The sequence below is a fragment of the Nasonia vitripennis genome, chromosome 2 (assembly GCF_009193385.2).
Source record: "Nasonia vitripennis strain AsymCx chromosome 2, Nvit_psr_1.1, whole genome shotgun sequence".
In the NCBI taxonomy this organism is placed as follows: Eukaryota; Metazoa; Arthropoda; class Insecta; order Hymenoptera; family Pteromalidae; genus Nasonia; species Nasonia vitripennis.
The window spans coordinates 23545804-23834161 of record NC_045758.1 but is presented as its reverse complement, the minus strand read 5'-3'; the positions used below and the strand labels follow the sequence as shown (position 1 = coordinate 23834161).

General features: G+C 46.5%; 11 protein-coding genes across 46 annotated transcripts in view; 6 read left to right on the top strand and 5 right to left on the bottom strand.

Moving 5' to 3' along the window:
* Window positions 1-2128: 2128 nt before the first annotated feature.
* LOC103317320 lies at window positions 2129-7513 on the bottom strand. The gene is made up of 8 exons (XM_031924350.1): window positions 6856-7513; window positions 6459-6621; window positions 5809-6044; window positions 5502-5710; window positions 5224-5422; window positions 5004-5137; window positions 4564-4921; window positions 2129-4456 (listed from the first exon to the last, which is right to left on the bottom strand). Exons 1-8 carry the CDS (start codon window positions 7184-7186, stop codon window positions 4434-4436), a joined length of 1653 nt encoding a protein of 550 aa, XP_031780210.1. The 5' UTR covers window positions 7187-7513; the 3' UTR covers window positions 2129-4433.
* A 29312-nt stretch (window positions 7514-36825) lies between these two features.
* Window positions 36826-39182, top strand: LOC107980740. 2 transcript variants are annotated; one of them, XM_031924351.1, is made up of 5 exons: window positions 36826-37526; window positions 37596-37849; window positions 37922-38040; window positions 38112-38716; window positions 38795-39182. In XM_031924351.1, exons 4-5 carry the CDS (start codon window positions 38556-38558, stop codon window positions 39111-39113), a joined length of 480 nt encoding a protein of 159 aa, XP_031780211.1. In that variant the 5' UTR covers window positions 36826-37526; window positions 37596-37849; window positions 37922-38040; window positions 38112-38555; the 3' UTR covers window positions 39114-39182. The 2 variants fall into 2 exon arrangements, with proteins under 2 accessions (XP_031780211.1, XP_031780212.1); XM_031924352.1 differs by lacking the exons at window positions 36826-37526; window positions 37596-37849 and having other exon boundaries at window positions 37883-38040.
* A 46228-nt stretch (window positions 39183-85410) lies between these two features.
* On the bottom strand, window positions 85411-85830 carry LOC116416334 (putative ankyrin repeat protein RF_0580). The gene has a single exon (XM_031924249.1). The coding sequence runs from the start codon at window positions 85828-85830 to the stop codon at window positions 85411-85413; it is 420 nt and encodes a 139-aa protein (XP_031780109.1).
* Window positions 85831-85928: 98 nt separating this feature from the next.
* LOC116416335 (ankyrin-3-like) lies at window positions 85929-86789 on the bottom strand. Its single transcript, XM_031924250.1, has one exon. The coding sequence runs from the start codon at window positions 86787-86789 to the stop codon at window positions 85929-85931; it is 861 nt and encodes a 286-aa protein (XP_031780110.1).
* A 7-nt stretch (window positions 86790-86796) lies between these two features.
* LOC116416336 (cyclin-dependent kinase 4 inhibitor C-like) lies at window positions 86797-87267 on the bottom strand. The gene has a single exon (XM_031924251.1). It carries the CDS (start codon window positions 87265-87267, stop codon window positions 86797-86799), a length of 471 nt encoding a protein of 156 aa, XP_031780111.1.
* Window positions 87268-98580: 11313 nt separating this feature from the next.
* LOC103317548 (speckle-type POZ protein-like) lies at window positions 98581-99159 on the bottom strand. The gene has a single exon (XM_008215870.1). The coding sequence runs from the start codon at window positions 99157-99159 to the stop codon at window positions 98581-98583; it is 579 nt and encodes a 192-aa protein (XP_008214092.1).
* A 26475-nt stretch (window positions 99160-125634) lies between these two features.
* On the top strand, window positions 125635-261665 carry LOC100121268 (protein groucho). Of its 34 annotated transcripts, none has more exons than XM_031925093.2 (15): window positions 125635-125717; window positions 138954-139269; window positions 188496-188593; window positions 194321-194384; window positions 200504-200548; window positions 224162-224299; window positions 231434-231710; window positions 238163-238188; window positions 253856-253897; window positions 256609-256737; window positions 257093-257194; window positions 257409-257712; window positions 257951-258221; window positions 258307-259186; window positions 259278-261665. In XM_031925093.2, coding segments are annotated over exons 1-15 (2802 nt in total). In that variant the 5' UTR covers window positions 125635-125715; the 3' UTR covers window positions 259386-261665. The 34 variants fall into 34 exon arrangements, with proteins under 34 accessions (XP_031780953.1, XP_031780937.1, XP_031780936.1 ...); XM_031925077.2 differs by having other exon boundaries at window positions 125701-125717; window positions 231434-231707; XM_031925076.2 differs by having other exon boundaries at window positions 125701-125717; window positions 257412-257712.
* Window positions 261666-262290: 625 nt separating this feature from the next.
* Mbd (methyl-CpG binding domain protein) lies at window positions 262291-266469 on the top strand. Of its 2 annotated transcripts, NM_001171055.1 has the most exons (5): window positions 262291-262571; window positions 263593-263734; window positions 264019-264072; window positions 264685-264930; window positions 265307-266469. In NM_001171055.1, exons 1-5 carry the CDS (start codon window positions 262432-262434, stop codon window positions 265403-265405), a joined length of 681 nt encoding a protein of 226 aa, NP_001164526.1. In that variant the 5' UTR covers window positions 262291-262431; the 3' UTR covers window positions 265406-266469. The 2 variants fall into 2 exon arrangements, with proteins under 2 accessions (NP_001164526.1, NP_001164527.1); NM_001171056.1 differs by lacking the exon at window positions 264019-264072.
* Window positions 266470-271574: 5105 nt separating this feature from the next.
* LOC100121228 (mitotic spindle assembly checkpoint protein MAD2A-like) lies at window positions 271575-272895 on the top strand. Its single transcript, XM_001604773.6, has 3 exons — window positions 271575-271924; window positions 272009-272338; window positions 272452-272895. The coding sequence occupies exons 1-3, from the start codon at window positions 271843-271845 to the stop codon at window positions 272646-272648; spliced, it is 609 nt and encodes a 202-aa protein (XP_001604823.1). The 5' UTR covers window positions 271575-271842; the 3' UTR covers window positions 272649-272895.
* Window positions 272896-280714: 7819 nt separating this feature from the next.
* Window positions 280715-284599, top strand: LOC116416337. Its single transcript, XM_031924253.2, has 3 exons — window positions 280715-280855; window positions 284090-284264; window positions 284354-284599. Exons 1-3 carry the CDS (start codon window positions 280715-280717, stop codon window positions 284476-284478), a joined length of 441 nt encoding a protein of 146 aa, XP_031780113.1. The 3' UTR covers window positions 284479-284599.
* A 3164-nt stretch (window positions 284600-287763) lies between these two features.
* The window catches only part of LOC100121206 (RNA-binding protein MEX3B), a 51058-nt gene continuing 50463 nt past the window's right edge, over window positions 287764-288358 (top strand). Inside the window, exon 1 of the mRNA XM_008212461.4 lies at window positions 287764-288358. This exon is cut by the window's right edge and continues 374 nt beyond it. Within this exon, the coding sequence (XP_008210683.1) occupies window positions 288351-288358 (8 nt within the window). The 5' untranslated portion in view covers window positions 287764-288350.

Below are 288358 nucleotides of genomic sequence, written 5' to 3'. Positions count from 1 at the left end.
GTTTAATATGTGTGAAAATTTCATTTTTCATTTTTATTTTTACAGTTCTATTTTTATTTTTACATTTCTATTTTTACAGTTAATATTCACTGTAAAAATATCGAATATTACACTGTAAAAACAGTGAATATACACTGTAAAAAATAGTGAATATTCACTGTTTTTACAGTGTATATTCACTGTTTTTAAAGTTAATAGTCACTGATTGGCACAGTTAGTTTTTTCACTGTCTTGGAAAGTGAATATTCACTGTTTATTAGTTACCGACTTATGACTTTAGCGAATAGTGACTATTCACTGAAAAACAGTGAATTTTCACTGGGTCACATTAAGAGAGTACGTGTGAGAAGTCAGCCACAGCGTTGAGGTCATGGCAACAAGTTATAAATAAACAAAATCACCTCCTTACTTGCAAAATATATCCCTATATATAGGTTTCACACGTCCAGCCGTAGTTTTATTAATTGGAATTTTTTTAAATAATGCATTGGCAAATCAGTAGAAGGTGAGAAAATGCGTAAATTGAATTTTAGATTGATTAATGTAAACAAAACTACAACACGTGTTTTAATTTATAATAAAATTGTTTTTTTCATTATTGTTGTCACAACTGAGAAAGGGGGGGGGTAGCAAAGATTAAATTGGGACACTGTGCTACAGACAATTCATAAGCTCAGTCACAAAATATTGTTTTTATATATGTAATATGGCGGCTTATCTGTTACAATGCCGCTACCCTAAACGGGTCTTGGGCATTGTCATCCAGATCGGACGGGTGGGTGCCTATCACCACTACACAGCGCGTCCTTAGGTTGCGGATAGAGGAACAGCCCCTGAGAAAGAGGTTAGCTGCGAATAAATTGAATAAGCAGCCGCGGACAGCCGATAGGAACAGGCGTGGGTGTGATGTGCCCACACTGTCGAACGCATTCATCTAGAAACACTATGCAAGCACCACAACAACAAAAACACTTCACATTATCTCTTATCTCTCAATCTATCTCTTTCATCACACATTACAAAATGGGCAAAAATCCTGCTGCCGAGGAGGATGCGGGAGCGATGACAACTGCCCCGAAAGGGGATGTGTAGAATGATTCGTCACCTGCACTGAGCGACTTTCCGCGCGTCTCATACACTTGTGTAGGAGCGCCCGAAGCGCCATGGGTCCAGCGCATGCGGTGTCCCGAAACGGAACTTCCCCTACTCGTATAACGCGAGCACTGCATGCTCTGAGTGATCGGAGTATGGGGTACTCCGATTGTCGGAGCAAACTTGGAAGATAGTGCGGAAGCGCGCGTACATCACTACAGCGCGTACTTTTTAGGATGATAGTGATCATTAGCATTACATGTTTTATTGTATTACTATAATTATATAGTTTATTTTTTTACTTACTTTTTTAAACAATGTTCGAATGTTGTAACAAAGTAGTCGAAGAAATAAAGCAATGGACTATCGATTTTTTGAGTAGTAAGACGGATCTCAATGCGGTCTTTTGCATTCGATTCGTGAGAGCGTCTACAAATTTTGTGCCCTAGTGTGATTAATTACTATTTTGAAAATGCATTATTGCAACAGTATGCAGAACAATATGCATTTTAATAATGCATTTGTAAGAGACACTAAATACAAAATTGACAACTCGGTAAATATTGATGGAAATGAGTCCAGTTTTGCTTCTCGGGGGTTTTTGGGGTAGCTGAACACGAATATCGCGACGGAAACGGTCTCCGAGGTACCTGGTGCCCAGGGTGGACGGTATATGAACGTCGTCTCCTAGAGTTTTACGGAAAATTGTAACACAGTAAGTCGAAACTCGTTACTCGGGGGTTTTGGAGGTCGCTGAACACAAATATAGCCACGGCAACGGCCTTTGAGGTACCTGACGCCCAGGGTAGAGAATATGAACGTCGTCTACGAGAGTTTTACGGGAAATCGTAACACAGTGAGTCGAAACTCGTTACTCGGGGGTTTTTGGGGTCGCTGAACACAAATATCGCGACGGCAACGGTATCCGAGGTACCTGGTGCCCAGGGTGGACGGTATATGAACGTCGTCTACTAGAGATTTACGGGAATTATTAACATAATTAGTCAAAACTCGATAAAATCACGATATAAATAAATACTGTATAAAAATATTTATTTTGCTTATAAAAGTTGAATATACAAAATATTATAATTATAATACATAACGTGGTATAATCCAATAATGTTCTCCTTTTTTTAAGGCAGCGACAGTTGGCATACTCGGTATGTTACTATATTAAAGCGTTACAATTTTTTCGGTACTAGCAATGACGTAGACCATAAAGTGGTCATCGAAGTAAACCTCTTCGTAAATAAGAACAGTGAATTGTACCAGTGATTCAATTTGATCTCTACTTTGATCAGTCAATGAAAGTTTTTCAATTTTAATTATTTTTCCAAATTGAATATCTGGTTCATATACACTAATGACTATAAAACATCCAACTCTGTACTCACTTCCATTTACAGTGACCTGGTTATAAGTACCGTTATTTGCAATATTATCTGAGTCAAATGAGATATCTGATTTATTTTTAAAGGTATCAAATGTTTTAGTCATCTGTAACGCTTGTTTGATTGCAATACTTTTTAGGAGATTTACATTACAATTGGAAGCAACAGCATTTGCTTTAACGTCTCGATGACGCGATTCATAGCGCATCGTCCAATAGTGTACGCATGGTCCAAAAAAATCCATTATTGTAGGGTAATGTATTAAGAAGTGAAATTTGGGTTTTAATGCCTTATAGAAATTTAAGTATGTAGAATTCAAATCTTCAATTAGTTGCCTTAACGTAGTTATATGTGTATTCGCAATTCTCGGAGACATGAGAATATCAACAATTTTTCTCAAACAAATATACATCTTCCAATGTTGGTCATCACGAGGAATTTTATCACCTATTACTACCCCTAAGTATCGCGTTAAAAATAACATTTCAGAAGCAGAATATTTCAAATTTAATTTTTCTTTATATCTATTCAACGTGATTGGAGGAGGCTTATTCGTATCATCCGAGTGCAACACGAATTCATGAATTCTTAAGTTCAGATACTGAAGAGTAAACAATTTCGACTTATAGATATATTCGTATAAAATAACACGTATCACATATATACAAACACCTTCAAGTACATCGTGTATTAAATCAACGCTTTTGTTAACTGTAATATGAAAATTATGTAGCTTATTGAATGCACAATTTTCTTTCAAGCCTGTTTCATTTGTCTTAGCTTTCATTAAATCTAAATGATAATTTTCTCGTGTCCTCATGAGGCTCTTGCTTTCAGAACATAATTGTGAGCATTCAAATGAATCTGCTTTGCATATTCGACAGTAAACATTAGCTTTAAATGATTCCACCATGCCGCATATTGCATTTAGTCCTAAATTGTCTCCGATAATAACAACGGTATGAAATTTGAAAACAGTAGGAATATTATCAACTACTACAGTAATACCCGTTTGACTCAAAAAGTTTAATTCGTTTATAAGCTTTCGAAAAATAAGCTCATTCGTACATTGCTTCATATCTTCACAATGCACAATCATTGAAAAAATAATACTTTCTAATAGTGAAGCAATGTTTGCAGGCAAACAATCTATCGAAACGTATGCTACTCCGAATTTATTTTTACCACTGTGACTACCCAGAGCATTTCCAACTTCAATGTCATCATAATATAGAAAAAGCGGTAATACGTATTCATTTTTGATATTATTTACAACATGTTTTTTCCAGAATTTACTTTGCATAACATTTGAAATTATATCACTCGTTAGAGACAATTTTTTTACATTATCTATAATTTTTCGAGCTAATTTTGGAATCTCTAAAAAATGTTGTAAAGAGTGAATTAAAGACAAGTAATAAGCAAAAACTGGCGACTGTACGAAAACAGTTTTGTTTCCTTGAATTACTTCAGTAAAAACTTTACGAATTTCAAATTTTTCTGGTTCTTGAAATCCTTTTTTTTTTAAGAATTGTAAACGTTTTTTTTTCTGTCGAAAAATTATGAAAAATATTACAATGTAATGAAAAACATTCGCGAATTTTTTCTTTCATTTCCTGTTTGCTATGGGCCTTATCAATTATTTTCAGAACAGAATCTTCTAGAGACTTACAGAATTTTTCAGTAATAAATTCGGTTATAAAATGAAAAATTATTTCAACTATCTTCCTCGGAAAAGATGGTTCTCCATATAGTAAGATGACAAATGATAAAATAGCATTGAAAAGACTCACGTAATCCATTTTGGTAATAAATTATTATTACATAAGCATTTACGATTGTCAAAACTTGCGATTATTAAATCTAAAGCAACGTCAGTAATTACAAGTTATCCAAGTAGTTACAATCTATTAATACTGATACATAGAAATAATATTACAAGCAGGCCTAAGAAGTAGTAGCACTTTCTTCTGAAACACAAAATTGATATACAAAATAATAATAAAGAAGACATGATTTTATAAAATAAATTACTTTGATTAATAAAAAGTAATAAATAAAGATTAATAAAAAATACCTGCAGTAGTGAATGAAGGATCAATTTTATTAATAAAAGCCGATACAGTTTTAGCCGTCTTTGCAGGTGGGAATGCGCAAGATATATTCGGACGGATGTAATATATGTGCTCTAATAAATATAGCCAGACAGTACTACAATTCACTGCCCAGGAATGTAAGGCTATAGATATTTGAAGACAAGCTTCTACTGCTTTTAAAGGATCCTTAATTTCGTAACGTATAGTATCAAAAACGACGAATGCTTTGGTAATATTATCTAATCTTCCACAAAAGATAACGTAGGGAGCAACAGCCAATCCAAGGTCATTCAACTTTCGTTTCAATTTCGAAATATAGGTTTCAACCAGAGATTCATTCTAAAATTACCAAAAATATCATTTAGTATAATTATGATTATTAAATTTACTTCAATAAAATTAAGTTGTCATTCATTGTTACCTCAACTACTTTTATGAAATTTTCTACACATTCATCACGTGAAAAGGTGTAGGTACCTCTCTCTTTTGTGGTAACAGAGTTTGCTTTTGTGAGAAAGTAGACTGCATACAACAATGCTAATATAGGTTTAGGAACTGCAATAAAATAATTTTATTCAAAATTAAATTTTTTCATTATGCAAAATTTTACAGGCAATAATAAACAGAATAAAAAAATGTACTTTGAGCAATATATTCCTTGTGTGTTCTTCTGAAATCTTTAATACAACTTATTTGCGAAACATCCCCGAATTTGCAAAGTAAAGGAGTTAAAATAGTCCAGCGTGTATCAAAAATACTTCGAAAATTGTCTGCTATAGTTTTCGAAGTAGCATTTGTCTCGAGTAAACCCTGTATGATCGAATAACTATCTGTTTGAAGCTTCAATATAAATATAATGTATTAAAATATATTTGTAAAAAATCGTCAATTATTTTATAATTTAAAAAATGATGAATACCAATTCGAGTCCAAACGACGAATTCAAGCACACAAATGTATTCAAATAACTGTCGTACCGTATGGTAACTTTTTTGTTCTTCTTTACTACGAGTATTTGCTGCCTCTTTTCAAAAGACTTGACCCACGTATCGGTAATAGTCAAAATGGAATATTCAGAACGATTTGAATTTGTCAACGGCGATAAATCTAATTCGGAGTTCTCATTTACTATTACAGATAGCAAAAAATAAATGATAATTAGTACAATAAAATGCATAAAAGTAAAGACACATGTAATAAACGTTAAGATTATTAAATAATTTTACCTTCGGCAGTAACTATACTGCTTGAAGTATTTGCAGATGCGCTTTGAACTTCAATAATTCCAGCTAATACTAAATTTTTGCGATAAACTTTATAAGAATTTATTAAACAACCAGAAGCTGACATGTGTTGACCATGAGCATTAGCATGTGACTTGCAGTACCAATACGTAGCTGTAGTAGTAGGAAATAATTGTACTATCTGATTTGTTACTTCTTCAAACCTTGAGTTACTTATTCTGTAAAAGAATGTTTTTATAAATTATAATATATTTTATCACTGCTCAGCTTATTATAGCAGCTGTAAATATTAACTGTAGAAAAACATGTGTATAGTAACATAAAATAATTGTCAATGAAAATAGCAAAGCGAGAATAAATAATCAGAAGCGAAAAATAATGTGTTTGCGATAGCGAAGAAAAGCAGCAATCGATATATTGTAAATGTTATATATAAGATACTTCACAAAAGGTGAACGTTAATAATTATAATCGCATAAACGTTTTTGTATTGTTTAAACATTTGCATAGCGAACAAAGTAACAGTAACGCCGATTGTGAGTCATCTTTAGAATAAATGAAAATATTAAGTTTCGTAATACAGTGGACATAGCTACACATAAAAAACGATAAGGTTGACTTATAAAACTCACTTGTATGTAACTGGATTTTCAACTATTAATTTTTGAATGACATATACTTTCAATCTGCTTTGTAACAGAATCTTTGAATGTTTATACATTCCTAAAATGATGCGACCCTCAATTGTATCTTTCAATGAAAAATACCAACTATTTTCAACGAACTTAAAGTCATCTGCAAAACTCGAAAGACAGAATAAATGACTTCAGAAAGAATATTTTTTTTTTAAAAAGTTGATTTAGAAAGTCAGTTAACGAGTTGGATCTTTTAAAAAATAATATGCTCGAATAAAAATCTGCATTGAAAATCTCTATATTTGACCAATTTTTAATCATTCAAAGTAACAAAACAAAATCTTTTGAAGATAATATGTATATTAAGGAAAATAATGTTACATTAAATAAACACCTGCAACATTTTTGTGCGTAGAACTTTCCGTTTCTTTCGATGTTGAAATTTCGTCGGTAGAGATTTCATTTTCAACTTCCGCAATTGAAGTACTATTCTGAGTAGAACTTTCAATTTCTTCTGACATTGAAATGTCATCAGTGTTAATTGGAGCTTGAACATCAATAATTGGTATATTCGCATCTGATGGAACAGATTCATCTACCACTATTTCAGTGAATGACATATTTAAGTCAACGTTAGAATTACTGTTTAAAATGGCCTTTTGGCTTTCATGATAATTTACTCTTTCATTGTGGAAAAGTGGTAGAAATAATGAAACATCATTCATGTTGTTTTTTAGGATGCTCACAATCGATTCTAGCGAAAGATTATAAAAGTCTTCGTTTTGTACATGTGCTACAAAAAATAAAAAGACAAAATAATAACATTCTTTATGCCCGACTTTACTATAATAGCTACTGTTTGACCTAAGAAATGGGACTAAAATAGCTTTTTATTCCCTCAAATATTTTCTCAGACTTTTTTCCCGCGTTTGCGGGAAAAAATCATTAATTCCCTCAAAAAGGGGAAAAAAGTCATAATTTCCTACAAAACAGGGCAAAAAGTTCTTATTTCCCACAAAACAGGGAAAAAAGTTTTTATTTTCCTCAAAACAGGGAAAGAAATTTTCTAAATATTGTAGAATGTAATAAATTTTAAAAAATATAACAAATATTAAAAATTTATACAATTGAAAAAAATTTATAAATTTAAAAAAGTTTATTTAAAAAAATGTTATTATTTCGTATTTTTGTATATACAATGAGCAAGTGGATCACACTTTTCAAGTCAACAAAGTGGCTACACAGTTAAGTCGGGAATAAAGTACTATATGCAACACGGGACTAAAGTCAAGAATAATCTACGACTTTAGTCCTTTGTTGCATAATGTACTATTTATAATATACTAAGAACGTTTTTTAATCAGTGAAAAAAGATGCTGCTATAAAAAACTTAATATTGATCTCAAAACTTTTCCAACACTAAGATATCGTTCGTCATAATTTTGCTACAGTAGAATGTCTCATTTTCAATTTTAAAAGTTACTCATAAGACCAGCTTAAACCCTGGTAGAAAATCACCAGCCAAATAAATCAGATTGATTTTATTAATTAATACTTTAATTTGTTAGATTGAATACTGTCTCACTCCACTGTCTGTACAAAGTTTATATGATACGCATGCACTGCACTTCATTTCACTTTACCGTACCAAGTCATCAACATTTATTTCATCATGTCATGTTATTTGGTTAAACAAATTAATAGATATATTTATATTAGCATGATAATAGTGCAAAATGTCTTGCTTAACAAAACTAAACTTAAAATAAACCCATTCGAACATTCATTGTGGCTTGTCGAGTACATTAGATGAAAATTTCAGATTTTGCTTGGCATCGGTGATTAGGTCAAAATCGAAAATCAGTCAATTGCAGTGATAACATAATAAAGGCTATTTGAACTTATTCATCAGCTTTTGGCATTTCCAAAAAGAGTACATACTAATAACTTTTGATTTATAGTTCAGAAGGTATTAGAACATTCGTATCTTCTACAATTGAAAACCACGCCCAAATGCTTAAAATTTTTTTGAATTTTTTGAATTGCTTCTTTACTACTTATCATTATATCCTTATTATTTTCAATAACACATTTTCACGTTTTGCTATTAAAGAAAAAAGTACGAATTCTAATGCACCTTTTTATTCTCAAAACATTTATAGATTTACAATTGACATCCTTATTCTTGTATAATATTTTAAGATATTTTTCATAACAAAAGCACGATTTGATAATTAATAGTATATATAGGAAAAAAAATATGTTAATCTAAAATACTCTTTACCAAGAACAACATTCTTCAAAGATATTATTACAGAGTTATAAATAGTAATATTGTTGCCCCCTTCATTAACTACAAATCTAGCATACATGCATATGCATAGTACAATAATATAATTATAGCAGTAAAGATGGTAAAAATTAAGACCATACAAATTGACAAAATATGCAGCGCAATAGTGCTGATTCACAAGATATATGTCGATAACGTTAATAAATTTTTGGCCATTCTTGACAAGGAAACTTATCGTAGAGACATTTGGTTTCATTATGCAAAGCTATTTTACCGCAACACTGGACCTCTGCAACTATCAAAAGCTATCAAAAGCGATGTCACAAGATATACAATTCTCATAAAACTAAAATTAAGGTTACATTGGCCAATAATTTCACAGTCAAAAAAGACAATATTAGTTTGGAACGAAATTCTATTGCAGACAGTGATGATCATCACAAGGAAACGAATGCATCTCCTGATTTACATCTTACAGATCACAATTCTGACAATTCTTTAGATGATTTTGATGACAGAATGAATGATTTTCAAGAAATTGAAAATGAATCATTTAACGATAGTTTTAATAAAGAAATTGAGAACCATTCCATAATCAATCTACAGGAAAATGATGTTATAACAGACAACAGTAAATGTGCCGATGAAACTTTTACAAAAAAGGCGAATAATATCCTTGTTAATTCCGAAATAGACGGTTGTAAAACTGATTGTAATCAGTAGGAGATGCAAACAAGAATTGCAAAAATTAAAAATAATTCTAAAATAAGCTTTAGTAACACTTAAAATTTGAAACAGGACTTGTCTTTTATTTTACCAGCTGAATTTTGGAAAACTTATATTCCTGAAAATGGCAAGTGTAGGTTGAAAAAAGGATGGACAGAACCATTTAATGATGTATTTGAAAAACATTATAGATTTTGTGTGTTATCTTTTGAAGTTCAAAGGTATTCTTCAATAAAGACGAAGAACAATGTATTCTTTTATGCAATCGCAAGGTGCAAGCATTCTGATTGTACTGCATTTAAATTTGTAGTAACTGAGAAAATTTCAGAAAACTCTGATATTACAGTGCTAACCTTCCTAGAAAAAAAATATCAATCATGGACACGACGAAAAACATCGCAGATTTTTTAAAGGGGAAAAGCGAGCTCAACTTGCAGTGGAGTTGTCAAAAGATTCTGCAGCGGTAGTAAAGTGAACTAGCAAAAGGGAACTTGAATAGTGTTCCAAGTTCTATGATTTTACAAAAGATTATGAGCGATGATAGAGCGAAAAATGATCTGGATTCAGATTACTACCATTTTATGGAAAAACTGCAAAAAATGTATAGAGAACAGTATGGTGATAAAATAAAAGGATATATTCAATTTAATTTATATGATCCACTTATGATATTTTTATTTACAGAAAATCAAATGAAATATCTGAGTTCCTTAAAATCGCAGCCAAAATATTATGACCGTAAAATGACAATTTATTACTATGGCCTATTTTTGTGGCTGGTGAAAAAGATATCAGTCCGCTTGAAGTTGCAGAGGCTTTAACGTCATCTCATACCGAAACAAGTATTTTATTCTTTTTAAAAACTTTTTTAGATAACTTTAGAATAATTTCTGGCAAAATGATTGATAAAATAAAGACAGATTTCACCTTAGTCTTGTTACAACCTTCATGTTTAACATTCAATAACATTAACCTCTACACATATATGAATAATATTTTTGATGAAGTAGAAGAGGGTATAGAGAATGACAACGATTTGACAATACTTCATGTTTGTTCATCGCATGTGATAAAAACCATTCGAAAAAAGATCAAATCTTGTATTCCGGATAAGAAAAGTCAAAAAGTGGAGAGATACGTCTGCTCCATTTTAATGTCCGAAATCATTCAAAGTGGTTTCGATACAGCAAAAATTCACTTTGAACATTTAATTCGGATATATGGATCTCCAAATGAAGATGAAAATCTGCATAATTTAATTGGATATGGCGATAATGACTCTACGCAGTTGAAGATAAAAGAATATGAAGATCTTTTAGATGGAGACGAAGATGATGAATCTGATAAGAAAGTAGTCAATGCGAATGTAGAATTCACAAAAGGTAAAATGAAATCTTCGCTCTATTATCAAAAATTTTATCACTTGAAAGATGTAACACTGAATAGCATGAAAACAACTGCAGAGAAAAATAAATTTTACAGTGAAAACCTAATAAGTTATGTTGTGAATTATCTAATGGTCTATTTTTCTGTATGGTCTGCTGCAGCAATAGCGCCCCGATTTAGATTATTAAGAGATAGCAATGCCACTGCGGAAAATGCTTTTAAAATGTTAAAATATCAGGTTCTTGGTTTACAGGAAAGTATTCTTATTCCGTGATTTATTCAGAAAAATGAAAAAATTATTAGAGCTAAAATAAAAGAAAGAAAATACCCATTGCAAACGACCAGGCAAAAAATGGATAAACTGAAATGCCAAAACAAAGCCAAAATTCCTGATGTAGAAGAAGAAACTATAACTACTTTATCTGATGATCAAGAAAAAGGGCAAAAATCTGAAGAAGAGAAAAGAGGTACTAAGTTAAAGAGAGGTCCAAATCGATATTTTAAGAAAGATAAACATGTAGATAACCGTGATGAAGACGATGTGGACAGGACCTACAAAGACATGAAAGAAACCGTGAAAAGAATTAAATTAGCTGACGAAAAACTCTCTAAAAAAGATTTAAAAAATGAAATGCAAGTTAACAACGTTTATAGTAATGATGTCGACAGTACCTCCGCCAAAGGCAAACAACTAACCGTAAAAGAAATAAAAAGCTCTCTAACAAAAATGAAGGGAATGAAATGCTAAATCTAATGATAAAAAGTTTAAATGATATAAAATCTGCAAAAAATGATCTCCGTAAAACCATTAAAGAGAATGAGAAAAATTTCTTTAGCGAGCTCAAGGATACTTCTGTACTTTTTGATAAAAATATAACTTACCCTGAAAATTTTCCATTTTTATACAATCATATCAATGGATTTATTGTTAACGAAGACAGTTTTAAAACATTACAGCCATATGAAAATGCGGACCAGTATCTTGATGACGGCATAATAAATGGCTTCTTCAGTCTACTTCCTGAAGTAGCAACTCGATTGGTATGTTTTGACACCCTTTTTTATGATTCAATTTTAAGAAATGACACAATTAGTGACGGTTTCAGAAAATGGGCAAAAATCCAACAAATTAGTCATAAAAACATTTGGCTAATACCAATAAAATATATAACGGTACGTCATTGGAGATTATTAGTAGTAGTTCAAAATTTAAAAACAATGATCTTTTTTGATTCAATGCATAAGGTTATAAATGCTATGTGCAATTTCCTGCAGTTAAATTCTGAGGAAGAAATATCTTGGGATGAATGGACCATTTACGCTCCGACTGACATTCCATTTCAGAGGAGTGAAAACGGAGTTATTAGTGGAAATTGTGGGGTTCACGTTTGTTGTTGGGCTCTCACCATTGCCAAAATAATAAATATCGCGAAAAATTGACAAATCGAAGTCGTAAACCTCCTTTTTCCGATGTGCATGAAGCCGAAAAACAACTTGACATAACATCAGCACCTACTGAGCACCTAAACATAAAAGAAGAAACCCCAATCAATTTCAGCAGAACATTGGAATTTTGCGGAGTCCTTCACTTCTTAACTCCTGAAACCCGCAAATCAAACTTAAGAAGTACAACAGTGTAAAAAAAGTTATCCATAAAATGAATAATCAGTTTTATAGGTATATTAATATTAATGTACCGATAAACTATTAAAAAAAATGTTTTACCTCATATTGCCTGTTTAGGACACTTTTTTACTATAATGTATAACAACATAAACAATCAGTATAAAAAATATAAATATTCATTTCAGATAATGAAAGGTATGCATACTCTTTTCTAAAAAAAATTATACAGTTATTATTTCCTTTATGCCCACTTTAGAATTCTTAACTTTCCAATAGAAAAAAAAATGGGATGAAAGTTTGCCACGTTTCCGCCGTAATCCTGACTTCGAATAAGAGCAAACTAATATCAAAAACAATAGGGTGTACTATTCAAAAACTAATACCGATAAATTTCAATTTTTAATAATAATTTATAGAGGGCGAACGCCGTTCATTCCAATATAAGAGCGCCTTTTCGTAATAATCAGAGCGTTATTGTTTCCTTAAAAACGATGTGACGTAGCGAAACACGAATATTCGTGCTTCTTTGCAACTAAGAGGCGACCTTGTTTATTAATAACATTAGTGCCACAATTTTTGCACGGTAGATGTCTTTCTACACGCAAGAACAAGGCATCCAGCAAGTTTCGTTCGCCAAACATTATTTTGACAAAAGTATTATGAATGTGACGTAGCGAAAGCCGAATTTCAGGCTTTTTCGCAAATAATCGGCGACTTTGTTTGTTAATAACATTAGTGCCACAAGTTTTGCACGGTAGATGTCTTTCTACACGTAAGAACAAGGCCTCCAGCAAGTTTCGCTCGCCAAACATTATTTTAAAAAAAGTTTCATAGAATTTACGCCGCGAACCCTATATATAGGGATATATTTTGCATTTAAGGAGGTGATTTTGTTTATTTATAACTTGTTGCCATGACCTCAACGCTGTGGCTGACTTTTCACACGTATGAGGAACAATCCTCGCAAACCTCGTTGGCCAGTAATAATTCAGGAATATGTTTTATTGATTCGTACTTTAAATTTGCTATCTATGCGATTGTTGACTTTAATTGTTTATGTAATGCCCATTTTGATTGTTTTTTACGGAAAAGTACTTTCCGCTATAATCTTTGATTATCTTAACCATAATCAAGCGGTTTTAAGCTGTGTACTTAAAAAAAAAATGGTGGGCATATACGGCACTGTTCGGCGGGTTCTGTATGGCGGGTAGCTTCAGCTTCATGAGCTAGCGCAGTGTACAGGTTATACGTACAGCGGTATACATAGGCGCACTAACGACGAGGCCGAGGCAAAGCAAAGCCAAGCCAAGCAGCAACGGCAGCGATGTATAACGTCGGCGTTTATTAGCATTAGCCGCCGCCGGCCAAAGTTGGATGACCGACGGAACACGTACACGGGAGCTGAACGAGGCAGTCCCAAGCGACGACGATGCTCGAATTTACTGGCGACGTTTTGACAGCGCCCGCGAAATTTTCGGGAGCTCTCGGTGAATTTGAGTTGTAGCCGCGCGCGGCCGCGTAAAAAGTAATTAGTTTCGACTGACTTTGATGTCTGCCGCAGTGGGTATACCTTTTTTCGTTCTCAAAGAGCAATCTATATAGGTGTGTATTTATATAATCGAGTTGGATTACCTCGTTACAGTCGACAGCGTCACCCGCGGCTACTCGTTTCAATCGCTGTCCTGAAACGGAAAATTATGATAATGAAGTCGTTACAAAATGCACACACGCAGGAAGTAATACGCTGGAAAGCTGTAAAAATTTTATAACGCGGGGATATTCGTGCTAAGCGCTAATTCATCATCGAGACGCTCGTTAATTTCTTATTAACGTTGAACGTCACGCTGCGCGCCAGCGCAGACCGCGGGAGTGCGTAATTGATTTATAGCGCGAAAGCACGCGCGATTTGAAATTCTAATGATCGAGCGAGGCATTTTTTGCTCTCCCGATACGTGTACTGATACACTTCTAGTGATTCGACGTCTTACTAACGCGGATAATTGCCTATGAAAAAAAGCTCGAGCTCATGCGACGAACCAAAGCAGCAATGGTTTCACAGCTGTGCACGTATCGGAGACAAGATCTCAGCAGCGGGCAACACACAGCGCGCGGTACAGTATATTGTATAAATACACACGAATTCGCGGGGGTGAGCGAAGCGCTCGGCCACTAAACTAAACTCCAAACGGCCAACTCGACGCGGCTGCCGGCCATTCAATTCGATATGTGCGGCGGCTATGTGGCCAGCAAGTTCGCGAGCGTCCACTTATGCACCGGTAATACGCTACCGCACAACGCGCGAGTATAGAGAGAGAGAGGTTGGTTCGATGTTGGAGCGATTTGTTTCTAGCGCCTCTGAATTCCTGCGTGTTTCCGCGTGTGTTCGACCGACCGAATGTGTGTACGCGTACGTTTGCCTTTTGGATAAAATCGTAATTTCGAAAAACAATATTTGCATCGAAGCACAAAATCGATGAATTTTTTGCTCAACACAGTGTACAGCTTTACATTCAACCAGGTTACTCCACACCGCGTGCAGTGGTGTATACAGCGTTCGGAGATACACGGCTTATAATGCGCATGTTGCCTCAGAAATACGAATCGAATTTCGAGTTCACCACATAGACAGAAGCACACGCGCGCATCACAGCGAGTATATAACCAGCTGGCGTGCGTGCATATGCGCTATCCCACCCTTCGCCCTCGGTGTATACTGCATATACAGTACACATACACACACACACACTCGGCTGTATGGAAATAGAAGCTCCGAAGCTCCAAAGCTTCCTGCACAGGTATATAGTATACACGACCAGAGTGTATACCTATATGGATAGAGTTGTACGTCCGCGGTAACGAGGAGATCGCGTGCGCAGTGCATACGCGTCGGCGCACGAGATTAGGGTTAAGTCAGCGTTAACTACGGGACTCGGCGGCGGTCGCAGTGTGTATATAGATATATGCACGCGTACGGCCCCCACACACACACACTCGCTCTAGCTCTCTCCCCCGAGATTACGGTATCGCTGGCTATTAGCGCCGATATTGAAATCGCTGTCGGATACACCGACAAATTTCAACTAATGCCGTAGCTGCGCTCCGCCGGCTAACGTCTGTATCATGTGTTTACTCGGCCGGCGGCTGACCGGATTTTAGCGCATTATGCCGAGCTCTACACTGTATATACAGTATACACAGAGGTTTCTTTTGTAATTTCCGAGCGCTCGCGGGGGCCAATTTACACTGATTGCGCGCGCTCCGTTACCGGCTCCGCGATCGGCAGGTGCGCGTGATGTAACGCACTCTCGCCTTAATCGGCGCTTCCTCCCGCTGTTTCAGGCCTTTTTCGCCTCTTAGTCACGCGCGATCGTTTCTCATTATATCGAGAAGCAAATCGATAATCGCTCTCCGCATGAAATAATATATACTCGCATAAACATCGGTATACATAATACATTTGAGTAAATCCGCGCAGCGCGTTATCAAAATTGCGAAAAATGTTTACTCTCTCGCACAGCAATATTCACGGGCCGTCAGCGCGCTCCGGGTAAAATCGCGTTTCCCCCGACCGACGATAAAAAAAAAGCAAACTTCCCTCTCCAGCCGCACTCGGCATAACGCTGTTTACGAAACTACGCCGAAACAAAAGTACCAGCCGTATATGCGGCAAAAAACCAGAGCAGCATTTTTCACGTTACAATTCCGCGCGCAAGCGCTAAATTTGCGCAATTTTTGCACCCGAGAGCGAGTTTCCACTCGACGGCTGCTGCAGGTAGCGCGGCAGCACGCGATAAACGCTCGCCGCTTTTTTTTCTCCTCCAGCGTGTACACTCGCGGAAAATTAGCCTGGCTCCGCCGCCACCGCAATTTCTCCGTTGTATAACGCAGAGAGCACCTGCACGTGTATGTGTGTAGAGAGAGAGAGAGAGAGAGAGAGAGAGAGAGAGAGAGAGAGAGAGAGAGAGAGAGAGAGAGAGGCTATGCGCGAAGAAAAAGAGCGGAACCTTGGCCAGAATCAACAAATCAGTTTTTGCTTTTCGCTATCTCGCTCGAGAGGAAACGACCGTCGTAAAAAAGTTCCTTCTTCGCTGGAATTCGCCTTTTTTCCGTGGTAGTATGCAGCGATTGGTCAGAGGTCGCTCGGCGGCAGGGCCTTTCAAAACACCAGGCTAATTTCTCGGAGTATGAGACGAGGGGGCCCCCCGAGGACCCCGGTGATTTAGGAGTCGATTCGAGGTTTCGGGCCTGCTGATCATCTCTCCGGCTGCATAGCTATGCCGTGTTTAGTCTCCACGCCGTTATGGAGAATTTAGGGCCCTCTGCTCGCCCGCGTGTTTACAAGGACTCGGGGCTCGTGTAACTCCTTTCTCATATTGGCCGTGTGTGTACAGCGCTCTGGACTAATTTCGAAGTCGTTCTCGTGACTGCGGCCAGCACTCCCCCCTGCCTGCGCGTGTCTTTGACTCGAGAGAGCTGCTGCTGTGCTGTGTTATTACGTTTTACTTCTGTAATAAAAATATCGCGCAGCTCGGGAATTCGGAATACATTACGCTTTTATTATACACACACACATACACACACACACACACACACATCGCGCTCGCGTGCGCGCAAGGTTTCGCGATTCATTTTTCCGCTCGGCAATACCTATATAGTCTTTACGCAAACCGTAAATTCCTTTTGAAAGCGTTATACAACGCGGGGATATAAATTTTCTGTACGAGGCAGAAATAAAAGGCAGCTTTGTCCAAGCAAGCCTTCTTAGATCGATATCTCTCGCTCGTTCTCGAAATCGTCTCGCATCAATACAGCGCGCATTAGAACGTCTTTAGAAAGCCACTATACACAGCGTTGCGCACAGGTATATATAATACACGCGAGAAGAACAGCACGTGTCCGTTATACCGCAATATAAATTATAGCTGAGCGCGAGCGCGTATTCATCCTCTTTCTCTCCATTCCCTCGTCACTTCCATTCTCATTTGGAGCCGCGCGACCTGTGCACATACCCCAATCGAAGGTCGCGCGCTTCTGTTCCTTTGTATGCTGAATAGGTATAGTTCCCCGGACAAAACCGAGACGAGGAGCTTCGCGGAAGACTTACGAAACTTTTTTTCTCTCGCCCCTCTCGCACACGCTAGAATATATACATACAGGAGAAGAATAAGAAGAAGCGGTTTCTCTCTCCGCACACCATGGTATATGGGTCGTAAAGGGAGACCTTGGGCCACGCGATCCACAAAACGTAACCCGAAACAATATCGGCTATACGCTATACCGTTGCCGTATACCGACTTCGTGGAAAATCGCCCCTCTAAACGAACCTACGTCGAGTGGATTTTTTTTTGTTTTTCGAGCCCCTTTTGACACAGAGAAAGAGAGAGGGAGAGGGAGAGCTGCAGGGCTGTTGATAGAGCGCGTGCTGCGTTTGACGTCCATTTCAGCCTCGGGACGAGAGAAGCGAGCCCCTTTTTTCGCGTTGCTCCGTTCGTTGGCTCGAGGGCCGGGCTTGATGCAAAGACTACAGCAGCAGCAGCTTTTCTCTCTTGTTTTTCTATCACCCTCCCGGCTGTTATGCTCTTCATCTCTTTTAATAAGGCTCTATGCACACGCACGCACGCAGGGGCGCGCGCACGCTCTCGCCTGCGCGTTTTTCGAGGCAAATAGCCGGGCGTGTATAGGTGTTTGATTCCCAGTTTAATTAAATCGGTTTACAGAGGGCAAGCCTTTCGGAGGCCTCTCGTTTTTTCACTCTTTTTATACCGATGAACTCGGCGAGATTAGGCGGAAAAGGAGAGCGGCGATAATAATCCCCAGCGAATCGCAGGAAGTATCGCTTTTCGGCCGCGTTACACGTCGCTCCATGCACAGAACACACGAGATAGAAAACAAATAGACAGACAGGCATAAATTCAACAACAAGCCCTCTCTCGCTGCGGCTTCCAAGCTCCGGGAGAGAAGATTTTTCTCAAAGTGCCATCCGCCGCGAGACGACGAGAGACGCGCAGCCGAGAATTTCGAATGACGGAGGTGTTGCGCTAAGTGGATTCCCTTTTTTCCCCTCCCTCGGCAACCCCTCGTGCGCGCGTCTGCCACCTCCCTTCTATACACACATACACTAGCTCTCGTCAAAGACGCCGAGAACGAGCAGACAGGCAGAGATCGAGAGAAGAGTCTTCTTGAACACGGTAAAAACGAGGACTGCCGAGCCTTGGCTATGAGCCATTACCGCGAGGCACAGACTCTTTCTCTCCTTCTGCCTCCTCCTTCTCCTCTTCTTCTTCTGCTTCCAGTTCCAGCCGCGGCTCGTTCGTCGTCTGGACGGGGTGGCAGATAACATTGCGTGGCACCAGGCCTCTGGCTGGAAACTACTCGACTGTATACGCGGGGGGAATGGAGATATAGAGATATAGAGGCGGAGGAGAAGGCTCTCTCACTCTCTACTATACTTACGCGCTACGCGAGTATTACAAAAGTTGCCCGCTCGGTATTCCAGATATTTTTCCTCGCGCGGCGGGGAAAAAGTTTCGACGGTTATAGATGCATCCATAGCCCCGCCGTTCATGTACTCCGCTCCGACCATGATTGATAAATTCCCGAGAGGCAAAAACGCCCGCGCGCCGGACTCGTCATTGCATCGAAGCATTTTCCTATAAATTCCACCGCCGAGATGTATAGGGAGAAAATTCCTCCGCGCAAATCGAGAAAAATCCACACCAGCGGGGGTGTATGGAATAACAAAAATAGAAAATACGCGAGAGAAGCACCGCGGCATATCGGAAGCAGCGCACGAGCAGCAGAAGAGACGAAGAAGGAGGAGAAAAGTCGGTCGGCCGTAACCTCAAGCCCAGGCCATTCATTCAAGCTATAGCCGCAGCTAAACGTTAATTTCCAGCGCGACTCTAGAGCCAATACATCCTTAACTGCACGCGGCCACGGCGGCGGCGGCCTCTAGCACGTCCATAACTGCAGTGCACCGACTGAAGAGACTGTGGTATACTGCCGCGGAGAGCAAGCGAGAAAGCCAGAGCTCTCTCTCTCGCTCTCCCTCTCTCTCTCTCTCTCTCTCTCTCTCTCGCTCTCTCTCTCTCTCTCTCTCTCTCTAGCAGCGGCAGCAGCAGGCAGTGCATTAGAGGACTGGATTACGACAGTAAATTTTCACTACCGCCTCGCGCGCCGAGTTCTAATGGCCGGGAATGCAGCTGGTTTCAGTGGCCTCGAGCAGCAGCCAGCTCTCGAGAGCGCTCTCTGCACTTTCCGTCTCCCTCCCTCCCTCCCTCCCTCTCGCTCTATCTCTCTTCCTCGTCTTCTCGTTTCCTGTACCCCCGGTTGCTCGCGTCACGAGAATTTCGCCTCCCTCCTCGCCCCGCGCGGCGCTGCCTTTTTCCTCTCCTCTCCTCCTCCGCCTCTATAGCTTCTCTTTGCTCGTACTTGGCGAAGAGAGAGAGAGAGAGAGAGAGAGACGGGAGTAAGTTGTTCGCGGTTTCGCGGTGGATACGTTCAGCCGCCTGCAGCATCACCACGACGATCCCTTTAATATCGTATAGCTGCTGCTGCGCTGTGTAGGAGCGAGAGGCAACGAGCTTATACACCGACGCGCACGGGAGAATTTAACAAACACGTCGAGCTGCTGCGCACCGCGCGTCGAGCGAAGGAGAGGATGGGAAATTAGAGGAGGTGCTGAATTGTGACGACGCCGCGGTACTGCTCTCCTGGGAAAGTTTGCTCGCTCGCTAGTTCCAGCAAGTTTTCCTTTTACGCCTAATCAGGAAAAGTTTTTCCGCCGCGAGCGCGGCTCTCTTTTACTCGCTGCAACAGCGGGGGAGTGCGCGGGCAAGTTTCAATGAATTTTTAATGGGCCTGCGGGAGAGAGAAAAAGAAAGTTTCCCGGCTTGGCGAGATTTCCCTGTTTGGTGCGTTCGACGATTGAGACGTGACCGAATTAACGAGGATAATTAGAGGAGCGAGCTTTTTGCGAACTGATTATTGTAGACGGCTCGTATTCAACGATCAACAGTTGATTGGGAGTCTGATTAGTATACGATTGTTATTCGCCGATAGAATTGAATTTAATACAACGCGTAAAGTAACGTGCGGATAATATAACGAATGGGAACTCGTGTGATTAAACCGATGAAACAATGGAGCCTATAAACGCGAATATCGTTACCCGTGTGTTGTTTATCCGGTGGCGAGTTTATTATTAACGTTATTAGCCGGTGTATAACAGCTGTTTAGCTCGATCGAACAAAGTTAATGACTATACAGAGCTGCGTTGCAAATGCATAACTTTCCATCGATTCAAATTCGCTAACAAAAAAAGGAAACAACAAAATATCGTCTGCCAATGTGAGCAGCGCAACAACTGCCTTAATACTCGGCTTCTTTGCGACTCCCAGTAAAAGTCGACGTATTTTTTCGACGGCGCCTTTTTCCAATCGCGCGAATCGAATTCCGCAGTCGACGATGTAAATATCTTATACGCCTGTTTGCCGCGAGTTCGCGTCTTACATACATTATATCTGCGAGCGAGCTTTTGCGGAAAGTTCGATAGACGTCGATGAGTTCAGCGCTGAATATGTTAGTCCATCAGTGGGCTATACATCGAGCATCGAGCTTTTTCAAATACAAGCGTCAATCACTACCGTTCGTTTGCGAAAGCAGAGTCATGTTAGCATTATTGTAAATAGAAGCAAAAATAATATACTGATCGAGCAGCATCGCAAAAGAAAACACTAATTCATAAACCGTTCAAAATTCAGAAAGCTCCTTTGACGATCAAAGATCGTTCGTAGTTCGCGCAGAGAGTAGTCGCTGTTATTAATACACGACTGTGACAATGTATCCCGCTTTCCTCTGCCTCTCTCTCTCTCTCTCTCTCTCTCTCTCTCTCTCTCTCTCTCTCTCTCTCGGTTTTGATTTCATGAAAGGGCCGCCTTAATATCACCGTGAGTTCTCTATATACCGCCTACGTATACACGTATAGAGAGAGCTCCGGTGGCATGGCCGGAGCACAGTCGCAGCCCTCTTGGCGGAAATTAGAGAGAAATGGGACGATTCTCGCGTGCGCGCATGTATATGTAAAGCGGCTTTTCTGCTCGACGAATGAATTACCGCCTCGAGCCGATATGCCCGCTAATGCATGTACATACGGTATACATATGGTTTCACAGCTGTATGTATAGCGCTGATGGAAAACAGTCGTCAACTTTGCTGCCTTGAAGCATAATATATACCAGCGCTTTCGCGCTTTATTCTTTATTCAAAACTCGCGCGCGTATATTTCGTGAAGACTGGATATATTATAATAACTGCTTTGGTCGATCGATACGTGCATATTAAAGTCGCGCATAATAATATGGTTTTTTTTGTTTCCATTTCATCAATTTTTGCACCATTCAGTGTATTTTCTCTCGAGTTTCAGACAGTTATGACACGTGCAAAAATGTATTTAAATCAGACTTTTTTATCAGGCCAGACCAAGCCCGTTTACTGCAAGATATCGAATGAATTACAAAGTTGTTCACGCGGATAATCAGTCCAGTGGGGCGAAAAGTTTCTCTCGAAAAGCTCGAAAATAGCCGAAGCTCGCACACATACGGAAGCACTTCAATATACCTCGCGGAAGAGCAGCAGCGACGAAAGCATTGTCGCGAGGAGTAAGAGAAAAGCACACACAGCGAAAACAAGTAAAAAGCAGAGCGAGAACGCGTCGGAAGTAGGGGAAAAAAGTAATCGCGGTTAGGTGAACAAAATAAAAGAAGAAGCAGCAGCAGAAGAAGAAGAAACTCGCCGAAGTCTCCCGCGATAATTGAAAGCCACTCTCTCCCTCTCGCGGAGCTGCGCGCGAGAAGAGGACCCTTCGCGCTGAAAATTACTGGCACTTTATTTATACCGAGGCCGAGTAGTAGTGCCCTATACCTCTCTCTCTCTCTCTCTCTCTCTCTCTCTCTCTCTCTCTCTCTCTCTCTCTTCCCTCATTCGCCGTATAGCTATCCCGCTCTTGAAAAGTAGGAGGAACGACTCCGCCGACGTCGTCTCGTCGAGTACACACGTATACAGACGAGTACGACTATACGACTTCGGGCGAGCGCGACAAGAGGCACTGGAAGTTTTCTTTGCTCCTTTATATATATATATATATATATATATATATATATATATATATATATATATATATATATATATATATATATATATATATATAACCCCTTTCCTCCTCTCCTCCAGCAGCAGCAGCACCCACTCGCTCTCGCCCACCTCATCTCTTCTGCTGCTGCTGCTGCGTAGGGAGTAAAAAAGCGTCCGCGAAAACAATAGGGAACTCGCTCTTCGACTAAATAAAGAAAAAGTAGGAAAGAGCGAGCGAGAGGGGAGAAGAAAAGATGAAGGAGAGGAGGACAAATAGAGAGAAACTGAACACCGTAATAAAAAGAAGCCCGAGCGGGAACCGAGAGAGGGAGAGAGAGAGCAAAAAGAAGAGCGTTTCCAGACGCGCGGGCAAAAGCGGTTCCAAGAGAGAGAGAGAGAGGCGAAGACTTTGTGCGCGCTACTCGGAGTCGACGACGAAACGAGGTTGTCTGTATGTATACCTGCAGTAGCTTGGGAAATCGAAGCAAGCCTCGAGTCTCCTTCTTTTCTTTTTTGGCTGGGCTTTGAAAAACAAGCAGTCGTTCGGCGCTCCGCTACTGCCGCTTTGCTTCTGTTTTGCGCGCGATGCCAGGCGCACGAATTGATTTTTAGCGGTTTAACAAGCGACAGCTGGGCTGATTGTCGCGTCAATTTTTTTCACTCTGTACAAACTCGAAAAGGAGGACGGAGAGAGGGAAAAATTCAAACTCAATAATCGCGTCCGCGTTATACACAGCCGAGGGACTTTGTTACACGCCGTAATAGCGGACATCAGCTAGTGCGCGGAGGAAGTATTATAAGCAGTAGAGAGAAAGAGAGAGAGGGGGGGGGGGGGGGGAGAAGGAAGGAAGCGAGGGCCGTGGCTATAGCTTCTCGGTATATAAGCATCGTGGCAAAGGGTTAGCGCGCGGAGAGCCGCCGCCGAGCGTGTAAAAAGAGCAGGTGTGTGTGTGTGTATATATATATATATATATATATATATATATATACACACAGCGAGCGAGAAAGTGGGAGAATCTGGGGTGTGTAGAGAGGCGCGGGTTTGCGGGAAAAAGCTCGTCTTCATCCTCTCTCTCTCTCTCTCTCTCTCTCTCTCTCTCTCTCTCTCTCTCTCTCTCTCTCTCTCTCTCTCTCTCTCTGGCGCTCGCGGCAGCGGAAAAAAGCACGCCAACCATGAACGAGACAACGCGAATGTCGAGGAAAGAAGAGCGAGGAGCGAGACGAAAACTCTGTCGCTCTCGCCTCAAGCTTTGTTTTGCCCCCTCCTCTTCCGCCTCTCCGCCGACGAGGCGTGGGTGGCCAATAGTTGCGCCCCAGGTCGCAACGGCAGCGGCGGCAGCACTACTACGAGCCGCACTGCAAAAGCGAACGAGGCGCGACAGAGACGGAACTAAGCGACCGGCGTGCACAGAGACGCGCGCACGCACACACAGAACACCAACGACAACTCTCACGCGTGTGCACTGCACGAGTGTATATAGGTATACGCGCGCGGTAGAGCAGTCCGCGCGGACTCGATGAGCGCGCGTCAGCTGTGTCTCCGGGTCGACTATTGGTCGATGCTCGAGCGTCATTCGTCGGCTGACGGAACCGAGCGTAGAGGGGCGGAACTGCTCGGTGTCTCGAGCGCGTGAGTAGCCAAGTCTGCCTTACAAGGCAGGCGATTGGCTGCGGCGCCGCAGTCCGCGCGGACTCGAACGTCGTCGTGGCGCAAGAGTGAGAGGGAGAGAGTTAGAACGAGGTCCCCATATTTACCCTAGGCCGGGGGTATAGAGGTCGTCGGGGTGGAAAACGCTCAAATGGGGTGGTTTAACGCGAACCTTGCCTCGTCTCGTCGTGCCAGAAGGACCTCCGCTGCCGCCGCCGCTGCTGCTGCTGCTGCCGCCACCACACCCCGCCTCACCACTGCTGCGCTACGTCGCCACCGCCGCAACCCCCCCCCTCTCTCTCTCTCTCTCTCTCTCTCTCTCTCTCTCTCTCTCTCTCTCTCTCCCTTATTTCTATACGCGATAGTCTCCCTCTCTCTCTCTCTCTCTCTCTCTCTCTCTCTCTCTCTCTCTCTCTCTCTCTCTCTCGTCAAGGCGACTGCGGAGACGCGAGTGTACGCGATATCTCTTCTGGAACTGTCTGTGTCTCCCTGCCCCCCCCCCCTCACTCTGCCTCCCTCTTTCGCAGTGTCACTTCCAGTGACTCTCCAGGGTGGTTTCTCTCTTGCTCGCGAGTTCTCTGTGTCTGCCTCCATACATACCTATATCTATATGCTCCGTGAGCGCCGAGTTTGTCGCTCTTACACGCGAGATTTCTGATTTCGCCTCGTTCGCTTTATCTTTGTCTTATTCCCTCTCTCTCTTTCTTTCTCTCTTGGGCGGCAGCTCTCAAGAGCTGCGGAACTTCGATTCGAGACTGCATTGAAATATCACCGGGTATGCCGTGTGTAAGTATAGGAGGGTAGCTACGGCGCCCGATTCCGGATCGCGCGCGTCCCAATTCTCCGCGTCGAGCTACAGCGTATTAGGCGTTTTCATTATGCAGAAAGCTTGCTTTTCACTTTTGCTAATAATAACGAGTAATTCGATAAACAGCCAAGCGCTCGCTCCTGTTTCGTCGGAGAAAAACGGGAAAAACGTTCCAGATGTGCTGCATCTCTCATTACGCCCCTCATCTTTCTCTGCCTCCCACAATTTCTGATTCGCATCGAATGCCCCTCTCTCTCTCTCTCTCTCTCTCTCTCTCTCTCTCTCTCTCTATCCCCCCTAGCCTTTGCCGATTCCCATGGCATCCTCCAGCTCTCTTACTCTGTATTCCCCCGCCCGTAATACACCCAGCATGAGAAGTCGTCGTCATTCCCCTCGCAGACACACACACGGAATTAGGCAATTCGGCCTAGGCTATAATAGCGAGCGAGCGAGGCGTAATGAACCGGAGGGCGCCACACGCAGCAGGAGAAGAGAAGACGAAGAAGGAGGCGAGACGACGCCGCTGCGGCGCAGAAATTAGGCGACTGTCGGACCTCGTTTCTTATATACCATATACCCTGTCCCCCGTCGTCTCGTTCCTTTCTCTCTCTCTCTCTCTCTCTCGCTCTCTCTCTCTCTCTCTCTCTCTCTCTCTCTCTCTCTCTCTCTCTCTCTCTCTCTCTCTCGACTCCTTTTTTTAACGCGTATGCCTCGGCTCTCGTATATATTTTTTACTCTCCGCGAGCGGGGCAGATCCGCGTTAACTCACCGCAGCCGTGCGGTCGTCGTTCTCGCTCCGCGTTCTTTTTGCGCCTTTTCTCGGTTCTCCTTTCTTTTTCGCATTTGCATGCGAAAGGAGACGAGAGAAAGAGAGAGGAATGAGAAGGCCGAACCAGCGAGAGGGAGTGAGCGAGCCGATTGCTACATTACAGAAAATTACACAAACCGAGTGTTTAGTGTTTTAGGTATTTTGTCGGTTATCTCTCTCACGCGCGCGCCCCAGCGTCTTCTTCTTATTCCTCTCTTATATATGTGTATGGGTATACACACCGAGCGAGGCATCGCTTTTTTCTCTCTTCTTATATTCAGACGGCTCTCGACGTTTTTGCATCCGCACGCGCGAGAGTATATCTCAATGCTATCGGCATCTCTCTCCCTCTCTCGTTTTCTTGTCCCTCTTTTTCGCTTCTCTTTTCCATCTCCGCTCGCGTCTCTCGCTCTGATGTCGTTTTATGACCAGGCGCGCTTTGATATCAAACTTTTCCGCAAGCTCTTCAATCTCTATCATTTCTTTTTTCCTTTCTGCGCACTCGTATATTTCTCTCTTTCGCTTTCGCGTTCGAAGCGACTTCTTCTCTGCTGCTGTCTCGGTTTGTCATTATATGTCTCTTTTTGCGACGCGCGAGCGGATACCGGAGCTGGCAAAATTTCTATGTGTATGAACGTATAAGTCGCTCGAAGCTAACTCGCGCGACTTTACGTTTCGTATTTTTCGAGATGATTAGTCGAGCATTTAACGAGACGGCTATACACGCATGGGGAAAACGTTCTTGGTTTTTTCCGCGTGAAGGAGAATTTCTGCGAGAGTTGATTAAGCGATTTGTTGATTTATATCTCACTTTACGCCGTATTTTGTATCTTGATTTTGTACAACACTCATTACTGCCTCCTAGAAGGAGCTTGTTAGTAGTCATTTTTGAAGTTTTCGCGAAAACAAGTTTGAAGTGCGTTTCGAGGTGTTTTGAAGCGAAATGCAACTTCTTGCACATGTGCGTGTGCAATAAATAACCCTCACAAACTAACAAAAATAGAGTTCCATTTGCAGAGTCGGCTGAGAAAAAATGAAGTCAAAGTAACTCTTCCTGCCTCTAAATTAATATACGAACGAGACAACTAGAACAATTATGCAAAAGCCAAGGTGAAAAAACGCATTAGCATAAAACGAAAGATCACCTGTTTTACACGCATTTCGCTGTGCAAGAGAGAGAGAGAGAGAGAGAGAGAGAGAGAGAGAGAGGGAGAGAGAGAGAGAGAGAGGGAGTCAGGCGAAGAGCCGAAAGCAAACACGATATTCCAATCTGCATATCGTGTCGAATTAAAGAGGCATAATAGACTAAAAGTCTATATATATTTCGACGCGCGCTCGTTAATTTCCAACTTACTCAACTCGACCGAACCGCCAATTAAACAGCCCTTCGAATTTCATATATATATACTTATACATCCGCAGCGCTGATCCTCCAAATTAAACTAATAATCCCAGCGCCGTACACATACCACACGCAGACATATAGCATCAATTTTTTTTCTCTCCGAACTCACACTAAAACGCGCACAATGCAAACTCAGTTCCATTAAGGGCTAACACATACACACAATATCACACATACGTATACGAGTCCGCACGCGTCATCGCCCGTAATCCCTTCGACTGTACGCTCTCGCCTATAACGATTTTATCACGGTTAATGTTTGATGTGTAATATTCCCCTCCTCCGCGCATTAGTGTTTGACTATCCATTTCTCCGTCTCTCCGTCGCTCCCCTAGTTCTCTTATCGACGAGTAGACATAGACAAGGACGTACGATTCTCTCTCTCTCTCTCTCTCTCTCTCTCTCTCTCTCTCTCTCTCTCTCTCTCTCTCTCCGTCGCCAAGTGGTTTTATCGATCGATGGCGTCGTTATAATGTAAAGAGGACGACGGCGGCGACTAGCGCTATCGGGCGCAATAAGGTTATCGCCACGGCACTCTTGAGTCGATTAAAAATCGCTCCGTCGAAGTAGGCGACGACGACGTCGGCGGGAAATTTGATGTGAGATCTTTGTGTCTTGGAGAGAGCTTGGGTTATTTTTTTTACTCTGAAGAGCCTCGTAGACTTTATCGTGCGGCAATTGCGCGTGTACGCGGTGTCGGACAAAAAAATACTCTAAAAGAAGGCGCACTGTGTGGACGATTAGAAGCGTTGATAGGACGGATCGTTAGTGTCGTAAATACGGAGCGGAGAATATTTTGTGGGAAAAGGATTTTTATCGCGCGGGTGTGTTGTTTGCTCTTTTTGTCGCCGCCAACATCTGCGCACTCTTTTGAATCGATTCTTTTTTTCGAGTATTTTCGTGAATCAGTAATTTTCTTACGTGCTTTTCGACGATACGATGAATTCGAGGAGAGTGACGCAAACGTACATCTTTGCTCTGTGCATTGTGTACACTTTTTGTACACACACCAGTCTGGATACGGTAAATTAATCATTCGAGTACACAGCTCGTGAATCATTGTGTATTTAAGTATACAATACGAATGTCGCTTCGAAAGCAGCTTTGATTCCATATATTCCTGGAATAGTCCAGAGCCATATAGATATGGATTCGGTGAGTCGAAAGATAAAATTCTAATTTCGTACCGTATGCCGACTTTTTTGTCCCCACACTAGTTCCGCGCCAATGAATCATCCACGTACATATATATATATATATATATATATATATATATACACACACACACACACACACACACACACACGCGCGCGCGTATGTAGTGAGTGTACAGGAATGCAAACAAGACTCAAAAATATCACACAAAGGTCAACAAACTTGCTCGTCTGCAACATTTTTTTTATAATCTCGGAGACTCGTCTTTTTTTCGATCCGCCAAATCAAGTTCCTCCGAAAAATGAAAAGGCCACTCGAAAAATCATCTTTCGAATCCAGCCGAGCGTACGCTGTCAAAATACACCGCGAGAGCGGCTCAGATTTTATCGGAAAGTATACATATAGGCATCAGACAACGATTGCGTATCGCGACGCGCGATCTCTCGCGTATAACATATTATAAACGTTGTACAAATTGCTGTCGAGACGAGCGACAATTGATAAAACCCAAATGTCAATTGATAGCACGTAACGCTTCGACCGCTCGACTTGTGCACAGATCAGATGAGATGAAGAGTAGGTTGAATTGATAGATCGATCGAGAGAGAGAGAGAGAGATTGTATATGGCAGCGCGGGAGTCAAGTGGCTCGAGATTTGCTCTCTGCAACGCGCGGAATTCGAAAAGCTCGTGTACGGCTGAATTGATAAATGCCCGAGTGCGGGCATGATGTCATTGTTTTTAACGTTCGGCAGACACTGCTTCGTCTTCGAAATACACAGCGGTTGCATAACAGGCATGTACAGCAGTCGATCGATCATCTCTGAAAAGAGTACGTCTTGTGTATAATCTATGTGTGCCGCAGTAACGAGACATATGTAAGAGAATAAATCCAGTCCACAAGGGAAAAGCTGTTACAAGTTCCCCTGCAAAAATTGGCAACGAATCGTACAATCGTCAAACACGCTGTTCCTCCGCGTACACGAGTATATAAGAGAGCAACAGCGTTTTCAAGGATACGTAATATCACACGGAACAAGACGAGGCGCAATAAAGTCTCGTCATCTCTCCGACTTTTTTTACATCCGTCCGTAAAAAGGAGACACGAATTATACGCCCCTCGCGCTCAGCTCGAAAACGAGATAAAGAGCAGAGAGACACACACACACACACACGTATACAAACACAGGGCTTTAGCGATGTTTGGCTTTTACGTGCGCCGCAAGCGTCTCGGGCGTATAAGCAGTCGTTGAACTCGAGGCGGAAAAAAGGCGCGACAATCCCTTGGCGCGCTTATCGCCGCGTGACGCCTCGTTTAGCCGAGCGGGAAATTGTTCGAGGTTATATATTTTTGCGCGTTATAATGTAACCTGGCTTGAAATTGTATTTTTATCGTCGAGCCATTCAGAGTCGCTTCCAGTTGAACTTAGTTAAAATTTCCAGGCACCTGATGGAAGGGAAAAAATACACGTGGCATCAAATATTTGACTTTGACGAATAATCATTTATACCGAGCAAACAATCAACGGACTCTGCAGCGGCTCTCCCATATGATCCGTCAAAATAAAGCGCGTTATTTCTTCTCTTCCCTTACGAGCACGCGCGCGCGCACTTTGAAAAGAGAAAAAGAAGAAAAGAGCGAACGAGTAAGAAGTTCGCTCTCTCGAGGCGAAGCTCGACGACTCAAAAGGCGAGTGGAGAGGAGGATTATGCGTTTTCGAGTGCATATGCTACATACACGAGGCAGTGTTGACGCTGAGTTAGCCAACTGTATTTGCGGACCTAATACAGCGGCAGTCGCGCATACGAGCTCAGCGTGTATATGCAGCGCAAAACACACACGGACACGCACTGCCCGTGTAAACTCTCTCTGCCTCTTTCTCGGAGCCGACAAGCTGTTATGTGTGTACGGTTGTGAGCGGCTGGAAATTTCGGGGAAAACGAAGGCGAGTTTCTGGCTACCGCGGAATCATATGGTTGTATATAGAGGAGCTGCGCTAAGAGAGTGTATGCGTTGGATAATAGGGGGGAATAGCGAGCGCTGCAGCAAGGTCGATGAACCAATTTGTACGCGGTGAAAATCGAAGCTTCGGAACTTTTTTATTGGCTACCGGTAATGAACGAAGATTCAGTTATCAAAAACAAAGGGAGAAGGATCTTTCACGCGAGCGCGAGATAATCAAGCCGTGACAAAGCACATTACCACGAAGCCATTCATTACGATTCTTCATTACGCGGCGAATCCAAACGAGCGTATAGCTCTCGACAAAAAGACACAAAAGAAATTAGCACACAAAGGACCTTAAACACACGCATCCTTTCCTACTCCAAAGCCAATTAAATTACGCACGTCGGCACGCTCGAGTCGTGCATCAGAGCTTCTTCACTCCTCCCACCTAATTCCCGCGATGCTGCGAAGAAGCGCACGACCGAAGCCTATCTCTCCCGCGCGGCGGAAGCGAAATAGAATCGATAAACACTTTCTCGAGCATCTCCGCAGTCGAGAAGAAAAAGCGGTCGCGTATATCCCCCAGAGAGGAGAACGAGAAAAGTGGAGGGAGAAAACAAGTATAGGCGGCCCTCGAGATGTCGACGAGCCAAGATTAATCGGCCGTCTCTGTTTTATTGACAGACCGCAGAGCAGCGCGCGCGCTGTTTTCTCGCGCTCGTTCTCTCCTCTCTTGCCCCGGACGTGTGCGCCAAGTTTTTCTCTTCTTGCCGAACTATCGTTTGCCCGCTCGCTCTTTCCGGACGCTGCAGTGTATACCGGCGCTGTCTCGCTTCTTCTTTTCTCGGTTGGAAGAGCTATTTTTCGAGAGTTCAATTTGCGAAAGTACTTGCGGCCGCGGCTATAGCTCCGGGATTGCGCCGGCTCGCGCTGTGGCTTAAGTTTGCGGGAACCGAGGTTGCGAGTTTCGTTTTATTTTTTCTTGCTTCGTTTGCCCTCCGCATATACTGCGCACTTCGCGCGGGGTTTCGCGTCAGTTTTCAAAAATGAGACTTGCGCACGCGGGGGAAGATTGATTTTACATTCCAGCAGCTCTGGCAATAATACTCGCGGTCGCACGGATAGACCAGCCGGGGGGGAATATTCATTTATACGAGGGAAGTATACCGATACGATTTCGCGCGGAAAAAGCGAGGAAGAAAAAAGCTCGAATTCCAGGACTCCGTAGCCGCGGCCGTCAGCTGACTCTTGGGCTGCAAATTTTTTACAACGCGGCAGCGCTTCCCGCTTCTTTTATCACTATTTTCCAGAGAGTATATTTTTATTTTCTCCTCTCTCGCACTCCGCGGCGCTTATACTATACATTTCGGCCAGCTCTCATCCCTCCGCCGTTGCAAGCTCGCTCCTCGCTTCTCCTTTTTTCCCGCCGGCTCTCGCGCGATTGTTTCTTTTCCCTCGTTTTTCCGTGACCCGCTCTGAGCGCGCGCGCGCTCGCCCTTTACCTTCCCTCGCTATACTCCGGCAGCCGTCCTCTCGTTACTCGCCGTCGTTCTCTTTCTCCTCTCTCTTCGCCGCCACCGCTGCAAGCTCGACGAGATATCGACGCGCAAAAAAGTTTATCGCAAAATGGCTGCCCGTATTTACGCGATTCGGGGGCGGACGCTTTTTCCGCGCGTCTCGCCCTCCTCCGTTTTCGCTCTACGCCCACAGCCGAGCTCTGCGCCCGTGGAACGAGCGAGAGAGAAAAAGAGAAGAGAGAGAAAGTGAGAGAGAGAGAGAGTTATACGAATTCATCGGTACAGAGAGTACAGTGGATGGAGGGGAAAGCTCGAGAGCGAGCGAGGTAAAGGAAAAAAGCTCGCCAGAACGATCCGCAGCTGCCGCGAGAGCTTTTGCATAATAAAATAGCCTGTTTCCCGCCCCTTTTCCGCGCTTCGACCTGACGCCTCTCTCTCCCTCTCACTCTCTCTCTTATACTACACAGAGAAAGGGAGTGAGAGGCAGAACTGTGGGCGAGAGCTTGCATAGGTAAAGTATTGGCGCGAGCTTGCGCGCGCTCGGCGATATACAGCTTTCTGGAAAATGCATGTTTGCGCTTTTTCTGCTGGGCTTGTTCCCGGCGATGAATTAAACAGCTGCGCGTTATTCTTGGATTAGTATGTTGCTGCGTCGAAAAACAGGCGCGGAATAATCTGCGGGCTTTCAACTTTACAACGTAATTCGAAAGATGCTTTTTTGAAAAGTATATTTTTTCATCGCCAAGTTAATTCTTTACTCGTAACCCGCACACTGCGACGCGTGTACATAGAAACCTACTTTTCGAGAAGAAAAAATATGCGTGTAAGTAGGCACACGCGCACCTGTGCTAGCAAAGGGGAAAGAGAACAGGAAGACGGCTCTCTCTTACGTCTTGCATACACACACAAACACATTTCTCTCAGCGGAGCGACTTTTCAATTTACTTAGCTCTTTGAGGCACGAAATTTCGCGGCTCTGCGGTTCTCTCCCCGCGAGCAAACACGAGGCGGCTGCAAATTGCGCAAAATGACAGAGAGCCGCAGTAGCCTGCGCGTATACGTATACATACACACTTTCTTTGGCTCGGCGCGCTGTGTTTCTATGCGTCTTTTCTCTCGGGCTTTTTGCGGCGGCCTTCGCTCCGCAAGCCGCGTTAGCGCGATTTAGCGCACGGCCCTGCTGCTGATGCTGCTGTGGGAATGCGGGCAACGGGATTCAGGAGGATTTGTTTCGGAGGAATATTTGCGTTTTGTAGATGACTCTGTGAATCGGGGTCTCACTGGTGATTAAATGTTGCCTCGCGTCGTTTTATTCACGACACACGTATGTATGGGTCGTGCGTATGGGTCGGCCTGATCCTTGATCAGTGTTATTAGCTGTGCTCTTGTTGAAATATTAAATTAAATGATTCTATAACTCCGAACGAAAAACTTAACTCGAGATAAACGAAGCGTTTGACACGCACGAGGAGCTGACGCCTTCATTACCGTGTCCCTGCAATAACGTCGCATTTAGGCGCTTCCTCTCCGTCCCGGCCAGCAGCCAATCGGCGAAGCGAGACATCCGCAGCGAAAGAAAAGGATGAAAGCAACGACTCGTCCCATTAGAGACTCCGCACGCACACATCGCTGCGAGTAAGTAATAATGGACACACAACGCGTACGGGACGCTACAGCGACGAATCAGCCCGGGAAGTTAGTATGTGATTCGCAGCGACTGTTTGCGCTCGGGGACTGCCTGACTTTATATTAGCGTAATTATTATCATTGGCGCGACGGCGGCGATCGTCGGCCTCAGCCATATATAATCAAGTGAGCGCGCCCGCGTTGACAGTTGACTGATCGTCCGTGCGCGCGCGCCCGTCTAATGACGTTTAATGACCGGGCTCTGTATGTATATATGTGCGTGTGTATTGTATCGTTTCATCCCCGCCACATAGGCATCGCGGAAAACGAAAACATGGCTTTTTTCCTATCTACAGGGGGGGTTTAGTTGTTGCGTTTCGTTCGTATGTGTGTCGCGTGTGGTCGACTCTGATCACTCGACCGATTCGAACGTTGAGAGTTGAGAGGATTGACTGTACGGCAGTCGCGGGAACGAGGTGTGTAATTACGAGGAGGTGGGTTATTAGAGACGATTGAAATGTACGAGTGCGTATACGAGAGGAATGTGCGTGTGTTTGGTGAAGCGAGATGTATGTGCAGGATTTTGATATGCGGTTCGTATGTGAAAATGTAATTTGCACTTCTTGATTCTTGTAGATGCGGTTTTGCTGCTGGATTATATACCTTGATGGGTGAATTAGTGCGACATATACTTTGATAAACGCAGCAGAAGAAAAGTCGTCGCGGTTAGAGGTATTTGCAAGAACAAAAAATAAAAAATCAATTGCATGCTTGATATTAACAAAACGATTAAAAAAGCCACCAGTACAACGTCAGCCACAAAACGGCTCGAAAAATATCACTGGTAATAAAAATCCTTGCTCCACATACAATCTGTACACCGAAACTCGCGAGTGTATATCGCGTCTGCGACACCCGTCAAATCCGGCGTGTACAGAAAAGGAGAATCGACGCAAAACCTCGCGCTGAAAGGAAATACTCTCAATTCCTCGACGTCGCGCGCGGGCGAGAAAAAGTAGATCGAAAAATACGTGCAGAGCGGCAGTCTCTCTGTATCTCCCTCCCTCGACAGGGGCAAAAAGAAAGTTATATACCGGCGCGAAGAGAAAGAGGGAACCGTGGAAGAAGAGAGAGAGAGCCAAGCGGAGATTGAGTGGATGGCCCGTTGGACCTGAAGTGAATTTATTACAGCCCCCGCCGATCGAGCGGCAAAAAGTGAATTGTACGCAGGAGCTCGGGGAAGGTGATTAGCGGCCTGTGAGGGAAGCTGAAAAGAGAGGGATAGGTGTGTGTGTGTGTGTGTCTATATATATATATATATATATATATATATATATATATATATATATATATATATAAGGGCACAGCTGGGAAGAGCAGAGCCGGAAAGAAGGCGCTGAGTTGGCTTTGAAATTGAAATGGAGGCTACTACTACTAGTTCAGCTTTTGAAATTTCGTTTCGAACTTTTTCACGAGCCCAGTGAGCGGATTAATTCACCAGCAGCTCCTTTGCTCGTATATCGGACTAGCATATCTTCATTGTCGCGAGCGTATAAGCGACGACGATCGAACACAAGCATCTCGTCTCGCGTCAAAAGAAAAGCATCGGCGCGAAAACGCCTCGAGACTGACACCGGCGGTCTGAAAAAAATAATCAAGCGTCATGAAACAGCATTTAACCCGCGGACGATCATTACACGCCTCGAGAATCCAATCGTGCCTTGGCGTACATCAAACTCAAAATAAATATATCCCAATCATCCGCGGAGGAGAAGAAAATAAAAGCGCGCCATCCCATAAGAGCTGCTCGCAAAACCAAACAGAAAGCCCGTCACGTTCGCAGCATTAAAACAAGCGCAAGAATACTCTCGCTCGCTCAATCTACACTCGTCGACATTAATCACTACCCAATATTCGATCCCTCAGTTAAAGATTCAATCTCGTTCCTCGCGCTCGCGCAAAGAGATTCAGCGTGCAAAGAAATCACTCGTGTATACACGTCCTTCTCGCTTCGTTTCTTTTCTTTCTCTCGCTCGCTCGCTCGCGATATACCTTTGTATTGACACGAGCTGCTGCTGCCGTTACAACTCGGCTCCGTGTATAGCTCCGTATGCTCATTTATCATCTCAACACTTTTCACGTCGAGTCGCCGAGAGCGCGGCCGACAAATGCCTTTCATTTCGCCCGTCGTGGCCTCGTTCCTCAGAGCGTGACGGCGGCGGCGGTTAGCCTTTGACCGACGGGTATTGTACGCGCAGGTTAACTTAATTGGGACGCGAGCCACCGCTCTCGGGAATGTACGTGTTATACGCTCGGACTTGCGCGCAGGGGGAAGACGTGTACTCGAAACGCGTAAAGTAACTAATTTAGCTTTCTCGCGCCTTTTTCTCGCTCTTCTTTCTTGTTTCCTGCTCTGCGACTTTTTCGTTGGAATGTAGTCTCGAGGAAATGCTCGCTTTTTCTCGTGTTATTATTGCCGAGGAAAATTAACTACCCGCGGTGATTATGGGTTGCCCTGAACGAAGGGAAAAAGTATATGATTATCGAGAGAGTTGAAATTAGAAGCAAAGTAGGTTGTTCAAGTAGAACGAGACGAGTCCGCTCAGACGCGGATATTGGAAAATATCGGCGTATAATAACGCCTTATTGATCGTGCATCGAGGCACACATCCGCAAGCAAACTTTTCATATCTTCGAAAAATCCTTTGATCCGAAAACATTTCACGTTCTAGTTTCTCAAAATCCCCGCCGAGCTTTCCTCGAACACGGTGCATCATTCACCAACATGTCCCATCAGTTTTCTCAAAAAACCCGTATAATTCGAGCTGGGAGAGAACTGAAACCTCGGCTTCCCGCAAGCATCGCTTCTTCGCGCTGCAACGTCACGCGCGCACTGTATACATACATCCGCGTGTACACATAAGACAGCTCTCCCACGGACGCGCAGTCGGAGGGGGGTTTACGTCAGGCTCGAGCTGAAGGGTTAATTGTTTATTGCTCGGTCTGCAGCGTCGCTCGCTCACTCGCGCAGGGTTAATTACCGCAGATGGCGTAGATTACCCTTCCGTTTAAACGGCTCGCTTGCCGGTAATCGAGCGACCTTCCCCTCCTCTCGTTTGTGTGTGACAGATATATCCGCTCTCTCTCTCTCTCTCTCTCTCTCTCTCTCTCTCTCTCTCTCTCTCTCTCTCTCTCTCTCTCCCGCAGCCACGATAATTGCGTTTCCCTCTTTCGAGTTTCTCTCCGTGTAGTAGTGGCTTCGAGTTCTTGTACTCGCCGTCTCTTTAGCCTCTGCTGCGCGCTGATTCGTTCGTTTTTTCCATCTTGCTGCTCTCCGCGCGCAGCAGATCTTTCGCGTTATTAGTTCTGCGCGTCGCGTCGACGGTCGTTATTGAGAAGCCTGCAGAGAGGGCAAAGAGCTGGAAATTTTATCGCCTCGCGCAATTACGTGCAATTAGTTCGAACTGGTGTGTGTGTATATATATATATATCGCTTTATCGCTCGGCGAGAAAGCGGAACGTTTTTTTCCTTCATACGGAAGCCTGGTTGGGTCCGCTCCGTCTGTGGCGCGCATGCGCGCTCGCTCCGTGCGGCAGCGAGCGAGCCGTTTGCTGTCGTTTTTGTTTTTAGATATATGCTAAGCGTAAAAAGTAAAAAAGAGGAAAATCGGTGAAATGGCAACGCATAATTTTTAACGAAGAGACAAATTTTCAAAAATCATAATTTAGTTGGATTTTTGTGCATCAGTGTCAACTATAATCTACTCAGAAAACATTTGGATACATTTTGGAGCACGTGTTTCGGACATTAGATTAAAGCAATAATCTAATCCAAAAAACGATCCTAACGATTAAGAAGATAGTATAAAAATCCTATCAGCTACTTATAAGTGGGATTTTTGTGCATCATGCAACATTCATACAATATTTTGGCGTATGGTTTTTAAGTATCAGTTTTGGAGCAAGCTAACCCTTCTGAGTACCTCTTAGTAAGTCATTTCATTGATTTTCTTGTGCAGTTTATCATTATTATAAACGTTAATGCATAATTGTTATAGATTTGTTCATTTGTCTTTAATTACGTGCTTGTATCACGTTTTTTACTTCAATAAAAGAGGCAACGGCACAATGGATTATGTAACCATAAGTGATCATGCAAATACGTACAGTTTTCATGTTACTAACGGTACTATCAGTTTCAAAAGCGTTAAAGAATATTTTCCTAAGGCCACAGGATTAACTTATACACTAAACAATGATGAGTCAAACAATATAATATTTTTGCTTTAGCTTCAGTTGAAACCACTTATAAGTAAACAACAAGTTTTGTGTTTTCACTTATTTGATTTTTGCTCTTGTGTATCCATAAGATTTATATTTGTAGCAAAGAATAATCTGGAACGCGCCAAAAATCATAGGATTGCTGAAATTCTAAAAACATTAACCGAAGACGAAACTGAAAGCGCTTCTTCTTTATCAAAGAAAAACACATCAATATCTAAGGTACATTCTAGAATGCATACTTATAATACGTAAATTGTTGGGGTATTTTCAAGTATATTTTCATTTTTTAGGATATTGGTTCATGTTCTACTACAAAATCAATTTTGATTGGTTGGTAACACAAGTATTCAAATAACTATAAGTACGTTTTAAAAGCAGGAGCTAAACAGGTTCTCAATGTGGTTACATCGAAGGCCTATTGCTATGAATACATTGTAGAGGAGAGCATAAAATTAATTAAAAATGAGGACAACTCCTCATATTTCACAAATTGCTTGGCAAAGCTTGACAGTTTCAAGGATGAAATTTATGATAAATTTGTCGACGAAGACAATTGTGACTGTGACTTCTGGACATTTGCTAAGAGATTAGCAAGTGCAAATCGGGAAATAAGATTGTATGTCTTTACTTCGAAGAAAAAAGAATTATCAGACCCATGCGCATCTGCATCTAGCTTATCTGATTCAAATTCGATCAGTACAGCCACATCGCATCAAGATATTGAAAAAAGTTTAATGGAAAAAGCATCTCATGAATATTGTATAGTAGCTAACAAATCCACATCTACTTCTAATCCTCTCACAATCACATTTCATAGAGATAGTGGAAAAAGTATGGATGAACCGCTCTGCAAAAAATCAAGAATAACCAGCCAACCGTCTCAGCCCGCTGAAAAGTAAGTCTGGTAAACTTATTTATAAATAGTCAATAGGAATTGTATTTTCATGCATTAATACCTTATATCTTATTTCAGAATAGCGACAATACCTGGAAATGTTGAAAAAGCAGTTTTTATCGAACCATTCTGCAAAGAGAATGTAAATTGTATCAATTTTATAAATACTGATGTTTATGGACAGCAGAAAATAAAAATAGTTAAAAATAATACTTTTGAAGAGAATGACAAGATTATCATGAGCTTGAATCTTTCAGTTAATGTTGTTAACAAAGATGATGTCCAGTTTATTAGCAGTCACTGCCCAGTGCATTCAGCAGTGACTCGCCAGTCGCTGTGCCTATTTCATCAGATTTTTGACACAGTCATTGGCCAAGGACTGGGGAATCAGACTTGAAAATAGAACTAATAACAATTGTGCGTTTCTTACTATTTTTAGCATTGGAAATTAATAAAAATGACTTAGAATCAAAAGAAATAATCAAAAATATGTTTTTTGACATTTTTTGAATGTAAACTTTTAGTATAAAAGGTATGTGTCAAAAGGGTCAACCTAACCCTACAGATGTATACACTCATATATGAAGTATGTACAAGTATGCAGTACTGACCGACTTTGTGTTGTGTAAGTGCAAGTACTGTGTAAAAAGTGTCATCGATGTGCTCAAAGTCACCAACGATGAGGTTTGAACAGATATTTCAACCTCATCAGTATGCGAGCCAGTTTCTGTCAATGTACAAGTACTATCATTATCATGCTAAAACCATGATATTAAAGTTGAATGTTCTTTTGTGTGAAGACTTGTTAAATTATTAAAAAACTGACTGCCATGTCAGTTTTTACTTGACTGTCTTGGTTCGGCTTTTCACCTTGAACCTTATGACTTCGGCGTCAAAAAATACAGATGGACTCATACATGAAAGTCGAATTCATATCAGCTAGAATGAATTCAACTCAATATATTGTTTGAACACGCCAATACAAATTAAGTTGCAAAATTTCAATTCTCTAGGTATGATAGTTTTCAAATAAGAGCAAAAATAAAACTGTGAAAAAAGTAATCGAAACCAATAAAAATTTGCTTTTGCTCTCATTTGTAAACTATCATACCTAGAGGACTAAAAATTTGATATTAATTTGCATTGGCATTTTGAAACAACATATTTAGTTGAATTCATTCTAGCTGATATGAATTCGTCTTTCATGTATACCTGTATATTTTGCCGCCAAAGCCATAGGGTTCAAGATCAAAAGCCGAACCAAGATGGTTAAGTAAAAACTGACATGGCAGTCAGTTAAATAATAACTTAACAAGTCTTCACACAAAAGAACAGATATCTAACTTTAATACCATGGATTTAGCATGATAATGACAGATTTGGACATTCACAGTAACTGGCTCGCATACTGATGAGATAAAAATATCTGTGCAATTCACTTTGCAGACCTCATCATTGGTGACTTTGGGCACATAGATTTTTTATATTTTACACTTAATCAACAATGATTGAGTCAGTGAATACCATATCATTTTTAACATTGACTGAGAATGTGAGAACTGTGTGTTGTTATCTGTTATTCTGCTGTATAACATAGCAGACAATATATACAGCCTGTATACTATATCTGGTATATACTCTTGTATGTATGTGTGTATGGTTAGGTACTGATTGTGCTACTTTTTGCTAAAATCTGACATAGTTTTTAATTTAGAAATATGCGTAGCTCTAGGATAGTTTTATTTTACTATAGCTGGGAAAACCCCAAGCGCAGATGCTGCACCGAGTTCGTCGCCGAATTCGGCAGCGTATCTGCTCTTTTATAACGATAAGCTTCTCGGAAACGCGGTCTGTTTGTTGCCTACGAAAAATACGTGCGACAAACACGGCAATTAAGGATTAAGAAGGAGCGCGCACTTCGCTGAGTGTGCCCTTTTTATGATACCCAGGTTGGCGGCGGGGGCTATTAAAAAGGGTCCGTCCGCTCACGCTTCGACCGCGTCGTCGCGTACCTGGATATCGGCAGCGTCCCTCCTGCGATCAGCCGTAGGACCGCGTCACCGAGGTATTGTAATACCCTCAGCGGAGGATAGCAGTTAGTTCTAACCGAATCGAGCAAGCGAGCAGAGTTGTCCAGTCGAACGCTTCACTGACATCTGACTACGCTGTCATACTCGTATTAAATTCTTGTTCTTTTTTGTATTAATAAATATATTCACCGTGTGAAGCTATACCCTGCTTGATTTTTATTTTCCACAGGTTATGGACCCAGCACGCTTCCACTGCGCGAGTGTATTATATTAAATTAAAAATTAAAAAGCCAAAGCTTGGAATCGTATGAGTATCGCGTCGGGTAGTCTCCTGTGCAAGTGTCGTTTTGCACAGTTCGTGTAAGTGCTAGCAGCACTTTCTTTAATCATGGCTGATAAAGAAAGTTTCGAGTTGAACAAGCTCAACGAAACAAATTACGAGTTGTGGAAGTATGGAGTTCGATTTTTGCTAGGAAGCAAAAACCTCGCTGGTCATATCGACGGTACTAAAGCAGAGCCCAACAAGACCGAAAAATCGGATGATTGGGAAAATCGGAATGCTGCCGCTGCGCAAGCAGCAACGATTTTATTAAGTTCGGTGGAAAAGAAGCTCCATCGCCACTTAATAAATTGCGAAACTCCCAAAAAGATCTGAGATAAACTTCAAGAGTTGTACGGGGCATCAAGCAGCGATACCGTGGATAGTGCCTTCCAAGAATTCTACGACTTCCGCATCAAGGACGGCCAAGCAGTCGGACCACAGATTGAGGTGTTTGAAAATATCTGCAAACGACTTGAAGATGTAGGTGAGAAGCGGTCTGACAAGGATATGGTGTCACGACTTTTGAATAGCCTACCGCAAAAGTTCTCTGCCTTCCGCATGGCGTGGGAGTGCACACCAAAATCCGAAAAGACGAAAAATGCCCTCGTTGTACGGCTTATACGCGAGGATAAGCGTCTCTGCGAGACAGAGAATACTACAGCGTCCTTAGCTCTTCAAGTCGAAGCTCTGAAGTTGAAATTAGATAGCGAACGCCTGCAGCAACGAAGTCTAACGCTAGACACGTTAAAGGGAAAAAGATCATCGAAGATCTGAAGAAGCGTACGAAGTGCGCAGCATGTAAGCAGAAGGGACATTGGGCGCGAGAGTGTCCAAATAAGAAAAGTAATGCGCAGCCAACAGCCTCATATATCGCAACAGCAAACATCTGCGACGTAAGTGCGTTTTATTCTAAAACAAGTGAACGCGATGAAGATATATGGTTAGCAGATTCAGGCGCAAGCAAGCACATGACGTTTAGAAAGGATTTCTTCACGTCGCTGAATCCCGTCAGTGAAATTCGTCTTGTAAAAATAGCTGACGATAAGCTCCTGCCTACGCAAGGATCAGGAACTGTCGTTATTACCGAACTCGTAAGTGGAAATTTTGTAGAAAGAGAGCTGCATGATGTGCTGTATGACCCCAGAATGCGAAGAAATTTATTCTCAGTCGCTACGATTACGGACAAAAAGTTCTCATTTCACGCATACGAGAAGTTCTGCGAAGTACGCGACAAGAACGGAAAATTATCATCAAGCGGCATGAGACGCGGCAATCTTTTCAAAATGCTTTTTGAAGTTAAAATGCCCGAACAATGCAACGTCGCTGAACCCAAGCAGGGCACGCTAAAGCTCTGGCATGAGCGCATGGGACACATAAACGTGCGGGCTCTATTGAACACCAGCAAAGTGCTAAGTGACCGCGAAATAGTGCTAGAGAAAGATGAAGATTTTGTGTGTACAGCATGTATTATGGGAAAGCAAACGCGCAAGCCCCACTCATCGATTAAGCACGAGAAGAATTTCAAGCCTGGAGAGAACATCCACACGGACGTGTGTGGTCCGATCAACGTCGAGTCTCCGCGAGGCTCGCGCTATTTTTTACTTTTCAAAGACGAATACTCGAGTTTCAGAAAAGTATATTTTTTGAGGCACAAATCCGAAGTGTTTGAAAAGTTCAAGCATTTTCAGAGTTTTGCGCAAACTCAAACTGGCAACAAAATGAAAGTGCTGCGCTCCGATAACGGCCGAGAGTACACGTCCGAAGAATTCCGCAAGCACACGACGGACGCAGGCATCATTCACGAATTCTCATCGCCGTATATACATGAGCAGAATGGACGCGCCGAGCGAGAGATGCGGACCATCGTCGAAAGCGCAAGGACCATACTCATTAGCAGTGGAGTTGATTTGAAACTCTGGCCTGAAGCAATTAACACCGCATGCTACACTTTAAATCGAGTAGCTATGCAGGGCCATGAGAAAACTCCATATGAGAAGTAAGCACAAACCAGAAATCAAGCACTTTCGAGTTTTTGGCATAGATGCTTACTTAAACATTCCGAAGGAAAAGCGTAAAAAGCTCCAAGCAAAGAGCACGCCGCTAATCTTTGTCGGTTACGAAGGCGAATCGACAAATTATAGGCTCTGGGACAACAAATCGAGTAAAATGCGTAAGTAGTGATGTAGATTTTGTTGAAAAGAGCACTAAAATGGCAGAAGAACAAGCAGAGATCTACAGTTACGAAATCGATTTCCGACTGCCCGAAGAAGCAGAGGCGAATCATCAACCAACTATTGATATCGCAGCTCCTAATCAACAGGTTGTTGATGAAGTGAGAAAAGAAGGAAATCTGCAAAATCGTGACATCGCGGTAGAGCCGGAACAAGAAGAAAATCAGCAAAATCGTAACATCACGGTAGAGCCAGAGCGCCGACGCTTACGCGATAGAACGCAGCTAAAAGCCATAGATCGCTACGGAGTGCCGATAGCTTATATAGCGGAAACTTTACCGACAACTTACGCCAAAGCTATGGCGAGCCATGACGCAGATAAGTGGAAGGAAGCGATGCAAGAAGAAATGAACGCGCTTCTTAGAAGCAAAACTTGGATTCTGCAAGATCTACCTACAGCAACCTGAAGGCTACACCACCGAAGAAGGCCGTGTCTGCAGATTACAACGTAGTCTTTACGGCCTAAAACAGTCCCCACGCTGCTGGAATGAGAAGTTCGTCGGATTCCTCGAGAACTTCAACTTCAAGAGCATCGAGAGTGACAAATGCGTGTTCGTTGGTGAAGTGAAAAACTTTAAAGTTTATTTAGCGCTGTATGTCGATGATGGCTTAGTGATATGTAAAAGCCAAGACGCTATCGATGCAGTTCTTAGTTATTTAAAGAGTAATTTTCAAATAACTGTGAACGAAGCGAACGAATTCGTCGGTATGGAGATCAAGCGTGATCGACCAAATCATACAATTAAGATTAGCCAATCAAACTATATAGATAAAATAGTAAGTAAATTTTGTATGAATGACGCGTATGAAGTCAGCGTTCCTGCGGAACCTGGCGCTTTTTTAAGAAAAGATGTAAGTATAAGCGAATCAAGTAATAATATACCGTACCGCGAAGCGGTCGGCTCACTCCTATTTGCTGCTCGAGTGTGTCGACCAGATATTTTTTTTTTGCGTGACAATTTAAATATTTCAAATTAAGTGGGAGTGTTGGATTTTTGCTAAAATCTAACATAGTTTTTAATTTAGAAATATGCGTAGCTCTAGGATAGTTTTATTTTACTATAGCTGGGAAAACCCCAAGCGCAGACGCTGCACCGAGTTCGTCGCCGAATTCGGCAGCGCATCTGCTCTTTTATAACGATAAGCTTCTCGGAAACGCGGTCTGTTTGTTGCCTATGAAAAATACGTGCGACAAACACGGCAATTAAGGATTAAGACGGAGCGCGCACTTCGCTGAGTGCGCCCTTTTTATGATACCCAGGTTAGCGGCGGGGGCTATTAAGAAGGATCCGTCCGCTCACGCTTCGACCGCGTCGTCGCGTACCTGGATATCGGCAGCGTCCCTCCTGCGATCAGCCGTAGGACCGCGTCACCGAGGTATTGTAATACCCTCAGCGGAGGATAGCAGTTAGTTCTAACCGAATCGAGCAAGCGAGCAGTTGTCCAGTCGAACGCTTCACTGACATCTGACTACGCTGTCATACTCGTATTAATTTCTTGTTCTTTTTTGTATTAATAAATATATTCACCGTGAGAAGCTATACCCTGCTTGATTTTTATTTTCAACACTACTATATAAATATAAGTAAGATATAAGCAGACAGGCTGTACCACCTGTAGTATACACTACGTAGCATACTAGGTTAAGTTGTTACTTTTTGCCTCTTTAACACGTACATTTGAAAAATTATCACAATTATTTGGGTAAACGGTAGATGTAAGTAGATTTTTAATTAAAAATAATTATCGTTATTAAATATGTTTTGATTTTTCTTATTATACCTGTTTATTCGTATAATAGATTTGTATAAATTATACTTGGCAGTTCTTAGCCAGTGACATGTAATTCGTACTGGCCAGTAGCACTGGCCAGTCACTAGTCTGCTCACCAGTTTCGCTGCTCAATTTTCTACCAGGGTTTTCGCGTCGGTATACGATGAATACATATTATTATTTCAGCCAACAATTACGACAGCTTATTATCGATTTCGCTAGTAATTAACTGACCAACTTGTAAATTCATTATCGTCAGGCGGCGTATACGTGTTATTTTTAATCGAAAGGCGCGAAATCATTATACCTGTTTTGTATATACACCAGCAAGCAGCAACGAATCCAATTTATGTACATTAAACACGAGCGTCGTCTGCATTTAATTAAATCGCACGCTCGGCTCTCGCTGGCGCCACTGCTGCAGCCGCCGCGGATGGCAAGCTCTCAGAACTGCAGGATTCATGCAAATAAATTTAATTATCGGAATCTACTCCCACATACATATTATAGCGCGAATTCGATTGGTTCAATCCTGTCGCGCCATGCCCTATTGCCTCACATTCCGTAATGGCCCTCTAACAGTAGCAATTATCGAGAAACCCCGAGCTTATGAGATCAAACTAAGGGTCATTAATGTCATCATTGACGCCAGGAAGCACATCTCCTCTGCGTGCGCGCGCGCGGATCAGAATTGGTGATTCGCACGCTATATTCGCCGCCGTTGACGTCACACACTATATACCGCTCGTTAATTCGAATTCTTAATCAGGATGTCCGTGATTACCGACTGATTTTCGGCTGCGGATTGGCTCCTGGTAGTATAACGTATAGGCGTGTATTAAGGAGGTGACGCGGCGGTGAATCAATATCGTAACGGCGGTACGTTCAAGGATAAAAGATTCGTCGAGGAACTTTTCACTTAAGTTATAATCACCAGGCAATAATGACTAGTAACGTAAAATTCACAGAGTAAACCTGATCCAAGCTCCATAAATTATACACGTGCGGGTAAGCTACAATCACGAGTTCAGAAGCTGATACAGTTCAAAGCGCTCGAAACTATGTCATTGATTTTGACTTATAAAATAGCTGTGTTCGCGCAGTCGCTCGCTTGTTTATTGGATATTGACTGGGTTACATTCCACGCTCGCAACATTAATTATATTATTCCAATATTATTCGAGGAGAGATAAGGCTGACATTTTGAAGACGAACAAATAATGATTCTGTGATATCGGCTTTCAAAATTTCAATGTTTGATGAAAGTTTGTGTATGTTCAGTGTATACACAGTGTTCGCCAATTAATCCCGATCGACTGCGTAATTTCCGAGAAACCGTTAACGTTATTTTTTAATTTACAACAGAAATGGATGTGCTTCAAAATCTCTTAGCATCCAATCGTTCATTGATCACACAGACACATCGTGCGTCCATAATTCTGGTACAACAATTCTTCACGCTCTCTTTGCCAAGCTGGTCATACACATCAACCATCGGGCTATCCTCCAATCGATCGAACGACTCTATGTATACGCGGTCCCTTTGTTGCGAGCGATGATATATGTATAATATGCATCAGAATGTATATAGGTACGCGATGCTAACTAATCGTTATCGGCGGAAACGTTGCTTGCTGTTATTTTCCCCGATACGACGCCTATATAACCTCGAGCTTGGCGTATGCCTGCACGTGTCGATTCGCGAGCGCGAACATGTGCTGTGCCGCTGTTCGACAAATATAAGCGCCTATGCCATTCAGTCGTATACGCGCGTATGTGCGTGGGACTTGCCTCGTGCCATCGGTAAAACTGGCTTCTAAATCTGCCGTGTGATCGATTGGGTAACCAATTCCACCGTTTTGGCGGTTCACGTGGAAGACTTTGAGATTTATTCGTCAAATATATACACATTCAGCATCTATAAAGAATCAACTGCACCAGAATTCTAAGTAACCAATCACCCACACATTGTCCATACGCTCGATGGACCTTTGTTTGATTGTGCAAATCGCATAAAGCCATCAGATCAACCGCAACCATCAGCAGATCTCAACACGCCAGTGACGCGTTTGATATTCCAACGCCCGCCATTACCCGGATCGCAGCAATTAGCCTTCTTGGGTTATGAGCAACAAACCATCGCAGTCGTTCGCATGTATACCTATATAGTTTCGATCGCCAGCAAGCAGTTCGAACTTCCAAATTTGCCGGCGCGCAAACCATGAAATCCGCTGTGCAAACCCTTTATCATTTGCAGCCTGAAATTTCTTGGAAATGAGATAGGCGCGCGCAATTTGAAAAGATCACTCGCGCGAATATCGAGAAATCTGGCAAAGTTAACTCGAAACTATAGCCGCGCATACACACACACACACACACGTACACACATGTGCACACTGATATATACAGATCCGCGCGCACGTGTGCAGACGGGAACGCCGAGAGGGGGGGGGGGGAGTTCGACTCGGGGCGTACAATACACAATGTGCGCACGCGATAAATGCTCGCGGCTGAACGCGTCCGCTTCTGCATACACTGCATCAGCTATGCTATACTCTCTGTATAGTCGCATAGTCCCCCGCAGGCTTTGCGAGAGGATCGCGCTCTCGCACGCGAGCGAGCGCGAAACAAGGACGGCACCGCGCGCTCACTATTCAAGCTGTGCTGTATAGCTATATACGTATAATGCTACAGCCGGCGTAGGAGGAGGAGAGAGAGAGAGAGAGAGAGAGAAGCACGTGTGCGTGTAGGTGGCTCTCGCAGGGGTATTATTCGCTCGTGTTCGTCGCTCCCCCCAGTGGTTAATTTCCAGTCAAATTTCATTACTTGACTGCGGTGTGGCGCGAGGCTAGAGATGGCTCATCCCCCCTCCCCCTATACATACACCAGCGTTGCCTCCAAATCCCGGTCTCTCTCCTCTGCGTCGCTACCCTTGTGTGCGGTGTACGTGTGACGCGTATAACGTAGGCGAGCGTATGGAGAGCAACAGCGACGCCAGCAGCCGCCCCCGAGAGACGGAACATTATTGTTACACAGTTATCCATTGTCGGGGCGTAAAATGGAAACGCATAAGGGGTAGGAGTGAGGCGAGTAGCCGGCATATTATTAATGATCGAGTTGAAAGACGGAATGGACGAGAATCGTTTTTCATCACGAATCTCGAGTGAGCTCGTCGGATCAAAAGGATTGTATTATATTGCGCCTCTTCGCTATACACGATGTGTGCGTACACGTGTATGCTAGGACAGGATTTATACGTGGTGTATGGCTGCATTCTTTCTACCATTCGAAGCATCTTTTTTTTATATCGATCAACCAGGGCTTCGACTTATTTCCAGCTCTTTTTTTGATATCCGTAGAAATTGAAAAGACTTGGAGATGTTTTGGTATTTCTAGTCGGTAAGGAGACGTATTTTCGCTAGGAGTTGGAATTTTTCAAACAAACGGGTTACGCATTGCTGGAAAATCGAATGTGGAAATTTTTTTTTCATACTTTTTTATCATCACGGCCTTGTTTGGAAAAATTAATAATGTATGTACAGTTCAAAAGTGAGATAGTCAGCCCAGCATTGAAATAAATAAACTACAATCAGTCCAGCCTCTTCAGATCTTTATTAACAAAAAAAAACATAACTACAATTATAACAGTGATGTTAACAGTACAATTATGTTTCCATATTTTTATTGTTGATAAAGATACGAAGAGGTTTCGAACCATACCAACAAAGCGTCATACTTCTCACGTGGACTAGTTACTGAGGATTATCTATATATTTATTTGTTAAGTTCGCAACGATTAAGAAATTTCATAGACGCACTTGGCAGGCAGTTATAGAATGATTGGCCGAAGCAGCAGACTAAACAAAACTTAGCATTGGCTTTTATAGATTATGACAATTTTTGGCTGTTTTAATTTCGTTCCCAAGGCAAAAATTCGAGCAATCGATTGTCGTACGTATACTGCACTGGGAAAATTTTGGAGAGCACAATCAAACTTGTGCTTTTAATTAATGAAAAAAGAACCTTAAATATAGATTATGGCTCTCTCTCTCTCTCTCTCTCTCTCTCTCTCTCTCTCTCTCTCTCTCTCGTATAATCGTCTGTTTGCCGACAAACTCTCTTATCTCCGCGAGCTGAGTCAACATAGATCTTCTTAACAACTTGTCGCTGATATGCGAAGACACTCGAGCACGCCGGCTGCAGCTATTTTTTGACAAGACGTAATGTATGAAAAGTAGAAATACAGCCTCGTCCAAATGTAGGCTATCTATGCGCAAGAGCCACGAGGGCAACGTGTTATTGTTTATTAGACGCTTCGCCTATCTCAATATGCGATGATACCGAAATTTTCCAGCTGCCTTTCTGAAAGCTTCGCACAACGGGATGTTCAAATATTTACATTAACTTTTGCAGCAGCTTCGCTAATCAGAACATTACACAGCGGTGTGCGTGATGCAAGTGTCCGCAATGAATCGATGATTGAATTGGTAGATAACAATATGTGCAGTTGATAAAGCACGACAAACATACTCTGTGAATTTCGTAATTTTCAAAATGTAGAAAAATATAATCAGATAAGGAACATTTTGTTGTCATGTTTACTTGTCACATTATGCGAGAACAAAATCAGCTGTTTAAAAAGCACGTGTATCTCTATAGACGTCATCCGCTGTAACGGGAAACTCGGATACATACGAATACCAAGCATATAAATTTTAAACAACAGCATTGAATTCACGGAATCAATATCGCCCAAAAAGATGCATCGAACGAAAATCCGCTGCCAATTCATTGGCACGTAGCTTCCTCCAACGAAATTTATTGTTCCAAAAAATAAAATATTGTTTTAAAATACAGTATGTGAATGGTATTTTAAATATTTCAAAGCTTAATTATTTTGCTGTAGGAGCAATTTTCTTATAGCAAAAGATATATAATAATCAGAAAAATCCGATCAAAATCTCTCAAAATCGCGAAAAAGAATAGATTGATGAAAGGATAACTCTGTAAAAATAAATTTATCGTATTAAGAGAATAAGATTGTAATCTAAAAAAACTATAATTTTACTATAAAAAAAACAAATATATATTGTGCCGTATAATTCTACTCTCAAAACATGTTGCATAGGGACAATTCATAGGGAGGGACTTGAACGACGTGCAACGACACCCCTATAAGAGGAAGAAAAAGTTTTGAGAAAAATCAGTTTTTACACTTTAGCTCTTTACTTGAGAACCGCTCGACGAAATCGTTTAAAATTTTAGCAGCAAATAGATTTTTTTATGGTGAATCGGCAAATAACATTTTGAAGCATTTGACTGCATTGTTTTAGAGATATAAGGAATCAAAAAATTTTCAAAAAAAAAATTGAAACCTTGATATCTTAAGAACCAGAGGGTTTGAAAGCTGCGCAATGAACTTAGCCATGACACATAAAATATCTACTTTTTACCAAAATGAAATTTTAATGGGATATAGTTTGACACGTGATCCGTCGACATGATTTTTTTCGTGAGGTTATGATGTTTAGTTTCAGAGATATGAATTAAAAAAAAAATCACCTTTTTCATTTTATCTGCCGAACAAAGCGGTCGATCCCGAGGACCAAACGGGGAAAAGTAAGTAATTTTATTCTCTTTCAAATGCATATTAGCTAAATTGTTTGTAACGATGGGATGATTGAAAAAAACGCAAAATAGTATTTTTCAAAAATCAAAAATTGGCCATAAAAAAAATAGTTAGAAAAATAAAAAATATGTTTTTCCCGAATTCAGAATCCAAAAATATACATGCATGTCAAATTTTAATGATATTGACGGAGTAGTTCCAGAAATAGTACGGTACACACACACACACACACACATACACACACATCCATACGGACATTTTCTAAAAACACGTGATTTGAACTTCTAACGCACCAAAAAGTATTTTCTAGAAGTTTTGACGAAACTCAAAATTTTACTATTACAAAGCTTCCTCTAGGAGGAAGCAAAAAGCTCCGCAAGCTCGCCCCCCGCAACAGAATAATTAGATGGCGAACTTCCCCCATTCCATTTGTCGCGTTCTTTCTCGCGCAGAGCGAGTAAACGCACGTACCCGGGCATAATACAGCACGTAAGCGGGTTATAAGCGCTCGGGCGTGTGTGTGTACATATAGAGGGAGAGTCGAGTGTCCGACATATTTCCACGCGGCGGTGCACACGCGTAACGCGGAGGCGAGAGGCTACATCGCACGCTCGGGCTATCGCGCGATATGCACCGCACCGGACTATGAATATGCAGTGCGCGCCTGGCTGCGCCGGCGTATATATCTCTCCTCGAGCCTCGTAAGTGCCGCTCTCTGTTCTTATCTCTTCATCTCCGCCAGACTTCTCGCGTGTTATACGTTCGGATGCCTCTTTCGCTCGTCTTATACAGTACACTCACACACTGCTCTCGCGTTTAGGAGAGTGAGAAGAGAATTAGCGGAATGGATTTTTCCGGCTTATACTGTGTGAATCTGTTGAAGTTCGAGCGGGAATGTGTTTCATCGAATGTGCGAGTGTTTCTGCAGGCGGTAATTAGGCGCGCTTTTAGAAACGAGAATCTAGTTTGAATTCCAAAATTGTTGCCAACTTCCTCCGCGTTGCACATTATGAACTCTCCCCGCCGCACGATAAACTCGTAATTACGTAACAATTACGCGCTAGCTACGGCAGTAGCTGCCGCGCGCGTGTAATCAGCGCTATGATTAATTAACGAAAGTTTACTGCCAATTACAGGCGCTAGTCGCCGCAAATAAGTGTCGCAACGACTGTTTAATAATAATAATGGATCTCGAAACGGTCGTCGGGTTTCCTCCCCGCGCGCGCGCGCGCGAGCAAAAAACACAATGAGAGAGCACCAATGCCGCCGGTTATATAAGCGCTCGCAACGCCATTATGGCTGGGAATGAAGACATAAGCTCAAAAAAGTGATTACGCGCAGAAAGCGAGCCCGCTAACCGTATCGCGAATTTTCCAATCCCGCAAACTACTAATACAGCGCGCCTTTCTATACGCTACTGGCAAGCAGAGCGAGGCGAACAATAAAGCCCCCGGAGCAACTCGCCGCGCGCGGTAATAAACCACACACACACACACAAACAGGTCTCTTACGCGCACGCACCATTAAACATTGTCTCAGATAACGCGCGTTGCATTCGCAGCAGCAGCAGCAGCAGCAGCAGTAGTCGGCTCTCTAATTGTCCGTCTCTTTCAATCCACTCCAACCCGCTCTCTCTCTCTCTCTCTCTCTCTCTCTCTTTCTCTCTCTCTCTCTCCGGTCGTCTCGCTCGCTCGAGCACGAGGGCGAAAGCCCGGCGGCGGCAGCGGCTCTCTCGCGGTTACCGGTGGCGGCCAAGTGCCGGTCGCTACTGCGCCCGGTAATAATTTAACTCGAGGTCGAATTAGACCGGGATAACGTCCAGACCGCCGCCGCGATGTGATTCGCACGTTCTCGCCTCTCTCGCTCTCTCGGCAAATATACGCCGCGGGTTATGCATTTCGGAGTCGCGGTGCTGTGCTATACAGGCGCGCGTGTGCGTGTACAGGCCGTGTTTCTCAATTTCCCCGCGCGTCGCGGTGCAGCAACCGAGAGAGAGAGAGAGAGAGAGAGAGAGAGAGAGAGAGAGAGAGAGAGAGAGAGAGAGAGAGAGAGAGAGAGAGGAGAGAGAGAAAAAGAGCGAACTGCACTCATGAGCTAATTATATTACACGGGTCTCGATTCATTTGTCCGGGCGTCAGGTAGAGTTTCAGCGGGAGATAGCTACACGACGATTACCAGCGCGAGAGGTGTTCCCGTTACAGAGGTTGTTTAGCCTGCTTGCGGAGCCTACGACGCTCGGCCGCTGCTGGAGCGAGGAAAAGTATTCCCGCTTTTTCATCCACGCGGGCAGTGATCTATCGACGTTTCATCGCGACTCTGACTTATCTGGAGCTAATGCAATCGTTGTACATTACGGCTTCGAACGAGCGAGAAAGAGAGAGAAGTCTCTTTTTCTTCTCGCTTCAGCGGCGATACACGAGTCGGGGAATTTTATTCACGCTTCATTTGCGTCGGAATTCATGTCCGCCGTCGGGTTTAACGATCTTTTGAAAGCGAACGACGTGTGTACGCGCGCTTGCTCCGGGCACTGAAAAAACGAGAGGGAGAGAGAGATGAATGTGTTTTACACGCGGATTGTAATGTAAAGGCGAAAAGCGTGTATTCGAGCGAGCGGGTATTTCGCGCTAAATTAAGCATTGCGCGTTGCTGCATATTTCAGAGAACGAGAGAGAGAGAGAGAGAGAGAGAGAGAGAGAGAGAGAGAGAGAGAGAGAGAGAGAGATGAAAATTAATTGGACGGGGAAAAGTCGAGTGTGTGGGTATACTCGGCGAATTCGTTGCACGCGCCTGCATACACGCGGACGAGCGAGCGCATACATTAGCCGCGCGATATACATATCGGAGGATGTAAATTCGATAACATTTATCGAACGAAATTTCGCTCCTCCCGCAAACGCTTGATCCACTCGAATCACCGCTGTACGGAGATGCGTATCGAAAACTCCCATTACTCCGACGCGTCTCTTTGGCACCCATTACAAGTACCGCCGTTTACGGTCAGACGGAAGAATGAAAAAGAGGAGGCCGACTCTAATTTTAAGGGAACACGACTCGTCGCGCTGCGGTAATAAAGCGTCGTTTGTCGAAAGCCCGTTATACACACCTTGTGCCGCGCGCGGCTAATTGGCCGGAAAGCAGCGTATTTTTGGCTACCCGTGTTTCGCAACCGTCTCGCGCCGTGTGGCACTTTGTACTCCGGCATACGTATACGCTCGTACACGCGGACATGTACCTACAGCAGATCCAACCGCCAGAACGGACACGATTCGTTACGTAAACTGTATGCGAGCGATTCAAGAAGTGGGATTATTATGAGTGCAGCGTTTGTGAGAGCTGAGCCTGTGCGAGTGCGAGTACGTTCATCACTCGCCGGAACGTGTTCCTCTGTTTGTTCGTTCATTACTCATCGCGCGCTGCTTGAAAAACGAGACGGCGTGTATGCGTGTATGAGAGGAGATCCCGAGAATCTTATACAGTTGGCGTCGAATTAATTTTCTGAGAGCGAGTGCGTTAGTAGCTGAATTAGACATAAATTATTTGCGTTCGTTTGAATCATCATAAGTTAAATTTTATAACTGGTCGCACGCAAGCAGTTATAGTATGAGCGGCCCAAGCAGGCTGAACAAAAGGCAGTTGTGGCGCAGATTGCGATGAGAGAAAAATGAAAGAACTTGTGCGCCACCTGTGTTAGAAGTACTGAACGGGGAGTTTAAACCGTATGACGGGCCAGCGAAGGGATAAAACTACTTTTTTTATATTGATTTATTCTCTCAATTTGAACTACATCAAATGTACACCAAAATAATTATTTAGTTCTTAATTTTATGATCGTTTTGGAGTTTGTAATTCAAATTGCCTCAAGCTTCATAAGCTTCAACTGGAATATCGATTCAAAAGAAAGCAGAAAGAAACAACAATCCATCAGCAAAATCAATTAAACACACATGACTATCTCGTTCATCCCGCGAGCATTTCGCTACATTACCACTATACACTCGAGCACACGGCATCTCGGACAGCGCGCGTGCGTTAATTGCACCTGCGTAACCTCATTTCGCTCACTCAGTGAAAGAGCGAGAGAGGGAGAGAGAGAGAGAGGAGTTGAAGCCCGCGGGCAAATCAGCGTAAAGCACACACAAGTGCATTCCCGGGCGCGGCGCTGCTGCAGCGTGCTCGCTATTATGACAACTGTCGGCATAATAAACCGCGATTCCTAATTAAACGCAGCGAGAGCGACGAGAGCAGCGCCAATTAGCGAGTTATTAAAATACGCGCGCTTCAGCCTATATACCGATGCTCATTTTCTATATATCGAGCGCCAGTAGACGTATAACGGCCGAGCTTTCCATTAACGTTGCACAACCAAATTGCATATCGTCGGCGAATGATTATTTTCCTCGGTTCAACGACGCGCGAGCCCGAATTTCATTTCGCCGCGCGACGATCGTGTTTTATGGAAAATATGGAAATAATAACGCTCGAGCCATTATCTCGTTTTCCGCGTATCCTTTCCAAGGGATTCCCCGCGAGTGACTGATTGATTAGTTTATTTTAAATTGAGATCGACTTTGTGCGGCAGAGAGAACTGCTCGATATGTGTATATATATATATATATATATATATATATATATATATACACACACACACACACCGTAAATTTAATTTATCGTTCGGCATTTGTTAGTACGCAGAGTTACAAATCCGCGCACCGGATTTTCCAGCCGGGAAAGCGAAATAATAATTAATCTGCGCGCATTAAGATAATTATTGCGACTGCCCCGCGAGTATCGATGATGGCGATTGTCGATTTAATTACGTGATCGATGTATGTAAAGTTATGCGCGTACGCGATTTAAAATTCAGCCGCGGAAAGTGGAATTACTGTTTTCAAAGTTTTTTCTCAATTATTCGTTAATGCTTGATTAGCGTCAACGATCATAAAGCAGCGATGCATTGAACATTCAAATTCAGTGCCAAAACAGCGTGAGAGAGCGTCTCGATACGCTTTATATATCAATCCTCCTCCAGAAGTTCTGCCGCGAATAAGACTCGGCGAAGATGGGATTTGTCGTAAACTGCACTGAATTTCTAGAAAATGACGCGAGTAATAAAGTCAGGGGCGTATATAAACTACCCCGACATGCGCGCACTATATACGAACTGTAAATTTCGCGTTTTATGCAGCGACTCCATTTCGCGCTGCTGCAGTCGTCGGCGAAGTGCAAGAGGATGAAACGAGCCGTGCGTATACGGAAGCTCTGTATAGGCACGTATCAACCAGTGTGTGTGTGCGTGTGTGCGTGTATGCGTGTATATATATAAACTCGAGAGACTGCGCTCCGGGTAGGTATATATAAGAGGTCGGAGATCCAATATTCTTTGTCCGTAGCGGGAGCGTTGAAGCCTCTGTCTTTCTCTCCTCTATATTTCTCGCTGTTATTATCGATATACTGAAAAATAAGAAAAGAGAGAGGGAGAGAATAAGAGATATATAGGAGGCAGTAAAAGACGAATCGTCGAAACTCGCGAGAGATACGAAATCGTCGGAGCGATATTGAGATGGCTCCGCCGATATGACTTTCAGATACTTCTTTTATTGCTGAACCTAAATCACACCGATATTAATTTTTTATGCAGGGGTATCTCACATAGTTATACCAGCGTGAATTCAACGCGCGTATCGAAAAATCGAGATCGAATTTATGCAGAGTATTTCGCGATTAAAAAGCAGTTTAGCGTCGCGACGCTAATTAGTTGAGAAATCACGACATCAGTCGAATGATCGCAAGTTCGTAGATGACATTTCAAAACAGTCGCGGCGCGCATTTCATCCATCAATAACTCTGTCAATACACGCGAACGGAGCATAAAAAAAGCAGTACAGCGAGCTGGCGGGGAAGAGCTGAACGAAACGGGGGAGTCAGCGAAAAAAGGACGATCGGGTGGGCGGAGGTGGTCGGGACGAAGGGAGGGAGGGAGGGAAGAGGAGAGGGCAGAGACGGTAGCGCACCTACGCTTCCTGCAGTAATGGAATCGAGATGGATGGTAATTGATTCGAGAGACCGAGTCGGTAACCGAGTTGGAGCTTTTCGTTTCCGCGCAAAGAGAGCGAGGAGCGCCTCGCCTGCAGATAAATCATATCCCCGGGATCGACGAGAGTAATTGGGCCGCGCGTATACCGGCGAGCTCTCTCTCTCTCTCTCTCTCTCTCTCTCTCTCTCTCTCTCTCTCTCTCTCTCTCCCTCTGCCTCCCTCTCTTCGCGATATAGACGGAATTCCAGAAGAATTTGTTACCGAGCGCACGGAGACTTGATGTATTTATTTGCTCTTTTTTGCCGCGCCGCACCAGCAGCACAGAGCGTCAGTAATTAGTTTTGCCATTTTTGTTGCGCTGCGACGCCAACTATTTTTCTTCTCTGTAAGAAGGCGCTTTTTCGATAGCTCAGTTGAAATTAAAAGTTGCGCGGGAACTTTTTTTTCATTTCGTTTGACTCTTTGAGAGCTGCTGCTGCGACGGCTAAATGATGTTGTTCCGCGCCAGCGAGAGTATTGAATTTCGCTGGTTAATGAAAGTGCGTTATATTAGCGGTCTTTGATACCATGAGTAAATATATCGGAATTTTTTTTTGTTCAAGGCTGCTAACGAGAGAGAGAGAGAGAGAGAGAGAGAGAGAGAGAGAGAGAGAGATAATGCTGATTGATTTTTTATTCCTCGATGCGCTAACATGAACGGACGGTTGAAAATTGCGGTGATTATGGCTACAAATACATTAATACAGATTCGATATGTGCTGACGTATAGAATAGTGTTTATTAATTGTTAAATTGTATCATACTGGCGGTGACATGCAGTTATCGCGGCAGTTATTGTATGGGCGGCCCGATAAGCAGGCGCAGCTAGGCTGCAGTTTTGGTATAAGGATGCACACCTTGATAATATACACTCAGCGCATACATTTTGATGAGGGAAATGGAAAAACGCCAGTGCGCCTCCTAGCTTTGCTAACTAGAAGTAAGAAAGTTGGAAAGTTTAAACGGCAGATTAAAGGCTAGGACAAAATATTTTCAGTGGTGGATAGTTTTTCTTCGCGTGATCGTGAAAAGTGTTAGTAGTAAAATAGTTTTTTGTGGATATTTGAATACTTTGGTAAATCACTAGGAGGTTAGTAAAGAAGGTTTTATTGTAGCAGTGTAGGCCAAATAGTGATGAATCCCTTAATCTTATTGAATTTTAATACAGAAATCATGTTTTGAAGATTTAATTACCTCCCGAGCATTCACGCCGAACAAGTAGGAATACGCATTACCCATTGCATGAGAGTCGCTGCAACCGACAAGCGAGTGTCATTGCCCGAAAGTGCTCCTTATTGTCGTCAGCATATAGCAGTTCTCTCGTTTCTGCATGTACGAACAGTTCATACCAGTTTCGTGTCGAATAAGACTTCTCTTTTGTTATAAGTGTTAAATCATTCAAGATTTACTCGCTTGCTCTCTAAAGTCTGAAGAGTGAGAATTTATTACTCAAAAAGCTTAGCGAGAAACTCCTTTTTCAGATTTTAGAGGGCATTAAGAAAAGTGCAGTGTTTCAAAAAGTCGATAGTATGCCAGTCCAAAGTAATACCGGACCTCCGGAATCAATTTCTCCTCAAGATATTGTAAGATTGTCGCCAGAGTCTTTGGCTCCTCCAGCATACGAGGAAATTCAAGAGCAATCGTGTCACCTTATACCTGAGTGCCTACATCACAACGATCCTTCTAACATCGTCATGATTCCAACAATTGCAACTCGCACTGCTGTCTTGCATCAGCAGCATCTGCAGTGGCCGCAGCAACAACAACGAATGCAACAGCAAGAGATGATGATTATGGAGGAAGAGGAAAGAAATAAGGATGCGTCATACAAATGCTGCATGGACTTAGATTTAAAGCATAGTATGATCGAAGGATTTAAACTTATTCTACTCGGCGTTATGCTTGGGGTCGCTCTGCTCGGTTGCTTCATGCTTGGAGCATTGATAAGGAAGTACATTTTACCAAACGTTTTAGATATGTAGCCTGCGTTTTTTCTTCGCATAGCCTTTTGTAAGTCATGTAAAATCATATGCATTTCTATGATGTATTCATAGTGTTGAATAAAAAAGACTTACTTGACGAATTGATATTCTTAATTATTTTTATGAGTCTCGTATTATATTGCTTTTACTACATTTTTTTATCGATAAAACGATACCACGAACGGTTAATGATTAATTCATTCGATCTTTGTTCTTACCCCATCGGTTGCCGATCTTAAAATAGCTGCTTCATTAGCACTCTCTCTCTCTCTCTATTTTTCTGAATTAATCACTGCTTGAGCGACCGTGTCGAGCATGAAAAATTTTTTATCCACTTTAGTGTGGAAGTATAACTACAATCAACAACCGCGAATTGCGTCATTACATTCTAGTGTTCCTTATCATCGGCTCGCTATTTCCGCCTTCGTTGCGTTTGCTCAGAGCCTAAAACGAGCTCGAGTGTTAAAGCTTTAACAAAATGTCGAACTGATGCAAGATTCAAATATATTTTAGTATCAAACGAAATGCTTTTAACAAATAATGTAAATATTACAAAGCTGCTTCTTAGAAGTAATAAAAATTATGGAGATAATTTCAAAAGCAAGTTCCATGATTCATTTGCGGTTTTTATCATCTTCCGTCGTCCGGCGGACGTTATCGCTGCCGTTTATCCGTCTTTAGCATTCAATGGCATCTCTCTGTTCGCAACTCATCTATGTCGCAGCTATATTCTGCCAACTCTAATGCCAGTATACATCCAGGCGGTAGCGCGACTGTCACGAAATGCCAGCGTCTCCCGAAGAAGATGTTCAACCCCTATTCTTACCTCTGGCTGCTAATCAAGGCTTCATTCTGGTCAATAAAGAGCAGTACTCGCAAAGAGTGCAAGCAGCCGGAGCTTTCTAACCACCACCTTCGGTCGCTATCAAGATAGAGGAGAACGATGATAAGAAAAGGAAAAGCTGCTGGACGATACGGTGGATTCTAATCTGCGTAAGATTAATTTTACTAATACTCGTTGCTGCAATTGGAGGTCATGCAACGCGAAAATATTACTACAAGCCCAATCTGCAGCGCTGCCGAAAATGGTAATACCAACCACGCGACGACCTTTTTATTTTTCGAAAGAGCAGTTACAAGAATACCTTAGATCACGTCAGCGAATTTGAATCAAAGGCTACTAGAACGATCGAAGTAAAACTACTCATGTATTTTACCAACGCATTTGTGCATTCAGCTGAAATAGGATTGGGAGTGCAATATGGCTTCCGTATAGTTCAAAATTATATAACGAAAAATTCATAAGAGATATACGCAAGTGACGATTCGATCTGAGAAGAGCAGAAGAATCGAGTGTGCCGAGCAAAAAGACAAGAAAAATTAGATCGAAGTGTAAATTCAGTATAAGCGATGTGTATTGCATGATATTTTAGTAAGCAAGTGTAAAATGCCAGTTTTTGCCACTATTATAAAAATATATACAATTATTGTATACGAATGAAGAATAGGAAGAACAAAAGGCGTTGTTCCTTTATTTCTCATATTGATATAGATATAGTTCATCGTCTTAATGAATTCTTATACTCTTCTCCTGATCCTTTTTTCACGCGAAGGCCTTAACTTGTCTGGCGTGCTTCTCCCATGGCGTCACACATTTTAAGCTATACTCTCGAACACGAGTATGCGATCTCTGTCCACAATGCCATCTGCGGCGCAAATATACTCGGCCAAACCTTACGCCAGTATACCTGTAGCCAGGAGCGCGACTAACAAGAAATGCCAGTGTCTCCAGAAGATGTTCAACCACTATTCTTACCACTGGATGATAATTAAGGCTTCATTCGGGTCAACGAAGGGCAGTACTCGCAAGGGGTGCAAGCAGCTGGAGCTTTCGAACCCCCGCCTCCGGTCATAGTCAGAATAGAGGAGGATGATGATAAGAAAAAGAAAAGCTTCTGGACAGTACGGCGGATTCTTTTCTGTGTAAAATTAATTATACTAATACTCGTGGCTATAATGAAAGGTTATCTTACAACGCGAAAATATTCGTACAAGCTCGATCTGCCGGCGCTGCCGGAAATGGTAATACCAACCACGCCACGGCCCTCTTATTTGTCGTACGAGGAAATACAAGAATACCTTAGATCACATCAGCGAATTTGAATAAATCAAGACTACTGCAACGATTGAAGGAACAGTTAGTATGTATTTTACCAACGCATTCGTGAATTCAGCTGGCAAGAAATATACGGCTTCCATAAGGTTCAAAATTATATTACGAAAAATTGATAAGAAATATAAGCAAGTGACGATTCAATCTGAAAAAAGCAGAGGAATCGATGAGTATACTGAACAAGAAGACGAGAAAAATTAGATCAAAATGCAAATTCAGTATAGTGATGTGTATATTGAATAAAAATATCAGTTTTTGCTACTATTATACAATTATTGTATGCATACGAAGAATAGGCAGAACAAGAGGTGTGATCCCTTTATTTTTCGTATTGAAATAGATATAATTCACTACCTTGTCAATGAATTTCTATACTCTTCTCTCGATCCTTTTTTCGTCCGAAGGTCCTGATGACTGGTTTGGCGAGCTTCCCTCGGATAGTGTCACACATGTTAAGCTATACTCTCGAACACGAGTATGCGATCGCTGCCTGCAAGACCATCTGCGGAACAACTATAATCTCCCAAATCTTAAGCCAGTATACTCTCAGCCAGTCGCTCGACTAGCACGAAATGCCAGAGTCTCCGAAAGAAGATATTCGACCGCTATTTTTACCACTGAGTGGTAATCAAGACTTCACTCCGGTCAATGAAGAGCAGTACTCGCAAGGAGTGCAAGCCGCTGGAGCTGTCGAACCATCGCCTCCGGTCGTTGTGAAAATAGAGGGTAGTTCTACCAAGAAAAAAAGCTTCTTCTGGTATGCACTGTGTTGTATTGTCGTTGTGATTCTCATATGCCTCAAATTTATTGTACGGCTACTCATAGACGTAATTCTAAGATATGAAGCGTCTCATCAAGATTAGTCAGGTCTCAAGATCAATATATCAGCGTTGAAAGATATACAGAAGTGACTGAGAAGAGCAAAAGAATCGAGCGTACCGAAGAAGAAGATACAAGCATTGTGAAATTCGATTAAAATGAAAATATTTAGTACACGAAATTTATATAGTTCATTATATTTTATTAAGCAAGTGTAAAATGTTCGTGTTTTGTAACCACTCTACAATTTATCATAAATAAGTACCATGCCACGTGAGATTCAATAAAAATACTTCAAAGTAAGTGGAAAAGTGCCAACTCTTCTTTTGCCAAACAACACATCGCAATGATAAGTTCTCAGTCATCTTCGAAAGCGCATCCCCAGTAATCTGCCGAAAATTGCAAAATAAGCCCTTTCACGTCGCGCGTGCATAGCAGTGCAATATTCGATTTCCATCGCGATTCGTTGAATCAGGAGGGAAAAAGCTGCGCGCGGCAAAGGAAACTGCGGAAACCGAGAAAGAGAGAGAGAGAGAGAGAGAGAGAGAGAGAGAGAGAGAGAGAGAGTCTCGGCGTGTAAAAAGCAGGCAGCGACTTCGAGATTAAAAGTATAATTTCGCGTCGGCACGCCCGAGTTGGCAGCCGACAGATTTAAAAGTTTTCAAAGTCTCTCCGGCAATAATCTTCGCGGCGGCAGTCGTCCCCGAGAGCTTTTTCATCTACTCTTACTCTCTCCCTCTCTATCTCTTTCGCTTCCGGCGACAGCATCAGCAGCTATATTTCGCCGGCACACCTCTTTCCTCTCGTCGTCCCGAAGGATCGATCGATCGAGCGAGACTCCACTCGTGCTGTAGTACACGCGGCTAGCTCGGCATATAAAGTACCTTTCGAATCCGGCAGCAGCGGAGAGACGAAGTAAAAACGCCTTCTATACTTCTTCTTCCTTCTCTACTCTCGCTCTTTCTTTCTTTCTTTCTTCTCTTCGCGAAGAGTCCGCCGAGTAGATCGTTTCTCTATATAGTATATCCCTCTCTTCTTCAGATCGAGGCTTCTACACCGAGACTATTTTGCGCTCCGCGCACACCCTCGGGCTTTTTCTCATACGCTGCGCCCAGCTGTGCAAGAGAGAGAAAGACTACTTTTTTGCTGAGAGAGAAAGAGACTCGAGGCAGCTGGCGCCTTCGATACCGGGTAGTTCTTCGCTTCGCGCACGTGGATTACGGGGAAAGCTTCGAGAGAGATTTGGTGGAACGCGCGTTTTCGAGGATTCGCTCGGGAGATGGGATTCGCTGCGCGGAATCTGATTCGGGCTGTATCCGTTCTGGGAGTTGTTTGTTTTGTCATAGTACTCGGGGTTGAAATTCGAAAGGTGATAAAATAAACTTTTAACGAACAGTGTGAATCCAATTAAAAGACGCGTTACATACCCACTCGTAACTGCCTCGAGAATCACCGCAGAACAATGAGGATTTCGCGCTACCAACTGGAATTCCCCGATAAAAAGGTTCGCGTCTCGTAATTCGCATGTTTCGCAGCCAGAATTCAGCAAACACAAAGGATGAATTATGCGTCAGTTTTTATCGACCACACTCAAAACTAACTCCAGAACCAAGTATTTTTTAACGACCTTCCTATGCACCCGAAAATTAAAGCCTCTCTCTCATAACCGCTGCGTTTCCCTCGACACTCTGATGCGAGCTCGCGAGAGGATCGCCAGAGGCTACACACGCCAACCGTTCACTATACCCATACACACACATAATATCCTTTACCGATGTGTTTCGCTCTTCCGCGTAATTACCCTATCTCTGCGTGCCGATGCTACTGCTGCGACGCCCCCCGCCGACGAGCGGGTATTAATTGCGAGAAGGAGGGACGCGTACACGTGTTGTGCGCGCTCGCTTATACACATACACGCGCTCTCTCGCGCGCGCGCGGTAGTCTCTTACATAATTCATGCGCGACTCGCGCACACGGCCGCCGAGCGTTGCACGCGATCGCGCTTTCAATTCATCAGATATTTATGCTCGCCAGCTGATGATGCTTCTGTCGCGTGTAGTGTGCAGGCGAGTAAAGTTTCGGCGGGGTAATTGATGTCTATTGTCGACGCGATGTTGTCTTTTTTGATTGATCGGCGATTATCGATACATGCGAATTGCCGCGAGCTTTTGTTTTTCTTGGCGAAGAACGAGGAGAGGGCCAGGGGGAGGGAGGTTTAGCGGTTGATGCTATTATTGATTGATTGATGTGTGTGGGTAGATGGAAGGATAAGTTTTTGATGAATACTTGATGCTCGATGAATTATGCAAGTTATTATTAATGTTGTTGCGAGTTTGGCCTTTCAGCGTAATTGCGGGCTGTGTGCGAGCATTGATTACAGGAATTACGGGTAATGCCGTATGATTTTTCATCAACTCTTGGAATTACGCGCGCATTAAAATCGTATCGACAGGAGAAAAAAAATTGGGAAATAAAATATCGCAACGCGCAACGTTTATTCTGGTTATTTCGTTCGGATTACGAGAACGCTTATAATTGAAACTTTTTCAGATGCGCTGCGCGCTTAAAAACATTTATATTTATTTTTTGCGCGATGTTTTATAATTGATATTTTAATGAGATTCGAGTTAAAAATCTCATTTTTGTTTCCGCGGATCGAAACGAGATTTAATATAACGATAAGATTTCAAATGACTGCAGCAGATGTGGTGGATGTTTAATTTTATCGTTACTACGCGGATTCCTATCGAAAATCTATCGCGATTCAGAAGAATTTACGTCACGTCTTTTTACAGCGACGCGGCACAGCGAAATGATAATCCGAGTGACGTGTAGCCTTACGTTATCTGGGAATATTTCGGCGTCACGAGAATCGGCTGTATCTGTATACTTCAAATTTATTTTTGAGCAAATCCAATATGCTAACCCAGTCAGATTATCTCTAACGATATATAACAGCAAACTCGATTGCCGTAAAAACATAACCCACTCCAAGAACCACATAGCGTCGCAGCATGTGCATACGTGTATTGTCACTACTGCGGCACGCACAGGCTAGCACAAGAGAGTAGGGGTTAATCGATGAATGATTATCCAATCGCGACTAATGCGGAAACTATCCGTTTAATTACGTTTAGTGCGCGCTACCGGGGTGAGGATCGCGCGGAGAGAGAGAGCGCGAGGGAGATGGAGAAGCTTGGCTGGTTGGCAGCTGCTCTGCCTCATAGCCGGAATTGAGCCGCGAGCGCCTAACTGACGTAATCAAGTGCCCTTGTCGGCACGGAGACGGCCGCAGAGGTCCTTGCGCGATGTGCGACATCGAGCTGCCGGAGTATGTTGACCAAAGCCCCGGGTGTGTCTGATTCGAAGTCGGGTTCGCGTTTTTCTGTGCACTTTGACAAATTCTCGGGACGTGGGATTTGGTGGGCATATATGAGGTATAAAGTCTGTCGTTTATTTGCGTTATTATAATCTGCCGGTGATTCAGAGATATGATCGTGCATGGATTCTGGGAATCATGCCGCGCGCGTGTCAATATTACAACGATGAGTTCGCGAACACCAAAGTCTCCTCCGTCATCCCCCTGCACAAGCACGAAATAATTAAAATAACTTCTCCTGACCGAAGCGTCTGTATAGTGTCCGCACGACGTTACCCGAGCAACTCCCTATTATATTATCAGAAGCCCGGAATCCTCGTCGATCCATCGTCGGTCAGCCTTAGTGTCAGCAGATCTGCCCTGCCCGGGGCATAACAATCGTCGCGTCTCGAGACCGCAACGGAACCCAAAGAGGAGAGAGCGAGAGAGAGAGAGAGAGCGCACGGGGCTCGAGTTCCTCTCGATCCGCATGAATGAAAGCGACTGCGCGGGTATATAGCCGCACGGCTGCTTCCCATTCAGCGAACCAGTATCGAATTATCAGCGGGGCTTGATGGCGCACCGGCTATAAAGGCACTCGAAGCCGAAGAGAAGAGCTCGCATAACGAGGCGACGGGAGATACATGCTCAGTGCTCACCCCCTCTCTCTCTCTCTCTCTTTCTCTCTCTTTCTCTGTGCAAAGCCTCCAAGAACGAGCTCCATTATTTACGGAGTACAGAGCGCGAGAGAGAAGCGTCCTCCCGGTTCGTTATAACTGCGAATAAGAGGAAATTCTTGTATCGAGAGGCGAGCGGGACATTTAACGAAGAGATCTCTTTGTGTTGCGCGCTCGTCCCATCGTATACATTTTACAAATAGTCCCAACCCGCACCCTTTGATTGTATGAGCACCAAAAGAGTTCCTCGCGTCTCTTCCTCTACACATAGTTCCTCATCCGCGCGCACGAGTCTACGCTCAAAGTCTATACCGTAATCTCGCGCTGCACTTATGCAGCACTGTCTGCAGTACTCGGGCGCGCATTTACATTCCGCATAGAGCAGCAGTAGCAGGCAAATACGAGCCGCTGCGCATAAATAGCACGCAGCGAGTCTATGTGCGTAACGAGCTCACGGCGAGTCGATTCGCGCAACTGCGGGCTGCACTCTCGCGGAATTGACAAAAGGAAGCCTTGTTAGCGACGCAAGTCTAGCGTACTACTGTCGCGGAGTCGAGCGCACCTGAGCGCTGCCCGACAAGTTCGCGCAAAGGGTCGCCCTCTCGCTTGTGCGCGAGAGGGAGGGGGATGCATAAAGGGGCAAGTTTTCGCGCGCGTGAGGTTTCAGGAGTCTTCGAGGAGCGGATCGAAGATGCTTGCGCCACTGGTGTGTTTTTTCTTCAAAATTAAGAGCGAGGAAAGTTTTCTCCGACAGAAAGCCTAATGAGCTGGTTAATTAACGAGCGCACGCGAGAAGCCTTTTATCCTCCGCGGCAGCAGCGTGCGAAGAAATAATTTCTATGAAAACCGACGAGTCACGAGCGAGAAGACAAAGCACTGCACACTCGACTAAAAGCCCGAGAGACACAGATTCGAGGCAACGCCGAAGATAATTACAAAGAGCTTCGACAACATTAAAATAATTCCACCACAACGAACCGACAAGCGCGTAACTTCCAACCCTGTGAGAGCGAGTCATTATGAAATTTTGCGCGAAAACTCGGCTCTTGAAAAATGCATATAGCCGCGCGCTCACGAATAACAGAGAGCAAGGGAAGGTAAAGCGGGCCGGAGAGAGAGCCAAAGCAGAGCGCGCAGATCAGAGAGACGCAGAGGCGAAAGGGAGAGATAAAGCAAGCTTTCGCCGGCAGAGCCAAGGGATCAGAGAGCACGTCGGCTTCCCTTCTCTTCCTGCGGCTCCTCTACACGCTTCTGCGAGCACACGCGGACACCGTAGGTGATTCGTTGGAGGGTGGCAGCAGCGAGATTACAGGTTATTAATTAAAGCTGATTGTTACTGGCTCGGCTCTGTAGAGCGAGCTCGGCAGCGCAGGCATGGTATATAGATGCCAAGAGGGAGTCTATATCTCGGAGCGCGCGGAGAGTTGGGTTTAATCGGGGCCGCCGATCGGCCCGTCGAGCTTGTACCTACACGCAGGTAAGTGAGGGCGCCAGTTAGGGGCTGATGCTCCGTGTATCCCGCGCGCCTTTGAACTTAATTTGCTCGACAACGGATTTACGTCGGAGTAGTAGTAGCGGGAGTAGAGTCTGTATCGCTACTGTTCGAAGATTCGCGGCTGTATGTAGAGCTGCGATAAGGCGATGTTTACGATGCTCGTTGGAATATATGAGTTGAAAAAGACTATACGAAGCAAATTACCCGCGCACGAGCAGTGAACATAAGTCTCGAAGTTTCGCTGCGTGTGCAAAGGCGCCTAATTAAAGCGACGAGAAGAAGCTGTCCCTATAATTAACCGGTAACCCGAACAAAATCCTACTCGGCATAAAAGCATCGCGCGCGCGCGACAGTAATCCTGACGTAATTAATGTATAAAATCCGCTACGCAGTCAAACGTGATGCATAAAGGTCTACTGCGAGCAAAACGTGTCCGACGCGAATATGATTAAGCTCGCGTTCGAGTTCCCTCTCTCTGCGCGCGGCAAAGTGTCTCATTATACACGAGCTCTGGAGCCCTCAACAACTCTCTCCGCTAACTAAGTATATCACGTTAATTTCAGCGCCAAGAACGCTCGACGAGAGAGAGAGAGAGAGAGAGAGAGAGAGAGAGAGAGAGAGAGAGAACCGGGTGGGGAAAAAAAAGAGACTCGATGCTATCGCACGCTCTCGGAAGGAAAAAAATGTGAGAGAGAAAGAGCTCAAAGAAAGGGACGTCGTTAGAGAAGAGCGCGAGGAATCCCCGGAAATCGTTCGCCCGCATAATACAGTCGTTGGCTGAGAGCACGACTCACGCTTATCTCCGTCCGATCGTCGCGCCTCGATTCTTATACGTGAGCTGCTCCATATCTTGCCGCTGCTCGCAGCCAACAAAGGCCGCGCATCAGGGAGAACGAGAGCTGATTGTCGGGAGCGAAAGAGTTACGGACGTATTTTGAATTAGCTCGGGATTTTGTCTTGATTACGGCTTTGTATATAAATGAAGCTTATAGCTGGAAAACGAAAAGTATAAATCCGCAGTGTCATCGAGGAATGTAGCGCCGAGACTGCTTCATATTGTACATACACGAGTTTATTTAAGCTATCTCCGTGCGTTACAGTGTTTCCGCGCTCGCGTGAAACTCTCCCGATGCGCGCGGGCGGGAAGTAGTAGTAGCCTGGACAAGTCAGCCGCGCATCGGGGTATAAACAGAGACGGCGGGGCTCGCGCGCGTGTGTGTGCATTGAAATAAACAAACAAGACGCGCATCGGGAGCAATATCCTCGCTCGGTCAATATTTGCTCGACGGTTAGCCCCTCTCTCACTCTCTCTCGCGCGCACCTCTTTTTCTCCGCGCGACCCTTTCTCTTATGCGTCTGCTGCTGTGGATCGACGAGTTCGTGTGTGTGTGTGTGTGTGTATGTATATATGCGTGCGAGCAAGTAGATGGGAGGAAGACGAGGGACAGGAAAGTAAACGGGTCGAGCGTTTACATTTGCGTGTTTGCCGAGGCAACTCAAATATTTCGATGTTGGCTCGAGTGTCCGCCGCCGCACGGCCGGATATAGGCGCGCGTCTGTGTGCGTCGGTTGAGCGTATAATCAGACGAAAGCTCTCCATAAGCACAACGCGCAGTATGTACTGCATATCCTCCTGCAATAGGGTGCCTGTGTGTGATCCTCTCCGGCGTTGATGCGCCTGTGGCGTCTTCGCTGCGGGGTAATCGTTCGTGTAAGAGATATACATTGGTTGATGTGTGCGTAATGCCCCTTCGCTGCATTGATCCCTTACGGCTTTTGATCGGGAAGACTAATGCGGCTGATTGCGCACGAGTTCAACGCGATATTCCCGACGCGGCGTATAATGTATAGTGTACGTAATATGGATATTGCGTTTCGCCGTCGCGCATGTAAGAAGACAAGCTCTGCAGCGAGTATTCAGCTCTCTCGGTGAAATCGGTGTGCGCAACTGTGTACACGCCAACGGTACTACTCTCTTCTTCCTCCGCCGCTACACGCAATGTTTACCAAGCGGTGCAGCTCTCTTCCGATGCTCCTCTCCGCGTATACATGCCTCGCTTCCTCCCGAACTACACACACCGACGTAGAAGCCTCTTGCTTTCTCGCCCTCGTCCTTTCTCTTCTCTTCCATCCCTCCTTATCTTCTCCTTCTCTCTTTCTCTTTGACGTTTGCTCTGTGACCTCTGTGTGTTTGTGTGGGTTCAGAACAGTGACTACCTCGGCGACCCTTTGTCGCCGGCCGTCTTTTCGGCCGGAGACGATTCGAGTGGAAAACAGAGAGGCGATAGCTGCCCCCGCGATAAGTCTTATTTTTCTTCGGTCTTTCGGATCGGGGATCGCGCGAGCTTGTCTCGGATCGATCAGTTTAGTCGGATTTCGCACGTGGTTGGGCATTCGTATTCGAGAGAGCTTGAAATTTGCGGGCTCGATATGAGCTTATACGGGATTTGCAGAAATCAGTGCGGTCGGGTATTGAAAAGTTAACAACTGCATGTTATCCATTATCTATGCGCGTATCGTACACATTCTAGTGTATATTCATCGAGTCGATTTGCGTAATGAATAAATACATCATTTCGAGTCGAGCGAATTCAATTATTATCCTGCATAATGCTTTATACTAGAGCCTATAACACTACACGCAACTTTCAAAAATCCTACAGATCACCTCCATCTAATTGCAGAAGCTCCCCGCTCGATTCAATCTCTTTCCCAAAGCCCGAAGGGATTTGTTTTTACAGCTCTCGGCTTGTAAAATCCCCGGGCGATAAACGCGGACGTAAAAAAAAGAGAACAGGCGCCGCGCAAAGTCGCGGAGAATATTCCGCGGATCGATCTCCGCCGGTAAAAAGCTCGGGGCGGCGGACGAGAGAGCTGCTACTTAGCCGCGAGTGGCCGCGCGATCCCAACTTAATTATCCCTCGTCAATCTCGACTTTATAACGTTTGCGAGAGAGCGGCGAGCGAGTAGGGGAGGGATATGGTCTTGCCGGATTTTTATCCGAGGCTTTTAGCGCGTACTTTGAGCTTGCGCGCAAGCTGCGAGCTTTTTTAATGGACCGCTGCATTTGAAATTTATCCGCGCATCGTTCTTTTGATTTTCCGTCGCGAATTCGGATGACCATCGGCGCAAGTACATCAAGCGTCGTCGGACTTATTGATCAAGCGAAATAAAAGGTAGAAAATCCGCGAGCTTGCAATAAAGCCACTCGGTCAGCGCGAAGAAGAGCGTAGGAAAAGAAAGCGCAAATTGGCAGCGAGTGGTATAGCACGTTATACGTAGAGAGCGCGTAATTCCTTCATGGAAAATTCAGGGTTTTTCATTAGCGCCAGCAGCAGGACGGCGGCTCTTTTTCTTTCTCCCTTCGCCGTCATCAAGTTTCTCGCTCGTCCCCTGGCGCCAGTTTGTTCGCGGCTTATAAGCGCGCCGGAAAACTTTTCAGTAGAAAATTCTGTAGAACAAGCGCGCGAGCGCAGCGGTGCATATTTCATATATTATTTTGCGCGCGCAGCAGCTTGTTTGCCCAGTCTTCTCCTCCCCTGCGCTTATATATACACGTATACATATACACGTATACATATACACGTATACATATACACTCGCGCGGCGTCGCTTTTAGCCGTCGGCATCGGCGTCGGCAGAGGCGGAACAAAGAAGAACCCTCGGCTCCCGCCTCTGGCGTTAATATTTTAAGCACACTTTTCTTCTCTCGCTTTCGCCTCCCCTCCTTCGCGGGAGAGTCGTTCTTGATTCAAGCAGGGGCTGTTCTACTCTCTCCCTCGAATCCTTCGGGGACCATAAGCGAGACGGCGGCGGCGGCGAGAGCTGGGAGGGGGGGGGGGTGAATTTTGCAAGGCAAATTAAGTGTGCGGTTTTACGACAGTGGCTTTCACGCCAAGAGTCCGCGCGCGCGCGCAAGTTTGCTCTTGGAGAGACGACGGTGCAGTGCGTCGTCTCTGTGCGTGTGTATACGTGTGTTGTATAGTTCGGAGCGACGGATTGTTTGAAGAGGCTCGTCGGTGTGCGCCGCGTGTACACCGTGTGTATGTTTTATACTGCTACTAGGGAAGCGACGTATACAGTCGTGTGCGCCCTCCAAGAGAGGAGGATACAATGCTCCGACCATTATGTCCCACCAAAGGATTCTCTCTGTGCGCGTTATAGACGACGCCTTCCCTACCGGCGCGCGGAGGACTTCGGGCGTGTGATTTAGTACCTGCCGTCGTATATTCTTTTGACTCGTTTACCTTTGTTCCTTATTGCTCTCGTTTTACATCGTTGCAGGTGTTCTCGATATCTACATATTGCAAATATCGCATCGAACTCGACGCGGATGGCTTTGCGAATACACGCCGGAAAACGAGCCAACGGCGCTTTCCCTCGAGAGAGAGAGAGAGAGAGAGAGAGAGAGAGAGAGAGAGAGAAAAGTCTGCACTGAAATCTTTATTCGCGATCGTCGAGGCGAAAAGAGAGCTGCGCAGGGCGAGAGGCAGATAGCTATCTCTTGCACGCGCACGCTCGGTCAAAGTGAAACCTTGATTTATGCCTTTGTAATAATCAACAGGTATACTGCACATACGTACGTGAAAACACTTTATTGTGCCGATGGCTATCGGACGCGGCGGCAGCCTCGATCTCGGGGATAGATACGGTGCTATGGCGTTGCCGTCGTGTGTATTAAAAGAAATTTCGAGGTTAATTTGTTGTTCGAGTCGCGCGCGAGCGCTTAATTTATGTGCCTGCTTGCCAAGGGTGCTTGCCGGTTAGCGGAAATTTATGGGGACAGTATTATAGTGTGCGTATACACCGTGTATATCTGATTCCGGCGCGTTTACGAATGTTTTATATATCATACGCGCGGCGTCGATTCAACACTCGATAGATTTGTAAATTTATGCGGCATTGTCTCTTACCCGTGGAAAATTGAATCCAGCGTAATTACGTATCAACGAGCTAGAGACAGGTCGCTCGCGTCGAACAAATTAAAAGCTTGCGATAAATTACTCTCGAGTGCGCCACTTGATCGAGATTATACCTGAGATAGAAGCATTGTCCCTCAATACGCGTCAGCCGCACGATGTCGAGTGAAACGCGCGAGTACAAGCGACCGAAAGATCCACACAGCACGAGAAGTGTATATACTGCAGCGTGAGCTATGGGAGTCGTGCATACAATGCGCCATATAGTCGCTGGCGCGCTCATGTAGCCAAGGTCATTCAACCCGTGACCCAAGCTCGTCGACGCGCGGTATTCAAACCTCAGTAGGTTGCGCGCTGCACATATACTTACTCTCGGCTACATTCGTGCGGCTAAGAACGTTTAAACTTCAACCCGGGCAAAGTGCGCGCGAGAGCCATTCTCTGCTCTGCAAGCACCTTCGCGCGCGCGCGCTCGCAACGCTGTGGATAAAATGGCTCGGGGAAGGGGTTTGGTGTGTGCGATCGAGCAGTTCGATAATATTTTGAAAGGTGAATCGAATAGAAAGCGTTGATGAAAAAGTTAATAAGCTATGATTATATTTTTTGTTGGAATACGCCCAAAATGTGTACACTTTATGCAAGCACACACACATACAGCTACAGACTACAGCGTACAGAGGCCCAAGCAGAGAGGGTCCACTACCTGGACTTTATTGCACCCCCGCCGGACTTAAGCCCCCCAGCGCAGCAGCGCGTCAGTTCCAGTACGGACACGACCAGAGCAACACACCGAGCAGAGCATTAAATCATACATACAGTTATTCTAAATATTCAGTTATTCAGTCTTGTACATCTTTTTAATCATTGTTAAATAAATAAAGTATCCTTATATTTGTCACATGCTTCGCGCATATTCCTGATATTCCAACATTTTTTGATAATAAACGAATGTGCATATGCTTATTTTCACGTAGAGCATGAACGTAAATCATCGCTACACGCGGGTATAATACATCGGATATTGAAAAACACAGCGTACGCTCGTGAAAAATCATTCGACCTCCGGTCAATCGCATATTTCAATCCCCGGCGTGTATTAGACGCGGATAAACCGACGGACGATCCTACAGTGCGCATCAGGAAGACCGAGGCTGCAGCGCGTGCATTTACATGAAATCGAGAGAGAGAGAGAGAGAGAGAGGCTCGTAGCTTTTAAGCCTAAGGCAAAAAGCGGCATCGGTCTGGATGAGGGATATAGGTAGAGCCGAGCGTATACGAGAGAGAGAGAGAGAGAGAGAGAGAGAGAGAGAGAGAGAGAGAGTACCCATAAGTATATAACACCGACGAGAGCAGCGGCGGCAGCGGCTCCCGCTGCGATATTGAAAAATTTATGCCCATCGGATATTCCACTTCCGCCTTTTGCATCCCGCAGCTCTATACGCTCATTCTTCTTTTAGTGGCTCTTTCGCGTCGATATTCCGATTAATGATTGATTTTACGCCGCCGCGCTCACATCAGGCGAGAGGCCGATCGCGGGGGGGGGGGGAGCTAATAATTCTACTCGCGCGTATACGGCATCGGTAATGAGATACAGCGGGCTCCAAAGAGAGGACGCGGACGGATGAATTAATTATGACGTCGTCTATTAAGCTAGTTCGCGGCTCGACTAGATACGGAAAAAAAGACACGAGCGGCTTTTAATAATATGCCAGCGTTTGATGAAATTTCCGAACGTTTCATCATAATAAATTAAGACGCGTTGCGCGAGAGCTTATTGAGCCGGAATATACGTATTATACGCTCGAGAGAGCTGGTGGATATAGAACGTTGCGAGATAGACGAATCGCTGTTTTAATAGCTATAACCTTATACGTATTGCGATCGATGTTTGATGAATTTCACAGCGCGGGTTACGTATTCGAGAAAAAAGATCCCCGCTGCAACCTGTTGGAAGAGCGCACCAGTCGAACTTTCCCACGGAATCAACCCTTCCGCACGCGCGCGCGCGACGCCCTAATCACCGCTGCTGACTAAGTCTCCTAATAAAGCTCGCAACCCCCCTGCGATGCTCGTAAGCGATATGCCCCCTCGATACAGAGTAAAAATACCTATACGAATCGAACTCGGAGCGGATCGCGCTAAAATATTAAATCCCCCTCAAAAGCCGCCTTATTTGGCCTGATCCGTCCCATTTGTAAGTCGCGCAGGCGCGCGCGGGACTATACGCGCGGGCAGTTGGCTTTATTTACGTTCCCTTCGCTCTCTCGTTCGCCTCGGATTCAGCCCTAAGCTCGCATTAGTCGAAACGCGCGCGCGCGCGCGCACCAGCAGTAGCTCTCCGTTACACACACGAGGGGAAGCGCAAACACGCGCCGGCGCGAGAGCTCGCTACTCGTCCCCGCTGTATATAGCTATAGCAGTCTGTCTCTCGCCTCTTCACGACAGATTAGTGTAAATTCAATAGGGAGAGGGTGTTGAGAGTGTGTGAGAGAGAGAGAGAGAGAGAGAGAGAGAGAGAAGGTTCCCCTTTTTCACCCCAGCACCGATCCCCCAAGGGTCTCTCTCTCTCTCTCTCGCTCTCGCTCTTCCATTTAATCTTCTTTTCTTTCCGTGCCGCTGCCGGCAGTATACAGGCTCGGTGTACACATTTTTCTTTCTCCGTCTCGCCCTCGTTTTCTCGCCACAGCGCGGCGGCAGCCAATTAAACTCGAGCGGCCGCCGGTTGATCGTAAAATTGTACAGTCACCTCGAGAGGGAAAGAGCGACCTTCGTCAGCCGTAATGGAATTATCCGATTGCTACTCTTTCCAATATTTAGTGTGAGCAGGGCGTCGTTCTCCCCTCCTTTTCTATCCGCCTGGATGTATAACCGTGCTGCCTTATTTTCTTAGCCCTATATATATATACTCTGCCGCCTGATGGTTCCCTCTCTCTTCGCCGTCGCTGCTTATTGAAGGGTAAATTTGATTTCCCGATGAATAAATCGTGTTTGATGAAAATTGATGGGGCAGCGCTTGCCCCGGGGTGTACGTATAGATGAATTAGTATATGCGTAGATATATTTATGTGTATGTGTGTAGGGAGAAAGGCGGGAATTGAGAGTCAATTTTCGGCATAGCCTATACCGCGGGGTATGATGAAAAGGCGGCCTCTGATTCGAAATTCCACGCATTTATACGGGGGTCGATGCTCCCTGTTTTCGTTAGTTTTCAGAACGCATTCGACGAAATTAATAACAAATCTGTCGTGTTGTCGGATTTCGTAATGAAATCTCTGCTGCAAAAACCTTTCTGTTTTTTTCCAAATAAAGAGTCTCTTTATGTCACCTTATCAAGTAAAAGTATTTTTATCTTTTTCCTGAAATTGGGGGATTTATATTATTGACATCTACACAATCGCGCAACAGCTGTCCGTTTCTTTCTCTCTTTCTCTCTTTCTTACCGCGCGATTCATGCAGTCACGTTAGCCCCAAAACAGGATCCCTGCGACATCAACGCACGCGCGAACGATTTCCGCTCGATCTTAGCGCGTGTCTCCCTTACGTGCACGCGCGGCTTCTCCCATGCACTCACCCACTTCGATTGTATGCAAATTGCGTTACCGCGTAATTACAAGCCCCCGCGTAGGCTTCGCCTGGCTCTCTGCGCTTCTCTTTGAACTCTCTTTCGTGTGTGTGCGGGGCCGATATCTCGCAGCAGCAGCAGCGTAGCCTGTAGCCACTCCCGGCGCCGCGCGGCGTTCATCGGAGATCGAAGAGCAGAGAGCGGCATCAGCCTCTGGCTTTCAAATCATTTTGACGCGAGCGAGCGAATGCCCGAGGCACTTTAAAAGACTGCAGCCGCGTATGAAAGAACCTGCCGTTGCCGCTGTGTTGTTTTTTTTTTGCGACGAGGGGATGGCTCGGTATCGATTAATCGGACACCTTTTTTTCTGATGGCGGAATTACGGATTGCCGCTCTGCACAGCCATCGAAAGTCAGAGGGTGGTATTTTCTTTCTGCGATGAAGCTTTCGATGAATTTTGCGTTATGCTGGCTCTCGACTTTGGCCGCGTTGGATTTCGAGATCAAGGTTTTAATAACAAGTGGCCGGATCGGTACTTTTTAGTATTAGTTTGCCCCCAAGCCCTCGAACCTAATTTCAAACTTCCGATACGCAACTAACAACCGCGCAATGATGCGAAAACCCTCCCTCTCTCGTGACCGAGTCCAAACTGTACTTCAGCCTCCCTTCGCACACAGTCACACCGTATCCATCCAGCGAAAACCTTCGCACACACGACTGAGAGAATTATTGTCGCCATTATGAAATAATTACAGCCGTAATTACTTCGCTTCCGCGGTCTGCTTGCGCGAGCGTATAACAAAGCTCTCTCTCTCTCTCTCTCTCTCTCTCTCTCCCTCTCCCTCTGCGCGCAGCGTCAGTTCGTTTTGCCCCGGCGACTACTCCCGTATACTCTCATTTTTCTCCTCCCTTTTCTCTGCCATCAAAACGCACACACACTAGCCTTTCCAGCACTATACACTCCGGCTCTCTCTCTCTCTCTCTCTCTCTCTCTCTCTTTCGCAGCGCTGCACCGCACCAAAAAAAGAGGAGAGCGCGAAGAGCAACTCCGACGCGAAAGGACTCCCACGCATACGCGCAGAAATATCGTGTATACACACAGACGCGGCGAGCAGCGTGCGTAAAGAGACGGCGAGCTTCTCGTTAGCGTTTGATAATTTTACGGGCCGTCACCGCAAGCGCGAGAGCCTCGGCTTTTCCGCTGCTGCGCGACCTTTTTTCTCCCTCTCCCTCTCTCTTCCTGCAGTGCGCGTCGTCTTTCATTCTCGCCGTCCTTCCTCCTCCTCCTCCTCCTCGTCTCTTTTCACGCTTTTTTCCGCCGCCATACGGCATACACACATACAGAGCAACGGCAAACACGCCTTTACGCGTGCGCGAGTGACTGGCGAAAGCAAAACCGCCCGGAGACTAAAGTCTCGAGCGCGCAAAAGCCCTCGCGGACTACTCTTTTCAAAGCGAGCGCGCCAAGCCAGTAATATTTCAGCCGCATATTTCGCTTCCGCTGCTGCTGCACGAGCTCGTATAAAAGGCCTGAAAAGGAGGGCTCTGCGCTGCTGGATTTTTCATAGTCGCGCGGCGGGCTGCGAGCTTTTTTCCGCGCAGTTTTCTCGCGCGACGCCGGCGCGCAAAATACACCCCCGGCCGTATAATATACGGGAGCGCGCATAAGCCGGCTATGGCTGCTTTTCAATCGCCTGCTTGATGTTTCGACGAGTCTTTCTGCATGCGAGCACTTTGTTCGCTTTTCGATCGAGTTTTCGGCAATAATGGATTATTATTATTACTCGCCGCGCGCTGACTTTTAATTCGGGGGGGATTTATAAAACGGGTACTCGCGGCGGCTTTTGAATTCGCCGAGCTGCGGCGAAAAAGCAAATGCGAAATCGGCTCCCTCTCTGTACACACTGCACCCGCATCGCTTTTTTCGGAAAGAGAGAGGCGTTATTATGATCTATCTTTTTGAGCGCACGGGGTTCGCCATATGAAAACGGAGAGAACGTTTTGTTGGAAAATTCATGAATCGAAGTAATTTTAAAAATTGATCAGCCGATCGATGCGCGCGCTGGGCCGATTGAAATCGGCCGGGCTATTAAAACTTTTCATTACCATCAAGAAGCTTTTTCAGCGCACGCGGACGCTTTTCAGAGCTTTGATTCGGCTTTTGCTGTCCGGTCATTATATATATATATATATATATATATATATATATATATATATATATATATATATATATATATATATATATATATATATAGAGAGAGAGAGAGAGAGAGAGAGAGAGAGAGAAAGAGATTGGATGCGGCGAAATTGAGCTTTATTCAGGGAACCCGCCGCGGAAGTGTTGATTAAAAGTGCAAAATTGCCCGGGATATATTTTATACGCGATGATGCGTATTCGAGTTTGAAAGACAAGAATCTGCGTATAGAGGTATACGACTGAACATGACGATAAAGACAAGAAACAAGGCCTCAATTTATCCAGTTGTAGTTATAGTATTTCAAATTATCTAAGCTCTTTTACAAGAAAATTTCGCGTCATTATAATGGGGAAAAAATTATCATCCAAGCGATACCTGCACACCCTCCCCACATTTTTTCATATACGAACGTACTATAAAGGCAAGATAGTGCCATAATGCAAATGGAAGGGTCTGGCGGGTAGCTGGTATATACCATATACATATCTCCCTCTCGCCGAGGCAGGCATCCATCTGTTCATCGCTTAAAACCACTGCAGCGCACTATATATACGCAGTGTAACGCCGTCGCTGGCGTCGTGCCTTTGATCTTCCTGCGGGAGGCTGCGCTTCAGAGCTGCTGCTGCTTTTTCCTCACTTTGCTGATGTCGGCGCGCGATGTGATGAGGATGTGTCGGCGGGGCTTTGCTTTGCTTTATGCATCGCCGCAGTAGCGCCCTACACGCGTGCGCGTTTAACGAAGACAGTTTGTGTTTTTGACGTTTCCTTTTTCCCGACTCTCTCTTTTTCACAACGTAGAGATTACGTGCGTATGTACGCGACCCTCCAAACTCAAACGGAGCGCAAAATGCTTTCGTCGAGTAGAAAAGGGCCGAGCTTGGCGAGACGGTCTGCTGTGCGATCGCTTCTAATTAAATTTCCCGGGGCCGTCGACCCTTCCGTCGTTGATAAGATTCCATCCCGCACGCACGAAGAAAAAAAACGCATTGGAAGCTGTATACGCTCACGCACGCGTCTCGTCTGCGCGCAGTTAAAACGCGGCTATAGCTCCCGCATCTCAATAGCTGCGTCAATTTCGCCCCCGCGTGTATTTATTCGGCCGGCTTTGTACACACAGCCACACACGTAGACACATACCGTAGCACGCAACGGCGAAAGTGTTGAGCCGTCTGTGCAAGGGAAACGCGCGAGTCACGCGCGAGCGAGTGTCGGATATGACGCGGTCGCGCACTTGGCGCGTTTCAGGCCTCTTGCCTCTTCGCTATATACATGGAACTCCGCAGGCTGCAGCGGCACTTGCCTTGTCGCTCTCCCCTGCACACAGACGCGCGCGCGCGTGTGTAGACGAGAGAATCCGAGCTCTATTCGGATTAATAATGCCGCCCCGAGGTGCGACCGAGCGGCTCTTCTCTGTTCTCCGGAGCGTGCGGGCGCCAGAGAGAGAGGGTTGACGCGCGACGAGCTCTTTGCTGGCGCTGCTTTCTTTGCGCGGATGTGTGACTGCGCACACGCGGTCGATTCTCAAAAGAGAGAGAGGGGAGTACTGTTGGATGGATGATGAAAAAACGAGGTATAACGAGCTGTAACGCGACGTTTCTGTGGTTTCGCCGCGCTTTTGGGGGGCTATGCAGCGGCGCGCAAGCTATTCGTGGGCGGGGATGATTATCGTGGATCGATATATTATTAATGCGAAATTCACTTACTTGGTGTACGAATCAGTCGTAGTACCGGAGCCAGAAATTATCGGAGAAAAGTGGAAGAGGATGTTTCCAGCGCAACGTTGTAAGACGATTAGTGGCACGAATCTGAAATCACAAAGGTGCAATTAATCACCGTCACAGCGAAGAAAAAATTCAATCAAAATATAACGCTATAACTTCTGAAACTTCATGGGCCCGCTGCAAATTGCAAAGCCTCCAGCCGGCCCATAAATTCAATTCATCCATAAAATTAGCCATACAAAATTCAACCTAACCGCGTGGCATTTAATCAAGCATCCAAGTTGAGAGAGCGGCGCACACAAGCCGTTAATGTTAATCCCCTTGAGCAGACTCGAGACATTCTCGGAGCTCGCCTCTCGACAAAATAACCCGCGCTTTACTGCGGCTCGCGAAACAACTGATTTTTCAATAAATTACCCGCAAGCCCGCACGACAGCGCCTCGGCTTTAATCTCCCGTGAGTGCTCTTACGGCGTATACATTATAACAGCCTTCCCGCACCGACTTTACGACGAAAAACCATCAACGCGTTTAACGACGCTCTCCCTCTCTCTCTCTCTCTCTCTCTCTCTCTCTCTCTCTCTCTCTCTCTCTCTCTCTCTCTCTCGGCGCAGTTCAGCGAAAACTTCGACTCTTTTTCCAGCGCGTTCCCTCCCGCGCGAGCCGTAAAACTCCATTAAGCGTCGATTACGAGTTTGACGCGGGCGCGTCAACAAGTATACAATTCCGGCGCGTCTCATTACGAGCATTATCGCGACCGCTGTACGGCCACGTGACGCTCGTAAAGCGCGCGCGCGCGAGAGAGAGAGGGAGAGCGATAGCGAGGGTTCGCGCGCGCTATAGGGGTGCGAAATGTTTAGCTCTGATTGTAAGAGCTCCGATGCTAGTCGGGTCATTCAGTCTAACAACCCTTGTTTACGTTTATGGCCACCGCCTCCCCCTCCAACTCTCTCTCTCTCTCTCTCTCTCTCTCTCTCTCTCTCTCTCTCTCTCTCTCTCTCTCTCGCTCTCCTCGGCCCTTTTAACGAGCCTCTGCATTATACACGCGCGAGCCGCGATACGGAGAGCCGGCTGACGCACCCCTTCGCTCGCTCGTGTCGCGTATATCCGCTCTGCTTTCTTTGTTCGGTTCGCAGTTGCGATTTTTGCTTTCCTCCCGCATTGGAATCGAGAGCCGCTGCCTGCGGTTCGATGAGTTCATCATATACAACACAAACGCAGCGCGATATCAATTTCTCGTAGGCTCATGTATAATACAATACGAAGTTTCTGCGGCAACTCTCATAATTCGCCGTATAAGAGAGCATCGGACGAGCTAGAAAGTCGATGAATAAAAGCGTCGAGCAAACAAAAGATATTTACTCAACTATGACTTCTGGCTGGGGCGAAGCGTATATGTATAGCGTAGCGAGTAGACGGAGGGGGACGAAATACTGTGAAATCCCATAAGCGTAAATTAGAGGCTGTTCCACGCAGTAGGTGTGGATACCAATCTGGAAGCAAGGCGGCCGGCACAGAGACGACGAAGCCTTCTTCGCATCCCCCAGCTCGCGCATAAACCATAGCGGGCACTGTGTATGTGTGTACGTATACACACAGCCTCGGAACTTAATTCGTCGCTTTCCAGGCCAGCCGAGGGGTCGCCGCCGCCCCCGCACGAGGGTTGTTGTTACGACCAGAAAGGACGACGGAAATCGGACTCGAGGATCAAACGGGTATACTCGCGCGAATCCACCCTATATACCGTGTCCAAGTGTGTGTGTGTGTGTGTGTGTGTGTAACCCCCGGTACACCCAGCCACACACATACACGCAGAGAATCCGATGCCGAGCCGACGAGGAGAAAAAGAAGATGCAGAGAACGGGGGAGTACGGCGATGGCTATCGCCATTTATTGCCAATTTGCTAAATGAAACGTGCGCGCCGCCGGCTCCCTTCTTTTCCCCATGTTCTCCCTCCGTTCTGCGGAGCGCGCAGCGATTATTATGCCGACTGGCGCCACGATGGGCCGGACGTATAAGAGGCTGCTTCGTGGAATGTTATTCGGGAAATTTCATTTTCTTAGCTCGGCCAATTGTATATACGCTGGGGCATCCGCCCGGAAAAATCGTCGAGTATACGTTCTCAAAGAGCGCGCATATAGACGCTCGTTGAAATATGCGCGGAGATCACAATGACGGCGCGATAAGGCCGGGTAATTACGGGAACTTGACGCGCTCGCTCTCGGTGGGTTATTCGAGTTCGTTAAGTCACACACTACACTGGATAGTTGTGCAAGCGCATTTGCATCGAATGGTCTAGCCGCTCTCTGCGGTCGCGCGAGGCCATTTTGTCAGTTTCGACGCGCGCGAGCGAGAGGCGAAGGGCCGGCGCTCTCTCTCTCTCTCTCTCTCTCTCTCTCTCTCTCTCGCTTTACACATTCAGCGCGCCGCAGCGAATTAGAGATATCGCTGTCCGCTTGGCGCTATGTAATCGCGCGACCGCGCTTCCATGTTGTATATATGTACCTATAGGTCTATGCATGGCCGCGCGAGCTTTCGAATCAATCATCGGATTCATTGCTTATTACTGAAACAATTGAGGCCCTCGCGATGAGAGACGTACGCGCGGATCGTGATTCGACGATGACGCCCGCCTGCTGGCATTAGAAACTGTGTATTGTTGCGTTTTTTAAACGTCGACTGATTCCATTTCAAATTCGACTCGAAAAAACGTACAGTAACAAAAAAAATAACCTCTCGGGCAAGTACGTCTTCATCCGCTGCATTACGCGCGAAATCCCTTAAAATGGAAAATCGTCAAGCTCAACAAAAGTGTCCCTATTAAAGATTAAGTCCCTCATTCTCTCTCTCTCTCTCTCTCTCTCTCTCTCTCTCTCTCTCTCTCTCTCTCTCTCTCTCTCTCTCGACGCTCGGGACTGAGGCTTTCCAAAGTGTACTCGGAAACGAGCGAGCGCGGATAATATAATTCCGTAACGACGCTCTCCGCAGCTACCCCTATATATACCTTATATAAACTCGTTTATACGAGCGCGCGCTTCTCCGCGGCGAAAGGAAATAAAAATAAAGGCGCCGCCACGAGTCGAGAAGGAAGGAAGCCAGTCCGAAACATCCATCCGAGCGGGCTGTATACCTATACCTATACATAGGTGCGCGATAGGGGAAACGCTCTCGCCAGTTAAAAGGAGCGTAAACAAGCAAACAACCTCGAACACAAGCCCGCAATATAGCGGCAGGCAAGATTGGTACGAAGAGAGAGGGTCGAGCGATGAAGTGGTAGATGACGCGAGAAAAATCCAAGGCTTCCTAGGGGAGAAAGATCTCATATATATACATTATATGCCTCAATACGCGGTGGGAGCGCGTGTAGGTGTGCGCGAAACTGAACTATATACAGGCGAAGAAGGAGCGAGAGCAGACGCGGGGGATAATAAAAAGATTTATTCGACTTTTATCCCCAGAGTTATTCAGCTCTGTTCATCCAGCCGGAGGCCTTTTTTTACTCCCGCGCGTTTTATACCTAAGCCTCTCTCTTGCGTAGATACGGATACGCGAGACAAAGACGGCGACGGCGCGCGAAGAAAGCATAGAGACAGCCAAAGGAGCGAAGGAGCGGGCTATAAGGCGCTCCTGATTAAAATATACGAGAAGGGGACGACGCAGACTCTCTCCTCTGCAGATTTCTTATATGGAAGTCGCCTGGCCGCCGAGAGAGATAGAGAGCGGGTATTCGGGGAATTCGAAATGAGACGCGCTCGTCGTCTGCACCTCGGGGATATAATGTCGGATACGTTCGGTGCGTGAGGTTTTACGTCGGGAAAAGCGATCGAGACATCGACGATTCGAGGGAGAGAGGAAAGTGAAGATCTCGCTAATTGCTTTTCCGAATTCCCGGCCGGATGACCTTCGATTTCGCCCGTACATTTTGTTGTGTATTGTGTATACGAGCACAGGAGCGTGTTTACGCCGTCGAGTGGATTCTGCATTGCGACGCTTTTATTGCAGGCGAGCGGGTGGGAGCCGACTTTTTTTACGGCGATGTCGTAAAAAATGAAGGTTGATAAGGAAGTAATGACCCTGACGGATGCCGGATGACGATGATGATGATGTCGTAAAGTCGGCGCGTACACCTCTTTTTTTATCGCTCCGGCGAAGCATAAACAAATTTTATGAAACAGTCTTTAAGGGAGCGAGATCGAGGCTCCAATAGTCGCAGTAAAGATTCAATGTATATACGAAAACTCTCGTCGTGTGCTGAGCTATCGGCGTTGTATCATAAATCTCTAATCACGGAACACTCAATAAAAGGAAGGAACGGCACGGAAGCCAAAAAAAAAAAGAAGCAGCATCTACGTGACCGATCGTTATTTGTTGCGAGGCACCGCCGTTGCAGATTAAAAATCAACGAGCTTACAGGCGTAAAAAGGTCTTGCTTGGAAAATCTGTGACATAGCAGCAGCAGCGGAAGCCGGTTCGCGCGTCGCTCGTAAACGGACGGCGCGGGTAAGTATACAGCCCGTACATTCTATATTAAACATCGAAGGCCGGTGCGGCCAGCAATATCGATACTCGGGAGGAGTCGGACTACGGAAGCAGCGACGCGTTTATCCTCGCCGATACGCGATATCAGCCACGCGCTAATAACAGACATCGGTCTTAAGTGATTGAGGGGGAGTCCTCGTCGCTCGCAGATTGCGAACAGCCGGTGCGGCGCGTAACGTCGGTAGCAACTGCTTAGCGATACTTACAAGAGGCTATGCGAATCGGCTTATTTTACTACGAAAAATTAACACCTCGATTTTCTTACAATTCGTTATTGATATACACGCGATTATGCATCTTTTTAATCTTTTTAATCAAATCTAGTATACAAAGCTTTTTTGAAACGACGAGAGGAATATACTGCTTGGACGTAAATTACGCGGTTAATCGCTATGATTACACGCTTTTAATTTAGATAATGAACAATGCACGAGCTCGTTTTATAACTCGCCATTATGAAGTCTTTTGCTCCTATTTATAAAATCAAGTAAATTATCATTGAAAGGTCTGTAGCGACGAATATGCAATCGCGCCAATGTCGATAATCATTTTATTTTCGCTCATGGCACGGAACCGCGACCGGCGCCACGGCGGACTTTTATGCACGACGAGTTTTATGCACCGCCACCGAGCCGCAGTCGAATCGAAGTTAAATTTATCGCTTTAAAGCGAGTTACAACTTTATAAGAATCGTCGCAGCCGACCCGATTCGATGTTGATTTATAATTGCGCGCCAAAGCAGTAATGAAATTTCCTGGCTATAATCGAATTTCCCGCTACTATTTCATCATTAATCATAACGCGCATCAAAATTAACGTTCGTGCTCCAATTTCATTCGCAAAGCGGGCGAATATAGACCGTGGTGCTTGCGAAAGGCTTATATTTTGAGGCAAACATTGCTATATTATCGTACATTGTTATAAACGAGGCTCGTGTCGAGCAATCAATCCGAGCAGCCAACTCGTTTTTTGTTGATTCGAAGCGCAATTAACCAGTCGGTAAATGCCACTGAAATTTATATTTTTTAAATCTTTGAGCGCAGAATTAACGGCTTCAATTATCTGCACCGAACAATAAGTGAGAAACTTTATTTATGAATACACCAATCAAGAGCTTAACTTACATACTCTCACACATAGCTACTTTTCAGTTTTCTGCCTTTTAGCCAGTTCCTTGGCGTAGGGGATAAGGATCATATCTCTTCAATAACTGTACAGTTGGCCTGGACAAGCGGAAGATCAACTTCACGTAGCTTTAGTGCGTGAGTCTTTAATATGACATTGAGCGATGGGACGCAGTTCGAAAGAGCTGTATGGTCATATATGTTGAGGGCGTTTATGTCCGCGCCGTACTTCAGTAGCTCTTTTACAATCTTGTGCATATACACATTCCTGGAGGCTAAATGGAGGGCAGTGTTACCAAATGAATTTTGGGCGTTTGGATCGGCTCCATGCTTGAGAAGAGGCCTGATCAGGTGTAACATAACGAGCCTTTTACGATAAAAAGCAGCGTGTAGAGGAGCCGCTCGATAGTGGTTACGCACATTAACTAGACTACGCCTCTTTGCGAGCATCTCTTTTATAATTTTCTCTAATTTGCTTTGCAAGCTCATGTCTCTAGCATATACACTAGTATCTAAAGCAGGTTGTAGTAAAAAGTGCAATAAGGTATTACCTTCGTGATCGCACAGTATCGGATCAGCCCCGTTTATCAGCAGTAGCTCTTCACATGCTTTTGTTGCGCTGCCAAATGCAACAAAGTCTTTCCCTGTTTGTTTGGAATATTGACTAAGCAATCGCCAGCTTTTGACAAAAACTGATTCGTTATTTCTACGTAGAGTTCCGTTACCACCGCGTTGCTTGAAAAGGCCGCAAGAATTTTATGCAAAGCTGTATTGCCTTTCCGATCTTGCAAAATAACCACCTTCTTACAGCAATGGCTGAGCAATCGAAGCATCATCCTCAGCCGATAATGGCGTGCAGCCATGTGGAGAGCCGACATGTTGCAACTATTCAGTATCTCTAGATTCGCGCCTTCGGCAATCAGCATATGAGTAATTGTTATATCTATGTTTTCAGAATCGTTCTCCATGGTATTAAACAGCAAATGCAGAGACGTATCGCCACTCTCAGTGAGAGCGTTCACGTCGGCCCCTTGCTCCAGTAAAAATTGCACCAACTCACTGTGTCGACGGATTACAGCTCTGTGGAGCGGCGTCCATCCATTTTGAACGTATAGGTCGATAGTCGGATTCTTTATCAAGATCATCTCGGCAATCTCTAATGCTTCATTGGACAGTAGCCACTTATTGTCAACAAGCCCGTGTAGTAGTGAACAGCCGTAGTTGTCGCGAAGATCCGCATTGTCGATGCGTTCCAGTAACTTCGTGATAATGTCTTTGCTCTGAAAGTTCATAGCTGCGTGAACAGGTGCAACACCATGAGTGTTCTTCGCCTCGACCGAGGCACCTTTCTTCAACAATATCTCGACGATGGCCAAGCTAGGAGTTCTGGCGCTACCGCTGAATTGAAGGTAGTAATTCAACGGTGTATTGCCTTCTTCATCCTTCATGTCTACGCTAGTGGTAAGTTGGCAACAAAATTTCAAGGACGCGATTCTTCCCGTTCTCGGCTGCCAGGTGAAGGGGTGTCTTACCGTCAGAGTTCTGCCAATTAACGACGTCATTCAAAGATGACATATATCTAACAGCAGCCGCAAGATCCTCGTCGTCATTAGGAAAATATTTGTTTTGTAACAATCTATGTAAGACTGTGTTACCACGGCTATCCAACTTATTTAAATCAAGTGTTGCTCCCTTTGACAATAGCAGGCGAATCATTGTTGAAAAACCTGGCATCATTATTCGTTCAAACAAGATCTGTAGAGCTCTTTGGCCAAAATCATTGGGTTCATTGACATTGACGTTGTGAGTTAGTATGATTTCCAGCATTTCTGGACATATCTTCAATACTGCCACGTGCAAAACAGTCGTAATGCTGTCGTTGAGTACAGTTTTAATATAAGGATTAACATTCCTTTCCAAAAGCATCTTCACTATTTCGACATCTCGAAGTAATATTGCCAAATGCAGAGGCGTCGGATCTGTCGGATGTTCAGATTCTGGATTTATTCGACATCCTTCTGAAATAAGCAACTTCGCAATCTCTATGTGACGATCCGAGTTATGCGAGAGTGCAGTTCGTAAAGCCGTGTAATCCGTGTACTCTCTGCTATTTATTGGTAATCCATACGCTCTAATATTATTTCTAATTGCCTTGATGTCTCCTTCCCGCACTTTTGCTACGAACTGACTAATTCCAAGTCCTGCATTTTTAATGTTGGTTTGTGCCGTGAAAAAATTTAAATGTACTTATAGCCTTCAGCGCGAAAAACGAAATTTGCTACTCTTTGTAGGAAGCGACGATGTGTAGCTCTATTATGCAGATTATATAACGAGCATTGAAGAGGAGCCCCGGATTTTTTTAATGCGCTATCAAAAAGGATAGCAAAAGTCAAGGAGGAAAGAAAAGCTAAGCTAGACACTGCCATTATGAAGTTTGCACGAGTGCCATATGAATGCCTAGTCGCCGCTCGAGACTGTTATCAATAAACGATTCTACTTTGATTTTGCTGCTGTTAACGGATTGCGCTGCAAGAATCGTACGGAGTCTTCTTGGGACTCTGTGTAATCAATCAAAAGCAACTGCCAAAGAAAAAGACGTCGTCTCAATGATCGTTGTTCGATTACAAGCGACGATTAAATAATTCAAGCGATGGAGCGCAGAACCCCGAGCAAAAACAATAACAGAACGTATCGGGATGGCACTTAATTCTCCCGAAGCCAGCAGACGCAGCCAACTTCCTCTAACAGGATTCAAAGCGTGCCGCGAGCGACAGCCAAAAACCTCCCCCGCAGCAGCGTAAAACATAGCAGAGCCATCCGTGGCGCCGTCCCAACTGCATTTTCATGCCTCGTTGTAATCGAATAGAGCAGCAGGCAAGAGGGAGGGACCGAGGAAACTCCAAGAGCCATAAGGAAGAGCCGCGTAGTCGTCGTCGTCGTCAACGACACCCTCGTGCGCGACGCTCTGCGAGACTCTCGTCTCCGTATCTAAGGGTTGCTGCAACGCCAAGTTATACAACACGCGAAGCGCACACAGAGGGACACACATGCAGAGGGAGGGAGGGAGAGAGAGAGAGAGAAAGCAGAAACGCGCCGAGGAAACTAACTCGACTGCGCTACTGTCGTCTGGATCCTCGACGGCGACGCTTTCGCCGCGATCGAATCCCAGAGAGCCGGCGGTCGGCTCCCCCGCCGCGTCGCGGCTTTACGAGTTACAAGTTGCCGCATAACTACCGAATACGCGCATGCACGCGCGGCTCCCGAGATCAAGCTTAATACACACGCGTGTGGGCATACTGCGACTGCAGTGTCGCTCGCGGAAAGTGGAATTCACTTTATTGCGTCGAGGGTGATTTGTTTATCCCCCGCGCTTCGTCGCCGGATATCGGTCATTCGCGCGCTTGAGATATAGTTATAGCAGGGAACCTTTATTTTCTTCGAATCGAGCTTTTTTTTATAAAAATCCGCAAAGCCATCTCCGGTTGTTTCGGGCTGATGTTAAGACGTGAAAATGCGCTTCAACTACAAATTAAGTGGTAGAGCACCGGATTGGGCCAGACCGCAGCTCAGGTGTCATTTGCGGCAAGAGCTTAAACGGATACGAGAAAGTCTGTCTAAAATATATATAGTTTTTAGGTGGCTCGGACGGAATTATTTTCAACTTTCTTGAGGCTAGATAGCTGTGCTCTCTCTTTGAAATAGATCTGCCGGTGTGACTAGATCGTCGAAGTATGAAGAGCACAGAATACTCCGAAACGAAAGCAGATATCCAGCGACTAATTCTTCACAATTTGATCCCTAATTCAGTATACTTGGCTCGTTTCGTCCCTGCTCTGGAGGAGACTGGCGCGAGCTCGTTTTAACTGCAGTGCTCCACGGGATCGTCGTCGCGCAAACTCTCTCTCTCTCTCTCTCTCTCTCTCTCTCTCTCTCTCTCTCTCTCTCTCTCTCTCTCTCTCTCTCTCTCTCTCCCTTGCTCTCTCGGGTCAAAGGTGGTATAGTCGAGCTTGCGCGCGGACGAACGAGGGCTCGCTCGAGCGAGTCTGTTAATTGGACTAATTACAGTAATTACTGAAAGTTTCAGCAGCGGCTGCGCTGCCGGCATAATATATATGTATACACACTCGTTCGAGAGTGAGAGAGAGGGAGGTTATACGCGGCTTCCCAACCGCAGGCTCGCCACCATCCGAATCCACGTTGCCGGAGGAGAGATCCGAGCTCTGTGCTGCTGGTGTCGGGGCATTTTGCCCATCACCGCTTCTGCGACTCTCGATCCGAGCGCGCTCCTCTCTCTCTCTCTCTCTCTCTCTCTTTCCCTCTCACTCGTCCTCGCTCTCTGGCCCGGCTGCTTAGCGCATTATCGTGCGGCGCAGCCAAGTGCGCAGTGAGCCGGATATTAGTGCCGAGCGACATGGATTAGAGATTATTCCGGGCTAATGAATGTCTAGTTCGTTATACTCCGACGCCGGTCACACAGCCAGCTTCCATATAATATGCCCGCGAGTTTTCTCGCAAGCATACAAGCAGCATCCTCAACAATCCAATCTACGATCTCTCCCCGCCGAATAAATCAGAAATCTATTATACACCGACGCCCTCGCGTTCCGCAGAGAGATGTACAAGCACACGCACACAAGCTCAAACTTTCCGCAGCCAACGAACCCGCGCTCGCTCGAATTAGGCTCGAATTAGGCTCGACCCTCGACCTTCGCTTCCCTCCCAATCGAATTAGCAATCATCGTATCCTTATCCAATACACATACACCGTAGGCACGCATCGCTACCGGAGGCTCGGCGCAGCAATATGGGAAAAGGATGCCGATGCCCATGTCCACGGGCGGTCCCGGGCGTGCATACAACGAGGGATATCACGCACGCGGGAGGAAATTGGCGAGATTCGTCCGGCGCTGCTCGACCTGCATTATACGCGCGTATACCGAGGGAGAGAGAAAAGGAGAGCTGATGAGCACGAACATCGCTCGTGCGCGGTAATTGCATGTGCGAGCGAGCGATCTTTTATTTCGTTTTGTAGCGATAACGAGACGAGGGAGATGTATATAGAAGCGCTGTGTAATTGAGACGTCGGGGGATGATGCGCGATGACTCAAGCTGGCACGTGCTATACCCGGTGATCATCCCGAGGCTGTAGGCAGTTGCTTCGAATACTTTTGTTTCTCGACATTATACGAACGACTATCATACGAGAATCCAGAGGAGCACGTATTTCCCTAATCAGGACTAACGAGACGCAGTCGACAAATTGTATTCCTTATCCACTCTCATTCATCTCGCGATTCCGTGTGGACGAACAAAGAGCCGCAGCTTTCGAGCGAGTATTCTAACGACGCAACGCGCGCGCACCTCGGCGTGTCGAAAGAGAAAATAACAAAAGCTCTCGCGGCTTTCTCGCCAATTTAATTACGTCGCCGCAAGCCACTTTTACACTCGCGCATTACGCGCGAGAAAAGGAGGAGACGCATCAACGGCGCGTCGCGCGCATAATTTAAAAAGGCGACGCGCGTTTTGCAGCCGAGAAGAGAAGAGACTCGCGGAGCTTGCGACGAGTTCTAAAAGGATTTAATGGCATAAGTGCGTTTCGCGTAACGAGGCGAGAGCGTCTCCGAGAGGAAGATCCGTGATGCGAGAGCTCGTCGTCCTTTTTTTACGATTCAGTGCGAGGCCGAGTACGAGTGGAATAAAAGAGGAGCGAAGCACACGCGAAAGTATAAAAGACATCCGTCGAGGGAGAGAGAGCGACTGAATTCCGTGCAATCTCATAATATTCCCGAGCTCGCGTAGTAAAGTGCGATCCCCCAAATCCCCGGAGATTTGAGCGAAAAAAAAAGTCAAAACCGCGAAAGAGAGAGAGAGAGAGAGAGAGCGAGGCGCGGGGTCGATTCATTCAAAAGAGGCGCGCATGTGCGCAGCGGCGTGGAGCGTGTTTCATTTTTCTTCTTTTTCCTCCCTCCCTCCCGCCCTTCCTTCCGCACCTGCCCCTCGTCCTCTTTTTCTCGGATGAAAACGTCGATTTTCCCCCCTCTGATGTGTGCTCTGATGCTCACTGCTTTTCATTTCTCTCGACGCGCGTATTTTTCTTTATCGCGAGGAGGAAGCTTTTTTTAACGGGTTCGCACGTCACGCATCAGGACGTCCTGAATATCGATTCGCGCGGGTGTATACGAAGTGTCGAGGTTGTCTGAGGGAGAGGACTCTAATTGTTCGTAATCTTCGTGCATGATTGTTTCGCGTTGTTTGTACCAAAATCAACCGTCAAATTTTTGGGACGCGTGATTAAAGTGCAATGTATAGCATTTCGGATTGATAGTGACAAGAATGAAGTTTGCGCGCGTTATCAGCCAAATCAGTGGCGAGAAACTGAAACCCCAACGCCATCTGTACGATTCCGCGACGAAGCTCGTTACACGGCTACTTCATCCGCGTCGCACAACAAACCGATATCGTCGAAGCGCCACTCGAAACCAATTTTACCGCAAAATCCAATCGATAAAGCTCGATCCCTTTCTCGCGAACCTCAGCACGTGAAGTAAATCTTGCATTTCAGCTCGGTTCAGAAAAAAAAACAGCGTGTCCGCCGTAAGAGTTCGAGGTACACAGAGTATGAGAGAGGGGGAAAAGAGCGAAAAAGGAAATGCAAATAGAGCGTCTGATTGCAGCGATTCGAGGAGGGAAGAGAAGAGAGAGAGAGAGAGAGAGAGAGAGAGAGAGAGGGACCGAACGAGAGTGGAAAAAAAGAGGAAGGGGGTGGGCGAGAATAGGTGGAGAGAGAGGGCGAACGCAGCAGATTGGACGAGAGCGAGGGCTGCTGCCATGGCACCGCCGAGATAAAAAGTAAATGAGGAACAAAGGTCCCGCTCGGCGCTTGCCAACGAGGGAAAGAGCAGAAGAGAGGGAGAGGCCGGGAGAAAGAGAGGTGTGCTCGAGAAATATAGGGGAGGCTTCCAGTGCCAGACGTGCCGAGAATAATGCAGCCGGAATAACGCGGTCGCCGCCGCGCGCGCGAGAAAGCGCTGAGCTTCGAGGAGGCAAAACGAGAACGAGCAAGAAGAGAGACGGAGAGAAATGGAGGGAAAATTGAGGAAAATTAATTAATGGAGCCTACACAGGTAATTAAGTTTTCAAAACGTCTGCCTTAATTTATACTCGACCCTCGACTCTCTCCTTCCACCCTCGCTCACCCCCTCTATCTCTCTCGAGATTCTCGAGATCGACAAAAAAGGCCGGCTCTGGAGAAACTACTCTTTTTAACGTTTTCACCCCTCTGTGTTTAGGATTTCTTTTTCTTATTCGCGCGACGCTTCCAAGTTAATTTTTGATGAAAAAAAAGAAGCCGGGACAAGAGTCGACGCTGACGTTTTCATTTCCTGTCCTCCGCGAGCGCAACAGCGTCGATATTTTCTGACAACTTTTAAATGGGGCTTCGCCGCCGCCGTTGCCGGAACTTCAAAGCTCGCCGGATTTCTTTGCTCCCTTTGGCTGCTGTTTCGTGCATCAACCGGGTGAGCTAACTTTTGGGTAAGAATACCGATTTTTGCGAGAACTTTCGCGAATCTGAAATAAATAAAAATTGTTTAGCTGATACACTCGGAATGTCTTAATTCTAAGTATAAGGAAACACTATGGCCAATCCGCAAACGGGGAAAAAAATGCATACCTAGCGGAAAGCCGCAATGGCGCTCGTCAGCGTTTAAGTGTCGACGAGAACGACGCTTTCAGCGATTGTTCCCCCGCGGCAGCTCTTTCGCTTTACAGCAGCACGTGTGTATTTACACAAATCGGTAGAGCCACAGCGGTAATGGCCGCAAATTACCATTATAAAGAACAATAACGTTTCGCCGAACCGACGCACGCTCTCTCTCTCTCTCTCTCTCTCTCTCTCTCTCTCTCTCTCTCTCTCTATCTCAACGCGTTAGTTGTAACGCCGACGGGTTGTCCACGTGTACACGAGTGGGAGGACTTTGGCGCGCAAACGAGTTATAGCAATTTGACAATAATTATTGCAGTTATGTTAATTTACAATCAGAGTCCCAGAATCGAACCATCAAAGTCCAAGCACGAGAAATAAACGAACGCGAGAGCGCACATTCAACACGATGCGCATCTACATTCTCACGTCAGCGTAAAGTCAATCGAATCGCTCGAGCAACAAGCCTCAAATCCGATATAACAGCTAGCGCACGCGTGCACACAAATCCGGTGAAACTCACCTGTATGTGTATGCAGTAGTCGCACAAAGCCAAAGCCTCACGCATATACGGCCTCGACGCTCATTCGATATATATCCCGGGAAATTGAAGCGCGAAATACATATATCAGAGGCGTAACGCGGGCGCTTGCATCTCTCTCCTACAAGAGCTTCGCACTGCGGTGCAGCGCGACATGCGCATATCACGCAGACATACAGAGACAGGCGGGAAAGGCAACGTGTCAATTTCGAGGAAACAGGTGCTCGACGCTTTTGTGACAGCGTGTTCGAGAGCTGCAGCCGCGCCTCGGCGAACCGATAGCCGGGAAATGGGGAGTCGAGAGAACCGGAGGGAGGTATAGACATCGAAAGCTCGTGTCTTCGTGTACACACGTATTAGGTACACAAAGCCGATGGAAGGGTCGCCCCGTCGCTTCTGCTGCTGATGCTGGTCGAACGAGCGAGGATGTATGTATAGAGGGCGCGCGCCACGTTGACGAACCGCACGATCAACAGACTGAGACGGACGAGCGAGGATGAGGATGAAGAGGATGCGGATTACAATGCGCGCCCCGAGTTTTCCCCTTTCGAGACGGGCTGGCTTGTTGAACTTGCTGGTATATCGAATAGGGCTACGACGCGCCTCGTTATAGTTACGTGCTTTTCTAAATGAAACTTCGCAGCAATTCAATGTTTACGTAGATCTCGATTCTTTCAATGACAACAATTCCATATCTACAGTCTGGCGGATTTTGCCATATTCTACTGCAAGCTCTCAAATGCAAGTCATTTGAAAGCGCAACAAAAAAAATAGTAACGAAGATCTAAGTGCTCGGAACATCGAGAATTACGCTTGGTGTGCGGTTACACGGAATTGCATGTCCGACATGCACAGTAGTTAGTTCAGCAGATCGCAAAGATGGCAATTCAGATATACCGAATTATACGATGCAGGAACGAACGACCAAGGAAGTCAGAAGTCGAAATTGTACTCGCTGAATATTGACGAAATTCCATAATCGATCCTGCTCCTCCTTAGTCAGGAGTTATAAAAATATTTGTCTCCGTCTTGACTCTTGCTTTATCGTTGCCACATTCTCGATCTTGATTTTCTCTTTAAATGAATATCATTTACAGCGCAGTCAACTTCTGTGTGATGTAAATTGAAAACTAAAAAAATAGCATGCGTTTAATTAAATTTTTAGTTTCGAAAATTGATATTTCGTATAAAAATGTTACATATGAGAATGGTGATCTTACTCGTGAATCTTATTAGAATCTTCAATGTCAAGCTGCACAAAATATTCTGCTGACCTAAGCCGTCGTTGGAAAAATTCAAATGAACCCCTTCCTCTTTCGAACAGGCCTTCCCTATGGTGCTTAACGGTAGACTTCAGCCATTCTCGACTGTACGAGTTCGCGCTCCTGACCCCGACATTTGACACGCACGATTACCTACATCAGGCACCCCACACAATACTTATACCATCGCTACTGTCTCCCTACAATGTGCAATATTTGTCAAAGACTCTCGACGCCCCTCTGCATGTGCCTCGACTCCCTTTTCTCTCATTGCCTCTCGGCTCACATAACTACTCGTCTCCAATCGAGCGAACGTCGTCTGTGTCGGCGTATACACGCACTCGCTCAACAGGGGAGTTCAGGCAAAATTGAATTTTTAATCGCCGTCATCCTGGGGAAGCTGCCGCTCTCGACTCCAACAGGGAGAGGCGGATAGACCACGCACAGGGCGGATAGCACAGCGTGAAATTAATTAGGGACACTAATGGACCGCGTATGATAGATCGCGCTCGGGATCCCACTTTGCCGATCTGCTCGGCGCTCTCGGGCTGCTAGGTTTCCGTTTACAACTGTCTATCTCGTTTCGCTATATATAGCTTTGACGCGTGTTCGCTTACCTCGTTTCGTCCTTTGCTTGCTCTCTCCTCTGATGTCTTTCAATGCAAAGCAATGGACCTGGTTCTGACTGCCTTACTAATAATGGAGTTAATAGTTCCTGTAGCGTTCTAGCTGTATGCACTTCTGGTCTGATGAATATAAGATTTTGAAGCTTATCTCTGATGTGTATGATGCAGTTCACAAACCTGCTGATAAAAATAGATGCTTATTGATAATATTTCAATTGACTACAATTTCAAATGCAGTATTGAAGGAGATATGTTTCTGAAAAACAAAATCCAAAATCAGATAACCTCCCGTTATTGCTAGTTGACGTTAAAAAAACTAAGCTTTACAAGTATGAACTATTTGTAGAAAACAGTTAAAACTTTTAGCACTTTCTAGTTAAGATTACAAATTACCTCTGTTGTTTTGTTTACAGCTTAGCGTGAACTTATCCTTCATCAGTATGCAGAATTCCTTTTATTGATTGATGTGTGTTGAATCTTCAAATTAGATATCTTGAGTTTTATTCTGGTTCGCATTGTTATCCATATCAATGATCTAAAAAATTTCAAAATGATGTATAATATGGTACAATCTAAAGGTAAATTATAATGTACATAATCATCGCAATAAATTTAAACATACTCTGATATCATTTAAAACTACATTGAATGCTATGTCACATTTAAATAAAAAAAGTGCAAAAATATCATTTAAATCTTGTATACTACAATTTTATAAAAGTTAGATGCTATTTTACTCAAAAATATACATCAAGAGCTATGTGCGTTAAAGTAAAAATACCTAACCAAATCCTTTGTGACTTTGTAAATTCAACCAATCAACCATCAATAGTGATATCAAATGCTGAATTACACCTATAGCTGTAATTTGTATGTTGTTGTACACTTAAATGGAATTATTACATACTCATTTATTCACTGATGTTAGGCCTCATAAAGAATAGAATTTAACAGAAACTATAAATCAAATGTGAAATCACGAAACTCTCATTACAGATGTTAACAGCATTTCTCACGAGCAATATAATTTTCACAGAAAAGTTAGTCAATTGAGGTTATAAAAAAGATAAACCCGTGCCCAACTTATAATTGAGAATAGTCGAAACTGCAACAAGAAGTAAGTACTTACAAAACCTATGAGTTCATATGAAAATCCGATTCCCTGCTAAGACGAGTAAATCCTTTGTTCGCCCACGATCTGGATTTACACCGGCAAGTTACTGGTATAGTGGTATTACTTACTGTAGTATATATGTACATACATACATACGTCATACGTGGGTTAAACGCAACAGAAAAAAAACGATTGACTTTAGCACATCAACAAATAAACAAGTCTGTGCATGTACCTAACAAGAATATTTCTTGTCTATACCTACAGTGTCCGCGAGAAAAACGAGTGTCAACTGGCTCTGGCAACGGCCGTCTCGAGATACGATACCTATGACATTTTGCGTGACACCATGCTTCCCCCGGAAATGCACAACGACAATAGTGACATCGCCATTTTGTCCCTATAAGTACTAGAAACTGTAAAAAAATTAATACCACTGCTTTAATACATTCAAATTTCAACGTATATAGAATAAAATAAGTAAAATAACTACAGATTTTCATTTAAGTATAAATATTGTACTCTAGAATTTAATAATCAACAAGATAATTTTTAATAGTATAATGAATCTTCCTTTTAAGTTATCAATTGACCTTTTTGAAAATATCTAATTAAAAGTGATAAATTTGAATCCAAACATCTAAAAGGCATTCAGTCCATTTTGCATTATTTATATTATTTACATAATTTACATTTTCCCACTTTCGCACTTATTTACTAGTTTCTCGTCCCTTTTTAAGAATGTAAAATTTATATATTTTATTTAGTAAAAAATGAAATCTAGATTAAGATAAAGTTGAACAATGATTGCTTAACAAATATGTTATTATATAATATAACATTTGAATATGTAAAAAGAATGTGTTTTTAAAGGATTTAATAATGTAACTGATGTTGATATCAAAAAAGTAACTTATGTCTATCTAAAACAAAATATTTGAGCTTAGGAGCTTTATAGAATATCACTGAGTCTGCTCTGACATACATGCCCAATGTGAAGAATCTGCCATGTTGGTATGTAAAAGCATAAGAGACGATGGAATTTGCACTTTATTAGAAATGTGTGGATCACAGCTTTTGTCCAGAGTTTACTAATGTTTTGATAGAAAGTACTATGAACGTTACAAAAAAATGAACAAATAATGTTGTTTTGCATATGGCATGTTTGGATTATACACTGGTAGGTTCATAGAAAAATACCCAAGGAATCCAAGGAATCACTTTTTGAAATCCATAGCTTTGAGCAATTTCACATAGATATAAACACTACTGAAGATGAGTTTTTTGAAATGAAATTGTCCGTTGTAGATTAAAAAAATATTTCACATATTTTTTCTTTTGAATCGAAAAACAAAGCATTTATATTGCTTGAAAAGGGATTAATTAATTTCTACTAAAATTATGTTTATAGTAATTTAGTTTTGTTTTAAAATAATAAACAACCTTCTGCTAGTCACAAAATTGTTATTTATTAAATTTTAGTACAAAAACTAAGTACATTTTATTATTTCTAAAGCTCTTGTATGCCAGCATAATCTAGGTATTCAGAGGAATTTTAAAAAGTCGGGTTTTTTTTTAATCTGTAAATATAAATAGTTTTGCTTAGAAACCGATGAAAAATGTCATGATAAAAAATACAATGATTATACTAATTATAAGTAAATACACTTATGTAAACAGCAATGAAGCATAATGGTGCCCTTAATTTGACTGATAAACTTTTTTTCACTGCTACTTATTTTGTCTTGGACTTCCACAACACAGAGACAATAACTATACCAACTCAGATTTCAAACATACGCTCAATTGGTATTGGTAGTTTTGTTATAAAAGAAAGCAGGTATGAAGCAATACACGTAATAAAATTAAAACCATAATTAATTTACATCATGCACAAAGTGACAAAGCATCCGAATAAAAAATCTAGAAAATGTTTCTATTGATAAATAATACTAGGAGCTAGCCAGGAAAGAAAAAAGATCAGTAGTCATAATTTAACGATTCACTTTTCTTGTTCCCCATAGCGCGCGACAAACTTGGAAGAGAACGTCCGGCACTTCGGTCAGCAGCTTGAATTCCGGCTTATTGACAAAGTCAGCCGCGTGCGAAAGAATGAATTCTACAGCCTTGGCCTTGAAAACCTCCACCTGATATCGATCAGCGATTTTGAGGCACTCCACGGCGTTCGCGACGCTCAAAGTTTCGCACATCGCTCTGCCGCACACGGTCTTCAATCGTTCCATCAAGTCGGTCGCCGAGCTCGGTGTCGATGGGAGGCATATCTGGCCGGCATACATGTATCGCAGCATCGTCATGAAGACGTCGAGCTTGATGTCTTCGAGGAACACGGGGCTGCTTTTAGCCAGGATGCACTTATGAGCGTTCACCGTTTCACCCTCGACGATTATCTTGACATCGCTCAACGATTTGGGATCGTACATGAGATATTCAAATCCGTCGAACTCACGAAGGCGCAACGAATTTCGTTCGAGTTGTTGCTTCATTGCGGCTTTCTCGTCCATTGAAGCGATGTCTTTGTCGTCTCTAATTGGATTGAATATTACATCGCACATAATCGTCAGCTTGTTATATATTATCCAAAAACCCGTTTGCTTCGTCCACTATGTTATATCGTATAGGAAATCAAACGTAAATGACGTAGTTGCAAAGAAAAATGCCTGGATAGCCTTCGCTTGATTCATCTCTGCCTTTCGAGTATAATGAGAATTTCCATTTGTTTTCAATGTTACCAACAATTGCTGTAAACTGAAGTGAGGTTATTTTGTCTCCTACGCGGTCGGATTCGGTTCTTGTAGAAAAATTATCGATTGTCCACATGCATCTCGGTCTTACAATACTGGCTTCGCCGATTTCAGAGAAATTCATCTTCACAGAGTTCTGCAATTCACACTCAACTGTTCACGCTAGTGTAAAACAGACTTGTCATTTTATGTAACAAATTAACAATCGCCTACTACTGAAACAATTGTTTTGTTTTGGATACCCGAGCGCAATTCGGAATTTGGTAGCCTGCAGCATCTAACCACTGATGACTGAACCACACATCACATGCGAGTGGTTCAGTCATCACCTAAGAGTTTGTCAGAGTGTCTGGTGACATAGCAGTTAGCACGACTAGTTTCTTTTTCTTCTTCGATCTTTCAGTTACCGTCAAAACTGACCATGCAAAGTTAGAGCCTAGAGGGCGCGGAAACGAATCTTAGTTCTAGTTACACGCCAGCTGTCAAAACATACAAACGACGAAGCGTTTTTAGCGCCTTTGTTTGGGAGCGCGGCGTTGTCCGTTGCGACTCTTGCGTGACTTGCGTCTTCCAACTGCAGTCAGCGAGCTAGGCTGCAGAGTCTTATTTCTGTACTGATCGGTTTCATCGTGAACGATATATACCTATAAATTCGTCCTCTTGGTTACATAGCTTGGAACTGATAACCCAAAAAGGAAGAAAAAAGAGAATTTGTCCTTGTTGCATTGAAAGGTATATGAAGCTGCAGCTTTCATTGCTTAGCCGCAGCTGCTCCTTGAATCGTATATATATATGTGTGTATATATATATATATATATATATATATATATATATATATATATATATATATATATATATATATGTAAGTATCTATGCAAGTTTGATCATGCTAGTATTTGTCTTTAAAGTTAGAGATGGAGAAAACTAGAGTGCAGATGTAAATACATGATTCATAAGAATGTCTACATAATCGATTGAATGAATTTATTGATTTGCGAAACGTCGATGTACATACCATATTTATTGGTGTAGCGATATTCTATTTAATGTGTTGCTTCTAGTTGTAATGTTTATATTGTAGGTTATTCAAAAGTCCCTCTACTTCTTTTAACTCAATATGTAAAGTTTAATAAATGTTTCTTTTTTTCAGTAAGATGGAAACTAGAGAGAAAAGATTAAATAAATCTTGTGATAAGATTGTGCGAAATTGCAACTCTGAAAATCAAATTGCAATACATAAATTGAATGATGATTGCTTAACACATATATTTCAGTTTCTTTCAATAATTGACAGAGTCAAGATAGAAAGTGGTAATAAAATTAATCAAAATGCAATAAAATCCTTTCGTGCATGATAGTAATTTGGTAGAAAATCTTGGCAGAACGTCAAAACGTTGGACAAAAATGTCACAATTTGGGGCTTTAATATAACATGCACTAAACCAAGTCGGATGAATGATATCTTCAAAACTGTATTGCAGCGCTGTGGCCTCTTTTTACGTCGTCTTGATGTCTCTTCTATGCATATGAACAATTATATTTTAAATTGTATAGGTAATTTCTGTCCAAATTTACAATTTATTGAAATGGGATCTGCAAAATTGACACTTATGGCAGTAAAAAAATGGACAAAAAATGTTCACAATCTCACAGAAATTGCTTTTGGTAATTGCACCAAATATTGTAATGACACTCATTTATCAAATTTTTTTTTGCAAAATAAGCAGCTTCAATCTCTCAAAATCATCTCCAATAATGTTCTGACTGGAAAATGTTTGTTGAGCCTTCCAGTAAATATGAAAGCTATCGTTATAGATAGATGCCCAAATATTTTATTCAATCAATTGAATAATGTAAGTATATATTTATATTAATAATAATTTTAACAAAACAGTTTATTAACATTTCATTGAATTTTTTAAAGTCATTTATTTTCCTTTTTTTATTCTAATAGTTTATTTGCTTTATTATTTCATCTTCATATATAGGCTTTGGAGCTACATTGTGATCAGTTAGAAACACTCTCATTAACTAAGTCATATCACGCACAATTTTCTAAAGATGTGCACTCAATGCCAACTACTTTAAAAATTGTAGAAATTCGTTGGTGTACAGTGTTCAACATTGATTGTATAATTCAAATGAAAAACCTAGAAAAACTGGTACTTAATGACTAAACTGTGTAACTGATGGTTTCTTAGTTACTTTAGCTTCAAATTGTAAAATGTTATATCATCTCAATATAGATGGTAATAACTTTTTATTAAAATTTTATTGTTTTTTAAATAATTTTCACATCTGTAAAACCATATTCAATACTGTATTTTGAAAAACATCTAACTCATCAAATTTATGAAACAATTCAAATTATTGTAATTTGTATTTTTATTTTTAGCTTGCAATAACATAACTAATGTTGGTCTCCAAGCAGTAGTTTGTCTACCCAAGATAGAATATTTGAGCTTGGAAAGCTTATGTAATATAACTGTTTTGCAGCAGTTGTAGAAATGTTGCAGATGATGGTATTTGCACTTTAATAGAAACGTGCGATTCAATTGAAGTGTTAGATGTCAGTTATTGTTTAAAAATTACTAATACGTTGGTAGAATGTGCTATAAATGCTACAAAATATCGAAGAAACAATGTTGTTTTGAATTTGCATTTAGATGGTACATCAGTGGTTCCTTATGAATTTTCCACTGAATATCAGCTTTTGTATTTGACATTACCTTATTCATACGATGATAGTTTTGACGATGATTTCGAAGATACTTGGTCTCATGTTGCCGATATGTTCTTTGATTATTATTCTGATAATGATTATGATTACAACGACGATGACCTTGAATTTGAAAGTGAAGATAGTAATTTGATTGATTAAACGGTAAATATTGTCGATAGTACAATCGGACACACAATGATCGTTAAAAAAAATCTGAATAATTTTATTTTTTTCAATAGATTAATTTATACTATAGAAATGTTAATGTACACTTTGACGTTAATTAAGGCAAGTTTTTGCGTACGTATAACCAACTCTAATGAAAAATCAAGAAAAGGATGAATATATCTAACACTGCATATCGCAACCGCTTCTAATAACAATAAGAGTACCTTCTACACGAGCCATCATCATATAACGCAGAGAGTCTATAAATATCATCGATTACGGGCCGTAGCTCGCCATCATCATAGTCTAGTCGCGATGACGAATAGTGTATGTCAGGTATATATATGTGTGTGTGTGTGTGTTTCCCTCGTAATACTCGACGATGCATCGGAGCCGCGCGCATTATATTTCCTCGTATCCACACAAGATTCAACGGTATGCCATGCATACGCGAGCGCGAATCTCGTTAGCGACAAAAATAATTAAAGCTCAAGCGCTCTCGAGACTCGAGGAGCGACTCAACACTCTCGCTCTTTCGTGTGTTGTACAGCGGTGCACGAGTGCATACTCCCACGCGAGCGTTGACGCGACACTCGAGGCTAACGCGAACGAATTTTCGACGCGAGCGCGCGAAAGACAAAAGAAAAACGAGCGTATTCGACGAGCCCGCGCGGTGCGTGCGCCCAGCTCGCGTCGATGCATAGAAAGGATACGAATTTCCCGCGCGCACGCAAATTAAATTTTTCGAGTGCGTCGCCGCGGGAGTTTTTGTTTGTACGCGATGCTTTTCTTTTTACGAGCGAGCTTTTGTTCCGCGGCGAGTGACGGCTTAATGAGGAGGGCTTGTTCGTTATCGAATTTTTCGGAGCCTTTTGACGCGGCCGCTGCTGATCCGAACGGGTTTCGGCTTGAGCTTGCGCGACGGCGAATGTACTCGAGGCAAGCGCGCTTTTTGAAAACGCAGAGCTCGAAAATAGTTATCGCGAAGCCAAATAGTCGAACGAAAATTCGAGAGGATCGAAAGTCCATACGCCATATAGCGAGCCTCTTTTCATATCGCCATTGTACATACAGCCTCTCCTCTCGACGCTGCGGGCCCTTCAGCGGAACCTCGGCTCTCGACGCTCGCGGCTTATATACGCGTGTTATCGAGTGCGTGCGATGCGTTTTCGAGTGCTCCGACTTTCTATATAGCTGTATAATGGCGCGCGAGTCACATTGTTGCGATCTTTCGCCGGAGTGGAAAACCAGCGTCGATTTTCCGCGATTTTGCCGCGCTGGTTCTTTTTTTTTTTTTGTAGCAGCGAGTTGGCGGTTTATTAGAGTGGATCGTGTTAATTGTTGTAATCCTGAGCGGACGCGCGTATTTCGAAACTTTGTGGCGCGCGGCCCCGCGTGCGCGTCTAGTTGACGGTTCGACGTTTTGCGAGCCGCAAAGTATTTGTTTGCCAGTTTCAGTCTGGCGTTTCGTTCGCGGTAACGCGACACGCAGAGGGACTCGATCGTTTGTTAATGTATGGCTCTCTGATTTATTTGAAATGATTCGTGCTATCGACGTTTTCGACTGATGTGGCGTACTTTGTGTTCGTTGTGTATGAAAGAAACAAAGAAACAAAGGTATCCACGTCAATGATTGTACGTGTGAATTTCAGTCGGTTATTGACGGAAGTTAGTCTATTGTTAAGTAGCGTTACTTTCTGTCGGATAAGTACACTGTGTACAGTTGCATACGCATTAGGCTATTAATAAAAATAAAAGAACTATACGTAAAAAGGTCATAGGGGTGTTTAGCTCGCCACAGTGATTCTAAAGTCGGGCCACGATGGTCCCCCTCCCTCTCTTCTTACAGGTTCATGCAAAGGCAGTAATTATAGGAGCGGCTCCATCACGCAGTCGAGGGGTAATGCGTATATACACACAGCGTGTAAAGCTACAACCAGATCTCGCTGCAGCCGGAACGTTAAGCCCCTGATGAATTATTATTATTTTAACATTCGCGTCACGAACGACTATCGGCGGCGGCGGCGGCGGCGGCGGCGGCGGCAGCAGCAGCAGCAGTGGGTACAGCAGAACCTTCTCACCCCTGTCTATACGTGTATATGTATATATGTATATATGTGCTTGCTCCCTCGCTTTCATTAACATGCGAGCTTCGCTCTCTCGGCAAGGTGGCGGCGACAATTAAGCTGATTGCTTAAAGGGAGAGCACTTATTAGGCGAGCGGTTCGCCTCTCGTGCGCGCGTCCGGAGCACCAAGTGGCCCTTGTCTAACGACGATACCTCGTCGCTGCTGCAGCTAGCTTTATACTCGGGCTGGCTAACCTTGTGAGAGTGTTTTAGAGGGAAGCCCCGAGATGCCCAAGATTGCGTAATTGGATTCGCCCGATCTATTTACCGTGTCGCTTTGCGTTGGGAGATCGGGAATTTTGTGCGGATACCCATTCTTGTATTCGAACAGAGACAAAAGACGGAAAGGATTAATCTTTTAGAGCGACCGTAAAGCTCGAACGCCTCTAACCGAGCTCCCATTTAGGTGCTAATTATCGCGCTTCAATAACAGCCGCCATCTGAAAAGAAGAAGAGGCAGCAGTAGAGAACGTTGAATAGTCCTTCCCAATTCTATGCGCCGGTACGAAGAAATCGTTTAATAGCCGATTCAGGTATGTTTATTGCTCTTTTATCGCTCGTTCCTCGAGACAAGCACGTTCCGCATTCTGCGTTATTTAATACTCGATAACCTATAAAGATCCACAGCTAATCGGTCTCTCGCAGCTCAGCTCTTATAACCTATTGTTGAAAATAAAAATCAAGCAGGGTATAACTTCTCACGGTGAATATATTTATTGATACAAAAAAAAGAGCAAGAAATTAATACAAGTATGGCAGCGTAGTCAGATGTCAGTGAAGCGTTCGACTGGGCAACTGCTCGCTTGCTCGATTCGGTTAGAGCTAACTGCGCGCTCCTTCTTAATCCCTAATTGCCGTGTTTGTCGCGCACGTATTTTTCGTAGGCAACAAACAGACCGCGTCTCCGAGAAGCTTATCATTATAAAACGGGCAGATGCGCTGCCGAGTTCGGCGACGGACTCGGCACGGCATCTGTTCTTGGGTTTTCCCAGCTACAATAAAATAGAACTGAATGATATTTCAAAATACTAAAACTAACTTTCGACAAAAACTCCAACACCTATATTACGCGTTTTCAGAATATAAAGTAACTCGACCAAATTTTCGATAAAACAGAGCGCGCGAAACAAAGCTCGAATTCAAAAATAAAAGCCGCAGCAGCGGCGATCGATCGCGCGCACATACACTCGCGGACTGAATCGAGCGGCGGGAAAAGTTGAAGATGCTTCCGGCGTATACTTCCGCGGAAATTGAAATATTCATATGCGCTATGTGCGGCCCATATAGTTTACGCGGCCGTGCTTCATTTTTGCCAACACCCCACGCCGCATGCATGCATACACGAGCTTGTTCGCGGGGAGGGAGAGAAAACATGCCGAACAGCGCGCATAAATATTGCTGTTTTTGCGAAATTTTCCGTGTCCGCGTCCGCGCACACACACACACACACACACACTTTCTTTACTCCTCACTATACATACTGCAACACAGAACGGGATGACGTCGTATTGCGTTTTCCAGCATCGGAATCGCCAATTTTCGTCAAAGCGAAAACGCTAACACACACACACACGCGCGCGCGCGTCCGTCTCGTAAAATGATTCTCGCGCAAAAAGAAAGAAAGAAAGAAAGCCGCAGCTTGCCTCGCCGCAGTTGAGTTTCGCGTTCTTATCCGCCGGATTTGCATGTTATTTCCGAGTCTGTGCGCCGCCGCGCGATATTTTCATGCGCGTCTCCGCGTGCAGCCGGAGAAACTCGTGTGTATAATATATACGCCAAGTGTGTCTCTCTTGCTCTAGCTCTCTGTACTGCGAAATGTGATGCACACGAGCTCGTCTCCGGAAAAGCCATCGACTGGGAGGTACACAATGTACGTATATGTATATAGGTATATATATATATACGCGCGGCGAGTGTGTGTTCCGATACGACTGAGGCGCGGGCTTCGTGCGTTGCCGATTCTATGCTCGCGCTGTGTCTTTGTTGAGCTTTGCGCGCTGAATAACGCGTATGCGAAAGCGTTTGTCTCGGCGTGTATAGACTGCAGTTATACTGAATTATTTATAAGATCATCGCCGACTTGTACGAAAATCACGTCTTGTTTATCTTTAATCCAGCCCCGCAACTCATTCGTCATCGCAAGCTCGAAGCTCGGAGAAAAGGCGCGAGCTTTTAACAACCGCACCGTGTATACACAAGAGCCGAGAAAAAGCTCGAACGACTACTGCAGCCCGCCTCGGAAATAAAGAAAAGCCGTATACGTCGGCGTCGAGAAATCGCGCGTGTATCGAAAAGTTTTACGATCGAGGATGTATGAGACGCCTGCGTATACGTGCACTTTCTCGCTCTTCCCCTTTCTTCTCGTCGGACGGATAACTCGCGCGGGCTGAGAGATAAGCTCGTCTTCTCTATCTCTTATACGGCGGCTTCAGGCTTATTTCGCTTTGTTGAAATTTATTTATTGAATCTTCAAGCTTATTTCTTCAATAATATTACAGAGCAAAATTACTAGGCTATATGAAAGACACAATGCATAAGTGTTTGAATATAATAATATCGAGGAACTGTAGACTATCTTGTGCTGATGGATTTCTCGTACTGACTGGCTCCGGCGGTCCGTCCGCTTATGAACTCTCAGGCCATCTGATAAAACCCCAGGTCAGTTTGTCCTTCTTGAGGGTAGATGGCGATGGTGGGGGCGTATAGCCGATACTGCGTGAATATCGTTGAATTCCAACACGCTTTATTTTATTTTTCTATAGGATTACACGTTCTTCCGGATATACTGAACACGTGCGTCGGTTCCGCGAAATGAATCGTTCCGGTGGAATCGTCGATGGCGATGATGATAAATTAATTGATCGATGAACAGCAGGAGGTATACACATCGCAGAGATATATTCTTGTAATCTACAATAACCGATGGAGAAAAAAGCAAGAGGCTCGCGCTCGCGCACACAATCCCATCAGTGTATCGGCTCAAGCGATTGTTCCAAAGCTCCGCGGTCGTTCGCAACATCGCTCGCCACGCCTCGAAGGGATGTGCCTCAGCGCGGCTAATGCCCGAATTTACGATAGGAGAATCCCATTAACCTCCGCTCGCTCGGCTGGCGCAGCAGCAGCAGCAGCTCCCTCTCTCCTCTTAAGAAATTGACTTTTGCGCGCGTCCGCGGCTTTTATTTCTCTTATACCCTCGGCTCCGCGTCGTATTATCTCTCTCCTCTCCTTTTTTATTCCTCCGCTCTGCTGCCGGGCTCGTGTCTCGCTTGCCGCGGGTATGAAAGCTCGGTAAACGACTCGTAAATAACGGCTCGCGCGCGCGTACGTTCCCGGATTATCTCCCTCTCGCTCGCTCCTCCTCGCGGATGTAGAGCGCAAAGGGGGCAGTTAACCCGCCGCCGAACGATTTCGGTACTAAGAGGCGATAAGTCTGCGTTTTTATCCCTCGGCCTTCCCGCGGCCCTGTGTATAGCTGCTGTGTATATCCTGGCTCTTCTTTTTATTTTCTACGCTCGGTTATGCGCCCCGACGTTATATCGCGCGAGGATAAAAATTTTTTAGCCTCCGACTATGCTGCCGCTGCTGCTGGAGCTCGTTATGCGACGGTTTGGCTCTCTATGGGAGTTTTATCGTTGACGCAGGAAGGAAAAGGAGGGCCGAATGCCTGTGTCAATAAATTAGGAGATGTATGAGCTTTTTCACGAATATTTTTTTATCGCTCGGGAGATGATTCGAATTTTCACGGATAATCGCTAATAATCGGGAGGATGATTCAGAAAAGAGAAAACAATTAACTCTGGCACACTCCGTTCTCGAGCACATCAGCAACGAACGACTGCAGTGCGATAAAACGGGCGGTAGGAAAATAGAAAAGCTCTCTCTCTCTCTCTCTCTCTCTCTCTCTCTCTCTCTCTCTCTATACACTTTTATACGAACCGAGCTGAGACTCGAAACACGCACGTATATAGCCGTGCAAATAAGACACGAGGATCCGCCAGACAAAGTGGGCTGACAATGTCTCTCGGAGCTCGCCCGCCGGTGAATTTTTCTTCTTCTTCTTCTGCTTCTTCTTCTCTTATCCCCCAGAGGCCGAGAAGAGAGAAGAGATACACGGTGGGTCGCGAGCGCGCACATTGAGGGATCGCAAAGCCAATTGAAATCGGACAAAGGTTCTTTTCCGACGATACTCCCGGGGCTGACTGTACACATCACGCACACAGCGAGTTAGGTGTATGTATAGAGAGAGAGAGAGAGAGAGGGAGAGAGGAGAAGGAAAATAGAGAAAAACTTGTAATTTGGCACAGAGGAATTACGCGGGGATACATGCGATCGATCCTACTACGCTACGGTATATTTATACATAGAAAACGAGCATTTATACGTCCTCGGGTAAATATCCTCCCCCGTCTACACAGGGATTCGCGGCTACTATATACGTAAGTGTATCTCGAAGCCGCATCGCGAACTCTATCTTCGCTTCTCTTTCCCCATCAGCCTTTTATTTTCGGCAACGCGGTCGCGCGGAACGTTTTTTCCTGTCTCTTGCCTATTTCCCTCCGTCGAGTGCGCTGTTCTATTGATTCGAGCTCCCGCACGTATGCCCCTATTCATGCGAGTCTTTTTCAGTTAAGATTGCGCGGCTTCTCCCGCCGAGACGTGTGTGTGCGTATAAAGAAAAGTAGAGAAATAATAATGGCGCTTCGCTTTGTTATAACCGCAATCCTTTTTCTACGACGCGTAGTTGTGTCCCGATACTGTATAATTTCTATTAGGTCTATATCGATGCTGGAAAATTTTGGAAAAGTCAAGGAAACTCGTTCGCTTGAAATCATAGCAGACTACGCGATAAAGGACAGCTTATGGTAGACGTGCGCCTGCGCGAAAAGACGATCGGTTTGGGGACTCGCGTGGACTAGCAACAGTAAACACGCTTATGCTTAAACGCGCTGTACGCCTCGCGCTTGTCACCTGTTTTGTTTGTTGCCTTTTATTGTTGTTCTGCCAGTGCAGACGTTTATAACTTAACTGAAATAATTATTCGAATTACCGAGCAATACTGCAATTGTAATTGTGTGTGAATACTGTTTGTAAAAGTGTAGAAAATTGTGCATAATTGACTTACAAATAAATGTCACAATGTCGCCTGCTGAAATATTTAAAAGTGAATATTCTACTAACTTCCCTTGGGCAAAAGCCACACCCTAAAAATCCGAGGAAGGCAATGTGCAATTTATGTAATATGGAAATCCATTTGGCTAAAAGCGGCAGACGAGCTCTAGAAAGACATGCGGCTCTCCAAATTCACCTCATGACATATTTCAAATGCAGAGGTTTAGACATGACTATCCTACGTGTTCCGGGAGGTACTTCGGATAAAAAAAATCAAAAATTCTAACAAGTAAGTCAATAACAAAAACAAAGTCACTGTAAACACAGCCGTGCAAATTGCACAAGCGTTCGTGGGCCACCAACGATATAAAAGGCGAACGAGGGGACAACGGAATTCCATGATTTATCGGCCTCTCGATTTTTTTCACTCCATTTCGCGCTCGTCAAACCTCCAGCTATAGGTATACGAGGAGGAAAGACAATTCCGCGCATAGTCTCGCGGGAGAGACTGCTAGTCTATCCTCTACAGCCCCGAGAAAGTATAGGAAAACGAGCGTCTCGGAAATCTGTTATCCCCCTCGTCGCTTCGACTTTTGGTCTCGTTCGTACGATTTTGCGACGCCGAGGTCTTTTTATGTCGTATATAGTATAGGGTGTGAAAGTTTGGTGAAACGTTGTTTTACTTTGTTATTGGGTTTATATAGCTTTGAGACTATCATACGTTAGTTTTATAGTTCAGTTTTACAATATAACTTCGTAAAAGTAACGAATGCGTGAAATTAATCAAACGATATACACCCTCTTTCGTTAAATAATTAAAAGGATTTAAAACTAAGAAACATCATCATAACTTGTGACTAAAGATCAGACGATAAAAATATTAATTTATCACAAACTTCCAGAAACTCTTTCCTTCCGCACGCTGTATGTAGCTTCGCCCCAGAAGCATAACAGCGCTGAAATATAAGAATCGCAAAATATAAAAGCCGCGCGAATACTTTCCAGATATCTCGCAGCGGCGAAAGAAGAAGCCAGAAAGCATGTAAAACTGAATCTCAAATAACGGCCGCACACCTCCATTATCTATGCATAAAACATACACTTTGAACTTTCGCCTTACTCTCGCGTAATACCAGCGGCCTTATACATATACATACGCGTCTCTTCCTCTCAGCGCGCGCAAACACATCTCGACGTGCAGCCGCCTCCTCCGCAGACTTCCTTTTCAAACTTCGGCGCGCGAGATAAGAAGCTGGCTTCAATGCGAGAAAAGGTGCGCTTTCACGCAGCTCTTATACTCTCGTCCCTTTTCGATTCGAGCCCGAAAGTCTCGAAAAGTCCGCATGCAAATACGCGGCCGAGCCGCACAGTCCTTTCGTCTTTTAATCAGCTGTCTCGCATCTCCCCTCCTGGTATACATCCTCACCAGTTCTTTTTTGGCTGCTCTACTGGCAAGGGTGCGGATTTCACCGCCCCTTATCGTGAGCGAGGGTTGATGCAAATCGAGGATCAAACAGGCACGATTATCACTCTCGTAGGTCTGTTCGAATGAATGACCCTTCAACGCAATAGCGAAATGTTTTTGCATACCTTCAGCCGCGTGGCGATACGAGCGCATCCGATGTTCCGCGTATATAGATATATATATTTTGTCCAACCGAGCGTTTTACATCGATCGAACACAGCGTTAACAAACGGTCTTTACGCGAGTCCCTTCGAGAGAACACATCGTTCAGATCATCATCCCCTGTGCGCACTATATTGTCCTGCGGCCAAAGTCCCGCGCGGAGGTTTTTTCAAATTCTAATTCCATCCACTTGACACCGCGGCGCATTCCCTCGCCATTGTGCAGCGAAACAGGTTTAACGCCCGTAAACTTTTCAGGACAGCTCCTTACGCGCTCTCGGAACTCGTCGCGCCAAGCATTGTCCCTATTCCGGTACATTATACTCACCTCGACGAGCCATTATGCGTCGCCACATCGAGGGTGCGACTATTCGCGCGTCTTTTCATACGCACACACGTCCCTTCGCGTGTACGTTTCATCATTTTCTAAAAAGTGTATAAGCTCGCTCTGTGTATGTGCGCGCTCTATCGGCTCTTCTGGCCAGGCTAGTTCACTACGTCTTCCTCGATCTGTATGCAGCTGAACGAGCTTCTATGGCTCTCGAGAAGTGCATTCGAGTAGTAATAACAAGTTCCGGGGCAGCACTGCAGCCGCGAAGCAGTCGTTCGACAGCCGCTGCGGATATGACGCCGACGTCGTGACTGGCGAGGAAATCCGTGTTACGTAAATCCGGCGCCTGATGGGGAAATGGTGTTTATAGGCTCGTTGGAAATTCAATGGCTCCATGGACGAGAGGTTTAGTCGAGCTGATTTCGTTTCAATGGGTTAAAGTTTGGTGTCTGCATTGTAGTCTTGTACAAAGCGCATTGATTATATCATCGTTATGCTTTACTGTCGAGTAACAGTATTTCGGAAATTCATACTCAAACGCCTTTTATAATGTACATATACGTGTCATAAATATTGTAAGCACTTGCCAATCGTGGATCATACAGGGCAGCGTTTTTGAAAAGGCGGCTTTCTAGGTTTTTCCTTTTGTTAGCCTAAATGACAAATTAAAAGTAACCGAACCCTGAACTCTAAATTTATAACTTGAAATACTCTAGTCCAAATAATCATAAAACATAAAACGTCGCTTAAACTCTCTTTCTCAGCCTCTGACCAGCGACGACAGGTGGCGCCCCAGGACCTTCTTGTTCTGATCCTCATCCGATTCGGCGAGCCAAAACTGCATCCGCAAAAATCCCCCGCCCATACACATCCTGTAACTCGGCTGCATATGCATATTAGTTACACATCGCTCGCGCATCAAGATGTACCGCGCAGCCATCCGCGAGAGTGTGCATGTGATATAATGAATAAGCGCGTTGATGTGCAGTGCCCTACCATATACACGTATGCATGTATATCAGTCCGGCAGTATCTCGGTCATCCTTCCATACACATCCCGGAGCGACCATTAAAAAAAACAATGGCCTTTCTCGTCCCCAGCTATATACGTACAATACGTGTACACACACACACACACGCGCGCGCGCAGCTACACTCGTTCTTTTCGCGGCGATCTTTAGTGTCGATTCATGCTCGGCATCGCGGCGCGCGGGTCACGCTTGGCCACGCTCGATGGCATAATAAATCATTTCGCGGAACCGCTCGGCCGGAAACGTATTTTTCGCTATGTATTTTACGCGCGATCGCTTGTACGCGCGGGGCATCGCATACCGATGCACATGAGGACGCCTCTTCGCGCATAAGCGACGTTTATTATGCGCTCGCGTTCGGACTTTTCCGATTGATCTTCCCACCGCGTATAGAAGACATGTCGGACGTTATACGTTCGCGCGCTGCTGCAGCTAGAGACGGGGAAAACGCTGTCTCCGCGCACACGGCCGAGCTGCGATGAATAATAATTGACGCTGCCAGGAAGCGCGGCGCGGATTCGCCTGCATTATGCAGGTGCAGTTCTTTCTCTGGCTTTCTCTTCGTCGCTCCAATCTTTTTGCACTGTAGCGATCTATATTTGCTTATTACGCGTCTGACGAGCGTATGAGCGCAAGAGATACTTCGCGCTCGCACGGCCATTATTCATCGCCAGTCTACATAGAGCTGGCCGCGGCGCGAATGATTTTTTAACGACGCGAGCCGGGGCATGAAAGGTAGAAAAAAGTCGTAGAATTTATATTAGCGCGCGTATTTCACGCGACGCGGCGAAACAATTACCGAGGAACGGCCGGCCCATTTCACGGCATTGAAAGAAGTCCATTCAAATTTATACGAGTTCGAACGAGTTAACGTGATCCGGACACAGTCGCTGAGCACAAGCGAGGGAGAGAACTTGGGCTCAATGAGCGGAGAGAGAGAAGGCGGTGAACGAACTGGATATACGTGACCCGAGTCCGATGACAATCCGTCCTTTCTTCTTCTTCTTCTTCTTCTTCTTCTTCTTCTTCTTCTTCTTCTTCTTCTTCTTCTTCTTCGAGAGAGAGAGAGAGAGAGAGAGAGAGAGAGAGAGAGAGAGAGAGGAGACCGTTGAGCCCTGAAGCAGTGCGGAAGGTTATCGGATATCGTCGCGCGGGATTAGCTTGCGGTTTCGGGCGAATCGTTTAATTTCTTTCCGGCAAACAAAACGACCGCGAGAAACGCGATATGTCGCCCGACTGTACCAACGACAGGAAACGCACATCAGCCAATTGTGATTTTATTTTTTACGCGCGCAAGTGAATCAATCAAATTTAATGCGGCGTGTGATTCATCGGCTTGTAAAAAAGTACGTTGAAATCGTTCTTTGCGATTATCCTTCGTAAATTTTAATGTCACTATACTTACCTTAATTATTCCCAACCCGAAAACTGCCAATTCCATTCGTCGATTCCACTCGTTACATAATTCCTCCAGCCAATCTCCTCCCCCCTCTCTCTTTCTCTCCATTTATTGTTTTCTAATCAACTAACCTCGCAATCGTTACACGAGCGAGCATTACCGCGGATTTTTCTCCTCCACACGCGCGGCGAGCGCAACGAGCCTTTAATGCCCAGCCGCTGCTCGCTCTGCTTCTCCCTCTCTCTTTCTACCGGCGAAGATTTCAATTTCGATGAGAGAATCGGTTAATGCAACTTCCGTGTGCGCCGCCGGTACGTTATATGCGGAAAACAAAGAGGCGAATAGAAGAGACGGAGATTCTCTCGCGCGCGAGCCTCGTGTATCACGAAGGCAATCCGTTATTCTATTACTGCAAATAACACGAAGCCTGCACGCGGTCGCGCGATTGCTTCGCTTTTCGTCGTGTCGAACCGATAGAAAAATTGCGACGTGCTGTGCTACAGTATATCTCTCAGTTCGCCATCGTCTATCGAGCCGAGGAGAAAAGGAGTTCATCGGATTGACCTGCGGGAGCATGTTTAATTGAAAGGGAAGAGTCTGTGTATTGCTACTTTTGATCGCCGCTTGGAAATATATTATGAGCCTATAGAGCGACGTCGACGATTTCAATATTACACCGCGTCGTGTCTCACGAAGTTAAGTCGTCTTATTCGATCCAGTAATCGCGTTTGACGATCCTCGTTGAATTTAATTTTTTTGCGCGACGCTTCGTATTCGCCGTGTAAAATTTACGTTCTGGATAAAGAAAAAGGTGTACGAAATCGAATAGCATCGTCGATCTTCGGAAAATCTTTCAAAATTGAGCGCGAACGGCGCGCCCGAGGAATCCCAAGGCTGTCCTCCGGGTAACTCGTTTTATTGCCGTCCGAAAAAACGCCGGGAAATGTATACCTATATCCACGCATTGTTTTACGCTCATTTTCTTGCGAAAAGGTCGTAAATGTGCTCGTAAAAAAAAGGCTGTAAAAAAAGCCGCGGGCCACTTCGGATTCCGAGGGAACAAGCGCGCGTACATGTGGCCGTTTACCCACAAGCCAAGAGGAGGAAAAAAATCTACCGATACACACAATGCGTTGGTGTATACGCTCGTGGGACGCGAGAAAAAAGAGTCGCCTAGAGAGCAGTTTGCGTGCGTTTATTAATAATCGAAACGAAACTCTCGCGGGTCGTTGCGTCTTCTTATAGCCTGTGTTGACGGTATTGTATACCCGCGAATGTGCGAAACAACCGCGTTTCTGTTTTTCTTACGAAGTTAATTCACGCGCGCGTATTATATTTTCTCGGAAAGTGTAAAGGTTGCGGACGGTATTTTTCTCGGCGACGCGTGGAGTGTTCCAAGTGGTTAGGAGAGAGAAAATATCGCGCCGATCGCTGGGTGTATACTTGGGCAAGCGCAATTAAATTCTTTACCTTCTGAAGAGGCGTTATTTTCAGAAAAGAAATTCCTAGATCTCCGCGCCGATACGAGAGCTATTTTCTGTCGTCTCGTGTTAGAAGTTTAAAACGTTTTTAAGAATATTTTAAATTTCGGATAGTTATTTATTTGTTTAAATTGCAATAAAAAAGACACCGAAGTTACCTGAGAACAAAAAATCTTCCGGAAAACTTCCGTGCAACCACAAGTTGTCAGTGCATCTGGTCTATAAGAGGCTTAAAGATCCACGCGATGATTCGGAATTCGGGGAATCCCCCAGAACCTCTATAGCCGGCCGTTGAGCGCTCGAGCGCTTAAGCCCGAGTAGTGGCCTATCTCCGCATTAGCGGAAAGTCCTCGTCGACGCTAACGATGGTCGATGTCCGTTTATATCTCGAAGCTCAATGAAGAGGAGATGAGCGCCGATCGATAGCTCGATGTGTGTTATTTGTGCGACGTCATTGTATCGCCTCGCGTCCGCATAAGAGAGATGGCTTCTTTGCTACACGCACACACAAACACACACACACACACACACACACACACAAACGAGCGAGAGCTGAAGTGCTCGTCAGGGTCGTATAGCCGGGATCTGCGAGAGGGATTAGTCTCGCGTGAATCATAGGGAAGAATTTCGTGTTCTCGGAAACGTTATGCGCGTCTATTAGTTCGCATGCAAATGAGGATCGAGAAAAAAATGTATACAATCGCGCGCGAATGCCATTAAAGACTAGCTTCTGACGAAATGAAATTCGAATGCAAATTTATTTATCACACCAATGTAAGGATGCACTAGTATGCCTCGCGTGTATATAGGTATAGAGAGGGAAGGGGCAGTGCCAAGTATTAAATTTAAGCCGGGCTTGAATTACGCTGCGAGAATCCGCCTGCAATCGGCTCGGTTTACCGTCGTTAAAACGTCGTTGTCGAGCCGTATTGCCGGCGCGCGACAGGGGCGACCGCGTGAAATCGCCTTTTACCGCTGTTAACGGGCTCCGAACGCGAGACGTTTTCAGCTAATCACCGCGATCCTCCCGAGAATATTTCACGCTTTCTCGCGAATGAATAAATCGAGAGATTATCGAACCGTCGCAGCTGGAGTAAATCTCCTCGGCGAAAATGATCGACTCGGTGTCCGAAGCGTGTTTTTCACGCACAATAACAAGCGCCAAATTTCCTCCGGCCTCTTTTTCGCGGTTTCGATCACCGGAACCGGCCCCTTTACACGCGCGCGCGCGCACACACACACACACACTCGCAGCTCGCCGAACACGTTTCTCGAGCTCTTCTCTTTTTCTACAGACTTCTCGCTGCGGCTACTCGTTCCTTATTCGCTCTTTTTCTGCCGGCGCAGCGCGCGCGAACCTCCTCCTCCTCGTTTTATTGCGGCTGCCGCACGCACACGCAGCTCTGATTAAGAATACACGGCACTGCTGCCGCGGATTAAAAAAGTGTCGTGTTCCTCCTCTCGCATGATACACTGGGAACCTGGAATTTTCGCCGAGTCGGGTGTCCGTCTTCTTTTATTGCCGCGCGACGTGCAGTGTTTTACGGCGATTTCGAATGTATGCCCCGAGGAGGAGCCGAAGAGCCCGGCTGAATCGCTGATGCGCTCGGAGCTCGTTGAAAAAATTGTAAATAGCGCATATTAGGAGTGTGTTTATAGGCGCTTTTATTACGGGCCTTTTGATTTCCTCGGGCTGTGTGGAGGATAGAGGGAGAAGAAGAGAGAGAGAGAGAGAGAGAGAGAGAGAGAGAGAGAGAGAGAGAGAGAGAGAGCGAGTTTACGAGGCTGGCTTGTGTATAAGCACAGGCTTTCATCACTAATTTATTGGGCTGTTGAGGATTCCGATTTTCATTCCGATGCTTTCGGATAATTTGGGATGATTAGATTTATGCCTTGGCCCTGCAAGCGGGGGGAGGAATAAAAGTTGCAACAAGTGCCGCTCCCGAGGCTTTCGCATAAATCTCGCGCAGAGTATTAATTTTGAGGAGTTTACGATTGTTTACCAATCCGGCCGATCACAGTAATCATCATAACGACCCGTTCCCTTATTCGAAAACTCACCGTTTCAAACAAAAAATGCTATAATTGTTTCGACACGTGCGCGCGAAACCAGGTAATTACACATACTTGATTACCTCTCGTGTACACTTATAAAATAACGCTGTAGATGAGACAGAGAGACAATCAACAAAGAGATCCCACACGTCGCGGCGTATGGGATCGCGCTTTATTAACGCGCGAAAACATCGGTATGCGTTAGACCGGCATCTCCCGCGCTCTCTGTCTGCATCGCGCGAAGAGAACATCAACTGCGAAACGATTATTCTCGTGCGATCTTTCCTCATAGTTCATATATGCAGCGTTTATTTATGTAAGAGATTCACTCGCGAAACGCCGCGCGCGCGCGCGAGAGAGAGATTAATGATGAATGATAAATTTACGGCTTATTAATCATGGTGAGCGAGCTCGCTTGCGTGGATATTACGAAACGTGTCTTTTCCGCGATGCGCGTGGCTGGAGGATATGATGTATTGTCATTTCATTGAAGTGTGCTTTATAACGACGTCTTAATGGAATTTTAATAACCGGAGATCGTTTTCGCGACTAAGACGTTATTCTAACGAGATTTCCGCGACGTTTTGAGAGGTTCTTGAATGAAGTATAAAATATAGGTATTGGACCTTCTGAAATAAAAATTTAATAAAACTTGTATGTGGTTATTGAAAATTGTTGCGTGTTCAATCTCGACTCGATTTCCGCTTGTGCGATAGACCGAAAAGCGTGACACTGAGCAGCGAAGATAGATGGCGTGCCATTTCCCTCACCTAAACCATCGAGCCAGTGCACATATAGCGGTAATGTCGCCTGCGTCAGAACTGTCTTTTGTTGGGTCTGCTTGAACCGCTCATGCTACAACTGTCTAGGACGTTAGAAAATCATATTATTATCAGTATGTAGTAATACTGCAATAAACATGCCTCTTCAACTACTTTTATTCCCGCGTTAAAGTCAAACGAATTTCACTCTCCGATCTATAGTCCTCCCACAACGCAATCCACCTAAAAAAAAAAAATAAGAAAAATTACAATTGTTAAAAAATCCTTTCCCACGGCTTCTCTCGATTCCTCCCGCGTCCGTTCCTCTCGTCTCGATCCACGAGCACTCGCACGCTCCTAATGCCTTTAAATAGGCATGTGTGCGCGAGCAGAGCTCTCGGAGCGCAAAAACTCGTCGCGCTCGTTTCTGCAACGCAGGAGCACGTACTTGCGTGTGTACACTCGCGGAGAATCGAGAAATTGGACCTGTCGACGTATGACCGCGAGAACGAGGGAAAAAAGCGACGAGGCGTGAACGCGCGAGGATACTCCGAACGCGGAGAAATTCGTAATTTTCTGACGGAAGGGGAGCTGATAGAGCTCGTATAAGCGTGCGTTCTTGTCTTTCTTTTTAAGCCGTACCGCTGAGAGAGAGAGAGAGAGAGAGAGAGAGAGAGAGAGAGAGAGAGAGAGAGCTGAGAAGCTGGCCTTTTTTTGTTTGGGGGGAATAAAGAGTTGGAGGGATTTATGGCGGGTTTGTTCGGAATGAAACGATTTGGCTTGTTTTACGGCCTACGGCCTGTCGGAGAGGACGTGTGTCTTTTCCAGCTTTTACTTCTGGAAATCGGTCGGAGAGGATATAGGTTTGTCGTAGTGGAAAAGTCGCTGTAGCTCGCGTTGATAAAAAACTAAAGCTGCACCATCGATGAAAAACCACATCACTCCGAAATCACAGTCGCGCACGTAATCCCAGCGCGAACAAAGCTTCAGCTAGCAGTCAAATTACAAGCTCTCTCGCGCGCGCGGGGCAGTACTGCAAGGAGGTACAGTAGAGGCGGCCGGCGCGCGTCTGGAGGGTTAATTAAAACCTCTCTAATTATTTATAAACAGTCATTTTCCGTGCCGCGAGCATTCGGCCGAGCGTGTGTTAGGTAAATGTGCGCACACGCACACAGGACGAAGCTGCGGAGCAGCGACAATAAACGCGTAATGGCCGCTCGCGAGGATTGGCCGAGGCTGCCGAGGCCGAGCAGCCCATTGGCCGAGAAAAGAGTCCGCGCGGATTCGAGCCGCGAGGGAAGAGCGACTATATAGGTGTATAGAGGAGAAGAAGAGAAGAAGAGAAGAAGAGAAGAAGAAGCCCTCGACTCTGCGTTGTATATGTGTATATGTATACACAGGCTATTCCCCTCTCGCGGCGGCGCGCGCAGCTCGTAATCTGTAAATCCTTGTCCAAAAGAGGGAAGCTGGCGGAGGGGAATGCGTAAAAGTTCGGTAAGTTGCTCGCCCTCGGATCCTCGGGACGCTGCTCCTTGGCACAAATAAAAAGTGTATATCCCCTTATACGTCGCCCGATGTCGTCTCCCTTCTCGAGAAATCCCGCCGCTTCTTACACACACACACACACACGCGCGCAGGCGTATACAGCTCGTCCCCCGCTATATCATTATGTGTGCCGTCTAGGCTCGATTCCGCTTATATAGCACTCGGTCCATATCGCCTCGGCTCGTTTCCGTTTCTCTTTCAGCCGCTGCTGCTGCTGCTGTATATCGCGCGCATTTTACATCGGCCGGCGCTCTATATGCGCTCTTTTTCTTCATCTCTTCCCTTCTCCCCGCGCGCGTCCTCGTCTTTATTTCGCTGAGAGAAGGGCCCTCGATGTATATACGCAGTCTCGAGTGTCTGCGGCGATCGAGAGAGAGAGTGAGAGAGAGAGAGAGAGAGAGAGAGAGAGAGAAAGAGAGAGAGAGAGAGAGACAGACAGACAGAATGCGAGAAACGGTGAAAAAGGCCGCTTTGATGGAAGGCATGTGAGCGACCTTCGCTAGACACTTCCGTTAATTGGAGTCGATTCCGAGTGTACATCCGCGAGTAGGTAATAATTTTGCGGAATAAGAGCTGCGAGGAGAGCGAGTAGGGGATAAATCAGCGAGACGAAGCGGCGAAGCTATGGCTGATAAAGCCGGACTCGCATCGCTGCCCAATATTGATTCGATCCCTAATCCGCTGAAAGACCGGCGAACGCGGCCGGATAATGCGGGGGACGAGCTGCCGGAGATTTCTCTCTCTCTCTCTCTCTCTCTCTCTCTCTCTCTCTCTCTCTCTCTCTCTCTCTCTCTCCAGCTCTGCCGGCTTAAACCGATGGAGCAATCATTTGATAAGGAGACGGCGCCGACGAGTCCTTTGCATCGGGGCTGCTTCCACTTTTTCCCCGAGCTTTCTCTCCACCACTGGGACCTGAATGGGCGACTCTCGTCGGGGGTCACCGACCTCGCCGCGCCGGTGTTTTAATTTTGCGTTGAGGAAGATTGCTCGATGACGATGAAAAAAAAATACTCTTGCTTTCGAAATACGGAGTTGGAGATCCAAAATCGCTCGGGAGCCCGAAAACAAACATAATCCCCGAAGAAAACGCGCGCCAGCCTGCTGCAGTCTGTTTACCCATATAGCAAAGCTGGAGCTGTGTATAGCGCTGGAAGCCGAGGGTACAAATTTATAAATTCCAAACGACAATATAAAGTCGTTTTAGCGAAGCCGGCTCGTCGCTCTCGGGAGGTAAATCTCGCGCTTCGAGAATATATATACAAGTATATATACTTCTCTGTTATTTTACTTTCTTCGGCACCTACTGCTCTCCGGCTTCTCGGCGCAAAAATAAAGGAGCCCGCGAGCCGGGGAACGAGCAAAAAAAAGAAGAAGAAGTATATATGCAGAGAGAAAGGAAGAAAGGGAAGCGCGAACCGAGCGAATAAGTAGATACGTTCCTGCGGGCGTCTGCTTCTTTCTCTTACTTTTCTCTCCTCTCTTTTTTTTGCTCCCAGATCTCATACTCTCCAGCTACGGGATCTCGTAATTTGCCAAGCTCCTTCGTTAATCTTCTCGAGCAGCGACGGCGGCGGCGGCGGAGTAGAAGGAGAAAAAGAGAAAAAAGCTCGGACGCGAAAGAGACTTCCGTTCCAGAATCGAGGGGAAAAAATGAAGTAGACAAAGCGCCGCGTCGGCCGGAGAGAAAAAGGGAGTTCGGACTTATTATAAAGTTGACGAAAGAAACTTCTCTCTCTCTCTCTCTCTCTCTCTCTCTCTCTCTCCTCTCCGAGTGCACGCGCGCGCGCGCGCGGATATCACTGAATGAGAAAATATCGCGCCGAGAGGAGAATCATGTAATTGGGTAAGAGATTTTAATATATTTTTCCGGGCGGTATACGGCTCCGTATTTCTCGCCGGCGTGGGAAAAACTTCCTCGCACGGCCCGCTCTCTGTGAAATGCACTTTTACGCCCTCGAGAGATAAAGTTCGGAGATTCCAAGAGAGAGAGAGAGAGAGAGAGAGAGAGAGGGATGATTGTAATACTCTCGCAGCTCTTTCGACGTATCGCGTGCGAACTTTTATTAGCTCGCGAAAATCGCCGAGATATATAACGACGAAAAGTGCCTGTATGCAAACGCGCGTCGACTCCGGCATCACTTATTAAAGTCAAAATATCCCGAGAACGGAGCGCGGGACGACGTAAAAATTGCGCGAGAACGCGTGCGAACGCCATGCATCAACGCACGTGCGGGAATAATATTCGCGCAAAAGTGTTATGCGCTCGTAAATTCCCGCGGCCTATTGTCGTTTAATTTGCGAGGAATGCTAGAGCGAGACGACGCGAGATTAACGAGAGTGAGCGAGAGCGGCGGGGGAGAAAAAAGAATGGGGATGGGAGGAATCCGCGGTGGAAGCGAAATGTAAAAGGATTTCTCGCGACCAAATGAGAAATAATAGCCCGGCGCTCTGTTTCCCTCCTCCTCCTCCCCCGCCGCCGCTGCTACGGACAAGAAAAATTCTATTTCGCCTACTGCTCTTTAATCTTCCCCTCTTTGAATGCCCGGGAAAAGCAAGCGCTCTACGCGTGAATTTATATCGGGTGGGGGGACCCGAGAGAGAAATTCACTTTTGAGCTTTTGTGCGCGCGACGTGCTCTCTGCACTTTTTCCTCCCTCTCTTTGTTCTCTCCCTCCCCGGCGAGAGGAGGAGCGCCAGCGCTTCTGCCGCCTTTCTTCATCATTCGGAATTATTTCGAAAGAGAGACGATAGCGCAGCGAGTCGCGGAATCCCATTTCGGAATACCGTAGCTGCAGCCCAGCGCTTCTAAGCTATCCGCCCTCTCTCTCTCTCTCTCTCTCTCTCTCTCTCTCTCTTGTGCATTATTCGCGCGAGAGAGACTTACGCGGCCTTTCACACAGAGCCTTTTTCATGCTGGATTACTATTATTATGTTAATTCGAGCCTGCGCCAGAGAGAGTGTGTGATTTGCCGGGATTCCGATTGTGTTATTATGTATATGCGGGGGTGTCTGCAGATATTTCGCCGCTATTTTTTGGTATTTCAATTATGCAGCCCGGACTCGAGGCAAAAAGGATCGAGTTTTTCGAGCCGTCTTAATTATTGCGCGGGAATTAATTTGTATAAAATGCGCTCATTAAATTTAATGAAAGCGAAATTCGAAATTTCACTTCGGCCCGACTGTACCAACGGGTATAAATATGGGAAAATCGAGGCGAAAATATATCGAACGCGATCGTTAATGAAGTACACGACTCGCGCGAATTCAACCAACAACCGCGCTGATTAAATCTCGCAAATTATGCATCGTATACATTCGATAAATTTTAGCTTCGCTATTTTTGCATGATTAAAAATTAAACATCGATCCCTCAGCCGCTCGTAAAACATCGCGCCGAATCAAGCGCGTTCACGCCTCCCGAAGAGGGAAAAAAAATGCCCGACGCTTCCTCTTCGAAGGATAACAATCTCCGATAGCCCCTCGTGCGCGAGCGCAAGAAATAATAATAATCGATAAACAGCGGCGGCAGCGCCGGTAACTCGGTAGGCGACTCGAGCGCAAAGTCCCCCATTAACCGCGAGCGGAAATTGGCTGAATTACGGTGTACACAGAGAGTATAAACTCGCGTTTCGGCTCGTCGCGTGACAAGTGCTCTCGGGGATTATTTCTCGACGCCGCGCGCTCGCGCGCGAGGCGGCGTAAATCGATAATCACTCCTGGGATTGGATCACGCGAGGGAAATGAAAGTTTATAATCTTCCGCCGCCGCAGCTCGCGATGCTTTTTGCTCTTCCCTCTCTCGCAAACATTATTAAGAGCCGCCGCGGCGGTGCGGCTTGGTGCTAGAAAAAGAGGCGGAAAAAAGCGAGTATTATCGATCGATTCCGATGTACTTACACCGCTCTCTGTGCCGACGAGATTTCGAGCTGTGATTTTAATTAATCGGCTCGATTATGCATGACGGCGGGGAATATCGAGATCGGCTTGTTTTCCCCGTCGATCGTGTACGCGAGTGCGGCGTGTTTTTGCGTCGCAGCCGGGACATAATTCGCGTTCGTTAAGCGTAATAATAACGCTCGCTCGGTTTTTTGCGGGCGCTGTAACGCGAACGGAATTCAATCTGAATTCGAGGCGAGCGACGAGCGTTAAAAATTCATATATTTTTCAATTAAAGCGTGCGTGTGAACATAACTGCGCTGCAGCGTCGACTGATTGTCCCTTCATTTCGATATTCCAAGCGCGCGGGAAAGAAGCATTCGTCAAAAACTTTTCTAATCCATCTCTCTCGCCGGAGCCGCAAAAAGCGATAGCATCTCGTTCCAGGGAGAGAAGCATCATCAGCCCGCGCGCAAATTACCCGACGACGAGAGAGCAGGTACATCAGCGCAGCGGCCGGTGATCAACGCTAACCCGTAAAATTAAGAAAACGAGCAAGCCGAGCGCGCCGAAACAAGAACAAAAGCCTGCGCTCGCTCGTGCCACCCCCGGCCGTAATTGAAGAACATTACCGCGCGAGTCCTGAACACAGCCTACGCAGACGATCCTTCGAAGCGAAATGCAATAAAAGCCGCGGAGAGAATAAAAGACACTGCGCGCCGCGAGTCGTCTGGCCATAGCCCGTACCTTTACCACTGCGCTGTGGCGCGGCATAAACGGCCGCAGTTAGCGTGGCGGCATGTGCACCTGCTGCAGCTCTCGCGAATCGATTTAATGAGTGTAGTAACCGGCGCGAGCGCGAGCTGCACAATGACCGGGAGGGAGGCAGGCTCACAGGGCCCGGGTATTATGTACCCGCCTGCGTGCTCGTACTCTCCGTTAAGTGTATACGTTGCCGCGGCTGAGGAGTGTATACGGAGAATGCGGGAGGTATGCGCGGGATTTCTTGCGCGCGAGCGAGGAGAGATAGAAAGCTTCTTTCCTCTTTTTTTGCGTGGGGTATGCTGCGGTGTATCCTTTTTTTACGCTGCCGCGTGTGTATGGCTGCAATAAAATATACGCTATTCTAAATTGATTTGTTTGCGAAGGTGCGAAGTTGTTTTTTGTGTAGAAAGGATAATTGTCGTGTTTTGTAGATCTGCGTGTGCTGGGGACTCGAGGAAGGAAGATTACAGTCGGAAGATCGGAAAATATAAGTTTTACGTATACATGATTCATAGCTGGATGCATTTGTAGGTCGAAGTTTAAATGAATTTATAATTGTGTGAGAGAAAGTAATTATGTGCTCGCCTTTGACTTTGCAATTATTTGTCTTTCTTCGTGCGCGTTAAAAATTAATATCCTACTTTTAAAACTGGCACATGACAAAAATTCCTGTCCCCTATTTCGCGTTTTATACCTACGAATACAGCAGGTTCTAATCTAAATCCCAAAGAGTGAAAGCATACGATAGTCATTTTCATCCAAAACTCCCCTGGTAGAAACGTTAACGGTTAATAAGCTAAGTTTTGGACCACTTAGCTAAGTTGTGGTTAACAATTTAAATAAATAAGAGTTTAAACGTTATAAATGCATAGATATACACATTAACTCAAGATAAAACAGAACATGTGCTTGAAAGATGTCAAATGACTGTTACAATCCAGAAATTATAGAAAAATATCTTGCAATCGTGAAAAATCCAAATATTTGTAATAAAACATGCAAACGTTTTAATGCAAGAAAAAAAGGACTTAAAAATAATACTGTGTTGGTATAATAAACACACCATTAATAAAATTAGCAACATTTTGCTTGATTCTTTTACATTCAAATTTGATAATAATGCTCAACTAAACTTAACTTTTTAACGGTTTTCACTCGTTAATTTTCTACCAGGGTCTCGCGAGTCAGCAGAGCAAAGCAGTTTTGGGCTGGCATTATCCGTAGCGCTCATCACAATCTACACGCGGAATGCTTACAAAGAGGTGTGCCACCTAAGCTTTGTTGAATCTGCTGCTTACAGAGGCCGCTCACGCTACAACTGCCTAAAGATCCGAGAGCAGTTGATAATTGGAGTAACATCACCGACCAGTCCATGTACGTATACGAGAGATAACGACTAAAAAAAAACAACGGCTAAAAGCGCTACAGAAATCTCTATACACACCAGCAGTAACGCACGTTCCACCTGCAGACAGTCGTGCAGGAAGCCAATAATCTTGGAGCCGTCGCTCGCTGCTCTCTAGCATTTCCATCGCTGCTCGTTTAACCTCCGCCGCCGTCGCGCTCGCCCCTTTTCTCCTCCTCCTTTGATTTCCTCGCACGCGAGAGTAGACGCCGACGAGAGGATCGGCGGAGCCCTCGGCAGGTCGCCAAGAGTCGATCGAGCGGCTCTCCCCGAGAGGCTCGCAAGACTATAAGTAGCGGAAAATTGAATTGTAATGCGCCGCGTGCGAGCTTGTGCGTGCGACGACTGCGCTCTCCCCGGCCTGCGTTATTAAGCAATTTGTATTATCCTTGGCTTTCTTTCCTTTTTTCATTCTCCTCTTCCTCGCCGCTGCGCAACTCTTTCCACGATCGATAATTCGATTACGCGCCACTCTTTCATTACGCTACATTGTGCCAGAGCGCACTTGCCCTTCTCTCTTTCTCGAGAGCCTCCGCGCGAGTATAATGCGTTATTTCGCGCGCGAGTCGCTTTCTTTTTGAAGCGCCGCAGCTGTCGATTCGGGCTCTCGACTGTACGGGGCCTGCAGGAGCGTAATTGAAGGGAACGATTGCGGTGTGTGTGTGTGTGTGTACGCGTTGGCTGAGTTTTTTACTGTTTTTTTTCTCCTCTGCGCGTAAACGCGCTTGTAAAGCGGTTTGCAGCAGCGGATGTCCTTTTTTTTATAATTTTGTGCCCGTAATGCCGTCGAGTCTGACAGACCGCGAGAGAGTATAATTAGGCGAGTACGTGAATGTTTGATCGAGACGAGGCGGCCCGCGTATACGGACAATATTAAATAATCGAATGGGGAGTCGCAGCCGCGAGTTTATATCGAATAACATAGACGTCGAGCGAGAGCTATTTCAGTATTTTTGATGAACAGCTGAACGCGGCATTACTAAGTCATGGATCGAGAGCTTTCGCGGCTGCTATAGACCGTATCGCCGAAGCATAAGATGATTATACGCAATTTTACATTATAATTATGCATGTTTCAACTCGAGCGAAATCAATAGTCTCCCGCCGCGCGCGTCTTTGCTCTATTATGCCTCTCGCGCATATCTCTCTATTAAAACGATTCATAGAGTTCAACGAATCGATTTGAATATTGCATCTCTAATTGAATTATAAAACATGAGCTCCGTTCTTCGCGGAGCCGCGGCTCTATAGAGCTCCGATGAAATATTACGCGTGTACTCTAGACTCGGCTCATTCATCCAATTTTCATCGCGTATAATATTACGAAAAGAACGATTCAATTGCAGCTGAATTCGAATTTCGCGTCTGCGCCAATTCCCTTAGTGCAAAACGACACTCTGATATAAGGCGAAGCCGTAGCTCGTCGTTATTTACCGGCGCACAAGAGCCGCGGAAAAGCTGGAAAATCGTGAAAAACCATCGACCCCGCGAGTCGGTGTCTCTCCTCTCCATTAATGTTCTTTCCAGCGCGCTACTCGGTTTTCTTTACGCGCTCGCGGCGTCAAAGGTGGCTTTGCAAATATTTTCCGAGCCGTGCAGAGTATCGAGCAGGCGAAAAAAAAATTGAGCGAAAGTATACATGGCTTTTTGGGGAAATTGCTTTTTACTCGAGAGCGGCTTACATAGTCGAGAGAGTCGATTTGATTATCAGCGCGATGCAATAATAACGATCGCTTTTTGTAAGCGATTTATTATTCGATTAAGAAATTCTAATGAAAATGCATTATTGATATACAAAACGCTCGCTTTATACCCGTCCGATTGAAGAAGTCGATAATGCGCATACGAGCTTGCGTTTATCACTCTCAACTCAATTATTACACACTTATCCGCGCGCGCGCGACGTTTGAATAAATGTATTCTTGAAAATCGCTCGTAATTTGTGGAGGTGTCTTTTTTTTAACTAGTAGCGACGGCGCATCGTCATAACAATAACGTCCCGCGGAGTATACACATGAATAAGAAATACGCGTATACGCAAGATATATAGACCGCGTTCGTGGTAATTATGTGCTGATCAATCCATAAATGCATACGCCGCGCGACCATCGCGAATTCGCGCTTTTTACAAATTCATATTCGCGTTCGATTATTCATACAAACAACAGAAGCGACGATTCGAGCGATATACACGCACACTTTTTGACGAGCCGAGTTTTATACGCTCTGCTTCGAAATTTGCATACGCGATCAACCGCGTCAGTCGTCGAAATTCTCGCCTTATCTCCCGTCGTCGGATAAAGCACACACACACACACACAGACACAGATGCACACCGGTTTCGATTCGCGACGAGATGCCTCGCGTGCTCGCTGTGTCTCTGCGGTATACTCGTATACGTTCTCCCCTTTCGCTCGCGTTTCGTTCGCGCGAAACCGAGCAAAACAGTGCACATCGTTATATGCCGAGCGTGCGCGCGACGAGTTTTAAGATCGCTATCGCCGACTGCAGCAGCGCGAGGGGGTTGGAGGAACTAAATCCATTTCGCACTGAAATTTGCATTATGCGCGCGCGCGGATCTGAGTGTACAGCTGATAAGATTATATTGGCCTGTAAGGAGCTGGGAATCGTTTGCGGTTACTTTTTTTTATCCTGTGGAGTTGTGCTTGTTCTCGGGATGTTCTGACCGACGCAATGTTCTTTTATGATTTTTACTAGCCGCATATTTTAATCGATCGACGCCTCATCCGGCCGACACTATAATACAAACAGTGCTATAACTTTCGCGCGCTAACTTCTTTAATAAACCTTGGCTCAATTACGCCGCGTAATTATTGCAATTACGGACCCTCCTCGCATAGTCTTCCGAGAAAAATGCGGCTCGAGGAATTCGACCGCAAGAAGCGGTTATATAGCGGTATACACTTATGCGCGCCACGCGCTCGGAACAATTTTGAATATGCGCGTGAGGGAGTAAATTATTTAAATTTAGCATGAAATAATCAAATTAACGCGAGTTTCGTGAGAACGATCGACGTTTGCGATAAGGAAGTTCACGATCATGAAAACGAGCTTTCCCGAAAAATCATAAACCCTGCCGCACCGAAATCTGGTAATAGACATAATCTTGCACCCCCGTCTGCTATACGAGCAGATCGCCGTATAACCTCGTCTCCCCCCCCCCCCCCCCCACCCTGTACACTAGCGCGTACAGAATTTTATTATATTCCTCGTAAAATTGTGACACGTCGTTACATTCCACGGAGTCCTTCTCTGCTCCCCCCGCTTCTAAAAGCCCGCTTCGACTCGGAAAGAGAGACTCTGCTACGACGGCGCGGCGGATCGATGCGGCGCCGATTCATCGAAAACAATTACTTAAGATACTTTGTCGCAGATAGGGCGACCCTGATTTACGGCTGCCCGGCAATTATTCGCAGGCGCACGTAAGTCGAGCCCACCCACTGTAGAATGTATACGTATATAGGTATAGACAGAGACAAAGTTGCCGTCGACGGGGCGTATTAAATGCTGGAATAGAGAGGGAAAAGCGGCTCGAGACTGCTCTTGCATGCACCCCTATGTATATAGCTGTATGTGTGTGTGTGCGAGGGGAGCCGTACACACTCATTCTTATTTATTTGGCCAACGTGCCTTTTTTACCGAGGCGCCCCCCTTCGCTGCAGTATACTCCGTGCAGTGTTGTATTATATTATACATGCGGGGCTGGTGGAAAAAAGGAGTCGCGCCGCGAGGGGTAGGCATAGGCACGAGAGACGGTGACGCGCAGTCGCGCATAAGTAGACGGTTAAATACGTGTCGAGGCGGTCTTTGGTCTCTCTGCGTGTTAAAAGCCTTTGAGGTGTACGGTTTCTTCTTTTTTTCCAGCCCTCAACGCGTCGTTCTCGTGCAAATGAGGAGAGCGAGCTGAGGTCGTGATTTTTAGCTGCGATCTTAGTACAGGGGTGTCGCCTCTGTCGTCTAGGACGTTAATAATCCGTATAACGGCATAGACCTTTTCAGCATTTTCGCTCGTGAACAGTGCGATTACACATCGTCCGGGCGCGTGTATACGCAGGAAGCAGCGGAGCCACCGACGTCGACGAGCTTGGCAATCTGTATCGGCCGGCTGGCTATAGCTCGAGTTTCACGGGCGACGCCGGTTATCGCTGTAAATGATTATCGTAATCGCAGCGGCTCGTATATAATACGCGACTCTCTCTCTCTCTCTCTCTCTCTCTCTCTCTCTCTCTCTCTCTCTCTCTCTCTCTCTTCCTCCCACTATACGCGTACATATAGGTAGAGCAGAGCGAGAGAGGAGAGCAGGTCGTCCATAACCATCGGAGAGATGGGCGGTAACTTAATGATACTTCGGCTGCGTTAGCCTAATGGAAGAGCTGCCGAGCGTGTAAGCCTACTAATTTACCTCCTATACGCACGCGCGCGCTGCTCTCTTCCCCCGCCGCAGCTCTCTGCTATGCTTGTTTCTCTCGCTCTCTATCCCTCTCTCCCCCTTTCGCTCGAACCTTTGCACATCCATGTGTGCGTATTACGTGAAAGTGCACACGGTGTTGCTCGTCACTTTCCCTTTCTCTCGCTTCTTCGCCTGTGCAGTTCGTTGACGAGTTTCGCACGCGTGTGTGCGAGGCTAGCGCCTGAAAATTGCCCGAGAAAATGCGCACGGTCATGATTAATATAAATCACACGTCGAGCCCGCGATAGGGTTGAGCCAGCTACTGCTTTGCCTTTTTCAAGGGGCTGCGGGGATATTTCGAGGCGATTACGCGCGAGTTTAACGAATACCTGCGCTTGATAATTTTCAGACGGTACTTTTATATACGTATATAAAGCAAAGCAGTTTTGGACCGTTCCTCGCCCCACCACTCGAACTCTACGTGCCTCCGGCCTGCGAAGATAGGTGGCGCATAGCCGTTTTTCCATTTCCCTCGTCAAAAATCCGCGCGCCGAGTCGATAGATATAGCGCTGCGTGTCACCTATGCCAAAACTGCCTACAAATCTCGAGCAGCTCGCAACTACTTTTGAAATTCATTCTGATGCTCAGTTTAGTTAGGTGGAATTGAAACACCCTTCCTATATGATATCGCGGTCCACGCAAGTGTACAAGTTGGACTCGCAACAGTTTTTAATCTTGTTAATTGAAAATCGAGCACATTCAAATCCCGTCGATCGCTAGCTTCAATGCTCCTTCAGACAACCGCTTTACATATCATCAGACACATAAAGGATCGACTGCTGATTTTCAGGCTTTTCCCTTTTCACTCTCTCGCAGCCGTACCTCGCCGAGACTGAAACGAGCAAACATTCAGCGACTGATTACCCACATACCTGCACGTACGTGCGACTGCAAGCTCCGAGTCCGTCCGTCCGTCTCTTCACCTGTCTTTCGCTGCGCTGGCGCTTTCCCCCATTACGTCTGTCTTTCGCGCTCAAATTTGCATTATAACGGCGAGTGAAAGCGAAAATTTTCAAGCGGGTATAAAAGCTGTCCACCGCGCATGCTTGTATGGAAAATGTTATTACGCCTCGTTGGCCTCTCTCGATCGCGCGCGCGTTATAAAGTGGCAATCATTCCGAGTAATAGCTGCGACGACGACGGCGATGACGATGATTACGGTTGTAAAAAACGCTTTGTGCGCGGTGTTGCATCGGCTTGAGAGAGGAATGATTTTTAAAGCTCCGCTGATGAGGGTGCTCTTGTACCTTCTGCCGTTAATTCGGCGGACTAGATATACATAGACTCTGGTTTTGCGCTGCACACTCGATCGGAAAAAAGTAAATCATCGAACCGAGACCCATCCCCCGGGACGAAACAATCTGGAATGCCGGGCGCGCGCGGAGAAGAAGAGCTTATCATCGCTCGCGTAGAAAATGAAAGACCCTCTCTCTCTCTCTCTCTCTCATCCTATACACATCCATCGCCGAGGTACGCGCCCACAAGGCTGAAAATTGCCGAGGAGGATCACAGAGACGTAGACCCACATACACTGCACTCGCACACCAGCGTAAGTGTATACCTACCAGCAGTACACGTGTGTGTGTGTGTGTGTGTATATATATATATATATATATATAGGAAGGCATTAGAGTCGGCTGCGGCGCGGGGGCGGAACGAGCGCCCGCGCGCGCTCCATAAGGCCGCCGGCAGCGCCGCCGCCGCACGTAACTCGTGTTTACCCGCACGAATGGGCGAATTACGACGATTGAAATTCAATTCCGAGCGGCCGCTCGCGCGGTTGCCCGGCTAATTAGATACGCGAAGAGGATGCTCGCGCGCGCGCGAGAGAGAGCAAGTGTTTACGCGCGAGCGAGCGATTGTGTTATTGCGCTCGAATGAAACTTTGCTGCTGCTCTGGGGCCGTGTGTGTACAGTGTATAGAGCAAAAGTTCTGTTGATTCGATTAAGCGCTTTTACCGTGCAGTACGTATTAATATCTCATGCGTCGATCAGATTTCGTTAGAAATTCACAAAATTCCAGATAATCCCGAAAGCAAGGCGCCATGCGCTTGTAAATGTGCGTATAATACGCGCGCGAGCCGCGAAAAACGGAGGGACCAGCAAACCCCTTATCGGCATCGCGGTATCAGTCGATCAATCCCCCCGCACAAAGCAATTCCTCGCTATAGAGGAGCGTCCGTATATCCCCTCGCAACCAATCCACTTCTCCCCTCGACAAATCAGCACGCTCTCTCTCTCTCTCTCCCTCTCTCTCTCTCTCTCTCTCTCTCTCTCCCGGCCGATAAATCCACTGTACCTCACCCTACCCCCGCTATATAACACAGAGCGCTCGTCGCGATCGCCTTGGAGCGCCGGACGGGCGCGCGCTAATCAAAGTAAATTCATTAGTTGCCGCGATCGAGCGTGTCCGCGATTCCAGCGCACACAGCATCTCTCGCTTTGTTTCTTCTCCTCTTCCTTCTTTTTTGATCCTCTGCATAATACAAAACCGCGAGAGCGTACCGAATTTTTGTGCACTTTCACGCTACTCTGCCGAGAGGACGGGCTTTGCCTTTAGCTTTTTTATTACTTACTTCTGCGCGGGAGCTAGTTCAGAGGCGGCTCGAGGCTTTTTGCGTCCTGTCGGAACCGGCCAAGTGGAACACATACGGCGCGCGACTTTCTGTCGCGTTTTTGTGGGTTCAGCCGCGGCGAAAGAGTCGCTGCTCTCTCGGATATGAGTCTGCGCCCGCGAGCTGACGATGAAGTTTCGCGAGGTATAGTTGGATTAGTGCGGGAGGATGGAACACGAGCGCGTTGCGGACGGAAAGTTTTTCGTTATGTGCCGCCGTGCTAGCCAAGATCCCTACTGTACCCACGGCTGCTAACGCTTCTCTGGAATTTTAAAATTTGTTGTTGTTTTTTCTTGAGATGCAAAAAGTTGAACGGGTTAGTTTAAAATTTCTCGGTTTTGAATTTTATTATTTTGCAGAAGTTACTTCCAAAACGACAAAAGAGACTGTTTATTATTTGGCGAATTACAGAGCACAGCCCGCACTCGTCTCGCGGCCGTCACGCAAAGTGATTAATACAGATAGCCCAAGTAAAAAAGTCATAAAACGATTTCCTGCACGACTCGTTGATACGAAGGACGCCGCGGTCGATAACAACGACAGACGGCCCTCCGACGCTTTCCCAATCGATTACAATAAAAACACAAACATCGTCAACATTGTCATCTAACTAATCGAGCTTCCTCGATTTTCCGCGTATTCATAACACAAAGTGCAACGTATCCGTGCACACAAGGCAGCGGTATTTTTCGTAACCGATACGATCGATTTTTCGCGATCCACTCGATCGATCGATACACGTGTTATCTATCCGCGTGTACACACACGACGCTTATCTCCACCGGTTCGCCTAATCTCTGCCCCGTATATGCTTCGCGGCGTTTATTAATTTATTACCCCTCGGACGACGTGCGAGATCTGGCAGACTCTAGCCGCGACTCTTCGAAATCCAGAGCAGCGTCTTTATTCTTACGTTCGATTCGATTTTATGGCCGCGCAACGTCTCGGATGTGCGTTCACACGCGCATACGATCGATAAACCGCGGCGCGGTGCTGTAAAATTGATAAGCTCGAGTATATGCGCGGGTATAGGGCGTATACGTCTCGACTGTTTCTCGTTGATGTTGCGGCGATGTGCTCAGAGAAAACTGCGGTCTGCGCACCTGATGAGTATCGGATGAAAAATTAGTAAAAAGATAGTGCAAGTGTTTTTATTTGCCGTCGCGCATCGAGTGACGCCTTATCTTATTATTTGACGATCGTACGAGAAGTATATAGATTACACACCTCTGCATCTCGAATGCTTATGGACTTTTTTCATAATCGATCGCTCTCGTCACTTAAAAATCAATCATCTCGCGTTCGTCTCGGAAAAAAATTCTGGATTATGAAAAACCTGTCGCTCGTTTTCAATCACGCCCAGATATAGCTCTCTCGTTAATGTTCTAACGAGAGTAAAAAAGCGACCCGCGTGATCAACGATCGGGGCGGCAAAAAATTCGAAATAACGATTTTGCTAGTAATAGCAACTCTATAGCTCTCGCGCGACGCTATTAATTACAACGATACTCGGGACCCCCCCCCCTCTCTCTCTCTCTCTCTCTCTCAGCCATGAAATCGATCGAGCTGCATTACATTACGCACACATACAGATGCCGATCATCGTCGTCATCCTCGACGATACGCACATATTCCGAAGTCCCCGGAGGACACACGCTCACGGACGGAAAAGAGAGCGTTGTCTCGCGCGCGTATCGGTTATTAATCAGTCGCTCTCTCTATCGGGCAGCGTATCTCTATACTCGGCCGATCGAATCTATATCCGCGGCTATTATACTCGTATACACTAGGAAAAAGTCGTGCGAGGAATAAAACAGTACAGGGGCAGGAGAGAGACCGAAGCTCGAATTATATACCACTCGACACAGTCATCGTCGTCGGCTGCGCTGCGTGAAAGGCGAAAATGACTCGTGCGCTTATGAGGACAGGCCACAAAAGAGGCTACGCTCGGTCGAGCAGCTGGTCCCTATTCCCCTCCTATTTTTTCGGGAGTGTCGAGGTTTTCGGTTTGATTAGTTCGGGGTGACAGCGAGAAAGGGGAAAACGAAGAGCTTAAGCTCGATGCACCCCCTCGACACCCAATGAATTCCTCGGACAGGTCCGCTCACGAGCCGATAATGACACCAACATAGCGCCGCCTCTGCTGTATAAGTAAAGCCTGCGCGCACTCGCTCGTGGCATAATCCCCATAGCTACAGCGCGGAGGGCAAACAGTCGCGGCAGTGGCGCGTAATTAGAAACATCATTAAAAGTGAAATTAGTTTATGTTTGCTTTATGCGTCCCCCGCTACGAGCTCGAGTCTACCCTTTCTCTCTGTCTCTGTCTCTCCCGGTGGCGCAAGAAAACCGCACAATAGTTCGCGGCCTCAGCACCCGAGGGTGCCTTTTGCGCAGGAGGCTGTGCGCATGGAGATGTCGAAAGCGCGCGCGACTCCGACCTGTGCCTCATTTGCATGAAAAACAGATGAAGAAAGTTCGGTTTAATCCAGCCCCCTGTCCCACACCCGTATAGGTATATCATAGCGCGGGGTGACGCGCAGACGGGGCGGAAAATAATTGCAGCTCGCTCGAGTGCCTCTAAGTCCACACGCTGCATCGACTACGTGCAGGAGAACACTATAGGCATCGCCGCGTTCGGTGTGTATTAAATTACACTGGAGGCGCGCGTAAAAACCATTTGCAAATTTACATCCTCGAGTGTGTTTGCCCAGAGCCCCGGGAGCCGACGAGCGCGACGAGAGCGACGAGACAGCCACCCGCGCACTTTAACGCAGTACAGAGAGCTGAGAGATAGCTGTATACGTCGAGCCGTGTCCTCCATCAGCCAAGAGCGAAGCTAAAGCACTGGCGACGAGACTAGATTGATCCCGAGCTCGCGGGAAGGGGTTGGTGCGATGCTCGGATATAATGCGCCCGGTCTATACACTACGCTGTAGCTGTATAGAGGACGGATTTATTTAAGGGCGTGTATTCAGCCGAGAGACACGATCCCGACGCCTGTCTACACAGGAAGCTGCGCAGCGCGCGGCTCACAAGCAACGTACATACGCGCTTGGTGCGTGATGGAAGAGCGAAGGGCTCGAGTTTTATGGGCGACATCTGCGGGCAGTTCTGACCCCCCGGCGTGACGGGACGCGCGTCGTCTCGAGGCTATCGCGCTGCGCGCATTTTCCCTGCTGGAGAAGAGCGAAATCGACCGTTAAAAACCGTCTGCAGGCGAGGGGTCGAGAGCGAGTAATTCTATTAGCGCCGGGGCTTAGGCCATCACCGATGTCGTACGGCCTCGTTTCTTCGTTATTTTTCTCTGCAGATAGTACACCGGTTGCTCATGAGCTTGTCGCGCTCGGTGCAGGACAGCTACTGCGCGGAAAGAAGTCGAGCGAGAGTTGGCGAGGACACGTAACGAGGGGGACGGCCTAGCGCGGCGTGACCAAGTCCAAGTTGATTTTGATCGGCTGTCAGTCACGCGATGCGATGCGCGTTAGCGATTGCGTGTGATGTAAGCTGTTGTGAAATCCCTTTTTGATCATTGCCCTCTTGCTGCGGGGGCGACGCGGACTCTTTTCGAATTAACTTTTTTACAGCTAGATGTGCGTGTGTCATCCAAGTAATCGGGGTTGTTACTCGTATAGTTAGAGGAACGAGGGTTCTTTTTTAATTCTAAAGCACGCAATGCCAATTGATTCGCAACTTGTTCGAAAAAATAACGATTCCCTCAAAAAAGAACCTTCTCAATACGCGGAAGCATCATTCACTTTGTCCAGCTCGTCCAGAAAGTCTCCCACTCATCTACACGGCTACATGCATCGACCCACTCGTCGCGACGGCCCCTAAACACATCGCCAGCTCGACAGAGCGTGTCTCTCACCGCTTCCTTCTGCGCGCCCTCTCCGCAAGCCGTATAATCTTTCTCGCGCGTCGACCACTCGACTTTCCACCCCTGTGTTATAACACAGCCGTATAGAATATCCCCCTCGACACACACACACACACACGCGCACACACGCACACACACGTATAGGAGCGCCGAGCGAGTGAGAGATCGAAGGTGCTTCCGGGTTTTCCCCTCGCTCGCGCAATTTGTTACGTCGGCGCTTATCGGTCGCCCATGGAATATCACGATCTCGTGGCCGGATTCGAAGAGAGGGGAAGCTTTCGGAGGCTTGATAAGTGCGTCATTACGCCAGCTTTGACCGATGGAAAGCGTCGTCGGCCGCCGATGCTGCGTCGAGATGGCCTAGAATATTATACGTGTTTGTATTGGCGTGATTTGCGAGACCGACACGGGATTAATGAGGGTGACCGTGAGCGCGCGGGGGTTTTGAATTTTTTTGCTCTCGACGAGCGCTTAATGGATTGGGATGATTGGGTACTTTTTTTCGAGGATCCATTATGTGTAGCGAGATTGATTCGGACGTAGGTTTCCAACAACAGCAGGTCGATGATACACATTATGTACGAAGGCTATGCGAGAGGGTTCGCATCGATTTTCACATCACGTCAAGAACGATCCACCGGCTACGGAAGAGAAACAAGACATCGAGCCGTCATACACACAGTGTGTGCCGAATCTCACGTTTTAAAATCCCTCCTCTCTCGCGGCACAGCGGCGAGAGCCGGCCTAAGATCTCTCGCATTCCCCTGAATTTTTCACGCGTCACTTTAACGATTCAATCCCGACCCCGTATCGTCGCCCTCGAGCGCGCGCATCATCTCCTCCTCCTCTCTCTCTCTCTCTCTCTCCGGATCTAATATCTCATATCTTGGCGGCACTCTTTCCGCCCACGCATCACGTTGAACGCGCACGTTATATAGAGTACAGGCCGCGCGAGGTGTATATATATATATATATATATATATATAGAGAGAGAGAGAGAGAGAGAGACGAGTAGCAGGCACTCGGCGGGCGAGCGAGTACACGTGTATACACGGCGCTCGTTACCGAGTGCCATACACTCGCTCGCGCTCATACATACGTACGTACACGCCACTCCCGGTATATAACGCCGGGTATAAGTCGTATAAGGCGGGTTATACACTCTCCTCTCCCTCTTCTCGCGAGCTCATTAATTAATCGCTCGCCGCGCTCTCCCGTCTCGCTGCTTGCTCGTGTGTGTGCGCGCGCGAGAGAGAAAAAAGAATACATCCTCGCGAAACGAGTCGAGGCGGCCTTTTCTCGGGTTACTTGCGATGCAGCATCGTTATAAGAGAGAAGGGGGCAGCGACGCGAGATCCATAAATACTCGCCGCTCGTGTTAATTCCGCGCCGGAGCATGGAACCAATCCACTACCGGTATTAACGCTCCGCGAAATCTCCACGACTACTACTACTACTACTCGATCCTATGTGTGCTTTTATTTTCCGGTGCAGCTCGCGACCGCACGACGCTGCAGCCGAGAGGGAACGACTTCTGTTTCTGCCTCCTTTTTTTCGCGTCGCGCAGCTCCTTCTCCTTTTTTCACTCCCGCTGCGGCCGGTGACTTTTGTTTTTCTTCGGGGCGACGCGAGCTGTATAGTTGCAGCTCTTTTATTTGGAGGTGAATTTATGGAGGGGGAAGAATTTTATCGCTAATGCACGCGGAGTTGAGGAATCTCGATGCGGTTATTTATTTCGCGTATGCGAGAGAGATACCGTCGATTTTTCTCTGTTTTTGTTAAGGGGGGTTGATGATTTTATTAAGGTATCGGTATGTTTGTTGTTATTAGAGATGCTCAAAGTGTCTATACCGATCCCCGCGGGAAATGCGATGAAATCGTCAGCACCAGGTGTGTATAGAATAATATGTACTATATAATAGAAAGCTACATCACAGCAAACAAAAGTCCATTTCAAGTGCTCGTACGCGCCTGGGTGTAAAGCTAATCGGTTCGCCGATTCGTACCTATATGATAGACTCGCTTCAACCGTGAAATTCGAATAGTCAGTCAGTGTATCGTTCGCGCTGTAAACAGAAACTTTTCTCCTGTTTTCGTCGTTTGCCTTTCGGTGTTGTTCGGCTAGTGCAGGCTTTCATGTTAGGAAGAAAACTGAAATTATTATTTGAATCGGTAACAATAATTGCAATTTTCGATCGATGCATCATAAAAATAGAAAACTGCGTGATAACTGATTTACAGGCCGACGACTGCACCGCACGATGTAAATAAAAGTAAAGCCGATGGAGCTCTGGGCGCTCGTGATTCGGAAAAGAACCATCGAGATGTCTCCGAAAAGAAACGCAGGAACCAAGGAAAACAGTCTCATACACCTTCTAAAATAAACAAAAGCCTTGATGTTGCTCAACCGGATGTGATGGCCAACAATCAACAACAACAAGAACTATCTGTACCAGAACAGGTACACCGACAAATAATGCAACAATTAGATCAACAACTACAAGATCGACTACGATTGCTACGACTACAACAACAACAACAATCGCAACAACGACAAGTAAGTGCCGTGCTATTTAGTTACTATAGCCGATGTGTCGTTGCAAGTTCAATACAGGTTTCGCACAAGTTGCTTTGAAATCGCGTGCCTTATATTATTACATGCATGTATTATATTCATGAAAAAAGAATCTTTCTTGCGTATATAAGATATAAGTTAAAACTTGAAATGGGCGATCAAACTGTTATATTGTGCAAAAGCAAAAATTGTATAAAACTATAAAGAATACCACTTTACCGATCCTGTCAACTCTGCAAATGTCAGGGAATTTCGTTTCCAACTTTCGCCATCACCTTATTGAAATCGGACATAGATTTCCTTGCACGACGAAATTTTCCCCTCGAGCTGTATCAAACACGAATCACCGACCCCAACGACGTTATCATGAACACCGCGTGAAAAATGAAAAATCGCCGTCGATTAAAAGCAGTCAAACCCACGCCAGCTCATTCCTCCCAACATCAGCTGAAAAGCCGCGCGCGAATATTTAGAAAGTCGTATAATTCGCCGGCGTCCGAATGATCGCGCTCGGGCAAGGCAATCAGTCAAGATTAATCGTAAGCTCGTAATCCGAAAGTCAAGCATAACTTTTCTCTCGCGCGAATTCTCCACGGCGACGGCGGCGGCGGACAGATTACGCGACTCAATTTACGCTCGTGTACGTGCATGCGCGCTCGCTTGTGTTAATTTGTCCTCGCGCGCGCATAAAACGTCGAAGGCGTTATTTGTAATTTGGCTAACGGTATTAAAGCCGCTGCCGCCGCCTCGCGCAAGTCATTTGTCAAGGCGGCAGCCAGCTTTCTCAATTTATTTATACGCGTAAATGCCGCGGTACCGGCGGACTGCTGCCGCTATGGAGCACTGGGGATAGCTAGATCGTGACAATTTTATACTCGTCCGTCGAGGATAAATGACTCGATGCTTTTGATGCTTATTTTTCAGTGTGCGGGGAATTGCAGCGATTTATTATTATTATTATTATTTATTTTTTTTTTTGTTATTTCGCGAATTTGCACGTCTATGCAAAAATATAGGTGCTGAAACATTTTAGCAGCTTTGGCGATGCTTAATCCTAAAATGCGCCAACAATTAAAAACGTACTTGATCCTCTCGACTGCGTATATAGTGAAGCGTTCATTAAGAGCTTATAAAGTTTTTAAGAGGATTAAAGGCAATTTGATTTATCATTTTAAAATCCCAATTTCAAAACCTTTACTCTTCCGATGATTATATAGGGTCGTAAATTTTCATTCATTACGTCGCAAATCCTAAAAGCGTTTCCATCGAGAGAGAGAGAGAGAGCGAGAGAGAGAGAGAGAGAGAGAGAGAGAGAGAGAGAGAGAGAGAGAGAGAGAGAGAGAGATGAATATTTCATACTTGTTCTGCGTGTGTGTCGCGTGAAAATTCAAATGACGCATTTCCAATATGCCACGCTTCTGTATGTACAATATAGCTGCGCGGCTGTAATTTACAAATGAATTATATACGCGGTTGTACTTCAAATTTTTAATCAACTAAAATATTATAAACTCTATTTATTACTGGTAGACTGTACATGTGCGTATACATCGTCGGTCTCTCTGCTGTATATAATATTCAGGATACGCGGAGAGAGATAGAGAGAGAGAGAAAGAGAGGGAGAGAGAGAGAGAAAGAGAGAGAGAGAGAGAGAGAGAGAGAGAGAGAAAGAGAGAGAGAGAACTATGACGAAAAGCCATTAAAGGAATTAGTTTTAATTTGTTAGCGCGCGGTATAACATCGGCTTATTTTTATACCTCGTGACTCGGAAAAATAAAATGTGAAAGCAATAATAAACTGAATCTTGATTACACAAGATTCGAGCGCGACGATGCTTAATTAATACGAAATAGCAATGAATCATCCTGTTCGTTACAGCCGCGAGAGACTAAGTAAAAAGAGCCGATAGATTAAAACCTGAAATATGCCTCCGATGCACGATTTCCAGAGCGTGTGATCAAAACGCTGTATAATTACGGATCTGTGTATACCTATGCTCTAAATATCCGTACAGCGTACAGCATGATCAAAATAAGCGCGCCTAAATAAAAACATTAGCGCATATTTATATCCCTCGATATCGCAACGAGATCCGCTGCGTGCGCAGTGCACATAACGCGAACGGATGCGCGCGCAGTTTGAAAATGTATGCGCGCCAATTAACTCTCGTATGAGAGCCACCGCGAGCGGCAGTGCAGAAGAAAAACGAAGTCGAGAAGGCATTAAAGCAATCAACACCGCGTGCGGCAGTCGGCCGCTCTCGTGGTACTTTTGCATGGATTACCGCACTACTATGCGAAATATCATCCTCGAGCGAGAAATTCTCAAATGAGAGCTTAACGATCGCAACAGTGTATATAAGTAGTATAGAGGATACACTATAGATAGACGAAGTGGAGGGAGAGAAAAATCCTTGACAGCAATTACGACAATAATTTGCCTGCTGCCGCTTGGGCGCTTTTATTTATAGTCCCGGGCAGGCGGCCGCTGCTGCTCGTTTGTGATTTCGCGGCGCCGTGCTAATTGAACGCGCTCGGTTCCTCGAGAGAGAGAGAGAGAGAGAGAGAGAGAGAGAGAGAGAGAGAGAGAGATGACGACGTATAGACGACGACGCAGACGCCGCCGAGTCGGATCCACACGTTTTCTGCGTGTCTGTGTTTGTGTGTGAGTCGGCTATACATATTCGGTGTTTGCTCGGAGTTTGTGTGCGCCGAGTCTCACTACTGTGTATAGTGTGTCTGCGCGTTCGAAAAAGGATTCTTTTTCGCGGTAAATAATGAAGTTCTGAGCGGGCTTCGGCGATAAATTTGGAGGCGGGAGGAAGCGACTCGTGATTCAACTTTCAAGGGAGTCCAGTACTCGTTTTTCTCGATTCCGGGACTGCTGCTTGCTGCGTTATCCTTTTAATATTCAGCGGGATCGAGAAAGACGAGAACCAGTGTGAAAGTAACGATCGTTCATTCGTACACCTAATCCAAGTGAAAAAAAACGTTGTCAGGATACCCAACGAGATTCCAGTTACACACGTGCGACGTCGAACAAGCCGACGAAAAAAAAAGAATAACGCGTACTTAATTTGCCCGAGGAAATATTCAATCGGCCGCAAAAAGCTGCTGCCCTCTCCCTTATTAAAAGAGCGTACTTTCATCCTCGCTAAATGCCAGAGAGGCGTTTCGCGGCCGACATATAAATGCAAATCACAGAGCGAGCGTATCGTCATTATCGCGCTGGGGGCGCATTAAAAATTACGACGACGACTATCGCCTCGTCGTAATGAGAATCGATCGTCCCCCTACGTACGTTAAGATTTGCGACGTTGACGGGGCGCTTTTTCCTTTTTACGCACGTGTGTGTGTTAGGGCTTCCAAAGCAATTTCGGTATTTTTGCGAAACGCTATTCGCGATGATGATGACGAAGCTCTTTTTCCACGCTGCACACATATAGCGAGAGAGATTTATGCAGTTGTCGGTCGGCTGGTAATTAGCTGATGCGTTTAATGGCTCGAATGATTGGTTTTATTGCCCCGTGTGTACTTAGTTCTATACTATACGTCAACGTTTTGTTGGAGGGATATGTGTACACATACCGAGAATCAAGCTGACTCGCGCTGCTGCAATTGAGAAATTTTCGATTGTGCGAGTGTATATATTACAGCGAATTAAGTTAATTGGCCGTTCAAGGTGAGCGCCTGTGTGTCGATAAATAATGACTACGAACGATCTTGTATAAGAGATAAGCGCGGATGTGTTCCAAACGAGCGTGAAAAAGGTGTCTTGCGAAATTTCTCGCAATGATTTTTTTTTTTTTTTTTGTTCTCCAGAAAAGTACATAATACCCTCGCTTTCGTTCGCCGTCGCTCTCGCGTATATTTATCGTCGCGGCGGCGTCTCAGAGAGATAAGGCAGGGGATCAAATATTTGCGGTGTATAGTGTCGAAGCTTTGCCGCGAGCGCATTTGCACTATATATGGATACGACACGGGTATAATGCGCGAGAGCTAAAATCTCAATTATATTATTATAGAATTTCAGAGTGGTATAGACGTAACGAACGTTTTGTGCTCGACGTAACGCGCGAATCTGCCTGTGTATACAGACAGTCTCAAAAAAGTGCTTTATTGTTTACAAGCTGCCGCGACAGCTAACGAGCCATTGTTGTACCGAACGGTTACGTATATAGACTTGTGTAATTGGGCAACGACTGCTCAGCTGTTTTGTAACGAGAAATAAAAAAGAAATCCGACGGGAAGCAGGTTCTGAAAATTTCGATCGACTATACGTCCCAGTGCGCCTCTTAGCCTACATAGAGCACAGAAGAAGAAGAAGAAGAAGAAGGAGAAGAAGAGGCGAAGGAGAGCGCGAGAAGAAAGAAAATCAAGTCGCGCGGCGGAAGCAGCCAAGTACGGGAAGTGCTTCTCTTAGCCGATAAAGCCACCGAGTAGGCAGGCGGCGGAGAAGAGGCAGCGAGAGAGACCGGGACGAAGTCGCCTCGGGTTGAGAGCATCGGCGCGGTTAGCCGCTTCAACCGCAGCAGCGACTGCTTCCCTCTTTCTCTCTCTCTCTCTCTCTCTCTCTCTCTCTCTCTCTCTCTCTCTCTCTCTCTCTCCTGAGCCATTTGACCAAAGGCTTGGCGCGCAAAAGGGATACCGATATCTCGCTCTCTCTCTCTCACTCGCGAAAGAGAAGGCTAGCTCCTCGCACACAGAAGCAGCAGCAGCAGCTAGGGAGTTCTATCCGCAGTACACGGGGCGAACACGCAAACCGGCTGCGGCGACAGGCTCGGCGCATAACCGCAGCAGCCGACCGAGCGCGACCGACAGCTTCGCCAACACTTTCCGGCTGCGCAGGCAGCTCTCGCTCTTTCGCGCCCGACTGAGCGCCTTCGGCTCCTATACGTGTGCGTGTGTGTGAGTGTATATACCTTTATAGCAATGTGTGTGTGTGTGTGTGTGTGTGTGTACAAGACACGAGAGGACGCGACCTGAACCTGACCGACCAATCGCATTACGCCCCCGCTCCAGTTCGATCAGATCTCCGAGAGAGAGAGAGAGAGAGAGAGAGAGAGAGAGAGAGAGAGAGAGAGAGAGAGAGAGAGAGCGAGAGAGATAGGCACATAGGCTTGTTGGGGATTTATACTCTCTCCCGCGCGGCTCCTTTTTTTCGAGCGGCGGAGAGAGAAGGGGGGATTAGGGGTGGATGCTTCGTGCGAAAGGGTTTCGGGATTGCGGAAGGTTAATGAGGTGCGGGATGCGCCTGAGAGTTTGAGGATGAGCTATTCAATCTTGTGTGCGAGTATTGATGAGGTTGGACGTCTGCGCCGGGAAGTATATGAGCTGGGAGGCGGAATCGCTCTCCGATGTAAGGCCAAATTTAATGCGACAACTCGAAAGTACCCCGAGATTTTAGATTTAGATTTATTTATTTTATTTTTCTGTACATTATATTGTACAATATTTACATTTTAGTAATTGCTGTATATAGTGTTTTTAATTTAGTTTGGGTGATAGATGTGTGTGAGATGGAATGTGCAATGGAATGTGATGAGGGCGAGATGGGAAGATGCGAGCTGTATGTGGAGAGTGAGCGAGTGTCGACTAGGACTCGATGTTGTCCTGAGCCAAGAAGTGGCGTTTGGCCAGTTTTTTAAAAAGTGTGACAGAGTTTGTGTTCCGCAGATGAGATGGTAAAGCGTTCCAGAGATATGAGGCGCTGACATGAAATGACTTCCGCAGCGTCTCTGTGGCGAAGGGAGATATGTCCAGGGGGGTCACCTCCCCCCTCACAGGGCGGAGTGCAACATGGAAGTCGAAAAAGGCCATGATATAGGCTGGAGTGGCAGTGTTAAAGAGCTTCTTTAAGAAGCAAGCCATGAAGTATTTTCGACGTCCAGTGGTGGTGAGCCATTGCAACTCACGCCTGTAGGGGGAGATGCGCTCGTCCCTTCTCACGCCATAGATGTAACGGATTCCCATGTTTACCAGTCTCTGTAGTTTGGTGTCTAGTTCTTGAGTCAGGTCGCAGTACACTAGTGAACAGTAGTCAATGATAGGGAATAATAATGCTTGCACAAGGTGCTTGCGCAGTCATTGATCAGTGCTCTTTCTAAAAAAATTGAGTCTGTACATTAGTGAATGGGCACGTTTACACAATTGTGTGACGTGTTCTTTCCAGGTTAACTTAGAGTCGAGCACCAACCCTAGACTGCGCACAGATGATTGGTATTCGACCCGGGCTCCCCCTATATTGATATAGGCATTAGCAAAAGTTGGCAAAGCGTTTATGTAATAGGGAGAGCCCAGGACGATTGCCTGCGTTTTGCGAACGTTTACTTTTAAATGATTCTGTGCAGCCCAGCCTGAAATCCTGTCGGCGTTAGCAGTCATCCTCTCGGAACAGGAGTCGAGCTCCTCCAGGCGGCATTGGCGGTAAACGTGCAAGTCATCCGTGTATATGAGATGAGATATGTCGGAGTCGAGGCAGAAGCTGATATCATTGATGTACAACGAGAACAGCAGAGGATCCAGGATGGATCCTTGCGGTACCCCGGTGTTGAGTGGGCGAAAGGTGGAAAGTTCCCCATTATCACCAATGACAGCCTGCCCTCTGCCTGTTAGGTATGAAGAGGTTAGCTTGCTGAGTAGCTTGACGTGACACACAGTGTCAAACGCCTTACTAAAATCGAAAAGAAGAAGGAGTGTTACCATCTTTTTGTTGATCCCGAGCCTGACATCGTCGGTCAGCTTGATAAGGCCTGATTGTGTACTGTGTCCGGAGCGGAAACCAGTTTGGAGATTATCAAGGCAGAGCCTCGATTCAAGATGTTCAGAGATTTGCCTGTGAACTAACCACTCCAGTGATTTAGACAGAAAGCATAGTAGGGAGATCGGACGATGGTCAGTTAATGCTGTTGGAGAACTGACTTTGTTTAGCGCGAGCACTAGTGACTTTTTCCAGTCAGAGGGGAAGCATGACTCGCTCAACGACAGGTTGAAAATACGACAGAGGATGGGAGCGAGTATTGGCAGTGCTTTATGAATTACAACCTGTGGGATGCCATCACTGCCCCTTGCCTGGGAGTCAAAGTGAATGATCGCGGCTGCTACGTCCGATTCCGTTATCTCCCTAAAATTGAAATGTTCGGGGGTTTTCTGACCCTCAAGCTTGCGCAGATAATCCTCAACAGCGGGGGTTAGCGGATCGGTGGACACACCGCTGAAATGCTTGTTGAGGTCTTCAATGGAGAAGCGAGAAGGTGGTTTTTCTTTGGAGGTGGTGATTCCAAGTCTCTCAAGCTCTCTCCAGATCTCGCCGACGAGAGAGAGAGAGAGAGAGAGAGAGAGAGAGAGAGAGAGAGAGAGAGAGAGAGAGAGAGCTGGTTGTCGAATTCGGATTTTATCTTTTAAATATTTTTAGTCACACAAATATTTGCACGCATCGACCATTTTATACTGCGCAGCTATAATAGAGGCAACGAATTTAAATTACGACGTCGATAAAAAAAAATGCTCATCTCAAAACAATAAATACCCAAAAATATAAAACGGATCTTCAAAGCGTTAAAAAATGAACGCGGTTCCATATACAGCAGCGCGGAATCATCAAAGATGAATTTCAGAATTTCGCGCGCCTGACGCGAACGATAGCGCGCTGACGGAGGTGCTGAACCAGAAAGGGTTCACTGAACGCATTAACCAAACGCGCGCGCAAAGGAGTCTTTTCCAGCCGCCGCGCGGCGGTTTTCTGTGTCGAAAATATCTGTGTGCGTACGCGTATAATGACCGCGTTTAATCCGTTGAATCAAAGCTCAAAGTGAGCGCGACCGCAGACACGAGCTGCCGCTTTATTTGGCTAATGCGTCGGCGGCAGGAATGACTTCCGATGCTCGTGTCTGTCTATTATAAACATCCCCTTTTTTCGTATTCTACTATTCGCGTTCCGGTTTCCCTCGAATACGGCGAATATTATGTAATACGAGAGTAAATTATGCGATGCTTTCCATTGAATTTTCGTGAAATCGCGCATGAAGTTAATTTTAATCTCGCGCGATTTTACGCCGAATTATTTTCTCGCGCGATATGTTTAAAATGTTAATGAAAACATTTCCGCGAAGCTCGCGACCGAAAATATAATGGAGTTCCGAGTGCGAATGCGCGCGGATTCGTTTCTAGAGCGGGAATTCCGAATCGAAATATAATTCGCACCGAGCTCCCGTGAAATATATGTGTATAACGATAAATAAACAAAAAGTATTACACGAACCGGCGAATAAATCATACTTCTGCGTCAGAGAGTTCGAGCTTTATACGCGGCTGATTAAAAAAAGAAAAAAATCGTTTCCAATTAACAAAGCAACCCACCAGAGCACACACACACACACACACACACATACGCAGCCGATTTTCCCGCCGTATTTTGAAATCATCGACGCTCGCTCGCAAAAGTTCCCCGCCGCAGCTCTCTCGAACAAAGTAAACATTTACAAAATCCGAACAAGAGAGAGCAGAAAGCGTATGCGTATCTATACAGCTGATTTGTCGCGCCGTCGTCATCGTCAGGGTTGTTCGATCGAAATTATACAATCGAGGCGGGGGAGTAGTCTGCCGGTGTTTGCGCGTCAACAATGAGCCCGATAATCCGAAATACAATGTTGGCTTATGATTCCGCGCTCGCGGAACTTTCGAAAGCCGCGTTTTATCGAAATATATAACGAGAGCGCGCTGTTGGGGCGCGTGAGATAAAAGAAGAAATTAAAAACCGGGGCTCGTCTGTAGACTCTGTGCGCGTATTTGCGACGGTGTGATTGATGAGAATTTACCGTTATTATACGACGCGATTTATCAATTTTAACGCGGTCGTTGTTATTGCGCCTGATGAATTTTATTATATAGGCTGCTTTAATTAAAAGTCTCGCGACGGGTATGTAATAGGCTTATACATGGGGTCGCGTTCAATTTTCTCCCAACAATATGATTGCTCCTCGGATGGATGATAATTTTGACTAATTAATTTTCAGAGCGCGGTTATATAATCTTCTAATAACAAACTCGACTCTGTAATTAACTATTTGTCAATTTGAATTTCGACGATAATTGCCAACACTGCGCCGCGTTGAATGAACGAAATCTTCCGTCGCTCGTGTGCGTGTAATGTATTAAATTCATTGGGCTTTCCTATAATATAACACGCTCTCGTGCGCAGTGTGTATACTAATTTGAAGCTCATCGCGAGCTAACATTAATTACGTTATTAAATTCGGTACTTTACATCGACATGTAAACAGGCGAGGAGTTTTAAATATGAAATCGAATCACGTGCGATTATTAAATTACGGTAATGTAAATGTATAACACACGCGTTAGTTTAATAAATGGCTAATGCGTTGCACTAATAAACTTATATCAACCATGCACACTTTGTTATTCGATTGGTTTTGCATGCGCAATTATCATTGCCTCGTATTATGTTTCTGGCAAAAAAAGAAACGTTATTACGCCTTTTATCCGAGCGAAATAGCAAGAAAAGTATATACCCGCTGTTAAATTCATACACCGAGAAAACCGCAGACGATATTATTCGCGCATATTTTTCCGCATCGACTTCGAAAAGTACTATAATCGCCGCAATTTAACGGCTTGTAAAATTCAAAATCCCGCAACTCTCTCTCTCTCTCTCTCTCTCGCGGCCGAAAAAGCGGCTTCCCGGAACAGCTTATTCGAGAGAATAAATTATCGAAAAAGCTCTCCCGCTCGATAAATAATTTTCAAGAACAGCGCGCCGCGCGGCAAAAACTCGCGCGCGCGAAATTCCTCTCGCTTTTTGCCTCGGATCTCCCGCGCGTTATGTATATCGGAAAAATTCCTCGGCCTTTTTTCGCGCGCGAGAGAGCTTATAAAAGCGCCTGCAAAAAGCCCTGCATCGTCGCTCGACGACGACGACGTAATAATGGCCCGAGACTCGATAGAAATTAGCTTTCGTCGCGCTCGTGGGACACGTATATGCAGTGTGTACACGGCGCGAAATCAGCGCGCAGGTCGACTATAAAGACGAAGAATATAGACTTTCCTCTTTGCGCGCGTTCGACGTATTAATTTTAATGACGATGTTAAATTATGACGGAGAGGAAAAAGCCGCGCGCACACAGCACAGCACTCTGCTCTCGGGTTCCCCTCGTGTGCGGCTTTCACGTGTAGCGTAATTTTGAAAGATTGTTTTTCGGAGAAAAATGCCGCGGCCCCATTTTCGTCGGCACATATTTCTTTCGCCTGATTCTCTGTTCTCGGTAATAATTGATCTCCTCTCTATAGCTTCGGCTGCTGTTTCATACGGAGGATAAATTCTCGCTTGTTTTATACTTCTGTCGAATTTAGAGCTGTCACGCGCACACAGTCTGCGACGTCATCGTTATAAACCTTAACAGGTTTTAAATTCTAATTATAGAGCGCGTGAGCATAGCTTTGACTATACACGCATTTATGATATAAATATACGTGCGCGACGAACGCTTTTAATTTATCGCGATGGAATTTTAAGCAAAACGAAATAATTAACGAAGACACGCAATAGAAATACTTCTGATAAAATAGCTGCCTGGCTTTTTATACGCTCCGTTTCAGCTCGAGTATAATAATTTCCGACCGACAATGTAGCCATTAATTCTTTTCCTTTTATTTTTGTTTCTTATATACTGAAAACATGTTATCGACGTCGAGAGTTTCTTTTTCCATCGTTTACAAAGCTTGCAAGATGGATTTTTCACGTCGGACAATAGCACACGAGCTGGGGCAAAAAGTCGGCTTTAACAACGAGCCTGTAGTACACGGCAAATAAACAATCGCGTAATAAAGCTAAACGGAGCGAGCAGGAAGTCGCAATAAGAAAGTCATTACGAGCGCTCGCTCGCGGGAATGGGACGTATCAATCCCCGGCAAATAATAACTCAGCGTTTCAGCGGCTCTTAAAGCGACTCGTAGTTCGAATCTAATTACCGCGCGACGTAAAAAATCCTATTACAATTTCAAAGCGCGCACTCGTCCGTTTATTAAGACAGGCTGTCACGGCTAAGTATACGCGAGAGATTCGCGACGGTATGTGTACGCACACCGTGACAATTAGAAAACGTAATATGGGCGAGCGCGCAGTGATTACCCGTATATATGAGAACCTCTAGCACGCGAGAGCGCCGAAGGTTGAGTTTGCGTTTTTTTTTCTCCACACCTATACGGCCGTATCGCTCTCGTGCACGAATGCAAAGCAGCGGATACAATGCGCGGCCCGCGAGAGGTCTATAGCTCGGCTCTACCGCGTATGTGTACGTGCATATTATAATGGCGTGTATACACACGAGCTGCGAAGCATGACAATGGGCTTTTCTAATCCTTCTTGGATTAAGGACCGGCTATAGGGTCAGTCCGTGCTCCGCGCGCTACGTGCGCATGCGAGCCAAGAGAGAGACTACGTATACCTGTATACGGCACGAAGGGAGAATACGTGTAGAAAGAAGAAGAAGAAGAACGAGGTCGAAGCAAGAGAAGCGAGGACTTCAGGTAATGGGATCGACGTTTCGTTATGTTACTTTTCCATTCTCATCCGTCGATGCGCCTTCGGCCCTCTCTCTCTTTCCACGTGTCTCTTTCTCCCGATCTCGGCTCTGAAATGCTTTCTAGGATTCAGCAGATACGTTCCAAAGCACACTGTGTCTCTCTCGCTTTAAAATGCTTCCTAGGATTCACCCGAGATACGTTCCAGAGCAAAGCGCACTTGGCGTCTCTCTCTCTTCTCCTCACTCTGCCGCCGCCGCCGTCCTTATTCGTCGAGTTCCCGCGTGTACCTCGTTCGACTCTCTTCTTCCTGCCTGGCATAGTCGTCCTCTCTCTCTCTCTCTCTCGCTCTCTCTTTCTCCCTCTTTCGCCCTCTTCTTCCATCACTCCCGGCCGCCTCCGTGTTTTTCCCCGTGTAGCCCCCTATTTTTCATGTTTCGCTGCGGCTTCGCATAGCACCTTCATTCCATGGGGGCACTCGCTTTCTCTCTCTCTCTCTCTCTCTCTCTCTCGACAGCAGCGCGGAGACGAGGCCAAAGGCGCGCAGAGCAGAGTCCGCGCGGACTCGACGAGCGGCAGTCAGTGTAAAAACTCGTCGGAGCGGATTGGTCGACCGAGCGCTTTCATTCGACTCTTTGCCGCTTCGTCGTTCAGGCGAGTGGGGGAATCCCAGAGGTGATTGGCAGACCGACGTCTGGCGGCCCTGCTATTGGCTGCGCCGACTCGAGCGAGCCAAGTTGCGAGTCCGCGCGGACTGGGACCGAGTATATCGCCGTATAGCTCTAGCTCTCTCCCTCTCTCTCTCTCTCTCCTTTATACATGGCTCTCTGCACCAGCGAGAGAGAGAGAGAGAGAGAGAGAAGCACACAGGACGATAGCGGCAATCAAGTAGGAAACTGCTTGGGACTGTGTGCCGCGCGATATTCACATAGGGGCACCCCTTACTACACACCAATACAGCCGTCTCTCTCTCTCTCTCTCTCTCTCTCTCTCTCGCTCTCGGTTCGAGCGAACTGCTGAGCTGCCGCGCTGGTATATATCTACCACCCGCTTTGCTTCGCGCACACATTAAACTTGTCTTTTGTGTGTCGGCGTGTGTGCGAGTGAGCGAGCGAGCGCGCGAGGCACTCGCACTCTCGGGGGGCTTTTACGCGTGTTGGTTCGCCCTCTCTCTTTCTCTATCTCTCTTCCCCTATATAGGTAGAGAGTGTGAGAGAGAGAGAGAGAGTCGCTGCACCAACACGAGCAGCCGTTCAGTTTCTCGCTTCGTCTCTTTCTCTCTCCCTCCTTCACTTTTGCTCGTCGCTGCGCTGCGAAGGGGTTCGAGGGGTAGAGAGTCGGAGGAAATAGGAGGCGCCATATTTGTGGCATTGCTCTCCTCGCTGTGGGCCAACTCGCGAACTCTGTGTGTGTCGGTACGAGTGAGAGAGGGAGAGAGAGAAATCACGAACGAAAGAGAGAGAGAGAGAGAGAGAGGGAGGCGAGCGTCGCACGGGAGGGAAGGAGTTGGCGGAGAATTACGTAAGACGCGTGTATAGATATACTCATGCGAGCGGGAGTTTATGCGGACATCCGCGTGTGACGACGACGACGGCCATTTTGCGAAAAACTTTCGGGGCTGCGCGCCTGTCTGTATACATACACATCTCTTTCCTCTGGTGTATACCTATATATATAACACGACGTTTGCGCGGAGCTGCAGGAGCTGCTGCTGCTGCCGCCGCCATATAGTGGATATATGTATATATACTGCACGAAGAGAGCGAGAGAGAGAGAGAGAGAGAGAGAGAGAGAGAGAGAGAGAGGCAACCGAGCGGGGCTAATACCCGTGTATGTTCATCACGTCGTTTCGCTCTCCGCGCTTTTAAGCGACTGATGCGCGCAGGAGGCGAATGACGACGACGAAGACGACCGACTATACCCACTACCTTATACTACTACTACAAGCGTGCGAGCGACTACCACCTCGCGTTGCATATTTTTCTCTCTCCTCCTGAATATTCGACTCGCTCCCTAAAATTCAGCGTCGTCGTGTGTGTATTTTTACGCTCGTCGATATACACTGCGCCGGTAGAAGAGAGAGAGCGAGAGTTTACGTTTATATGCACGTCGCGCGGGCCCGAGCGCGCATTACTATACGGGGCTTGTTGTCGGAGGAGCGAGAGAGAGAGAGAGAGAGAGAGAGAGAGAGAGAGAGAGAGAGAGAGAGAGAGAAAGAGAGAGAGAGAGAGAGAGAGTCGGTATAAAAATATTGCCGCACACGGAGCATGTGTATAGAGGTAGCTGCGCTGCTCTCCGCGAAGTGAGAGAGAGAGAAAGACCATACAGCGGCTGCAGTGGATATACCTACACGAGAGAGACCACTGCTTGTTGGTTGCCCCGCGTGTGCGCGCAGATGGAACAAAGAAAAGCAATTTCGCGCTGCCGCCTGTTGTACACTGCCGCCTCCGCCGCCACCGCCACTGTGTGTATATCTATCTCTCGTTGCTCCCTTCCTCTGTGTACACGTTTTCTGCGCTATCTCCGTCGCGCGCAAGCTCCCTCTCTATCTCCGTCTCTATTTACAGCCACAGTCAGCCCGGCATTAACGGGCTTATAGCGCAGTAATACTTATTCGGTCGGACGTGAATTCAAGCCAGAACCGCTTAATTGAATCAAAATCCGCGCGCTCGCGAGAGCCCCGATTTTTATTAGCCTCCCACGCGCGTTGACCCATCGCTGCCGCCGAGAAAAGCGTTGTCGGAATGAGACAGCGAAAAGCGTGTGTATACGTGTAGCAGGGCGCTTAATTTCTTAGAGTGAAAACAGCAATTTATAAGGAGTTAAGTATTCGAACGGCTGTATACGCGCGCGTTTTGCCCCTCTGCAATTAGAAAAAAAGCGCGGCGATAGGGGTGCGGGAGAAAAAGAAATAACCCGAAGGGGGAAGCGAAACTCACTCCGAAACGGAGTGTAATTATGCGCGCACGCGAGAGTTAAGTCAATTTCCCACTCAAATTAGAGAGTTGCACAATTTTCTCTGCGAAAATTTCAGAGCGAAAGAGAATTAGTAAACGAGTGTGCGCGCGCGCGCGCGCGCGAGAGAGAGAGAGAGGGAGAGAGAGAGAGAGAGAGAGAGAGAGAAACAAAGAGAGAAAAGTGAAACGAGGAGCAGCGCGGCAGCAATGATAATTCGGTATATACATGTGTACGAGGGCGAGGAGAGACCGAGATACAGTATATATCTGTATGTATATGCGCACACGTATACAACACAGTCGAAGCTTGAAGCGGGACGTCGGCTCGGGCCTGCGACTGCGTGTCGAGGCGTTCGTGCGTTTAATAACCACGTCGGGCGTTTCTGTGTGCATGCGTCACGCGACATTGTGGAGATCGCTCGTCGACTAGTCAATGACATACAGCAGGCGAGCATGAATTATATCGTCGATGTGTACGCGCAACACGCACGATTCTCTCCCCTCTCTCTCCATTACTTTTTCCCCGCTTCGTAAAAAGGCCATTTTCGAAATTCCGAAAAATTCCCCCACGCGCACTCGTCTATGTGTATACAGGTACTGCACAATAGCGCGGGAGGCTCTAGATCAAATTTCCGCGTAAGCGGTTTAAACGCATCACGCGTATTATGGGCGTAGCGCTACACGCGTCCTCTATAGCTATGTATACGCTAAAACCGGGAGTTAATGGTTCGCGCATTAATTACGCTTATAACGAGATTAGTCGGAGCGAAAATACCGCTCGCGGAAGATAGAGAGGATAAACTCGCTCTTCGTTTGCGCGCATCGATCGTCTGCAGAGAGAGAGAGAGAGAGAGAGACAGAGAGGGAGAGAGAGAGAGAGAGAGAGAGAGAGAGAGAGAGAGAGAGAGAGAGAGGAGTACTTAGAGTGTGTATACGAAAGAAGGAGCTGGGACGGAGGAAAGACGACGTCGAAGTGAGCGCGGAAATCCGGAGCGCGTTTCCCCCCGCAACTTCTCCGAGAGAGTCTTTCTCCAGCTCGTTTTAATAAGGAAGCAAGAAGAGCGTCGCTCGGAAGACGAAGAAGAAGCAGAAGAAGAGAAGAAGCGCCGTGATTTTCGTGGCCGCGTTTTACGCTGCTAAGCGCGCGAGAAAGAGAGAGAGAGAGAGGGCGCAGGCTTTTACGTAACGGAGCGACTAATTGTAAAGGAGCTATCGCGCTCGCGCGCCGGTTAATACCATGGAAGTTTTGCCGGGGCCGGGGTTGCGCGCGCGCACGAGGAGAGCTGCCTGCACGGCAGCGAACTAGCGAGCGTGAGAGGGACAGACAGTCGGGAAAGAGATAGCCCGCAGAGAGCGGAGAGAGAAGCGAGCGCAAGAGCGAGCGAGAGAGAAAGAACCAGAGGCGGGGGAATACTCCGACACCGCGCGCCGGAGCGAGACAGAGCGAGAGAAAGTGTACGAGCGACGAGGACGCAGTCGCCCTCTCTCTCTCTCTCTCTCCGTACACCGAAAGAATGTGTATACGTATGCGAGGAGAGGGAGAGAGAGAGAGAGAGAGAGAGCTGCCGCTGCACGAGCACAAAAAGCACGCGCGCGTGTGTGCGAGAGATAGAGAAATAAACAGCGAAAGCGTGTGCGCGCGGCGTTCCCTGTGTGTGTGTGTGCGTGTGTATACAAGAGCGCGAGCGAGAGAAAAAAGGAGCGAGAAAGCAATAAAGAGCGCTGAAAGAGAGCGAGAGAGAGAGAGAGCGTCGCTTGCTCGGCGTAGTTAGGGGTGTAACGGGGGCACGGCGGCGCGCGGGGGAAGCGCGGCGCGCGAATATCGCTCTCCGTCTGTCAGCTCTGTGTGTGGGTATATATATACGTGAGGCTCTGTGTGTGCGAGCCGCTGTGTTGCCAGAAGTGCGAGAGAGGGGCAGCGGGTGGGGGGGGGGGGAGAAAAGCGGCGTCGTGGTCGTCGGTGACGGCGGCGGCGGCGGCGAGAGAACCACCGCCAGGTGGGGATGAAGTTGCCCCCTCTACTCAGCAGCCCGTCAGTCGCTTCGAGGCTGCCGCCGAGAGAGGTTCGTCGCTGGTGCCGCTCCGCAACAGCGCGTCGACGTGATTCTGCTTCAATCCCCGAGTCGTCCACAGCAGGAAAGTCGAATCGTCAGCAGCCTCGGCGTTAATACAGCTATAGATCGTTGTCGCCTTCGAGCGCCAGCGTTGGTTCCGTATCGAGTGTGCAGTGGTGCGGTACATAACCTCACTTTTTCTCTCTTGCTCTCCACTCGATCGTTCTCGGAGAGAGAGAGAGAGAGAGAGAGAGAGAGAGAGTGCCAGCGCGCAAAGTGGTGTGTCGTCGGTGCAGCCGAGCGCACTCGCTTGGCTTCGTGTGAGCGGTGTCACGAGTTCTCCCGCGCGCTTTCGGCGTCGCCCCGGAGAAGCTTCGATATCGGCTTTATCGACTCCACGCCGCCGAGTGCCGATCCCCAGCGGTGAACCATCCGATTCGCTGCAGCAGCCGAGCGAAGGACAAGGATAGCGTCTGCACAATATCGCGCGCGCTCTCTCGCACCTCGTGCTCCACTCCTCCGACTCGTCGGTAACGTCGGGCACCTGTGTTATCGGCCGAGCGCTCTGCCGTCTGTCTGTCTCTCTCCTGCCGAAGAGGAGACGCGCGCCGCGTCTCTCTGCATCGGCTTTCGCTTTCCATCGCTCGAGTGTGTCCGCCGACAATTTGTGCCGAGTTAGTTCGTTCTTCCTAGCCGTGCCGAGACAAGCTCGGAGTCGGGCTGCGCACAGTGTAAAACAGTCCGGTGTGAAAAGTGAAGTACGACAGCACGCTAGCAAAGCAAGCCCATCGAGAGGTGCTGTGACAGTCGATTGAGACTCGACTGTGGCTCGTGCGCGTGGGCATTGAATTCGGATGGCGTTCCAACGCGGCAGGAAAAAGTCGCCCAAGAAGTGCCGCTGCGGCTGGAGTCTTGTGGCGCAGCAGCTCCGCTCCCTCGAGGCTGTCTAAGTCGAAACTGACGTTTCTTCGTTCGAGAGTGCGTGGCCACTGCTTATTCCGTATACCGGGAAAACAACAGCGCCTTTCAGCCGTCGGATCGTCGTCGTTATCAGTGGTGCGGATTTATTCTGGCGTATATAGCAAATATATACGTGCGTCGAGTGTAGCGAAGTGAACAAGAGTGAACACGTAAAGAGTGAAATATTATGAACGTCGGCGTGATTGATAATAATTGACGCCGCCGACGAGACTGTTGTGCTGGGTTCTGAATCCTAAGCGTTAGCAGCGAGAGCAGGACTGTGTATTTCCCTTCTAGCAAGAAGTCGGGAGGAGGAGGAGCGGCCCGAGAGTGCCGGCGTAAGAAGAGAAAAGCGAGGAGTAACAGCGAGGAGGAGGAGGAGAGAACGACTGGGAAAATGTACCCGAGCGCCGGAATCAATGCGGCCGCCGTGGCGGCGGCTGCAGCTGCCAGGCATCCGGTAAGTGGATACTTATGTGTGTAAGCGTATATAGTGATACTCCGTGTGCGCGGACGAGCGAGACGCATTGATATATGAATGCACGTGTGCTTGTGTGAGTGTATGTGTACGCATATACGGGCTCGAGAGAGCGAGAGCCGCGGAGGTACATAATGGCGAGAGGTTAAATGCGATTATAAAGTGGGAGAGAGATTACACGCACACAACGCGTTCGAGTGGTAATTAATGGTTTTTATATTGCGGGCCGCGGCGTTTAGTTCGGCTTAGACCGACGACGATGACGATGATGATGATCGAGTCACTGATTTAATTGGCGCTGCTCGCTCTGTTGTGAAGAACGACGATCTGTTCTCGCCGCCGGGCTCGATTACCGATGTGGAAATAATGAAAACCATTGATTATCAATCGTTAACGCGCTGTGAGATTGTTTTGGTCCGAATGCGAAGTACAATGGATTCACAGTTTTTTTACTGCACAGACGAGTAAATATAAAAGCCATTATTGCTCCAGTTCAGCGCTGTTATGAAATCTAATGAAATTTTATACCACGGAGAGTTGTTGCATTTTTCTATTACTCATGAGCTATTTTGTTGATGCGTATTATTTAAAAAAAAATCGAATACAGATTTTCCAATCCGTTTTAACTCGTGTTTAACCTTGTTTTCGTAAATCAACAATACATAAGTTAAAAAAAACTCTCAGCCATAAAATAGATGCAAAAATCAGGTTAACGACTTCATTATCTTTAACTGTATTTTAATGTCCAATAACGGACGGACTTATATTTCATTCTTATGCAGGCAGTGTTCGCTTCGAATGTGTTTCTCTCTGCAACGAAAAAAATTTTTTGACAAAAAATATTCGTTCAAAACAATTTAATGGAATATAAAGCAATTATTATAAATCGTTTTACTATTATCGAGATGATATTCCAGTTCTGTTCAGACGTCCAATCGTTGCGTCAAGTTTTAAACAATCTCAAAGCCCATTGCAGCCGAATAAACAAACGCAGCAAACAAAACACGAGCCTCCGACCTCCGGAAAGATAAAAAAATCCAGAAACAACACAGTCTGGCTTATAAAGACCGCGCACACCTTCTCCTCCATAATACATCTTTAAAAGCGGCGTTTATAGCGCTCGGTCCCGCATGTGCCGCTGCATAAACACACATTAAACTCCCGCACGCACACTTGCACTCTCCACCGCACATGTTTACGCCACTACTGCACTCTACATACACACACAGCAGCGGCCGTAGCCTCAGAGCTGCAGTGTGGGAGGGAGAGAGAGAGAGAGAACGAGGGAAATTTAACGTCCGGCGATTACCGGCGCGCGAGAGGCGTGATAGATATTTAACCACGTGCGATATTATGGTCGCGCCGAGGTAAACCGATACAGTGCCTCTCTCTCTCTCTCTCTCTCTCTCGCTCGCTAGCTAGCTTGCGCAGCCGGCTACTTGGATACGCGTGCGCTACTGCTGCAGGCCGCTCGAGAGCGTGACAATTACCCGAGGCCGCAGCCGTCGCTTTGCTTGTTTACGCGTAATTTTCCTACGCGACTAGCTCTTTCGCGATACGCGCGCGGTTTTCACGGAGATTTTTGTCGGTTGGGTGGCTGGACGTTTTTTTCTTTTTTCATTCTCTTTGTCGAGAGCGACGTTTGCTTTTTTCCTGCGGACTGTTACACACGCGGTTTTGCTCGAGGTTATGTCGAATAGTTTTTTGCGAAGGCTACGATTAGAAATGTAATGAGCTGTAATGGAGTTGATGATAGCGTCTATCGGAGTTATGTTGTCAATTCGTTATCTAAGTGGGTTTGCAATTTTGCATATTCATGCTTAATTTGAAGCGGTATTTTTTTCTCCTCTTTTTTTTCGTGAATGTAAATTTGATTTTTGTTTACAAAACTGTGTCAACTGCATGTGATTCGAGCGGCAGACAAAGAAAATTCGTAGCGCGCGAAAGATTAGATTCTTTTAAATTATTCAGTTTTAGCTGCCAAACGCGATTCAGCGCAAATATTGGTATTAAGAGCGAAACGCTATTGTTACTACATCCCTCAAAACTATTTTTTAATAAATATATTAATAATGCTCAATGTCGTCATCATTGGTTTGAATAGTGAATTTGAAGAAAAGTTCAGTATAAGAGTCAGTGGGTTTGTCTATCGTTACAATGCCTTTTATTTGCATTATAAAAAAGCTATACAACTGAAATTTTACACAGATACTTACTTCATATTTTCACATCGAGGTCCATATGAATTTCTTAATTTAGCGTATGAAATTTTGCTTGTAGACAGTTACACAGAAACTACCATCTCTAGAACATTGTATGTCTGGTTTCCAGTGTATTTTTACATGAAGAAAGTGATAAGTATCTTAGCTTTTTTGTCAAGGCATTAATTACAATTTTGACTTTTAACAGTTGTGAGAGATTTTGAGACCGATACCTGTTACTCCATTTTTGCATTTATTCTCATTCAAAAACTAACAGGTCTAGAGAGCTCATATTTTGCATATAGATTTCTTTTGTGATTGTGGAAAGATATTTAAAGTCGAATCAACGTTAACTGAAATACTTTTGTGTTCGACTACAACACTCATGATAATTATTTAGTCGTATAGCATGAGTTTGCATTCACATCAGTGTCGGAGTCAAAATCAGAAGTTTTACAGTTAAAGTCGATTCAACTTTAAATATCTTTTCACAATCACAAAAAAAAATTTATATGCAAAATATAAGCTCTTTAGACCTGTTAGTTTTTGAATGAGAATAAATGCAAAAATGGAAAAACAGGTATCGGTCTCAAAATCTCTCACAACTGTTAAAAGTCAAAATTGTAATTAATGCCTTGACAAAAAAGCTAAGATACTTATCACTTTCTCCATGTAAAAATACGCTGGAAACCAGAAATACAATGTCCTAGAGATAGTAGTTTCTGCGTAACTGGCTATAAGTAAAATTCGACCTGCTCAATTAAAAAATTCGCATGAGCCTTGATGTGAAAATGTAAACGAAAACAGTTAAATCAACATCATCTAGGTTACCTATTTCTAGGTTACATAGGAAGTGACAGTGTCATATTTTCGTTGTCTAGTAGCCTTTTTACAATTCAAAGAGCATTGTATAATGATAGACTTAAATTTACTGACTCGGATACTGAACTTTTCTTTAAATTCACTTCTCAAACCTCACCGAGGGCGACTTTGGGCACAGAGATACAGTATATCTTCAAACTCTTTATTCATTTAATTGAACTTCTCACTGACATTAAAAAAAAAACTAAATAATATTCACACACTTTATTAGTACTTTAAATAGGGTTAGGGTGCCACTTTTCAATACACATGTTGTAATACTACACACTCTTGGTAATGATTAATTTTTACTAAAATTTCTTGCTAGTTTTATTACATATATTTTATCTGTTATCAAGGTTTTCACATGTCATTTTAAACACCTGAAACATTTCTACCAGGGTTATGAGTTATGACTGATTTGAGGGTTATGAATTTAAAGCGCGGTTCTGATCTTGTTGCCTAGGCAACCAACCAGCAACCAATCAGAATCACGTATTAAATGCTTCACAACAAAGGCCATCATTTTTTTAAGAGAGGAGGATAACAGCCCCAGCTGAGATAGCACACTACAGTCTTATACATATATATGCAATATTTTTTTTATCAACAGTGCGGCGAATTATGTCAACATAATTATTAATATTACTGCTCCATCTGAACTTTTCCGTTTATCGAGGAGGAAAGTTTCGTGGCAATTAAAGTCTCTCGAAAGATAATTTGATGAAAACTAATTTACCCGCCGATTGCGGCCGTATGATTAAGGACAATTAAATTATATTAATCATAAGTCATCTTTACTGATCGCGCGCGGGTACAGACAGAAATACATTAATTAATGATCTTTCGGAACTCAGCATAACTTTCGAATTAATAATTTCACTACTGTGATGCTAAAATACAAAGCGCACGCGCAGCAAATTCTCCGACTATTAGCAGCGCAATACGGCTGTATCAATCAGAGCAGAGCAAACATGGTTACGTTTCTCCGCAGCGCGCGCATGCAATTTGTAAAAAGAAAGAAAAAGGGCAAAACGCGCGCAGGCGCAGCGCACACACACACAAGGACACATCTCTCGCTCGCTGCCAAGCGGAAATCAGTTTATTCTTTTCCCCCCCGGTAATATGTGCCCTGAATACCGTGCGAGGGCTTTTTCATGATCTTTTCTACCCCGCGGCGATAATAATCATCCTCGTGTAGTCGAGTTCGCCGCCGCTCGTTTGATCGCGGGAAATGCGATTCTGCCAGTCTGGGTAATGCTGAAGCACCATCTGTCATGACAACGGCGTATTATTAAGATTTATCGTAATACCGCCTTATTCAAATATAAATGCGAGTGTTGCTGCCTGTTGGCTTCGGTGTAAAAAATGACTCTGTTTATGAGTTGCGAAAATTCAGAGGCTACTGCATTATTGTCGGGCCGTATAATGCGTTCTATAGAAATTGCATTCGATTGTGTGGGATTCGTGTTTATTTTACCGAGTTCAGCGTATGCATTCGAATTAGAGTATAAGTTATTATTATTATTAATCATCATCATCGTTATATACTGCATGCATTGTTCGAAGCGCTGATAAATTGCGCGAATAATGCAAATGCACGGTAAGTTGATATCTAATTAATAATCTCTACACGGTAATTTATCAGTTTGATTAACAAATATTGTATTCCATTGTTGCATCGAATCCCGATCAAAAACATAACGACGTACACTGCGCGTCTATCTATCGCATGCAGACATCGCGCGCATGAACCGTCTGACCCTCCGCAATAAAACAATGCGGAATTATGCACAACATCAAGAGAGAAAGAGAAAACTAGGTTATACAGCCTAACAAGCGCAGTATTGAATAGCGTTCAGTTCAGCTACTTAAAAACCCCCGACAAACAAGATAATTGCTAATATACAAGGCTAGGCTGTGGAAAATCAGCAAAATCCCCGCTCGACTGGTGCATCAATCTCTGCTCACACGAGGAAGCTCACGTCTCTCGGTAATACACGCGGAGCCACGTGACTGCACTCGATCTCTCTAGCTGTGGACGCATAATACGCCTAAGTACGTACTATATACCCCGCGGCACAGGAGGAGCGGAGTGGGGGGCAGCGACCTTCTGCGCGCTCACTCTTGATGCGGCCAAAGTGCCCGAGACACGTGTCTCCGGGAGCGAGGGACTATATCGCGCTCCCTCACGCACGTGACCTTCGAGTTGGCGGTGCCGATGCCTCGTGCATGCTCGACTGCGAATTCGACACGATCTGCCGGATGAAACTGCGCGCATGGAAAATGGGAGATTGCGACGGGGTCGGCCAAAATCTTCTTCATATATGCGTAGCAGAGTGATGGGCTCTCTCTCTCTCTCTCTCTCTCTCTCTCTCTCTCTCTCTCTCTCTCTCTCTCTGCAGAGCGGCTTGATCAAGATCGAGGCGGTGTGTTGAGCAAACAGAAGAAATAGCGAGCAGAAGCATGAGTCCACGGCGGGAGATGAGGCGAGCCCGATGGAGATATGCGGGGCTTGTGAAAGAGACCCGCACGCGCGCTTGCGTACACACGCCGCATAATCGGCAGATAAAGCAAGGAGATAATACAAGGATGGCCGTGCGCAAGCGCGAGTCTCCTCTCGTCTGGCCGCCGACGATGAATAGCGCGGATTATGCTCATAAACCCGTGAGGGCATCAGAGATCGCGAGAGCGGGATGACGCGCGACCGACCGACCCCTTTTACTCGCTAGCTCCGTCTCTCTCTTTCTCTCTGATGCTTTTTATTTGGGATTGCGTGTACATAACGAATGCATGTATGCAAATGGGGCTTGGGACGTCGAGGCGAATTAGGGAAAAACCCGGATGAATTTTTAAGCGTCCCCCGCGCCGGCTTTGGTTAATTGAAGTTCGGCGATTACACATTTTTTTCTCTCTCCCCCTCCCGCCTCAGCATACAAAGTATCGGTCTCTTGCGTGCGCGTGTACAAACTTTGATATCTGCTCAGTTATTCCTGCGCGATAAAATTTCTTGTTTACGTATATGGTTGCTCTAGTTGGGTTGCATTATACGTGCGATAAAGTTTGCTCAACTCACTTTGGCTGGAAAATAATCGTATGCTAATTTACTCTGACGTACTGCTGGAATTATCGGAACTCGAAACAATTACGCTGCGCGATTAACATATTTTCTCGGAAAACGGCGTGTGTGCGTGTATAGACGGTACATTAATCATTCGCTGAATAAACAATCGCTGAACAAAATCAAATATATGTATTAGACCGCGGTGTGTGTGTTTAATATTTTTAACGTGAAAAACAACATCGGAGCTGCTGTTCTTTTTTTACGCTCGAAAAAATACCGACTATACAGCAGTTTCGGATATAGAATTACTAAAAAAAAAGAGAGCAATGTTCATAGCGCGAGTTTAACGGTCATCGACGGGATTTCGCTCGGTATAAAAGTGTAGTTTGTGCGCAATATTTACGAACGCTCGCTGACTAATCCCGCGCGCTCGCGGCCCTCAGCTGTAAAATACACGGATGAAAAATTGAACGTTAAACCTCAAGAGCGTACACACGTTCGAGCCACTCAATCCCCTCCATCGGAGAGGGGCAAAATAAAAAAAAATCACGCGCAATCAAATCCCAGTGCGAGTCATTTTTACGTCAACCGCCACCGTATTGCGCGAAAGTAAACATCAACGCGCACGTGTGCACACGCATACGTATGCTGCAATAACGATAAAACCATGTTCGCGACGCGCGCGAGTCAATATCCGTTTCGTGCCCCTGCACAAAATTACTTTGCTCGCTCGTACAGCTCCCCCTCCCCCCTCCCTGGCATATCGTCTACCCAAGCGTACCCTCCTTTTTCCCCTGATGGCAGAGAAAAAATCAAGCGACGGCGAAAAAATTAAACGGCTTCGACTTAGCGGTGACGGTGGCAGCCCTGAAAGACCCATCCACACGTACAAATAATGATTATGGTAATAATAATGTCGATCTGCTAGCGCGCGCCCGAGGTGAGGTGCGCAACGTAAGGGGGCTTTTCCCACCACCCCTTGTGATGTTACATAAAGCGCACACCCTAAATGCGCACCGGATGTGGCACCGCGACGAGCGGACGACGACGAGGAGCAGGACAATGTATTTATATGCCTGTGCGTGTGCGGCGGGGACGGGAGCACGTGGAGGGCCGTGAAAGGGCTGTTGCGCTTACGCAGCGAATAGGGGGTTCGATGACTATACTCTGCAGCGTGTTGCGCTTCTATCTGCGTGTGTTTCTCACTCACTTTACGTTTTTTATTCCTTCTGCACCTTTTTGTTGACGGTGTAAGGGGCTTACGGTTATTAAAGTTTTGATTTTTAGGGGTCTACGCCGACCCCTATTTAGGGGGCACAAAGCGGTCAGAGCCTCTATCTTTCAAGTATGCGACGACGCTGTCTTTTCTTCTATTTTTTTTTTAACATCGTAATTTACATTCATACATTCAAGAAACGCACACGTACTAACGAGTAAGAGAGATCGAGCCTTGACACTGCATCCTCAAGGACAGCAAACAAGGATAAAAGATGCGCGCGAATAAGGCGGGAATTGTGAAACCATACGGTCTCCAACGTATTATATAAGAAGGCATACATAGAGCGACGCACCGGTCGAGCAAAAAAAGGTGCCAGCGCGCGCTAAAAGAAGAGGGACAGAAGGCGCAGAGTTTGTACAAGACCCCTCGATTCGGCAAATATTGATACTTTTAATCGGCCTGTTTAGAGCGCCTTAGAGAGAGAGAGAGAGAGAGAGAGAGAGAGAGAGAGAGAGAGAGTGTGAGAGAGCAAGCGCATAGTTCTCTCCCCTACTTATTTTCCCCTCGACTCTCTCTCTCTCTCTCTCTCTCTCTCTCTCTCTCTCTCTCTCTCTCTCTCTCTCTGTACATTGCACGATCCGCTCGGTGTTTAACGCGCGGAACAAATATGCACAGCTGAAAAAATCCTCGTGTGCTGCTTTTGGAGCCGGTGCGAGACTGGCTTCTTCCTCTTCTCTCTCTCTCTCTCTCTCTCTCTCTCTCTCTCTCTCTCTCTCTCTCTCTCTCTCTCCCGAGGAAAGAAAGCCGCGTGCGAATCGATTCTGGCGTATACGTGTCGCTGGATTGTTCTCGATCGATTTCGCTCGCGCGTGTGCGATATCTCCTTTTTTCCTCTCGCTCGGTGCTCAACAGCGAACTCGCGTTTGAAGTTGGGATGAGTTGATTCATGCGTGTAATCGATCGCCGAGCAAATGTTTGTTTTGCCTATTTTGCGATTATAATTTGATTAGAGGCATGTGTGCGCGTGTATTCAGCCGCGTGATACGTTTTCGATTTCTTTTCCCCTGTGCGGCTAATGAGTTACACCGTTCTGGGTGGGGAAGAACCGTCGATTAATGTTCTTTCGCGTTCATAAATATTCAGATTCGAGCGTGATAAGCGATAACGAAACAACTTCGCGATATTCACAGGCCAGTGCGTTAAAGGCATCGGAAAAATCAATAGACACGGGTCTAGAACTTCCTGCAAGCCAGCCCGGCGAGAGAAGGATGAAACGAGCAGTAGCCGCGCGCGAAAAAATAAACAACGTGACTTCCGCACAATATACCGGATCTGCTGCAGCACCTTGTTCTCCCCTGCGCCGTATACACTCGTTTCTCCCCTCGAGCCCCCGGCATCGCTCTACTCTCACGACACGACGACGACGACGAGGAGGAGCAACAAGAACGAGGCGAGAAAAAAAAATTAAGCCCGCTCGATGGCAGGTGCTGAGCCAATAAGCCGAGAGCGAGAGCCATATACGGCCGAGGGGAGTGTAGGGAGAAGAGAAAAAGATAGAAAGAGGAAAGAGAGAGCCTAAACGCGCAACGAAATCCCTTTTCCCGCCAAAATAATCCCCTCCGGCGGCTGCGACACAATGGCCGGAAACGACCCCTCGGGTCTGCACGCGCTCGCGACACTGTATTACCTACCTACCTACCCCCCGAGTCTAAGAGCCCCGTAAATTGGTCCACTAGGAGTGTGTGTGTGAGAGAGAGAGGGGGGGGGGGAGAAGAAGAAGGGCCACGGAGGAGCTCGGAGAGTTGGACGGGAAAGACTTGTATCTTGCAAGGTCTCTTTATCCCTCGTGGTTACCCGTCACTGGACCCCTCTGTTTTTCCTCGTATACACCACGCTCTCTCCTGCTCTCCTTGTACACTTTTTTTCGGACGCTGTACTCCGTTGTGTCTTTTTCACCGACTTTTATTTTTTCCCGCACCGAAAATTAATCGTTGAATTTTTCAATGCGCTTTTTCGCTCGAGTCACCTAATCCCGCACCAAAAACCACCTCGTTCTCTCTCCCCACCTTTTTTTATAAACACGCGCGTACACCGCGGGTATGCAGCACACTCTAGTCAAGAGGGTCTTTCTCTCTCTCCATGCTGAGCGTTTAGGACATAAGCTGTTGTGCGACTCGCCGGCGGGGCGCAATTGTATTTACGTCCGCACATGTACGGAGAATAAGAGAACCGCTCTTCTCTCGTTTAAATAACTCTCGAATTACATCTCCGCTAAGTTCGCTCGCTTGCGCGCGCACCAGTTCTTGTTGCTTTCTTCTTTTCCCGCTGCTGCTGCTGATAGCTAGGCCGCTGCCTGCTTTATTGCTTCCTCGTAGAGGAAGTGAAAAGCAAACTCGCCGGGGAGATTTCGATGGAAATTTTCGACGAAATAAAAGCCGAACCGTGATCCAGTTGCGATGTATTTATAGCTAAAGGGGAAAAATGCGTTCGATCACGAACTGCTTAATTGAAAGACGCAGTAGCTACGCGAAATTCTTCCCATACCAGCCAGCTGCACACATTCCACGCATCCATGTTCTTAACTCTCTGGCAGTTGAACTCTTGTGGCGCCGCTAACGATCCACGTAGCAATTTTCCTGCGGCCCCGTTGCCTATATTGTTCCGCTCTTTCTCGGAACAGCGTGAGCTTACACGGCGAAACTTCCCTGTCTTGGATTAAGTTGCCCGCGAAAACAACGAGCTGAGCTGAGCTGCTGCTGCTGTATACCGTTCGGTACTACACATCCCCATCTCCGCGGGCGCAGGTTGCACGGATGGAGATTTTACCCGCTGCTACTCTCGCGAAATTGTTATCGCATACTTTCAACTTGCCCGAGCGCGGTATAGCTTCGGGATTTTCGTGGATAATAGAGATGAGAGCCGGGCTCGCTCGCGTGTATCGGTTCTCGAATTTATTAATTTCGAGAGCCAGCCTCGCTGCGTGCTTCAGATTTTCTGGGGATCCTCGCTGCGGCTTGTCGAAGAAGGAAGATTGGCAAAATTTTCGAGATTAGACTCTCGCGATTCGTACAAGGCTTATATTCGAATACTTAAGACGCAGTTTAGCTGCGGGATAAATGTTTCTCTGGTTTGTTGCTTTGTCTACACAAAGGCGCAAGAGTTTCGTAAGCATCGGTATTTATACAGGCTCTAGCGATGACAAAATTCCGAGTCCATTATCGACACTGCTGCAGTGGCTATACCCACGTTTTACTGCCGCGAAAACAATTTTATCTCTCGTCGTTTTATTTGTTTTCCCCGCGCTGTCCAAGCTTCATTTCACCTCCTCAAAATAGCTGTCATTACCGATTTATTTACAAAGGTATACACTATACAGCTTCTCGATCGTCGAGATCTCTCGCAATCGATCGTTCGGGGAACTTTATAGCCGCGGCGATAAATAAAATCGACAACGAAAAAGGAGATCGATCGTTCGCGCAGACACTTTAAATTCCTTCGGAATGAGAATTAATTCGTCTCGCTTGTATTCCAACGACTGTCAATTAGACCGCAAACGCAAAGGAAAAATGCAAAACGGGTATATGCATGCGCGCGTACAGAGAGAGAGAGAGAGAGAGAGAGAGAGAGAGAGAGAGAGAGAGAGAGAGAGAGAGAGAGAGAGAGATTACATTATCAACAACGAGCTGAAATCGTAAGCGAAACCGCTGATTTTCCAATCAAGCCAAGCGCTCTATAACCGGCTTCGCGGCGTATATATCAAAGTGTGCACCGCGCGCGAGCGCAGCAAAATTGCAGCAAATTTTCGAATGGTTATTACTTAATCCCCGCGTGTATGTTCGCGCAGCGCGACTGAATTTTCCCTGGCTGAAATTACACCGCAATCAAGCCTGCTAGGTCCCCTCATCATCATCATCATCATCTCTCTCACTCTCTCTCTCTCTCTCTCTCTCTCTCTCTCTCTCTCTCTCTCTCTTTCTCTCCCCCGAGCGGCCGAGATATAGCGTATATACTACACAGCGCCGCCCACTCGTCGTCGCGCGCGGAAAACGATCCGCTATTGATTTCCCGGGGACACGAAGCGGAGACACACACACTAGTCGCTCTCGCCTCGAGCCAGGCTTTTTTCCGAGCAGAGCTGCGAAAATTGCATTCGTCGCGTCTGTATATATAGCTCTGTGTGTGTGTGTGCGTGAAGCATTACTCCGCAGGCGCTTTAATCCGAGCTCCGTCTCTCTCTTTCTCTCTCTGCTGCAGTGCGAGAGATATCAGAAGAGGCGCAACTAACGATCCGTGAAAATCGAGGCTCTGCTGGCTCGGGAATTCCTTTTCCTCTCTTTCACTCGCGAGATGCTTGTGTGTTCTTTGTATCGGCGAGCGCGCTCGATGGAGCGTTTCTTTCGCGCGTCGCGGCGCACGACTTTCTTTTCTCTCTCTCTCTCTCTCTCTCTCTCTCTCTCTGCCTCTGTGTGTACACTCTCGAGGGTACGGTACACTGTATGTGTGCGCGTGTATGGTGAAGACTCGTTGTTGATTTTCCTCCTCGCCTTTGCCGCGCTTCCGGGAAAAAGCGCGGAGCTTTCGTTAGCAGCTCCTCTCGTCGGCGGCGGCGAGACAAAGGACTCTTTTTCGCGCGACTGATTGGCTACCGCTGGCGCCATCTGTCGCGGAGTCGAAGGTGACAAGTGCTCGGGCGTGTAGTTTCTCTCTTTATAGATGAGCGAGAGGAATTTAACGCTGTCGATCGAACGAGGCGTTTTGGCTAATGTTGCACGCTGCCAGTCATCGATGTCCTTTATCGCTATCTATATTGTACATTGGACGCGTTTCCACAGTGTGAACGTGTTTGCTGCAGTTCTCTAATTAGCGCACTCTGACTTAAATCACGGGCGAATGTAGTGTAATCGAATTCGAGAGCATAATTTCCAGCGAAATGAAATGGATACAGTTCAGCTACGGATGGAATAAGTTAATCGATTCGCTCGAACTATCATGATCATCGTCAGAGGACAACAGCGCGTTATTTGCGGATTCCCCGCGCGCACCCACACCCACGAAATATCTCCTTCAATACCCCATTTAATCGCCAACTGAGCAGCGTATAATAAACGTTTTTTGCCTCTTTCTCTCTTTCTCCCACGTGCACCTGTATAGACAGCGAGTGTATTACGTAATTAGCCGGGGGAGCGAGCGGAATATAAAAAAATCGGCAGCAAGAGCAAGTTTGTATCCGGTCGTTGCGGCGGGATATAGGAAGAAAGACACAGAGGAGGAAGGAGAAGCCCTTCGGGGGATTGTGCGTCGCTCGCCGTCGGTAAAATGGCACTAATTGGCATTAGGACTGGCAGTTTGTCGTGCCTCGAACCCTAAGCGTTTTTCTCCCTCTTTTCCCCAAGCCTGCAGCTCTCAATTTAATCAGTAGGCGTCGCGCGTTCCTGCGGACTTTCTTCTTCTTCTTCTTCTTCTTCTTCTTCTCCTACTCCTATTTCTCCGCCGAGGCCGGGATGTGACTTCTGCGGCCAAACAACGAAAAGCCGAGCGTTTATTTTCTCTTAACGAGGCCAGAAGTCAACCGCTCGCTACTTTATCATATCACGGAGTTACGATCCGCGAACATTCTCACCTGCTGCGTCGGAACGCCTACTTCGGAAACATATATCAGCTAGAATATATCAACGCTGGCGTTTCGCGACAAAATGAAAACATTCGGCCAAACGCGCTCGCAACATAATTCCCGCGGCTTGTATACATTATCAATAATTACAAGCGCCTATGTGCTCGCACGCGCGTCGTTAAAAATAAACAAACGCGCGCGCACGATCCCGCGCGGCAGTAAAAACGCCCACGTAAGAAAGAACGTGGCTTTCAATCAAATTAATTGACCGGCGCGTGATCCGTATCTCGCCTCAGCGAGCGATAATTGCGCGCTGAAAAATGCGTGTCGGATATACGTCGCTCTCTCTCTCTCTCTCTCTCTCTCTCTCTCTCTCTCTCTCTCTCTCTCTCTCTCTATCGCGCGCGCGCACTTTCGCCTTCTCCCCACAACTACTGCTGCCGCGGCGTTGCTGCTGCGCTTGTCGTTCGAGCCGCTGATTTACGGGCCCGTGTGGGCGAGCGCGACGATTACATCGGCGGCCGAGGCTTATAATGCGGCTGAATGAACGCCTGTGTTTCTACTGTACAGCCATGTGTGTGCAGCGCCCCTTTAGCGCGAAACACATTCGTGCGATCGCTCTCGTGTGTGGGTGTGCAGTTTATATGCGCGTTTTATTGTTTGCGCGAGCGTATATTTTTCCATTATGCACACGTACGAGTTAAACGGAGGTAATTGAACGCGCGCGGGCTTAATTATACGTGGAGATCGCGACGGTGATCGATTGCGCGAGGGAGAATACGGCCGATATACTAGTTGCTTCCGATTTGCAATCTTGCCGCCTGCGATGCTGCTGCCGCTGTTCCACGTGAGCTGACGTACGTGTGTGGCTGTATATATATATATATATATATATATATACACACACACACACACACACACACACACACACACACACACATATATATATATATAGTGGAGATACAGATCTTTACGTGAGATCACGCGCGGAGTGCATATATACTCGAGCGAAGCTATTCATTGTTCTTAATTTTTTGCAATTGATATATAAGGCGCTTCAAAGAATCGCCGCCGAGTATAGCCGCGAGCTGGTGTATAGATGCATGGAAGGAGATCTCTCTCTCTGGGACGAGGGAGTATAGAAATACGCCATGCTAGAGGAGGTCAGAGCAAGCGAGCGCTTTGATTTCTATTCGGCGTGTGTATAGCTGTACGTGCTTTCGACGAATTTGTTTCCCTTTGATGTGCGGGGCGTTTATAAGCGGAAAAATTTATGACTTATGCACGCGCGCTCGCGAGCCTGAATCAATTTATCATCGATTATTCCTTCTCATAAAGATAATACAGCCCGCGGGGAATAGCCTTTGGCGTGGATTTCACTCGTTTATTATTTCAAAATACAAATCGAAAACCTCTCCTCTCTTTCTTATCACCTTGCGATCGCGGGCGCATCGGAAATTTTTCCCCCGCAACAGCCCGTAAAATTTCCTCTCGGTTAATTCTCGGCAGCGGCTGTCGGCTTCCATAATTCGCGCCCGCCTCGAGCGATAAAGCGCGCGACAATCGATCGCGCGCGGCCTGAGAAAATGGCTCTACACTAGCTCGAAGAGAGAGAGAGAGAGAGAGAGAGAGAGAGAGAGAGAGAGAGAGAGAGAGAGAGAGCCGATATAATAATCCAGTGCTGCGGCGGCGGCAGCGTTGACCGAGCGTCGAATGGAAAATTGGCACGTAAACGCCGCGAGTATTATTCACCGCTAATGGGAAGATGAATGCCGGAGATAAATTCGCCGGCGCGCGAGCGGCACAGGTAGTACACCCGGCCATTATAGGGCGCCCGCAGAGGTAACTCTCTCCGCTGCAACGCGCTGCAGCTGGCTAGCTAGCTACTCTCCCCCTTTTAGCAGAGCGCCGGGAATAACCGAGTTTACGACTTCGCGCGCTAAACTGCGATTTCCACTCTCTCCTCACTCGGCTGGCGCGTGGAACATGGGCATTCCTCCGTAGCGGCTATATCGATTCTTTGCCGGCCTGATCCGGCTGATTTTGCTGTTTTTTCAGCGTGTGTAATGAGTGTGCCTTTATCTCCTAGACGAGCCCTTAATCTAGCGCGAAAATTATTCAAAGCCTCCGCGCGCTTGATCAAACACATCGCGCATAGAGAGAGAGAGAGAGAGAGAGAGAGAGAGAGAGAGAGAGAGAGAGAGAGAGAGAGAGAGAGCTGACGCCGACGGCCCGGTCGAGAAAGCAATTATTACATTCCCTCCTCGGCGATAATTCAGCTTTCAAATCGTTTCGCCTAAGCACACACAGACGCGCGCATAGGAGCCGGGGGCGAGTCCCTCTGCAGCAGCGGCATACTTTATTCCGAACGTGCCGCATCCGCAAAGAAGAATAGCCGTGGAAAGAAACAATCGGCGAACGAACGAACGAACGCAATTATCGGAAGTACCAGCTAGACGGAAATACACACAGACTCTCTGTCTCTCTCTCTCTCTCTCTCTCTCTCTCTCTCTCTCTCTCTCTCTCTCTCTCTCTCTCTCTCTCTTTCTCATTCAAAGTGCATAGAGAAGAGCCGAGTGAAAACGCAGCAGTAGGCTCAAGCCTTGCGGAATCGAGAATTGAGAACGAAGCGGGGAATTGGTTAGCGAACGAACGGCGCTGTAGAGAGAGAGAGAGAGAGAGAGAGAGAGAGAGAGAGAGAGAGAGAGAGAGAGAGAAAACGCACTGCTGCTGCTTCTCGCTGCAAATATTTGAACGTTTTTCGACGGTATCCATGACGACGTCAAGCCTTACGCGGCGGCGGCGGCGGATAGAACGAACGAATGAACGAACGAGCGCGAGCGGCAACGAACATCCGGCAAATATTTGCACGGGCTTGGGTTTGCGGAAAGCCCGGCAGACGACGAGCCTCTCGAAATCCCGAAGGCCGCGGATCGAGAGAAAGAGGGCTGAGCGGGGCAGAGGGAGAGGAGAGAGACTTTGCAGCTAGGTATATGTGTGTACTCTTGCTCGCTGTGTCTTTCTATCCGAAAAATCGAGGGGGCGTACAGTCGACGGGGATGGATGGTTAATACGCGCACACACACACACGTACAGAGGGAAAATTGTATGCTGCAGACTTTCGGGGCTGTGTGCGCAGTCTAGTCGTTTCCGATGGAAATCGCGCGCTGTGTGTTTTTCTCGGCGAGAAACGCTGGTTTTCTCCAGTCAGCATTCGGGAAATTTTATTTTTTTCAACACCCCCGGTCGCAACAAAAGACGGCAACACAATATCACACTCGAGGCCCGGGCGATTTTATTTATATCGCGCGCATCAAAGAACGCACACGCAGTCTTGTTTGGAGCTGAAAGCATTGAGAGCACAATAAAAGGCTTAATGACTCCGACTCTAACGGCCAACTAACGGTATAAAAAATATATACCCTCGAATCACAGCAGCAGCAGACTCCATTGACCGTCAGCAAGAGAAACTATAAGTGCATTACTTGACTTCATTATACTAAAAGAAAGCTCATTGCTCCCGATCGCTCCTCCATTCTCTTCGATAATAGCTCCCATTGTTCCGTCGCATATGGCCCTTTATTTTCGCCTCGACGCCATTCATTCATATGACCAACACAACACGCGCTTGCGCACGTCAATGACGGATCAAATTTAATCTTATTTTTATTCGACGGATGAAAGGACGGCCTTATCTAAGCCGGTGCTCGACGCCCCCTCCCGCTTTCTCTCTTTCGATTCACGAGGACTCTCTCTCCCTCTCTCGTGCGTATTTGTTCGCGGCGGAGCTTTTTGTCCCGCGCCGAGCACTCGCTCCTTTGACATCGTTAATAACCACTCGAAAAATCAGGCGAAAAAATGGGAGAGCGAAACACCTCGAGAGTCGTTCCCGAATCGATTCGTTCCTCCCTTTTATTTGCTTTGTGTCGTCGGACGAGTAAATAACAGCCACGCGGCGCGGGCACATTGTGTTGTAAGTGCGATTCACGTGCGCTGTTATTACAATGCGCCGAGTAATAACGGCGTACGGGCACTTTGTACGCCGCCAGCGTCGATTGCGGCGCAATGATAACAGAGAGTCTGCACAGTAGAGAGAGTTTCTGCAAATCCTATGAAATATTCATCCCGATTGCGGCGTTACACGGCTTATCCCCGGACTCACGGATCCGATCGAGAACACGACAGTCGCGTGCAATCTCGGGAAGAAAAATAAAGACCGCGTCACGAAGGGGGATAAAGAAGTGCAATTTCCAGAGTCACACAGACGACCGTCAGTGGATATATCCCTTACTCCTGTGGTATAGTCCTGACAGTAGTAGTAGTAGTAGTAGTGGTCGAGGGTCGCCGGGCGTTAAGCTAAATTAACATAAGAGCGTGTGTGCAAACACGGCAGCGGCAGCGGCGGTGGCACTGGGGGAAGCGAAGCGAGAGAGCGTGAGCGCCGCCAGATAGAGATCACGACTGTTAGCGAGCGATGCTGCGCGAAGCAGCGCGAAGCAGCGGTGGGTAGGGTGGGAACACGTGTCCCTCACTGAGATAGTTAATTACTCGTTTGTGCGCCAGCGACCGAGGGAGCTGAGAGAAGAAAGGGGCCGAGAGAGAGAGAGAGAGAGAGAGAGAGAGAGAGAGAGAGAGAGAGATGCTCTGAAAGGGACGACGTGGTATAAGCTACGTACGTGGCAGTAGAAGCAGAGGAAGTGTCGTCTCGCCGGACAATCGGATGAAATTTTTTGCGAAAACAGGCTCTTTTCTCCTCTCCTTCGACGATTCCCTCGAATTTCCGGGATCGCGGTCCGATGATTCGGCGCACGTCCGCGCTGAAAAAGATCCAGAATGAAGTTCCCCGTAATGGTTAATGTTTTCGAATACGCTGTGTAGGGAGGGAGCAATTAGTCAGGTCCCGAATTCTCAGCAGCAGCAAGAGCGGAGAGAGGGCCGGGGCGAAACAGAGCCGCCGCTGCGGTCGAGAGTGAAAAAGAGAGAAAGCCGAATCCGACGACCCGACCCAAGGGCTTCGCGTCAGGCAAACACGAAGGTATACACACGAAGGCGAAAAACGAGGATGAGGTTAATGATATACACGGGGGCTACCGTATACCCTCGCGATCCCATCTGCTCTCCCTCACGACCAGACAGATACCATTACCTCTCGGCTGCCTTCCTTATAATCTAACGCCGCAGAGAGCCAGTCTCTCTTGTCCCTTTTTCCTCTCGCGCAGCGTGTGTATAGGTATACCCACAGTCTACACATACGTACGTGTGCGCCCCGGCTTTGTGTGTTTAAGCCGTCACGCGCGCGGCCGTGTGACTGATTGCCGCGCAGCGCCGAGAGTGAGAGATTTATCATTATAACGTATACGCGAGCGCTGAGATGCTGTTGTCCTCGCATACCGGGTCCTGTGTTCCTTTGTCTCGCGGCTATTCTCGAAACTTTCATTGGATTTTAACGCTCGCGCGTACGTGCGCTGGGCTTGCCGCTGCTCGCACGCAGACACACGTTAATGAATGGACGCGGATGATTAAAATTTTAATGCTGAGTAATTTCGTTCGTCGTCGTCCCCCTTTGGGACGCGCTCGCTGGCTCTTTTTAGGGCGAGCGCCTGTTTTGTGCGCGCGAGAGGTTGATGATGATAGTCGTGAGAGCGAAGGTCGCGCTTGTTAGGGTGCGGATAAGGGTGTAGGTACTACACTACGAGTGCGTGCGGTCGTTTCATTGTATGGAGGCAAAATATTTGCCGGATCAGCGTCGCTCGGAATTATTAACGCAGAATCATCTCCAGAACGAGTTCGCGTCGCTCTCGAGACATTTCGCAGTCAAGTTCCAAAGTGCCTTAGCGAAGATTGTCGCGCGCGCGTGCGAGTGTTTCAGCTCGTCGAGCGCGCGCCTCTACTACCTGTCGTAACAGCGCGCGCAACGCTAGTAGTAGTTGGGAACAAAGTCCGGTCGTACACCGTTCCGTTGTCGGTACACAATTGCAACTCTCTCTCTCTCTCTCTCTCTCTCTCTCTCTCTCTCTATCCTTCTCTTTAACACCCACGCGAAACTCGCGCTGAATAAGACTTGGGGCTGATACGATTCATGCGCTAACTCTCTCGATTCAAATGGAGAGATGTTTCCTCCGTGTCACCTATATTCAGTTCACGCTCGCCTGGCTTTCCGTATCGCCGCCGCCGAGCGCAAATGGAACACGCAGTTTGCTAGCCATTTATTACTCCGCCTCGCCGCGCCTTTGAATTTCCATTTCGCTCTCTGTGACGCGACACGACCGAATGGAAACGCTCGTTCTACTTTTTTTCTTCACAAAAATACATACTTTGCGCGCGAAACTAATCCCTCGTTGTTACAAGCAGCTCGTCCGAAATACTTAAAAGCCGATCGCCGACATCTTTTTTGCCCTCCGCAACACTTTAAGCAGAAGCAAAAAAGAAGACGCGACCAAGCCCCCGCCTCATTCACTCAAGCGACCAATAAGCCTTTATCGCTCCGAACCCTTGTAATAATGAAATGCCAAAGTGCCGTCGCTTCTTCTTTTTCTCTTCTTTGCTCCCTCCTCCCTCTCGAGTATAGGGGGGCTTAGCCGAAAATTGCTCTTTCCCCTACGATATCGCGCTGCCGGGCGCAGGTACACGTCGCCGCGAGCTGCCGAAAAAAAAAATCGCCGCTGTGCGAGAGGCGGGAACCTTGGCCCGGTAACGAAGTGTACAACGAAAAAGAAGACGAAGAAGAGGGACGGAACAAAGGCGGAGGGCAAAGCGAGATAGAGGCCGGCGGCGGTGCGAGGTCGGATACCTACATTAGCCGCGGCTTGTTCGAAGATAAGGCGAAGCGGGGCTCTTAAAAACCCCCTCGTCCTCGGGCGGCGGACCAGCGACGCCGTTGTCGTCTCGAGATAGTGTCGATAGTGTCGTGACATCGTCTCTCTTTACGGAACTTGCTCGCTTCTTCTCTCTATCTCCTGGGCGTTTTCTTCTTTTCTGCTTCTTCGTACTATGGGCTACTCTCTCGTGTCGCAATGCGCTTTCTTTTCTTTTCGTTATTGGCGCCGCTGCAGCGAGAGATACTAACGTTTCGAAATATGGGTGTTGTATCTATGCGAAGAGAGCCTTTATATATTTTGAAATTCGGAGAGAAGAAGATTGCAAACTGAAAAAAAAGATTCGGATTAGCATTTTTCGCAAGGTCGAGTCCAAGAAATTTGAAACGTTTTCAGATTTCACCGGAGCGATAGCCGCGCTTAATTGTCCTCGTCTGATGATTCCTGCCGAGGTTCCCGCTATTCGGACTGACCTTTTTGTCGATCGTCGAGCTCACGCGGCGCGATAAGCCGCACAGGGGGATCCGGCTCTGGCAAACGTGTCCCTTGAAAAAAAAGATCTTCGACGACAAAGACGACGCGACACTATACTCGTATAGGAACAAAATAAATATAAACTTTCGTTTTCGCGTCTACGCGTTGGGGAATGCGAGGAATCCGATGACGCGCTCGTATAAACGTGCCGGGCGCTTGTGGCGGTAAAAAATTAATTAGCTGCAATTGGCCAAAGTGAATCGTCAGACGAGCTCTCATAAGCTCGAGCGCCACACACCAACATTCCTCGGGCCGTTGCTCTTGCGCGTGTCTTACAAAAATATTCCTCTATACTGCGAAGTTTCTTTTTTTTTGCGCAAAAGTTCCTTCATCAACTCCGTGAAACCGCAGCTCTCTCCGCGGGGCTGATTAACGCAAACGTCGGGAAGAAAGCTCAGCCCGCGCAAAAAGCAAACTCCGGCAGTATCGGTAAGCATCATTTTTTTTCTCCTCCTCTCGTGGGGCGATCCAGCGGCTTATATATACACGTATAAGAGCCAGCGTGCGGTTTTCTATATCCACACAGCCCGGTAATTTGTTGCGAGGTAACCGCAGTAGCAGCTCTTCGACGAGGGGGCAAAGTTTTATTATACGAGAGAGCAGAGAGAGAGAGAGAGAGAGAGAGAGAGAGAGAGAGAGAGAGCGTCCCCTGCCGCTGCGCTTGAAAAGGATTCACCCTTCGCTCGCAGGCTTAATAAGGACGATAACGAGATTTCCCGGGTCGCGGAGTTCGCGCATTATGTCGACGGGGGGGGGGGGGGGCGAACGAATACACACACACACACACACACACACATATATTCGCTTGTATACGGAAGGGGAAAAAGGCAGAGCGCGAGGGGAAGCGTGTATAGAAAAAAATCGCTGCGTCTCGCTCGACTATCTCTCTCTGCGGCACGTATAACGAAGTGTCAGTCATCGCGCAATTACGTTGGGGTGAACTTCGAGCTTCTTCTCTTTTTGTTTGACTCTCGCTCTCCTCCCTTGGATGTACGTGATACTCCGCGAATCCTCGCAATTAAAACATTCGCGGTGGATATAACGGAGGATTAAACGCGCGCGTAAATTCAAAACGCAATAAATCCAGCAACAGTTCCGAATCGATCCTCCGTCAGCTCGTAAAATCATCGCCGTGTGTATATCGACGGCAAATTCTCCTCTCGCGTATACGTATAAAGGTGCACCGCGAGAGCAGTAGGCGATACACAAGCAAGCCAGAGGAGGAGGAAGAAAATTATCGAGCTTGCCTATCTCTCGCGCGCGCGGCCGGGAGAGGAGATAAAGAAAAGCTCGAGAATTTATACACTCCTATATCGCACATATGCGAGAAGGGAGAACGCCGCCGCTGTTGCCGCTGACTTTATCAGCGGTAGTATACGCGGAAATTTCATTTTTATCCTTCGCTCTCCCCCTGTATACTCCGTTCTAGCCCCTCGCGCGCGTTTATGCCTGCTTCGCTGACGGCACGGCGGGACATCGTAAAAAGGTACTTTCGTCCCGGGGGACTTGTATGCGCGCGCGAGAGAGAGAGGCAGTGTATTGTCGTAAGTGTCGAGGCCGGCGCGTCGCTGTATTATATACAACCGGGGGCAGCGCAGGCAGTTCGGTTTAGCGATAATTGTAACATATTCAGTCCTCCCCGAAGGCCGTTCGAGTGGAAAGTATTAAAAGGGGGACCGACGACGAGCTGATCGCGGGAAATTGCCTGCTCGTGCTTATCAGCCTTGATTTCGCTGTTTGGAATTATTTCGGCACGTGCGGGCGGCTAATCAAGGTCGGACAGGGTGTCGATCGAATTCGCATTAAAATCGTTCGATACACCGCGCCGACGATAGCTATTTACTCGCCGAGGTATGGGTATAGAGGAAAGAAGCTTTCGCTCGAAATAATTTTTCAATTCCAGCCCGGGCAAATAGTGAGAGGGAATTTTTTCCAGCAGCAGCAGCAGCAGCAGCAGTTTCGCGATCGATGATGGAGATCTTATTATACCGAGCAAACAATGAGCGAATAATCCCGGACGATTTTTCCTCGTCCCTTGCTCCATCGCTGCTCGAGCGAACGTCTATGAGCCGGCATCAGCGGCGCAGCGTATAGCCCTCCGAAAGAGAAATTGATAGCTCGCTTCATCCCGGCGATGTATCTCTCGCTCGTTCTTCTGTACAAGCAGTCGGGATAGATATAGGGTGGGCTCTCTCTATCTCTCTCTCTCTCTGCTCTCGAGCTTTGTTATTTGAAATTCCGTCGTTTCCAGCATCCGCAATTGCGCAGTCAGGCTCGAAAGGCAGAAGCAGAAGCCTACTCTCTGTTTAGTGGCTGCGCCAACAAGCGAATACTTTAGAGAAAGGGGTGGCGTTTGGAGCGGGGCATCACGGCTGCAGATAGAGTTGGGCTCTCTCTCTCTCTCTCTCTCTCTCTCTCTCACTCTCACTACAAAGGGTGTACAAATATCGGCCAACTGTCGCGACCCGCTGCTGATGCTTCCCGTCTAGCCTCACCCCCTCCTCTTCTCTTTGTCGTCTCTCTCCCTCTCTCTTCGCTAAAGGGGTGGCGGTGTATAAACGAGAGAGAGAGAGAGAGAGAGAGAGTAGAAAACGACCAGGCCAGCAGCAACAGCGGCAACAAAAGCAAGGAAGCTACAAAAGCTTGCGCGGCGATAATGGGACTGAGGGTTGAAGAAGAACCGGAGAGGGGTGTATAGCCGCGCACACTCAGACAGCGAGCCGGTGGGCCACTACCTAATCTGTTACAGTCATAAAACCCTGTTTTGCCGCTTTATCTGGCCTCCGCCGGCGTATGCACAGCGCGCGCGTGCAACCCCTCGCACTGTACCCGCCCATATCTCACACCCCGATCCTCTTTCTCTCTCTCTCTCTCTCTCTCTCTCTCTCTCTCTCTCTCTCTCTCTCCCTCTCTCTCTCACTCGTGCTATTGTCCTCCGCTTCTCTATATTCTCGCGAGTTTTTTATGTGTCTTCCGGGGATCGTATATGGTCTCTCTTTCTCTATCATAGCCTGCAGCAGCAGGTAAACGCGGATATTTTTCACGGCTCGTTTCGCCTCGCAGGCGCGATTGATATTTTAATTCGGTTAATGATACGTATACGCCACTTTTAAAGCGTATACAATAGCTTTACGACATCAAAAGAGAAAAAGGAAAACACAGTAGGCAACATCATCAGCGCGGAAAAATCACCGGCAGCACAATAGCAGCCAACTAGACTACTCCCAAATCACCAAGTCGAAAATCGCGCGGTTCCCGTGCCCATCCGCAAATAGGAGGGGGACGAGAATATACATACACATCAGACAGCATATAGCGGGCGAATAATCGCCGCTACGCACTCACGCGCGCTCGCTCGTCATCGAAACGCTCTCTCGCTCGCGCTGCACGATAAATCCCACCCACCCTGTTCCCCAATCCACATGCATACATACACCGCTCGTACGTAACATACGTACACGTGTATGCGCAGGCGCGAGGGAGAGGGAAAAGAGGGATCGTGCCACATCCATATCCCGCGCGAAATCCCATTGCCGATCATTATGTCATGCATTATTTATGTCATTCCTCTTCCGAGCGCGCGCGCGGCCGTAGAACGCGAGAGAGCGCAGAGCCACGAATCAAAATGCATTGCTTATGCAAATAGCGGTCGTGCCCCGAGCGAACAGAAGGTGCCGCTGTGCAGAGTGAGAGAGCGAGAGAGAGAGAGAGAGAGAGATAGCGACGAGAGTCGTCTGTCGCAAGGGTAATCGCACGATCGTTATACACAGTATACACCGCTGCCGCCGCTGTCTGTGTGTACCTCCCGCTGAGAGTCCCTTTTTTCTCTCGTCGCGACTGCCTGCCGTGTTTTGTTAATCAATTTATTCTCGTCCCGTTAATTTGCGCCGGATCGATCGATCGGTGCCAATGAAAATTTTACAAAGGGAGTCGCTTCGGATAGAGAAAGTTTACATCCTCGCGAACACAACAGCAAAGTGTTATTATAAAAGGTACAGCGGTGCATCATATTCCGAGGTCGGCGTAATGCGCCGAGTGCACCCGCAGCCACGTAGAGCTCACATCTCAAATCTCCGCGGCAGCAGCAGCAGTAGTAGTAATAGTAGCGGCAGGGTGTGATAGGGAATGAGGGTGCCGAGGTTTTCGTTCCTTCTCTCTCTCTCTCTCTCTCTCTCTCTCTCTCTCTCGCTCTCGGGCCACACACTGGCGCTCTGCAGCCGGCATATAAAGCCAGCCGCGCGTGTATGTGTGACCAAAGCTCTGGTCATCCATGGCCATTCCGCGGTCGGGTATCCCGCTGCCGCCGGCCGCGATTCTGCGGCTTTTGCGGTCGGCCGGAAACTACCTCTGGGCTACGAACCTCCGCTGCTGCTGCTGCTGCTGACCGCCCACCCCCACCCCACCACCTATTTGTACGCCCTCCCCCAGCCGCTCTCTCCTCCATTGAGTGCCGCCGCCGTGGCTACAGTGTAACGGCGAGGCGCACACGTGTGTGCTGCTGCTGCTGCAGCGCCGACCCTCGATCGGTCAATATAATCTCTGTCTCTGTCTGCTCCGGAGCGTACACAGCGAATTTACCCTCCGCGCTGCTGCTGCTGCTGCTAGTACTGCCGGACTCCCGCAAACCCGGTAAACGGCATTCGAGTAAATCAAGCGTTTCGCCGCTCCGCGACGAGTATAGCCCCCCCCCCCTCTCTCCTGGCTATTCGACTGTCTCTCTCTCCGATGCAGTCTCGATCCGCGCTGACTTTGACCAGCGAGCTTTTTTGCGAGTCGGTGTTGTTCTTTCAGCTCCGCATTTGTCAAATGAAATTTTTCGAACCAGCGCACGGCCGTGTACAGAGCTCTCGATGTAACGCGAGCGGTGAGCAACGTCCAGCGAGCGACTATTCTCTAATCCTCGAGCAGATAGTTTTGAACGCTCGAAACTCGCCGGCTCCGATACGACAGAGCTGCTCGTATTAGCAAAAAACGAGGAGATCAGCCCTTTGAACGAGCTTTCCGATTAGTTTCCTTCTGAAAAAAGCCGAACGGGCGTAAAAAAAGAAGGTATGCACACATACAGGCGTAGCGCTGATTACGAGTTGTTTCGATACAGGCGCGCGCGCTCGATTTCCCCGGGCGAGCATAGCGCATTCGCGATATTATATGCTCCGCAGCCGCCGCGTCATCGATTCGACGACCCGAATTCCCCTCGCTCGCTCTCTGCAATATGAAAATAGCTGTAAAATGAAACGGAAACATTGATTTTATCGGGCCGACGCCGGCGCGAGCAGCAGCAGCTGTTATACAGCAGCCCCGCCGATGAATGAGTAACGAGCGTGACTACTCGTTCGCTCTTTTGAAAAACAATTCGCCGGCCGTTTAAAGTTTCGAGAGCTCGCCACTTTTCCACGATGACCTCTTGGCTCTTCCAGAAGTGAAATATTTCGGTCGATCGGCGCCGGGATGAAAAATATATCCGCAGTCAATGGTGCAGCGCGAATGTTTATTACGTATGCCGGCGCAGTACCGAGCAATTATATTCCGAGAGTCATCCGTGTCAAAAGTGGCTTTTTTTATCATTCGATGACCGCGAACAATTTAAAAATTTCAGCCTCGCGTGATGTAAAAAAACCAAAATACACTCCCGAGCTGTCGCAGCGGCACAAAAAAGCAAGAGGTGAAAATTCCGCGTACGCTCTACTGTCTCTGTCTCTCTTTCTCTCTCTCTCTCTCTCTCTCTCTCTCTCTCTCTCTCTCTCTGCAGCTCCGGCACGCGTGTACGTTCGTTTATTGAATTATCGAGCTCGAGCGAGAGAGAGAGAGAGAGAGAGAGAGAGAGAGAGAGAGAGAGAGAGAGAGAGAGAGCGCGCGCGCGTCCAGATAGCGAGAAAGGAAAATTGACGCTGATTGAAGGGAGGCGCGACGTTTCTCTCATTAAACGTCATTCGTTAGTTCATTCGCTCGGCTCTCGCATTTTGTTTGCTCGCGAAATTGCCGCGATGCACAAAACGCGCGAGCGAGCGAGCGCTACGCTATATAACGGCGCTCACCTGTCGCTCGAACTGACACGCGCAGGGGCCGCGGCGAGCGTGAGCTTTTTTTTATTATTTATGCGCAAGCGCGCGCTCGCGTATTATGTTTGCGAATAAATGGAATAAAGCTCGACGTTAACGTTCGAGTAATTAACTTGAAACAGTACAGGGGCGCGCGGCGACGAATATAAATGATGGAGAATAATATTGCGCAATAAATAAACATAAATGTACACGCAAGATGACTTTTTTTCAGGTCGAAATGGAAAAATTAATCGAGAGACAGTTGCGTCGTTTCGGCGAGCGATGCGTGACCTTTTCCGTGACGAGAATAATAATTCTTTCAAAGGCCGTAAAAGATAACGTATGTGACTCACTTCACGATGGCTTTTTTTTCGAAAAAAAAATTGGATCTCGCACAAAGGAAAGTAAACTCCAAAGTCACGAGAGCCGTCAGTGCCGCAGTGATACATCGAGAAGCGAACTTGGTTAACGCCGCGGCGGCGTAGCGAAAGCCAATAAATAAATTGGATTGGCCGGTGATCGGCTTTGCGCGGACAAATGGGATCAGCGATTCCGTCGATCAGCAGCCCAGGCTTGCATCGATATATACACAGCCAGTATACATATACCTTTCTCTCTCTCTCTCTCTCTCTCTCTCTCTCTCTCTCTCTCTCTCTCTCTCTCTCTCTCTCTCTCTGTATTTCCTGGCGCAGCTAATGCGCTGCTTTCGCCGACGAGGTAACCCGCGCGCTTTTACACGTGTTTGGCTTTCGATTTCCCTTATGAGCGGATCTGGCGAGATCGCTGAGCGAGATAAAAACAGCAGCTCTAATAATCCGGTCCATTCGCTCGAAATTCGAGGATCGATCGTTAGCGCATGATTCGAATCGAAACGGCGCTAATTTCCGGCTGAAAAGAATCGAGAGAGAAAAATGGACTGCTGACAGTCGGGCTGGCGAATCAATCAGCGTTGAAGCCAATCAGATAACAGTGGAATCTTTTCGAACGCGAGCTCGGGGCGTGGATAGCCGACAAAGAGTTAGTTACGACGGATTGGCGAATTACACCCGATCGAGCGTAAATAAATTGCGACGACAGCGAGCCTTTTGGAGTGTAAAAATAAACTATTTCGAATTTGAAAAAAAAATTTGAAAAAAAAAGAACGAAGCGAGATAAATCTCAGCTGCGATACAAAATAAAGCAATAACCATCGCGGCGTATTTGTCGGCGTCAGATCTCTCTCGGCGCACGTCCGGTTTTGCGCGCGCGAGGTTCAAAGAGCTCTCGCGTGTCCGCTCGATCGATAATACACAGGCGTGTAACGATATTACCGCGAGTAGCTCCCGCGGCCCACAAGACGCCTCTGTACTATCTCACCCTTGGCATCTCTCCTTCTTTCTCTCTCTCTCTCTCTCTCTCTCTCTCTCTCTCTCTCTATCTATCTCTCTCTCTATCTCTCTCTCTCTCTCTCTCTCTCTCTCTCTCTCTCTCTTACTCGCATCTGTCCCGTTGTTCCTTTTTCGCTCTTCGGCGCCATTGGCGTCAAAGTCACGTGAGTCGCGATCGCTATCTCGCCGAGAGATGCGCCGTAGAAGATATACGGACATACAGTGTATGGGGGGGGGAAGCTCGAGTTTATGGGCTCTTTAATTTGCGAGAGAGTAAGGGTATTGTCAAGTATGTGTGTGTGTTGGTCCGTTTTTTGCTTCCTCCTAGAGGAAGCTTTGTAATAGTAAAATTTTGAGTTTTTTCAAAACTTCTAGAAAATACGTTTTAGTGTGTTAGAAGTTCAAATCAAGTGTTTTTGGAAAATGTCCGTATGGATGTGTGTGTGTGTGGATGTGTGTGTGTGTATGTATACCGTAATATTTCTGGAACTACTTTGTCAATATCAATAAAATTTGACATGCATATATATTTTTGGATTCTGAATTCGGGACAAACAGTTATTTTTTAATTTCTTAACTATTTTTTTATGGCCATTCTTTGATTTTAAAAAAACACTAATTTGCGTTTTTTTCAATCATCCCATTGTTACAAACAATTTAGCTATAATGCATTTGAAAGAGAATAAAATTACCTACTTTTCCTCGTTTGGTGCTCGGGATTGACCGCTTTGTTCGGCAGATAAAATGAAAAAGGCGATTTTTTTTAAAATTCATATCTCTGAAACTAAACGTCATAACCTCGCGAAAAATCATGTCAATGGGTCACGTGTCAAACTATACCCCATTAAAATTTCAAGTGATTTGACTACTTATTTTTTCAGTAATAAATCGAAAACTGAAAAAAATGAGTTTTTTTTGTGCCTCGATTACGGACGTAAAAAGGCCTAATTGCACTTGAGATTTCGGGAAAAAGTAGATATTTTATGTGTTTTGGCAGTTTATTGCACAGCTTTCAAACCCCTATGGTTCGTGAGATATCAAGGTTTCAATTTTTTTTTGGAAAATTTTTTGATTTCTTATATCTCTAAAACAATGTAGTCAAATGGTTCAAAATTTTATTTGGCGATTCACTATAAAAAAAAGCTATCTGCTGTTAAAATTTTAAACGATTCCATCAAGCGGTTCTCAACTAAAGAGCTAAAATGTAAAAATCGTTTTCTTGAAAATTGCGCGAGCGACCTATCTAATGAATAACCTGTTGTTTTGATGGTTAGGTTGGTTAGGAACACATGTAAACATGCGTGAATTTCTGTGAAAAAAAATTGACGACAATGAACTATCCAAAACTTTTATTAAATTGTGTATCAAAAATCGCCTCATACATTAGCAAGCTGATATATAGATATATTAAAACAATATTTTATTTATTGGACTTATAAATTTTGTTGGAGGAAGCTACGTGCCAATGAATTGGCAGCGGTTTTTTTTTACTGTTATTGTTTTATCGGCGCGATCGAGTCGAGTTAGAGCGTATTGTCGTAATGGATGGCGAGACGGTATAATACGTTGGATATAGCTGCGAAGGGTCGAAATGAATTTTTATCGATCGCCGATGCGGATACAACAAGTCAATACCGAGCACATCGAAAGCACTTGTAGATTATAACGGAGGGAGAAAAAATTCGCGTTTCCCGCTCTCGAGCTGGTATATTATAATGTACCTCGAGTATGCAATCATCCCTACCGCAAAGTAAAAATTCATGCATACATATATCGAGCCGCTTGTGCGTACAGTATAATAAACAGTTAAACGCTGAAAAATACACGTATAAAATCTATTTCAGCACAGGGCATTGTTCCGACATCGGCAATTTAACATTTTTTTCCCATTCCTACGATATACTTCCGAAGCGCACACTATGCTGTATCGCCGCAGAAATCAGCACGAGGAACAATAGAAAGCTGCAGTGCACACACTCACGCACACGCACACGCAGACACTAGCAGTGCACGCAGGCGGCCAGTCAATAATATCAAGCCAGTCAACACGCAATAATTAGGTTAATACCACGGCATTACGCTAACGGTCGCGAAATTGCCGCTCGCGCTCTCCTCGCTCTCTGCATTATTAACCAGCTCTCCTCGGCTTGTATGTGTATATGTATACGTGTATATACAAGCTCCAGCCGTAAAGCCCCGCGCACCGAGACATTCACAGTTCAGTAAACACTTTCCACTCCATTCGCCGGTCTCACCCGCAATTACGGCCATTTGCGAGACGCGCGAGAAAAGAGAGCTTCTTGTGCGAGTATTATGTAGTGTAAAAAGCGGGCTCTCTACCGATCCTGGTAAAGCGAAAAAACTTGGAAATATCATCGGAAAATTTATCTCAATGGAAAGTAATTAAAAGAATTGCAAAGACGATAAGTTTGTAGAAACTTATCATGAGCTCGTTTAAATTGTGAAATTCATTTTGCTTTCGCTCAAACGTCCTGTACACAATACGTCTCCTGTTTTCTGGCTGGTGTCCAGTTACTCACGCTTTGAATCGGTCAGTAATAATGATTCTAATTTATACGGTACGATCTTATCATCGTACACCGCAAAAAAATAAGATGACAAGTCGAGCAAAAAGATTGTGTTCATATAACACGTTTCGAAGCTCAAAAAAAAGAAGTAGAAAAAAGGGGCGGGAGGGGGGGGGGGGAATAGCGTGTAACGAGCGATCACTTGGCGCGGTAGATTTACGATTTACGCTTTGCCGCTTTTACGTCGATTCTCCTCGCGAGTTTAACCTAGATAATAAATATTAATACACTCTCGTGAGCGAGCGAGCCGAGCGCCCTTTTTTCACTCGTTCGCGCTTCGACGCGGCGGGATAAGCTGCGGATATGCGTATATTTTTTTTATTGGAATTATGCAAATGAGAGGTGGCGTGACGCGTGGTTAACACCGCGGCTCTCTGGATACGCGTCGAGAGAAATTGTCACGCTCGGGGGATGCTGTTTTGGTTATTTTTTGCCGAAGCGTGTCGAGTATGCAGATTCGATGCGATGTTACAGATTTGAAGGGCGTTCTCTCGTCCCTTCGGTGCGTGTAATTTTATTCAATATTTATGCATTCTATATTTCGAGAGAATATTAATTATCCGACATTGATTTTAATTTCGACATGTTCCTGCATGATATTAAATAACTCGAGTAAAATAAAATATATAAAATCCGGCGAATCGGTGTGTGTACCGTGAAAAATCAGCCAAACTTTCTGCAAGCTCTCGCCGCTTATTTTTCGCTGCAGTCCTCTACGTGTGCACACTGTATATGCCTATGCAGTTAGTGCAGAGAGCGAATAGCTTCGGAAGCAAAGTTGCCCGTCGTTGCGTACATACGCGTGTGTCAAGTAGGTGTGTGCGTGCGCGTGTGTGGACGTATGTGTGTATGGGCGAGAGCGGCAGTGTTGATTTTGAGCTTCGGACGTTGTTTAATGATTGCGCTTTGTTTGTGTTTCAGGGTCCACCGCAGCCCGGGCAGCAGTTCAAATTCACAATACCCGAGTCCTGCGATCGAATCAAAGAGGAATTCAATTTCCTCCAGGCACAGTACCACAGGTGAGTTTCCTTTCCCCGCCAATGGCGCGTTGTTCTATACTCTCTTTTTTCGGCCCTCTGTTATTTCTCTCGCGGGCGGGCGAGCGATTTTTTTTCGTCCATTCGCTGCAGCGAAATCCCGGCGACGTGAACGAGTTTGTACATATAATAGGTGTATAGACGACGAGGGATTTTTTCGCTTGAATTAGAAATGGAACGACAATAATTGATTTTTCTCAGGGGGACTTATATTGTCGTAAGACGTGGTTAACAATCACACTTCTATTTATCAATTAAAGAATTTGTAAAATCGAATTTTATTACTTAAACGTCACCACAGCCACATCGTTCACGTCGTCGCGTTGCGTTCGCTCAGCCAATGCACGGCAAACTCAAATTGAGAAACCTAAAGATCAAGCCGTAAACTGCAGCCCCTATACAAAAAAAAAACAAAAACCAGCCCATTAATTAAGTCATCCAGTGCTTCAAACTGGAATGTCCCCTTCGGCACAAGATAAGATCATCTGCGCATCTCTCTATCCGTGTTCATGTTCGAGCGAGTATCTCTCCCCTCTCAGTCCCTCCTGTTCGCACGCTCTCAGCACACATTGCGCCGAGTGACAAACACCTGTCCCGTGCAAATACGCGCATACGCGCTCGAGCAAGCAGCAGCAGCGGCAAAACCGGCTGCTACGAGAGCGAGCGCGCGCGCGAGGGCAAATATTAATTTATTATTTGCTCGACCGGAAGCTATGCAAACGCACGCGCGAGCGCGGTGCATGTGCAACGGTGCTGCCGCAGGCAGTTAGGTTTGTCTCTAAGCAGCTTCTCTCCGCCGCCGGTTTTACTACTACAGCGGAGAGAGCGAGACGGGTGAGTTGTCTCCGCAGAGATTACGTATGACGCCGAGCGGAAATTACGCGAGTATGAATTATTATCGGCGGAAGATCCTGGCGTATTCAATTTTTCAAAAGCCTCGTGTTCTCGCGCGCGATCGATGCGCTATATCCACACACAACTACGCGTATGCTTAAGCCGTGTGTGCCTCGGAAAAACGCGAGCGTCGGGAAATATCGATTGTGCCCTGTATATATACTCCATACACTGCACAGGGAATAGCGGATTGCCGTGGCAGGGCAGTTAACAAGTTGTTGTACACGTTACCGCGAAATCCATCTCTCTCGCTCGCTGGGATCGAGTAATTTCGACTCTCCCTTTTTTCTGGCGCCACAAACATACAAACACACACACGCACACACCGTACAGCTGCCGCTTGCGCGTATCAATCGGTATTTTTGACTTTACGATACTGCGGCGACGCCGGGGGGTTTGGCGTTATTTTTTGCGTCCTCCTAGAGGAAGCTTTGTAATAGTAAAATTTTGAGTTTCGTCAAAACTTCTAGAAAATACTTTTTGGTGTGTTAGAAGTTCAAATCACGTGTTTTTAGAAAATGCCCGTATGGATGTGTGCGCGCGCGTGTGTGTGTGTATGTGTATATATGTATACCGTAATATTTCTGGAACTACTCCATCAATATCATTAAAATTTGACATGCATGTATATTTTTGGATTCTGAATTCGGGAAAAACATTTATGTTTTATTTTTCTAACTATTTTTTTATGGCCAATTTTTGATTTTTGAAAAACACTATTTTGCGTTTTTTTCAATCATCCCATCGTTACAAACAATTCAGCTAATATGCATTTGAAAGAGACTAAAATTACTTACTTTTCCCCGTTTGGTCCTCGGGATCGACCGCTTTGTTCGGTAGATAAAATGAAAAAGGTGATTTTTGTTTTAAATTCATATCTCTGAAACTAAACATCATAACTTCACGAAAAAAACCATGTCGATGGATCACGTGTCAAACTATATCCCATTAAAATTTCAAGTTATTTGACTACTTATTTTTTCAGTAAATAATCGAAAACTGGAAAAAATGAGTTTTTTTTGTGCCTCGATTACGGAAGTAAAAAAGCTTTATTGCACTTGAGATTTTGGGAAAAAGTAGATATTTTATGTGTCTCGACTAAGTTCATTGCGCAGCTTTCAAACCCCTATGGTTCTTAAGATATCAACGTTTCAATTTTTTTTTGAAAATTGTTTGATTCCTCATATCTCTAAAACAATGCTGTCAAATGCTTCGACATTTTATTTGGTGATTAACCATAAAAAAGCTTTTGTACATTTGTCGTTGCACGTCGTTAAAGTCCCTCCCTATGAATTGTCCCTATGCAACATGTTTTGAGAGTAGAATTATACGGCACAATATATATTTGTTTTTTGATAGTAAAATTATACGTAAGTTTTTTTAGATTACAATCTTATTCTCTTAATACGATAACTTTATTTTTACAGAGTTATCCTTTCATCAATCTCTTCTTTTTCGCGATTTTGAGCGATTTTTATCGGATTTTTCTGATTATTATATATCTTTTGCTATAAGAAAATTGCTCCTACAGCAAAATAATTAAGCTTTGAAATATTTAAAATAGCATTCACATACTGTATTTTAAAACAATAAATTTCGTTGGAGAAATGAATTGGCAGCGGTTTTTTTTTCACCAGCGCTGCGGCGGTTTATCTCGATCGTGATATTTATCCGGCGCGGCGCAGCAGCCTCGAATTTTTATTTCGCCGCGGCGCGTGTGCGGCTCGGGAAAATATCTATACTTCCACACGTATACGGGCGCGAGCGCGATTGAAAATCCTTCTGTCTGGACTTTTTGCGCGCTCGATTGCAGCGAGATTGCTTTATTAAATGTATGATGATTTTCGGGGAGTCTTTTTTTTCGACAGAAGCGCAGTTCTGCAGCTCGAATCAAATGGGTTTCGCGAGTCTTTCGCAAGAGCGGGGCCGGTATAGTTGAAATTCAATCCGCACGAGCTTCTGAATTTCTCCCGCGGGAGTAATCGAAAATGCGCCGCGTGTGTGTGTTTCCATTGAAAAGTGGAATTTATTCTCGTATCGGCCGTGAATAAAGCGCCGAGTTTCTTTTTCCGCTCGACCGCGCGTATACGCTTTCAGCGTCGAAAACGCACACACGAATATCCTCATTAACCGCACGGCAACAAAGCTCCGGCGCGACATTGTTAAGCCGCGCGCTCGGTCTTTACACAATCGTCCCGAAAATAAAAAGGGAACACACTGCGCTCGCCGCCGCGCCCAAGTGCTGCGCGAACGACGCGTTGCTCCGCGAGAGCCAATTTATTCGGCAGCGGAGCGGAGCAGCGGCCGCTTAATTCGGTCATTCGCGCGCCGTTTCGGCAGGTGGTTCATTAAGAGCGGCGCCGTAGCACCGCAGCAGCCGCCGCTGATTTACATCGCGTTTGTCGCGACCGAGTGTTAATTTATCTCGCGCGCGACTACGTGTTCGAGGCGAGAGTTATACGCACACGCGCGCGCAGTTGGAAATAATTTGTGCGCGCGGAGAATATTCTTTTTTTTTGCGAGAGCTGTCGTTGCGGATGTATGGGACGTTAAGTAGCCGCGAGGAGCTATGAGATTATGTAAATTTGATAGAGTATCATTAGCCTGATCATCATATCAAATCGATATATAGTTTGGATTTGATTCTGATGTATACGCGCCGCTCGGAAAATTCATCCGGTCGCTTTCTCCGATATGTACACTCGCGATGTCTTCCTCTCCCCAGCTGAACGTGTTAATTCGCCAAGTCACGTGCCGCTACATCCAATAGCAGCAGCAGCAGCAGCGCCGAAACGCAGAGAGAGTATTAGGTACACTCTTGCTCGCGCACAACAACATAAGCGGCCGACCGACGGAAACTTAAATTACGGTTTCGTGTCGCCGGAGTCCTCCGGGGGGACGGCGGCTGCTATACACTCGGCCCCTGCATAAACGCGTGCGCACACACACATGTGCTATATATACTGTCGTCGTGCCGCTGCGCGTTCTCTCTCTCTCTCTCTCTCTCTCTCTCTCTCTCTCTCTCTCTCTCTATGTGCGTGAAGTAAGTACGTGTTTCGCGCTCGGCCGGCGTTGCAGCGACATGTGTACGCTCGCTCGCTCGCTCGCAGTCAAGTTTTAATGGATCGCGAGAGCAACAGCAGCAGCGGCGGCAGCAGCAGCCGGTCTCTGTGGACCAGCCTCGTATAACTTATTTACATGAGTCGTGCGCGGGCTTCTCGAGAGCTGCTATATATGCGTGTAAGGTGCTGGTACGAAGAGGAACGAGGCAACGCGCCGCTTTTTATTCTCTCGCGTCGCATCGGCTTTTGCTCGTTAAATTTGCATCTCGACTCCCGTGGACGATTTGTGCGCGCGATCAAGTTTACGTTGGGGTGGAAGAGGGGAGGGAGATTATTTTCGGTATTGAATACATAAGCTGCACACGCAGAGAGATGCGAGTTGATCTTGGTTACAACCCCCTGTTATTTCGAGCGAACTATTGTTGGCGTATGAATATTGATTGAACCCGGAACGAATAGTCTAAATTTATTATACGAAAGCTACGCGAGGCGAAGGCTTTGTGGAGTTTTCGAGGACTGGTGATATTCTAACTGATATGTATTCTGATTGTTTTCGAACAGCTTTAAATTGGAGTTCGAGAAACTAGTCAGTGAAAAAATAGAGAGTCAGAGGAGTTGCGTTATGGTAAGCCGCTGAAATTAGCACACAAATTACAGTCAAACACCGTATGTTCACTTGTGTACACACACACACACACACACACACACACACACACACGATTTCTTCAATTAACTACTGTTTTTTGCCTTAGCAGTCTATACTTGCACTATCGATCAATCAAAGTTTTTTTCCAAGCAATTATGTACATAGATCTTTTTGAATGAACTTCTTATGTCGATGTAATCATGTTTAACCTTACTGCTTGAAGAGTTCAGAGGCACGTTTTTCTTCGATGTTTTCATCATTCACGTAAAATAAAATGTTAGTTTTAAAATCATGAGACTGAACGCTCATTTTTCACCATAACAAGTTGTAAAAATAATTAAAACGTTACGAATCGCTTGAATCATCGAATTTCAACAAAGTTTTTAGAAACAATCAGACATTCTCATTCGCTCAAAATCTCATCATAATCAATGTTTGCTAAACTGCACTAATTGTGTGTTTATTTAACGGCTTGATTGTAATTTTGCACAACCCCATCGCCACGTCCTCGAGACTCGTATAGACTATACGCCGTCAGCCTGACCAATTCTTCAAAAATACAGAAGACTTGAGTGAAAACCAAGCTCTCTCGGGTATTCCTTGAGTATTCCGCAAACACGGAAAACTTTTCGCTTTTAATATCCATCGATCACAAGTGAGTCGAATGGGCCAGGCTGACGCTGCGGTATTAAGTCAACGACTGTTCGTCACGGAGCCTCCGTCAAAGTACACAGAAGGAGACCGCATCGAGCGTCTATAATGCTCGCCAGCAGAGTCGCTTTTCCGCGCGACGTGAAAAAGGTGTGTCGCTTCTCACGACTCGCCTTACCACACAAGCGATTAACAAACAATAGCCGCCGCCGAGCCACATTCTGTTTACCGATGCGATTGGCGTAGTGGAAGGCGGTAACAGGAGGTTCGATTAATATTTAGCCCCCTCCCCCACTCGTGTCCACGCCGAGAAAAAATGTGTATGGCTATTCTGTTTTACCGATGATAATTGCCCGAATGGCATTTTTTCTCGGCGCACAAAGCTTCTGATTGCCTCTCGCCTGCACATAATAATGTTTAGCTTACACATGCGTTTTCCTTGCTTTTTCTGTACAGTATTAAGTTGGAGCTGGAAAAGCTTGCCCAGGAGAAATCGGAGATGCAGCGCCACTACGTAATGGTGAGTACTTGAACACGTTTTCTCTTTTTCTCTCACAGCTTATATATCTTATTCTTCTCACGACATGTTCACATTATGTATACTTTTGTGTGTATCTCTTTCCCATTCGGTGTGTGTATATTTAGTAGCGAGTCGTTAGTGCCAAGGAACATCGAAATCGCCGTGTAGAGTATGACTCAGTTAATCAAGGTGTTGGCGAACGTGCTCGAGAATTCGTTATCATACGCGCTTTGGGAGTGCGAAGATGGTTGAGTCATACCGGCTAATAAAGTCATGCTACGTACAATGCGCTTATTGGAAAATTGAGGAACAAAGATCGTCGGATTCAATCTCGCAAACCGGATGTCGTCTGCTAATAAAATGCGTTGGGTAATCTTCGATGATTTAGCAACGAACAGCACCGTGTTCTGACACCTCCGTAAACGATTACCATTGTTATTAAGAAGAATAGCCCTATACTGCTGCAGCATATTAAATTTAATTATCCACTATCTCGAGGGAAAATCAAACATCAAGATTGAGACACCGTAGCATTGCGTGAAGAAAAAAGAAGACTCAAGTCTTCGCGGAAATATTTCAATCCCTACGAAAACTTCAACATTATACGCTCTCGCATAAAATTTTAATTAACCATCACAGCTCTCGCAAGTATACGTAGAAGACGGAGCCTGCACCTTCGCCCCCGAACAACGTCGTAACTCGTAACAAGTCCTCTCTCGCACCTTTTATTTTCGTCTCTCTCTTCCTCGTGCTCAACATCCACTCCAACACAGAACGGCGGCGTCGGCAGCAGCAGCGTACCAAACTAGCTCACCTCTCTCTCTCTCTCTCTCCTATCGCTCGTTTACAAACTTTTGTACAAACGGGCGCGCGAAGTCGCTCGCGCTGCTCTCGCGATTTGCATAGAATGCACACCGGCGCGGTCGCTTTCCCTCGTAGATTTTCATTATACAATGTGTATACACGTACATATCTATACGTATACACTGCACGCCTGCGCGACTCGCGTCTTCATTAGCGATGCCAGGCGGCGGCACTTCTCGCGATTTCTCTCCGCCGCGCCTTTTGAATTTATTCTATACGCGCACCGCGCGTCCATTATTTTATTATATAGAGATATACACTGCAACGCGTATAATATTGTGTATATCGCTACGTCATGCGGCTATCGAGTTTCCGCTGGTCGGGCGTTCTCGGGAACGATTCGATATCGCCTGTTGTTGTTATTCTTTAATCCGATAGTGGGGGCAGCTGTTGCCGATGTTTATACTGCGTTTAACGTTACTTTTACACATGGACAGCTCTGCCGTTTGTTTTGTTATTAAGAGGCTTGATATAGCTCGATTGTTTGATGTTTGCGTAGGACGGCTCATATATTGGGTTTCCACGTGTCGAATGTACGCAGCCGATGCGATGACTTTGTCGCGAAGAATTTTTTCTCGCTAACTGCGGAGTTCGCGCTAAAAGCCTCGCGCGCGCATATTTCAAACTCTATACGCTTTATTAATTTAAGCTCGACTGTGAAGCCACAGAGCCCGAGTCTCCAAGCACATATTACACATCGGTGCGTTCGGATCCCCTTTTCATTAAAAACGATCACACACCGCGCTCGTAATTCAAAGTGCCTTCTCCCGCGCGACAATGGGTTTATACGCTCCTTTGCAATATTCCCCACAGCTGCGCGACAACCACCACGCAACAATGTGTTTATAGCTATCCGTAGCTTCTTCCTCGCTGTTTCCGCGCAGTTTGAGCTCTGTCAATCCTCTTTCTTCTTCTCTCCCTCGCTCGCGCATCCCGCGCACATACCCTGGATTTGTTTCGCCGCACACGCGCGCATAAAGTCGTAGACGGTAGCGTGTACGAGAGGAAAGGGCTACATAGAGTCTCTCCAGTGCGCCTTTATATAGGTGACGAGGCCCACGGGTATTACAGGCCTTTACGACTCGCTCATGTAATTGTCGAGTTCGTCGAGTTTTACGAGCCCTCTCCCTCTCTTTCTTTTTCCTTTACGAAAATCCCGCGAGTGTTTTCCGCAAGATGTGCCGCCGCGCCGCTCCTCGTATAGGCGGCGGCGGCGGCGGCCGTGTATTAAATACCGACCGCGGCCGTAAAAGCGCAAAGGAGATTGTGTGTAGCGGTAAAGCGCGAGAGCCAGACAGGCCTGATCTGTTTTTCAAAGGCGCGGCGGCAGTGGCCCGTAAAAAGCCGCCGCTCTTTGCTACTTCCGTTTCTTCCGAGCGCGGTTTATTTCTGCGGAGGCTGCGCAAAGTGAACGAGTTTGAGTCGTACGGGCATTTGAGCGAGAGGCGGAGAAATTCGAGGATTAACTTTTGGAATTTCGTGAAATCAACGACGTTGCTTGATGATTCGGGATGCAATCGATCGTGGGGATAATGAGCTTTCAAGCTACGTCGTTGTTTCCGGGACAAGCTTGTTTTTCCTGATTAAATCGAGAAGGGCACATCCATGCACACGTGGGGTTATAGTAGCGAAATCCGGGTCGAAATTTGCAAGTTGGCCGGGCGCGAGCAGCCAGCTGCAACAAGTCGCTCCCAAGCATACACGCGTATCCACAGAAGTCAGGGAGACAAGGGGCGCGACTGCGGCCCAGATGCCTCTTAATTAAACAATTTAGCGCGACTGCAGTAGCAGAGATCATCCACACGTGACTGTTTTTATCAGCGATTCTAGTCTCGGTCGGTTTTCCGTCTATAAAATAATAATAGAAAAACGACGACGTTCCGAGTTTTCCTCGTAAGAACATCCCTCTTGTCTCCGCGGTGCAACGTCCCCCCGATACACAGGCGGCTCTGAAAGTTTTAAAATAATAGTTCGCGCCTCGGAAGTTTGCCGCAACGCAGCGTAAAGAGGGAATAAATAATTTGACACTCGAGCGAACGCCCCCGCCGCACAGTATAAAGGACGATCCGCTGTACAGAACAGAAGAAAAGAAGGACGAGGAAGTACCTAAGAGAGGTAGACAGGCGGGGGGTGAAGGGAGAGCTTGCCGATAAGCATCTTGCGCGCGCGCAAGAAGCCTCTCTCCGATCCATTAGTCTTGCGGCTCTGATTACTCGGCCGCGGCAGTTTCTCCTCTCTTCCTCGTTTTATCGAGATATCGATCGGCGATTCCTATCGGCGCGCGCCGATCTTGTTTATTGCGGGAGGAAGAGCAGGGAGACGAGGACGAGGAGGACGACGCGAAAGTCGATACTCTTCCCCTGGGGTATATGCGGAGGCGCGAGTCGACGAGCTTGCCCTGTATACATCACTGGGGAGCGCTGGAGTTGAGAGACACCTGATTAGTCTCTGATTGTTTTCGAACTTTAATTCTGTGCGCCGTTATACGCCACAACACCGAGAGACAAACTGCGCCGGCCGAGTCTTTCGCGCGCCGTTAAGATAAGCCCCGGCGAAAATTACTAACCACTCGCGAGTACACGGCTTAATACTCGCGGTAAGGAGGAATTCGGTCGCTCGCTCATTGCCTTATCGCGCGCGCGCGCGCGCGGCTGTATAATCAAGAGCCCGCACGGGTTTTTCGAGGCGCCCTCGCTCTCTCTCCGGAGTCCATTAATTAAGAGCCAATTAACGCGCGCGCGCGCGCGCGCGAGATCAGATTTCCTTTTCTCGCCTGCGTGTAAGTAACCGAAATGTAGTTTTCGATTTGTCCGCCGCGCGCACGTGCTAGTACACCGTTACTTCAATTTAGCTTTTTTCACTCGTATATTAGAGGAGAGCGAGCTGGGGCAGCAGAGTAATGGGTAATCACAGCCGACGAAGCAGCAGTGCAAAGAGAGATCTCCAAGAAGGCGAACAGAACTGGGCTAAAGCGAGTAAGAAAATCGAGGAGCAAAGCAAAGAAGACGTCTTTTCGAACGGTTTTTCACCGGATACGCCGCGCGGCAGCTCTCCGCTTCGAACGATCTGCTAATAGTCGGTAATTCCGCTCTCCCTCTCTGTCCGTTTCTATTTTCTCGGCTTATTGACGACTCGCCATTAAGCGGTCAAGATTTAAATAGACGCGCCGCGAGTATAATGCTCCCCGCGATGAAATTGGAAGTTCTAATTTCGGGCCGATATATCGACTCGAGAGAGCAAGCGAGTTTCTTTTATTATAGTCGCGACGACGATTTCGGATATCCGCTTTCGCGTAATTAGAGCACGAACAAGTTCGCGACGAAGCAAAACTTTTCATGCACACCTACTCGTCGAGAGAGAGAAAGAGAGAGAGAGAGAGAGAGAGAGAGAGAGAGAGAGAGAGAGAGAGAGAGAGAGAGAGAGAGAGATTTGAAGAATTCATGCTGCGTTATTTACGCGTCGTTCCGAGTATTGGAAAAAATGAATTCAGAAAAACAGTCGTAAAACAGCTGCAGCCTCGCGCGCGCCAATATCCATACACAGTAAACAAGTAGTAACGTTCAGGCTCAAGGCAGACGTCAATATACAAGCGAGTTTATTTGCCTACCATACGCAGCTCCGCGTTCTCGTTTGAGCTTTGCCAAGAAATTCAAAACGCGCGTCATTCCTTCCAATATTAAATTAATCAACGTCGTTATACGCACTTCGTTATAATACTCGTCATCCTCGACGCTGCTTGACATCGACAACACCACGGCGAACCGTGCGAGCATCTTCTACTCCCCCGCAACGAGCAATTTTATTCAAGTGCACACATTCGCGGGAGAGTATCGCGCGAAATAAACCCTAGTCGCGTTTAACTAGCTGCAGTGTGTGTTATACCTGCTGCAGCCAGCCAGTCCTCCCCTCGAAATCCTCTTTTTGCCATTCATTTTCATTATACGCCGAGGCCGTTCGACCGCCCGTATGGATATGGTTTTTGCGGTGCTCCCTCTCCATCTCTCTCTCTCTCTCTCTCTCTCTCTCTCTCTCTCTCTCTCTCTCGCTCGTTTTACGAGCCGCTCGGGCAGTAAACGCCGTTCACAACGCTCGTTGCTTTATGGCCAATGACTGCGAGCCCCGGGACCGTTAAAATCCACTGAATTCACTATCTGCGACGACGACGACGACGGGCGAAAGAGGGGGATTGCGCGAGTCGTCGAGTTTTCTATGGAGAGATGCTGCACTTTCTTCTTCCGGGGGCGATTCTATTTCGCGCGCCCGAGCTTTTCGCCGTTTGATAGGCTGTTCGCTCCTCGAAAGATCTGGGTCTTTGCTTTTTATTATGTGCAACGAGTAAAGTTTCGAGTTGCCTGCTTTGGGGGTTCGTTGAACTTTGTGGCTTTCCCAAATGTCCTCGCTATGAGGTTCTCACAGACGGAATAATGTCGCACACTTTGAGAAACTTTTTTTTATATTCCAAATTCAGCAACGAGCGAAACTCACAATAATTGATTCCCTGCAAGCTCGTTCTATTACCACCTCTCACGCGATCTGTCTCTGCAGCGCACGACAATCGTGACGTCCTTCCTATGAAAAAGTTGTGCGATTGCAATAATCGAGTATCAGTCAGGCGGTTGTCTTCCACCTGCAGATATTGAATTTCGATTATCACGCCCGAGCTTTCGACGCCCGCGTCGCGCGATACTGGCCGATTGTTTCGCACGAGCTTCGTCGTACTGGACGCCATTCGCAATTGGTGTACGCTACGATGAGCTTTCGACGAGCCTGTGTATGGAGCAGATAGTTGACGCTGGTTTTTGAAATTTCCGCCGCGCGTTCGCGCGATTGTTATTTCGCGCTGTCGAGCTGGAACAGCTGTAGGAGAAAGAAAATAAAATGTTTTTCAGCGGTGTAAAAAAATGTTCTCCGCATTCCGGGACGTACTGTATGTAGCACGACTTTGTTTCTGGGAATGAGAGCGTATTTTAATTCGACGCTTGGTGTGCGAGTTGTTTTGCTAAAATTGCTCGAGTAAATTGTTTTAACGACTGTCCGCTGTGTGTGCTAAACAAATGAAAGTATACACACACACACACACACACACACACACTTGGAGTGTAAAATATGCATGACACAATTTTTAATGTAGAAGCTTTGCATGATGAGTACTCAAACACGTATTATCACTTTTATCACTCGCTTCGTACAAGACAATTACGACTTTGCAAACTCCGCATAATGTTGGCTAATTACGATCTCTCTATTTTTTCCAGTATTACGAGATGTCATACGGCCTCAACGTCGAGATGCACAAACAGGTAAGTCGAAGGCACGCAATTAAAAATTGATTGCCCATAAAATTATGCTATATTACTCTTTCCATCGACGAACGTTCAGAAAGCCTCAGGTTTACATTCGCGTTGAATTCCAACGAAATAACGCGTATACTTTTAAAAAAATTCAATGTTTATGTCTGCATATTATGGACTGTTACAAGGTCTCTTGACTCGTAAAATATGAGAGCCTATGCGAAAAATTCGCAATGCATAGTGTGACAAGGTTCGTTTGAAATTAATACTCATCGATCGCCGAGTGAAACATGCAAATTCCAATACGCTCTCTCACCACTCTGTCCTAATATTGATTTTACTATTACCCAATGCCGTTCGACACTGATTTAGACAGTTGGTACAATTCATTCTTCTAAAAATAGAGCTGTAAAACGCGAAGATGAAAATATCATAAACTGAAAAACGCTTATAACATCGTGAATAGGTAATCAATCAAGAAAGCGCAAACACATACCTCGTCTGTATAAACCAGCCCTGCGCACTTCATTTCGAGTGCACGTCCATAATCTTCCGAGAGCGTCAGCGCAGCATAAAGTCCACCGCCTCCATACACAGGGGCACCTATGTGAAAGCGCCGGTCGGCAGCATCCTGCACCCCAGCATCTATACGGTATAACTTTCCTTTCACGCTGTATACGAAGCCGGGGCCTAATTTAATATTAAAGGCCGGGGAGGAAGTTTGCCACGGATTAGGGGATGATTTCGCTCTCCGCGCGCTTGTGCCTCGTCGTCGTCGTCGTCGGCGTGAGAGCGAGGGAGAGGGAGTAGGAAATAAGCGCCGCGCGCACGGCGGCGCTTCTGGAATAAATATGTAAACAAGGTAATAACATGCAAATGGCGCGACGAGCTTTTAATTCGCCGGCTAGGAGGGGCCGCGTGTTGTTTCATTGTTGCGAGCTACGGGCGGTCGGGAGCGACGTGTCGATCGTAAAAGCTGCGCCGAGGGCTGAGCCGAGACTACGCTCTATACCATGTATAACTGAATATTGGCTCTAAGTGTATTTTCGAAGAGCTGTAGCGGGAATTTAAACACGCGGGAGAGAGAAAAAAAATTAAATATAATTTTCTTTGACGGAAAATAAGCGGCGAATTTTTCGTATCGCCTTTTACGAGCTTTTTAACTACGCGCAAGGTTATATTTGGTTTTAGTATGGATTTTCTAGTAAAACACAGAGTTGAGAGCTGCACTTACTTTTGAAGTCCAGTTTTTATTGCCCGACGGCGCGCGTTTCGTTCCCTCGGTTTTGCTCCCCCACAATGGCGCGTTATTTATTTACCGCTGCAGTCGCTGCTTCCAATTGCCAGTTGGCTTAAAAATTATTGTACAGTCCAAGACGCACGACCTACTTTCCCCGTAACTGTACACCCGTTTTCGTTAATGATTTCCTGCGCGCGGTGTGTATAGCCAAGCGTAATAGCGCTATTTTCAAAATTAAAAAGCCCGCGCAATCGATACTCGCCCGGCGATTATTGTACAGGTGGCGGGTAATAAAAAGTATGAAGAGAAGTAAGAAGAGATACTGTGCAGCGAAACTGCTCGCAATTAGCGGAAAACGAGGAAGGGCGAGTCGATTAAAGCCCTCATCGCTCTGATCCGCTGCCGTCAACTATACTTAAATTAGCGGCCGCCTCTCGTGTCCCATTCTTGATCGTGGCGCGAAGAGATTCGCAAAGTGGTCGAACACACGAGCACACGTCCGCCGTACAACCTCGAGCTTATCGAGCAAACACCGAGAGGGAGTAAGAGACACGTCGAGCTTTTCACGCTAGAGGCGAAAGGGGAAAAAAGGCTGCCGCGGCGAGTCTTGAAATAAGGGCCGCGATGTATCGGAGGAGGAGTCGGAGCTGCCGGCGCGCCGCCCCCGACGACCGCGTCATACATATTTATCGGCGCGCGGTGTGCGCTCGATTTGAGTTTCGCGCCGCGTCAGCGCTCGCGCGCGTTCGGCTTCAATCGGTATTTTCGGCAGCAGAGAGAAATATGCCGGGTGTCGGAATAAATTTTATGGGAAGGAATTTCGGATTCGGGCGCCATATATTGCGCTTTGTGCGCCGCGTTGCGGCTATTTTGATTTTTAAAGAGTGTAGGCTCGGTACATACATATGAAAAAATTATAGGCTGCTTTTTTTGTCTATAAACGTCGCGCGCGTACGATCCTCTCGACAAAGGAGACAGAAAAACACTCTAATTCTCCGGGCTGCGAGGGTTGCAAAAGGCGCGCGGAGTTCGCGTCCGGAGAGAACTTAACGGAATAATTCAAGGAGGCAGCAGGAGTGACTTTTCTCGCCCCTTCGTGCCGCAGAGCGGAGAAAGAGAGAGAAAAAGAGATACGGGCGGAATAAAAGAAAGGAGGAAGGAACCGCCGAGCGAAACGCCGCCGCGAGATATATAAATAAAAGAGCTGTGTGCAAGGGAGAGAGTTTGCGGCGGCGAAAAGAGGATCTTCCTTCCTCGGAAAGGAGAGAAAAGTCTGCCTTGAGAAGCAGAGAGAGAGGGAGAGAGAGCGAGCAAATTACAGAATATGGATGCAGAGTCTCGACTTGTAATCCTGGGGGATAAACAGCGCCGCCGGCTTTCTCTCTCTCTCGCTGCTGCTTCTGCAGCTTTCCTTTCCTGCTCCTTCTTCTTTATGCCGACTTTACTTTGCGCATCTTTTTTACGCCCGGCGCTTTTCGCTTCTGCTACATAATGCAGAGGCGGAGAGCGTCGGGATGTAAGATATGGATTGAGACGACGGGGAAATGAAAGTTTCTCTCTTTCTCTCTCTCTCGCGCGCGCGCGCGTGCGCTCGAGTCCGCGTATTTTTCGCAGTTTGTTTCTTTGCGCCGTAAATATTTCCAACGACCAATTACGCACCCGCTGCCGCCGCGGGATTCTCGTCGATTAGAGCTGCAGCGCGTATAATTTCGCCTCGACGGCGCGAAAAACAAAAAGAAACAAAAGCCGTGAAGCGCAGTAATCGACGAGGGCTGTGGGGAAAAAGCTCGTCGTCGCGCGGCGACGTGATGAGAATAACGCGCGCGTTTATTGAATATTTAGCAGTCGCGCCCCTTCCACAATATCTTCGGTGTACGGCCTCCTCCCTATTTTTCTGACCGGACGCGCCGTCGGCTCTCTTCTCTCGAATCGCAAATCGGATCTGCGCGCAGGGGCCGGAAAAACAAGCAGAGACAAAGCTGCTGTGCGTGCCGACAAACACGACTCGAAAAAGCTGAGAGGCCGGTGACGTGTGTGTGTTCGATTGCTCTCGTTCTCTCTTTCTCTTTCGCTCTCCCCCCCCCTCTCTCTCTCTCTCTCTCTCTCTCTCTCACTCTGGAGTCGGGCGAGAGCAGCCTCGGGAAAACGTTGACCGGACGGATTTGTGATCTGCCGTTGGAGCTGGGGAGGGAGCTTGCATTTATGGGTGATTCGACGACTTTTTCGGACGGCGGAGTGTATATCGATTTGTATCGTTACAGGAGAACGAGAATTTTTATTGTTAAAAGCTCCAGGTAGCGCCTGTGTACGAGAAAATCACCGTGAGATAGGGAGAATCTCGGGAAATCCGATCGCAAAAAGTATTCGCAAATAGAAGTTTCGAAATGTCCACAAAGCAGCAGTACAGGCCAAAAAAATAAAAAAATATCGAACCTACGCGTATCCCTCTGGCGAGATTGTTAACGTTCCCTCAGCCGTATACGCGCCCGGCGTTTTTATTTTTCAACCCGACGGTGCCCTATTCGCTTTCTCTCTCGCAAGGATACGTGTACGTCCGCGCAGCAGATTTTTCGATGCGTTTTTTTTTCGCGTGTCCGGCGGCGCACTCTATAAATCGCCCGGAGATTTGTGCGCCACCGCCGTATTTCAGAATTCAGCCGTCGCTCGCGCGCGCGCGATATCGACGCGAAGCTGCTGCTACTGCCGTGACGCGTTATACACGCGAAAGTTATGTGCTACGCTGCTGTTCGGGGAAGATACGTCGAAACGAGAAATGCAATATTATTTGAACGGGCTATATATTTTTTTGCTCTCAGTATATCGTTTTGTTTCGCTGTGAGTTGTACTGCAGTCGCGCTTCGATTTTTTTATAGAGTGAGAGAGTAGCGTACGTTTTTTGTTTAACCAAAGCCGCTTTACTCTATTTCCGTATATCTTTTTGCACGCAGGGGCCGCGCGGGAGTGGAATAATACGTCGGTTCGAGATACGAGAGGGAGACATAGGGGGGCGATCTGTGCGCGATGCTGTACGCTCCGCTCCGGCTGTATTCGGAGTTTTGTTGTGTGCTCCGCGAGATATCGCGTGTGCGAATTGATTTTGGATGAAATTTATTTGACTGGCTATACGAGAGCGAGACTCGGGGGGAGATTTTTCGCCGGCGCTCTGTAAATGATACCGCGTATAGAAACTCGTGCTTCGAAAGGTTTTTGTTATTAAAAGTACTTGCTCGGATACGAAATCCGTTTCTTTCATTGTACGATTGTATTATAATGAAATGGTCACCACCACCGCGTATCAACACAGTGAACTCTCGAATAATCCGTGCGCACAATCGTTGATAAATATCAAGCGTTTATGCGTACGCGGACAATTCGGCCGTGCCATCAAAGCGGAACAAACAGAAAACTCGTCGATTTGGTCAAAAGGAAAAATTATACAGAGAGCGCGGCAATCATTCAAAAAATAATATTTGGCCAGCGTCGCGCAGCCCCCTCTCTCGCGAGCATAATTGCGCTGAAAAACAAAGCGACTGTAGCATTCATACGTGCGCGCACAGAGAGAAGCGAAAAAGCGTATCCCGCGCGCGAGAAGCGACTGTTTGACCAACCTGTGACGCTGAACGGCTCGCCATTAGCAGTGTGCCTGGATGGCTTTGCGTTTGTTTTGATCGGGCATGGAAAAAGGTCGCTCGTTGCACTAATTCAGTGAGCATAGTGACGTTTTCAATTATTGCTAAACGGCTCATTCAGTTTCGAACAAGCTGAAATTATCCCACGTACGACGAGGATAGCGAAAAATTCTCTCTCGCGTTAACTCGAAAAATCGATACGACGAGTCGCGCCGCCGCAAATTTATTCATAGCTCACACAGCGAGCGGCTTGCAGAGAGGAAAAACGCGCGAAATCCAGCACGTTACATGCACAAAGGGGCCGTATAACGCGCGAGACAAAAAGCATGCAGAGCGCGCCGGGGAAAAAACACGGCTAAACGATCTCGCGCGCGATGGAATGATTTCCGATAAGCGGATCTGCCCCGCTGGCTCTCCATAATCAATGAACATATCAGTTTTGCATATAACAGAGCGCCGGCGCATGACTGATTATACACGCCCGGAATAAACGCGTCCGCGAGCTCGCGCGCGTGTAAATTTGCAAAAGCGCCAATTCCGCCTCGCCTCTGTGTGTGGGTATGTGTGTTATACACGTACACGTGGAAAAAACGAGAGGCAGGTCGCGCACGGGGCGCGAGGTTCACGGATCCGGAAAATTCACGCATGAAAAATATCGCCAGCCACCGCGAATGATTCGATTTCGTTGTTTTGCTCGCGCCTCTGTGTACAGCAGCAGCCTCGACCGCCCCTTGTGCGCGAGCGAGCGATGCACCGGCTGCAGCACTCGAGAGGGGTGGTTTCGATCCTTTCGTCTCTTATTACCGCATCGATTCTTTTTGTCGTCGCTATTGCACCGTGCGAGTGGATGATAATGCTTGATTTAATTTACAACGTCGTCGCGTCTTTGCCTGGGACAGAGAGGTGGAAGTAGAGGCTTTTTGAAATATTCACCCGACAAATGGCTCGACTGTTAAACACGCCGGATTAACGCAGAGAGAGAGAGAGAGAGAGAGAGAGAGAGAGAGAGAGAGAGAGAGAGAGGGCATATCCGGCAGAAAGCTTTTAGTACATTAGCTCAGTATTAAATTAGTATTTGGACGTGCGTCCTCGTTTCATCCGTTTCATCATAGCAAAGGGCTACTTAACCGATGGCCGCGCGTGACAAAATCGATTTGCTTTATTAATGTCTTCAGCGCGTTCTATACGTCGAGTCAATTTCCACCGAAAATCCAGCTTTCCGAGTGTTCATAGAGCCCAGAAACACGGTCGCGAAGCTCTCGTCAAAAGTCGTGTCGGTCAACGGAGCGCAGAAAAAAAAGCACCGCTGCACGCTCAGACCCGAAAGAGGAAGTCCCCGTGTGCGCCGACAAAACCGAAACTCCGACGCGGCTAATTCCCACTGAATTTTTTACTGCGCAGGCAGCGTGTATGGCGAAAAAAAATCCGCACTCGCCGGGCACAAAGACACGAGCGCGCGTCTCGCAGAAAAAGCGCTCCGGGGAAAAAAGAGTCGGGAAACAAAGGGAAAAAAAGTAAGAGAGACAGCGCCGCCGCCTGCACGGCGCGGAGGAGGGAAAACGTAGGGCGAAAGAAAAAAATAGATAGAAACCGGTGGCGGCAGCAGCACTCGGTCGTTCATTTTCCGCGCGCGGCGGCGTTTTAAAGACGAGAGGGACGCGCTGCTGCTGCTGCAGCGTTGGAATGGAACGAAATGACGGAAGAGAGAGAGAAAGAGAAAGAGAGGAAAAAAGAGAGGAGAAGTATGAGGGCCGGGTGACATCGCGCGCACGGGTCTTCGGAAGGCTCGCGCGATTTTTCCGATAGCGAATTTCGCTCTTGGCTTTTTCCTCCCGCGCTGCTGCCTGCTGCCATTTACTTCGTTCTCTTTTTCTCTCTATCTCGCAGCCTTCGCTTTTACTCTCTCTCTCTCTCTCTCTCTCTCTCTCTCTCTCTCTCTCTCTCTCTCTCTCTCTCTCACTCTCCCCGATTATTCAGCTCGACGGCAGCTACTAGACCCCCGCGTTCGATTCGCCCAAAGTATCATATAGCTGCGGCAAACGCGCAGTTGCTGTAACGCCGAAAAAGCTCGAAAAAAATACACGCGTGCACGAGCTGCCAAATTAGACTGCAAAGTTGATTCTCCCGCGGATATCGCTGCAGTGATGCAGAAAATCTCTTTATTCCCGTATCAGGCAGGGGTTATAACGGGGCTAAAATGAGGATGACGGGAGAGGAGGCGAAAAATACAAGAGGGCTTCGAAAAAGCTCTCTGATTAAACGTCATTGGGTCGATGATCGATTTCCGAGCTCGTGCCGCGCGCCGGTCATTCGCTGCGTATACGCGTATCTGCACACACGGACGCGTCGAATTATCGTCGGTCGCGCTCGTTTTTATCAATCCTCCCTCTCCGTGCAGCTTCCCCGATTAATTTCGCTTTCCAGTTCATTTGCCGCGCGCCCCTTAATTAACGCGCTCTCGCTCGAAAAAAAAATTACCATCGAATATTTTCGAGCTGCGCTAAGTGGCCCTTTCCATTCGGATTTTCGAAGCTGTAATATAATAACGACGCCGGCATATAAAATGCTAATGAAAAAGCTTGAAGCTCGTTAAACGACTCGGCGATGTATGCGTATATCCGCGTATATGCACTGGGAAACGACTGGAAAAGAAGGGCAAAAAATTCGGCGCGTATCAAAGCCAGCACCCACACGTCTGCACACACTGCACTGCGAAAAAAGTAGCGGAGGGAAAGAGACGTAGTGATAGAGTGCAGCAGCGGCGGCGGCAGCTACGGAGAAACGGAAGAGAGAGAAAAATGAATGTCAAAGCGCGGGCGAATCGCTATCGACCGGGGCGCGTCGCGCTTTTTTTGCGGACGGGCTCGTTAAACCGGTAAATGAATAATGAACGAGCTGCCGACGAGTGGGAGAGAGATAGAGAGAAAAGAGAGTAAAAGCCGTTCCGCAGAGAGAAAATGGCAGGGAAGAGTGGGCTCTCTGGAAAATGTGCAGGACATCGAAGGGGAGATTGATTGATTTAATAAGCGCCGCAAAGAGAGGATTACTGCTGTGTGCCACGACGATTCGTATAATGAATCGAGGGGCTGTTTCGGTTATTGGAGCGCAGCGAGGATCGGATTTTTCGCGCTCGGAATGAGACACACGACGACGACGTGTATTATAATAACGTCATTGTACGAGCGACGAGGAATTTTTATGCGCTAATCGAGCGAAGCACGGAGAGCGCGCCCGTCACTCGAAACATCAAAACGCCATCAGTTTCACCCTCGTCTCTGACGTGCGTCGTCCGAAAAAAAAAGAAGGAAGCCTCGCGTGTCACACACACACACGCGCACACACACACACACACCCTCTAAATAATTCAGCCGCGCGCAACTTTAGAGCGCTCGTTCGCACCGCTAACGGATGGATTTTATTTACGAGGGACATTAGCGTTAACAGGAACGCTTAATGGCGGCTGACGTCGGAATTGGATTTTTCGCGCGCGCCGCGCGCAGGTGAAGCGTAAAACTCTCCTTCTCCCTCTCAAATGGCTCTTAAAATTCTCGCCGATATCGCTCGCTCGCGAGTTCGTCGAAGAAGAGAAGAAGAAGAAGAAGCGACCGTAAAACTCGCCCCGAGTCTTTTTAAAATCTCATTTGCCGTCGCGGCGGCGGCTGCGGCTCTCAATCTTTTTATACGCGCGTATTCATCGAGGCGCGTTTTTTTTCGCTCTTGCGGGGGAGGAGAAGCTCGCCGAGGGGAGTATATGATGTGATAGAGGGTTATTGCGGGGATTTAGCTGAAGAAGTGAACGACGGTTTTGGGGAATTGTAAAAGATGTCTCCGTTCTCTCTTGATATTGTTTTATACAAGCTGGAGCGAGGGGACGTGCTCCGTTGTCGATGTACTTTCGGAATTAAGTTTGCTCTCTCATTGGGATATAAAAGTCGTCTGACCACAGTCGACCGATACTACTGTAGCCTCGACGATTTGGTTACTTTTTATACGCTCGTGTTTGCTAAACTACCTCAATCTGGAAGGCGAATTCCTCGCCACCGATCGTAACTCACGGGGCCGAATTGCCATAACACGCGTATGAAAATCCATCTCGGCGAACGACGCCGCGCAATTATCCTCGGAGACCAAATAAAGCCACAACCGCAAAGTAAAATAAAAAAAAGAAGCAGAAGCGCAAGAGAGGAAGCGAGCTCTTCGGGACTCTTTACAAGCCGCGACCGAGAAAAAAAGAAAAAAGAGAGATCCACAACAAGAGTCTTTTAGCGCCTTTACGACTGTCGCCTTTACGAGGCGTCCGTCGCGCGCGATATACACACGCGCGCCTCTCGCGTTAAAAGACGCGCTCGCGCGACGGGCATTTGTCTTCGTTCGAGGGGACACAGCAGCGGCAGCCTCCATTAGCGTCTCGCGCGCTTTATGGCGGATTTTACGAATGCAGCCGCGCGTTATTGTGCTCTCGGATGAAAAAGAAGCCGAGAGAGAGAGAGAGAGAGAGAGAGAGAGAGAGAGAGAGAGAGATTCGCGTGCGATGGCTTGGACTCGTTAACGCGTCGTTAAACACGCAGGGCAGGTTTAAATCATCGGGATGAAATGTCGTCGCAGTGGCCTTTATTGTGCGATTTTTTATTTTTCTTCTCGTCGTGTAACGATACGAGATAAGACGTCGGAGTATTTACCCAGAAAAAGAAGCAGGGGCGAGTTTTATTCCTTTATTGAAGCACTCTCTCCCCCAACGAGAGAGACAAAACGAAAAGTAGGAAGCGGAATTGCTACAATAAGCTAGCCCATAACGGGGCGTATAACGAAGTAACGCGATACTGCGACATTCAGCGCCGCCGCGAGGGCCGCAAGTGTGTAAACCTTTGCACACCTCCTCCCTCTTCACTGGCTTCGTTTCCAGGGGTCGCCCCGAGGGAATATGAACCCTCCCCCTCGTCGCCGCGCTCGCCTTCTCTCTCTCTCTCTCTCTCTCCCTCTTGCTTTAATATATTTTTGCTGTATTCTCGGAGAACAAACGCGCCAGCGCAGCTAATTGAGCGTCGATTGATTTCGGATTCGTTTTCTCGCTCGAATGATTATTTAATGGCTGACCCGATGATCCTGATTTGTATTTCTGGACGAGGTTCGTTGCTCGGTTTTTAAGTGAGTCTGCGCATCTACGGGTCGTTCGTTGTATCGAACCTGATCCGTTTCGACAGCCCGGTGTATCCCGAAAATAATTACGACATCGCGCGTAAAAGCTACATCGGTCCGAAAGAAAAAAATAAAAAAGCTCGCGCTCCCATATAACCCGGGCAGTTTAGCCTGACCGCTGCTACTGCTGCCGCGTCGTGTTCTCGCGGCGCTTTTATGCTCGGCGGCACAGTTTTATCGATGCCGCGCGCGGGTGCGTTAGCGTTATATGCCCCGGCTATCAACGACAGAGTGGCGCGCTTGCGCGTCCTCCGGGGCACCGTTAAGAGGTCGCTTACGACCCTCTGAAAAAAAACCTCGTCGTCGTGTGCGTATACGTTGTCTTTTTTCTCCGTGTATACGACGGGGCCGCGATGTGTGTGCTTTGGTCTACAAGCTCCGATACAGAAATATTTTCAAGTCCGCGTTGGTTGTAATCGCAATATAACGCAGGACGAACCGCAGTCGCATTCATCGAAGAAACAAAAAGAAAAACTTGGCTTTGAAAAAAGGAGAAAAATAAAAAGCTCGGGCACGAGGGAGAGAAAAAGAAGTATATAAAATCCATCAGAAGAAAAGGAGCAAACTCGAGGCGTCCGCATATAGCTGGAACAAATAACCAGTGCTCCCCCGACTCGGCCTTTTATCTCTCTTTCCCTCTTCCGTTGTGCGCGCGGCGCCGGCGTCACCTTCAGAGCTCGCGACCGCTTTATTCGCTTTCATTTCTATGCGCGCCTGCCTGCCTGCCCGAGAGAGAGAGAGAGAGAGGGAGAGGCGTTAAAAAGAAATGTCGTTCGGCGAGCGGACAAAGACTCTCCTCTCCCTCCAGCCCGAGAGAGCGAGATGGAAGAAACAGTCCGCCAACTCGGTCGTTAAGGACGATTTTCATAGCTGCGCGTCGGGGAATTACCTCGTCGCGCGGCGACGATGACCCGCCCCGCATTTCCTCCTTCTCGCGCCATTTCAAAGTCCCTCCCCTCATCGTGAATATCCCCCTCGGAAAATCGCGGGATTATTCCATTTGCTGCCGCCGACGTCGACGACGACGAGGACGCAGTAAAAAAGAGAGCTTGAAGGCCGAGTGGAACTTCACGGCTCGCGCACTAATTCTGTCGCTTTCAAGCGGATTTTTCTCGGAGAGAGAGAGAGAGAGAGAGAGAGAGAGAGAGAGAGAGAGAGAGAGAGAGATGGAGAGCAGCGCAATAAAAAGGGCGCGCGCGCGCGGATTACGAGGCAACGGCCGTGCGATATTAAACGTCCGCTGCGCAGCTACTATTTTACATCCGAAGTGAGACCGAGAGAGAGAGAGAGAGAGAAAGAAAGAAAGAGCTGTGTGTGTTTTTTCTTATCGCTGCTGCTGCTGCTTCGGCGGCCTCTCTTTTTTGCACTTTTATTGGCACGTTTCCGCGATTTACCGAAAGCCTCGCTCGTGCGGGCGCGCAGTTATTAACGTCGAAACGCCCGCGTCGTGTGTACCGCCGCTGGCTTCGAGAATCCCATAACGACTTCGTTTTCAGTGCGGGAAAAAACCCGCGCGCCCACTGAGTTACGACCCCTGAAAGTTTCCGTGCAACGGCAGTCGAGGATGAGGGTCGCGGGATATCGTGTTTCGTTATACGGATAAGATTTTAATGAATAAAAAATCCCGATCCCATTAACTCGACGAGAGAGTTAGCAGATTTATCGCTAATCAATTCAAACGAGCTTGCAACCCTTCTTCAGCTTCTTCCCCACTATAGCAGCCCCCTGTGTATAGCTGCAAATTGTTTATCTCGTAGAGCCCGATGCCGTCAGCAACACCACGAGACACGCCAACTCGGAGCAGGCCGAGAGAGGGGGAGTCGGAAGTTGGTCGCATCGCGACGCGCGCCTCACCGAGGGCGTCAACGTCTTAACGAGCAAGTGGCGGGAGCAACGGCGGCGGCACTAATTTGGGTCTCGCCGCTGCCGGAGAAGCCAGACTCTGCTCGGGCGATAAAGGAAGCCGAGCTACTACTGCCGGAGCGAGATTCATTTGTTATGCGCGGTATACACCGAGAGAGAGAGAGAGAGAGAGAGAGAGAGAGAGAGAGAGAGAGAGAGCGCGAGAATTTTTGTTGGGGGCTGCTGCTGCTGCTGCCCCGGATAATTAGTCGTCGGGGGGCTGGCTGAATGGCCGCGAATGAATTGGGTGATTAACATTTCTTTTCCTCGTCTTCTTTCACGGAGGGTGGGTTTTATGTCCGTGTCCCGCGAGAGGGCGAGCTTGATTAAAATACCATTTCGGGGCTGATTTACTTAACAAGCGGCGGCGGCGCCTTGCCAAACTCGCACTTTATCTACTTACGGGGCAAACTTTGTTCCGAGAAATATTCCAATGGAGCGCGCGCTGAAATCTCAACTTCGCCGACTGATAAGCCGAAAGAAAGTCCCCGGAACGGCAAAAGCTAGCGCGCGAGTGAACAATACCGGCGCACTCGCGCCCTCGGCCCGAAAATCGCGGCAGAGAAAAGCAGAGCGCTCTCGAAATTAGGAAAGCAAGAGACTGGCGCGAACTCCCCTCGGGATCCCGCATTTCCGCTTTGTTATACAGAGAGAGTCTGGCTGGAACGCCCCCGTTAATTACAGCCTCGCGCGTACATTACGTACTAAATGAGCCTCGAGCTACTGCTCGCCTTTTCTCGCGCGAGAAACGCCTGTTTCACGGGGTCGAAGGATTTTCTCTCTCTCTCTCTCTCTCTCTCTCTCTCTCTCTCTCTCTCTCTCGGCGCGACGACACGACAGAGAAACTTGCAAAGAGCTCGCGGTAATTTGTTTCGCGATGCTTCCAGTGTTTGAGTTCGGTCGTGAAGCGTATTTGCGAGAGATTATCGAATTTGTACGAGTAGGTATAGGAAGTTTCTTGCTCGCGTGTGTTTACTCGCCATTAAAAGAGCAAAAGGACGAACGGAATCCTCAATCCTGACATACGTCAGCGCTTTTTTTACACACACGCGGAGGGCTAATCGAAGTTCAAGCTCTCGACTTTGCGAACTCGTAAAAGTCCGTCGCCGTTGTTAGCGGACGTTCTCTCCGCGAGTTTTCCATCAGAGCCGCGCGCGGAACAATATCCATTTTTCTCGCGCGCCCCTCGTAAATCTCCGACACGGTCGAGCTTTTATTTACTCCGTTGCTGCAGCGCTGGCTTGTTCCTTTAATTAGCCTCTTCGACTCGGCGAATGAAAAATGTGCGGAAAACTTTTGTCTCCTTATAAAAAGATATCGTGTACATACTGCAGCTTACCCGCAAGCATCGTGAATCCCCCTCCCGACTCTCATTGGGAATGCACACAGCGCGCAGAGCCTGCAGCCGTGGCCGTCTGTGTCGCTGCTCCAATCGAAGGCCAATTAGCGTCCGGGTAATCAAACACGAAATCATACATCGGCTCTGCAGCGGCAGCCGAGAAAGCCTCTTGCGCGATAATCGCGTGACTCGCAGCGGCTATCTCCTCCTCTCTCTCTCTCTCTCTCTCTCTCTCTCTCTCTCTCTCTCTCGCGTACGACGAGAGTATAGAGAGAGAGAGAGAGAGAGAGAGGACTCCCCCTCGGGGTGTTCACACAAGTACACCGACGTACACATACAAAGAGAGGCGCAGACACCGAGCGAGAGAGCTCAGTCCGTTAATGTTTAGCGCAATCAGCGATAATGGCGGTCTATGGCGCGTTTAATCAAGGCAGTAGCCCGTTGCGGCTTGCGGTTCGCGGAGCCGCTCGCCTGCTGCCGCCGCTGCTACGGGTGTAAAGGAAAGGGCTTTATAGCATGCGGGAAAGCGGTCGTGGCGAGAGAGCGAGAGAGCGAGATAGAGAGAGAGAGAGAGAGAGAGAGAGAGAGAGAGAGAGAGAGAGCGAGGGAGAGAGAGGCGCTGAACGAGGATCGTAAAGGGGGTTGGATACATCAGGTGGGCTTAGCGGTCAGCGCTTGGCCTCGCAACGCCTCGGCCAGAGAGTGGCCACTGGCCCGAACAACACCAGACCGCACCGCGCTGCTGCATACTCTCTCTCTCTCTCTCTCTCTCTCTCTCTCTCTCTCTCTCTCTCTCTCTCTCTCTCTCTCTCTCTGTCTGCTCTTCCCTCTCGCTCGCTCGAATTACGCTTCGGCCCTTGCTTCTCTCGTTCGCTCTCTCTGTACGTGTGTGTACCTCGCTAACCGCTCTCGTGCGTGTATATAGCGTTTCGGCCACTACTGCCAGAGTTTCTAGTTTACATATTTTCAATTATACGCTGGCGAGAGGGCGTTTGTTTCTCGTCTGCCGCTGTCGGGTAGAAAAGTGAAACGAGATTTCATCAGATTCGCTGTACGCGCGCATTTTTGTGCATAGTAGCGTAACGCCTACGGCTAATCACACTCTAATATGCAATCCGTCGCTTAGGCACCCGGCGAAGCCTCTCGCGTTCACTTATGCATAAACCCACGCACACACACGGAGATTCACACGTATTCGTCTTCCGCATTGTATACACACGCGCGTACACTCAGAGAGCTTGCAAGCTCGCTCCGGTATTAACCCGGAGTGCTTTGGATTTGCATACGTAGACGCGACATCACGGCGACCCCTAATAAACAGCGACAGGCGGTGAGCTGCTGCTGTGTTGCGCTTTCAAGGTGTTCTTCGGGCTTTGCACGCGAGCGAGCGGCCGGAATGGCAAGCTGACCGGGCTTGCGGTCTGAATCGTGAGCTCTCTCTCTCTCTCTCTCTCTCTCTCTCTCTCTCTCTGTCTCTCTCTCTGTCCTGGCGGTTCGCAGCTGCGAGTACAAAGAGACGTTGAGAGATGCGCTGACGTGCGGGTATATGGCTGCCGCTACTCTGCTGGTACTTTGAGCGCGTGTCTCTGTCTCTCTGTCTCTCTCTCTCTCTCTCTCTCTCTCTCTCTCTCTCTCTCTCTCTCTCTCTCTCTCTCTCTCTCTCTCTACGCTGTGTATGCGCCGCGCTATTCATCCTCGTTTGCTAAATAAACTGTAGCTGTGAAATTCCAAGTCGCGCGTCGAATTTTCGATCGTTAGCTTGGAATTCTTTCCGTCGGAGCAGTCCGATAAACGAAGCGCTTGTACGATAATTAGTATAGTCCGCAGCAACGGGGCGATCCGATTCATTACACCGCGCGAGCAGCTGCGGGAGAAACGACGACTGCTATGGTGGTTATATTCTGTTCTCACTCGAGTGTAGCACCGATGGCAGAGGGGGGAAAATCGACACCTCGAGCATCAGCCACTTTAAACACGGCCATAAGTGGCGAGAGAGCGAAAGAGAAGGAGAGCGCGACAAGGGGGAAGCACAGAGCTTGCACGAGCGGGCGCTTTAATTAGCCCTCGTGGACTCGATTGACTCGGGGCCATTGTCAGCGTGCGCTGCTACTGCTGCGCCGCTTCTCTCTCCCTCTCTTGGATACTCTTCGGACTCGACTAATATCCCGGGCTAGCCCTAATTCCGTCGCCCCCGCTTAATCGATCATCGAAGCACTAGCTCTCTAGAGCGAGAGAAAGTTATACCTCGCGAAGGTGGCAGCAGTAGCAGCGGCGAAGGCGGTGGCGGCGGCGGCAGTGGAGTAGTGGTAGTCGAGGAAAGGAGAGGAAATTGCAGCCGCGCGAGCTAATTAGGGATTCGGATTAAGCTCTCCTCCGAGGCTCTTTCGTGCTGTTAACCGCTAAAGTAGCACCTCCGCCACTTAAAGCCGTTTGCGTACACACGCACGTATAGACTGTATGTGTGTATACCGACGCCCTCGTAACCGGCTTTTTTGCTTCCTTTTTTTTGCGGAGGCGTTTTCTCCGAGAAAGAGAGAGAGAGAGAGAGAGAGAGAGAGTGCTTGAATATAGTATACTCACTCTCTCTCTCTCTCTCTCTCTCTCTCTCTCTCGGCGCTCGCGCCAGAGCAGCAGCTGAAATTTATTGCGGGCATTTGCTCGCGGGAGCTTTGTAAACTGCTGGGCGGGTATAAAAGTCGCTGGATTTTATGGACGGCTTGGCTTTTTTTATTAATACGAATTCGCTCGCCGCCGCCTCTCTCTCTCTCTCTCTCTCTCTCTCTCTCTCTCTCGCTCTGAATTGTTTCTTACGTCGCGGGTTCGCTGGTACACATTTCTTTCTCTGTCTCTCTTTCTCTCTAGAGCGAGCGAAATCAACTATATAATCGCGAGAGAAAAGATATCGCTCGCTTGACGAACAAAAGCTCGGAGCCCGTCTGAAAAAGAGAAGCTATATATATATCGCCGAAAATCGCAATATCCCACTCGCGTCCCTCGCGACCGACTATTATATATTCGCGCTCTCGAGAACGCAGTGCGGATGCGGGGCCGTGAAAAAAGAGAGAAGAGACGAGAAGAGAGGGGCTGAAAAATAGAGAGATAGAGCGAGAGCGCGCGCACTCGACGACTCTCTCGAGTGCTGACGCAGCACTCCCAAGTTCAAACATCCAAACATCCCGATCTTTCGCCGTCTGTCAAATACTCGGCGGCGGCGGCAGCGTATAACCCTCCCCCTCTCGCCGCCGCCTCCGCCTCTCGCAGGCGGCTGTGTGAAGGACCACTTATCCTCGGACTCTTCTCCTCTCCACAATCTTCCGCAGCGGCGACGCTGCCTGCTCTCCAGACTACTTTACTTTCGCCCTCGCTGTATATAGCTCCCATTGGTAGTTGTGCAGCTCTCCAGGGCGCACAGTAGCGTAGTCGGCGCGCTAATGCTCCCATAAACGTCTTTGATATATATTCTTGGAATATCGATATGCGAGAGCGAACGGAAAATAAACGCCCACGATATCCCATACAATCTATACACAATGCAACGAACAATGTTAAATAGCTTTGTGCACTTAACCCAGCTCCCAAACAATCAGTACAATTATTATACGCCGCGCGCGCGCGCGGATCCAGCGGCCGGAGCCCTCCTCCCATTGTTTCAATTTATTCCGTTCTCATTATATACCCACACACTGAGAGAACTATATATTAGTATTATTAAGTGATAAAATATCATTCGCTGCTATTATTTATTAATTTTGGTCAATTTATTATTAATATTAACTCATGAGCAAATGTGATTAAAATATCAGATTTGAAATTTAGTACATAACCAGTACTGTTTGAGTAAGTGGTCAGCGCGCTCGAGAGGTATTCCCATTCCAGAGGTCCAGGTTCGATTCCCGTCGCCGCAGAAAAATTTATTTCTTTCGTTTATTTCTTTCACTTAACAAAATTAAATATCAATAATAATAATAATAATCATATTCGAATAAGCGCGTAAAATTGGCGAGAAAAAAAATTTTAATTTCATTTCAGTATAGAAATTACTATCTGAGATAGTAAAATTTAATACAAAGCAAGTATAACCGTCCGTTACTATATAATATAGTAATTTTTCCTGCATATGTAGTAAATTTTAATATCTAGTTTTCTCAGTGCACGCACGCAGCCACATATACTCTACAGGCTGCAGCGGATAACGCAAAATAACGTGATTATACGCGATTGAATCGCATTAGCGCTCGCGAGCACTCGCATTAATGCCGGCCTAAAAATCGCGCGGTGCATCACGCATACGAAAACTGTACAGCAGCCGTATTAACGTTATCGAAGCGCGTGATTCCCCGCCGGCGAAACGTTCAATTTCGCTGATCATTTGCCGGCTGCCGCCCGCCCGCGCTCTCGAGAGCCGGCAGTTTTCAATTATCGTCGCTCGGCTGCGAAATTATACACGGACGCGTTTTCGCGCGCTATACTCGTACGTGTACGTGGAAGCGAAATGCATGTATAAGCAGTAGTCGCCGGCCGCCGCGTTGCTGCACACAAATTTATTTACAATATGTACACATTCGCAGCGGGGGGGGGGGGGGGCGCGTATCCCTTTGTTCGCACAACGGGCGCGCGGTCACATAAACGATACGAATATTTACAAATGAAAACACAGACGCGCGGTTGCGTGACTGACACGACGAGCGGGAGAGAACGAGCGAGAGAGATAGCGCGGTATTCGCGGTCCATTGAAAGGGCGGACGCGTAAAATTGCGACCGCTGCGCTCGCTGTGGAAAATTAGCCGAGCGACAATGCGAGAGAGAGAGAGAGAGAGAGAGAGAGAGAGAGAGAGAGAGAGAGAGCCGCTATGCCAACTTTAATATTTATACGAGCAATTTTCAGTACACCGAACCTCCACAATTGCGCGAGCGGCCGTCGATCATAGCCCTGACAGAGCTGCGCAGGAGCGGGAGTTATACGCCGTCGCTCCGTAGTTGAATATTTGCGCGCCGCTGCGCGAACAATGGGTCATTTTTTAAATGTCCCGCTCTGCCGCGCTGCTCTCTGTACTGCGGGATTTATCTGGTTATGCATGCCGCGCCCCGCCCGGATGAGCCTGCCGTGCGAGAGAGAGCATATTTTTCGAGAATATTTTTCGCTCGCTCTACACTCTCCGCCGATGCGAGTACATGTTTTTGTATACTTTGCTTTTTTACGCCATCGAGCATAATCGCGCCGGTGTGAATTTTATAGCAGTCTTACACACGCTTCGCTTCAAGAATCGCTCCCGTGTCGGGCAATCCAATTTCGCGATAGAATTAATTCAATTAAAGCCGGCGATGCAAATGAACGCGAAGCTGCTTTACGATTCTTTCAGGCCGACGACCGGCTGCTGCGCGTAATTCGGCTCTCCGCAGAGCAGCTGCAGCGAAAAAATAATAGGATTACGCGAAATCGAATTATCTCTCCCAACTACGCATTACAGTCGCTCCCTTTCAATTACCAGCCAATCAGCCCTGAAAGTAGTGGGAATTAAAAAAAACGTACAAGTTGGATAGAAAAAAAAAATTACTCGTCGGCTTTGAAAAGCTCGCGCTGCGGCGGATAGGAGACACGTTTTCATTATACGCCACGGTACAGAGAGCGAGCGATTAATTAGCGCCACGCGTGCATACCTAACGAATTCGACTGGCGCGCATTAATCAAGAGGCCCGTTTTCATTTTTCGAGCTGCTGCAGAGCGGCGAGATGTACACAATAAAAAAGCTCTCGCGCGGTGTAATAAAAAGCCGGCTGCGCTTTTTCCCCGCTGCGCCACGACTTTTTTACTATTCATAAAGCATCTCTCGCGCGCGCGCGCGCCGGAGCCCAAAGAAATCTCAATAAAACCTCTCGCTGCTGCTGCAGAGCGTGTACGACAGAGAAAAATCGCAAGAGAGAGAGATACATCGCGCGCGACTTTGTCCCAAGCTGAAAAAGGGCGGAGAGAGACGGGGAGGGGTGCAGTTCGTTCGTTTATACGAGCCGCGGCGGGATTCGAGCTACTGCTGCTGCTGCTGCTCTCGGCGTATCGGATTATCGGAGTATCTGGGGAAAAGAGGGAGTTGTAGTGGTAGTAGTCGTGTGCTGCAGCGCGACGAAGTCGCTGCAGCGAAAGCATTCGGTTCACGTCGGCGCTTTACAGGCGAAGAATTTTATCGGTGCAAGCGCGCGCTCGCGCGAGCTCCACTTGGACGCTTTGCATTTTCATAGCGCGCCGCGCTCGCTGCAGTGTCGCTCTTCTTCTTTATTCTTTTTTTTCGCTATACACGATGTCTTTTTATTCGCGCGGGTTTTCCAACTTTTTTTTTCATCCGAGGGATGAGCTTTTTTTCGCTCGCGCGGTGTTGAATTTGAAATCGCGAGACGGAATATTTTCAATTCGAATCTATGATATCCTCGTGCGCCACGGAAACACAAACGAGTTGAGCCGAGTATCCATCAAACAATTACCGCGCGAAAATCCCCCTCGCAATCTCATCAGCATCAGGCGCGCATAACTCAAACCCTCTTTCGCCGCACGTTCCGGAGGACTTTTGCGCGCACGGATCTTGAGTAACGACTCTCGGCCCACGAGAAGAATCCCGCGGTGGCTCAGATTAATTCCTTCGGCTCTTTGGCGACAAGTAGCAGCAGCGGCAGCGGGAGAGAATTATGCGCGAGCATTGTATAGGCGCGTATTCGTATACGTAAGTCGAGAGAAAGAGGGAATCGCGCGAGTACGCGATGTACCGATGCGATATTTATTCGATCCTCTGACGCCTCGCTTCGCTCTCGGAGCTGTATATAGGTATAAGATATGGCCCTCGGATGCTTTGGCTGCCGTCCGCCTCTCATTTACTCTTCTCATCCTCCCTTTTTGCTTGCTACTACTCTTTCCGGAGCCGTCGCTGCGAGTTTTCCCTTCCATTTGGTAAATTGCCCGGCGAGATACGCTGCGATTTTAGCCGAATTGTTTCGAGGAGCTTGTATTTTTTGCAACGTCGTTTGTCGGAGTCCCGTTGAGTATGAGAGATGCTCCGTTTAACGGCGCACGCGAATTCGTGAAATTGAGACAGACGCCGGGAAGGAGTTTAGGTGTAACGAACGTTGAATCCCAAGGTCCCGAGAGAAGAAGACAATAAGCGAGAGCGAGAAAAAGAAAGAAGTAGACCGAGCGGCAAATCGGACACGGCCGCGCACTCGAGAGCGAGAAGGAAGGAAGGAAGGAAGAGAGCGAGGGAGTTGTTGTTTTAATTACCCGTCGCCGTCGTCCGCGAGTGGTAGTCATTAAGCCACTAATTATAACGTACGCGAAAATGAGTCGAGCCATCCGGCGGCGTCGCGCGAGAAAAGGGGTAGAGATATGCCGGCACCTAGCAGCCAGCTGGAAAAGGAGGAGAGATAGAGTCGAGGGAGCAGAAACGACAGGCTGAAATTGCCGCGCGAGTGAGGGGGAGAGATAGAAAGAGTATAGAGAGAAGGAGAATGGGTGATTAAATGTCTGAGAGAGAAAGAGAGACGGAGCGCAAATAGGAGAGGCAGCAGCGCTGCCGCGGTGGAAAAAGGTCAGGATAGAGAAAGCGCCGAATGAGAGATGGAACGACTGAGCGAAAGCGAACGGCCGAGAGATAAAAAGAGAGTGAGAGAGAGAGAGAGAGAGAGAGAGAGAGAGAGAGAGAGAGAGCGACCTCTAGCGGCGTGGGAAATTGTAGTAAAAGGGTAGCAGCAGCAGCAGCGCCGAGAAAAAAGGACGACGCTATGCGGCGTAATTGCGTTGCCGAGAAGTTTTCCCCGGGTGAGAGGTAACCAAGAAAATAATGAATGGCCCGGCGAGAGTGAGAGAGAGAGAGAGAGAGAGAGCGCGAGGGCTTTTCACGGTGCGCGCCGCAATTCAGCACTCGACGCAAGCGCAGCGCGCGACTTTTCCGGTGAACTAAACGAAATGGCCGAACTTTTCCGGGCGGGGGGCGCTGATCCCTCGATGCCGTCGCCGCCGCAGCTGCTGCAATGTCGTTATATACCATCCCCCCACCCTCTCTTTGTCCCTTCCTCGCGACAAGTGCACGAGCGGTGTTTATGTTCTTCCACTTCGGGATCCTCGCTTTTTCTTCTTTTTCCGCTGGGGGTGTAACGAGAGCGCCGCGATCGAATAAAAAGCCAAATAGAAATAAAACCGGAGATATTTCTCTCCTCCCGGCGCGCGCGAGCTCTCTGAATTTATATGCCAAGATGCCTTCTCCCCGCACACATCTCATCTCCTTTTTCCCCGAAAGCGAGCTCGGTGCATTGAATTTTTATATTCCCCTGTTTCTCCGTTTCGTCGCGTCGCGGCAACTCCGCGCAATCGAACGTCGCTTACGAAACTCGAACGTAAAATCAGTCATGGATCTCATATCCTCGGAATATATCGATGCCGATGACGCACCGCGTTCGTATTTCCCTACGCGATCAATTACTAAATGCATCGTCTTGGCGCATATACCCGACCGCCGGAGTTAAGCCAAGAGTCTCGGCGATATTTCAATTAGCATAGATACGCGCCGCTGCACCACAGCTCTCTTGTACTGACCGTGCCAAAAGCGAATCGCTCGTGAAAAGTCGCCCTCGTGCGAATCTGACAAAACTGTTTGAAATTCAATTTCTCCGACCATTATATACGTATATCTCCGAGATTTATACGCTCGAGCGAAACTTTTCCAAAGTCAGCCATGTGATAATTTTTGCAAGAGAATCGTCAAAAACCGCACCGACGACTTTCAACGCGGACTATACGCTGCGCAGTGAAAGGCACGCTATGTACGCGGGCGCACGTGCGGAACGCGCGTATTTACACCTCCTCTCTCTCTCTCTCTCTCTACTCCGGCGCGCATGCATATACCGCGTAATGGACGTAAATCAATGCGTATAAATAGAGTGGCGCGCCGAATAGATTAACATCGCGCGCTACTCGCGGAGAAACACGAGGCGTTAAACTGCTTCCTGCTAAAGCGCGCGATTAATTCTACTTATCGGATTTATGTCCGCGGCCGACGCGCCGCGATATCGAGTCGATAATGTGAGCGGGAGCGAGAGAGGCAAAAAAGACGTTAACTGAATTAGACTCGGCGGGTATAACGAACTCGCGCGCCGGTACGTGACTTACTCGGGAGAGAGCTTTTTCTCAGTCGCGGAGATTTACCTCTCGGTTGCGAGTGCGTTGTTTACGTGCTTGTTGAGCGTGTGCGGAGTTTGTTTTTGTTTCGCGGATGGATATTTTTAGACCCCTTACTCGATTATTTGTAACGAGTATACGTCCATATCTGTCTCGAGATTAATGCGCTGCTCTGCAGGTCGTTTCGAGATTTATCGACTGCTCGGGTATAGAGTATACGACGTCGCGCGTGTGACTGCGTATTGATTTATTATCCGAGTGGTGTATTTATCGCGCGGTTATAATTCAATATCGATAATTTCGCGTTCGATTCGCCCGTGCAAGAGCGGCTGCACTTCTATTAGAATTAAAAAAAAAACCGCATGAAAATATCCATTCCATACAATAACAGCGTTGTATATTTTGCGCGATTTTATATTTTTCCCTTGTCGCTGATTGGAAACGACTGGGAAAATATTTGTGCCTCTGCAGAGCGGCTGCGTATGCGGTACATATAGTGGGTCAATCAAACTCGCTTTCCGCCGCATGATTGAACCGCCGCGAGCGCGCAAATTTAATTCAATTTCTGCGTCAGTACGTTGTGTCGCAGCCTCGGGCACTTCCGAAGCGTCATAAACACGACCCCTCTGATACGCGGCCACACTGTCTGCAGCGATGCCGTGTACTTGGAGGTTTTATACAGCGATTCGTATAAGGTGGAAATTTTGAAACTTTGAAAGCTGCGGTCAAAACAAGATAGTTTTGGACTGGCCGGCTTACTCCCGCAGTTCTTGGCAAGCGACCATAGGCGGTCCACAGGCACTTTTCCATTTCCTTTCAGCTTAATCCGAGAGCCGAGGCTAGATATAGTGGCGGACAAATCGTGCCGAAATTCCCTTACGTTGGCCCTGTTTGGACCGCTTACGCTATGACTGCTTCAGTCTTCGTATTCAGTGCTTTGGCATAAACAAAACGGTATAATAACTTTGGTTAAAAAAAAATCATCGAGTAGCTTTCTGAACAATCCTGCCCCCTCAACACCGAGACTATTTTAACGGTTAAACACAGCTAACTGTACCCTTCGCTCACATACGCGTCAGCTACAATGTACGTGTAGCATAAATTTCTCGGGAGACCGTGCAAGCGAGAGCTTGGGACTAATTTGTCGTTTCTCTGATTGCAGACGGAAATAGCGAAGAGGCTGAACGCCATCATCGCGCAGATCCTGCCGTTTCTCTCGCAGGAGCATCAGCAGCAAGTCGCGACGGCCGTCGACAGGGCGAAGCAAGTCACCATGACCGAGCTCAACGCAATCATTGGAGTGAGTATATCAATCACGCAACATACGTGTATCTGTCCATTCCCTTCCCTCTATACGCACAGCTGCTCTATCTCTCTCACTGCAGCCGCGAATGTATATCGAATTTGATTGTCAATTTCACCCCAATCTGCTGCGGATATCTGATGCGCATTATACACAATGAGGGATCATAGCTGTCCGTTGAACGTCGATATATTTAGCGTCTCGAACGTGCGCCGAGTAATTCAATCGATTCGCGGTACGCGGCGAAGCGATAAAATGAAAAAAAAAAGCTAAATGCACTGGCTATAACAAAAATGCATATCCGCTGTCGATTGTAAAATTTTATGATATTTTCGAAATACCGCGCGCGCGTATCGGGCGATAATCGAATTTTTCATACAACACATGAACGAAATTGCAGCAACGGCATAATAAAATCGAAATACCCGAATCATTTGCATACATCGCACGGTCGGAGTGTGTTACAAGCGCTGCCGCGATCGAAATCCTTTCCAGGTCGGTTTTCCATTAAATTAGCAGCGGCTCACGCGTCGACACCTCGAGCAATTGCCGAATCACGTCTGCCCCGTGTGTGCAACACACGACACGCCCTCTCAAAGTCAATAATTCCCATCTGATATACCTCTCGACACATCTATCGGCTTCCAGCCGTCGTCGACGTCGTCTAGACCAGCTAAAACAAGGAGATTCGAGCTGCAGTGCTACACTCCGTACCCGCTCGTGCAGTGTATATGTGTGTGCGGGCGCAGGAGCGGCTTGTGTATTCACCGCGGCTGCCGCTGCTCTTCCCACGTGTATTACGCCGACGAAATATAGTTAGGGTACTTGGCGCGATTGAGAACCGCTGATCGCGTTGAGCTGCTCGGCGGCGGCGGCGGTAGTGCTGGGGGTATTAGGAAGCAGCAGCAGCAGCAGTAGACGCGCACGCTCGAGGAATTCGAAAGCGGACGCGGACGGATACGTTCTATCTCTCTTGTACCCGATTCAGAAGGAGCTGGCAAGATAGAGAGAGAGAGAGAGAGAGAGAGAGAGAGAGAGAGAGAGAGGGGAGGGCGAGATCTCCCTCATCCCCCCGAATCCCGAATCCTCCTTCAATATTGCTCGAGCACTCAATTTCCTCCCTATTAAGCCGCCGGCTTTCCTCAGCCCACCGCATCGTCTTCCGCCTCTCTTCCTCCTTCCGTTCTCTCTCTTGCTCGCTCGCTCCTTTCCCTCCCACAGCCGCGCGAGCGAGCGCACGGCTCTTATCCTCCCAACAGAAGCGCCGGCAGCTCGCCGAGGAACACGAAGTGGAATTGATAAGGACAGATAGCGGGGAGCAGTCTTGCTCCCTCTCCCAGCTCCCGGTATATATAATCCTCGTCTCTCGCAATCTTCCCTTTCCTTCCTTCGCTCGTGCGCTCGGATAAGTTATAGTGTTATGGCGCAGAAGCACCGACTAATCAGCATTCCTTTACCCCCGCGGCTGCTGCTGCTGCTGCTGCTCCGACTGACTCCGACGCTCTCTCTCTCTCCCTCTCTTTCTTGGCGCTGACAGTGACGGGGCGGCGAGAGACGGAGACAGACAAATAGTAAGCTGGAACTTCGCGCGAGCGAGATCGTGTCTATATAGCTGGAATCCGCGCGCGCGCGACGACGACGTCGCCTACGTGCGGCAAATCCTTAGCAGGATTATGAGGTTTCTCCTCGTCCTATCTCCGTCCCGTCTTTCTCAACCTTTGACCCGCTCTATAGCCTCGAATCTATTTTTTTTTCCTCAGCGGCGCCGGGGTAAGCCTGTATTCACAGGATCGATTTTATTCATTTTTTAAAACGAACGCTCAACGTCGTAACTTTTCACACAGCAACTATAACCCTCGGGACGTTTTCCCATCCATAAATATCCTTCCTGGTGCAGTGGAGAGACAACAAATAAACACAAGCAGCTCAATGAGCTCCCTCTCGTTGAATCGCCGTGTCACTCGCCTCGCGCGTGTATTTTCCGCATCCCCCTCTCGTTTTCTCTCTCTCTCTCTCTCTCTCTCTCTCTCTCTCTCTCTCATCCTTTCCGCGCGCTGTATATCCATCTCTGTCCGTCTGTCTCCTACACTGGCTTTTTCTCCTCTCTGCCTTTAGCAGCGGGAAGAAAACTCAACTCGGAAAAACGAGATTCACAGAGTGAGAGAGCCAGTCCAGCTGCAGGCACTCGCGAGAAAGCCTTCCATCCCTCTCCCCCTCCTCTACCAATTGGATCTCTTCCCATTTTTGCTCGCTTCGTCTTCGCTTTTCTCTCTCAGCGCCTTGTTGCGAGTAGCGGTTATAAAGCGACTTGCGGTTAATACCGAGTTTTTTTCTCCCTTCGACGATATACCCTTTCTCTCTCTCGTCGCTGTGAAACGGATTGATGAAGTGCTGCAATAATTTACCGGCGTTTCAAGAAAGTCCATTAGCCTTTTTCCGATCCATCCGCGAATTACGTAAGACTCGAGAGACAAAGCAGTCACTACAGTAGTAGCTTAGCGTATAATGGACTTAAAATTGAGCCGTTAATTGCCGATCGGCTTCGGTAGCTCGTTAAGCGATATAATATCTCGTTATTCCGAACTCGCGAAATTCCCTTTTCGCGTTTACTTTTTCATCTCGCAAATGCAATTTCGCGCGCGCGTATTGTATAAAACCGACCGGAGCTCTTAACGCAGCGAAATTTCATTTCGACAAACGAAATCTTATTTGAATTAGCGGACGAGCGAGATAGAGAGGAGCCGAGGAGGAGGAAGACGAAAGGGGAATACTCATTGGAATATATAAATTCCGCGGCGCATCCAATCATTCTTTTTCCCTGCCGAGCCAACCCGCTATCTACTTTACAACCACTCCGTATTTCTCTCTCTCTCTCTCTCTCTCTCTCTCTCTCTCTCTCTCTCTCTCTCTCTTTCTCTTTCTCTCTCCTTTATCTTGGCTGCTCTCTCTCCGAAGATGCAGTTTCTCAACCAGGAAATATATACAGTTCTGCGCGACCGAAGAGGCAGAAGGAGGAGGGGGAGGGGGAGAGAGATACCCTTGGGGCCGCATTCAACGAATAAGTGGAACTTATTCCAGCGCCTGTATCGCGCGAGCGCGGAATTGCTTCCGAGGGAGAGAGGGAGAGAGAACACGCCGGCGCGCATCGGCTAATGCCAAGAGAGCGGAGGCTAACGTCGCGGAAACGGCTTAATCGCATATTCTCTCTTCCGAGAGAGAGAGAGAGAGAGAGAGAGAGAGAGAGAGAGAGAGAGAGAGAGAGAGAGAGGAGTTTGCGGAACGTGTGTCTGATGCGCCGCGGAGCTTTTGTTTTTCCCGTATATGTGTGTGTGGGTGTATGCGCGCGTGTACGTGATGCTCGTTATACTCCGCGAATGCGCGAGACCAGCTTTGCATTGCATTATGCATGTATGCGTGCGGGCTTTGCGCGATGTTGCACTGCTGCTGCCGACGACGACGACGACTTGCGATGAAAAATGTATTCGACGAGGCTGATGCTGGGAGAGGAATATGTCATTTTGTGTGCAGCGTGTGTGTGTACCGATGAGTCGCTTTTGCTGGGCAGATACGCGCGCGTATTGTATATTATTATTTTTTTTTTTGCATACACGGCTGAGATTTTAAATTAGCGCTGTATGCAACGCGGTGCTGTCGGTTTATTATCAATTAGCGTTAATTAGATCTCCCAGCACCGCAGTCGACAGAGTTTTATTTCTCAAAGTGTATAGATTCTTAATTAAACGCAGTGCGAAATCTGATTAATTAAAGTTGAATAAAGCGGCAAATTATACCCGAGCAGCAGCTCATGCCGGCAAAAAGGAAAACCGTCGATTATACCCTCCTCCTCCTCTTCACCTCGAAAATGATGGAACGCGCGCCGGCGATTATCACCCCATCCAGCCTTCGAATTCCGCAACAGCCGATCTCTCGGCGTGTATGATAATAAATCAGCGAAACGCGTATGCACGTGTGCAGCATATACATCTCGAGAACCGCGCCGCGAGATGCCGTCCAGGGTTAACCGACAAACGCGGCCGCACCGAAATTCCGGGGAAAGTGAGACGCGTGCAGTGCAGGGAATTAAGCCTCGCGAGCGCTTCCCAGGTGTTGTTTTTCCTGCCGCTGCAGCTCGGCTTCCGGAAGTGACTCGCGCTGCTCGATACGTTTTCGGTGTAATTCGTGTATGGCGGATCGGTCTCCGAACGCCGGAATAATAGCAGAAAGCGAGCATTTGAAAATTCTCCACGGAAACGGCGAGAAAACGACGAATCACCGAGCGTGACCCGCGCGTAACGCAGAGCCTTGCGCGGATTCGTGGAAAATGAGGGACAAGATAGGGGGAAAAATGTCCATAATTATCTCGCGCACGATAATCGAGGAGGAATTACACGGCTCGCGATTCTTCGACCGCGCTATGCGAGGGGACCTAATTACGCTTCGCGCATCGACGAGCCTTTCCGCGAGGCGATCCCCTCTTCTCTCTGTCCGTGTATATTATATATTAACGCTACGACGACGAAGCTGGACCGGCCGATAACAACGGCTACGAGAGAAGATATAGCACGGAAGCTCATCATCAAGAGTATTAATTTTCCGAAAAGTCGATGCAAACAATATCAGAGCGTAATCACATAACCGAAAAGCGCGTCGGCGGCGGCGGCGCCTGCTCTGTGTATACGTACTTGTATAAATTCACCGCACCTGTATTATACCCAGCTCTCCCGTATCTATATAGGTGTGGACGTGTATCTCGCCCGGTTGAGCAAGCGGCGGCGGTGGCAGGGTTATTATATCGTTAAGCCATTTAATTATCTCGGCAAACTACTCCCCGGGAATATTCCGCCCTCTTCATCGCCTCTCTCTCTCTCTCTCTCTCTCTCTCTCTCTCTCTCTCTCCCTCCCACTCCAGCAGCTCTTCTCTCTCTCTCTCTTGCGCGCGCGCGCAACTGTGCGCCGGCGCGGCCACTTTACGATTTGTTTTGCGCTGCGCGAGCATAATTTTCCCGCAAGCTTGTGTGCAATTATGCGAGAACGAGCTGCTGCAGCCGCCACCGCGAAAGTTGCCGAGCTCGATTGCCTCGTCAAAATGAAAATTACATTGTGTGTACCGTTTTAGAGCCCTCTTCTCTGTAAGCTCGTGTGTACGCGTAGCGGGTGAAGAAGGCTCACGTGAGAGGAGAAGAAGCTACGCGCATTACGTATGGATTGTCCTTTTTGCGCCTTATCCGCGTTTACGCTCAACGCCCGCCTGATGAGGGCTTATTTCTTGCCGGCTCGAAGTTTGCGCCCGTGATTTAAGAGCTTCGTCGCCGTGTATTATTAGCTCGTCTCGGGATCATTACTATTATTTAGGATGATAATCGCGCGCGCTGCCGCTAATTTTGCGAAACGAGAGAGAGCCGACACTTGTTAAAGGCCGATTTGGTAAATTAATCAACGATAGAGAGAGAGAGAGAGAGAGAGAGAGAGAGAGAGAGAGAGAGAGAGAGAGCCCAAAGCCGGCAATTCCCAAATCCCTTTCGCACACAGATCCTCTTCCTCCTATGCGCTGCAGTATAGTGTATTGCTTTGAGCGCGAAAACTGGCAAAACAACGATTATATATAAAAAAAAAAACATTTCCCCCTCGACGAGTGCCGTTCCGCATAAAAAGCTCGAGACCCTCGGCTCTCTGCTGCAGCCTCGTTCTCTTTTTATTTATTTTTTTGTTTCACCGGATCGAGCCTGCTGCACACACGAGTGCCCTCCCACGCACACACACATACACACACCCACCCACACATACACTCGCACTCGCAGTTGCTGGTAGGGGGGCAAAAGGATTCGTTAGCCTCTGTTTAGCGAACGTGCCCTCGCCGCGGGTAAATAAATGAATTCGCGAGTGCGCGCACGTCCGAAAAGTGGAGCTCGCGCGCGTGCATGCACACGTACAGCGTCGGCGGCGGCAGCAGCGAATGGACGAATAAATAATTTTATTTGCGGCCGAGAGGGTAATGCGCGGCGAAATGGCCGCCTCCGACAAAAAAAGAGAAAGAGAGTGGGAGTACGAAAAAAAGCTGCAAAAAAAAATGCGAAAGAGTGAGAGGCTCGGGCACACGTATAATCCTGCCGAGCGGAATTAACGCGGGAGTCAGGGGGGTTGCGCCGCGCTCACCGCGAGGAATTTCGCAATCTGCGTACACGCGCAAAGAGCGGCCTCGTCTCTTTTTTCAGGGATCCTCTAAATATTTCCGACGTCTCGCGTGTGTGCTGCATGCGCTTCTATTTATTTATTCCCGCAGCTCTTTCAATCCGTCGTATACCGCTTTTTATTCACCGACGTTTCTCGCTCGCGTAGCGAATCGCGTGTTTTTTCGAAACTTCTCAGGGAGAGAGCCGAGAGAGCTTTATTTTGGAAGCTCGTCCCGCCAAAGGACGCGTTGAGCTTTTAACGAGGCGATAATTGTAATTTATGCGGCAGCCGGCTTTTTTCGCTCACCGCGCACTTCTTTGTTTGATAATGCGATCGGCTCTCTCTTTTTAGAGCGCTTGCGGTCGAGCGGGAGCTTTAGCATAGCGAGTTTAATGGACGACGGCGGGGCGCGGAAATAGGAGCGATGAATTTTAATTCCCATCACGCTCTCGAGCTTTCCTGGAATATACGCGCGGCGGACGAGGTTTTTTTACGGGCGCTATTCTGATCCTCGATTTTTTTATTTTTAATCGCGCCCGGCCCCCTCGATCGTTATACACGCGTTCGACGGGAAAAATTTCACGCGCGTGTGTATCCGATTGCGGATTTTTCCGCAAAAGCGGGAATAAAATATTTAACGCGTCGCAGCCGCGATGCGCGATGAAAATAAAAGTCACGCGTGGGGAAACTGTATATAGGAGCGCGAAATACTGTGTAGAAAGTGTTGACAAACGCGAAATGAGCGCTCGCGGAACGCGATATGAATATTTTCGCCAGGTATCGTTCTCTGCGCCGCGGTACTCGCTCTCGTCCAGGATACATATTTTTCAGCGAGCTTCGCTTTTCTGCGAATCAGAGTGAGAGAGAATCCGATCCAGTTGAAACCGGCGCTTTTGGAACTCGAAACTTTAGACAAAATACGCGATTCATCTAACGTTATGAAAAATATCTTTTTTCCAGCAACAAAGGCCAGATCTGCCTAGGCTATTGCAACAAATGCACGCACAACAGCTTCCACCTGGTGCAGCAATGGGAGCACACCCGGGACTACCGGGTCTGCCTGGCCTTGGCCCAGGAGCTGGCCTGCCTGTTCCAACCTCTGCGTCGGCGGCACTGTTGGGCCTGGGTCTGCCTCCGGGTGCCGCTGCGGCACCAGCCGGCTCGGCTCACCCGCTCAACATGCTCGCCAAACCCGAGCTACACAGAGGTCAACCCGATGATCTCAAATCTAACGGTGGTGAGTTTTAATCTGGATTTATATTACTCTTTATCTCTCTCTCTCTCTCTCTCTCTCTCTCTCTCTCTCTCTCTCTCTCTCTCTCTCTCTTATCTGCTCTATGCACTTTACTCATTTTCGAATAATTTCGACGAAACGTCAAGCGATGACGTTCTGCGACAAATGGAGTTTGCGAAAGTAAAACTGTAATGCAGCTCTTTTGGCAGCTAAAAAGCTCTCATTCGAAAACAATGTTACTACTTAACCCTATTCCCGAACCGAGATGCTTATGCTGCTCAATGATACACGAGTTCCGAGAATATAGCCGCGCAAATAGCCCAACCGCGGTCTGATTGTTGTCACCGGAAATCAGTTAGCTCAACTGCACTTTTTTCTCTTCCTCCGCGAAAATACAGATGGGGCGGAGAGAACCGTTGAATATTTAACACCGTCTATAATTGACCCAGGAGTCCATCTTCCGAAACGGATTTTCCTTCATGTCGAAAATATCTTGGAGTACAATTCGATATGAAGCAGTAATGTCATAGAGCGAGCGCAGCGCAGTGACCTCGTCTCGAACTCCCAATTCTCGATCTAACAATCAATAAAACTAATCGCGCACCTCCTCTCGTCCGAGTCGAAATTGACGCAGCGAAAGCCAGTAGAGGCTCTAATCATTACGTCCTCCGGTGGTCGTCCGCAAATCGCGTTACACGATCACTTACACACGTCGTCTCTTTGACACCACAACGAGAGCGACCCTCTCTCGACTCATTCGGCGAACGGCCAATGATCGCCACTTCCGCGGACACTTATCTGGCGCGCCGCAATCGGAGCCGTCGTCGTCGTCCTCGCTGCGCTGCCTCTACAAAGTAATCAGGAGGAGACGTTTCACGGTGTCGCCTTTCGAGAGTGTTTCGTTTTATCTTGTCTGGAGTTTCTTTTTTGTTTGGCTTTCGCTCTGTGCTGATATCCCCGCTGCTGTGTGGAATGCACTTATTACGAGGGAGCAGACTAAATAATATGCAGAAACGAACTCTTCTCCGACTGCGGATAAAAATAAAATTCGTAACAATCCCATCGTGCTTCTCCGCCGTCGTGCAATAACCACGACTACCGCCCGACAAGAGCGGGATAAATGATTTACGAATACGCGTGCGCGAGAGAGCGGGAGAAAGAAATGGAAAAAGCAATATTTACCGTTTCCTTTTTCGCTCGCGTTTTCGCTGCACTGGGTGTATCTGAAATTGTTATCGTTTTAAAAGGCAGTCCCGTCCACTCGATTATTTTCGATTCTCCAATTTTTGTTTCGATTACTACGATTTTTCTCGTTCGCTGCCGATCGTTTTTCATCTATATGTGTACAGACTAGACCGCGCAGTCATTGACCGCCAAAAATAGAGAGAGCTCCATTGATCGAGCCGCAGACTAATTGCTCGCGAAGGGGAAAGAGAAAGAGCTTTTTGCACTCGAAAATGCGTGCAGCAAAGTGAGGGGGCGATTAAACAAACGAATGTGCAAACGACATTCCAAACGAGCTGTGAATAATTTCCGTCAAGATTGCAGCGGCGCGACCTCGATTCTCGACTCCCACTCTGTATCGTTATTCCTCTCCCTCCTCCGTGTATATAATGCACGCAGACCAGCGCAGGTGTACCTATATAGATCCTCGTTTTCTCGTGAAGACGATATACGAGTAGCGGAAGGGAGAGAGTAGAGCGTTCGCACTTGTCCAGCCAGCCGAGGAACGCTGACAAAGTGTCGAGTACCTTGGAGAAGGGTTTTCGCTTCTCTCTCTCTCGCTCGGTTCTTCCCGTCCGACGAGAACTCTCGGAATCTCCTCTCGACACGAGGGCGCTTCCGACTGTCCTTCTCGCTCGCTTTTATCTCTCTCGCTCCGGCTTCTAGCTCCTTACATCTGCCTACTGCTCTGTGACCGTCTCTCTCTCTCTCTCTCTCTCTCTCTCTCTCTCTCTCTCTCTCTCTCTCTCTCTCTCTCTCTATCTCGTTCTCTTTCTTCATCTCCCCGGCTCATTGTCCGCGCGAGATAAACTTCGTGATCGATCAATTCTCTCTCGTGTCTCTCCGTACCCGCCGCGTATCTTTCCTCCTGCAACGATTATGCAACAAATACCCACCGAAACTCCGCGAACAGAAATTCGAAAAAACCCCACTGCTCACGCGCTCTCGTCAACTACTCAAAACTACCGCAAAAAAGTCCCTCGCGCACCATTAACAACAGCGGCAGCAGTGCTCACCACCTCCTCTCCAATTTATAAACTAACTCGCGCCGGAGCATCGGCTCGAGCTCCTCTTGGCTGCGCGCGGTAATGAAGCACGCCGCTGCCTCTCTCTCTCTCCCTCCTCTGCAGCAGCGCACTATTCGATACGCCGCCGACGAGTTAAACAAGCCGGGCCAGCGCGCGGCGGCTGCATTATTGCGATCGTTGTCGAGTCATTAAGCCCCCGGAGGGAGCGTGTATCCACTTTCGGAGAGAGAGAGAGAGAGAGAGAGAGAGAGAGAGAGAGAGAGAGAGAGAGAGAGAGAGAGAGAGAGAGAGAGAAAGAGAGAGAGAGAGCGATGTCGCCGGGCGTCGTGATTGCCGGTAGTTTTGCGCGATTATCGACTGGCGGCGTGATTCATTAACGCTCGCCTCCGAGAGCTCGTTCCGCGCGCTACGACGATGTTAAGTGATTATACGGACACCGCCGCCGCTCTGTAAGATGGGATTAAATATCGACTCTCCGACTTTGTTGCTACACGATGTTTCTTGCTTGCTGCTGCTGCTTCTTCTTCTCCTTTTTTCCGGATCGAGGCTGCTGCTGCTTTTTGCGTTTTAATGAGAATGCAGCGAGCTGCGCGCGCGGATGCAAATTTATTTTTCGATCCACCGACGCTCCGCGTTATTCTTGGCCGCGTACTGCTGAGCTGACCGATGCAAATTGTCGAGGAATTTCTCCGAGGGCTTTATCGCGCTATAATACTCTATACCTGCCGCGCAGCCCGGCTCAATGTGTTTTAGGAAGTCATGCCTTAATTCCACGGAAATAATGCAAAGCTTGCCGCCCCGCAGCGCTCGCTGCTGGTTATAATTAGATAATGGAACAGCCGCGCTATATACTTTGCTTAATTCATAACTAAGAGAGCCCGTATCGAAAAAAAAGAAACAACAGCGCAAAACGGTATAATCTAAACAGCGAAAATTCAATCCCCCTCTGATGAAATCAACACTCGCACAATGCCTGCCGGCATTATCACGCGAGCCGCAAGCGCCGCTGATTAAGCACGACATCGCTCGTCAGCGTAAAAAGCCCGAAAAAAGCTCGCACCCCCCACATAACGGGGAGCGAGTTAAAAAGAGCAGAGAGTCTTCCACGCGATATACGTCGAGTCACGCACGACCTCCTCGAAATCTCTCTCGTGTATACACGAGAAGAAAAAGAAGAAGGAGGAGGAGGAATCGCACCGAGCGATCGCGCGCCGACGTAAATAAAGCGCCTCGAGCCGAGGTTAGTAAAAGGTTGTCGTAAAAGCTCCTTCCCCCGACACACACACACACACAGCCTTATTTCAATTTCCCAAATAGACAGTTGATGTATCCCTCGCGCCGCGGAACGACCTCTTTGCGTTTTAGTGGAGAATTATGCGCGAAAGAGAAAGAGAGATAGATAGATCCGAGCTCTCGTGTATATATGCTTGTATGTCTGTCCGTTTACGAGGTCGAGGCTGTGGAGGCATATAACTGCTCGGCGAAGAATGAAACGCGACGAAGACGACGGAGAGAAGCGACTTGTTTTATGGAGTCGAGCAGGGCAGACTGATTGATTGATTTTCGAGGAGGTTTCTTTCGTCGCAGGAAGCTCGAATTCGTATTAACGGCTGTTGGGATTTGCGAAAATTGCGGCAGGTTATTAGCGGAATGTGGGTCAGCTTTTTGTGATTTTTGCAGCTCGTATCTTTCGTGTTATGAATGATGATGCGCTAGAGTCTGAAATAAACCAGCGCGGAATAGTTTGTCAAAAAAACTTTATAGATAAACTCTGGCGAAGGCACTTGATCTCGAGAGTTTTAGTCATAACGCTCATATTGCAATCAGACACGAACGCTTCCATAACGTACACGTCTTCCAAAAGTTACGTCGTTAAAAAAATGGAACGAACGGAGTAAAAACGAATAAGCACACGGCGAATCTCCCGAAGAAAAAAAGTACCTTCAAGAAAATTGACTTACAAGCAGACGCCGCGCTTACACTCTAGAAGATACATCAGCGCGAGCCGCGGTAGAAAAGCAGCAGCTGAAGAATAAGAGACAGAGAGTAGAAGAAACATCGTGCGCATCGGCGTTTCGCGCAGCACTTTTCTCTCTCTTCCTCTCTAGCCGCGAGGAAAAGAGGATGTAGCTCGCTCGTCGACGCGGATCCGATTGTCAGAGCGACGAGAGCTTTGTGCCCCGGTATATTTTCTCCCGGCGGCGCTCGAACCCGGTGATTTTCTTTTTCCGGATAATGTAGCGATCCTCGCCCCACGTATAACTCCTCCTTTATTCTCTCTCTTTCGGCTCGTTTTTCAACTTTCGCGAAAAATTCCCCGAGCTCTTCCACGCGAACGCGCGTTTTCTTTTTGAGCTGTTTTTTCTCGTTTCTTTACCGCCTGTATAAGTATTCGTGACACCGACCACACGTGTTCGTTTTGAAAAACGACAGCTGTTCAACGATACGCCCGAGAAAAATGAGGAGCGATAAGCACACAGCCCGGCTTCGTGCGAAAGGGCAAGTCATTCGGAATCAACTAAAAGCAATCTCGATCTTCCCCTCGGAAAAAAAGAGAGAAAACAACCCCGACGTCAAATACCACGAAATTAATTCGAGAAATACACAGAAGAGCTACCCCTACGTCTCAATCTCTCTCTCTCTCTCTCTCTCTCTCTCTCTCTCTCTCTCTCTCTCTCTCTCTCTCTCTCTCTCTCTCTCTCTCTCTCTCTCTCGCGAGTCACGTCGCTCGCCAAGTGCAAAAAGTCACGCACCCGGTTTCGCTCCCTCTTTCGTATACGCAGTATACGCCGGAGACCACATACATTGCGGGGTGTATCACCGTTAGACTGTAAATATGTACAAGGACTCCCGCGCACGGCAGAGGGTGCGGAGAGGACGAAGATCAAGCGCGACGCTAAGAGCGGAGAGAGTCGAGTGTCAGGGGGCGGAGAAAAGCTCTACAAGCTTTTTTTCGTTCTCGACGCTCGTGTTCGCTCGAGAAAAAAAACACACTGAATATAACGCGAGCCGAGCCGTACGTATAAAGCCCTACTGTGCCGAGAGTTGAGCTTAATTCCGCGCTTCGCCTCCTCCTCATAAATTATGCATCCAGCGCGCATCATCGCTCTCCTTACAAAACAGCCGATCTATCTCGGCGCTCTTCTCGTCCGTTATAACAAACCCCCGCGCGACTCGGAATATACCCTCCGTCTCTCCCGGCATACCGCGGAGTTATGGGGCCGTCTCGTCGGCGGCGAAGAATTTTCTCATATTTCCCGATTATTACGAAGAGAACCAGAGGAGGATGAGCGCGCGCGGGCTGCCAGCTCCGGTTGTGTACACGCCGGAAAGCTCGCCCCGAGCAAACTTGCGGTGCGGCGGTGTACACAGTTGGCCGTCTTCCTCTTCTTCCTACCTCTTTTCACCGCGAGGACTGAATGCGCCGGGCCGCTCTTTATCCGTTTTCTTCCTTGCGAGTTTCTGCTCTCTCCCTCGACGGCTTTATATCTGCAGCAGCTCAGCGACTCTGTGTGTGTGTGTGTGTGTGTGTGTGTGTGTATATACCGTCTTTTATGCATGCGGTCGTGGAGAGCTTTTGTTTCGCCGACTAAATGTTTTGGGAGGGACGGACCGTGGCGGTGGTCGCTTTGACGAGGTGTGAAAGCTCGAAGAGCAGTAGTGGTAAAGTTTAATCGATGTTTGATCGAAAAGAAAATCAAAATGCATCGCTGGCGTATAATATCAGGTGAAACCGAGATGATAAATCTACGCGAATGGTAAAAAGCGCTCGTGTGCGCGGAGCATCAGCCTTCGACCTAACAAAGAAAAACTTTCAAAGAACATGCATCTCGCGAACAAAGTGTATACACGTTCTCTTTCCTTGTACACGTATACACATATATACGCCCGCGTTGCGCTGCGGAATTCGCCCGCGCAATTTTTCCAGCCGTCTTTTTCTATTACTTTCCGCGTAGCGCGTTTCTCTCTCCCCGGAGAAGAAGGTAAAAAGATTTCGAAATAGTCGAGTGCTTTCCTCTTTCATGCGTCGCTCGCATTGTCGATGCTCAAGTGCACGTACGTACACGTACAGATGTATACACCCCGATAGACACGAGAATAATGATTAAAAGGAGGAGGATTGATGCTCGACCTCCTGTGTATTTCTGCGTATATGTCCACGACTGAAAAACTCATGCGATATTCTTCTCTTTTGTGTTGCAGGTTTGAATCCATCGGAGGAGAGGCATGTGAGTATCACCACGCATTTCATTTTTTTTCTCTCTCATTGTACTGTTCTCTCTTTCTCTTTCTTCGATATCCTCCCTCACCCCCTTGTCACAGCTTATACTCTCCCGTCTTTTCATCCTCACATTTGTACAGCCTGTGTCTGTGCAGTCGACTGTGTGCGTGTGCGCGTACGTGTGTGTGCGTATTGTACATCCATATATATCTCTGTGTATTTCATGCGGTTAAGAGGCTGGCATTGTGGAGCGAGGCCAAAGGCGAGAGACCAAGTAGATTACATAGCGGGCCTCTCTGGGGTATTCAAGTGAAAAAAAGAGAAGAAGCGCACAGAGAGAAGGATCTACATCTAAAATTTACGCGAAAACGACGATGAAGCGATGACGCGACCGGGAGGTATTCGGGAGCAGCGTGTGTCAGAGCAATGAAACCGTACGTAATTTGCCGCCGCACGCGAGAACAAGAGTCGTAAAAGAAAGAAACGCTCGTGCCAAACCCGAGCGTCTCACGCTAAAAGCAATGCGCGAGAGTAGCGCGTCGGGGAGAAAAAGGAAAGAGCAAAGCCGAAATCGCGTTTAAAAGGGAACGGACGATTGCCCATAGAAAGGCATAAAAGCACGAAATAATACGCTGTGCGCTACACGCAAGAAAAGAGAAAGAGAGCAAGAGAAAGATGAAGTGGCTAACGCCTCTCGCGAACGAGCCTTAAAAGCTCCCTTATATTCCCGCCGACTCATTGTGTTATATTATACTCCCGATCCCTTTTCTCCTCGGCGGGCTACAGCCACTCAGCGACGCGGCTCGACATCATTATCCCCGCGTTATCTCCCCTAATCTCTCGTCTTTCTCTCTCTCTCTCTCTCTCTCTCTCTCTCTCTCTCTCTCTCTCTCTCTCGTTCTCTCTTCCGTCGTCTTCTCGAATCCTCGAGAGGGAGAGAGATTGCGGTCGTCGCGTGTGTGTGTGTGTGTGTGTCTCGTATCTCCCATTGTTATGATTTATTTATTGATTTCTATATGCGTCCGCGCGTGACTCTTCTGCGTGATGTATCGTACTCGGGATTGAGTTTTCCATTCGGGCCAGCTCGTAACTCACGTTGAACCAGCGATAAAACGCGAGCCGGGGAATATTTACGCGGCGCGAAGCGTCACGGGAAAAAGAAAAAGATCCTCTTACACGTATAACATAGGCAGGACTAAATCCGATGCCGCCAGTTTTTACGACTCGGACTGTAATTGGATTACGAAGCTTTCCTTCCGAAAATACGAATTTCACCTAAGCACGCATTTCGGCCGAATAAGCGTATAAAGAGAGAGGGAAAAAATCGCCGAGTAAATCCAAGACGCGAGAGCGCAAAAAAGCAAATCCTCGTCGCAAAAAAGAAGCAAGAAAACCATGAGCACAGCGGCTCTCTCTCGTACGATTTCAGCTCGTAAAGCAGATTATTCAGGGGCTATAGCTCCGCTACTACTACTCGACGCGCGGCGGCGGCGGCGGCGACGGCGGAGTAGTAGCGATCGCAGAGCCAACCTATAAGCGCCTTGTAGTAACCGGATCGACGTGCGCGCGCAGAGCTAAAGCGGCCGCCGACGGAGATATAAAAGCGTCGTTTGCGTCGTCGTCGACGGACCCGTAAAAGACTCTGCTCTTGCCCTCGTCAAAAACGACGACTACGACGACGAGCTTTCGCGGTTATAAAGCGGCTCTATAGCAACGGCAGCAGCGGCGGCGCGTTTATTAAAAGTCCCGAGTGTTAACGCGTTTAGTCGTCGTATCATCGAGCTCTCTTTCTCTCTAGGTACGCACTTTAGCGCCGGCTTTTTAGAGCTGGATTAGAGCCCGGACTGTTGGCTTAATTGGAAAGTGGAGCTCAGCTCTCTTTTTTTTTTTTTTTTTTTTGTTGTCGAAGGGAAATGCTTTATTCCGCGTGTTTCACTCCGCGGCGAGCGTTAAACTTTGATATAACTCTAATTAAATCGGCCGCTCGCACTCCGATACGCGCGTGTACGTAAACGCTGCCTAACGACCGATAACTGTATAACGAAGCCCGTGGTAAATTCGCGCGGCAATTCCTGCCGAGAGAGAGAGAGAGAGAGAGAGAGAGAGAGAGAGAGAGAGAGAGAGAAGCTTGCAGCAGCGGCGCCACTCCGGTAATTAGCCGTCCGCTTAATACGCGCAATTATTACGGATTGATAATCGGGGGGCCAGGGCGGACGGCGCAGCGCCCGAGATATCGCGGCTGGTAATAGCCGCAGACACGAGTCGTTAGGCAGTGCGCTGTGGTGGAGCTTCTTCCTTCCTTCCTTCCTTCCCGACCGAGGAGGAGAGCTTGCGGGCTCCAGCATCAGAGGGCCATGAAATTGAAATATGAATGCTAATGGCTCGAGGCCGAGGTAGCTTACGCGGGTGTACATTTCTACAAATACGAAAAATCATACTTTTCTCGTCTGTATTAGAGAGCACTCGAAAAACAATCCCATAAAGAGCGTCATCTCCCACTCCCATAACCTGCCTACCTATATACAGCCCTCGTCATATCGCTCTCCCACACCTCGCCGGCGTTCCGGTCTACTGTGTATATACAACAGAGGCTCTCTACAGCATCATCCTACTTGGGCTGGCGTCCTAATCGCGCGCTGGCCCGAGGCTTTAAAGGCGGGGGCGATTTCGCGGAAATGCCCATAAATAATGCAGCGCCGATCAAAACTTCATCGTACACGCCCCGACGTGCGGGCGCGGAGAAATCGGAATTACGCCCATGATACGCCGTGAACGCGGTATATATAACAGCCGATAGCCGGGCGTATAGAGCAACGCGTTTCAACGGACGATCCTATCTCCGCGAGAGAGAGAGAGAGAGAGAGAGAGAGAGAGAGAGAGAGAGAGAGAGAGTAAATTTTATCAATATGCAGCCGTCACACTGCTCGCGAGAAATAACTTTTCACCGCGCGCGCGCGCGATGTATAAAGTCTCTCCGGCGAAACTTCCCCTCACGCCGTGGCGTCGTGTCAGAGTCGGTAAACACACAGGCGCGCGCTGGCGAGAGACGTTACCGATGCATTTCCGTCAGTAGCAGCTCGAAAATCGTCAATGTTATTTCCGCGCACGTTCGCGCGCTCGTCGAACGCAATCCCCCCCTTTGTGGCTTTCATCCTCCACCCCTCAGCCACCCCCTTATACACAGCTAGCCAGCAGCTCTCTCTCTCTCTCTCTCTCTCTCTCTCTCTCTCTCTCGCGTTCGATTTCATTTTGTCTCGGCATTTCCGGCAACGTGACGGGGAATCCGATTTCGCTCGATTCGCCTCCGCCGCCAGCCGTGAAAGGAGTCGGTGCTTGTCAAGGAGCTCGAGAGCTGTATATATAGAGAGTAGGGGTAGGAGGGAGCCTTTCCTTTGGAATCTCGCGCGCGAGGATCGACCGAGAGCTGCTGGGAAATTGAGAGCAGAAGTGTATTGAAGAGAATTTTTCTCTGAGCTGCGCGCCCTGGTGTGAGAGAGAGAGAGAGAGAGAGAGAGAGAGAGTTTTTAGCCGCTGCTGCTGCTTTTCTTTGAAAGGAGGTTTCTCTCCTGCTTTTGAGGTATTTCAGATAGAGTGTAATCGCCAGGGGGTTTATTTTTCTCGTTTTTAATGTTGCGAGGATTATTTGCCCGTCCGCGTCTTCGCATAATACTCTCTCGCTTTGAGCGATTACGTCGTTGGTACATTCGAATTCGAAAAGTAGCTCGTGATACTGTGGCGGAATCCGAGAAACAGGTCCTCCGAAATAAGATACAATCAAGATCTAACGAGCGCAGAGTACGGACACGAGCTAAGAGCTCGCGGACGAGATAGCGGGAGAAAGAGGTCGAGAAGGCGTCGGTGGCGGCTCTCTCGCTCGAGTATGATCGTTATTCGCGTTGCACAGAGCGTGTCTGGCTTGAAGCATCCGACGGTGGTGAGAAATATTTCTCTCGCTCTCTGTTCTCTGTGTATTAGAGCTCGCTCGCGCTTCGATTCTTTCCTCTCTCCAGTCTCCGCTCGGGAAAACGAGAAGGGACGTATAAAAGAGGTCCGAGAGAGGGAGAGAGAGAGAGAGAGAGAGAGAGAGAGAGAGAGAGAGAGAGAATGGTTCACTTTGCACTTTCATCTCGAAGCTGCTGTTGCTGCTCTTCGGACAGTAAATACGTCGTGAGAGAGCAAGAAGTGGAAGTGAGATTCGCCGCGCCTTTTACGAGGGGAATCACTTTTGTTTGATGGAACGTGAGGGAGAGGGCGCGCGAAAATCGCCGAGAGCCGGAGCGCGCAATTTTATTTCCCTTTTATTTACAGCCCGATCGCTCCTTCCGTGTTTCTCCACGACGTTTCGCCCGAGGAGAGATTAAGGAACGTGTTAAATTCGCGCGGTATATCCTGTACATTCTACGTGGCTGGATTTTTTTACATCGCGCTTGAATGCAAAATTAACGACAGAAAAATCTACTGCAGACGCGGCACTGGCAGTGGAAAAAAGCGACGCGCGTTCACTCCTTTCATTATATACGCGAAATGAAAAGCCTCGTCGGACAAACCGCTGCGGCGCGTAAAAAAAGCCATATAGCGACCGCGAGCGTAAAGAGGGTGCGAAAAAGGCGCGCGAAACAAAGGTAAGTATCGGTCGAACTGCGCTTTCACAGCGTGTGTGTGCGGAGCGCGAGAGTGAAAAAAACGCGGCGCGGCGGACGCGCACTTTTAGCTCTCCCGCGCGTGTCAATCACCGCGCGAGCGCGGAAAAAAAAGGGGACGCGCGCGATCGATTGTTCGACGCGATTATCGATTATCCGGACCGACGCCGGTCAGTGCGAGAGCCATTTTCCGAGCCGACGGCTGCTTCTTCCCCCGGTCTTTTGTGCGCGTGCAATTTTTTTGCCCTGGCTTTATGTTGCGTTTATTGTACACTCGCTTCTTTTTTCCATCGCAAGCTCGAAAAGGAAAATAGCGCGATGATTGTTTTAATTCTCGAAGAGGCACCGCGCTATCGAATTACCGCTCAATTAGGAGAGCCCTCGAACGCCGTCCTAACGAAGCTCGACGTGAAGTGGAGCAAAGGAACTCGCTCTCTCGGCCGGCGGGGCATTTATTAAATTCGAAGAAAAATTTTCATCCCTCGAGCTCTGCTCTAGCGCTTCCTTTATCTCCCCCGCCTCGCTCTTTTTTCTCCCTCGTCCGCCGCGTACACCCTCGTAGCGCTCTCTCTCTCTCTCTCTCTCTCTTTTATATCTTTTAATCCCATCAGCAGCGCGACGGCGTCGTCGCTCGGTAAATTAAATCCCGGATAAAGTGCAAATAAACCCGACGTCCCGAGTAAAAGGGACTTTCGCGCTGCGGCTTCGAAGCCGCAGACTGCTACTACTACACGCCAGTCGGAATATTAATTAGCGAGCGCTCCCGCACACACGCGATAAAGCTCTATATCCTGTGTGCGTGTGTGTGTCTAAGCGCAGCGCAGCGAGATCCAATATCCGCGATTGTGCAGCGGGGCTGCAGCTCTTTGAAAAAAAAAATATATATTTAAAAGGCTATCGCTTTCAGCGCGGCGATCTTTTGACGCGCGTTTAGTGAAAAAAAAGAGAGCAACGGCATATAGACTCTGCTGGCGGGAAAGTGCTACTATCCGACGGGGGGTGTGCGTGAGAGCGAAAAAAAAAATAGAAAATACGCCGCGAAATAAAAGCGCGCCGGGGATAGAGAGTGTAATTTATTTTAATTAAAGTAGCTGCATTATGTAAGCGAGTGACGCGCGGGCTTTGCACCGCCGGAGCCAGCACGGCGCGAAGGGGTTGTTGCAGACCGTCGGGCGACAAAAGAGCGAGCTCGAGAGCCCGTAAGTGCGTGAGAGGTGCTTAAAAAATTTTTTTCTCCATTATGGTACGTGTACTAAGCGCGGCAGTGTTCTTTGCCAACGAGTTGAAACTGTTATAAATGCGAGTATTTAAACGAATGAAAATCCATTAGAATACAAAGCGCAGAGCGCGCATCAAAAGTCCGCAAGCTCGTCGAAACTAATTCAGCCGCGTCGTGTCTCGGTCTTACAGAAGGGCACTTGAGAGTACAGTTCTCCTCCTTCTCGCACTCGCGCGCCTCGTCGACACCTCTGATCTCGTTAGGGCGGCGCGCGTTAATTAATTTACAAGATGGCTTGAGACGGAAAATTAGCAGCCGGTACAAACTCGCATACACGTATAATATTTGGCGTCGCTCGTTATTGTAATAATATTCTGCGCGTCGTACGCACGCAGCGAGGTGTATCAAAAAAGGAAAAAATACGATACAACGACCCCTCGTCGAACAAAGCGCGCAACCCTTCCGTGCGCGAGCAGTTCCTAAACACGATTTTAAACATCCGTCGCGTCGTGTACAACGTCGAGTGAGAGAGAGAGAGAGAGAGCTCGTCTGGTAATCCGCTTAGAAGCTATCAAATCTCAAAATAGCGGCATCAAGCCAGCCAAACTTGCGCGCCAGCGCCCCAGTATACACGTCGTCGTCCTCGTGCCGGGGTTGGAGTGAGGGGGTGAGAGTGAGTGAGAGAGAGAGAGAGAGAGAGAGAGAGAGAGAGAGAAGGCACGTTTTAATTACTAATTGAAACGCTCCGCTCGCGCCCTCGAGGGGAAGCCGAGTTTCTCTCTCAATTCCGCTGCTGCGCTTCGAGTTGGAGGGTGATTTCGCCCTCTCTCGGTCCGTAGAGTGAGAGAGAGAGAAGTTGGCGTTGAAAGCGCGTCGTTTGATAACCGGCGCGCGAGTTTTGCGCCTGGCAGGGGATGTTTAATGTTTTAAATGCGGAGGGGGTGAGCGAGCGACGCCGCTTTTTGTTGCGCTCCGCGAACTGCTGGATTCCGTGGGATTTCGGTATTTTCGAGAGTGTGCAGCTGTTGGAAATTTTAATGAGACTTCGCCGCCGAGAGATTCGACTATTGTTTAGAGCTTCTTTATTGCGCGTTTCGTATATGCTGACGAGCGCGCATTTGTGTGTGTGTAATGTACGCGTGATTCGGGCGACAGGGAGGAGAGGAAGATTTTTGCGGGTTGAAAGATTTTACCAAACACGATAAACGAAGCAAATTTGCACGGCTTTAATTGGCTTTTTTCACGGGGTCTCTATACGTGTAAACGTACTATGCTAAGCACACAAGCCATTTAAGTGGTGTAAATAAACGAGCGGTCATCCATACGGTAGACGCTTTTTTATTCAACTTCTGAATCGCCGCTAAGCGTGTTTTATTTTCCCTCGCGATCCCTCAATAAATACAGCGCCCGAAAGCCCATAAAACACGATACAATTCCAATATCCCGAAGCATTCTCAGGAAGAAGCAAAAAAATTATCGCTCCAGCGGCACTACGGCACGAAAAGAAACGAATTAATCACGAGTGTTTAGCCTTTCCTCCCCTCGAGTCTCTCCTGGTTTTTTGCGCGCCTTCTCTCCGCGGCATAAGAAAGCAAGCTCGAAGCTCGGCAAGATTTACGAGACAGCACCGCCGTCGACGACGACGACGAAAGCTACCGGCGACGACGATCAGCTAATTGAAACATAGTGCGGCGGCGGCGCGTTTGGATTACTCGCTCGCCTGCAAATGAGATTCGTTCTCTCGTGGCGCGCGAGGGGAGTTTTTAAGAGCCGAGGGAGTGTGAGGGTGTAGAGCAGAGCTCGGCGCGACTATAGGGTTGGGGGACGATTCTTAGCGCGTTGCTTGTCGAGGGTGGCTTTGCGTTTTTTTCTCTCTTCTTTTTCTTCGTCTTCTTTTACGAGCCTGGCTTTTGCCGACTGCGAAATTAGTTGGAGATAACTTTTTTTCCTCCGGAATACATTACGAGTTTACGCAATAACGTCTCGAGGGAGAGCATTGGAGCAATGGCGAGGATTATATGATTGTCTCCCCTCTTCCCGCGCGAAATGCTCATAAGCGGCCCGTTTCGGCGAACTAATCGACCGTCGCTTGTTTAGAGCTCTAAAATCCATCCGGCGGCGGCGGCCGAATATAACATCCGCTTTTATGCCTTATCGCCGACTTCCTCTCTCTCTCTCTCTCTCTCTCTCTCTCTCTCTCTCTCTCTCTCTCTCTCTCTCTCTCGCAGCGCGCGCGCTTTTATGACGCGAACGAGGAGCGCTTTACGAGCGACTGAACTTTTTAATAATCCAGCGACGGTAATTAGTTCGTAATTTAACGAGCCTCCGAGTCCCTCTCTGGCAATTACGCGGCCCCTGTATTTCACAATAATCGTTCCCGCGCTGCTGGGAGTCGGCTTTCGCTGCGATTTTTTTTTATCCCGATGAAATCGCCCAACTTCCAGTGCTTATAAAATTAGCATAACGCACAACAAGATTAACACCGCGGTAGACGGAGGGAAAAAAGGCACGATCCCGAAAATTACTCAGCATCTCACTCGCGTACACCATGCCCACACAGGCCATTTCTCGAAACTCGCGCGCAGCTCAGCGAGAAAAAGAAGACGAAGCACACGGCGCTGAGAGAAAGAGAGAGAGAGAGAGAGAGAGAGAATCCCGGCGTACCGCAGCGCTAAATTTTCGAGATGCCTCCTCCAGCAACAGCAGCAGCAGCTCGAGACTCCGCACACCGCAAAAAGCGGCGGAGCAGAGATTACGAGACACGCACTGCGGCCCCCGTCGGCTTTCGTGTTGCGGTCGTCCGACTTGCGCGGCTCTTTTTTCTCTCCGCGCTCCTCCAATTCCTCGGGATATATATTCTTTTTGCTCGCACTCGCTTCTGCTGCCTGGATTTCTTATGTTCTCCCGCAGCCGCTTCTCTGCCTTCTTTATCCTCTTAAGGTGAAATTTATATCTTGCGGCGGAGTGAGAATTCCATTTCGAACAAAGTAGCTGCTGCTGCTGCTAGTTGCTCGCTTGCTTTGTTGCCAGTCGGCCTCTACCTATCGAGACTTTATTCGTTTAGGAGCCGCGTGTGAGTGGCTTTGCTCGGCATCATCTTTCTCGCCAACAGATCGGCTCGAGAATAATGGGCGCGCGGAAAAAATTCGAGTTGGCTTAATCAAAGATTTTTAGACGTCGCGTCGATACACCGCGCGACCTCCCGAAAAAAGAGCCACAGCGCACCGTAACGTTGAAAAAAAAGCGAGCCGACAAAAAAAAGCTAGCGCGAGGCGGGCAAAAAGGCCCCGGAGGCAAAGATGAAAGGCAGACACGAAGCGCTAAGCGAGATAAAGCGTAGCAGTCGACGATCTCTCGCGGGCTTTTCAATTACCGAGCGCGGCGCGCTTTCTCTCTCTCTCTCTTTTTTTCGCGCGCAGAAAAAGCTGTACAGTGCGGCGGTGCCGCCGAGCGCACGTGTCTTATATATCCCACGGACAATGGAGTGCAGCAGCAGCAGCCGCTGCTGTTTTCTCCTCCCTTTTTCGCTAATTCTCCGGCCGTGCGCAGCTCTCATTCAAATTCGCGCGCGTATTCCGTCACGCGCGCTCTTATTTGCTCCCAAGAGCGCGAGCTTCCTTCCTTTTTCATGAATAAATTATTATTCAAATTTTATACCTCCGCGCGCCCGCGCTGCGACCCCCTTTTTCCGCGTTAATACAACAAAATCCACGCGCTTCTCGCGCTCCGCTCTCTTAATTCGTTTTTCCCTCTCTCAGTTCCGTTCTCTGTTTTTTGCACCCTTTTCTCCAGCGACGGCTTCTCTCGCGGTTCGGAATAATTCGCGCCGCGCGCTATATTGTCCCTCTTCGCGGTCCGCTCTGTGGAAATTCGATCTATTAAAAGTTTTTTGCAGCCTCGCTGCGCGGGATTATTTCGTTTTCAAAGGTGTTGATTAATAGCACGCGGGAATTTCGCGCGTTTTAATGTATTATTCGAACTTTCCAACAGCAGAGCGCGAGCTAGCGCGCGAAATTGCTTCTTTCGGAATTAACTCAATCTGCAAATTCCCAGTCGCGCCAACAAGTGCTCGTCGTTATCACGAGCCCGTGTCGCCGGCGCTGTAACCCGATCCTCGCGGGCAAGCGCACACTCGATTTAATAAGGAAACTCATCGGGCTCTCGCGAACTGAGCAAACACGCCCCGAGCGCTAATGATCGCAATCAACGCGATGTCCTACGCGCCTGGACTATCCGAACTAAAAATCGCTGCGAAAAAAGGGAGGCTGGTGATGGGACTAACGATGACCGCGATGATGACAACAATAACAAGTGCGCGTTGCGACGCGATGATCCCCGGGAGAGTGTATGCAGGGGAGAGCTTGCACAGGCGCGCGACGCTGCATAAAATTGCAAAAAGCCCCGACGCTAGCTGCGTCGGCCGAGATAGCTGCAAACGCGGCGCGGGCGCGGGTTAATTTAAAAATGCAAATTTTCCCGCCGCGCTGCAGGGAAATAAGCGAGAGGGTCGAAGCACCGTGTCCCGGACAAAGGGCTTCGAGCTTTTTTCCGCGCGTTGAGTGAGAGAGAGCTTTTTCGGGGGAAAAAGCGATTGTTTGTTTTACCGAAAGAGAGCTGGTGCAGTATAGGATTTTCGGGGAAATCCGCGCGTTGTTTCCAACAGCTTGTTTCGCTGTTTACTTTTTGGAGAATCGAGTGCTGGCGCATTAATCAGCTGCTGCGCGCATCATAATTATTTCGAGCTTCTCGTGTAGGCGGTAAAAACATCAGCGTGTGTATAGCGTTACGAGATTATGAGCACTTCCCACCATGTGTATGCATTTGGTCTGAAATGTAACATTTGCATTTTACAAGGAACTTCGCATAATCGGGTCAATTTCAAACCGCGCACGCGAATTTTCCATCGGAATTACCGCGTTATTATTTAAGCGACGACGAGCTGCGGCGAAAAAAACTCTCTCTCTCTCTCTCTCTCTCTCTCTCTCTCTCTCTAGCGAGCATAATTTTTTTGCCTCGAAAGCGCGAACAAATTGCAAAGTTACGCGGACGCGCTAGGTTACTGCGAAGTAGACGAAAAATAAAAGAGCAGCGAAAGAGCCAACGGCAAGTGTACAAACACCGAGGGGGAGAGAAAGAGTGCGGCAAAACTCACCCGAGGGACTGACGCGTCGGAGAGAGAGAGGACACGACATTACTAGAATTGCGTGAGAGAGCATGAGCCACACTCGCGTCGTATTTACGAGGCCTTGGTGAACCGTTGACGATTTACTCGCGCTTCTGCCGTGTGTGCGTGTGTCTACTGTCCGTAAATACAATTTCGCTTCGACGTTCGGAGATTATACCCTTTAAGCGCGAGAGTCGCTTCGCCGCGCGATTGAAAATAAGAACTAGAGTCGAAACTCGAGTGGAAAAAAGCAGCGACGGTGGCGAGCTCAGGAATCGCGAGCTCTCGAAAAGGAGGAAAAGAGAGAGAGAGAGAGAGAGAGAGAGAGAGAGAGAGAGAGAGAATCCCCGGGCGTGCAATTTTCCGTATTCAAATGTCGACATACCCGCGAATGCACTTAAAACCACTCAGCGATTCAGAAGAAGCAGAGGAGAGTAGAGAGGAGAAGGTAAAAAGGCGAGTAAGACGGTAACAGCGGCAGAAGCTCGCGGGGCATTGTTTGCCTTAGTCTCTCTCGGTTACCGCGCAATTAAGGAAACTCCACCGAGCGAAGAGAGAGAGAGGGTGGGAGACAAAGCTAGAGATAAGGATTGCGCATAGCGCGGCGAGAGCACGCGATAAAGCAATCGATTAAAGGCCCCTTTCCGCGAGCTCATCCGTCTAATCCCTTGAGCAAGCGCAATCAGTTAACTCCCCTTCGCTCTGCCGCCGCCGCCGCCGCTGCTGCTGCTAATATTCGCTTTACGCTGCCGCCTGGGCAAATACGATGGAGCTGCTGCTTACGTACGGAGGAAATGAGCGCCACTGGGGTACAATCTGGCATAGCGCCGCCGGCGGGATTTGCGGGATTCTGCCGCTGACACCGCGCGAGAGGACGAGGCCGTGTCGTCTTCTTAATCGCGGCTGTTTGCTCGCTTCCCTCTGCTGTGCTGTGTAGGTGCTGCTCTCTGTACGACGCCGGCTTTAATGAAAGTTTTTGTTGTGCTCTGCAGCGCCGCTGTTTGACTTGCCGAGAGTGTTTTTCTTCTTCTTCGTCGACGACTACGACGCTTGCTGAGGGCGGGTCGCTAACGAGTCGGATTTTCCTTTTGATTCGCCGGACGGAAAACTCGGCGGGGGAGAGGAGTAAATAAAGAAGACTCTCCTATTGATACACCGAAATCGGTGACGCGCGAAAAGCTCTCCTTTCAGAAAGCTCGAGGCATCATACGCCCGAGAGAAATTGAAAAGGTCGCGGCGGAATCGATCGATGTGGACACGTCTCGCGCGACGAAGTAAAGCTGCTACTTCGGCGCAGTACTCGAGAGCATGGAAGTACTTATACGAGCCGCGTGTAAGAAGTCCCCGAGTTGTCGAAGTATACGTGTAAGAAGCTTTTTGAGCAAGATGGATGTAAGCCGCGTGAACTTTGAGACGACGCGAGATATAACGGGAAAAAATTCAGTCCCCTGTTGCATTAGTCGCGTCGTTATAAGTCTAAGCTCCGTGAACGGCGTCTCACACGTAATATTTACTCACTGCATTTTTATTTTTTAAATAAAAAATGATGATCCAAAAAAAGAGAGCAACAACTTATCGCTCCCCAGAAAACTCTCACGAGACACCGCTTAATTCACGCGTCTCCCCCTCGAAGTATAAGAGAGAGCTTGGAACTTCTTTCGCCGCGCGCGGCACACAATAAGCCCGGAAGAAGCTCGGCGAAGCGAAGCTGACGACGAGGCAGTTTGCGAGGCCGTTTTGCCGCCAGCAAGCGCCTTTGTCGCGCGTGCAACCCTCCAAGTGTAGCCCCGCCGATAAGACGAGAGATGGGCCAAGTGCCTCGGGAAGAGATATTGCGCGCCGAGGAACAGGGGGCCGAACGACGGCTTCGATTGAATGAGAGAGTCGCGGGGATAATGTGTGTTGCCGTATTTTTCGCGGGTAATTCGGTTATCGACTGCGGCTGTATTTATGTATTATTACGGGTACGAATTCTTCGCCAAAAAGCCGGCAAACAAAATCGCGCTGCTTTTAGCGATAAAAATCCCAAAGAGGGGAGCGAAGGTACACAAAGACTACCTTGCTGATAAGGCTAATCATTCTCTGCTTCTTTTTTCTCTCTACCCAGCGCTCTCTTGCAGCGCAAAAGCGGCGATTGTTTTAATGGAAGCATTATGTTTACCGAGAGAACGAGAAGAGTTTGTTTTTCTTTTCCTTCTTCTTTTGTGCGCGCCGGGCGTTTCGGAAGCTCGTTAAAAATCGCGCATAAGCGCAAGCTTTTTCGCGCTAACGTAAATAGACGCCCGCGAGCAAGCGAGTACAAAATTGTCGCATTTTCTACAAGTTTCAGTCGTGCGTAAGCCGTTTTTAATGAAACCCAAGAGAGATCTCCCGTGAGTGTGTGCTATATATACGTATCACCGCCGACGTCAAAGCTAGAAATCCACACCGCGCGCGGGATTATCCTCTCTTTCTCTCGAAGAAAGAGTCGAACGAGCCGCCGGTGCGCTGGCGGCGCGAATTGAATGTTTGAGTTTTCGAGAGAGCGGCTTTTCTCGTGACGAGCCGCGGGGAAGAGGAAAGTTTCTGCCGTCGCGAAGCCTTTTTCGAAGAGGAAAAATTTGCCGCCGGCTTGTAGTCGCTTCAGTTCGCGAGCTTTTCGTTTGCTCACCGCGTCGCTCGGAGCTGCGGGGGGGAAAATAGGAAATTCAGCTGTTCTGAAAACGCGCGCGAGAGTTTTCTACTCTCTCTCTCTCTCTCTCTCTCTCTCTCTCTCTCTCGAAACTGTGCATGTATAAAGCCGCGAGAAAACACCGTTGCCGCAGCGACAAAAAGCTCGCGCTCGGAATTAGTCCCTTGACCCGAAAGAAGTAACAGCAGCGAAGTAGGAGGTAGGATTAAGCGTCGTCGCTGCCATTACCCGGTAACGAGAGCCGGATACTATACTCGCGTAGTGCAGTTACGTCTTCAAAGGCTATATATGTACAGGTTTTTCTTTCCTCGCGCAAAGCTGCAGCGGCGGAGGTATAGAAACGTGTAATACGGATCCCCAAGGGTCTTCTTTCGGCCCCTCTCTCCCTCTGCGATCTTGCTCTTCTCTCCGCGGCTTTTTGCGCGAAGCCCGAGGGCGGTTTCGCGCGATTTTCTCGCTTCGCGCGGCAGCACTGTGTATACAGAGCCTTCTAAGGTTTTCTTCTCACGCGGTCTGCTAGGTTGGTTTTTGTACGGGTAATTTGATATTGTCAGGAATGAAGGGGTGTACTTTGTTTCAGCGTGTTTGGACGAGTGTGAAGAATTTTTTGAAGAGCTTTTTCATTTTCGCTCGGCGATTCTCGGTACGGAAATTACGCGGCGTAAAAATAAGAGCCATTCAATTCAATTCGAGCGTAAAAGTCCTTCTTTCAGCGTAATATCTTTATATACTTAACAGTAGATTAAACTGCAACGACAAGATGAGAAAATCATTCAAATTACCAGCAGCGGAGGCAGCGGCAGCCGCTCTCTGAAAGGAGCTTTAAAACTCCTCTCTCGCATTTTCCGCAAGCTCCCCCGAGAGAGAGAGAGAGAGAGGGGGGGGGGCGGGAGCTCCGGAAAAACTTATTCTCGTTCAGTCGCGGGGAAAAAGCGGGAAACCGCTCTCGCGCGATATCCCCCTGATCCGATCAGCTCGCGGTGTCATTTCACCACCGGTTCCTCCGCACGTCGTCCTCGACTCTCGATTCCTCCTTTTTCTCTCTCCCCGCGCCGCGTCGCCTTCGATCCGTACAAAGGAGCTTTTCCCCGGGAAAAGCTCGCAGCTCGTTGATACGTGCAGGCTTTGTAGAAACGACGTGTGTGCGCGCGCGCGCCTTCTTTATACGTTTGATTTGCCGATTGGACGCTGCTTTCCGATCGATCGGTTCGAACAAATAACGCGCACGGCGCGGCTAAAAAAGCTCGCGCGCGAGTAACGATAAATTACGTCGCGCGCTGGGCTGTACGTAACGTCGAAAATCAATATAAGCGCGCGGCCAACGGAGACCCTCTCGGCAAACTGGGCTCGGCCCGGCTACAATCTTAATAAAAAGCAATTACGCAGCGGAGCTACAATTAACTTGGCGGCGACTGTCCAACAATTCTCGCAAATGCCGCGGGACAAGTCGGCCCTCTCTTCCTCCGACGCTGAAGTGGAAGCTCGGGTCGAGAGAGCGCGAGTGTGTATCTATATGTATATACACAGAGAGTATGTAGCTCACAGCAGTGCGGGGGAGGAGGGAGGCAGGAAGTGGGAAAGCTCGTCGGCGCGCGAAGGCGTCGAGGTAATGGAGCGCGAGGAAGTGAAATAGCGAGTAGCTGGCGGTAGGAGGAGGAGGCGAGAAGGACGAGGCTAAAAGGCCGGGGAGCCAGCAGCACCGCGCGCGCTCTTCTCTGTGCCGACGTTGCAGAGCGGCGAGCGCGGGGATGGGGGTAATTGAGAAGAGGAGATTTACTTGGGCGTCGAGGTGGTTTCTCTCTCTCTCTCTCTCTCTCTCTCTCTCTCTCTCTCTCTCTCTCTCTCTCTCTCTCTCTCTACCTTTCGTCTCGCCCGCACTACCCTCTCTTCCCCGCCCCCTCTATGTATGTGTATCGGTGTATTTTGCGCTTCTCCCTACTTGCTCTGTCTCTTCATTTATTGTTTATCTCTCGACTTCAGGTGGAATCGCTGAGTTGGGTTGAGCGTATAAAAAAGATTGCGGTAAGTCCGTTGCACCAATTTGTATATGAAATGTCTTTTTTTATTTTCGTTGGTCGATATATATATATATATATGTTATCTTTTTTTTCTCTTATCGTATATACATGCATAACAATGAGACAAGTTTGAGTTTGTTTATATATACGTCAATTCTTATATATGCATATATAATGTGTATAATTTACTGTTCTTTTTCGTTGTTGTTGCTCGCAACGTTTGTTTACACGGGACGAGAGTCGCATTTGTAAATCTGTTATATTTCAAGGTTTTTTTCCGTTGAATATGAGATTTATTTACTCTTGCTACTATGTGTATCTTGAAAACAAATGTATGTTTTATTATGATTTCACTATTACGTTATGTACTTGTTTGCTTCGTTTTGTCGCTACGGTACGCATACATACATCACTTTTTATTCATAAATCTCGACAAAAAATACTATCAACATTGACACTTCTTAATCGTACGACTTCTCTCGTCAATTAAAACGAAAAAAAAAATAATCAGTCACACGTTTTACCGTAAAAAAATCACGGTACTCTAAGACCGGGGCAGGCTCAAAATCTTGTCTCACCAGCAACAACAAACGTCAACCAACAAAAATGAAAAAGCCATGGCATAGACAAAGGACCGCGAGAAAAGCTTCCGCAGCCACCGAAGCCGCGAACTATAGCCTCCCCATCTCTCTCCGATGTCTCGGCGGTGCGAAACCGAGGTATATAGCACTGGCGTACCGACGCCGCTCAGCTGTGGCCTGCTGTATCGACTTCTCGCTGCGGTGACGACGGCACTCGATACCCGCAGACTACGCTGCTGGGGTCAATGCCGAAATCCGAGACGCGACGCGATGCCCTCTCCCTCTCGACTGTAATATCGAATGGGAAAAACTCTTATTATAGTCGTAACTTTTTACTCGTGCGGTGTAGAATGACTATAAGAACTCGAAAAAAGGGTATTTTTCTCTAGCTCTCTCGCTACGCATACGGCCGAGCATTAATCATTCGCAGCGTCTTACGTATGCTCGTCGCGCAAAATCCACAGTTCGCCCCTCCTACACATAGCCCGAGCATAAATTCTTGCCCTTTTCACCTCCTCGGCAGAAAAGTTTTCTCCGGGCTGTATAAGCTCTTCCCCCTCGCGCTCGTCGATTTGCATCGGAAAGGTCTGAATCGAGGTGGACATTGGCGGCTCGGGGCTTATAAAGAAATTACGCGAGGGACACGACGACGCGACCCTTCTCGATCGTGCCGGCGCCCGAGACTCCCGTGAATTTTCGATCCGACTTTATGCAAAAGTTTTATTGGCCCGGCTGAGCTTTTTCGAAAGAAGAACTTCCGGGCGTAGTTATAACGATATCGCGCGCTGGAATATAATTCATTTCCATTAATCACCGCGAGAGGGGCATTGTAAGCCTCTTCCGCGCGAAACGACGAGGAAAACTCCCGGAGGGAAGTTTATTCACGTAGGCGCGAAAAAGAGGCACTTCGCCGGGAGAAAGAGAGAGAGAGAGAGAGAGAGAGAGAGAGAGCCATCATTCAAGGAGGCCGCGCGACTGGATTGCATAAATATTGCTCGCCCGGGTGAAATTGAAGGAAGAGAGCTTGGCGCCGCCTCGCAGAGCGCTGCTTAATTAAGTGCGATCAATTCAAACGCGACGGGGGAAATTACCGCGGCGCGGGACAAATTGCTTATAACAAATTCGACGCGCGAGAGAGAAAAGTTTAATTAGGATGATTTTTCGCCGGCGCGCGCACTGGAAAATCGAGCGAAGCGCATCTTTGCTTGTTTTTTGATGCCGTTAATTTACCACGATTCGGAATTGCCCCGAGCGAAATTGAATGAATTATTTCTCGCTCGCGGAATGAAAAGTTTTAATTTGCCAAGCGACTCGTTATGTATACGGGAAAATCGATGAGAGTGAACGACGCGAGAGATGAGCAAAAAACAAATCGCAAAGTCGAGCGCAAACAAAGCGACGATGTACATCCGGGCGAAATAACTCGGGACTTATTTATCGCTCAAGTTCGCCGCTCGATTTCTCGCACCCTCCATCGTCGCCGCCGAGAAAAAGCTTCGCATTATTCGTGCCATCCCTCCCGGGAAGAAGAGAGACAGCATAAGTAATTCGCGCCGAGAAGAAGCCATTTTATTTAATCGGTAGAGAGGGAGGGCGAAGGAATCACGGAGGAGATAGATTCTTTATTCTTTTTTTTTCGTCCGCTACGAGGGACTGGGCTGTAAATTCATATCGCTTTCTCGCTCTCCCGCGCGGCCGTCGTGCTTCGTTCGCTCGTTTAATCGTAAAATTCAGGGGTGTAAAATTTTCCTGCGCTTACTCGCTCCCTGTCTCTCTTTCCACTCGGCGGGGATTAAATTCTCGTGATGGCTCTCGCATAAAAGATACAGTTGTTGTGCAGCTCCTCTGCTGCGACGTGGATCCGGGAGAGTTTATGCGTATGAAAAATATTAAAACGAGTTCGTTTTACCGCCGCGTGGTTGAATATACGCGTGTGCAATGTATGTACAAACGATTTTTAACAATGCCACCCATGTAAACATTACACGTCTGACAGAACATTTATTTTTCCACTCGCAGCTTATTCTCTTAACCGCGATGGAATACTTTATGAAATATGTTCAGTTGTAAAACACGGATATGAAAATCGGTTAATTAATTTATTAATTAATCGTTGACGATTTTTCTGTTACAGAGGAGCTCAATATCGCCGGCTGAGCGAGAGAAATATAGCAGGCCGCGAAGCACCCCCGACTCGCAGCACCACGAGCACAACATTCACCTCAAGAAGATGAAGAAGGAGCAGGACAAGGATATCAGTCACGTAAGTTTTGTTCTTTGTTTCCTCGGGAAATCTATGTCCTCCTTACTCTGCTTTATGTCTCGCTCGACTGCGGTGATTTCTTTCGCGTAAATATTTTCAAATGTGTTGGTCATTTCATGAAGGATTTATCGTCCTGGCGGTCGATCTTGATGTGAATTAATTCTTTATTTAAAAAAGGGAATGACCGCCATTTTAAAAAGGGGGACATGCTTGCAGTTAATCTTGATACAATTAAGTTGTTTAGAAGATAGTGTATAATGAGTACACTGAATTGTTAGGAGTAAATGTTTGTGTTTGTCCCTATGTTTTTTTTTATTTTATTTTATTTTATTTTTTTTTTTTTCGTTACTCATAGGATAATTTTTTTGACCAAGCAAACACGTCATATTCTGACCCTATCCCATCAACGTCTCAGTCTATCGATCTTCAAAATTTCTACGATTCTTGTCAAGATTATGTAAGTTCTATTAAAAAAAAAATAAGAAACGCCGGCATTTCAAATCAAACTTTTTGGATTCTGAGTGTAAAAGGAACGCTATATCTTCATTTCCATACTCAACTATCATCATTTTTCTCATCAGAACAATCGCTATTCATACATTAATCGTTGCAAACATTCGGTAAAAAATCCTTCCCCAAAATCTCACGATGTGCCTTCACTGTGCCAACAGCAGAGCGACGGCGAAAAGAGCGACCAGGATCTCGTGGTAGACGACGCCAGCGAGGACGGTCGACCAGGTAGCCCAGCGGCCAACGGTACTTCGTCACCCCGCGAGAACGGCCTCGACAAGATGGGCCCGTCCTCGGTGCCACTAGGTGGTCAGGTCAAGAAAGAGGCTCCACCACCGTCGCCCAGATCTGGAACCAGTAGCAACGCGAGCACCCCCTCCGCCAAGAAGATGGAGGAGCGCGAGAAGCCCACTACGCCGATCTCCAAGCCCGTGACGCCCACGTCTGCAGGTGAGCTTTATTATGGTAAATTGAAGTGGTTTTTTTTTATTTTTCATTTCGGTGTTGGAAGGATCTGTTGGAGTTGATTCGTCACGAGGCGATACATCGGTACCCAAGGCTATATTCTTTTTTATTTTCTTCGTATATCCTTGGAATATCGATTTTTAACTCCAAGTCAATGCAAACGATCCTTCCGAGCACCAATTCAAATTATCGCCGCGGAATGAAAAGGAAAAAACTAACTGTTCTTATGCTATTGCAGGAGGAAGCAGTTCAGGCTCCGGTGGTCTGAAGTCCTCGAGCTCCAGCAAGCCACTGGTCTCAGCCTCGCCCATCGGCCCATATCCGCCGCATTATCCGCCGCCGCATCATCCGCCCGCGGGACCGCACGTCGACATGCTCGGCTACCCGCCTGGCGCCCTCAACGGTTATCCCGGTGCTCGGCCACCGCTACAGCAGCTCTACGATCATCACAGCAACATGAGGGCGCCGCTCGGTCCCCTAGCCGTTCCAGGTGTTCCAGGCGGCAAACCGTAAGTATTTTCCGTCCATTGATCCACTGCGATACACTACCGACATTTGGAAAGAAGAGACTAACCGTGTAATACCATTTTTCAGAGCGTACAGTTTCCACGTTTCGAGCGAGGGTCAAATGCAGCCGGTGCCCTTTCCGCCGGATGCCCTGATCGGGCCAGGGATTCCACGACATGCTCGACAAATCAATACCTTAACCCACGGCGAAGTTGTCTGCGCCGTCACGATCTCCAACCCAACAAAGTACGTGTACACAGGTGGCAAAGGCTGCGTCAAAGTCTGGGACATAAGCCAGGGTGGCAGCTCCAGTGCCAAGCCAGTCTCGCAGCTTGACTGTCTGCAGCGGGACAACTACATCAGATCGGTCAAACTCCTACCGGACGGAAGGACACTGATCGTCGGTGGCGAAGCCAGCAACCTCAGCATCTGGGATCTCGCAAGTCCGACGCCGCGAATCAAGGCGGAATTAACATCCTCTGCGCCAGCCTGCTATGCTCTGGCGATATCTCCAGACTCGAAGGTCTGCTTCAGTTGCTGCAGCGACGGCAACATCGCCGTCTGGGATCTGCAGAATCAAACCCTCGTCAGACAGTTCCAGGGCCACACCGACGGTGCGTCCTGTATCGACATCTCAGCCGACGGCACAAAACTGTGGACCGGTGGTCTCGACAACACGGTCAGGTCGTGGGATCTGAGGGAGGGCAGACAACTCCAGCAGCACGACTTCTCGTCGCAGATCTTCTCGCTGGGCTACTGTCCGACCGGAGAATGGTTGGCTGTGGGTATGGAGAACTCCAACGTCGAGGTACTGCACGCCACGAAGCCCGACAAGTATCAACTGCACCTGCACGAGTCCTGCGTATTGTCGCTGAGATTCGCCTCGTGTGGCAAGTGGTTCGTCTCCACAGGCAAGGACAACCTGCTCAACGCCTGGCGCACGCCTTACGGAGCCTCGATATTCCAGGTAAGCACGAGTTCGATTCTACTCGTTATCAAACAACGCGTGCGTTTAGATTTTGTTGCAGTGAAACTAACAGTTTTTTTTTTCATTTCAGTCCAAGGAATCGTCTTCGGTGTTGAGCTGCGATATTTCAACAGACGATAAATACATCGTGACAGGATCAGGTGACAAGAAGGCCACCGTCTACGAAGTGATATATTGAAGCGCTACAGCGACTGTTAATATATAAATAAAAATTAGAAGTCTAAGCTTGTTAAGATATTTATGAAAAAGCACTGTATCCAGATGTATCTCACGTATGGACGATAGGAGCCTCTCGACGTCGTGAGAGCGTAGTGCATATTTTACAGTAAAAGATCGAGAAAATGTTCAATGAAAAAAAAAGTATGAAAACAAAATAATACTGAGCCGTGCGCAAAAATCAACGGTGCTAAAGTGAAGATAAGAAAGCTAGAGAACTGATACGAGGATGCCATGATTAATAATTAATAAATGAAGTTCGATGAGAATTGAGAACGAGAATACTAGTTCGAGTCGAATAGTTTTAAAAATTTTTGACATTCACTATTTTTCAACCATTTGGACATTAGCTCACTTTGATTTGATTGAAACATACAATAATAACGGCATCGACCAAATTCTTGTAAAGTTGCTCCGTCATTACGACGATTCAAAGGCAGCTAATGTTTCTTTACATAGAGTTATATATTACAACATTTGAGAAAAAATCTATATGGATTTCGAAATCACAAGCAGTTATTTAATATTGTATAAAAATAAAAACAAACTTATGTATTTGTAAGTAGATCGCGCGCTAAGAAGTGAGAGATGTATTTGCGAGAACGGTTTCGCCGGCACCTTTGGTCGCGTGATTACCAAATTTGTAAAATAGAATTTATTAATTTTTAGGTGCGAATGTTGATGTGAATGCCTGCGTGTATCACGTTATATATGCGATTGTATATTAAGATGATGGAGATACTGACATTGCTTATGTTCATATGCCCAGGGTTACAAGGAAAGCGAATTACAAGATACAAGAAGTGTGCGAAACGCAGAATGAAAATCTGCCTACTTAGATACAGGTTGAGTCGCTTCTAAATTATTCGTGTACCCTCGTGATTGATAATGTGCTAGGGGTAATTATAAAATACAAGTTTTAAGGCGAATAGCAAGAGGGAACGTGAAAGTAATCTTAAGTAAGTGCATATTGCTACGAAATCCATACAATTTCTTACGTAATGAATAAAAAAAAAAAAGAAAAAACATGATTAAAATGACAAATTTAGGACGCTGCATTGCTGATCTAATGTCAGCAGAATGCGCAGAAAGACACATACGAGATGACGGTATCGATGGTATACTTAAAAGATGATAACAAATAAAAATCATGTAACGCCACTCACTACGAGATATTCGACGAGATATTTTTGTGACTGTCATTGTAAAATGGTTCGTTCGAGGGAAGACAAGGCCAAAATATGGGTATTGAGTCGATTACCCAACAATTTTGCATTTTTATCGAGAATATGTGCTTCTTTGGATTTTTGTTCTTAAAGTAAACACAAGTATGTTGATAAATGACGTTTCTCACAGCTGCCTGATTATTTGACTAGTGTCGTTCGGTAAAAATGTGAAATCCCCATGAAATATGAAAATGAGAAATCCTTGAAGTGCCTCGAACGGAGCCAAGGGCCTCTTATAAAAAGGTATTTAGATAGCGCAATATTGTTCGAAGCCAGCTGTGAGTCAGATGCAGATACGGATATTTATATTTTGTTATAGGAAGACAACACAAATGATTACACTGCCGTGATCGTGCAAAGTCGCTCCGAAGTTTGTTCTTTACCCGCAGAAGGCATAAATAGGTTTTAAGTACACACAGAAAAGAGCTTAGTGCCGCGAGACTTTATAAAATAATATAAGGATTAAAGAAAATACGAGAGCCGACATTGGACGATCACGGCTCCGATAAATAGACCAATAGAAACAACTATACCTCAACAAGACTCAATAGATTATTACCGCTAATGAAACAACTGTACAAATCAATATTCTTTTACAGTATAAAACAGGAAAAAAATAAAAACGAACATTACAAATCATAATGCAAAAGATCCGTGATTCGATGAGAAATTATATTACTTGTAGACTCACTTTTAATCCGCATCTTTTTAATTGTCACACCACGAGCTCGCGTTTTTTCGTATATTAGGCTGGCGTATCATCGTTTTAATTAGCGTCTTGAGATCGCTCGTTCTAATGAACATTTTCACCGAGGGCGCTCAATATTTTTTTCTGTGAAAGAAGAAATGACGTAATCATTTTTCAAGCACACAGTCCATGTTGTTCCTATAGCTACGCGGAAATTGTTTCTTTTGGCAATTAAATTGTGTACATGTACGTATGCATAGATGTGTCGGCTTACATATTTATGTATATGTGTATGTATGATCATATATATAAATATATATAAAATTTTCATAGTTTTATTTAACACATCATTATCTATCCTCGACAAAATCCTTCTCCTCATCATACACCCACAACAGTTGCTGCAACCGTCAAAATCAATGATTATTATAAAAAAAAAAATATTCTATTAATGAATGCTCAGAGTCACATATAGTCATTAAATTAAATAGGTGTAAAAAATTGCTATAAAGCTCTTTTATATACGAAAAAATTTTGCAAAGCAATAGATTAAAATTTTGAATTCGATTATTAGTAGTATATTATAAATGTCTATATTGATTGATAGTCGTTAAAAATTTATAAGATCTGCCTATGACATAACGATAGATCGAGTCACATTTTTTTTTTTGTAAAATATTGAAATAATAAGTCATTTTTTTTGTCAAATTTGTTATTTAATTGAAAATGAATCGAAGTAAAAATTGTAAAAAGATGTATATACTAAATTAATTAGACTATTTATTTATTTCTTTTTGCACAAAAAAGAATTAAATTTATTATTATCGTATTTTCGCGCCACGCAAAAGGTGCCGCAACAATCGCAATAGAGTCGTCGCACTGGTCGATCTGTCCCAGCCAACCACCGCGCGTGAGCTCACAGTATATATATGTATGTATATATCACGTCACGCGAGCCCAACATCCAATATGGCCGCAAATGCGTAGCTTGGCACGGCGGCGTACAGCTTTGAGCTTCATTATCGTTCCGCACGTGTGTTTACGCGCGTCTTTTTGACACCTCGACACGAAAGATCTACAATCCATCCGCAAAGATGAATATGTCAGTGGAAAAAAAGAAATATTCTTCGGCGCTGCCCACGAACTGGCCAACTCGCGAAGAGCAGCCGCCAAGGAAGAGCCAGAGCCAACAACAGTTGACGTCCACGGGAAAGGTTGACGTCTTCTACTACAGGTACGTGTTTCTGTTTGTGCATAACCTATACCAACGAATACAGACTTGGTATAGAAGAACGGTCGCGGGTTAAATTGAAGGGACGGAAACTTGGGGGACAGATATAGTGCGTTATAGGTCTCTCCTATGCAGTCTTGGAGGACAGCTATACTGTAGTATAGGCTCAACCTACGTGTATTTCAAAATTGGACCCCGGCACCAATACTGACCGTCCTTCTGTACCAAGTCTATATTCGTTGCCTAAACATAAGCATAAGTGAGCGTCGCTGAGACCGCGAGCGCTTTTTAAATGCCGAAGCAACGGGATTTATATGATATTAGTGCGTGGAGGAAATAGATTTGGGGCGAAGCTGATAAGGGCAGTCGTTTGATTTTACTTTTGGAATACAAGATGCGGTGGGAGCGATAGGTGTGTAAGCACGGCGACGCTGTCTCCTGAGGCTGTTTTGAAATTTAAATCAACACTGTGTCATTTGAATGTCTTAGAGATGGGCTTTTTTATTTTTGGGGATAGAATAGATTGATCGTTCGCTTATATATATTCGGTGATCGAGAAATCATAAGAAGAAACAATGTTGTATACTTTGTATCTGCTCCTTACAGTTATTTACATGTTATGTATGCTGCAATTAATTTCTTGCTGTTTATCTTTCTCTGTATTTCTTTTTGCAATGTCTGTTACGTTGATCTTTTTCAGTTGCTCACGCAGATAATGCTTTTCTCGGTAATTTGAATATATCAAAGCAAATGGCTCAATTAAATGATAATCTTAAAATACTTTGTTCGTAACAATGACAGCTTTTATCACATACTGATATCTCCATTTCAATGGTTTTTGTTTGCATTTATAATTAGGTAATTTATAAATGACAATGAATATATACTATATTTGATATTTATTTCCTACAATTGAGCATACATGTTTTTTAGTCACTTTGTAATAATATTTTTCAATTTTGAAAAAGCATTAAGAATACTTTATTTCTACAATCGTCATGAACTTGATTTTTATCTTTTACAGTCGAGGAGTAAGAAACGATGCTTCTCTGGTTCCTCCAATTAGACAAACTGCATCAATATTCAAACAACCAGTGACAATTTACAAAACCCAAGAAGGCAAAGTAAAAGATATCAAACATGGAAATCAGGAGAAACCCAAACAGGTGAGAAAATAATGCTTATAAATTAATTTGTACACCTTATCATTCAGACAAAAATGATAAATTCATGAAGGTGCACTAAAGTCCAAAAAAAATTTGTTTGTCTCATGAAACTTATTTCAGAAAATTCATAACGAAATTCCTTGTTAAAAAAAATATAATCGTAATAACCATTGCTTATATTTTAATTTCAATGATTCAATATTATGAAAAGAAAATAAATTCAAAGTTTCCAAACTACTGACTGAATAATTTCACATGATACAAAACTCCAATCATTCATTTAGGAAGGAGCCGATAAAACAGACAGCAAATACGGCTCCCGAGACAAACCTAAACAGGTAATTCTTTTGCAGCACGTCGCCACCATTATTCGTACATGAATTTCTTTTATTTCTATTCTTACATAAAACTAAGTTTTCATTGAGTAACAAACATAAAATAAACTCGCATTTCTGGCCAATAATGTCATCATAGGTGCATGAGCTTCTGCATATTAATAAATCATATTCATGCGACAAATCTAACCTGAGAAGTTGCCATAAAAATTTCATATTACAAGAAAAAAGGAAAGAAATTCTTAGAATTACTAAAAGAGGATCTTGCATTAACAGCAATCACTTCATTGGAATAATGCTTAATCGATCATACTGGAATCAAGTTTTTAAGGGTTCAGCGTACTACCTTGTAAAGCACGCCAATTTTAAAAAACAAACGCCTCTTGGTTAGTAAATTCTTCTAAAATCAATAAAAGCCAAGTTTTATTACCTACAGTGCAATAAAACTGTTGACAGCCTTGTGATAATATCTGAGGATAAGTACGCTGAACTCTCGAGTGCCTCATCTCTCTGACACAGTGCAAATACCTATGTATCTGCGAAACTCTTAGAATAACGAAGGACGGGATGATAAGACAGCTCTGAATAACCCCGGAGCTTTTGTCTCTTTTACAGCTGTTCTGGGAAAAGCGGCTGGAGGGTCTGAGGGCTTGCGATCCCGATGGCTACGAGTTCGACGGCATGGACTTGCCAAAATCACTCCGACCGGTTGGACCTTACATCACCGAGGAGACGCTGTTGCAAAGCGTTGCCACTGCGCTACACGTGTCGACGCAACCCGTCACCGGACAGACAGGATCCAAATCTTCACTCGAGAAGAACCCTGGCGTCTTCTTGAATCCCGAACAGCCGCTGGTTCAGGTATTATTACATTATTGTATATGGTTGGTGCATCGTACAGCTGGATTCTGTACTATGAAGTAGGGTGAGGTAATGATTGGGTCTAGAGGTAGCTTTTTGCGCGACTTGTGAGAACTTTGCACCCCGGCGATAATACAGGTCTTTAAAGCTGTGCCTCATGTATGCATAATTAAGCGACTTTTTTCGGCTGTACGGGCAGAGTGGATTGATTTCACAGCGAGTCCGGGTCGCCTTTGAGTATTGGAATTTTTAAGATGGGTTCTCATTGTATTGAAGCTTGAATAACAAGATTAAATCTGCATTACTTTTGTACTGCTATATGTATTTAAATACTTTTATATAGGTGTATATATTAAAACAATTGTTTAACTTTTAGGCTGTATCCATAACAGACGAGGACATCAAACGACAAGAAGAACGAGTAGCCAGCGCGAGGAAAAAACTGCAAGAGGCATTACGCTCTATGTACGCGTGAGTCTAGGATATTTTTCAAAATTTCTCCCTCTATCTCCTATTAGCTTGTAAGAGCGTTATGAAATCATGTTAATCATCTTTGTAATAAATGTTTTCTAAAAAAATATCGAAGAGAGGAAGACGGTTTCAGGAGGGATAGCAGAAATGCTAGTCACAGTACTTCTTTCAAGGCCCATCATACAATTCATTCCCTATACAATTTCACAGACTATATTGTATAAACATCGGAGGCAAATGTTGTATGAGATTACTAGAATAATTATTGTAAATAATGTTAGGAGTCATGATTTTTCAAGACTTGCGAAAAAAGCAATTGTGAGGCGATAGGCGGAAAAGTCGAATTTGATATCTATTTATTTACAATACACGTGCAGAGACTGAGAATCGAAATATATTTATTACTTGCCTAGAATTTTCGAATTATATCATTGTATGTAATCATTGACAAAAAAAAGTAATTTAATAAGCAATTTTCTTGTATTACAATCCGTGATTGTTTTACTGTTACTATCTTGTTATTGAGTTCGATAAATTGTACGATGGGTAGACTTTCTTTTAAATTATAATTAAGCTTCTTCTAATTAAATTATTGCGCAAGCATGATGATGAACTTTGAGATAGTTAAACATTCTCGATGATACTGGTGAAAAGAAAAATAATCGTATTTATTTTAAACGCAAATTTAAACGATTCGACAGAACAAGAACTATAATTTATTGTGACATTTTAAAAAAGAAGACTATTATTTTATAAATTGTTTTTTGTATTCGAATCATAATCGACCTTGTAAAAGTATGTATATCCGATGCTAACAATCCGTAGAACAATTGTAAATACGATAGCCTTCATTATATTGTTATGTACTATCGACGACTTTTGTAATAACACGCTTTATTCGCATCATATCGTTTATAAAGTTTACAAAAATGTATTATTTGCACAAATGCATAGTTATAATTTTATCTCAAACTATATGCAAATTTAATTTAGGATAAGATTCATCGTTATATTTTTTCCGTGGCCAAAACTTGGCTCTACGTCAATAAAACGACGTTGGTCAATTAACTCTCGACTGACTTATTTCAATCGTAGAACCCACTATACGCAAAATGATCGTTTCCGATTCGTGCAACAGCTCTATTGTGTATCCTCACACAGCAAAACAAAAACTTTCGAAAGAAGACTTCTGTGCAAACTCCGACGATTGTCGGGCGTGCGCGAACACACACACACACACACACACACACACGCACACATACACACACACAAAGTCTTACATTGCTGTTACGTAAAAACGCGCAAAAGTATCGTTGAAAGAAAGCGGCAGTTAGGCAAGAAAAAACCTCGTAAATCCAATCGACACAATGCGAGGCGCGTCGACAATATGTTGTGTACTTTCTCTCTTCCTCGTTGCGAGCTCTACATCTCCTTCTCTCTCTCCTCGCCGAAACGGCAGCTGCTCCACGTCGAGAAACCGCGCAAGCGAGCGAGCGATGGATTTTAGCGGAAACGTTTGCCTGCGCGCTGTGCACTATATAGGTGTCCCGATGCACTTGCAGTCGCGCAGCTATGCGGGCGATTCGTTGAATTTCCATCGGACAGTTGTAACCGTGCACTTGCGGCGTACGAAGAGGGGGGGGGGGGAGGAGTCGCAACCCCTTTAGTACTTACTTTGCCCTCTGTATATATAGCCACTTCGAATTTCCACCTGAGCGAAAATTTGCCGCTGTATGCTTTGGAATGCAAGGGTCTCGGTCATCTAGGCTCCTGGCATTCTCTCGACGTGGCTTTGGCGAAGGTAGTATATAAGCCAGCGAGTTTTGGGGCGAGAATGCCGTGGTGTTTCTGCGCGCCGAGAAAATGTAATTACAGTCGTGTTTGACGAGAAGTTTTCTTTTCAACTTTGACGAATGGTTCTGCCAGATTCTTATCTACGAAAATTCTACTGTGCACTATCGAGCAATGCCAAATTAATTTGAATATCAATTATAACTGGCAATAAATAACCAGAGCAAAAAAGCGTGAAAGATTGCTCTCTCTCTCTCTCTCTCTCTCTCTCTCTCTCACACACGTGATCTGGTATAAATTAGCCCAACGTTCTGAAAAAGAAAATCAGAGCATCCGAGCCGGCTCATCTCTCATTCTCACGCACGAAAATATTTTCCCTAATTTCTCCGGGCATCTCATGTCTGTCGGAAAACCCCTTGGCGGCCTGAGCGTCACGTATAAGCTATCGCATAATATTGTACCCTCATTTTTCATCATAATGTAAAAATCGTCGAGGCGCATTTGCATCGCTGACGGATGAGCTCAATATACCACCGTGAAAGTCTTGGCGGGACGTGCACTTCTTAAAAGGAGCGTCGAGGAAGTCGGCGGGCTTATAATGAAATGAGAAATGGGGAGTAAATGGACCGGCTTCAGCGTGATTTAATTCATCGCGCTTTATGTATTATTAAACGCTGTGACACGAGGCTTCGTATATTTATGATGAAAGCAATTTTGAAAAAACGCGCCAGTTTCAAAAAAGCAGCATAACCGAACCATTCGCGTGCGTGCACATCGGATCCCAGAAACGGCATATAGATAAAGGAGTCAGCAAGAACATGTTAAATATAAAGAAGTAAAAAAACTCGGCTAACTCGGAGCTGACGTCTTTCTGCGGCCGCGCAGACAAATTCGGAGCACAATGCAAAGGGCTGCTATACCGTTGGGAGTTGTGCTATATAAAAAGGGAGAAAGAATCGCATATGTGTGTAAGTGTAGCGCAGCGCACAATATAACGGAGAATAATAATTCCCAAAAGAGTTTCTCGCACACGACGACGAGAGCTTAGCGCAGAGAGCTGGCTCGATATGCGTGTCGAAAATTCTTCTCTCTCTCTCTCTCTCTCTCTCTCTCTCTCTCTTTTGACAAAAGCGGCCCATGGTGGACGCGCAGCGCGGAGACGAATACACGCGTCTGTGCGTGTGTGTGCGCGTACTTGGCCGGTTTCAGGTATAAACGCTGGCCGCCACTGCAGCGCGCGCATACATACATAAGGCTGCGTCCACAATTGAGCGTATACATTAGGGTTTACAAGGGGTTTACGTAGAACATAACGTTTTGGGCAGTACTGCTAATCCACTGTAGCAGACTGCAGTTGAAACGAAGGAACACACCTGCTCAAAATTTAACCTATAAAAATGTTTAAATTTGAATTGTATGGTAATAAATTGTAAAATTCTTTTTTCAAATAAAATTATAAAAGTTTGTAAGAGAATGTATTATAAGAAATTAGTTTCTGATTAAAAAAAAAGGTCTACCACTGTCTCAAAAAAGGAAGGGAGAATAAAAAATAACGCACATTTCCAAATGAAAATTTTATTATTATAATTATTATTATTATTATTATCCCTATATAAAAATGTCATGACCGGATGAAGTGAAGCCAAGAATGCGTCAATATGATTGGCTCATGTAGTGCGCATGCGTCAAAAGTATCGTTAGAATTTTTTGATTTGTTTTTGATTTCTAAAATTGATTCTAATATTAAAAATGTAATATAATACTATAATACATATCAAATTATAATTTGTGTATTTATAATATTCTAGAGACATTCTACTCTCGAGACATAACCTTAAAATTTTAAAAGGAAGTTGGCGACGAAACTACGGCAATTTTGAAATTTATATGAGCGCGAAATGAATTATATATTGTAAAGTTTGATATATTTCCGTGATAGAAAACAAATATTAAAAATATCAATAATTTATATTCCATTTAATAAGTTAATGAAATCATAGCCTACTACAGTGCGCGCAGCGCTCTGTGCCAAGTCTAGTAATAATAAAATTTTCATTTGGAAATGTGCGTTATTTTTTATTCTCCTTTCCATTTTTGAGACAGTGGTAGACCTTTTTTTTAATCAGAAACTAATTTATTATAATACATTCTATTACAAAATTTTATAATTTTATTTGAAAAAAGAATTTTACAATTTATTGCCATACAATTCAAATTTAAACATTTTTATAGGTTAAATTTTGAGCAGGTGTATTCCTTCGTTTCAACTGCAGTCTGCTACAGTGGATTGGCAGTACTGCCCAAAACGTTATGTTCTACGTAAACCCTAACGTATAGGCTCAATTGTGGACGCAGCCTAAGCCGAGGAAGACGCCAGGTGGTAACCTCTTTTTTCCCTCCCTTTCTTTCCACCACTATATACGTATAGCCAGCACGCTTCCAGCATATCCCTCAGGTCGTTGCTGCTGTCGGCCAACAGCTGTTTCCCTCCTCGTAAAAAGGGAGAGAGAGAGAGAGAGAGAGACAGCTCTCTGGCTTTGCATTGTCAACTCGCATTATGTGCTGAGGGAGAGAGAGAGAGAGAGCCACGCGACGACGCTGTGTGTCCCGACGAAGAAACTAACGCGCGCGTGTATTTACACGCACTATGCTATATCTATACTGAGCTGAGCTGTGTGGGGGAGAGGGATAATAGAGTTTTTGAGTCCTCGGAATGGGACGTTTCTTTTTTTTCACTTCTCTCTCGATCTGTGTGTGCGTATCCAGGTGCTTTTGTGCAGCGGCGTTTGATGATGCTTGATCGAGAGGTTTAGGAAGTCTTTATGTTTTTTGGCGGGAGTTATGGGATGTTTCCTGGGAGGAATGTAATTTTTAAACGCTCGGCTTCTGCTTTGACGAAATGATTACATAACGTAAGATTGATGCGCGCGTAAAAGTCACCACTAGATTAGCAGTTTACTATCGCGTACTTATCGTTATCCAGTGTACACCGATCGGTAATTAAAATTTAAAACGCGTAACGAGACTGTGCGTCGTCCCGATAATAGCCCTCGACTAATTAATCATCCCCCGATGCAGACAGTATATAACGAGGAGAGCGTCGCTTGGATTAAAAATCGAAATCCGTTGAAATAACCCAACCCCCGTATAGAAATCTCTCGAGCGAAGCGATCGAGAAACGCAAGCTCACGCTACTGCAGGAAAACAAATCCCTCGCTCCGCGGTGCTACCGCTCGAACGTTATACCTGTACCGTGCATAAGGGCGCACGCAGCCGTTTTAAATCCCCTATACTGTATATTTTATACGGCGTGGATAACTGCACCCTGCGTACGTACACGTGACTGAACTTGCGTTGAAGGCTGCGGGGGAGATGGCTGATGAGCGCCTTGAGTTCTCGACTCGACTTTTTTGAATTTTTACATTCGCGCGCGTTGTGCGGGAGGATTCGAAATGCGCGGGCTTTTTCACCGTCAAGGGAGAAGAGGCTGTGATGTGTAAAAGTATATCTTTTATCGTTTTATTCGAAACGTTAAAACTCTGCTCTATAAAGATGTTTTTGTTTTTTTTTTTTTTTTTAATGAACGATGTTTCGAGGCGCACGACCGAAAATGCAATAAGCCAGCCGTCTATTCTCTACGATACAGCGCTATAATAGACATCCTTCCGTCGAACGGGAAATAACCGAATTCGGCCCCTCTAACAATATCATCTTCCCGTCGCAGCCTGGAAAGGCAATAAAAATGTCCAATCGACGTCAATCGCTCTCGCGAAGACGGAGAGAAAGAGCTGAGATGGGACGTTAGCCCTTGACGCGATAAGCCGTGACGATATTCTTCCCGACTTTTTCCAATCAAAGAACAGTCGAGTATATAGTACGTGATTATAATTATTAAACGTAAGGTGTCTGCGAGAACTAAGGCGAAGTTCATGTGAACATTTTTTGAATTTCCCGCAACATTTTATAATTGAATTTTATTGATCCGTTTTCTTTCTCGGATTAAATTATTATCTTCCAACTGAATACGTTTAGTTACTCGATCCAACGTCAGACCTATACAATTTCTGCGCGACACTTATTGTAATTAATTTCAAACGAGGAATCTTATCTCTCTGCTGAAGGGGTATATCTCTGGACCTGCGGTCAAGTTTTTGCATTTTATACAGAGTCGATCACGTGACAAAGTCCAGCGTGGCGTAGCGTCCATGGCGAAAATAGCGGGCGACAAATTTACTTTTAAAAAATACCAACCTTTATTAGAGCTCTGTAACGATAATATCCCTATGGCAAATATGACAATGCGATTTCCTCTTCCTTCAATGTGGAACAGTGGCGCCACTTTAGGTACTTATATCCGCGACCGCGAGGCGCGATCACAAGGTGAGTTCCTTTGTTTAACTGCACTCTTGTTTTCGACCGTTGAAAGTCGAGCGCGCGCAGAGACTTGTTGCGTTCTTCCATCATTACGAATCGCAATTTCGACGAGTCAGTTGTGTCTATATATAAGTATTTATCTTTCTACTTATCACGCGGTACACAATTTGGACAGCAGCATAGTTTTCGTGCTCGCGCAATATCAACGATTTGACTAGAACAAGTTGTGAATTTCGTAAAGAAAGCGTCGACGGACATTAACGCATCAGCCACATCATGCCGCTACCCGTAGCACCAGTACAAGCCACAAAAGGCTTAACCCTCGAAGGATCTGCCGTGGTGATCAAAGACTACCTTTGTAAGTATTATTATGTATAAGAAGCTGAAACAAAGAGATGCTCGTTTTGTTGCTATTGAAGGGTTTTCTCGATAAAATTTGCAGCATTCGCTATCAACAGCATTCTGTTTCAACGTGATGTATGCAGACCTGACGAATTCGAAATGGTCAACAAGTATGGCCTACCAATTATGATGATGAAAGATGACAGTAGTGTCAGACATATATTACAAGACGCTGAAAAAGCTATGTCCTCCAACGGATTGAAAAGGGTAATCCTTGCGCTATTTGAAAAATATACTGACACTGTCATTGAGAAATGGGAATTCGAAATAGAGACTGACAAATCTGAAAAAAACAACAACAACCAAATGGGATCGAAGAACATAACTTTAGTCCAGGCTGAGATTCGTGCTGTGTTGAAACAGGTGTTAGGTAAGCTTATACATACAATTGGTTTTACTATAGAATAACTCATTTTTCCTTCACATTTACCCACAAATTATTTTGTATATGATATATTTATAACAAACATATCATAATTTTAGGAAGTGTTAGCTTTCTACCAATTATTGAAGCAGGATCAAAGTTTCGTATTCTATTCGTATTTGAGAAAGGATTCAGCCTGCCAGGCTGGACCACCTATCATGGCTCAATCGCCGTGAATAATAGTGAAGAATTCGTCTTCAAGGACTTCTCAACCTCTTTGCACAAGTGTGCAACCAAAGTGACGTACAGAAGTTAAATCCTTAAAGGATATTATATTAAGAGAGCATATCTGTGAAGCATAAGCAACAATCATTAAAACTTTTTATAAGTAGTTCTATTTGCAACAATGAGTATTATTTAATATTTTATAAACAGTGATTCACATTTCTTAATTTTGCATCAAGGCAAAGTGTAATCTATTACATCATTATTAAAAACATAGTTTTTTTAAAAAGCTTATAAGTTTGTATGGAAGCAAAATGTAATAAATTACATATTTGAAATTTTGTTTCTTGAAAACATTTTGCCCGAGTAGAACTATTAATGCCTGATATTTTTTTTTTTTTTAATTCGTAGAGGAAAGACGTTCTCAGTCTATGTGTTGTAATTCGGCTAAAAGAAAAAGGTGACCGCGGAATTGAAGTTTCCCATGGTGTAGCCTAAATAATCAGGGCTCCGAGGACCAGCGCCAGAAATTATTTGGTCAGCTTTGTCTGAAATCTGGTGCGTCAATATTTATAGGTGCTCTCGGGTCGCAGAGTGACGGAAGTTTATCAAGAAAATATCGGCTTCTTTGTATTCCATTTTCAGAGAAATGTAATACCTTTGTGAATCTACGTTATTTCTTTCGGTTACGTTCCGTCGTCGTCGCGAGTATCAACCATAATTATTGTAAAGCGAAGAGGGTGTAGGCGATTGTTCAGCATACAGCGACTAATAATTGTCTCTCCCTCATTATTCAAGCTCGACACGAAACTTTGTAAAGGTATGAAGCGAATTTCACGCGTCGAAAAACCGCCTCGAAATACAAGCTTCGCTCCAAGAAGCAAACATCTGTCCACGCGCGCTCTTATATACGTAAGCATACGAGAGGCATCCTCTTGCACGCGTAATCGTATTTGCGAGAGAGTAGCAGCAGCCGACCTCCGGATTTACGAATTTCCCGCTATGGAAGCCGTCGGTAGCTACTGAGGGAGAAAGAGACCTGTCATCGATCATCGAGTCTCGGGGTTGTATATAGGTACAGCAGCATCGTAGGTAGCACCTGGACCGTAGGGAAGAGCAAAGAGCCTCCCGCCGCGGCTGCCAACTGCCGCACGATCGCCAGGACCGATATGTTATGTGGAGAGAGAGAGAGAGAGAGAGAGAGAGAGAGAGAGAGAGAGAGAGAGAGAGAGAGAAGAGTGTGCAGTGCGAGAGATCGAGCGTAACGGATAGAGAGAGAGAGAGAGAGAGAGAGAGAAAGAGAGAGGCGGGACACGGTGTCTTTTTTCCCGCGTTTATGCTTTACTTGCGCTTTGCCGAAGTCGGCCCCTCGATTTGTTAAATGCTTTTTCTTGATTGGGGGCGATTTTTAATTTCTGATGGTCGTCCGGTAAATCACGAGCGTGTGAGCTGTTTTTTTTTTGAAGGAAGTTTCGATTATTCAGGATTTACGCTTCCGCTTTGCATGTAGAGGAAATTTCGTGTTCAAATTGTATTAAAAAAATCTGGCTTTAGAAAATTGAATCCCTAGTAAGAAATTGCAACGGTATTCTTATTCCATTTGAATTATAATAAATGCATTTTTATTAAATTTGAATTTTATCGCAGAAGCCTCGTATAAACGAAAGGAAGAATTTGTATACTCTACGACAGTCTCTAGTCTTTTCCAATTATGTAACCATAAAGTAACAATATTTGTCTGCCTCGACATCGGTACAGAGGCACTTTCGTAAGTAATAGCCGACCAAATGTTGTGTCAACCTCGGCTTCCACATTCCCCGAAGAAAGTCTTTAAATCACGAGCGCCGGCTCGCTTTTTTACACGCAGATGTGCATATGCGGGCTGGTATCGGATTTTTTTCCTAAAAGCTTAAGTCTCAAGCGTTAAATTTGACGTTAGCTTTGCTCGGTCTGCAACAGCGTCTACATCACATGGGGGGACGCAGTAGGTGAAACAGTCGTTAGATCGATACTTTCCCGTTCCTCGGTAAACAGTGGAAATTCGTTGCGCTATACTCTCCTTTTTCACGTCCTCTATTATCAAGCTACAATACGCGCGAATTTACTTGCGGCTATCAATAGGATACTTTAAGAGAAGCTCCGCTGCGAAAAGGCCTTGCGCAACCGCATCGACAGGCGGATTCTTCGAACTGCAGGAGCGAGAGCGACTTTTCGCACGTCCACACAAAGCCTCCCTTTCCCTCATTTATCCCTCATCTTCTCTTGCTCGTGTACGCAGTGTTTGCATGAAAAGGTAAAAACAGGCTCTCCCTCTCTCTCTCTCTCTCTCTCTCTCGGGGGAGGCTTCCGCCGCGGCGGACTTCCGGCCGATTTCCATTGTGCTTCGATCGGAGGAAGAGTGGGAGTGGCGGTGCCGCCGAAAAAAAGAAGCGCTCTTTCTCTCATTATGTATCGGCCTCGGCGCTGCTGCTGCAGCCTCAAAAGCGAATATCCTACCTTCGCTCTCTATCTCTCTCTCTCTCTCTCTCTCTCTCTCTCTCTCTCTCTCTCTCTCTCTCTCTCTCTCTCGTTTGGGCTTCTTCGGTTTCCCGTCTCGTTCCTTTATTTTTTATCCGCTCTTTCTCAGAGGAGCTGCGCGCAGGCCGCTGCAGAATTCGAAGCGATTTTTTCCCGTGAATTATGTGGGCTATTTAAATACTAGGAGGGAGGAGAGGCGCGTGTCGGGCGGTTCGTCTAATAGCGATGGGATAAGGAGCTTACTTGAGCAAACTATTTCAAAGTCGAGGATCCCTACAACGAAACGTGTCCGTTCGAAAGTATGTATCTCGGCGAGACAGTAGAAGCCCATGTGTGGTGATACCACTTTCCAAGATCTTGCATCATCTTTCGCGGTACGATCGATCTCGAGTAGATTATTGCACAGCATAGCCGCAGGTAGGCCGTCTTGTTTATATCCGATCGAGATAACTGGAAAAATTACCATTGTAAAAGTGACCTTCTACACGTCCGTAAGCCCGCTGCAAACTCTTGCTCCACTTCGAGCCTCGTACACCTTCAGTGTATCCCAGTAGTCCTTTCTACGATCGAAAAAACGTACACGGGCCTCAAAAGATGTACCCTCTTCATCGTCAGCCCGAAGGAAAATATTAATTCCAGTACCTCGCGGTGTGTACAGCCATAGCATCAGGGACCGCGTCTCGCGCTTTTGTGCGGAGCCAAAAAACCGATTCTCCTCTTTCTGTTTCGTCGCACGCATACACGCGGCGGTGGCATTATTCCGCGCCGTGAAAGAGACAGATGGAACAAGACGCGCGCGAGTACGTGTAGTATAATGTGTGTTAGTGTGCGCTTGTACGAGAGGAAGGAAGCGAGCGATCCTTCGTGTGCAGCGCGCGCGGCCAGCCAATTATAGGCAGATTCCCAGATCGATTAAAGCCGAAGAGCCTTCGAAAAGTGCCTTTTGTATACAAACGTGAGAGAGCTGCAGTGGCTCTTTCTCTCCCTCGGCTCTCTCTCTCGACTCTCGCTTTTTAGGCTTGAAAATTCCCCGCGTGCGGCTGCGGGGTGTGCACGTCGCACTCTACATGTACGCGATCTTGTTAGTAGCGATTAGGATTGAAGGCTGCCGATGTGGTGTTTTTTTTTCTCGGAGTTTCGGGTTGCGGGAGGAGAGCTTTTGTTCCGCGCGGAGGAGGAAGCGAGCGATTGTATCGGATTGTTGATTTGGAATCTATTTGAGTATTGAGATTGGGGGGGTTGAAAGTATGAGAATATGAAGTAGACATTCAAACTAAAAAGTAAGCTTTTGTTCATCGGGTATAACAGCTTGTAAAATCGAATCCAAAACACTGCGTTCACCCTCAAACAGCTGTTTCCCTCGCGCGACCGCTAATTGTCCACCATCAGCGCATGCAGCCTACCGTCAATTAAAACAAAATCAGCATCACAATATTGAAAAAGCAAAAAGCCAACTCTCGGTTGTCCTCGTCGTCGTCGTCGCTCGGCAGCTGCACCTGTCCCCGCCCGCTGCTTTCGCAGACAAAGCGGAAGCGATATTTCGAATCCATTCCGAGCCCAGCAAGAGAGAGAGAGAGAGAGTCGAAAAATCACCATATTTCCCGGGCGACAATGTATACCGTCGACTACGGAACATAGCTATATATGTGCAAATCCAGAAAAAACCGGACACTTTTGGGGGTCTGAGTGAACGAAATTGAAATTTGAGGGCACGCCTCCCGGACCAACTTTTTTGGGTTCTTTAGGCCACCCAGAATCCGTAAAACCTTGGGTTCCCACGATTACGAAATACTGATTTTTTTGCCGGGTACTTGAAATTCTCTTATGGGAATTTAACATGGGAAAAATAAACGGAAATTAGCCATGGTTCAACTTTACCCACTCAATGTCTGAAGGCGCAATCCAAAAATGTGTATTATTAGGATCGAAGTATTAGAAGAGAGCTTCAATTTGAGGGCTGGTGAGTTAAAAATGGTTGCCTAGGGAAAAAGTTGTCTAGGCTTGAAAATAGCGAAAAATCACGAAAACTTTTTTCCCATTTTTAAAATCCTTATAACTTTTGATCCGAGCGGTCAATTTTAACCATCCGGTCCTCAAATTGAAGCTCTTTTCATCTAATTTTGCTTTCAAAAATCAGATTAAACATTTTACCGGTTTCATCAGCTATATATATGACAACGAAAAAAATAAAAAACAGCTATAATTGATGGGCATATATATATATATATATATATATATGATCAAACAACTAAAAGGTTGATCTAAATTTTTAAAACAAAAATAGAAGTAATAAGAAGTAATTTCAATTTCGTTCACTCAGACCCCCAAAAGTGTCCGGTTTTTTCTGGATTTGCACATATATAGGAGAGCCCGGGATGCAGAAATTTACGCGGTCACAGCGTATAATATACCTGCCTGGCGAACAAAAATCGCTGCTCCCCCGGATTTCCGAGGCCTTCTCGTCGTCGGGTACACATCGCATACACACAGCCGCACAATGAGAAGCTTGGCCTTCGTCGGAAACGAATAAAAGACGCGTGTATATACTGCGCGGAGCGTTACTTCTTCTATGTACTCTCTCCCCTGTGATGAGAAGGCGACGCCGGTTCTCTCAGATGCTGAGCGTGCTATACTTATATATATATATATATATATATATATATATATATATATATATATATATATATATATATATATATATATATAGCGACGAAATGCTCGAATTCGCGCGTATAAGACATCTCTTTGGTGGATGATGCCTCGGGAGATTCAATGACTGCGTATAGGTATAAGGTCGACCTTGAAGCGGAGATGGATTCGTGTCAATGAAGTTTCAGCCGTCCATATAACGAACTTTGTTCTCGGGGGTTGAAGCTTCCTTTCTTTGGCGCGTTTTTTTCGCGCCGCCGCTGTTGCCGTTAACTAAGTGGTAGAACGTGCCGGGATTAGGTTACCGAACCTCGATCCTCTTTTTGTAAGGGATGATGATCCGGGAGGCTCTTTCAATGTCGCGCGACTTTTATTCGGATCGCGGCTCGTTGTATAATGGAAAAGCCAAACGGTATATCTGAATAGTTTTTCACCGAGTTCAAAAGTCGCGCGCCGAGGAGTAATAAAAATTCATCGAGAGCTGAAAACTTTTTTCATCAGTGCAGCGCAGATTGGAAGAGCACTTACGCTCGAATGAGGAAACCTATACCTGCGCGCTCAGTATAAGAAGCGCGACGTAATTTTATCATTTTATTATCCGCGGATAAGGAAAGCTTCGGATCTTGTTACATACACCGGTAGCTGCGATGTAGCTTCTACATGGCTATTCCGCTTGTTTACCTGCGCGTCGGAATTTTTTATACTTATCTCGAAGCTGCTGCGATGCAATTGTTATTTTAGAATATACTATTATACACCCTAACTGGAAAAGTTTGTATCGTACGCGTCTTAATAAACGCGAAATGCAATCTTGAGAGAAGTTTTGCTATCGTCTTCTAGACGATATTATTTACAATAAAAACGAAATACTCGTAACTCAGCGTTTAAAATTCCAAAGCAATTATTCGCGCCATGAATCTTTATCCCTGACGAGTGAGCTCAGCTCACAGCTATAGCTGAAATTCCAAAGTCGCAAACTATAGCATTATCAATCATAATCGCCGCCCGCTCGCGAGAAGCTCGTCCCAGGCTGAAAAGTGATTACAAGCTCGGCGTCACGGCGTCAAGTGCAAAAAGCGTAATTAAATTGTCGCTAAAAGTGTAGGTGGCAGACTACTCGCGGGATTATCCTCTCTCTCTCTCGTCGAGCGAAATTCCCGGTGCAGCTGAAGCGTGCTCGCGTGCCAAGGGAGCAACAAACGTTGTCGCCGACTCACTGGCCAGCGATGTGGTTCTTTCTCTCTCTCTCTCTCTCTCTCTCTCTCTCTCTCTCTCTCTCTCTTGGCGCTGCTGCTGCTGCTGTGATGCCTGCCGGCCGAGCGTCTTTTTTCTCTCCTCCGGCTCTTTTCCACATTCTGCACCGCTGTAGCTTTTCACCGACTTACGCTTTTGCTTCGCTCTCTTTCTCTGACGCCTCGTTGCTCCGCTTTTGAAAAATGCCTGTACGGAATTTTATATTATCACGAGGTTAATGAAACTACGATCGTGTGTGAGCTGTATTTCAAAAGAGAGTAATTTATCGCGGGCGAAGGTCCGCTAATTCTGCATTCGTGCGTTCTTATAAAACTTGATTAATATTGTAAATTATTTCTTCAGCCAATTATAAATTCATTAAAAACGCGAAATAGAGTTGTGACACCCAAGTGAAAAACTACACGCATAACGGGCTCATCAAGCGAAGCGCTGCCTTGCTCAAAACGCAAAAATAAAGCGTTGCAAAATTGCAAAACGAAATTTCCCTCTGTGCTTAAAAAGACAGCACATCCCAAGCGGCTAGCTCGCAATTACCCGCTCCTATAAATAGGATAGTCTCATCCACGTGTATATGTAAAAGAAGGCACATAATCGCGAACAATTTTCCATTAGCCTTACACACACGCGCTTGCGCGCGAGGCAGCTCCTCCGCCTTCGCGTCCTTCCTTTTAACCCCGCGGTTAGTGTACCATCCGTATATACCTCTCACTCGTTGGCGCGCGTTTTTCCTTTTCCCGCGCGCAAGCGCGCATCGAAAGAAAGAGCTCCGGACGACCTCGGACTGGCGCGCATAGGTCCGTTCTCGCGCGCGCGCAGCACGACAATGATCGCAACCGGTTGCCTCCGCTAAAAATACGCACACCGAGTGAGAGAGAGAGAGAGAGAGACAGACAGACTGTATGTGTGCGTGTGGAAGTTGCTTCGGTTGAGGAGCTCGAACTTTCTTGGATGTCGACTTGGGCGAGTTTTCCGATTATGCGTCGTTCGGAAAAGTATCGCGACTTGGCTTTGTGCGAAGCGAACTAATTTTCACGGCTGCTGCGTGCACTCGTCGCCTTCGATAATACGTACGAAAGTTTAAAATTAGCAGGCCGAGCGCGCACGTGGCACATGCGAGCTTGAAAGCGCCGCTTGCGCGATTGAAAGGGGCGCTCGAACGCGCGTGATTTGCGCGTTCTCCAATTGAACGGGAGAATATTGTGTACCCTCTTCTCGCGCAAAGGTGATCTATATTTAAGTGATGTGTTTCTGCTTATGCGTATCTTTAGCGCTTTTATGCGTAGTGCTTTTAGGGAGGCATAAGTCACTTTGGTCAATTAGTTCCTGCGCGGGTAAATAATAGTAATGGACACAATATAATATTAAAATCTGGAGCGACAGAGTAAATAAGCACGGCGTCAATGAGAATAAACCCCGATAAATCCTCGAAGCAACTACAACGAGAAATCGGTCCGAGCGGAGAAACAAACTGCGAGAAAAAGCTTTAACTGCACTCGAGAGAAGGTGGCTGACCGCGGAGAGAACAAACCGCGCGGTGACGTCACGCAGTGGGCGAAAACGAAAAAACATCACCGAGCAGACAGGAGGACGTGTGCATGTTCTTAGTTCGCTCTGCGTATAAGCGTCGTTGATCTCTTTTTTCTTCTGTCATCGTGTTGCTGCTCGGTGGTCACAATACTGTAAGCTTGTAGTTTTTGAAAAAGCGCGGGAATTGCAATCCAGATTCATATACGTATCATGGAACAACTCAGATGTATCGGACAGAAACCTGTTAACGAGTCATCACACTTTCAGCAAGCTGGACTCTCGTGGCGATTAATTCGCGGCTTGCGCATGACTGATCTAGGAGCGTACGACGACGTGGACACATCAGTGCAGGTGGATCGTAAAGCACACGTCGTTGTACAATTCCTTGCAACTTACAAAAAGGATTTAAGCTTAGCGCTGAAATTAATACGATCGACTTCTTCCCAACATTCGTCAACGCATTAAAATCGCATAATAACAGTAGTCCGCAGTACATCAGCATAAACCAGACGCTTTACGTCCCCGAGCAAAGCACCGTTCAATTCCGCAAGCTGCGCATCAGGTGCGTGACACTCTCATTACGGCCCTAAAGCACTCGGCTTATTAAGAATCCGCGAAAAAAAGGGAAAACAGCCTCCATAAAGCTACGCCATACACTCGAAAGCCGACATTCCGTCGTCTACGTGTATAATACGTGCGTCACCGCGCACCGGGGAATATATATCGCGACTATTAAAGTTGGCTACTCGCGCGAGCGAACGATAATGCAGCCGCGCAGTGCAACGGCAGCAGCGGCGAGTAATCAAAGACACGCGGGGGAATATACGTGGTTTGTATATTATAGGGAGGATAAAGCCTATTTTTCGTATACACGTCTCTCTCTCTCTCTCTCTCTCTCTCTCTCTCGAGTTCACGGACGAGTCGTCGCGGTATAAAGCGAGGATAAGCGGCTGAGCAGCGCAGCGAGTTTTGCTGTGCTTTGGATGTGTGGAGGACTTTTATTTTTTTCGAATATAGTCTCCCGCGACGGGTTAGTAATGAGACGCCTTGTTTTGAGTTATCACGCGTATTTAAGCGAGTATTTTTCCGGATTATAACATACGCGAAGATTCGCTGGATTTTCACTCCGATGAACACGTCTCGCGCGAGTGCGGTTATTTTTTTCGATACTTCTTTATACATTTAATTGACTCCTCACTCCTCTGGTTATTAAGCGCGACAATTAAATCGTTCAGCGTTTCTATGATTTACAATCGCTTGCGAGCGGCTGCAATTTATCGCCGTAGACGAAGACGAGCTCTCGGTGTACCCCTGGGGTACACATAGGTGTACACAATACCTATATATACAGCCCTCGAGCAGTTCGCTGGTTATTAATGGGAAAAATACAAAGAGAAACTATAGCACGAGTTGCTTCATCCCCCAAATAAGAGACGTATCAAATTTACTTATACACTCGAGCACGTCTTCGCCGCGGTGATCAAAAGCGCGCCTCAAGAGTCTTGTAGGCGACTTCAAAGGATGATGCTCCGTGTAATATATTTCGTCGCTGCGGCTCGCGCACTTCAAACAATAAACGGCTCCTTACATCTGCATACTTCACCGCTGCGGATCGCGTGAACAATCAAATATAAGAAAATAAGAAACCTTCATTTTCTACCGATCAAATGTCGAGCAAAGAGTTGATAGTGGGCATCGTCATCGTGAAATTGATTGTTCGAATGACTATACGATACGCTGCGGTAAATTTACGTACTGCGTAATAAAACGATTTTATGCTTGCGGTGTACGCCTGTGCATAAAGTGCGGCTTATTGGCATGTGTGTGTTATATACCGCTCAACAAACAGTTCGGAAGGCAGATACTTATTCGACAAAATTTACAGCGAGACAATTATGTAAGCTCCCGCGAAAAACTCCTTTTTCCATCGCAGCAGCCGCAGTGTGCACCTTTATAGGTGCGAGATCGCGATGCGCCTGCGCGCGCGACCGCGAGTTCGACGTCCGGGATGGGCGCAGCAGCAGCTTGCAGTGGTACATTACCTACATCTCTCCCTCTCGGTATATGTGTGTATATATAGTCGGGGTCGTAGCCGCCGGCCTTGGGGGCCACCGCTCGTGGTGCATGTGTGCGGCGCGCAGTCGTCCGATGATCGGTCATACGGATCGAACCTCGCAGGTACACACACGTGCATACACACACACCCACACACACACACGCGCGCACACACAGAGCTAGAGATTCGCTCGAGTGTGCACATGGGATATACACAATATTGGCCTTTTGTGGGCTTATGCCTGATGGATGCGGTCTGCGGGGAGCAAAGCGCCCTATGCGCGCATATGCACGCGAGCTTGTCCCCCGGTTTATGAATTTTGCTCGCGCGCGCGCGGCCAGCTCGACTTTGATGGCTTTGATGGCTGCAGGGCTTGACGCGCGCCTGCGTTTCGATGTGGGATATATTGAAGCGCCGAATTTGTTTCGCCTTTTTTTCGACGCTCGTCTCGGAGCTCTTGAAACTTTTTCCAAAATCATCGACTGCGCTTTTAAGCGGAAATCATGTACAGCGAGTTTGAGGAGACGAGTTTTAGAACGGTGTTGATAGCCCGGGAGATGGAGACAAACGGCGCAAGTTGAGATTGTTCGCGAGCATCGCGTTATACTCTGCGAAAACAGCCACTCTCGAAGAAACTTTTCTTTATTATACGAAACTGGAGCCCGTGCCCGGAGCTCAGCGGAGAGCCTTTTAAACGCGTAGCGAGGCCATCATTTTAAAAGCGGGATTACACAATATTTTTAAAGGAGCATCGCGTTCCTTTCACGCGTAAACGCAAAGTTTGAGATTCGAAATAAATTTCTGCGTGATAGAAGGATCGTTATCTAATTCTCCACACACACGCGCGCGCGCACACACACACACACACACACATACACATCAACGTCTCTCCCGAGGTTACAGTGTAAGTATAGGCGAGATTAATTGAGCGGATTTCGGTATAAAGACGCGGGAATCCCAGGAGTCACCGATACGCTGCGGCGGCGCTGCTAAGCGTCGCAGTTCAGCTCTCCCGGGGAAGATTAGACGCGGTGGCGGCGCTGATGCAGACCTTGAGCCGATACGTCCCGAGTAGAAAGCCAATCCGGATAACCTTAGTTTTAATTAGGCCCTGATCAGGCTCGCCTGTATAAAACTTCAGGCGCTACATCAGGCATAAGACCCCGCCAAGATCCGGTCCTGCTCCGGATTTTCTGTTAAAAAATTCTTTTCTAATCAGCACCGTACACTTGCCGGAACACTGCCTTAATGCTGAAAGTTTTCTGTACCACGTATTAGTGCTATATCATTGCCGGAGCATGTCCTTAAAAAATGCAACATAACCTGTGTAACATAGCATAGTACTGTGAGTAAGTGCATCGATAGCATCAGCTAAATAAATATTGTTAATATTAAAAGTATGTTTGATAATAGAGGAAATACTGACATTCATTATGTATATATAGAGTTGCACAGAGCAGGAAACTAATAAATCGTAACTATCAACTAAACTGTTATTATATTTAACTACATATTTATAATTTTTACAGAAAGCTTACCTTATATGCACTGTGAATGCAGATAATAAGGAATTTCTGAATGAATTAACAAAATTATTGAAAAAATTTTTGTCCAGGGAAATACTTACGTCTCACACAGCACAAAGATTAAGTAGTACAAAGAAACCTATTTTTAAGTCAACTAATTTTTATATATGTTTGAAAGGTAAAATTGTTACTTTAAATTACGAAATATTTTATCTTTATCTTTTCTTTTTGTCAAACTTTCATTGATAAGTGTATGATTTGTTTTAGATTCACTTATGCATGTGTATTCGGGAAAAAAAGTTATAGAAGATGAGGTGTTATGTAAAATAATTGGGGCTATCATTAATAATGCCTACGATGGGAAGATCATAGGCATAAAAGGCAAAGACTAAACAATAAAGTTTTTTTTTAAAGTTTTGTATTTCTGTAACAAAGTTTTGTATAAGTTGTCCTTATTTCAATCGAAAATTTGTATTTTACATAATATAAGAAAAATAAATAAATCAAATGTTTAATGCAACATCCCTGTTTTACTTATTTGTTAAAACATCCTATGAATAATGTTTTCCATTATTACTGCAAGCATTCAGGTCCCGATCAGGTCCTGATCTGTCTCTGATTTTAAGACTACTGAAAATGGCCGGATAAGAACCTGACATAGTCCTGATTTTAAATGGCGAAGTAAAAAATATTGTTCATCAGGCATGACGGATCATTGGCTGGTATAAGCCTGAAATAAAATCAGGCTCTTATCGTCGCGGGGTCTTATGCCTGATTACGGGCCGGAACCGGTGACGGATACGGACCTTTCTTATGTCTTCAGGCACCTTATCCGGTCCTGAATTTACCCGTAAATGAATTTCTACTCGGGGTGTTTTCTGCGCCTCTTATTCGACTTGCTAGCGCGATATCACCTTTCCCCGCGACCGACGAGTATACACGGTAAATCACTCAATTAACGCGTCCTATTTCGCCAGCTGTGTACGTTGCTAGAGCTTAAATCTCAATTTGTCGCTCATATGTGTGTGAGTATGGCTGTCCACATGTGGCTTTTGTTCATTAGCGAATAGCGATACTCCAGAGCGACTGCGAGGTGGATGTGTTTTTTCTTTTGCGCAAGCAGCGTTTTTGCTTTTTTTGGGAAGTTTTAGGTAGCTGTATTGGCTTTCGGTGCTGCGAAAGGTGAGATTTTGCGAGGTGTAAATTCGATACGAAGAGGATATGGTGAAGGTATGAATATTGGGTAGTTTTTCTTTGCAAACGGTGTGTCTACTGTTGTCTCATTCGTCTGTGGGAATTAGCCTGAAAAATGGCAGATTTGCATAATATTTGGAGTAATAAGTGAGACAATTTATTCATAACTTAAGATTCGGACTCAGCTGCTTGTGGTACAAAGTAGCCGGTAATAGTGCAGACCTTTTATGGTTCACTTTAAATATCGAATATAATATTCGAAAAGTATCAGACGGCGAAAAGTCGATCGGATTTACGCGGAAAGTAGCCATTAAAAAATCGTCGATATAGAGGAACATTTAAGACTTTACTATAGCATAGACGCAAAAAACCGCACGTATATAGATATAAAATTATCGGCGCATAGCATATGCACGTCGTGAACGAAATCGCGAGTGCATTTCCGCCTTTGAGAGGTCGCGAATCTCGATAAAGTATTTTCGATCCTTTTTAGCGTAAAAGCCTCGTCGAGGAATAAGCGCGTCTTCGGTAAATATGTATTCTATCGCTCGATATGGCGACCTTTGAATCACGCTACTTATACTAAGAGTATAATATAGATACATCCTCGTATGAGATGATACTACGCAAAGTGCAGGAGATGGAAATAAAAATTCTAGCGATGTGGTTAGTTTTGCAAATACGCGCAAACTGCGTACTAATAGACAACATTATACTGTGTAAATTCAGGCTGATGCAGGTGGGTGTTGTGGCTCACGGCGTAAATATTTTCTCGCATATTCTACGAATTTTGAGTCTAATTTCCTCTAATTAAATATCCCATAATCACCCTTTAGTACAAAAGCTCGTTCTTCAAAAACCGCTACCCTAATCCACGTCAGAAATCAAAACACCGACGCATATCAGCCAAAAAAGCCCATCAGTCAATCCATCACCCTCTCCCCTATAGCTATACGAAACAATCCAACAATCTCTCGCTCGCATTCGACGTTATCACTCTCTCTCTCTCTCTCTCTCTCTCTCTCCTCTATCTCCTCGCGCATGCATAATACGCCGCGCGTTATAATTCCCGCAGCCCCGTACTACGTAGTACAGCGTATAAGCATATAGAGCGCATGGCGTGTGCCAACGTCGTCGCGCGCGGCAGCCACGCGGCAAAAGAGCCGAATAATACATGCGCGCACACACAGAGGCGTTTTCGAGGAAGCTGGCCGTACGTCCGCGGGCGTCGCCAGCAACGCCGAGGAAAAGACGAAAATACGAGCATGGGAATGGCTGTACACGCCGGCTGCTGCTGCTGCCGCTGCAGAGGCGAACTATACATATAGCCAGCTATGTGTATGCGTGTGTGCGTGTGTTTGGGTTGGCGAAGGAGAGAGAGAGAGAGAGAGAGGCGCACGCGACGGCGGATGTGCGGAGGAAGAGAGAGACGGCGATTGGTCTGCGTGACGGTTCGGGTGACCGTCAGTGTTACGCTGGAAAGTGGCGTGCGAGGGGAAACTGAGAGAGAGAAAGAGAGAGAGAGAGAGAGAGAGAGAGAGAGAGTATCAGGGGAGATTCGAGGAGGTTGGTGATTGTAGTGAGATGAAAAACTTTCGCTGGGAATATTTTTTTTAATTTTTGTATTTTTGGATTGTGTAAATTCGGTTGTTAGCGGAACGCATGATGCGCAATTAATTTTACGATTCGAGAGTTTGTTTGAAAATTGTTCGCGGGCTGTTATATGCGGAGCTATTTAAATAATGCGCGTAACATTTACTGTATAAATGCGAAAGAAATATGAATTTTTCTCGAACGTAATAATTCAAATTAATAGTCTTATACAAATTAACTACCTCGACAATAGCTGCGAATTCCAGCAATTACCGCCGCCGAGCCTCCCCAGAATTTCCCCAACATAATGATCGACAACTCCGTAGACGAAATTTCGAAAGCGACGACCGCCTCGCGCAAACATCTGTCGCCGGCGCAGCTCTATATCTGCAGCAAGGTCAACCACCCAAGTCCAAAAGAGCCTGCAAAAGCGCTGCACCTAGATCCGTGCAGCACAGCATCCCCGCTCGAAATTCCCACAGTGCACAGGAGCCCAGAAGAGCTGCGCCGGAGAATCTCTCCCTCCGCGCGACCGTCTCCGTGACCGTCACACGCTCTCTCGGTCTCGCGCTCGCTCCCCGTCGCCGCAAGAGACACACGGGCAACGGAGGGGAAACGAGTCACGTGACCCGGCTACCACCAATGGGCTGCGAGCATTGCCGGCGTCCGGCAGCACATGGCGCTCGCGCACCGGCCGGATGGCTCTCGCGGCAGCACGAGAGCGAGTGAGAGAGAAAGAGAGAGCGCGACTGAGTGCGCGCGAGAGAGGGAGAGAGAGAGTCGAGCCGCCGCCGCAAGCTACCGCCGCGCCGCCGAAAGAGAGAGAGAGAGAGAGAGAGAGAGAGAGAGAGAGAGACAGCGCAAGCAGAGCAGCCGCCTGTGCTACTGGCGCGCGCCGCAGTCTCTCAGTCGCAGTGGCACTCGAGAGCGAGAGGGTAGTCACACACTGCCTTCCGTTAAACAATATTACAAGCGTACACATACACACGAGTTACACACAAACGACCGTCAGAGCAGACATCACGCGCACCTTTTGCTAAGCCGAGTGTAGCGCAGATTCTGTTCCCAGAGCCCAGACTGTTATCATTACACCGTCGCTATATTACAACAATTGCTCATCGCAGCTCTAGATATTATTATCCGTTCGATCGATAGCCGTCGAGACGTTGGAAGCTCGCCGTTCGAGTTGAAACTAACTCTTGTGCACAGTGTCGAAGCAGCAGCAGCAGCAGCATCAGCACGTGTCTGTCTTTCGCGCTCTCGCGTCCAACGTGTCCGCCGTGAGAACAAAGAGCATCGACGACGACGACGACGACGACGACGACGACGTCAGCAGCAAAGAAAGTGTTTTGCTTTTTCGTGGCCGTCAGAGTGTGTCAGTGCGAGTAGAGCGAGCAAGTGCAAGACAGCTGCATCAGTCGTTTGAGACCTCCATATTATAAACGCAGTCAGCACCACGGCTACCACAGCGTTGAACATGCCGGC

Coding starts and splice junctions, on each gene's coding strand:
- LOC103317320 (XM_031924350.1), bottom strand. CDS start 7,186: ATGAATGATGTTTCATTATTTCTACCACTTTTCCACAATGAAAGAGTA. Junction 6,045..6,458: donor GAAAATCCAGTTACATACAA/GTGAGTTTTATA, acceptor ATTCTTTTACAG/AATAAGTAACTCAAGGTTTG. Junction 5,138..5,223: donor CAAGGAATATATTGCTCAAA/GTACATTTTTTT, acceptor ATTTTATTGCAG/TTCCTAAACCTATATTAGCA.
- LOC107980740 (XM_031924351.1), top strand. CDS start 38,556: ATGGAAAAAGCATCTCATGAATATTGTATAGTAGCTAACAAATCCACA. Junction 38,717..38,794: donor CCGTCTCAGCCCGCTGAAAA/GTAAGTCTGGTA, acceptor ATCTTATTTCAG/AATAGCGACAATACCTGGAA.
- LOC116416334 (XM_031924249.1), bottom strand. CDS start 85,830: ATGAGCTTGCAAAGCAAATTAGAGAAAATTATAAAAGAGATGCTCGCA.
- LOC116416335 (XM_031924250.1), bottom strand. CDS start 86,789: ATGAAGGATGAAGAAGGCAATACACCGTTGAATTACTACCTTCAATTC.
- LOC116416336 (XM_031924251.1), bottom strand. CDS start 87,267: ATGCTTTTGGAAAGGAATGTTAATCCTTATATTAAAACTGTACTCAAC.
- LOC103317548 (XM_008215870.1), bottom strand. CDS start 99,159: ATGTGCGATGTAATATTCAATCCAATTAGAGACGACAAAGACATCGCT.
- LOC100121268 (XM_031925093.2), top strand. Junction 257,195..257,408: donor ACGATTCTTGTCAAGATTAT/GTAAGTTCTATT, acceptor CTGTGCCAACAG/CAGAGCGACGGCGAAAAGAG. Junction 257,713..257,950: donor TGCAGGTGAGCTTTATTATG/GTAAATTGAAGT, acceptor ATGCTATTGCAG/GAGGAAGCAGTTCAGGCTCC.
- Mbd (NM_001171055.1), top strand. CDS start 262,432: ATGAATATGTCAGTGGAAAAAAAGAAATATTCTTCGGCGCTGCCCACG. Junction 263,735..264,018: donor ATCAGGAGAAACCCAAACAG/GTGAGAAAATAA, acceptor TCATTCATTTAG/GAAGGAGCCGATAAAACAGA. Junction 264,073..264,684: donor CCCGAGACAAACCTAAACAG/GTAATTCTTTTG, acceptor TCTCTTTTACAG/CTGTTCTGGGAAAAGCGGCT.
- LOC100121228 (XM_001604773.6), top strand. CDS start 271,843: ATGCCGCTACCCGTAGCACCAGTACAAGCCACAAAAGGCTTAACCCTC. Junction 271,925..272,008: donor GGTGATCAAAGACTACCTTT/GTAAGTATTATT, acceptor TAAAATTTGCAG/CATTCGCTATCAACAGCATT. Junction 272,339..272,451: donor TGTGTTGAAACAGGTGTTAG/GTAAGCTTATAC, acceptor TCATAATTTTAG/GAAGTGTTAGCTTTCTACCA.
- LOC116416337 (XM_031924253.2), top strand. CDS start 280,715: ATGGAACAACTCAGATGTATCGGACAGAAACCTGTTAACGAGTCATCA. Junction 280,856..284,089: donor ACGTGGACACATCAGTGCAG/GTGGATCGTAAA, acceptor TAATTTTTACAG/AAAGCTTACCTTATATGCAC. Junction 284,265..284,353: donor TTTTTATATATGTTTGAAAG/GTAAAATTGTTA, acceptor GATTTGTTTTAG/ATTCACTTATGCATGTGTAT.